This window comes from Pogonomyrmex barbatus, unplaced genomic scaffold, assembly GCF_055798465.1.
Source record: "Pogonomyrmex barbatus isolate J1 unplaced genomic scaffold, ASM5579846v1 scaffold3, whole genome shotgun sequence".
NCBI classification, from domain to species: Eukaryota; Metazoa; Arthropoda; class Insecta; order Hymenoptera; family Formicidae; genus Pogonomyrmex; species Pogonomyrmex barbatus.
The window spans coordinates 5,805,991-6,054,641 of record NW_028297127.1 but is presented as its reverse complement, the minus strand read 5'-3'; the positions used below and the strand labels follow the sequence as shown (position 1 = coordinate 6,054,641).

General features: G+C 36.8%; 17 protein-coding genes and 2 long non-coding RNA genes across 47 annotated transcripts; 10 read left to right on the top strand and 9 right to left on the bottom strand.

Annotated features, from left to right (window-relative positions):
* Window positions 1-6,889: 6,889 nt before the first annotated feature.
* LOC148935965 (uncharacterized) lies at window positions 6,890-161,435 on the bottom strand. Of its 4 annotated transcripts, none has more exons than XR_016139925.1 (3): window positions 154,066-161,435; window positions 137,805-137,973; window positions 6,890-7,120 (listed from the first exon to the last, which is right to left on the bottom strand). It is a non-coding gene; the product is annotated as an uncharacterized LOC148935965 (long non-coding RNA). The 4 variants fall into 4 exon arrangements; XR_016139926.1 differs by lacking the exon at window positions 154,066-161,435 and adding an exon at window positions 138,723-139,254; XR_016139924.1 differs by lacking the exon at window positions 154,066-161,435 and adding an exon at window positions 138,735-139,254.
* Window positions 15,397-19,984, bottom strand: LOC105429248 (S1 RNA-binding domain-containing protein 1). 2 transcript variants are annotated; one of them, XM_011642101.3, is made up of 3 exons: window positions 19,837-19,984; window positions 16,930-18,811; window positions 15,397-16,642 (listed from the first exon to the last, which is right to left on the bottom strand). In XM_011642101.3, exons 2-3 carry the CDS (start codon window positions 18,793-18,795, stop codon window positions 15,881-15,883), a joined length of 2,628 nt encoding a protein of 875 aa, XP_011640403.2. In that variant the 5' UTR covers window positions 18,796-18,811; window positions 19,837-19,984; the 3' UTR covers window positions 15,397-15,880. The 2 variants fall into 2 exon arrangements, with proteins under 2 accessions (XP_011640403.2, XP_088935462.1); XM_089079336.1 differs by having other exon boundaries at window positions 16,930-18,806; window positions 19,837-19,982.
* Mt2 (tRNA (cytosine(38)-C(5))-methyltransferase) lies at window positions 28,445-30,272 on the top strand. Its single transcript, XM_011642100.3, has 2 exons — window positions 28,445-28,844; window positions 29,246-30,272. The coding sequence occupies exons 1-2, from the start codon at window positions 28,790-28,792 to the stop codon at window positions 30,262-30,264; spliced, it is 1,074 nt and encodes a 357-aa protein (XP_011640402.2). The 5' UTR covers window positions 28,445-28,789; the 3' UTR covers window positions 30,265-30,272.
* Window positions 30,209-31,643, bottom strand: maf-S (MAF bZIP transcription factor K). Its single transcript, XM_011642099.3, has 2 exons — window positions 31,356-31,643; window positions 30,209-31,150 (listed from the first exon to the last, which is right to left on the bottom strand). The coding sequence occupies exons 1-2, from the start codon at window positions 31,380-31,382 to the stop codon at window positions 30,785-30,787; spliced, it is 393 nt and encodes a 130-aa protein (XP_011640401.1). The 5' UTR covers window positions 31,383-31,643; the 3' UTR covers window positions 30,209-30,784.
* Window positions 35,245-119,056, top strand: wake (ankyrin repeat and fibronectin type III domain containing protein wide awake). Of its 5 annotated transcripts, XM_089079940.1 has the most exons (16): window positions 35,245-35,501; window positions 47,038-47,174; window positions 73,052-73,200; window positions 73,859-73,987; window positions 74,854-75,040; window positions 78,878-79,134; window positions 105,240-105,374; window positions 105,524-105,602; window positions 108,780-108,883; window positions 110,399-110,659; window positions 110,841-111,143; window positions 111,267-111,706; window positions 111,816-112,195; window positions 112,293-112,899; window positions 113,016-113,813; window positions 114,826-119,056. In XM_089079940.1, the coding sequence occupies exons 1-16, from the start codon at window positions 35,499-35,501 to the stop codon at window positions 115,159-115,161; spliced, it is 4,305 nt and encodes a 1,434-aa protein (XP_088936066.1). In that variant the 5' UTR covers window positions 35,245-35,498; the 3' UTR covers window positions 115,162-119,056. The 5 variants fall into 5 exon arrangements, 4 of the variants coding, with proteins under 4 accessions (XP_088936066.1, XP_088936067.1, XP_011640397.2 ...); XM_089079941.1 differs by lacking the exon at window positions 73,859-73,987; XM_011642095.2 differs by lacking the exon at window positions 105,240-105,374 and having other exon boundaries at window positions 35,246-35,501.
* On the top strand, window positions 119,732-135,469 carry LOC105429244 (uncharacterized). Of its 8 annotated transcripts, none has more exons than XM_089079934.1 (13): window positions 119,732-120,027; window positions 122,131-122,593; window positions 124,224-124,488; window positions 126,702-127,594; window positions 127,699-127,825; window positions 127,909-128,100; window positions 128,382-128,560; window positions 128,654-128,739; window positions 129,005-129,224; window positions 129,339-129,638; window positions 129,748-129,930; window positions 130,965-134,385; window positions 134,814-135,469. In XM_089079934.1, exons 2-13 carry the CDS (start codon window positions 122,539-122,541, stop codon window positions 134,941-134,943), a joined length of 6,051 nt encoding a protein of 2,016 aa, XP_088936060.1. In that variant the 5' UTR covers window positions 119,732-120,027; window positions 122,131-122,538; the 3' UTR covers window positions 134,944-135,469. The 8 variants fall into 8 exon arrangements, with proteins under 8 accessions (XP_088936060.1, XP_088936058.1, XP_088936059.1 ...); XM_089079932.1 differs by having other exon boundaries at window positions 119,732-120,535; XM_089079933.1 differs by lacking the exon at window positions 119,732-120,027 and having other exon boundaries at window positions 121,846-122,593.
* Window positions 139,390-181,773, top strand: LOC105429242 (prominin-like protein). Of its 7 annotated transcripts, none has more exons than XR_016139923.1 (17): window positions 139,390-139,790; window positions 167,338-167,605; window positions 168,369-168,721; window positions 169,434-169,555; window positions 169,645-169,668; window positions 170,273-170,284; window positions 171,220-171,515; window positions 171,589-171,738; window positions 171,832-172,047; window positions 172,286-172,841; window positions 173,036-173,194; window positions 173,428-173,549; window positions 174,454-174,504; window positions 175,924-176,085; window positions 176,881-176,938; window positions 177,662-177,775; window positions 177,916-181,773. XR_016139923.1 is itself a non-coding variant. In XM_011642085.2 (17 exons), exons 1-17 carry the CDS (start codon window positions 139,451-139,453, stop codon window positions 177,926-177,928), a joined length of 3,048 nt encoding a protein of 1,015 aa, XP_011640387.1. In that variant the 5' UTR covers window positions 139,390-139,450; the 3' UTR covers window positions 177,929-181,773. The 7 variants fall into 7 exon arrangements, 6 of the variants coding, with proteins under 6 accessions (XP_011640387.1, XP_011640388.1, XP_011640390.1 ...); XM_011642085.2 differs by lacking the exon at window positions 176,881-176,938 and adding an exon at window positions 176,363-176,452; XM_011642086.2 differs by lacking the exons at window positions 170,273-170,284; window positions 176,881-176,938 and adding an exon at window positions 176,363-176,452.
* On the bottom strand, window positions 181,380-184,570 carry Ttc26 (tetratricopeptide repeat domain 26). Its single transcript, XM_089079943.1, has 7 exons — window positions 184,274-184,570; window positions 183,633-184,159; window positions 182,768-183,017; window positions 182,497-182,706; window positions 182,118-182,424; window positions 181,809-182,049; window positions 181,380-181,723 (listed from the first exon to the last, which is right to left on the bottom strand). Exons 1-7 carry the CDS (start codon window positions 184,274-184,276, stop codon window positions 181,612-181,614), a joined length of 1,650 nt encoding a protein of 549 aa, XP_088936069.1. The 5' UTR covers window positions 184,277-184,570; the 3' UTR covers window positions 181,380-181,611.
* A 598-nt stretch (window positions 184,571-185,168) lies between these two features.
* On the top strand, window positions 185,169-192,171 carry egg (SET domain bifurcated histone lysine methyltransferase eggless). Its single transcript, XM_089079731.1, has 14 exons — window positions 185,169-185,305; window positions 185,719-185,981; window positions 186,074-186,203; window positions 186,390-186,530; window positions 186,646-187,004; window positions 187,123-187,352; window positions 187,921-188,323; window positions 188,428-188,661; window positions 188,872-189,216; window positions 189,361-189,528; window positions 189,611-189,919; window positions 190,008-190,300; window positions 190,481-190,811; window positions 190,999-192,171. Exons 2-14 carry the CDS (start codon window positions 185,748-185,750, stop codon window positions 191,203-191,205), a joined length of 3,384 nt encoding a protein of 1,127 aa, XP_088935857.1. The 5' UTR covers window positions 185,169-185,305; window positions 185,719-185,747; the 3' UTR covers window positions 191,206-192,171.
* On the bottom strand, window positions 191,597-193,915 carry LOC105429251 (myotrophin). The gene is made up of 3 exons (XM_011642105.3): window positions 193,667-193,915; window positions 192,721-192,831; window positions 191,597-192,528 (listed from the first exon to the last, which is right to left on the bottom strand). The coding sequence occupies exons 1-3, from the start codon at window positions 193,733-193,735 to the stop codon at window positions 192,352-192,354; spliced, it is 357 nt and encodes a 118-aa protein (XP_011640407.1). The 5' UTR covers window positions 193,736-193,915; the 3' UTR covers window positions 191,597-192,351.
* Window positions 193,916-194,361: 446 nt separating this feature from the next.
* Window positions 194,362-196,355, top strand: ND-42 (NADH dehydrogenase (ubiquinone) subunit ND-42). The gene is made up of 4 exons (XM_011642106.2): window positions 194,362-194,573; window positions 194,793-195,434; window positions 195,535-195,921; window positions 196,107-196,355. The coding sequence occupies exons 1-4, from the start codon at window positions 194,505-194,507 to the stop codon at window positions 196,272-196,274; spliced, it is 1,266 nt and encodes a 421-aa protein (XP_011640408.2). The 5' UTR covers window positions 194,362-194,504; the 3' UTR covers window positions 196,275-196,355.
* A 575-nt stretch (window positions 196,356-196,930) lies between these two features.
* On the bottom strand, window positions 196,931-199,091 carry Ykt6 (YKT6 v-SNARE homolog). Its single transcript, XM_011642108.3, has 4 exons — window positions 198,950-199,091; window positions 198,370-198,565; window positions 198,028-198,299; window positions 196,931-197,879 (listed from the first exon to the last, which is right to left on the bottom strand). Exons 2-4 carry the CDS (start codon window positions 198,557-198,559, stop codon window positions 197,739-197,741), a joined length of 603 nt encoding a protein of 200 aa, XP_011640410.1. The 5' UTR covers window positions 198,560-198,565; window positions 198,950-199,091; the 3' UTR covers window positions 196,931-197,738.
* Window positions 199,004-220,516, bottom strand: trio (trio Rho guanine nucleotide exchange factor). 6 transcript variants are annotated; one of them, XM_089079730.1, is made up of 28 exons: window positions 220,295-220,514; window positions 218,150-218,440; window positions 217,904-218,017; window positions 217,496-217,820; window positions 216,743-217,404; window positions 216,027-216,122; window positions 215,395-215,573; window positions 215,182-215,329; window positions 214,911-215,102; window positions 212,761-214,776; window positions 212,491-212,682; window positions 212,136-212,399; window positions 211,708-212,064; window positions 207,799-208,318; window positions 207,406-207,478; window positions 206,843-207,299; window positions 206,674-206,769; window positions 206,269-206,606; window positions 206,032-206,191; window positions 205,726-205,953; window positions 205,459-205,647; window positions 205,120-205,355; window positions 203,007-203,280; window positions 201,687-202,227; window positions 201,070-201,613; window positions 200,663-201,001; window positions 200,366-200,558; window positions 199,004-199,124 (listed from the first exon to the last, which is right to left on the bottom strand). In XM_089079730.1, the coding sequence occupies exons 2-28, from the start codon at window positions 218,408-218,410 to the stop codon at window positions 199,122-199,124; spliced, it is 8,997 nt and encodes a 2,998-aa protein (XP_088935856.1). In that variant the 5' UTR covers window positions 218,411-218,440; window positions 220,295-220,514; the 3' UTR covers window positions 199,004-199,121. The 6 variants fall into 6 exon arrangements, with proteins under 6 accessions (XP_088935856.1, XP_088935855.1, XP_011640411.2 ...); XM_089079729.1 differs by lacking the exon at window positions 199,004-199,124 and adding an exon at window positions 200,068-200,270 and having other exon boundaries at window positions 218,150-218,443; XM_011642109.3 differs by lacking the exon at window positions 199,004-199,124 and adding an exon at window positions 200,068-200,270.
* On the top strand, window positions 214,999-216,630 carry LOC148935964 (uncharacterized). The gene is made up of 2 exons (XR_016139879.1): window positions 214,999-215,125; window positions 215,222-216,630. It is a non-coding gene; the product is annotated as an uncharacterized LOC148935964 (long non-coding RNA).
* Window positions 220,517-224,788: 4,272 nt separating the features above from the next.
* Window positions 224,789-226,526, top strand: LOC105429257 (ribosome biogenesis protein BRX1 homolog). The gene is made up of 4 exons (XM_011642119.3): window positions 224,789-224,998; window positions 225,335-225,611; window positions 225,695-226,050; window positions 226,149-226,526. The coding sequence occupies exons 1-4, from the start codon at window positions 224,789-224,791 to the stop codon at window positions 226,467-226,469; spliced, it is 1,164 nt and encodes a 387-aa protein (XP_011640421.3). The 3' UTR covers window positions 226,470-226,526.
* Window positions 226,527-226,737: 211 nt separating this feature from the next.
* Ctl1 (choline transporter-like protein 1) lies at window positions 226,738-233,179 on the bottom strand. Of its 2 annotated transcripts, XM_011642120.3 has the most exons (12): window positions 232,944-233,178; window positions 232,139-232,284; window positions 231,630-232,021; window positions 231,464-231,553; window positions 230,707-230,846; window positions 230,419-230,605; window positions 230,212-230,343; window positions 229,997-230,141; window positions 229,782-229,922; window positions 229,493-229,652; window positions 229,126-229,347; window positions 226,738-229,030 (listed from the first exon to the last, which is right to left on the bottom strand). In XM_011642120.3, the coding sequence occupies exons 1-12, from the start codon at window positions 233,052-233,054 to the stop codon at window positions 228,875-228,877; spliced, it is 2,022 nt and encodes a 673-aa protein (XP_011640422.2). In that variant the 5' UTR covers window positions 233,055-233,178; the 3' UTR covers window positions 226,738-228,874. The 2 variants fall into 2 exon arrangements, with proteins under 2 accessions (XP_011640422.2, XP_088935861.1); XM_089079735.1 differs by lacking the exon at window positions 226,738-229,030 and having other exon boundaries at window positions 229,176-229,347; window positions 229,483-229,652; window positions 232,944-233,179.
* A 1,161-nt stretch (window positions 233,180-234,340) lies between these two features.
* Window positions 234,341-237,513, top strand: Hakai (E3 ubiquitin-protein ligase Hakai). Of its 2 annotated transcripts, none has more exons than XM_011642122.2 (5): window positions 234,341-234,525; window positions 235,009-235,112; window positions 235,627-235,938; window positions 236,257-236,445; window positions 236,524-237,513. In XM_011642122.2, the coding sequence occupies exons 2-5, from the start codon at window positions 235,011-235,013 to the stop codon at window positions 237,277-237,279; spliced, it is 1,359 nt and encodes a 452-aa protein (XP_011640424.2). In that variant the 5' UTR covers window positions 234,341-234,525; window positions 235,009-235,010; the 3' UTR covers window positions 237,280-237,513. The 2 variants fall into 2 exon arrangements, with proteins under 2 accessions (XP_011640424.2, XP_011640423.2); XM_011642121.3 differs by lacking the exon at window positions 234,341-234,525 and adding an exon at window positions 234,536-234,748.
* Window positions 237,514-238,411: 898 nt separating this feature from the next.
* LOC105429260 (transmembrane protein 115) lies at window positions 238,412-242,438 on the bottom strand. Its single transcript, XM_011642123.3, has 4 exons — window positions 241,905-242,438; window positions 241,012-241,267; window positions 240,760-240,936; window positions 238,412-240,645 (listed from the first exon to the last, which is right to left on the bottom strand). Exons 1-4 carry the CDS (start codon window positions 242,353-242,355, stop codon window positions 240,441-240,443), a joined length of 1,089 nt encoding a protein of 362 aa, XP_011640425.2. The 5' UTR covers window positions 242,356-242,438; the 3' UTR covers window positions 238,412-240,440.
* Window positions 242,439-242,572: 134 nt separating this feature from the next.
* On the top strand, window positions 242,573-247,928 carry LOC105429261 (uncharacterized). Its single transcript, XM_025218789.2, has 7 exons — window positions 242,573-243,745; window positions 244,409-244,655; window positions 245,050-245,838; window positions 246,340-246,708; window positions 246,943-247,120; window positions 247,348-247,456; window positions 247,788-247,928. Exons 2-7 carry the CDS (start codon window positions 244,630-244,632, stop codon window positions 247,862-247,864), a joined length of 1,548 nt encoding a protein of 515 aa, XP_025074574.2. The 5' UTR covers window positions 242,573-243,745; window positions 244,409-244,629; the 3' UTR covers window positions 247,865-247,928.
* The last annotated feature ends 723 nt before the right edge of the window (window positions 247,929-248,651 follow it).

Genomic DNA, 248,651 nt, shown 5'->3' with positions numbered 1-248,651 from the left:
GTTTTCAACTGTCTCTGATTTAAATAAAGGCGTGGATGTTAAGGTCAAACGTGAACTCCCACGGTGCGAAAATGCGCCCGTTAAACATATCGGCATTAACTACGCATTTGTCCCCTTCAGAAAACCATCATCCACGAGCCTCCATTCCAGATGACAATAATGTCGCTTTATGTTTTAATGTCACGCTCAGTCAAACTTTCACATATTGACTGAGATAAAGCTTCAATCTATTTTTTATTTCGATCCCACATTGTCGCGTGTACCTTTTTTTTTTTTATACAAGGCAGCGCCATTCAAAATCCATTGTCGTATAAAAGACGATATAATTCATAACCGTATAGTTCCCTCATCCAAGAAAGCTGTATCTTTTAGAATTTTCTTTCATGGCTCTGGCCGATATAATGGAGACTCGTTTGCACTTTTCTCCGCGTTACTCGAACCGAAAAGAAAAGCGGCACAAAAAGCCCATATTGTTTAATGACTCTATCCGGAAGGAGATAAGAGATTATAAGAGATAATAAATCCACCGTAACGTAGACCGTGGAAAGGTGCCCGCCTCTGTTTTACAACGTCAACTGATTAATGCTGTTTAACAATGTTTACACTTGGCATAACCAATATCGAGCGAGCGCGACTATGCAATGTGCAATCAACTTCAATAACCGGTTTATTGGTTACATCATTTTTAATGAAAAATACGTTACGTGTAAAACGTCACTCTCCTCGGTATTGCAGAAAAAAAAAAAAATAATCGTTAAATTACAATCCATTGGAAATATCTTTGCAGAATTTCGGCGCGGCTTTGAGTTTGATTAAACCGCGGTCGCGCGCTATACGGAGGCCAAAAAATTTCAATAACGATATCGATTTCTATATCGCGTAATTGATATCGATATTGCCGTGCCGCCTGCGCGGAGGGTTCGAGGGAGGCGCGTGAAAATTGGCATAACTCTGATAATAAAGCAACGCGCGCTTGTGTGCGCGCGCGCGCGCGCGCGCGCGCGTGTGTGTGTGTGTGTGTGTGTGTGTATGTGGGCGATAATTAAATAAATTCTGCGGGGGCGGTCACATCGTAAATACTGCTTCAAAATCCGGGAATTCACTGCGCGAGCTTTTTTCACGTGGTTTTCCTCGCGACTCGGCGGTATTACCTGTGGCACGCGAGCACGCAGTAAATAGACAGTAAGGCGGAAAACTTGCCGTAATTCAAGCGGCCGGGCGAGAGAAACGGGACGTCGGCGTGCGGCGACGGGGGTGGCGCGAAACTGCCCGTTAGACGTAAGACGAGCTTACCGGGCGCAGGAAAAAAAGCAAGAAGATAGAGGGCCGGAGGGATGCTTTATTACACATTCCCGACCAAGTTTTATGTTCTTTAATCCGCGCGACGTTTCTCCTCTCGTTTTACTTCGACGGCGCACATTCGCGGAAATTTTACGTCCATTTAGGACGAGCGAGCATTGTAAATGATACAATTAAGATTCCGCCGCCGAAAGTTCAGATCCACGTGCGAATTCGTAACAGCTCGATAAAGAGAGGGAGAATGTCCGTATGGTATTATTGATGACGTATCCCTCTTTTGTTTTTATTCTTTTATCCTTCTTTTATTTTCTTCCCCTCGATTCTTCGTATAAAATATTAAATTATTAATAGATTTATTCTGTGCTTTTGATGTTTCCTTCTGAAATATTAAGCATCTACGTAGAAAAAGAATTAGTCTTAAAAACCGAAACTATATATATATCTTCACAAGAAATTTTTAATCTTGAGTTGAACAAAAGCAATAGAGCTTGCATCAACATAAATCCAATCAAATCAAGGATAAAATTTCTAAGAAGATTATAACATTGTTGCTTATACATATGAGAATATTTTTCTCGATTAGAGACTAATTTCTTATCTATAAACAGTTCGATCGTAACTCTAGTAACCTACTTGCGGTGCTAAAACGTTCTTAGATAACACCGTATTATTTTGGTCTATTTAACGTCGCACGCGGAAATCTTTATGCCCGGAGCGCTTTATAGCACGCGACTTATGAGCGATCTCGGTACTTGAGATATCTCGAATTATTATCCGTGGCGATTTCGGCCTGTCATAAACCGGGCCTGATCGATCGCGCGCATACAACGACGAGACAGAGAGAGAGAGAGAGAGAGAGAGAGAGAGAGAGAGAGAGAGAGAGAGAGAGAGAGAGAGAGAGAGAGGTGACGGTGGCACAAAACATTTGACTTCGATTAAACTGGCCTGCCTTCATGCACCGCCCGCCTATTAAATGCATTTCAACTGCAGCACGTGCAGCAACGCAACGTAACATTTTCAATCTGAATATAAGCGCGTTTCCACCCTCCCCTCCCCCTCCGCCCTCCTCCGAGTCTCTTACAGAGATTAAAATCGATCGGGAGGTGAGCGCCCTTAAGCGCACCGTCGCGATTCGCGAGAGAACCCACATCGTCTGATTAAAAAAATTGGCCGTTCTCCTCACCCCCGAGAATGTCACGTACGGAGCGCCACGGTTTTTATTCGATTTAATCGAGCGAATGAAATTCTACGGGATAAAGGATAATAGCAAAAAATCTCGAAATGCGAGGAAGACAAGAACGACGTGTCGCGTCCAAGACGTCCTTGGCGTCCTTACGAATAAGTGGCGCGCGTATAATAAATTAATATCGCCAAAAGCGATAATTTAATTGCGCGCAAGATTGGTAATTTTTTTTATTAGAATTCCAATATTATAAAACACTCGTTTTTTATTTTTTTTCTAATTAATATTACACCGAATTATTCATTATTTTCTTTTTTTTTTCCGCGAAGAGTGCGGGGAAAGGTCGGTACGAAGAATTTTTCATCGCGCGAAAGATGGATGCGATTTTGAAAAGACGCTGTGAGAGAAATTGCTGTTACTCAACGCGGCAATATTTTTCAAGGAAGTCTTTTATGATTCGCGATACACATGTTAACTTTTTGTCTTGTCGGCTGTACGGTTTTCTTAAGCAAAACGCTGAGAGATCGCGACCAACGCGGCGAACGACGAACGACGTGGCGCCAAGCAAAAGCTTCCTGCAGCAAGAGCTCGGAGGAGGAAGGCAAGAAAGCTCGGAAGCATCGACCGCATTTCCGCAAGCATTTGACGCTTGAAAACAGGCGCCGCGACGTCTAGACGCCCCGTCGTTCGCGTCTAGCGGGTCGTTCCCGCCCTCACCCGCGATATATCCCACTCGCGCGGCGAGAAACAAGCCACCCTCTCCCGTGGATATTCGAATATTCATCAAGCCAGGAAAAAAATAACAAGCGACTCGGGGCTCGGCGACAGAAAAGTCGTCGGGAGAAAAGTCCGCGTGTGCGATCGAGCCGCGAACGGGCGCGAAACAATAGGCCGTGAGACTCCAGCGAATTTAACCAGCGAATTCGCGGGAATGTATTTTGCGGTTTCCACGTACACGTAACGATGCAAATAATTTGCAGTTGCAAGAGAGTCATACGCGGAGACGTTTTCGTTCTCGCGACTGACACGTGGGAAAAGAAACTAAATAGGAGATGCGAGAGTGATCAGTGACGGGATGTCGGGATATTTTAAGATCCTAGAAACAATACAAGTCGTAAGATCGCGATTCGACTAAGCAACGTAATTGAATAGATTTAATTTGACGTGGCTCTGAGAAATTTAAGAGAGTATATGGTATATCTAAAAATAAACAGAATATATTAGCGTAGATTTCACAAATCAAATTGACAGAAGAATTACGCTTTATTCAAGACAATTTGCTTCATTCGTGGAAGTCAAATTGCACGATATATTCATCGAAATAACGTGATCGACGAGTCGAAACATTGATAAGCTAAGCAAAAAACTTAATTATTTATCGTGATACATCGTGATTTATGTACACAATTCGCTTCTATAAATAAGGTAAGTTGCCCGTAATCGGTCTGTCAGTTTGCAGATCTACATTAATTCTGTATTTTCTGTCTATTTTTACAAGCGCTATGCTCGCCTGAGTTTTTCCGAGTATTTTTTTTTTTTTTTTTTTTTTAATTATTCCGCGTTTATCTCAAAAACATCGACCGGTGGTTTAGCTAAAAATTTTTTTACACGATTATAGGCTTTTTGATGTGAGATGACTTTTTAATCATGTGTAATTTTAAGCACCCCGTAAACAATCCGCCACTGACTTAATGTCTACAACAATAATCTTGCGAAGCCTGCTTTTCACTCGCTTCTTTCCGTCCTCGATGTGGTAAGAATCCCAGGATACAGATCTTCTCTCGCTCTCTCTCCCTCCTTCTCTCTCTCTTTTACTGTCCACTCTCTCCCCTGCTCGCTCTCACCGCGATGCGCATTTAATATGGGAGTGTAATCCCCGCTTTTTATATATTGTCGAAAGTGGGCCAGAAGGTTATAGCATGATCGCTGCTGAGTATCACCTGACCATCGTAACTGGGTCGTATACAGGATGTAGAGATTAATTAGCAACTCCGTGGTCGTATAGTGGTTTAGGAACTTAAATCAGTATATCGGGAGTTTCAACTAAAACAGATCGAACGCTCGGTATGCCCGTTACTACGGCGATTTTATCACGTTTTTCTCGAGTTTTCAGCCGACGTTGCTCACGTACAAGAATAAAGCGAAGCGTCCAATACGAATAAAATTTTGTAATACCAAGCGTCATAGCACATAATATATTTAAATGTACAAGAATATTGTTGGATCATTTATTGTTTGGATATATTTAATTATTTAGATTATATTTCTTATAAAATTCTAATGGTAGATGTAAAACTTGTATCGTCTAGACTGCTCGTGAAGAAATAGAGATGGCAAAAAGCGACGCGTCTTTCTGACCTTTAAATAGGAGGAGCAGATTTATGTGCGTCATCAGATTTACGAATCCTCGCGGTGAACCTTTTTTGCTCTCTCTCCGATTGAGCCGTTTATACTAAGTACGCCTTCAGGCAACGCAAAAATGCGATATCGTAAAGGCGTTCAGAAGATATTTCTCAGGCAGTTTTTACGCATCGTTTTCGGCTGCGTCAAAGGAGCGATTCCGTACAGGAGTAAGTAAGTTACAAAATTGAAGTATAGCGTGAAATATATTGAAGTTAGAGGATCATAAATTATGTTAAAATCTTAAATCTTCCTTCTTAATATTTTGGGATATTTGAATGTAACGTATAACGCGCACAATAGACAGTAGGTTCGAATAGCGCAGAAGACATTTTTACGGATCTCTTTGCAGCATCCCTTAGATATTTGCGCCTGCCCGAGTAATAACGCTACTTTATACGCGCGTCCTCCATACGGCATTTTTTAAAAAATAAATTAGCAGTGAGTATTATACGCTATGCATAACGCGTAGCGCGCGTTACGGCATTAATCCTGCGTGGAAGAAGCCACTTACTCGCAACAAGGCGTGAAATATATCTTCAGGACGCAATCCAGGTTGCAATTTTGCCGCGAGAGAGAGAGAAAGAGAGAGAGAGGGGGGGGAGGAAGGAGAGGAAGGGTATGTGACGTCTATAACAACACCAAAAACCGCTTTCTCGCCTCCTATCCGGGCGCAGATTCATTCCCTGTGTATCCCCGTGTATGAATTACAGAGCAAGCGCGGAATAATGAAGTTCACGTAATACTGTAACGAGCGTGCGACGGGAGTAACCGTCGCGGGAGTGTAACGACGGGATCACGTAACCGGGCCAATTATACGAACGATCTGGACTTGATTACGGCGGAGATATTGCCGCGGTTACGCAACATCTGCCATGACTATACAATGTGTAGTTGTTCTGACTGATTGATTAAAACCGTAAGATAATTAGCAATTAGCTATACGGCGCGGCGCGGCGCGGCGCGGCGTGGCGCGGCGTGACGCCAGGCGTCGGCCGGACCCACTTTCCATAACGAACATGCCAAGAGTTGAAATGTCAGAGGGTGAGACACGTGCGCACGTCGATAACCCTAATAAAGTCGTTACCGCGCGCTACCGTCTTCCGTGGACGAAGCTCCGCGGTAAAGGGCATGGACCGAAGTCGAGCTCGGTGAGCGTGAATAAAGCGTATCAAGGCAAACGTCCACGTGTCGCCGGTAAATCAAATTTGTCGATTTCGCAATTAAGCATTTTTCATGGGCATCGAGAGACATTTTTAAAAAATTACTCTTAATTAAAATTAAGAGAAAATTACTCTTAATTTCACTTACGTATATCTTGTTCGTGGGGGGGGGGGGATATCCAGGATTTTTTTCAAGGAGAGGAGAGGAGATTTATATCAATTCTGTTAACACATAAACGGCAATTTTTTTTGTATTTGTGATTATAACGGGAGGAAAATAATATTTAACAAAAAATTTATTCAGAGTCAAAAATAAAGTTGTAGTTTACAGGTAAAAATGAAAAATGAATAAAAAGTTTCGGGGAAAGTTTGAAGCTCTCATCAAATTCCTCCCTTTCGGATACGCCCATGATCTTGTTTGTCTCACGCAATGTTTGAGATTTATTGATTTGTATGGAATGTTCCAAACTTACTCCACCTACTCTTTCGTGCGTAGCTTTTCTTTGATCAATTTGAAGACGATTTTTGCTCGACAAAAATACCGTCAAGGGACGGTATTTGCATTTACATTGTATTTTTCATATTGCGCTTTGTATTTTTACGATTTAATTAATTTAATTAGCTCACTAATTTCTAATTGAGAGTACGAAGTAATATATAAATCGATAAAAAGAGGGCACATCTTCAATCCTCGTTCGATATTGAAGATACGAATAAAGAATCCGTCGCGCGTTTATTATTGACAGAAGTGTTATATTGCCGACAATTAAGCCGCGTCAAGAAGAGCGTCTGCAAAAGAAGAAAAAAGAAAAAAACGCAAAAGGAAATTTTACACCGTTTAATATATCCAAAAAGATCATTTATTTCAATTTTCTATTTCAGTGTTGACAAGTTCAATTTCCGCTGGATATGAAATACCTCCTCCGCTCTGACGCAATGTTATCTTTGCCAATGTAATCTCACCTCTACTTTATGATGCATCTGATCTCTCCTCGTTCTCCCGGCGATGAAAGGGATCTCCGGAGAATATTCCGTGCGCCAAACCCATCGAATACGATGCTCCGCTGGAAGAACACTGTAACAAATTGAATACAAGGACATCGGTACAGCTATCGTGTTACACGGTATCTTAACATAAACCGCGTCTGGTTGCACGTGATACCTTTTTAAAGTAGCTTAATTTATTCATGGGAACAAACGTCAAATTTTACGTCAAATTTTCCGCGATATATTTATTCGAGGAAAAATTGCCCGACGAGAAATAGATAGAGACGATGCGAAGCTCGCGTGCGCATCGTTCGAAATCAAACGCGTAGTGACTGTGGTGCGTTTGTATTTCTACGTTTCATTTCGAAACGAACTGCATTTTATTAATAAAAATAATTTTAATAAAAGCAAATCGAGATTCGGAGAAACGCATGACGAAAAATTTAACGTGTCAACGCGAATCGACCGTCAGTTTCATTGTCGGTTATTATTTATTTGCGATTTTATTGTACATTACAAAGGGCCAAACAACGTACATTGCAATAAGCCATCTCGGAATAAAGATAATTAAATTTTTATTGCGCATTCATGGATTCCATAAAAATGTCACGATATTCGAAAGTTGCACATCCATTTACGCAATACAATCTATTTCTGCAGTATACACGGACTTTTGAATAAAGTATCTGTATACCGTATAGAAATTCTGGATTTATTGCATTTCGCCATTTGTTAGCGCGGTTTATTTCGAGAGAGCTTATATTACAAAATTCTTCTACATTAAATCCATCAAGAGCAAACTCCACCCAATGTAAGCTGGTATTTTTTTTTTTTTATTTTCCACCATTGTCAAGTGTACATTTCCGCGTGGGTATCGGTTGCGCATTCAGAAATTTGAAAACACCTCGCGAAATAAAATTTGGAAAAATCGCGTCACGAGCGCGACATAACTTTCAGGAGGAAATTCTATGACGCCACTATGCATACATACGGAATTATCTTTTCATCGTATTCATAAACAGAGTGTATTATTCGCGATGCACAAACATACCAGTGATTTGTGTTAATCCGTAAAGCCGTAAAGTTATTCGATCGAGACTATCGTCAGATAATTTAAAGCCTTTGAAGCAGGCCGCACGCCGTAATTTAACTAATAGCTATTGTACAAATCTCATTAAAATCAGAATGACGTACTGCTTTAATCGTGCCAGCGTTACGTTTGCACAGAAGATGGTGGTGTGTGGGGGTACGTGCTTTGTAATATATGGCGGACGGTAATCATCAAGAATCCTGTTTAGCCATATGTCGTTCACCAATTTGCGTCACGGCAATTGGCCGCGAAATTTAATCGCGTTATCGGGAGAGATTTTCCCCATTGACAGTTACATTGCGTGACGGTTCTCCAATTAAATATTCTGACTGGCAGTAGCGAATTTGCTCAACGATTGTGGCTTATGCAAATGTAATTTCGACCGAAAATATCGGAACTTGTCCGCATCGCCCTGTGTAACGTGTAAACACTCCATAAATTCTCCAAAAGCTCGGCGATATGATTTAAAATTACACCGAGATGTGAAAAGGATTTGAATACCTTTTTCGATATATATATTTTGGCAAACATCGCTTTCGTTATGTGATTCTCTAACCACGTCTTTTACTCTGCAAAAATTCATGAGAAATCAAGACTCGGAGACATTAAAGTAGAACTGTCTACATATTTTCTTAGATGCGCTTCAAATAGCAAAAAGTTGATGTTATATAAATAACAAAGATTAAAAATAGCATTTTAATTTTTGAATACCACATCTTGCGAATTAATGCTTAGATTATAATAATGCTCAGATTATTATAATATACATATAATGACATAATGACGTATATATATATATATATACGAGTAATCTCGAGAATATTTTGAATACAAAGAGAAATTTCAGAAATACAAAAAGAAATTAAGAAATAAGAACGTCTATATCTCATCATAGATTTATTTACAAAAATTTGTTGAAAATGCATTCTCGTTTGTTCTCTTTGTTATTTCACTTATCTCTAACTAGATGATTTGTAAAACTGGAGCGCTATCTCGCCGTTGCTCGCTTTCCCTAATAATATCGTAGGATCGCGATTTTGAGGATAAACGAAATTGCAATGTAGTTATGCGAAAAAGAAAGAGTGCTACGCCACTGGACGGAATATTGATCGAGAGGGTGCAGAGAGACCCTTACACCGGGAGCGAGTCGCGAGCCAACCCTTACGTAGGCTCTCTCGCATACTCGCATTATGTCTCGGATGGCGACGAAATCAGGACCATTAGGCTGGAACGTTAATGTTTTTACGTTTCTCGTTAAAACCTCCAACATCGCCAGCACGGTCGTCTGCACGCAGACGATGTAGGCAATTACTGTCTCTCGCATCGTGCCACGCGGATTGTTCGGTAAATCGTGATAACGAGAGGATGATTCTTCGTGAAAAAGCAAGTACAGGATATGGAATAATACCGCTTTCTCGGTAGCTTCCGAGAGAAAAGGTTTTGCTCGTGAAAGCGAAATAGAATTGTGTGTATGTATTAGTGTTCACTCGGCCACAAATCGACATCCAGCTGCGTCTGTTGTCTAATAGAGCATGTTCATTACACACAATTCTAGAATCTGTTTACAGAGAGAATATCGAATATCTATTGTAATTTCGGCCGATATCATCGATATCATTAATTTTCATTAACTCCCATGGATGACAATGCGCGATCACGATATAAACTAAAATGGCATTAGAAGCTTGTAATAGTAACGTTTTCGCTTGGGCAATTATTATGGAAATTGCATTCCGATCAATGCCGTGAATGTCAATGCATAATTAAATAGACGCACTAGATTTTTACGTCGAAACTCTTTTTTCTTGATAACTATATACAAACGGTAAAGAGAGCTAATTTTATAGCTTTTTGTAGCTTTTACTCCGTGAATGTAATGTCTGAATGTAATGTGTGAATCTTTTTACTTGATATTAATAATGAAACGTTTACTGCAATAATAATATTTACTTATTACAATAATTTATTTATTCCTATTGAAAAAGCGTCATCATTTTTCACATTAGAGTCCGGCAGTTGATCGAAAATTGAAAATTATAAAAAAGAATGGAGATTATTTTCAATTTATGTTAATTTATGAAGTTTGAGTTTTGAGGAAAAAAAGGCACCGAATTAATTTGCACACCTAATACAAACGAAAGAAATTTTTTAATTGTAATATCCATGTTCGTGTTTCCCAACCCTCCCAACTTTTCTTCGTGAATCAAGCTCGGCCGAGACGCTAACTGACCGTTGAAACGTATTCGAAGCAGAGTGAATTGATATCCGCTCGCCAGCCGGAATTTGTCAGTCTCAAGCTTCGAGATCCCTCTCGCTCAATAGCTTCCGATCGGTTTTGCTTTCGAGAATCGAAGTTACGATGCGTCGATGTGTACCACCATCATCGAGGGTGGCTCTCTCTTTTGACGGGAGACAAAGGGACGCAGAGAGAATGAAAACCGCCACCTTGATGCTCGTGGTGAACCACGATAATTGGATCAACCCATCCCTATGAGTCGCAACTGAAATTAAGTAACCTCCGGCGCGTATTCCTACGACGGGCATGATGATTTCGTCGGGGACACCCTGAAAAGCTCGCCCGCCATCGCGAAATAATGTTAGCGCGCGAGAATGAAGCGGGGTAGGAAATACGGTACGGTATGCAACAAACTCGCACTAAGCTCGCATATGAAATCGCGGATTAAGTATGGGACAAACGATTGCTCGAATTAAAAATCAGTCGTATTTTGTTTGTCGAATGATCATGTCGAATCATCGTTGTCTCAGCGAAATACAGGGCGTTTCAAAAGTGGAGTTTTAATCGCTCGGGAGATGATTAGAGACCCGAAAACAAAAAAAAAAAAAAGAGTTGATAGAATGAAGATAGATCCGGAAATGCGTTGTTGTTGAGCTATCGCTATTTTTATATTGAAATTGGAAATTGCTTTTAAATCTTTTTGAATTTTTTTTGCTTTTTCGCTTTTGAATTTTTTTGTCAAAATTGAAAGAAGAAATGGCGATAACTCGAAAACAATTTCAGACCTATGTTCATATCAATTTTCTTTCTTATTTTTGAATTCCTATTCATCTCTCGAATGTAATATTTTGTATCAGTTTTAAAGAATAACAATTATACGTTATAAAAAAACGCCATGTAATTTGAAAAAGAAAAACAACTGCATTTTGCGGATGCATTGACGCACTTTTGAAAAGACTCGGCTCTCTCCGGAAAATAAAGCCGTGCAAAGTCTTTCCTCCTCGTAACTTTTTTTTCCATTCTCTCTTTAAAAAGAAAGGAGCCTCTCCTCCGTTTCCAGAATCACTCGGGATAAATCAACCGCGTGATACCGGCGTGAAAATATTTTCCCCCGGTAATATAAATATTACATCTCGTTAGGTTGGCGTTACGCGAGCTCGGCTAAGAAAGGACTTAAGCCGTCAGAATGGCAAGCCCGTAAAAAAAGCAGAAAAAGCTTCTTCGGTAGGACGAGGATGCTTTGTACGATCGCGACTTGTGGCATGGTAAAGCCACCCGAGTCGCTGGAAAAGGCAATTTGTACAGAGTACTTAAGTTACATATATTAGTCAGAACGTCGTATTTTTCGGAGTAACGACCAATTATGTCATGAAAAAAGTCTAAATGTCGCAGGTCGAATTATTCTTCATCTACAAATTTTGCGACCGAATCTTCAAAATTGAATTCTTTGAATTCTTTCTTAATAAAGACTCAAGAACTCTTACAATAATTACATTACCAATGAATTTCTAGTGAATTAAATTTTAAGTGCACTAAAAGAAAAATTAAATCAATTAAATCAATTAATAAAAATTTTATACTCTATTATCAAAATATTATATATTAAATATTAATACAAAATATCAAATATATTTTGTAGATTACATATAAAAATAAGAACTTGTTTTTCATGATCGCATCTCACATTCACGCATGTGTAAACATTTTACAATATTATTTCACTAAAAATGAAAAACCTCAAGGGACTTAAGAGTACCTCAACTAAATAAACAAGTTTATAATTCATAGAGCGAATGTTTAGTATAACAGAGATATATATATTTAATGTAAAATGTTTATTCGCTGTGATAAAAGATATCGCAAGATTAAAATGAGAAGTTTAGACCTTTCTTTTGCGAAAGTATCATCGGAATAAAATCTCTTCGATGCCTGGCAACAACACAATACTCGAGATTATTATTCGGTATTACTTGTGCGAATAGACAGATCCTCGGGGGTGAAAAGTAGTTTCAAAGCGTCTAGTCTAACAATGGAACGGAGAGGGGGGAGGGGGAGGCGAAGGGACGGAGAGGGGAAAAAAAACGACGGGTATGAAAAGCGTCCCGGAAAATAAAGGGTAGATATGGTGGAAAGAGCACGCGGAAGGCCCGTGGAATTCAATGCCAAGGTTGGCGTACGTACGAAGTTAAATCGATATTCAATATTCCACGTACGAACCGATAGTGACGTTTGTACGGAGAATTTAATCGCATTTTACAAATGATATATCTTCAATTTCACGGTTGGCGATCTCGAAGAGAGTTAAAAAAAGAAGTTAACTTACGATCATGAGTTCACTTAGTCAAAGCTTACTCCTCGCAATTCTTGAAAATCATAAAAAGAAGATTAAAATATAAACTCTCGCAAACTTTTGAAATTAAAACAAACGAGAACGATTTGATTTTATTTAAGTCCTCGGTCTTCTGAAAATTTATTACATGTACAAGTCGAGAGAAATCACTTAAAATATATCAATTTTCACATTTGATAAAAATAAAAATATCCAAATCTTAGAAGAATACGTTGTTATTGTTCAATTAATTTAGCTTGTGATTTTTTTTCTAATTTAATAAATATATTATGCTTTGCAATTTCTTTATAGAGAACAAAAAAGATTTTTGAAGTTTATCGTAATGTTTTTTCAGATATATGCGACATCAATTTGGATATATTTTTTTTTAAAGTTATATTAGAGATATATATGAAAATATGAAAAATTAAGAAAAATTCCTTTTTTTAATACATTCTTTTGAATTTATTGATATTTTTTACTTCTAGTGAAGAAATATTATAAACCTGCTTTTCGTTTGAGCTACTAATGCAATTCGTGCGTGAGCTCAAGATACAATCGCGAGAGAACAATAGGTTTTTGTCACATGTGATTCTCGTTTTCCAGCTCGTTTCATGTAGTGAACATTTCATTTTCCGGGCACATACATATTTCCGGATTATATATCCTATATGGGATGTATTGCGTTGCTCGCGAGTATTTTGTGGCTTCGATTGATCTATCCAATTGGACAAAAAAATCAATCGTGTGCATTGTTTCGAAAATGGCACCGATAGGTTTTATTTGATATATAGTTTGAATGAGAACGTAAATTTCGCCACAATCATCGCGCATTTTTCAGATCTCCTCGGAAATTTAATAGATATTTAAAATAACGTGAAATCTTAAACTGCTATTTAATTAAACGTTTGATAACTTAATCAGAAAATTTAATGATATTAATTTAATGGAGTTGATCAAGTGGAGTTAATAACAAAATCACTCTTTAGCAAACATTATCTCATTATGACTTAAATATTCATGATTGGACTTTTGACAATCTAAAAATTTTGTAGAAATATTTATATAAATATTTATTAAATTACATAAAATACTTATATTTATAATATAATATAAATATTTATTAAAAAAATTTTAAAAACATTTTCTTTTCGAATTTTACATTTTTCGAATTTTAAAACATTATTTTATTTTAAACGTACTCGTTACAATTTTAACATCTAAAATACATTCTTTAGAAGCAGTATTTCCAATCTCTCTTGCTCTAAAGATATTCCAAGATATCAATGTTATTCTTATTAATTTTTTTTTTAATTATATACGATATTATATTAATTATATGATATTATATTATATAATTATATACGATCCATCGCGTCTGAGAGGATTGCTTGCTCTAAAGATATTCCAAGATATCAGTTTTATTCTTAACGATCCATCGCGTCTGGGAGGATCGATCATATTGTATAATATGTTTGCATCGTTGGTCGTAAGAAAGATCGTTGCTCTTCGATTCCGGAAGTAACGATCAAATGCGGATTTTCCACCAGAGGCACGAGCACGTTCTTAAATCTTTCGCCCAAAGCGAGCTATTCGGCGAATACAGTGTACTCTTCATGCAAAATGTAGCCGAGGTTCGAAACAACAGCGGACAGGACGGTATGCGCCCGAACTTTCCCGATAGCGGGATAGAATTCGCAGATTGCATGCTAAAACTTTCAGGCGAGCAGAAACGAGCGGAGCGTGTTTCAGAAAGAAAAAAATAATCAGGTATGAAGGCACAATAATAAAATTGTATTCTTGTTATATCGACGTTGTATGCCGATCGCGTTACCGTATATAGAACTCCATTGGCGGTGTAAATGAAGAGGAGAAGATTCTGCATGAAAGAATGGAAAAACATAGAAAACAAAATAGAATCTCTCGTATAGAAAAGTCGAGTTTTATTTTCAAAATTTATTTAAAAATATTTATTTTTAAAATCGAGAAATTAATGCGCCCGCCGTATCATCTTGTGCCTTTCAACCATTTTGTGATCTTTTAAATCATTTGAATTATATTTATTATATTTTTTGATGTGTAATAACGATATAATTGAAATTCAACAACGCGAAATTTGTTATAATCCTTCAACGATGGATCTATTATTAGTCGAAATCATTTACAATCTCGATGAAAAGAAAAGAATCTGGCTTCAGGAATAAGAGATTAAACCATGATTGTCTATCTGTCGCAATTGCAATCTTCTTCCTGCAGCATCCAATGCGAAATACCCCTCCTCCCTCCCTTTTCTTCTTCCCTCTGTAGTCGATCGTACTTTTGCTAGCAGCAAGGAAAAAGGCACGTTAGCACGTGACTGGAATTCGTTTTACAAACTCTCTGCAACCGCGCATATAGAGTTCCCATTTTAGATGGTCGCATTGCACGACATAAAGTGGAATCCATTTCTCTGAGATAAACTACCCACGAGAAGTGTCGTAAGAGATATAACAAGAATAAACAGATAGAATAAGCTATAAGCATAGAAGAAGAATGGAATACAGATAACAGTAATTAAAGTCATAATATGCGAAATATACAGGAATTAGGACGTTACTTACAAAATATTATGTCTATTATTGTTGCTTACAAAGGTTATTATATCTGTTCAGTTTGTTATAAAAAAATGAAATATTTAGCTAAAGCTTGATTGTAAACATTACACAGATGTTATAAAAAGATACATCTATTACTAATAAGAATTGGGATATTATATACAGAATATGTTTGTATTGTATTGTTTACAAAGAGTATATTTGTTATTAAAAAATCGAACGTTTAAGTAAATCTTAATAGATTTTCTCTAAAAAAATCTTAATAAATATTGTACAGATACTATAAAAAAATATATCTATTACCAACAATAACATTCTCTTTTCCTTGAAAAATAATATAAATATCACATGCTTAATGATATTTAAATACACAACTTTTTCCTGTTAAAAAAATAAGCTGACGCAAAAAATAATGTTCAATTATATTACTCTTTTCTTGAAAATAAATTAAATGCATATATCAGTATAGTAAAATAAAACACTTCTGGTCACACAAATATTCCTGTACCAATCTAACTACTGGTTCTGTCTCCATCGTATGTAATAAGCCATGAAACGCCGGAAAGAGTAATCAGCGCGATTACGTCGACGCGAGAGCGTCAACTCATTAACTCGAGACCAATCCTTTGGCGCGTCAGTTCGACGTTAACTACCTTCACCTCCACACGCTGGCCTATATGCAAATCCTTTTTCATGCGAGTGACGTGTATCAGTCCCTCCTTACCAACGCCCACATCAACGAACGATCCAAAATGCGTAACGTTCCGCACGACACCGCTCAATACGGTGCCGACGGTCAGATCCTCGATACGTCGCACACTGTTACGGAACAGCGGCTGACTCAACTTTGATCGTATATCCTCGTCCTTCTGCATGCTCAGGGCTTTAATTATCGTCTCCATCGTAGTCTCGTCGGTGCCGAACTGCGCGGCAAGTTTTCCATATCCGGTTCCCGCTTGAGAATTGATCCTTTCGATAAATACCGGAGTACCAATATCATTTAACTTGCACTGGCAGTGTTTCACAAATTTATCCGCTATCGCATACGATTCCGGATGGATCCACGTTTGATCTAAAGGATTGAAGTCGCTCTTAGATTTCTTTTTCCGTTCTGACGTGGTTTCGCTAACCGTTGCCGTTTCCGGCAGAATCCTTATGAATCCGGCGCATTGTTCATACGTTTTGCTACCGATGCCCTTCACATTTAATAACTCTTCTCTGTTTTTGAACGGTCCGTTTTTAGTTCGCCATTCTATGATGCTGGTAGATCTAGAACGCGTGAGACCGGCTACTTGTTGTAGAAGATAAAGAGAAGCGGTGTTGATATCGACTCCTACAAAACTCACAACCTCTGTAATAACCTGTAACAATTAACAAAAATCTCTGTGCTGAGCATTAAATCTCTCCAAAAAGCTGTTATCTAAGAAATTTTTGACAAATCTCCAATCGTAAGTTTTTTTTTCTCATTAATAGTAAAGTAAAAATACGGTTAGGACTAATTGGAAAATCGAAAAATTAGAGAATCGAATATCTCTTTTTAAAATCGTATTTCTATCACAAGAAAAAAGATATTAATTTAAAAGATAGGAGTAGTCAGAAATTATTTCACAGCACTTTTCACAGCGTTAAATAACGAATTCATACTAACTTCGGACAGCGTCTTCGTCAATTGCGCTTCGGGAAGATCGTGTTGGTACATGCCGACTCCTAAATGCTTCGGTTCTATCTTAACTAATTCCGCCAGCGGGTCCTGCAAGCGTCTCGCTATCGAAATAGCAGACACCAGGTTCGGATCGAGATCTGGGAATTCGGATTTCGCCTGCGGGCTACAACTATAAATCGAGGCGCCGCACTCGTCGACGATGGTGTACATCACGTTCGGTGTGTTGAACATCTCCGACTTTATTACCTTCGTTAGGAATAGCTCGGTTTCCCTGCACGCTGTCGCGTTTCCCAGAGCTATTATCGCGCATCCATATTTATTCACCAGTCTCGCCAATGCATCCGCCGGGTCCTTAAATGGATTGTTATGGGGATATATCACAGCGGTCTCGAGAACGTTGCCTTGCTCCGAGACAACGGCGAGCTTGCATCCGTGACGGTAACCCGGGTCTATGCCCAGGACGATTTTACCTCGCACGGGAGGAGTGAGCAGCAGTTGCTTAACGTTAGTCGCGAAGACCTCTATAGACGCCTTCTCCGCGTTTTCCTTCATCTCGCTCCTCACGCGACGTATCACCTGAGGCTTGATTAATTTCTTATACGCATGATCGATACTCTCGTTGAGTAAATCCCAGTGGATCATTTCCCGCTCCTGTTGACACGCGTATCGCGACAAGCAGCATTCCTTGAACGCGCGCTCGAAAGCGTCGGGAATCACGATCTTCACGCTAATAATCTTCTGCGACTCCGCGCGATTAATGGCCAGTATGTGATGTGGCTTAATGGCATTCACGCGCGACTTGAAATTAAAGTACTGTTCGTACTTCCGCCCGTTCACGTTCCTCGAATCTTCCGTCGTTTTACACTCCGCCGTATGTATCTCTATAATGGACGTTTTCCGGAGGGATGTCACCCTATCGAAGATTTGCTTGTCCTTGCTGATGAGGTCCGCTATTATGTGCACAATACCATTCTTCACCTCCTGCTCGTTTCGCAAACCTTCTCTCTGTTCGTCCACTAGGAATATCAACGGTGCTATCTTCTGTCCCTGTAGAATGGCGTCGCTGACGCTTCCCAGTCCTAAAGCTCGTGCTTTCTCCGCAAGAAGTCGTCTCGATGCCGAGGGTTTGTATAAGGAATAGATATGTTCGAGATCAGCGAGGGATTTTGTAGACGTGATGGTCGAGTGAAGCTCCGGTGACCATTTTCCCAATTTGTCGATGCTTTTAATGATCGTCGCAGCGCGATTTTTAATAATCTTCGCCTGCTCGAAGCTATCGAGAAGCGCTCTCAGCTGATCCGCTTCCATGGATCCAGTCATATTTTTTCTATACCTCGCAATAAAAGGTATCGTGTTGTCCTCCTTGAAAAGTTTCACCACGTTTTCCACAATACGCCTATCCACGTTGTTAATTTCGCTTATGTAGTCAACATCAGTCCATTCCGCGCATTGCGAAAAGCTGGAATTAAATTTTTCTTTGATCTTCAGATCTTCCTTTATATCAGTCTTGATTAAATCCTTTTGGTTTTGTGATTGTGATACTTTTGCATCTGTAAAATCAGTGGACGATGATGCTTTTAGCTTGGATTTCTTGTTGCTAAATGTCTCCAAGCTTTTTTCTTGATTTTTTCTTTTGACAGACCTTCTTTTAACATCCTTGCTCTGCACATTTTTTCTAACTCTCTTTTTTATTGGCTCTTCTTTATCCACTGTAATTTTTTCTTTCTTTTCATGTTCCTCTATCACGTAATCCTCGTCTTTTGGTTTTTTAGATATTTTATAAGTGTCGTCATCGGAATCTGATAATTCAATTATTGGTTGATTACACTTACTCCGTAAATTGCGTTTCATTGCAGCGTTTTCTGTTCTGTCAAACCAACAAATCAATTTCCTCATACATATATAAACAGACGAAATAGCTATCTCATTATTTTTAATATTTTTTTATATTTAAATTTACTTTATCTGTAAATATTGTTTTAATTACAATAACAATAAATATATAATCATATAACAATTATATCAATTAAAAATCTTAATACATTGCAGATGGCTAATGGGAATTCTCACATTTTCCAACGCTTGATATTCATCAAGAAAACTCTCAATACATAATAAGAGAATAAAATATTTAGTCCCTGAGTAAGCAATAGATCTATAGTCTGTCAACAGATCTGTTAAAGATATTACAAAACTATTTGGAATAAATTCTGAATGGAATTGTTCAGTTATTCCTTAGATTTATATTATCTTTTTTAGGTAAAATAAAATAATTTCAATAAGAATTCATATCATTCCAAACAGCTCTATAATACAATCTTACAATCTTAAAATCTTGCAATACGATAATGCAGATTCAGCATCATCCTCATTTGCATTAAGCTAGTGTTTGCTGACAGAATCTGCTGACAGAATCTAAGAGCAGTGTCGGCATAAATTAAGCAGAATATGTCATTTCATAAATGTTAAAAGAGTGTATATTATATAAATTGTTACAAAACAGTAAATTTTATTTGATTTCTAATCAATCTAATGTTATATTCTATTGGCAGATTCTGTTATACTTTTACTGGCATTCTATACAAAATTTATAAAATTTATAGATGCTTTGAAAAATCTGTTCTGACAGATTTGATTCGAGTAGCGAAATGACTGGTTTGCAATGTATTAATAAAAAATCAATATAAGGATAAAAATATTTAAATTCTCTCATAAAATGATTCTATTAAAACTTTACTTCTTATGTATTTCAAGTTATAAAATATTTTTCTGACACAAAATCTCTCTAACAGAGAATTCTCTTTGTTTTATGAGAGCAAACATCTTTGATATTTCACAAAAAAGATTAGATCAGATTATAATTAATTATTATTTAATTGTTGAACATATTACCTAAATAATTTAAACTAAAATTCGATGGAAATTTTCTGTGTTAATATCAAAATAAAGTTGCATCACTGACAGTCCTAACCTATCACAACGTGACTGGAAAATTGTAAACACTCTTCTGAGACATTTAAATTTTATTTTTGAGACAGTTGTGCCATCTAACGAGGCTACGTATACTTTTTGTCAGATAAAACGGAATGAATAAAAAAGTGATCTTGCTACTAGAATTTAGATAATTATAATGTAATATTAATTCTATGATTTATATTACTATTCTGATATTATTCAAACATGTACAATATATTTTTATTACTTAATAATGTTTAATTTTATTTAAAATTTATCTTATTATTACTATTGACAGAGGCTCAAAGCTTTTCTCTGCTATTGATTATCTATAACAATGATTACTGTAGAAAAAAATGTAATTTTACGTATGTGTTTTTAGTAAATGACATTGTTGCGTTATAAATAGACATGTTTAAATGTTTATGAAGCATCTGAATTATAATAATGAATTTAATAATACATTGTAAGTTAATTGCTCAAATATTCATATTGGTAAAGAATTTTTATCAATAGTCGATAATATCAATTTTCCAATTATCTCCTCCTTGATAATAACCATAAAAATGTGGGATTGACAATGTTTGTATCTCAAATTTTTCTCGTGTAATTTAAAAAATTTCAAATGTACTTTTGGAGAGAGAAGAAGATAATCGGAGAAAAAAATATCGAGCAATCAAACGCTCGAGAATCTCAATCGAATCGCTCGCGATCTCATGACGGTCGATATATCGAAACGATCGCAATGGCAATTCAGGATAATTCTATCTTGTCTTGTATCAAAAGAGAGAAGCCTGAGAGCGGACATGTCCGCGATTTAGCTGTAATTTTATTTTGAGCGCCTCAATCTCTATCCGTCCTTGTCTCACAAAATCGACGTAGACATTTAAAACGTAACGATTACAGCATTTAATGTCGAGTTATCAAAAAGAGCGTTGTAGAGCCTGGTATTAGTCAGATATTGTTCGTTGAATATTGTTGAATATTTCGTTTGACACACGTTGTAAATATCGCGATCTTCAAAACTGTTTACGTGCCGTGGTATGTGTGGCACGCAGCGCGCGCCATGTTTACGGGCGCTCCACGTGTTATCATTCTTTATCCGGCCTTCGTACGAACGGGTAGCGACGCGTTTCCTCATAATCCTTCATTGTTAAATGATATCAAACGTTGCCGTATCATATGAATATAATAGTAAATGCTTATCAATGATTGATTAACTATTCACAAACGTAACAATATTTTTTTAATAAGTAAACGCGCATATGTCGTGCGACTTATTTCTTTGAAATTTATGACTTTTTGTAAATGATAACCCCTCCTCATGGGTACGGCCTTGACGTGGCGGAGGGGGGGGGGGGCTGAGTATTCCGAGGGTGAGTATTTCGTACCCCAAAGACGAAGAAGCTAATGGTACCCATTGCACCATTATTAATAATTCAACAATATTACAAATAATATCTAACTTACACGAAATAGTTTTTAATGATCGAACATTAAATAATGTATAGATATTTCATTAGAGAGTATCATTAAATAACATTAAATAACGTGTGTATATATTTCATTAAAGAGTATCGTTTCGCAATGCGTTTCGCAATATCGTTTCGTTATGCTTGTGAATCGACGACTATTGCGTGTGTTGTGAATATATTATTAATAACATTAATATGTTGAATAATATATAATATTAATGTTATTAATACTATACGCAATTGTCGTCGTTTTTTAATCAATATTCCACCGCTGATTTAAATGAGTGAATGAACTGCCAGATTAATGATTAACAAGCATATCGAAACGATACTCTCTAATGAAATATATATATATATATATATATATATATATATATATATATATATGTTATTTAATGTTCGATTACTAAAAGATGTAATTTCGTGTAAGTTAGATATTATTTGTAATATTGTAATATTGTAATATTGTAATATTGTAATATTGTAATATTGAAATATTTCGTCATAATGACTGACTTGAGAAATGTTTACGCGGCGCGTAGCGCTCCATTGTGTACGTACGGCGAGTCGTGTTTATAAGTCATTGACCGTGTTATCATTCATTCACCGGCGTTCGTACGGACAAATCGCGGTGCGCGTCGCTCCGCATTTCTTCGCTTTCTTTGCATTTCTTTAAACTAAACGTTATTATATCTTACAAAATAAAATATCTTGTGTAATAATAAATGCTTATTAACTGATATGATTCGTAAGCGTACCAAAATGAGAACTCTAAAACAAAATTATATTATATATATATATTTCGCGACTTATTCCTTTGAAATTCATAACTTTTTGTAAATAATACCCCTCTAATGGGTACGGCCTTGACGTGGCAGAGGGGCTCAGTATTCCGAGGGGTTATTTAAGCAGTATTATTAATCGGCGAAATGATTTGCCGATTAACTTGTGCTGCTTGGGTATGTACCCCAAAGACGAAGAAGCTAACCAGTACCCATTGCACTATTATTAGTAACATTAATATTAACGTTAAGTAATATTACTGTTATTAATAATATACTAACACAGCATAGCCACGAGTCGTGAAATGGCTCTTATGTGGCAAACTTAATTAATGCGTTTGCGCATTAATCGTCGGTTTTTAACCGACATTCCGCCGCCGATTTAATTATGAATGAACGAACTGCAGCCAGTTCGTCGCGTCGCGCGTTTGCTTCGGGAGTGCCGTAACAGTGATCGGACTAAAAGACTTTTCCTCGCTCTGCGAGGGCTCGTTTGAGAAATATCACAGTTCGAGTCGGTCGAGTCGCACTGTCAAGGGGTGCAGGGAGCGCGGGATCTCATTGAGGCGTAGTCGGCTACGTCTTCACGCCACGTGCGCCGCGGCACTGGTGATGCCGGCTGTGAATGTTACACGCACTCGCTACCGCTTGATGTGTTGTGTTTCGCACAGTTGCAATCTGCATTAAACGGCTAATTGAGAACACGCTCTGTCTTCGACAAGTGGTTCGGTCCCAATCGGGTAAGATTTCAATCGGCTGACTTGTTTTCGTCGCTTATTCTCTTGATTTCTTATTTTCGATACAGCATTGCCACGAGTCGTGAAAGGGCTCCTATGTGGCGCGTGCGTTTCGCGCACTGACATACGCGATTATATAAGCGCGTATTAGTCTGGAGCGCGCGGACTATTTCTCATTTTCGACACAGCATTGCCACGAGTCGTGAAAGGGCTCCTATGTGGCGCGTGCGATTATTTAATCGCCAACGGCCTTTATTTTCCCTTCCTTAGTACCTTACCCTTTCCCTTCCTAAACAAATCGCGTTTAATCTGACTCGATCAGAGCTTAGTTCGGGCGGTTATCGCGTGTGCCGAGAGGCTGGATCCCAGTTGTCCGATTGTCTAGATTGTTAGGCATCGGCGGTGGGTACCTTCTCTCTCGTCACATCTACCAGCCTTCTCGATAGCCCGGGTGACTTTTGATATCACGTGTATGGTATCCGCCCTGGTGATTCGACCTGAACCGTTGGCTATGCGATGGTTGAGTCAATTTTAAACGTAATTTCTAAGAAACAAGAGACGTCGGATTCAAGTCAGTCGATTCGTCTTCTTCCGCTTCGGTCCTAGCCTTTGCTTGAAGAGTTACCGTGTGTCCCGAAAAGCTCACCAACTCGGGTGCTGACTGGACCGACGGAACTTGATATTTTCACGGGCAGCAAAAATTAGTCCGCGCGCGATTATAATAATTCGCGAGTGTTTTTCGCGAGTGTCCTGTGCTGCGAGGACATCCGACGACCCGACACCTTGAGAGGAGGAGGAGGCTTAGGAGAGGCATCGGGCACCGGCGGAGCAACCTTGCGGTAAGCATATATTTTTTGTCAAGATGAAATTATTTCTTTTCTCATTAATTTGGGTCACTGAATTTCGATAATTTAAAATTTATAGTTTGGAAAAGAAAAATAATTTAAAGTTTAATATCAATTTACTTCTATAAAGATCTTTTTTGAAAATTATTTATTAATTATTAATTATTTAACAAATATCTAATTGAAAAACAAGTAGATTCGGTATATGTAAAAATTTTTAAAGCATCTATTGTTTCGAGCGCTGCTATAATTTAAATATTCTCTTTGTATGTTACAGAATCATCGTAGCTACGTTGCAGATTAACTCCGCTGTTGCGCATCGAGTCGGTGAGTAATAAATTTTTTATACTGGGGTAACAAATCTGTGAAACTTATATTAAACTATTTTTTTATGTATTTATTATTAAAGTATTGCAGTTGGATATATTTCATAGATTTGTTGCCCTAAAATGGATAGATTAAACAGTTTGGGATTATATATTTAATCTTGGTATCTATCTTGGACACTATTTAATGATTTATTGTAATGCACTTGTACAAACACAGATAGAGTTCTTTATAATTCAATTTTTCAATTTCATTGCTTTATATTATTTTTCATATTTCATTTGCGAGATGTATTAATTGCTGAAAATTATCAAACGATCTCGCAAGAAAGTATAATTAAAATACGTAAAATAATTTTTTTAAAGAAATTAAATATTTATATAACATATAAAATAATATAAATATTTTAAAAATAATAGTTTAATTAAATATTTTTGGAAATATATTAATATATAAAATTTATTAAGTTTATTAAATTTTTCGAAATAAATAATTAACAATTGAAATGACACAAAATCGTGTAAAAGAAGTTCAATTATTCAAGTATTCTTTAAAAATATTAAATTTTTATTTTAAATATTTTTATAGTATATTTTTCTCAATATAAATGAAGAAAGATAAATGGAAATATAAAATATAAATATAACTATGACTCTCTAAGTTGGATTACTATGGCTTAAAGACCATAGTAATCTTCGAGGCCCGATCGCCACTGTCTGAATTGACTGGGCATTGGGTCCAGGACTATCCTAGACTGAGCATACTAGACCAACAGCCCAGTCGGGGCAGGGATTAAGTGGAGGTCACGGTCCTCCGACCTATCCTGAGCCCACATTCTAGACGTACGAGACCTTCGGGAAATCTCTATTGCGTCTATACTGCAAGTTGCCCAATGGAGGCTTAAAGTAGTCTGAGAGTAGGCATGTACTCTCGCCTTCCGGAGGAAACGTGCTCTTGCAGAGAAGGTTTGTCAGGTGTCCTGGCTTTATGAAGTCCAGTGCGCCGGGCTGACGTTGTTGTTTGGACCCGTGAGTCCTAGCGGCCTGGAAACCGCGTCGTGCTGGTGCCTATTGACGTTTGGGCATGTGTCGTGAGGGTTGGAATGAAAAGAGAGTCATAGTTTATATTTATATGAAATAAGAATATCAATGAACATATTATTATGTGTATTTTTTTTATTTATTACCCATCTTTCCTCTTCCCATATTTTAATACCAAGATTAAATATTTAAATCGGTGCATAAAAGATATATATATATATATATATATATATATGAAATATATGTATGAAATTCAGAATTTTTTTAGTAATGTATATTATAAACATAAATGAATGTTTGCAAACATTAACAAATGATATAATAAACGTGCCGATTTGATCCTAATCATGTTTAATCTATCCATCTATATAATTAATAACTTGGCTTTACGTAAGTTAAAGCAAAATTTAATATGACGTGAGATTCAGTAAATGTTTTCTCGCGGAATATAAATTGATAATTATAAATCATTAATTTACTTTTGTTTAAAATACATTATTTTTTATTTGTATTGAAATCTTTAAAAGCTTATTTTTAATTTAAATTCTTAAAATTAATTCTTAAAATTAATTTAATACATGTATTGTTAATATATATATTTTTCATTTACATTATTTATTAAATTTATTATTACTAATATTACATTTGATAAATTATGTAGATACAATATCTAGTTTAGAATTATTTATCAACAATTTACATAATATTGGCATGCTGATTATGCGAGAAATTTATTATCTCGCTTGAATCTCACGTCATTCATTTTTTATAATTTTTTTATGTTGTTCTCACCTGATTCATTGAGAAAATGATTTCTTTAGATTAAAATAGTTCTATTTGTTTGACTTGAATTTGTTTAACTTAAACAACATAATTTCATATTAAAATTCAGTTTGTCGAATTAAGAGTTTTGTTGTTTCGTTAAAATATACTACGTTGTTTAATAGAAAAAAGTATTATTTAGTTCAAAAATAAATTTTATTTTTATTATTTAAAGGAAATAAAATTTATTTTTGAACTAAATAATACTTTGTTTGGTTAAATTAAATATTGTTTTAATGAAAGGAAGAGATTCTTTAATATTGTTAAAGCATAAACAAAGAGCGTTATTGTTTTTCAAACAATTTATTAAATAAATATTTTATTTTAAATAAAGCTATTTATTATTTGAAAAATCGAACAATCGAATTTGTTGAATTAATAATTGATTTGTTTGGACTATTTCAAAAAATAAATTTCTTTGAATCTAATCTAAAATTTATTAAATCAAAAGAAATCATTCTCTCTGTGTGGTGAGATTTAAATAAATGTTTCGATCGTACGCGAATAATACGAACGAATTATATGGGCCTTAGATTTTTCCTTTTTATTGAATATATTTTTCTTTGAATATATTAATTATATAGATCACAATCGTTTTTATATTTTTCTATTTTTATTATTGCAATATTTTTATTATTGAATTAAAAAAATTTTTTTTTGTCATATGTAATCGAGTTTCTTTATTTTGAATCGATCATCGTACTATAAAAAAATGTGATATTATTATATTAGTTTCAAAAATTTCATATTTTATTAATGTTGAATGGCCCTCGCGATCCCCCCCCCACGATTGTATGACCGTCGAACGCGATCAAAGAATCTGTCGGCATAATTAGCCGATAATTGAAGGACCTCCTATATCCTTTTTTATTTCTGGCTATATGTGGCCAAATCGATGATGGAGCAACGTGGCCAGGAGCAACGAAAGGTAGGTCCAATCTGGCCTGAAGAACCGCAAAAGTTAATATATATATTATCTATATGTATTTTATTTATTTTGGTTATAATATATATATATATATATATATATATATATATATATATTATAACCAAAATAAATAAAAATGAGTAAATAATTAATAAGATTTTTATACGTGCGATTGCACGTAATTAGGGGGGAATGATAAATGTTCTCTATGTCTGTACTATAGATAGTACTACAGTACTATCTATAGCTCTATGTATTTAAATTCGGGTGGGTAAGAATTCGGGTGGGAAAGAATTAAAACAAATAAAGAAATATTACAGTTTAAAAATTAATAATTCTATGATGAATTTATTTAATTTTATTTAAATAAATTCATCATAGAATTATTTATTATTACATTTTTTTATATAATTATATTATATATTCGTTCGTATTAATGTTTAGATATAATTATAAAAAATTAATAAACGTTAATTAAAAATTATACGGGTAGGAATATAAAATCTTCAATCGAGTGTAGGGATATTAAAAATTCGGGTAGGTAGGATAATAGTTTAAGAATTTATTTAATTTAGTAATTTAAAAATTTGTTAATACGAAATCTGTTCAAACTATTAATTGTAAAAAGAACAAAATATAATAAATAACATTCGGTTGGTATTTTAAATGCTTAATAATTTTCTTTTCTGAATTTAATGTCACTTCGTGACATGTATATATATATATATAAATCTATCTATTATATTCTGTTCTTTAAATATATTCTCGGTTTATTGTATTGATTTCTTTAATTGCAAATAATGCAAATTAAAAATGTATAACTTTGTAACTTTGTATTGTATTGTTTGATACTAAAATTGTTAATTGTATATAATTAATAAATATTAAAATAAATTAAAACATGCGTGTAAAAAGGGAGGACTGCCAATTAAAACTGGTGGGGGTGGTGGAGGGCCTTCACAAATTCAAATTTTATTCGATAAAATATTCCGATTAAACAATAACAATTTTTGTTACCGAACAATACAAATTGTATTATTGTATTATGATATATTATGTTGTATTATATTATTGTATCGTGTATGATGTTTCTTTCGTATTAAACTTTTGTATTTTTATTATATTTTTATTGAATATTGTTGAATTATATTTTATATTGTAATAAATTTTTTTATATTGTATAAAAAATAATAAATATAAGAAAATTTAAAATAGGCATATAAAGAAAAGAGGACCGCCAAGAAGTGAAATTGGCGGGGGTGGTGGAGGGCCTCTACAAATTGATCAGTTTTTAAAAACGCAAGAGAAATTATAGCATAGAAGTTTGCTATAACTAATGAGATTTGTTGAGAATTGTGATAAATAATCAATACGGCACATTTCCGATTTTGTGAGACAAGGACGGATAGAGATTGATCGTTCCTCTTTATCTAACTAACTGTCACTCCTGCATATAGCACGGAACAAAACCACAAAATCATGGACATAGCACGAATGAGAACTACGCAATCGTGGATATTACCTACAGGATCAGGGACATTGGTTACGTAGTTCAATGTCCATGTTTTTATGGACATAGAGGCGCTTCAAAATAAAGTTACAGCTAAACATGTCCCCGCTCTCAGGCTTCTGTCTGTTTTGCGTTCTTGTTGTTTTTCACGTGAATCGTATCAAAACGTGACCTATATTGGCTAAGCTTTGGCCATTAAGAAGAAGAAAAAAAAATAAGTTTTCCGCGTAAGATGAGAATGTATACGTGATATTTAAAAGAAACTAGAATAAAAGGAATAAATACAGAAGAATTAAATGACACCTGTTATTAATTTACGGTTAACATGAAATGTAAGATATGATCGAATTGATGAATTGTTGAAAACATCCGTAGCTCGTTTTATTGGAGGATTGTGGATAAAGATAAAAATTTGACGGCAAAAATGAAAGTGCTGGAGTTATACAGTGGTATCGGAGGAATGCATTATGCGCTCTGTGGTAAAATGAAAATTAGTTGTATATATTAAGAGTAATATCTTTATTACAGTTGCTACCTTCATATTAATGTTTTATTGGAGATTTCCAAAAAGAAATATTGGGCATAATAATTCGTTTCATTCCTTGATCATATTTAATATTCTATTAGTATATTCCATCACAAGTGACAAAATATTAGTATATTAAGTTAGTAGTTACATTTAGTTAGTATATTACATTAGTATATTAATGTTTTGTTCTAAAAAATATCACAATTCAGAACAATTGTTTTATGAGAGATGTTCACAAAATTGAAAGTAAACGAAAGTGAAGTAGTGGCAGCTGTGATCTCTGAATGTTAAAGCAAATTAACATGAAATTAATTTGTGATGTTTTCTTATCTTTATTGTATATAATTTCAGAAAGTGGAATTGCAGGAGAAGTTGTTGCAGCGATTGATATAAATCCTATCGCGAACGATGTTTACCACCATAATTTTCCAAAGATTACTCTTATGAACAGAAATATACAGTCAATTAGTACACAGGAATTAAATAAGTTGAATATAGATGCTATATTTATGAGTCCTCCATGTCAGCCTTTCACTAGGTTAGGATTAAAAAAGGATATTCTTGATAACAGAACTTGTTCCTTCCTATATGTTTTGAATTTAATACCAGAATTAAAAAGCTTGAAATATATCTTGCTTGAGAATGTCAAAGGTTTCGAAGTATCTCAAGTAAGAAGAAGACTGATAGATTGCATGAAAAGCTGTGGATATGTCTATAGAGAATTAATATTAAGCCCATGTCAATTTGGCATACCAAATAGTAGATGCAGATATTATTTATTGGCAAAGAAGAATGATCTGAAATTCTGTTTTAAGCAACTTCCGCTGGAAAATACGGAAGATTTGTTGCCTGAATTATTAGAATTACTGTCTAAAAGTGAGCATTTAACATCAGATAAAAAGAACAATCCAAAACCTGGCAGATGTTATACATTAGCTAATATTTTGGAACATGTTGAAGTATCCAAATATCTAGTGCCTTCCAAACTGTTACAAAAGAGAGCATGGGTGTTAGATATACGGACATCTACAAGCAATGGTTCTTGTTGCTTCACCAAAGGATATGGTCATTATGCAGAAGGTACAGGATCTGTCTATTGTCCATTTACACATGAAACAATTAAATTAAAATATAATGAAGCCGACAATCACGAAAATGATTTAGATAAACAAAGGCAAATTTTGTCAGAATTAAAACTTCGATTTTTTTCACCCAGAGAAATGTGTCGATTAATGTATTTTCCAGAAGATTTCGATTTTCCAAAGCACATTACAGACAAACAGAAATACAGATTGCTAGGAAATTCTATCAATGTTTATGTAGTTAGTAAATTAATATTTTTATTATGTACCGAAAATGAAGATACATGAGAATCTAATGGGATTATCATATTCCCCATCCTTCATCCCATAACTCAATACTATTATAGTTATGTTTGGAAAATACAACGGTTGTGCAATCATTGAGTGAACGCTTGCTATCATAAAAGCGTGTTTTTTATCATTACACTAAAATTTTATTTTTTGTTAAACTTCAAACAATTTCATTTTAAGTGCTCATCCTTTAACTATAAAAGAAAGCGGTATTAATGTATTTCTCTATTTCAGATAGGTTTAAAGATTTATTCATATCACAAATAATTATTGAATGTTCACTCAAACCGTTGTGTTTCCTGAACACATGTGTCTATGTATTTCTTTTATATAACTAAAGACATTTAAATTATACTATTTCTACAGTGTAAATTGAATTATATGTACAAAATAGGATCTTTGTTCTATAATTCTAAAAGTTAAGAGAAGTCAATGCAGCAGCGAAATATTTACCAAATCATTCTATTATTAAACTTATATGTAATATACGTATAATCGATCAGTATATCTAACTTTTCTACATAGTTTCTAAATCTGGTGGAATAATGATCTTTTTTTCTTGAGCAAACTTTTTCAGTGCTTGATACTTTGAATGCCAGGACTCTATCTCTTCTCTCATACGATTATTGTCTTCCTGCATAGCCTCCATGTCTCGATATTCCTGGCTTTTCTCAGATTCCAATTCATCCTTCTGTTCGATACGTTTTATGCGACAACTAGCAGCGTATCCTCGATTCTTCAATGTTCGCCTTCGTTGTTTCATACGTACAATTTCCTCTCTGGACAATCCGCGTAATTTTAATTGTCTGTTTAAATCACGGACTGATATTGTGACAAGGTCATCATCGCTGATATCTAGGCATGGGCCAGGTGACAAAGGATCCTAAAAGGAGTCATTGTGAATGGAAACTTGATATTCTTTAGAGAACGTTGAATGTAATTATGTCGTTGATTTAAATATGATAAAATATGCAAATTAATGAGAAAGTATATGTTTAACTCGTCTATTACGTCTTTCGCAAACGCTTACGCTTACGAAACGTTAGAAAAGGGGAGAAATTGGGTATGCGACACGCCATGTGACATACCATTTTGATCGATCTTTTTCCATCCATAGCCACCTCCGACCTGGTTGTTTATCACGCCCGAGAACAAAATAGTCTCGAAAACGTCTGAATCCCTCTGTCTTTTACACTTTCCCGATAAATATGCTTAGTCATTCTCGTAAACCAGAAAGACGTACTCGCCATTCCTGACACTAGTACCGTCCTGAAAACATCGATTCTGCATATGTGATGATAGTTTATAAAAATATTGCTTAGAATTTTCATTCTTTGCCAGATTTATTTTAAATATTTATACGGAGCTATCAATTTCTTCGGCTCAGAGATATAAAAAATTATTGGAATATATTTCAACTAGGGGGGGAGAATACCATAGAATACATAAATGAAAAGGGATAACACGGTATCTGCGTGTGATTGGTTGTCCCATATTGTTGATACAATTATCGGACATATTAATTTAAAGTTCTTTTCATGCTGATGCTCAACTCTCATAGTTAGCGTCAAACTAGATTACGTAATCAAAAGAGAAGAATAGTGAAATCTGAATGGTCTTTTTTGATTACGTGATCTATTTTGATTAAAAATGAGCATTAAGCATCAATATAAAAAGACACCTTAAGGCTCTGCGCATAATGGAAGAAATATTAGAAACAGGAATAAATAATAAAATATTAACAAAATTTTGGAAATAAAAATTAGGAATAAAGATTAAACGTAACGCATAATGGAAACAAGTAAATATAAACTATTTATGATTGATTGAAATTATGACTTTTTAATATGCATAATTATAACAAATTTATGTTTTTATAAGAGTGTTCTCAAAATTCAAGGATAACATGCAGTAAAAATCATAAAAATATAAAAATAAAGATTTTGAACATAAACGAACGTAATTCTTTAATTTAAGATTTATAATTGTAAACTTTAAACACGTGTTTATTTACATTATTTAACAAATGTTATGCGTTATCATTATTTAATTTTTCATGACCTTTTATGCTGCAATTTTATTATCTTCGAATTTCGAGATATTCTGTCCCTATGAAAATTTAATAAATACAATTAATCTCATTATTTTCTAATTTATATTTTAATTAAATTAATCTATTTTATTTGCATTTTCTGCATTTAGGTTGTTTGCTTTTTTTATTCAACGTATAAAATATATATCAGTCTTTTTAGATGCAGAAAATGTTAAAAGTGTAAGTATGTGAACAATGGTTTTGATAATTTTCGGGGAAAAAAATTGCTAAATTATATTTCCCTAAGCGATTTGTTAGCGCTTCTTGATGACAATTGAAATATTTCGAATACAATCTTGCTAATACAATCTGTTTTATAATTAACAATCGTTAAGCAATGTACATTATTATCAAATCATTATTCTGCAACCTGGGAATAATAAGATTTTGAGATATTTTATTAATTAATATAAATCGAGAATGATGAAATAATTTGAACCATTGATGATAATAATTTTTAATATAACTTTTGATATTAACATAACAATATTAACTAAATGAATTTAAAAATTATATTTTTTACTTAAAGATGAAAATTTTTCAGAGATTGAAAATGTTTATTTAGAAAACATTTTGAATGAAAAATCATGAGGATAATATTGTCTTTTCATAATAAAAAAAATATTCAGAAAATTTTATAAATACAATTTTTATGAAGAAATATTGATACAAGAATATTAAAAAAGAAGTCATATTTTTTATAGAAATTATTTGTTATAGAAATAATTTTACGATTAATTTACAATAGTTGAATTACAAAGTTTATTTAAATAAATAAAGGTAATACTTGCAATTTTAAAAACTTATCAACATTTCCATTAATTACATATAACGAATAGAATTAAAAAATAAATTGCTTTTGATTGTAAAAATGTGAGAAAGATAAAGTTTAATATCATGATTTCTAAAATATTTATATTAAAATGTTTCTTTATTATAAAATATTATATTACATTTAAATATGTATATAAAAACTAACATGTGTTACCTGGGATATAATATCACACAAGTTTTATATCTTAGGACTTATGATAATAACTTAGACTTTATTCACACCCATCCATGATATGTTAATTTCAATATAAATACGGGTTTTTCTCACTTTAATATACAAATTTACTTTGAACAAATGAATTTAATAGAATAAATATTATTGTTATGAATTTAATAGTCTTAAATATTATTGTTCTTAATGTAATTAACGTTTAAATTTAATTACTATAAGTACGCGTAAAGATGGATTTCGCGTGATATAATCTGTAAGTGAATATTCTCTTCGTTCGTTTATTTAAAGGAATTGTAGAACATTGTAATTTGCAAAGTTAAATTTTCAACATAATTTATCTAGCTTTTTGATATTACTTAAACTTTACAATAAGTCAAAAGAATAATAAGTAGTCACATTTTATACATCTTATAAATATTTAGTATAGATAGCATAAGAAGATTTGTTCATATTTTCTTATTAGCATTGTGAATTAATAATATTTATTTATACATGATAGTATATTATAAGATGATAGAAATTCTTGAGTCGCAATAAAAATCTATGTAGTCTCATAGGAGTATTATAAGTTATGTAATATACAAGAAGAAAAGAAATCGTCTATCTCAGAATAAATCAAATTTCTCTAGGGATTTGTCTTTGTTACGTATAAAAATAGCGTCTCAATCGATTACAAGAGAAGAAGCGTTTACAAAAGAAGACATAGTATTTTGCTTCAATTAAAAAATTTGAACGTAAACATATCAAATTTAAATAGTTCCTTTGTTTATATCAAATATTTCTTTATATATTCTTTTATTAGATATTCTATCAAATATATGTATATTTACGCGCGCGTACGCATAAAATAGTTTGCTAAAAATAAATCATTTCAACATTTTTATTGTTTCTAATAATCTGTGTTATTAAAAATCAATGAAAATATCAAAATCATCTTTTTCTAATCGTTTCCAGAGACTTTCTTGCGTATGTATAGAAATAGTAATTAAAGATTTTTCATCCATGCGAAAATAGTTAAATTAAGATTAGAAACGACTTCGAGCGAAACTCCGATTAACTTAATAGATAATTAATTCAATTGAATTAATTTAATAGAGTAGCAAAATTTCTAATAATACAACTATGACTAATCCAATCCTTCTGCGTATTTTAAGCGATGGGACATTTATAATTTCATTCATGTTAACCAAATAATACAAGTATTTACTTAATATAAGATAAATCCCTCCCTCGATGAAATTAATTGAGTTTTGAATTAATCGGAGTTTGATCGACGTCACTCATAATAGCTTTAGCGGTCTGACTCATCGCTGATCGTTACTACTGAAAAACATGCATAGTCTGCGCTATGTCGACTATGACTACTTGTACAAAGGAGGTAGTGCAATCCTCTACAAAGTTTTCCCATTAACTCTAAAACGTAATTCTCCTAAAGCGTAATGCAGTGAATATATTACATATTACATCTACACACGCGCGAACATATCACATATTATATTATAATATTTGTTCGGAGGGAAAGGTTGAAATTATATATTCGTACGGAATTTCCGAAGAACGAAGAAAACTGTAATCTGCAAGTCCGAATTTCCCGAAGTCGTAGTCCAATGAAATTGCAGCGACTTCGATGCTCAAACATTGCTGGTCAAATGTTATATCCCTCGAGCTACTTCCGACCTTCTTTCCCTCTACCCCTCGCATAAATGACAGAACGGCGACAGCTCTATCGAGAGAGCCGCGGAGTTGCAGCTTAACAGATGCAATTCTCTCCAGCGCGGTGTCCGCAGGAAATTGCAGTGGAGTCCCGACGATGGTTATACCCCGACACGGGGGCGTCGTCGGTCGTCCTCGGACGTCTTCGGGCGTCGCGTCGACGTCCCGTCGAGGCGCAGCCGACAGTTGGTGGCCGGACGTCGCGACGCGTGTATCGCGTCGGTGCCTCGCTTCCGTGACAGTTGGTTCTTATTGGTCCTGCGATTTTTGCGAAAGGAGGAAAAAAAAACATTCGACGATCCTCGTAAAAATTTCCGCGCGAACTCGTTCACACGTGACCATCGGATTGCAGGACTTCCGGCGAGGGAAGCGCGCTGCGGAAATGCGTGACAGCCTACGTTACTTACGCGGTTGACACTGATGGTCTGTATCCGAAAATATTTACGGGGAATATCCGCGATATCTTGCGAATAGAATAAGCGAAGGGGTTGAAGAGGGGGGGGGGGGGGGCGAGGAGGACGCTCATTCGGGCGCTCGCACGCGAGGATCTCGGAGCTGGGAGGGATAAATCTCTGACGATCGGATGATCCTTGTTCGAGTAACAAGGAAAATCGTTTGTTATTCTACGTATCGAATTTTCTTAAGAATTTACTGTAGAAGTAAAAGAAAATTTTATTCTCTTTGCTTAGATGCGGAAGTAAGGGTGAAAGATAGCTTGAAGATATTTTTGCATAATCGGAACATGCGAAATTTAATAAAAATACATTTTTATACATGTGAAATTTTGGGAATTTAATGGAAATTTAATGAGACGAAGATATTTTTCGAAAACGTGTAAATGAAGACAAATGTGGGATATAACGGAATACACTATAAATTTATTCTTATTTGAATGATTAAAAAAAGATTCTTGTTTTTTACGGTGGATTCACCTTTTCCCGATAGGGGCATATCTCGAAAAATAAATGGGGGGGAAATAAAAATAAATGTGATCACATTGGGAGACGAAGATAAAAGATTCTCGCCATTTGAGTAACAAAATAGAAATCTTTGACTATGCGCGTCTATATATATATATATATATATATATATATATACACATATAATAATAATATACACACACACACACACACACACACACACACACACACACACACACACACACACACACACACACACATACATGTGTGTGTGTGTGTATGTATATATATTATTAAGAGTCCATAAAAATTCAACGGGGAATGAAGGCAATTTCCTTTGCGGTGATACGGATGGAGGGTAGATAATGTAAACAACGTGTGCGAGAGTGGCAATGCCTGGATTATTCAAGTGACCTAGGAAGATATTTGTTTTTATATGTAATGGAATACTGTGCTGTGAAAGTTCAATGGGAATTGCGAGTGATCGCGATGCAGGGTAAAGAAGGTGAAGGCGCCGGGCGCAGCTTCCAGGTGGATGCGGATGGGGAAAGATGAGATGAGCCTCTTGCGATTATTTGATCGCTAAAGAAGAAAGCTCATTCTCGTACTTGCGACACAGATTGCCGTAGTGTGCAATCTTCGCGCGATATCCGAACGAGGTCCTCTCGTTCTCCAGATGCTCGAAAACTCGATCGTTCGCCGTCGAATAGTTGTCGTGGAGAAAGAAAAATGATACCTCGATATTTCTCACCGGGACAATAATCTAAAGTTATTGGAAAGTGTTATATATATTATTAGAAAGAAAGAGAAAGAAGACAAGTAAATTGTCGATATTCCAGGGAAAATATCGGACTGTTATAGATAAGATGTAATAGATTACATCTTCGGGAAGCTGAGGAGGAAGCTTGCCTGTAGTCAATTGATGCTGATCGAACTTTTGGATAGGTTCGTGCAGGATTCTCCTCTGCCCTTACTTTGAACGAGAATTTTTATTCTGTTTCTCACGTACGCGATTTGCTTCGCATTACGCGAAAGTTTGTATTTGCATAAATCGCTTCAAGTATCTACGCATCCGTATAAATACCGTATTGATATTTCTATCTAAACGCATAAAATGAAATGTTTCGAAATAAAATTTTCCAATTTGTTTCGTCCCTTTTATCGCGTCTTTCGTTGAATTTAATATTAAGGAAAATATCAATTTTTTTTTTTCATATAAAAGATTATATTAAAAACTCATGTTCATTTCTACAAATGTTAAATTAACTTCAATCTCGACCTTATGTTCTGTCTCTTTTTAATTCTAAGAATTAGAAAAGAGGAAAAATTAAGTTAAACCGAAATTGAAATTAATAAATGTTGGTAGAAATGAATGTCGTTTGAGTTTTACATATATTAAAATAGCAATTACACTCTTTTTTTAATGAAATAATTGTTAAGAAAGGCCTGTTTAAAAGGTAACAAACTGACGATCGCGTGCGTGCGAATTATTGCAATGAAAAAAAGGAAAAAGATTGAAAACAAGAGCTTTATAATAAACTGAATATACTCACATCACGCTTCACTGCGTGTAAGCGTATAATCGGACAGTTATAACATGCATATCATACGTCGTGCTATAGACATCATGCCTATAATTATAGTGATCAATAATACGAATATACCATGTAAGCATTTATGGTTATGCGACTTGCTTACGGATAATCGTATTAAGGACAACTGTGCAAGACATTTAATTACTTTGATTAAAATATTAGCGAAACGATAATAATTATACGTGCTAGTAAAACCGGTAACGATCCGATGATTTTTAGGGGGGAAATAATTTCATCGAGTAAACAATATAAGTAATACGATTATCTTTCAGAATATATAAACCGCATCCAGAATGAATGCCGTTCAATTTTTCTTCTTCCTTCGTCTCGAATTGTCGACGATTCCCGCGGTGGTGTAAATCGCGCTTAGTTCAATATTCACTCACGGGAAAGTCTAGGATTTCCGCTGCAATCTCACACATTTTATCGTGCTGTAGCTCACGGGGATTTTCATGTTAACCGCAATCTCTACATTTTACAATAAAAATGAGATATCACTTCGGAAGCAATATCTCTAATAAAATCCCATCAACACTCAGACCTTTCGTCGAAATAAGTGAAATTATTCTTTATTTTCTGTGTTAGGTGAACTTGACTTTCCATCAAGAAGGTCCAACATTATTTTTGTTAGCATTCGTCAGCGAATTTGTTTAAAACATTGAAACGGCATTGCGATACGTACGCGTTCTCTAATTTCGGTTTGCTTTGTTGTGTTCTACTCCTGTTTTGCCTATTTTACCCCTCCGAACATCAGTGAAAATTGTATGAATAATTCAACGGTGACTTTACGCATGCCGGCCGTTTGTTTTTGGTTAAAAAAAGAGGACCCAGATCTTTCGAATACTAGCGCTAGCAGACGTGAATCAAGATTATGTCGAGGGCTTTCGAGCTTTCTAGTTTCTCTCTTTGTTTCTCACCAAGTTTCTCGATTCGTTTATCGCAGCTTCATTCGTTACCTTTATCGGGCACTATCTGGCGATTCCTTTTTTTTCTCCCCTCGTTATTTATATTCCCCCCATCGTTTTCATGCAAAATTCAATCGGGTTCACGGACGACTTAATTTTTATAGCAATTCTCAGTTTTACGCAAATCTGAATTGCGGCTTGCAAATGCGTGCAAGGTGTTTCATGTATATTGTAATATTATTCTATTTTTATTTCCATTGTTTCGTGACCACACACAAGCCCATTTTTTATCATGACATTATACGTTAGAATAATCGATTTCGTGATGTCATCCATCACTTCAATATAATCTGTTTTGATACATCTGTCAACTGATACGCTAATAAATTGATAATAAATGAGTCCATTCGCCAATTAAAAACTATGAAATAATGAGAGAATTTAAATGATACTACGTTTTCGCGGAAGTTGTGAAAAACATTAAATATTTAAAATCAATCGGATTTGTACTTGGAGATTGCAAATCGCGTAATTACGTTCGAAGATAAATTATCTTTGGAGTGAATAATTTAACTAACCGGTCATAGATTAACTGTGCGATCAACCGAGTGATTAATGAAATGTAGATTTTGCACCATTAATTGTAGAATTCTTAAGCAAGAAGACTAGAAAAAGTGCAATGTAGAAGTGTTAATGATTTAATTATTTTCCGCGGAGAAAGTTGTAAATTCTTTATACACAGTTCATACACAGTTCTTTTTACACATTAAAAATATAATTTTTGATGTAATTACAAATATTTAGAAAATATTTTTCGCGTTTTCTGCGCACGAAATTTCTACGCATTTTTTTAAGCTGGAAAAAAGACGAACTGCGGTGAGAATATGCCGTGTGTAATACAATATTACTTGCGAGAGAATGCAGATATAATGGCAAAAGCGGAGTAAGTGAGAAGGAAAAAAAAAACATTATCTGAAAGCAACGTTAAATAAAGAGTTGAGCAAAAGTAAGTTTAAGTATGCATTTGAAAACTGATTCGCTAATAATAAAAGTAGGACTGGCATAAACGCAGCAGCTTATCTACTATATCGCGTTGAGTTTTATCGCTATGAATTATATGAATAACAAACTGAGTTATTCACATTAGAGATAGTTTTTAGAAAGCCGGCCGATTAAACGACTTAACTGTGCTCTATATATATATATATATATATATATATATATATTACGAGTGTCGAAAAGCAAATTTAATACCCTTATGCGTATAATAACTTCGGTCTGATAACTGAATTAAATAAATAATATAAAATCCCATTGAATTATTCATGTTGTTAATGTGTTACGTGGACGTTACGTAACGTTACGTTAACATGTTACGTGTTACGTGTTACATTGTTACGTGGACCTAATCGGATTTGTTACTACAAATAGCGAATGACGAATCAACGTCTCTTTTCTCGAAGTTACGTAATGAAGGGATATGAAGACACTAATCACTTAATTAAGAATATTAATGTATTTAATTAAAAATTAAAATTATTAATGAAATTTATTAATTATGAAATATTAATAATTTATAAAGTTATTTATGAATATTACGAATATTATGAATATTATTATGATTATATACTTTTAAATTACTTGTAAATTATTTATCAATAATTTATAAAATTATTGATGTGTTTTATTAATTAAAATATAATATATAATATATGAGTAATGAAAAATATTGATATTACGGGAAAGAGTGATTGCTATGTAAACGATTATATACTAGAATAAATCATTGTTAATTAAATAGTTGATAATAATTATTTCAATTATTAATTGAAGCAAGTTGGTAAAAAGTGATTTTTTTTTAACTGTAGAAAAATTATTTTTAATATTTTTCAAAGAAGAGTGGCATTTTATATAGAGTATAAACTTGATGAAGAGCCTTTGATAATTTCTTCAATGCAAGCATTAGTAATCAAAATTCAGTTTGGAAGGAATGCTTCTCCATCTTGCAAGCATGTTACCGATATGTAACACGCTGAATGTCTATGCGCCATGTTATATCCTGCCAAGGATTCCATTAATTTCTACCCAAGCTTCTCGCAGCGGTTGTTGAAACAGTTGCCCTGAATAGTTTCCATCGCCCGCAATGTTCGACGACCCAACCGTATGCGTCGTTAGGTGCTTCACTGTACGTCACATTTCCAGAATAGTTTTCGGACACGTGACAAATGACAGTCAACGATTGCATTATGCAAGATTAGATTGTCGCGAATACATATTTGTAAGGTAATAAAAAATTTCATTATTGTTAAAATAAGTGTGAAAGCCTCTTGCGGGGAACTTCTGCTACTTGTCTTCTGATCAACTGTCTTTTTTTTTCTAGAAGAACAAATAAAATTGTTCAACAACAGAATGAAATACTGGCAATACTTGGCAAACCTAATAATCTTTTTATTTTCATAGATATAATTTGAATTATCATGAATTGAGATAAATTTTGAATTGTCATATAATTCATAGATAAAATAAAGTAAAATAAAATAAAATTTTAAAAATAAAATTGTTTAAAATAAAATTGTTTCTAATTAATACTGAAAAGCGAATATTTTCTTTTTCTTATATTAAAAGTATATATGATTAAAATTGCTCCTTTTTATTTGTACGTATGCCATTAAATGTTAAACAAGATTTTTCCCAGATATTTATCACGAAACGTGCAGATAATTAACGATTGCATATGTGATTTCAGTGAATAATGATTCTTTAAAATCCTTTGCACTGCTTCATTATGCAGTTGTTTACGTATCAAATGCCACGACGAGGAATCCATAGGAATCTTTCGCCAACGCAAAAGCCAAGCAAATCCCTGTAAATCAGGCTCTGTTTGCATCAGTCACTCACCCTTAATCCATATCTTTTGACTTGGTAACCAAATCAGGGATAGAAACTGTCGCCCTGATGAATGTTGACAAAAGTCTTCCGAAGCCGTCTCGCATGTCATCGGTAATATCTTGGATGTCGGATTTTATGCGGAGACGTGATTAAATCGGCAAAACCGATGTCTTTTTTATAAGAAACCAATCTTTCTTTTCTCAGTCAAGAAAAATTCTCATTTCAAATGGAGCATACAATTCCAAGAAAAATTTGTTGGAAATATTACATTAAAATTTATTTAAATTTCTTTTCTCTTGAATTTTATGTTTTAATTTATATAATGCAACTGACATTAATTTGTGCATTTCTTAATCTTTACCATTTTTCTAGTTACAGTTTCACCATTTGTGTGTGTGTTTTTTTTTTATCCTTCTTTGCATATATTTAAATTTCATAATTATTGTTTACTGATATTATTGTTATTATTTAAGGGATTAGTTTCTAAATTTAAGTAATTTACATTTATAAATAGCATTATTGTTGATACTCGCCTTGACATATGTCCTCTAATTAATATCTACACGTCATTGCTTTTGAATAAATGTATCATAAGTAAATGTATCATGTTAATTAAACTGTCATTATTAGTATTAATGACAGTTTAATTAATGTAGAATATTTGAAATTAACAATAGACAGAAATAGACTATTAAAAGATGTAAAATCATCAAAATTTATGAATATGTGAACTATGTAGCTCATACGCAACAGAAATGATTCGCGTTGAATTCCTTTGAGGTCTAAATTATGATACATTACGATGTGTATCACACACGTATATTTAGGCAAAAGCAATTAAAATAGTTGTCAGTCGTGTCGTTGAATTCATCGAACGGCTTTAACATTCTTGCCCCATTTCGATTGCAGTCTGGCTCTCGGCGGGATACAATCCCCGATCATACTCTTGACCGCACACGATCGCATTGCACGCGCGGTATCCGCGCTGCGTGCGGCATGCATTTTCATGAAATTGTGCCACGTAGCTGCATCATTATCCGGAGCCCTACGCGCATTCCGCCGGGTTCCTTCCGCCTTCCAGAAAGTACAGGAATTGCATTTTCATACCGGAAAGCCGGCGCAAGAGTTCACGAGCGAGAAACACGCGCGCGCGAGCGGCCGATTCGCAACATTTTTCTCGCTGCTTTTAACGCGCTCATAAAACAGTGCGGCAATGCGAAATCCTTCCCGTTACTGGGATTTACGGGAGCTGGAGAGAAAGAAAGAAAGAAGACGAAAAGGGGAACGCGTATTTTCCTTCGTGAAAAGAGCCGCGCGTTTTCAGAGCAAATATATATATATATATATATATATATGTACGTGCGTATACATTTAATTTTAAATGCAACTTTGTAGTGAAATTGCACTCATAAAATTTCACGATGTTTGCGAAAGGAACGCATTCCACGGCGCGTTTGATTCGCCGACGGAATATGTCAGCGCAATGTGCACGCGTCATTTGACAGTAAAAGATTTTTTACATCCTTATTAAATATCGTAACGCGTTTTGCGGAAGTAAACGCAGCCACATAATGAAACGATATAATTAACGTTAATTACGAAAGTGCCACGTAATAGTACGATGAACGTTTCATAAAAATGTGGGTTTGCTTTGCTGATGTCTTTTCTTAAAATTAATTCAGAAATGTTTCCGTTTCGAATTAAATGCGAGTTTCGCGAATGTCGAGTCAATAAACATCGTATTCGTCATTAAGAAGCATTCAAAGCCACGGCCTCGTGATTGAAACTTCATTGAAACTGTGGCAAATTGCAGGAAACTTTCTCCATAGCGATGAGGTGAGGTTTAAAACAGTTTAGTAACAATCGTATTCTGTTCTTCGCCCTCCTCTCCCCCTCTCTCTCTCTCTCTCTCTCTCTCTTTCTTCTCTATATCAGTCTAATAATACATAGATAGATAGATAGATAGGTAGATAGATAGATAGATAAATAGATACATAGATAGATAGATAGATAGATAGATAGAGAGAGAGAGGGGGGGGGAGAGAGAGAGAGAGAGAGAGAGAGAGAGAGAGAGAGAGAGAGAGAGAGGAGAGAGAGACTATCCTTAAGCATTGCCAACGGCTAACAATCATAGGATCGAAGTTAATTCCTTGATTCAAGTTCGTAATCAGTATACCTCGAGTTTGATAAGACTTGCTATCGTATTATTTATCTACCTGAGGATATCTTATTAAGATATCTTATTAATCTCGTTGAATGCGCGACATTTTCCTTTTGCATCCTTCTGCATCGTCGGGCGAATCATGAAATGAATCGATTCGCGTAAGTAGTATATCATATTTTCCGAGATCGCTCGATCACGCTGACAGCAATGACAGAGGCGGGCAAACAGGGAGGTAATATTTTCGACGCAAATAATTGTTCGGCATCGCGAAACCGGCACCAGACAATATTTCCCATTTTACGAGTCTCGCCAGCGAGACGGAGGGGGACGGGGAAGGCTCGTCGACGGGGGTTGGAAAATCGAGTGACGTCGGCAAGCCAGGCGGGCTGAAAGTTGCTGATCGCAAGGTCAATCGTCGTCGAAATTGAACGCTGATTGGCTTCGTTTCGAGATGTTGCGATACCCATCTGCGCTTGACGTTAATGATCTTCCGGACTAACGAAGCGCACGACATCATGGAAGTAAATTCTTTAAACGCTACACATAAATGAAAAATTGCCGCAAGTGCAATTACGACCTTTCATCGACGTTAAAGGAATTAATAATAATAATAATATATGTCTGATCGGCACGAGGTAGGATTTTATATGATCGCGTTTTATTATCTTTCGAGGGATGTAATAGAAAAAGGGATTGTAATCTGATTAATGACATTAAGACAGGGGAAAATGTTCAATGAAACTTATCTGAAAGACTGTCGCGCGTAATTGTATCAACCTTAAGACCTCCATTTATTGCCCAACTTTCCCTTTAATTCCGAGAGAATTCTCGTTATTTGTGCTGCGTTTCTTACGAGACTAGAAGTTTAATCGACGAAACTTTTGTACGTAATTAGTGACGAAATTTATTTTGCAATTTATGTAAGTTCGGGAAAACGGATTACATAATCGGCGAAAGAGGATTACGTTCCTAATATATTTCCATTCTCACGTTCCGTTTCGGCATTGTTACGCTCTCGAATACGACAATGAATATCGATAGAGACCATGCGAACAATAAGAGGTATTCCAAAGTGTGTATAATTCTCAAAAGATCGATCGAAAATTTCGAATGGCGAAGGCAACGAACAAAGGCGTTCTCTCCATTTGGAACAAACAAATCGAGAAAGCCGCTCGATGATACATCGATCGTTTTAAATAGCAAAATTTTACGGTGCATTTTCCTTTCGTCGGAATGAAATACATCGCAGTTGCATTGTCATGATGAGTCATCAACGGCAGGAGATTGGCGTGTTATCCTGATTAGAAAGAGAAGTAAAGTTCGTTTAACTCATTGTGTCTATAAATAGCGACTGCACTCGCGGGCACAACAACCACGCCCTCGTTAAATATACATCAACGCGAAAAATACGTTAAAAAAATCATCTTCGCGCATTTAGCTCTGTGTCCACTCGTGTTGAAGTACAATAAAAGTTTTACACAATGCGGAGAATAATTTGCACAAAGCTCGCCTCGGCTCGCAATCTGCATTCAAATCGCCTCACTGCGATAACCGAGATTGCAATGTATCGACGTTCTACAATATTTACCCGTTACGTGACATGATCGCGGAATCGATCTATGAAACGCACATAATAAATTATGCCGCTATAAAACACTGGAGGTATATCAGAACGGAACGTCCTGACCTCGATTCTCAAAAAAGCCAAGGGGTTAGAAGTTGCAGCATCAATCATTGTCTGCGCGCTATATCTTCAATAGTATCGAGCATACAGTCCGATTTATTTCAGCCCTACTTCAAATTTATCGGCCCGAAATCACATGTAAACGCTGGCAGAAGTGTTAAGGGTGTGCTTAAAATATTTACGATAATTGGACAATGAGCTGCAAGCTGAAATTAATTCGCGTCGCGCGAAACGTTACGTCAATACGCCGCAATGTAACACTGATACGAGAGCTAATATTAGAAATTCTTCGAACGGATAAATAGGAGTTAAAGTGAAGGTGGCCAGACTACTTCTGACCAACATGTTTCCCAAGAAAACATTAGTGCCTTTGTTCGTGCTGTCTTACGGTAAAAAGATGAAAGAGGACTGCCTCTCCTCGTATGTCAGCAATCGGCGCAAATAGCGTTGCTTGTTGACGTCGAAACAACCCGTTTTGTGCTTCCTTACGACGCTTGTCTGGAAACGCAAGGCGAGGAAAGATTCGATTGCAGCTACGAGAAAATAAATTATTTGTTTTAATTAAATGCCGTGGCCTCTCGACACGGTCGACGACAAGTTGTGTCACACGCGAGATTAAAAAAAAAAAAAAAGAAAAAAAAAAAAGAAACGTTAACTCAGTATGTTAATATCAATTTCACAGGCAATCAATAACGCACTGCCCGCGTTTTATAATTTCCAACTAAATGCAAATTCCGGGTAATTTTAGTCCGATTATGTGTTTTAATATAAAGGCAGCTTTCGCTTTGAACATCGGAGCTTGTTACGTGTTACCTGACCAATCCACTTTGATCTCTCCGACGAGAGATCGATAAATAGCAACGGATTCCGTAATGGAATTTAATCCTTTCGACGGCAAGAACGAGCTTATAATGGGTTCGACCTTATTGCGAAAAATTTACTTACCTTAATACTAAGGATGTGTAAATTGTGTTAGTAACAAGCGGTAACAAGCTGTGTGTGAGACGCTCTTCCGTTCATTAGAATTCATTCACGCGAAAGAATCGCACCGGCTCGCGCAGAATTGAAGACTTACAACAATTTACATTACCTTAATACACTCGGCAAACAGTCTTTTTACCGATAATGACATGTTCTTCTCGAAAACGTTAACTTTCCGCTGAAGATATATATTTGTATTCTTCGAGTTTCGCTTCGTTAAGTCCAATCGCAATTACAATTCTTCCGAATAATATAATCTAAATTGAAGCTATATATTGAAGATAAATATAAATATACACTTTTAATATGTAGCTTCAATTTATATTATATTCGGAAGAATCGCAATTGCAATTTGACTTAACGAGGCGAAACGCGAAGAATCCGGCGTGTCGGGCTCTAATTGAATTAGGCACGTGCGGCGAAGCGTATTAGCGCGAGCAAATAGATGGATTACTGAAGTATAGAAGCTGGTAGCCCGTAACAGCAACCAAATAATTGCAACCGGGAAATGTTCGGTGATTGAGATACAGGACCAATAATCGATCCGCAAGTTTACCCATAAGCGATGCATATATCATGCACATACGTTATGACCGATATTCGGCATCTGATGGCAAATAGTATTGGCTTATGCATCTCCGATCAGAGATTTTTCGCTCGAACGAATCCGTCCGGACATTCCGTTTTACATTCCGTTGTTTATAATTCAAAACAATTTATGGACTCGAATAATACATTTCGGAAAAAAAGATTTGCTATGAATAGCAGATAAAAGGTTATCTCTTTGATTGCACTGGTTATATCTTTGATTGCACTTGCAGGTGTTGGGGAGATTAGGACGCAGGATGTCGAGCGGCGACAAGGCTTCACCAGGCCTGACCATCGATCGCGCCGCCTTTCTGCTTCTCCGAGTGAAGAAAGCTTTCAAGAAAAAGAAGCAGCAGCGAAAGGAGAAGAGGTGAGTGCTTTTCTCGTTAATTTAGCCGGCGAGAAAGAGAGAAAAGAAGAAACGACGTCGAAGTGGAGAAATGAATGTACCCCCCAGGAAAAAAATTGTCTTCGGGCTAGACGCTTGTCTCAACAGGCCGATTTGTGATGATGGATATCAAAACGAAGCAGACGCCCAAAAGGCGATACAAAACTGCTTATTTACTTCGCGTAGCACTTTTGCTCATTAATATCTTATTTTTTTGATTCGATATATCGCATTCACGTCGAAGAACCTCTTAAGCGCTTTTAATGCGACGCGCCATTTACTACGCAAAAAAAAAAGATTGCATTATGTATAATCCGTTTGGCCCGAAGGTAGATTTTGTTAACTTTGTTAGTCAGAGACAAAAGGATGAGATTAACGGGATTGCGATCGATCTAGCGGAAGGAGGAGCTTCAGGAGCAAAAACGTTGTCAGCGTTATCAAGAAAGGCTTTGTGTATATTCGAGGACAATAGCTTCAAAATGACTACATGATCTATACGGGACATTCCTGTACAGATAGGCGCTGAATGGCTTTCTGTATATCGGCCAAATCTTATCCACTCGAGATCGGTAAACAAGCCGACCCGCTATTGAACGCAATTCAATCGGCAACAAATTGGCCCGGCTCCAGCTTATCGAACAGCACGCCGAAATCTCTATTAATCTTTGCGAGCGTCCAAATTGCACAGACATTTAATCACGAAATTAACGAACAATCCGTTGGGCACGCGCGAAAGTTTCATTTCGCCTGGCGATATTAATATTCCATGGCAGCTCGGCTCTGAATATTCATAAAGCGAATATTGTCTACTCGAATGTAGATGTATATGCGTAAGTCCCGAGGCAACATCCCATGCCTCCCCTTTAATCCAACGGACATTCTTCGACATCTTTATTTAAACAATATCCTTCGGTGCCTCACATTTAAGCGGCACCTTGCCAAATTTTGCATTATCTTATTCACCACGTCGCGACACACGCTCGTGGATTTATCGGCACGCCGATTATTTCGGCGAATTATAAAAATGGGCGAATATGCAATCCTCGCGGTTTCGCGATAAATTTGACTCGCCAATTTCCTCGATAACTCGTAGCTCTGATATCTGATTAACGAGGGATATCGTCGGCTAAATTAATTCCGATCCGGAATATCTTAGCAGTCTCTCTCGGAATTAAATGATTCACCGATATTCCTCTCTGGCGACCGCACGTCGTGAATTCATGATAACTATCGCGTATGATTGCGCCTGGCATGCGAGCAATACGTGCGAATTGCGGCGGTTTCGCAACTCAAACAAATCACGTATCAAGAAAGATACGATATCGACGTGCCGCGACTGCCACTTCGGGAAAGGATGCAAATACAATGAACATTACGCCTGATAATTCGGCCATAATGCGACAGCTAGTTAAATCTGATCGGCAGTTAGGGTGATCTAATAATGATAGTTCATGTAGTATCATCGACGTATCCCCACCCCCCCCTCTTTTCCCCCCATGCATGTTCGGGTTCACACGCAGATCAAAGGTTTTTACGAGGTGCCCAAGTTTTATCGGCGTTAACCCTCTTCATCTCATTCGGACGAGAGAATGACGAAGGATCCCCTCGAATTTCTCGGATCGTTTTACCTCTCTCGTGCATGTGAAAAGCCGATTTTGCGAAAGCGCCGTTTAAAAATTTTACACCATGCCAAATGAATCGACGTGGACGGTGCACAAAAGCGTATTATGAAGCTGCGAGATAACAATCGAATGTATAAATTTTACTGTTCCATTCACAACCCCCACATTGCTGCAACGCGCGCACGTGGAGGTGTATAATTTGCAATAAATAAATAAAATACTCGGAAATGCGTTAAAAAATAAAAAATAAAATGAAGTGACAGCGACAGTCAAATGTTGATTATTGCGCAATTTTATTTTGAAGTTTGTTCAAAATATAATTAATTACAAAAAAGTTACAAAGCCGTTCGGACGTTTCGATTTATTTTTGTTCTCAGTATGAAAAAAAAAAAAAAAGAAAAGTCATGTATAATTTATGTATAATTTGCATCGCTTGCATCGGTTGCAAAATCTTCTGCGTGGGATTTATAGCGCTGTATCCGTCACGATTAGCTTACGTACTCGGATTATTCGAGAAGATCCAAGCTTTCCGTTGCATAATCTTTACATATATGGGCGCATTTGTAACGCCGGAAAATAACGGGAGGAAAGACGCATGAGGAAGAAGCATGCGAGAGCGCGATGAAGATCATAAAGAACGGGCAGCCGCCCATCGCCATTTGTTCCGGCTTCATATTTTTCTCGCGGAAATCATAAGGGTACGGGGCGTGGGTGCAGGTGTAGATCGAAGGTAATATAGTACGTGCTATATGAGACGCGCAAACTCGAGAGCAGTCTACATAAGATCGGACAGGTAACGTAAATGGGTAACGCCGGATGGTTGAAAAATCAACCGGCAGAAATTATAATGAAACCTCCCTCGTTTCTCGCCCGACTACAACGTAGGCGACTGCAGCGTTGAAAATGAAATTAAAGTGGATGTTACGTTTGAGCTCGGCCACTCGCGGAGCGGAGGTGATCTTCGTTCATCTCGTCGATAATAATCTTGTCCCGGGGACTGCCATACCTAAATCACTCCGTTAATTATTCCATCCGTTTGTGAACGGATCGTCCCGAATTTCGAGGACTTGGCCAGAGGAGTAAATTATGTTATCTTTGCCCTGCGCATGACGGTGGGATACGCGCAATTATGGATGCCTGGAAGTTACCCCGGCAAATTTAACCAACTCCGGGGGCAGTATGCAAATTGGCCAACTATTTACCAAAGAAATAAGCAATCACGCGCGGGGATGCGCCTGTCGCGGTGCATTAGGTACATTTCACGCTACGACGAGGACTGCACTTCCGCCACGTTGCACATACATACATCGGAGAGTTCCGCGTTCCGCTCCAATTTGATCCTTTGTTGGCCTGACACTACTTGGCGAAACCAAATGCATTTTTATCTCGCTCGAAGAAATAAGAGATGCATTTATGTAAATGCATCTGTGGCTCTTTCTACACGTAGCGCATTTATAAAGAAAATAACATTTCATTTTTGCGCTTGCGGAATCGCTGAATTTTTTGCCAAATTGAATTTATTATCGCTGATGCGATAATAAATTTAAAAACTATGTATATATATATATATATATATATATTTATTGCGTTAGATAGATTAAAATTGCAAAATTGTACTCGTATGCCAGAGAGATACGTTCGCGACGCTTTGGAAACGCGAATGATATGAAATCGCGTTAAATCTCGCGAAAAAAAATTCGCGGGTATGACATTTGCCAGATGAGCGTTTGCAAACTTTTCACTCGTCTATATTTTAAGATTAATGGATACATTTTAGCTTTGACTCAACGTGACCCACTCTCTTCGTTCCATCGCGCCCATCGTTTTATTCTCTAATGGACACTTCCCGCGAAACGCAGACTAGGTCAGACATGAAATATCGAAGGATATAAAAAACAGAAAAATCTTACGTATTATGCAACGCGCTACAACAAAGATAAGTTTTTGTCAATCAAATTTTTTTGTCCCGGCTTCAAATAAAATATCTAAAAATTCGATATAACGCGATTATTGTTCTCCGCCAGAAATTATAGCGTAGGTTGATATTTTTGCCTCCCTCGACTATTTCATCTATTTTTCGGAGATGCCTCGTAAACGTTCGCCGATAACAATGCCATGCATACTGAATTTTTTTTCTTCCGATATTAAAGCACGCGGCGCTCTTAACCCGCAGTTTTTCCAATACCGTGAGTATTCTCTTACGATAGATTCAACGTGCGTGATAAAGCGCGGTGGAAAAATATACTCCGCTTCGGATACTCTCCGCTATTGATTTCCACCCCGTATATCGCCGACTCGTTGCAATCCGCCCGCGACTCAGTAATTTTTATGATCGTCGGATTGCGCATCTCTGAAAAAAAAAAAATGAGGGAAGAAAAAAAAAGTTATCTCTCCTACGTGCAGCCAACATTTTTGCGCGACATCTGTGTGTCCGGTGTTTTTCCAACGTGTTACTCCACGAGCGGGTGCGTTCCATATTTTCTCCGTTCCTCCTAAAATTCGATATTAATGATCGCAGCCACGTTTTAACTTGGCTCGCTTCTTTCCGCCTCACCCTCACCCCTTCGCGGCTTCGCCCTGCTCTTATCGCTTTGCCGTCTAATAGGTATTCTCCGGTTAATGAAATCGAGGTCAGGGCCACTCCCGGCCCTGCACTCGTGTAAAAGGCTCCCGGCCGTGTTGGCCGTGTTGCACACGTTGACACGGCAAATGCAGCGGATACCGCATGCGTGACGGGGCGCGTCCGCGTGTGTACGCATACGTGTGTATGCGCGTCCGCGTGCATGTGTGTATGCACGTGTTACGTTTGCGTAAGCCCTCTGTCACACCCGATTAAATACGCGGATGTAATGCACGACACGTCGTTAGATTTTCGCGTTCAAGTTTCTCGCCTACTTGAAAATGCACGTAATTTGTGCCGATTTCCCAACTACAAATTACACGAGGTCGCAGAGGGTGCGCATACACACACACACACACACACACACACACACACACACACACCGCGCGCGCGCGCGCGTACGCACGCTAGTTCGCACGCCACTCGCTAATCTCATGCAGTCTTCCGCATTGCAAAAGCAAAGTGTCGACGTGCACTACGCGACATGGTAATGTATCACCTCACGAATGCAAGATATATTCCTAAAATTAGATGAGAACTCTCGTTACGTAAAATTGCTTAACGACGTCAGTATCAGCATCGCACTACACAGAAAAAAAAAAATTAGTTTTAAATCAAGACTATATATTCTCTCATACATAAATAAGAATATCTTATAATCTTCTTAGAAAAATTTTGATACATAATAAATATTCTTATTAGCGTAGATATTTTTATATGTAAGCAAAGATGTTATAATATTTATAGAATATTTTTAATCTTGAGTTGTGCAAAAGCAATATATAAATTCAATTAAATTAAAGTTTTAAGTGGAATTTGGAATTTATTACACTTCAAGCATTACAATATAGTTGCCAAGAAGGGGACTTGGTTTATATTTATAGCTATTATAGCTATCTCATTTATTCTTCATTCTTATTTATTCTCATTTATTTTCACGCTTATTCTTATACATAACTAAAATAACAAGATAATATTAATAAAAAAAAACTGCGCCTTATACTTACATGCTATTTTACACACATCATATCTTTTTGTTTATCTTAATTTTGATATATCACATATTTATATCTGCCTTATTCCATAATCTTCCCTATATATCTATCTACTCCTTTCTGCTATCTAATTCTTTCTTTTATTCTCTCACTTTCTACTCCACTTTCTTATTGCTCATTTTCCTTCCTTTCTTATCATCTTCCTCCTCTTTAACCTATATTCTCTTTTCTTCCATAATTTTAATAACACTTTTTCTTTTTTTCACCTATATTTTCTCATTCCATAACTTTTTCATAACTTTTTCATAACTTTTCCATAACTTTTTCCTTATCTCCCTTCATTTCTCTAAATCATTCTCTGGTTGTCAAGCATTTCTTAATATGGTGCTGTATGCTATCCCTATCTTCCTCGCAGAATACATATCACCATTGTTTTTCTTCTAACCAATACTTATTTGCCATTTCCACCTTAATCTGACCATTACTCTAATTTCATTTCCTTTTCTTATATTTCCAATTTTTTTCTTTCCTTAAATAAATATTCTGCTCCTCTTTTTTCTAATCCTATTTCCCTATATTTCTTATTATACCTTGCCTTTTTCTATCTGTCTTCCCATTGTCTTTGGGAATCAAAATTTTAAAATTCAAATTAAAATTTTTAAAAAGATTATACTACTCCTGCTTATGTATGAGAATATTTTTCTTAATTTTAGATTAATTTTTTTTTATGTATAAGGAAATTTGTAGGGATTTTGTCGCATACGAATTGCAAACAAGTAAGTACCGCTTCACGTTGGCGAGAGCCATACTTAGTAATAATTAGTTGAAATTTATATGACGTGTTGATTAATTAATTCTCGCAATATGTCATGATAACGCGATACCATCCCCAGCCTAACGTTAACTAATGCGGTTGTGTCGGCATCATTATCTAAGCACCTACGCAAAGTAATATGGAACTATTGAGGCGCGGAAAGCATGCACTTGCTCTCGCATGATGATGCTAGAGCACTATCACGTATTCGGATGTTTATTTGTGTATAGCGAGCGTGTGTATCACGTGTGATAGCATCAATCGCGTTACAATGCTAAGCATGCACAGGACACGTTGTTGTTTGGCGCGTTTGAGAGCGCTCAAGTTTAATAGGTTTTCCTGAAAGTCACACGAATGCAAAAGAGAAAACAACCGATCCAGCGAAGAGGGTATCTCAAATTAAATCCCGCGCGAATTCCTTAAAAAAAAAAAAATGGGAAGAATCGCAAAGAACAGTTTTGCTGGCAAATCTAAAAATTTGGCCAGATACAGATTTGAAGATAATTTTATTGGACTGTTAAAATTATTATGTAGGACGCTTAAACATGATAATAATACTGCAAAAATTTTTGATTTTCTAGCAACTAATTTGAACATAATCGTATAATAATTTTGAATATTTTTTTCCTTACAAGGATAACAAAAGAAAAAGATACTTTCCTGTTGCAATTAACAAATATTTATTTTATAAAAATAATACACTCACTTTTTAATAGAAGATAATAGGGTCAATCCGGAAGTGCGATTTTCTGTCCAATCAATCACGCGGAAAATTGCGGATTAAAATTTATAAAATAACACATGACAGATTTACAACTGATTGTATTTTTTATTTTTTAGATATATAAAATCCTATGTCTGCCTATCTCCCTCCACCCCGATTCGTCCATCCCTTTCTGTGTACATATACTGTAGAATTATAATCAAACGGTTGGTGCATCTCGTTTGCGTGTTTGTCATCTGTACACGACAGACAATCCGGAAAATTTCACTCGACTTTTGACGATCGCAATACGTTACGAAAATTAGCCTTATTCATGGTTGAATGTGCATACGCGAACTATGGCAGGATATTTTTAATTTACTTGTTTGTCTGCAATCTACGGATCTTTTGCTCTCTTAGTATCTGCCCGTCGCACATATTTCTCAGGCGAAATTACTCGCGGAAAAGAACGAACGAGTTTCGCAGAAGATTACCTCAGCTGAATTTTTCTCGTACGTAAATAATTGTATACGTGATCGCAATAATGAAAATGTGAAATTGCGACAATAGAATATCCGCACGGAAAAACACTTTTGCTGAAGTATCTAAAAATTTAACTAGATCCGAAAATAACTTTGTTGAGTCATCGAAATAAATATGTAGGATATGTATTAATTGATTGCGAAAATATCAGAAATTTTTACAGTAATATCGTGTTTAAACTACTCCTACATAAAAATTTTGATGACCTCACGAAATTATTTTCAACCTATATACCTGGCCAAATTTTGATATATTTCAAAATTATAAAACAAAATTTTTCGTGTGGAATAAAAATGTCAATTTCGAAAGAGATAACTATCGATTTTTCCAATACTTCGCCCGCGAAAAAATGTCCGATTTAAATATTTTTTTTCGAATATTTATAGTCGCATCCCGTATTTTCATCCTCGCACGAGTATTCCATTTCCTTCGGAAAAGGGATTATCATCGAAACGGATCTGTGACCACGAGTGATGTGAAATTTAACAACGCCCCCGGCTAAATAAACGTCGCTCAAGGGATTTAAATATCGCTCGCCCTGATGGAAAGATTGAAAACACTCCTCACGATAATATCGTGTTCCTCTCAGAAAACATTTTCAACGTTATATTTTGCATCTGCCGTCAAGATGTTATTCCTCTATCGGGTGTGCTCGCCGTGTTTTCCGGATCTTTAATTTACTCATATGAAATTCGATGTGTGAAACAACACGGAATACGCGTAAGTCTTAAGCCGCTGCATTAGGATTAATAATGCGAGTCCAGAGACAAACTATAATACCGAGTAATTAAGACTAATTGATTTCACTTCAGTAATGAACTATCAACACCGTACAGCTTGTCTTCATCTACGCCGTGTAATTTCCGCGGGAGAAAGAAGCGGTGATTTTATTCTACCTGGCCCGAAGATTAATAATGACTTTCAGATATATGGCTGACGATTAATAACATGTCTACTAAAGAGAAATTTGAAAGAGGTGACAAATTGTTTTCTCCCTCGCAAAATGAGACCTGTTTCACGCGTTATCCGTTTTACGTTTATATACAGCGAGATAAATATCGAAGAGGTATCCGCGCGGAAAAAAAATACATAGATTATTCAGTATTAAACAGCATCGATCAAATTTCACTTACGTGTCGATTTGTCATAAATTCACGTCTTTACTCGAGGCGGCCCCACTATGATTCTCGTCGCCCCATTGCACTATCGATAATACTGGCACAGACGGAATTGGATTGTACACGCCACGATTGATTGCCTCCCTTTTCGTGTCGGCTAGCAACAGCGCAACTCCAGGTATTATCAGATGCGCCGTGATCGTAAACCATGCAACAAAACGACGCTTTGAATCCTTCGTATGTAACAGAATCGCGAGAACTAATCTCTCGAATATATCGAGAGATGAAAATCGAAAATATTTATTCGGCGAGATCGCGCGCGTTTCACACAATTTCGGCGGAATTCCGTCGTGTAAAGTCGTCAGTGTCGCTCTCCGATTTCTTAAGATCGAGCGCGCCGGGGATCTCTTCTTAGGATCCTGGCATACGCGAATGGAATATTTTTGGAAATATTTTTCCACGTTCGTCGCGTATATACGTATATACGTGTGTCATCACGTGCTACTTAAATCTCCCGAATCATGAATACAGAGTGGTGGTCGAGGGGTGGTGATCTTTTGATCATAGACGATCAAAAGGTCACGCGCGATGAGAGACGTTTCTCGGTAGGGAGGACAGCACGATGATAGACCTGCTGCAGAAATGGAGAGACGTCACTGCATCGGCAATGAAGGGGATAGCAAGATTGCGAATGAACGGCAGGCAACCGCAATTGCGTGACAAAGGATCTCGTAATGTCGTTACAGACGTGTTGATTATTTTAGCGTTGATAGTTAGCTCCATTTACTCGTTCAAACGCATTCTCAGTAGCCTCACATACATTATGTATCTCTTTCTGTGATATTTCTGGACGAGACATTTCTCCGTCGCACTCGCACACGAGATTGTAATTTGATTTATCTCGTGAGAAAACAACTTTTTTTTTTTCTTGAAAAGTTTTGATTTCTTTTTAAATTAAGAATGAAGAGAGAGAATTTAATTGGCGCCTAAGATTTCCTCCCTCGCCGAATATTTGTTACACTTATTACATTTCGTTATTTAAACAATATTTTCAACTCATTAGATCGAATTTTTAATTTTTTTTTTCTTTTTGTCAAAGTTTCTAATGACATGACATTTGTGGTTGCGACATATATTTATATGAAAGATACGAGGGTTAAAATAATGTTTACCTTTGCAACGCTAAATAAGTGAGGTGATTGGACCGTAAACAGAGTAAATGATATTTCAAAAACAAAAGCTTGGCGATATACGGTGCTTGATTGCAAGAAAATTAAAAACATTAAATTTAATACGCCGGGACCTTGTTAAAAGTCACGCAGTTTAACGCCGCAATTTCGCACGTGTCGCGATTAACGATGTAGATGTTATTGCATTCTACCTATTGTTCTCGAATGAGCGAGAGTGGTTTCCAGCGTTTTCTATCGCGAATTCATTCGTGCGCCACGGGACGGAAACAGGCAATTGCAATTTGCCGCATCGCGGCCGCACACGGCTTGCCGACAAGTGCGCCTTACAGTTTCCTTATTGGGGGCCATTTGTCACTGTAAGGTGTACAAAGCTCGTAGCTTTACCACTCAGAAAAAGATTGCGCCGTGGTGGTCGCAACATTTGTCAAGCGTATCGGTGCGAGTTGCGCGAACTGCAACGTCAAGCGGGCGAAATTTAAGGAGAAACCCCGCGCGCGATACCGCAACAATTCCACCCCGACTGTAATTCTTCCTTCTCGACTGCTTCATATTCCTCCCCCAAATTTGGATAGCCGCGGGAACTTAGCCACGGATAAAAATGCGCAGCGACGTAGGGAAAAGTCGCGCAACACGAAAATTTGAACGCCTAAAGCCGATCTTTCTGTGCATATCGCACGTATTGCGGCACATGCGCCAAAATGTCGATGGAATTTACAACGCGATTTTCTGTAGAAAGTGGTAGATCTGTTTTGTTCCTTTATGTAACGTAACGAGTAAACGAGACGATATCGACGAGTTCGATATCGGTCGCCACGACTTTAATTCTGTCTCATTCTTCGGGATGAATAAAAAAACCTCTCGCAAACGAGATAAAGCTGGACTTTTTATTCGCCTCTGTGATCTAATCACGCCGAGCGAAATCGGTAGTCGGGAAAATTGCGTGTCTATCATGCGCAACCGCGATCAACCTCGGTCTTAGATTTTCCGATACCGCAATTGTTCCTTTTCCAATTTCCAATGATACCCGCAATTTATACTAATCTCTATTTTAAACTATATAAACTATATTTTGAGGAGAAAGGTCAGAGGTAAAATTGAGCGCTGATTTAAATTTTCAAGCGAAGTTAAATATCTCTAAAGAAACTAATTCTTTAATTTTAAACATCTTTTCATTATTTTCAATAATTTCGCGATGATGCACAAAGAAATCTCACTCAATTTATCAAATCGTTCGACAAGTTTTTGTTTTCTCACAGTCCATTGGGATTAATTTTGAATGTTTCAGAACAGAACATAAATCAGTCAGTGAAATGGCAAGAAGAAGAGAGTGAAGAGAGTTTATTGATCATTAAATTTATGCCTTTTTGTATATTATGCCTTTTTGCGGTAAAGCGAAAATGCTCGAGTGAAAATGCGTGAAAAAAATTTCAAATGACTTTTGATAGTCAGGCAAAAGCGCAACAATACAATTTCTGTTGTATCACAAAATTGCCTGGTTCCTGGAAACGTTGCAAAGCATGTGCTCGCTTGATTGGTAGCTATAGCCGCCCGATGGCGATGGCGTATTGCACGGAACTTGCACAGGGGAACCACCGTCGACGTTGAGTATAGCCCTCTTCCATCACGACTGCCTTTCTGCCGTTTGAGCAGACGAACCTAATTTTGCCTGGGATGGGTATCCAGGCGGGATGGAAGCTGAGGCACATAGGCGGAGTTGAAACCTGACCGATTATCGGTTAGGAAATATCTCTCCACCAATCTCAAGAAACGTTGTTCGTTATTTTTCCGCAGCAATTGGATGGATTTATTTACGAAAGTAAAATTACATTAATAAAATAAAAATGTTTGCTGAAAAGTGTAGAATCGCAAAGAATTTAAATTGTTGTTGTACCTAAGAGCAGAGCACTTAATGAGATTTTCTTTCTGTTATTCCGATTGAAAAAGAATAAGGATATAAAAATATTTGCGATATATAGTGAAAAAGATTAGTTGAGTTTAATTACGTAATGTTTGGCTAAATAATCCGCTTCAATTATCGGTAAAGGAAATGAAGAAGGAATAGAGAATTATGGTTCGATCGTATTATTTATGGTGCGATATTATACCTTTATACGTGCGATACAAAGGAAGAAAGTTCGTATCGAGAAGCTCTCGACCGTACGTCCGAAGTTTGAAAGTCATACCTAGAATTAGTCTTGTTCGATACGAAGTTACGAAGTTAGTCGGTAATACTGCGCTCGTACTACTGACTGCTACACTGCTGATCACTCACGCAAACGTGAAACATTGAAATGTTCCCTCGGGCCATACATGCGTACTATGTTACATCCGCGTTGAAATTCTCACTGTCTGCAACGTCGATAGTTTCCGTAATAAATGTTTAATGTTGTCTGCAGCAACCGTCTGGCGGTATTATCGAGAAGGATCAACGAATCTCTCGAAACTTAAACGTTAAACGAGGATTTTCAACCGCTGAAACACGGACGAATTTCGAAGTTAACTCGGTAGTGATTAAGCAGTGATTAAGAACGGAGCCCATGACTTCGCCTTGAAAGTTACTTCGAGGTAACCCACATCGAAGAGGATAATTACGAAGGCGAAGAATGCCGGAGTGTCCTTCTCCTTCAAAATTGAAATTTTAATTTTGATTATCATGATGTAACTTCGCCCGTAACGCTCCCAACCAATTTGCATCCCGACCAGCCAATTTTACCGTCTTATTTTTCTTCCGAGCGCATACGCGTAGATTGGTCCGCTCGTCACTGAACCGTAACATTATAATAATTTACCTTTGCCTTTGGACTTTTTCTTTGCCGGGATTTTTTCAGGACTAGTAACTCTTCCACTTGAAATGGTAGTTTAAATACGAGATTTATCGTCCCGTAATTACGACGTTGGACATTTTTGCACTAGAGAAGAGAAAAGCTTTTCGACAACGCTTATCGATTTTCTTTCAAGCATTTATTCCCTGTGACAGATTTGTGCATGTATAAGCGCGCGCGCGTGGTGTGTGTATGTGTGTGTGTATATATATATGTTCAATTTTATCTGTTGGAAGTCAAACATTTTGAGAAAGCCCAAGCACCGCGCGAGTGCCGAATTAACTTGCGAAATTAATTGCTCGCTCGCAATTTCCCCGGAGGTAGCCTAGCTCGCTTCAGTTGAGCGTCTTTGCGCGTATCTCTCCGCGATGCATTTTCCCTCGAAAGTGGCTCGAGACTTTCGTAATAAAATTGTCAAAGGAGGACACAAAGGGCTTTCCGGGAGTGAAAGTCGGAAAATCGGGGAATTGTAGATGCGAGGGCGGAAACACAATATCCGGCGCGTAAGAAAGCTCGCGGAAGAAAAAGCGTTACCGCACTTGCCTGGAAACTTGCCCACCGTCGCACGATGCTGGGGGAAGCTATTTCCAGTGGGACCGAAAAATCCGACGTACATAAGACATGCGGATTTCCAGGTGCCTGGCATAGAGGCGAGCCTATGTGCTCTGCCGCGAGTATACGCGGCACTTCTTCACCACGTCTGCGAGTACATGACATCCGCCATGTGCCGAGCTATCGAAGCTGCAAACGACGTAGTAGAGCGACGATATCTTATTCATCAGATACGGCATTGAAGAAACGTACTGCAGGCGAGTAAATTTAGATCGAGTTTGTTTGGTTCTTCCATCTATTTTAAGAGGATTTCCTCTCGTAATAAATTAATTACCTCGTGTCATCCAATTACGTTTGAGATAATTTAGTAGTAATAATTCGCCGTAAATGTATGGACATTAAAATATTAAGTTGAAAATAATTTTGGAACGTAATTTCGTTGAAATAAATGTGGAAATAATTTTGTTGGACCGTCCAAATAATTATGTAGAATGTTTGAATTGTGAGAATTACGATGCAAGAATTTCAATAAAACTGTTTTCGGATTTATACCTGGTCAAATTTTTATTTCAGAGCAAAACTTCAGTGCGAAAAAGAAGATTCAAATAAATAAATTCTTCGAATATTATATGTTTGCGCTGTTGAAAACTTTTAATTATCTCCAAATAGTCGTTTAAAAGGGACATTGAGAGAAAAAGACATTGTGGCATTTATGTTAGAAACTGAAATTTGTGATATGGCTTGGTTATATCTTGTTTACTAAGACTAGAGTGCTAGAACGAAAGAAACACGTGGAACGTGATTCTCCGTGATACTCGTAAAAGCAAATAGCTTTCGAAATGCGTTCTGTCTAGTTGCTTTTATAATACGAATGTGACTGTAAGAATGTGGACTGTTTCCATATGGCGCTTAAAACTTGTGGACTGTACAACGAGTTATCAACGATTGAAACTGAAAATATACATGATTTTCGTATACTGAAAGATTTAATATTTACAACTGTAAATTTACTTCTCAAGAAATAATGCCACTTTTAAGAAATAATGCCACTTTTAAGAACTTCTTTTTAAGAAATATGCCATTTTTAAGAACTAGAATTTTTAAGAAATATGTGTGCTTCTACAAACACATTTGTCTCTCTGCTCATAGAAACAGGATGCTCTCTTTATCCCATTTATTTTCTTGCATAAAAATGAAATTTTGCAAAAAAAAAAAAAAAACGACGTATTCGTGCATGATTCTATCACATAATAAAAAGTATTTAGATAAAAAGGTCAAACGGATAAATTTCTCCGACAAGATTACACTCCAACATTTGTCAATGTAGAAAATATATGTTCGCTTGGGCATGCGAATCACGTTTTCCATATGATAATAAAAACAAATAAAATTGGACATACATTTCGTCCACACGTATGTGTAGTGGAAAATTGGATCATGACTATAAAAAATTCGTTAACGTACAATAGTCACGGAAACAGAGAAATACAAGACATGGATTTTCGCTTCCCGCATGCAGTGTTTCTCGCATTTCATAAGCCCGGTGAATTTCTATTTCGTCGTAGTGAAACGAGACTCTGTCACTTAACTCGTTTTGCTCGGGAGATCCAATTAAATTTGAAAAAAACGCTTGAAGGATTTGCCGAGTGGGTAATTAATTAATAATTTTCGACTGTCTGCCTGTAGACGTCCGCACGTGACAATCACCCGAGTTATTTGCGTATCCTTGTTCGTCCGTTCTTGTATTATTGATGGCCAAAATACCCAATTATCCTATTTTTAAAGACATTGAAAGAACTTTACACAATATATAATGATAGTGGACGAATATCATTAAAATTTCGTATCGCTTTATTCGTCAACTCATTTGCCAACTCATTTGTCAGCTTTCATTCGTTTCGATTCATTTGCTCGCCAGCAAATTACTTATCATCGTCCATTTCATTTGTCAATAGGCCCATATTTCTCCCGTATTTCGCACCGACAAATGAAACGCGCCAAGTTTAATATTTTTCCGACGTGGTGGTGAGAATCGGATGGGCGTTAAAAGAATTTCCAACGACTTTGGCACTTGAAGCAGCGGTATATATTACGGCGACATGAATTTCTCTTACGGTCCATTTTGAGACTTGGAACTACATATATTTTAATTAAAAAGCATAATCCCATTTCTGCGCTCTGCAGGACCGTAAACGGAACGGTTTGGCCGTGCGGCGGTCCGTTCCATTTTCCATCAAATTTTTTCAGCGCACCCCTTCGACAAACGCCAGGATTCGCAGGCGACATCGATTTTTACCCTCTTTCTTCCCGCCGGTTTGTTACTCCATTATTCGCTTTGTGATCGTACGCGAGTTTTACGCTCGACGGGACGGCGCTTTAATTATCTTCGATCGTACTTTCGCCACGAAATGCCATATGTGAAGTCGCTGAAAATTCCATTTGCCGTACGACCGGCGATTATTGGCCTTACCTTTCGCTGACAAGTGCACGAGTGTCGCATATAAATCACCGGAAAGAGCGAAGGATGTGGTGCATGAGAGGCGTGTACTTTTGATAAGAAAATCAACGCTGGAAATAAACTCCTAATGATAACGTTTTATTCAAGACCACGGTGCGATCCCACCGGTCGCTTGATTTATGAAATATTTACGATTTATTTATGAACAATAATAGTTGTTCGTGTGACAACTTATTTTACATAACGAATTTTTTAATATTTTTTTTTTATGTATATTTACATTATGGAAATCCATTTACTCGCGATTGTAAAACAGATTATAAGCTTCATGCATAACACTTTACTAAAAAAATTGCAAAGTTATTAAATTGAACTTTAGCATTATATATTACGGTAATATTTTTGTGTATCGTTTATTTATTGTGACATTTATTGTGTCATTTATACATTTCAGCATAAATCTCCTGTTGTATTAGAAGAATTTAATACTATCTCATGAGTAAAGTTTATGACGCCATAGTGCCTGCAGCGCATAAATTCAATTCAATTTTTATAGTCAATATTCATAAATGACTTCGCAGGATATCTCAAAACGTCTGCTATGTATTTTAATAACGAATAGAAGTTAGAAAGTTGAAAAATGTGTATTTATTTTTTTCACTATTCGGATGTCAATTTGTATAGAGTCGTAAATGATAAAAAATTGAAAACTTTTGAAATCTTCACAATACCAGACGAAAAAAGCGTTTTATTAAAAAAGACGCTCAATATAATTTCAAAGATTTAAGCTTGGTAATAATCTAAATCTTGCATCTAAGTTTAATAAAAATTTTCTCGCGTTCCCTAAAAATTCAGTTGTACAGATATATCTATCTTTGTTCAGATGTCAATTTGTACCGAGTTTTAAATGATAAAAAATTAAAAACTTTTGAAATCTTCACAATACCAGACGAAAAAAGCATTTTATTAAAAAAGACGCTCAATATAATTTCAGAGACTTAAGCTTGGTAATAATCTAAGTCTTGCATCTAAGTTTAATAAAAATGTTCTCGCGTTCCTTAAAAATTCATTCGTGCGGGTATGTCTATCTTGTAATTTCCTATAGTACCATAACTTCTCCCGTTAAAGTTTCGCGGATGGATAGGACAGCGCGAACATACGTCTTACGTGAACCATGTCAGTGAAGTATCTTGCTGTAAAGTCCGACGGGGTATTATTTTTAGCAGACGCTCGATTGTCTCGGGTGTCGTAAAAAGGTGTGGTCTACTTCCTTATCTCGAATTTGCCCGTTCGGTCAAAAGGGTCAGAAATTCCGTAGTCGAATCCCTTGGTAATTTCCCGTATCTTTCGAACGGGTCCCTCGATGCATCGTGGGACTAGATTTGTAATAATTGCGTTACATAAATTGCGGAAATACACGACGAAGCTCTCTAAATAATTATGTCATTGTCTCTTTTGTTGAATATTAATTAAACTATGTTGTGCATGATTAATCGTATAGTTATTTTAATATGCTATGATTATACGTCCCCGAACGGGGATGTGTAATCTCTTTAACGTTCACATATTAAATTTACATCATAGAACTTTACAATTTCATAAAATCGATAGGATATATATTTTAACGGAGGTTACGTAAACGCATTAACGAAGCTTGCAAAGTTAGCGCCCCAAGTAGTTTCTGATTATCGCGGAGAAGCAATATCTGTCAAAAAGTTTGCCTTCTTTAAGAGTAAAAGGGAAACAGGAGCGGATGCCGTGTTGGGCGAGAGTGGCGTATTCGGGTAATCGTGGGGGTTTGATGCGGGCAAATGATGTTTATCGAAATTGCAAAGCGTTTTTTTTTTTATTGTTTAAGCTATTTTCATGGGAAACTCGTATCTACGAGTGAGATACGGGCGAACGTGGAAAATGGGTGTGAGATCGTGGGGGATTGCGTGGCAGATTCTTTCTCCTGAAATTGCACTCGTTCTCCAAGACTTCGACTAAACGAGTTGAGATATGAGGCCGCTGTTTCCAACAAAGGTCACGAACACAATTACACGAATGTGCCAGAGGCCTTCATACGACTGCGAGAAAGAAGAGTTTGCATTACCCCGCAACACGCGAATCAACTGTTCCGTTTTTTATTGACGCTCCGAATGCATCGAAAGTTCATTCGAAAGTTGCGATTTTTCCTTCCTCAAAGTTTTCGTGTGTATGTAAGAGAAAAAGAAAACAAATCAACCATGAATGTTTCATAAATATACGAAAAGAAGAGTTTTGTTGAAATATCTAAAAATTCGGCCAGACTTAAATCTAAAAAATAAATTTCTTGATCGAAATAATTATATAGGGATGTTAAGCGTTAAATATTTTATGATTAAGCGTTAAATATTGCAAGAATTGTTGACATTCTAGCAATCGATTTAAACGTCTTACATTAATTATTTGCATAATGCGAGAAAATTATTTTCTTATTTATTTGAATCTGGTTAAATCTTTAAATATTACAGCAAAAGTGTTTTTTCTGTGATATACCTTCAAAGCGAATAATAAATTTCTAATGAAAATTTATTATTCCTTTGTCAGAAGGTATCTCTTTAGTTTGAATGCATCGTTTTCTCCCTCATAATTTTTCTTGCGCTTACATATTGTAGACGCAAGAAAAAGAAATCGAAAAGTAATGCACGATAAATTTTCCACAAAGATATATCTAAAAGAAATGTTTTTCAGAAAAATTTATGGTAAATGTTAGAAGGTAGCTGCTTCCACACATGACAGTTTGTTCTATATTTATTTATACCGTACACATATAATAATTTAAAGCGAGATTCTTGCTGTGTAAGGAAAGGGCTTTTCTTACGGGGGTTGGGGAGAAATTCCTTTCTACGACGCAGCTCATCTAGTGGAAGGAAACCATTAGTTTCCGGGTCATTCACGCAGAACAAAAGCTACTAACGTGATACACCGTCCTGATGGAATATTATCCAGCCAACATCCCTACTGAAAATAATCCTCATTCGCTCGGAATGTTATCGATTCCGCGTTCGTTTCACGACAACTTTCGAGATACATTAAAAGTCGAGAGCAGCGTCTCTCTTTCTCTCTCTCTCTCTCTCTGTCCTAGAAAGAAATTACTGATATTGGAGCGCGGATTTTTCGAGGTAGACATCAAAAGAGGAAAAATTTCAGGCGGAAAGGAAGGCTGGAACAGAATGGATCAAGAAACGAGGAGGAAAAATGCCGAGGGAAAATGAATAAGGGAATATTAAGGACTATTGTTTCCTCGGGTTCGCAATCGAAAATTTTCGAACGGACGCTCGAAAGCTAACGAACTTACGCTAAATTTGCTAACAAGAATTTACGAAGGAGGCAAGAAAAAGGAAAGTTAGATAAGTAGACCGAATAGAGTTCGAAGTTTAGTAGTTTCTAACTTCTCGATTTCCTGAATATTTTTCGAAAGCTCGGAAAATCGATCGAGAACGGTGTGGTACGCGTCTCTTGCGCAATCACAATTTTTTTTTTTTTTCTAATAAATGGAGCTTTCATTAATAGTCTCCATAGTCTTACCGTAGAATCTCACTTTACTGTAGAACAACAACGAATAAGTGAGTAATGCTTCCAGTAGTCCTCGTAATATCCGATAATTGACACTTGATATTCGCGCAAAATTGCGCAGTTAAGACTCCCCGACACTCAGGTCACGTCGCCTGTCTTCTATTTCTGTCTGACCTTAATTAATGTAAAATATTCGTGCCTATACTTCGTATCCGCCACTTCATGACTCCGATTATTATCGGATTGTTAATTATTACCGCGATACCGCGTATTATCAATGTTTCATTTTATACAATTTGTAAAGTTCCCTTCGCGCGTCATTCGCGTCATGCTAAAACAAATGAATAAATGCCATCCCCGATCGAAATATAAAATTAAAAGATATGAAATACCATTTTTCTAGGTATAACGTTTTCCGTTTTAATTAATAGTTAACATGGCAGGCGATACAATTATACATACATATTATATTTTATATATCGTATTTCTTTTTGTTTATCCGTGTTGGTTCTATATTTCTCGGATGGGTAAATATTTTTCTAATTAGCGATGGCGTAGACTTCGATTGGAAGAAACGTTTATTTGCAGAGAGTCTCACCTTTTGCACATACTCAACGTTAATCGAAAGTCTCTCACATTATTGAAATTGGCTACATTCCAGATCATGAATGACAAAAATATGACGCGTATATATATATATATATATATATATATATATATATATATATATATATATTGCAATCTAATAATAATCCCAATTAATTCCCTTTTATGCATGGATGCGGAAAATATTTTGCATGAATAACAATACTTTCCTGGATAACAAATAACACATTGCGTTTCACGCGCAGTGACTAAAAATATATCGTGATAAATGATGAGATTTCGGTGAATGCAAAAATACAGTGTATCGATGTTAAAAGCCATTGTAAGAGAGTCTCGTCACGTTTCCGTGAAAGAAAGAGGAAAATTCGAAAAATTCGAGAAATTTCGCTTTGATAAAACGTATATCTAGCTGTATCGAATTTTATGTCTATCGACGTGAAATGGCAAGAATTGATACCGCGGCGACGATCGGAGCAACCACTGAAAGATCAAAGATAAATGAGAGATGTGGTGGCGGCGGCTGTCTTTTCAACGCGATCAATAATCTTTCCGCTTATATAAATAGCCGCTATTGATTTTCCATTTTGCAACGTATTCTTCGTTTGCCTTCTCTCATCGGATCCGCCGGTCTTCAATATTTCAGAGTGAGCACTGTGAAAACAAACAGCTCGCTTCTTCATTCAGCCTCCATGAGTAATATATCGATAAAAGATAGTCGTGGGCCAACAAACAAGCTAACAAGCTGAGATATTTGAATTTAATTATATATTAGATCGCACTTAGCAGTCACATATGCAACGGCGAAATTATTATTGGCGAAATATTATTGCGCAATTTGTTTGTCGTTATCGGTAGTTCATTAATAATCTATTTCGAATGATTCTTTGGAAATAAAGAGATATTAAAGTTTATACAAGAAAAGGTTAGCTTTGCTAGACTATATAAAAATTTGACCAGACATAGATCTGAAAACAATTTTGTTGGCATCAAGATTATTATCTAGGATGCTTCATTATGATAATAATATTGCAAAAACTTTTGATATTTTAGCATCAAATTTGAATATCCTACATAATTAATATCCAACAAAAATATTTCCAGATGTACTTTTCAGATATTTCAACAAGTGTTCTTATCATAATAATAACAGAAAATATTGATTAATGAGCTTCTACTTTTGAAAAAAAAAAAAATTAATTTCGCAAATTTCTTTAAATATGCGAAAACTATCACGTATGTCAGATGGATCACGAAACATTGCAAGTAGTTCAAGCTTCGTAATCGATTACAGTTAAAGTTAAACACATTCTGATATACATGGTATAACACATCGTAAATCCGCATCAGCGTGCTGGTCGTTCGTTACCGACAAATTTATTGCATCGATGTAGAACATCCGCGACGTGCATTTCCTGGTTGTTGTTCCATTTTACGTCGACACCTCCCCTTAAATTCACGTTTGATCTTGCCGTATAATCGTATACGCGAGAATTTTTTAGGACACGCTATGCGTGTCATGCAGAACGCGTGATTCTAGTTTCAAGAAATTGCGGGCTATGCGTCCTGATTCTTTGTAATGTCACGAAATAAGCTAGCACGCTTTAAGGTAATTTTCTTGTTTACCCTTCTACCCTCACGCGAGAAAATTACGATCCTTTGCCGGCTCAACTCGGTTTCACCCGCATAATGAATTTGCTCGTTCTACATAAATTTCAATGTAAAAGACGCGGAAATGTCGAAGAAATACATCACGCGATTACGATCCACGGATCCATCATCGTCGCTATTTAAGAGATTCGTGCTGTAGGTTTCTGATTTCTCCATCGCGGAAAATCGAAGGAACAATGACTGCGCTTTGATGCCTCTCTCAAGATTCTATTTGCCAATCTAGAAGTTCAGTAAGGTTCAAAGTGTACTCGAGAATCGACGAGAGTCAGAAACGACTCCGCAAACCGCGCCAAAGCATCATGTTTTTTTCATCAGTCTCTTTGCATTTTCTGAGTCTAATAAAATGGAAACGTTCATTGAAAAATGTTATCCTCTTATTATCGAAGAAGATTTTTTGTTTCAATCATTGCTATCAATAGTAGAAAGATTTAATGATAAACCGATATTTGAAACTGTAATAAATAATTGCCTTTCATATTTCTTTTTTTCGTGGAGAGAACCACGTTTTGCTGGTAAATTTAAAAATTTGATCAGATGTAGATCTGAAAATAATTATTGTGTCAAATGTTGTACAAATTATTATGTAGAAAGTTTATATATGATAACAATACTACAAAAAATGTTGATCTAACAACTAATTTATTGTAGAATATTGTATTTGTTTCATAATTATTTTGAAGGCTCACAATTATTTTTTTCAACACAATCATTTTTAAATCTTCTTTTAAGTCAAATTTTTAGATTCGTCAGCAAAACTGTTCGTTCCATGTATTAAAATAACTTTTTAAGACATTGCGTATAAAATATATTTTTAAAATCTCAATATTTTTCTTTATTTTTTTATCTCATTAAATAACTGTACATTTTAAAATGATCGACTATAATTCGTTCTAATTAGAATTCAAAGTTTCAATTTTATGTTATATTAATTTTAAAAACTTTTATATTTTAATTCTTAGGGAATATAAATTAAAAAAAAAAGAAATGTTTTTTCAAAGTATCTACTTCTCAATTGTAATCTTTTTTATTAAAAAAAGTAACAAGATATTTTTTATAATTTTTATTATCTAAAAACCATTGAGTGAAAAAAAAATATGTTACCATGTGTCCATTTTAATAAAAAAAGTTATGAAAGGTCAAAATGTTGGTGGTTCACATATGCTATAGAGTTACACCAGTGATAAAACGAACAGTGTCATTGTAGAATTAATTACTGTAGAAGCAAAATCGTGTTTTCATTTCACTAAACCTTCGTTTCCGCATCTTTCTAAACAATTTTCTACGAAACTGTCAAAGCGAGCGGTGTCCTTTCTAAAACATTTATAGGATACAAGAAGGAAAAGCATACACACACGCGTATTTTAGTCGATTCCTTTTCCTCTAGGAAGAAATTTTCCGCTAGAAAAAAATTTTCCTTTTTCTCTCGTATATATTTCGGTCGCTTACCAGCGGCAAACTCGTCGTTCCATTCTCGCATCGACATGTCGATTGAAAAGTATTCAGCCACTGCAACGCTATAGAAAACTCGTTGTTGACTCGTGTTCCCTCTTGCTGCGCACGATCGAATATTCCCGACGTGGACAACCGCTCGACTTTTGCACCACGCCGCTGCGTCAGGAAAACGGGAAAAATATGACTGAAAGGCGAATAATCATCCCGACGCGATCCCGGTGAGACGGTCGTTGTCTCAAAGCCGTACGCCTCGGGGATATGCAGTAGATAAAAGCAATCTCCTTTACCGCGTTATGTTGGTTGACACGTACAAAGGACGAAAGTAAATATTACATGTAAATATTACATGCACAGATAATGAATCTTTTTATAGCGGCGCGACTCCCTTTCCTCGCGGGAAATTCGTTTCATCTCCCTAAGCGCGGGGGATTTAAGAGTCGGCAATTATTCTTGTTTGCGTCCATCTCATAACGTAGGCCTACGTGTGTACATTTTGTGTGTGTGTGTGTGTGTGTGTGTGTGTGTGTGTGTGTGTGTGTGTGTCCACTAAAGTCCCATAAGTTAAGGAGACCTGGGCGTTCCCGATAGTTTCTCAAGGACGTGCAATTCCCCTCATCCTCGTCGATTTACCAATGACGCGAACAGCCAATTAGATTTCTCTGTCTTCTTCCGCCGTTTTTACTCTATCTCGAGGGTGAACGTTTTTCCCGTCCCGAGAAAAGAGGAAACCATCACGATTCCTCTGAAATTTTTCTGAAGTTTCACTGCGTTCGTTACTTCGTCTTTAAACGCTGATTTAATTTCATACGAAAATAAAAAACGACATCTTTGACGTTGAATGATGAAAGCGAGAAATTAAAAAAAAAAAAAGAAACAAAATAGTAAATTTTTTTATATTTTTTTTATTCCGATCCGTATTTTTTCCAGTTTTTGTGGAACGACATAGCTTTCATTTTTTTTTAATTATTGTACAATTATTGTAAAAAATTTAACACGATAATCGCACATTAATTATATTTTAAAATTAAAAATATAATTTTCAAATGCATAAAAGTCTTTGCTTGCTATTTTGTTTGCCAAAAAATTGCAAACTTGCAAAATTACAAGTCGCAAAAAAATTACAACTTTGGTCACGTCCGTCGCTTGTAAGCTCGTACGAAGGATGGATGTATCGCCATCACGGGAGCAACCTTAATTCTTGTGAACTTTTATCTGCAACTCTGGGAGAATCCCAAGATACCTCTACATTTTATGTAAGACAAGTTCACGTGAGAAAACAAAAAAAGGCCGTTGGATTCCATGTTATTGTCCAAAGTAAGAAAATTTCAAATTCGATTTCTATCGATAATAACGCTTTTTATCGACAATAATGTTAATGTCGCGTTCGTGAAAGGGATCACGTCAGGTATGAAACTTGCAGTTACGACCTCTGTGCTGCATTTGTCACGTATCCTGGAAACGTCGCCGAGAAAATTGTCGAGAGTTCTAAGAGAAAGAAAAAGATCTCAGACGATCAAAAGAAACGAAACAATGAGCGCGAGAAAGTTCGGCGGAAAGTGCACTTCGAACAAAGCGAGTTACTGCAATCAAGGACTCTCCGCGAGACGTGTCGTCGCGGATACAGAAATTCGCTCGCACGTACTTTTAGCCGGGCAAACTCTGAAAGACTTTGTTAGGATATATCGATGTTTGTCTTTGCCCGCGTTACTAAGGGAGACCGATGTCTCTGACAGATAGGATGTCGCATGAGAAACGGACGTTTCCGGTTCGCGGCGTTCGCCGTCGGCATCGTGAACTATCCTTTTAATCTTAATGCACATTCGCAAATCCGGGAGTGGTATATTCTTATTTTCTAATATTTATGTTGAACCAGAGAGAGAATACATTTCACGCAAATTTATGTAATATGTATGGTGGAAAAACAGAAGTTCCACCACTGAAGTAGTCGAAAGTTTGACCGGACGCAGATCTGAAAATAATTTCGTCGGAATAATTATGTAGTACGCTTGCTGAAAATACTGCAAATTATATATTTTTTACATTTCAGGAAAGCTAATTAGAATTACATAATTATCTTGCCGGCAAAATAGAATTATTTTTGCATTTGGTCAAATTTTTAACTTCCGCAAGATCATTTTTTCCGTGTAATTATTCATTTAATATTCATTGAATATTTAATTTTATTATGAAGTTCTGGTTATTATAAAATGACAATCTAAGATGCGGTATTTCAGATTGGAAAATTCTCTTCTCCTGAAAAATATTTCTACAAAACGGTCCACTGAGATATTGGTCTTTGCCTTTATATAACGTGTCTCGCCTGAGGGCATAAATGGGAAGCGTATTTTTGTAAAACTATAATTCAAGTGTCGTATTGCGACTTGATCTTGTTATAAAATCGCTGTTTTTCATAAAAAACAATGTGTATCTCAAAAAATAAAACTGTGAACTTTTTTTCATTATAAATAATTATTCATGCCAATATATATTTTGCTTTTGGTTTTATTAAAAACAAACAGATATAACAGACTTTTGGAATATTTTATGCATACCTGCATATATAAATATAAAAGTTAATTATATCTCTAAAACGGGAGCAATTATAGTTGTGGCAAGTGGTTCAATTAGATTGACACTTTAACATGCGGGAATTAATGGCAAAAATTAATTTCGCTAATACGATAGCTTAATCACAATGGATTATTATTGATCTAATTTATGTTCACCGAGAGACTATATCGCGTCAATCCGGCGGATTGACAAAATTACACATACACGGCGGACATTCGTGTGTACATTTCTGCACGTGAGCAACTATGGAAAATGGAATGTTCGCGATCAGTTGGCCGCGCGTGCAATTAGTTTATCTAGCTACAATTAATTTATGCTATCGCGTTACTCTTTAAGGCCGCGAATAAATTGAATAAACGCTTGCAAAAATCGCGGATAAGTTAATAACGATCATCTCAAATGAGAGAAGGCCTGGGAGCGAGCGATAAAAAGATGTGTAAAAGATGAGAAAAAGATCTACTTGAAAGAATTTCAAGAGAGCGACAATTCGTTTGAGGTCGCGACAAATGTTTCGACTTACTAAGCTCAAACTCAAATTCAGATTCGAAACGATCGTCTCGCTTACTAATAATTATTCTGTTGCAGCGCGCCCGTGCCGGAATGCAAACCCGAGAACAGATCGGCGCGAGGCCCCGGAGGACGGCCGGCGCCGCTTTTGCGGTCCAGAACTCTGCCGGCCATCGTCGTGCCCGGCCTCAACATACTTCAAGCTCAAATCGATGCTCGTTACAATGGTGACTATTAAGAGCTAAAAAGGGCCTGCTCTGCCCTCTTCCGCGAATGCCTTACTACTTTTCTCGTAAACGAGTATTGCTCATCATTGTTGTCTATATAGATCCATCTGTTACGATAACGTTTCTCTTCTACCTCTTGCAACGACCGTCGCCTGCAGCCTCTCCTTCGCGTTTCAAGCGCGCAATAATCTTAAAAACGCTCCTTTTCCCATCTACTTCTGTTTGCTGCCAATCCGCTTTTGATCCGCGCGAACACAATAAATCGCTCCTCACCTCTTGTCATTATCGCATCTCCTCCTTGCATCTCCTCTTTCCCCTCGTCGCGATTATATACGAGGATACGACAGTTGAATTAATGTCTGTACAGAAAAACCGTAGTTGCGAAGGTATAAATTCAAGATTTACTACATTCGTATGAATATAATTTAGTTTTTCCTGCACGTTGTTAATGCATTATCTATCGTTGTGTAAGCATCCGATATTCCGAAGCCAATAAGTAGGTCTCTCTTTCTCTCTCTCTCTCTCTCTCTCGGTATTTAGTTGTAAATTTGAAAAATTGCCCAATAGCAGAGACCGCATTTACATTTGACTCGCTAAGAATATAGCGACAGGAAGTCCCTCTCACATTTAATCATGATCATCTTTCGCTCGCATTCAGCGGTAACAACGGGGATATCGGTCGTTCCACCTTCCACGGACAATACGGCATGCGCGAAGCGCGGAAGCACGGCTTCCCATTGTACCAAGCTTCTTACGCCGAGAATATCCTTTACGGACGACACGATAGGTAAGGTACTAAGAATTTATGGGATAAATCGTAGAATGGACTCACGAAGTTTATATTGGACTTTCAGTCGCCAGTCGCGTTTTACGCTTTAAAAAAACTGATGTTTCTTACTCTCGCTACTTACTTATTTCCGCAGCCTTACGCCACGTTTTTAAGCTCTATCTCATTCTTCCACGTTATGCATGCGAATCTAAGTAGACCTGCCAGTTTTTCTATTAAGACTTGAAAAACTTTTTTGAAGGATTAGATAGCGCATCTCAATGATGTAATTTTTCTTCCTATGTAAAAAGTACAGCGTGTTTGAAAATGATGAAATGATTATATAAAATTGCATGAATATTCGGTGGATTACCGTGTAAAACACTGGAAAAACGCAACTCTTCAAAAATTGACACAATTTCTCGCGCGTAAACGCCCTATTTCCCGAACAAAGTAATCAACACTTTTGTTATTTTTTTTTCATACGGCATTTTTATATCCAATTTAATCAAAAAATTGAATAATATACTTTATTTACGTTTTTTTACATTTTATAGAATTATTGTACATTTTATTTTGTTCTATTATTAGCAAAATCAGTGGAGCATTGTCAGAGGTGTATATGACGTTTCGTATTTTCGTATCTTTCCCGAAAATTCAAAAATTTCGTTTTTGAAACCGTCCAATTCGTCGGAGAAATTCGATCGCGTTGCAAGAAAGCCTTGACGAGCGAGCTGCAAAGCTTGATACACGCGAATGATCGCGAGGGTGCCAAGGGAGTTGCCGGATAGATTTTACATCGGTATTGACTTTCCCGGGGCGAGCCGGTGGATCGTTGATTGCGCGCCACGTGTGCAATTCTTCATGTCGGATTTCCTCTGTGACAGAGCGCCGCGTCTCCGATTCCGGTCCAGCGGGCAGGGAATCCTCCAAGGAACACTCAGCGAGAAGCGGCAGGCTGAGCACCAGCAGCATCGGCGGCTCGCAGCCTCTCAACAGACTCGCGAGGCTTTTGAACCAGCGGCCGAGCTTCACCCCGAGCGATGAAATTCCACGACGGCTCTCCTGGGAGAGGTACGTCATCGAACCGAGAACTGTGCCGCGCATCTCAAAGTGCCTCTGTCTCTGCCGCGACTACATCGTGTTTCGTCCATGCGAAAATCAAATCGCCACGTCCTGTCCGTCGCAATTGGATGACTGTCGACAAAACCAGAGCTCTGACCTAAGCTGATCGCAAAAAAAAGATCGAAAGAAATAAACGCGACGAGTGCGTGCGTGCATGCGTGCGTGCGTGTGCATGTGCATATGTGTGTGTGTGTGTGTGTGTGTGTGTGTGTGTGTGCGCGTGTGTGTAAAATGAAAAGAAAATTTTTGTTGTAGTATCCAAATAATTGGCCAAATGTAAATCTGAAAATAATTTTTTCGGGCTATCAAAATATTTCTATAGCAAGTTTAAATTGATTGTTAAAATATCAAAAATTTTTGCTTATTATTATCATTGTATTACTATCTTTGTTTATGATGGAAAAATTATAGATTTTGCTAAATCGCATTTAAAAGTAAGAATTTTGAAGAAATTTTGCGGCGGTTTGTAGAATCTGAATGAAAAATTAATTTGTAATTCTTAAATAACTTATATAATAATTCTGATGGCCTCAGCAAATATATATCTGGTCAAATTTTTCGACACTTTAGCACAACTATTCTTTCTACGTGTAACTTCATACTTCAACAAGTAAACGGAACTTATATCTTTCACGTACGAGATCCGTAAGATATTTCGATCAAAGAGAACCCGCACACCGCGAAACGTATGAAATTGATTGGCTCCAACCAATGGTCGACACAAAGAGATATCAGTTAGAATCGAGAGAATACGAAATTAGATGAAAAGCCAATAGACAAACGTTTCGCTCGGCGAAACTGTTTAATAATCTCACTCAACATTTGCTTTGCAAAGTGCTGTCGTCGAAATCGGAATTAAATTTTCGATCGGTCGTTGTGTTGACCCGCGGATCGCTGGAAAAAGTCACACGTATCTTTGTCGAAATTTCATTTCCTTTATCAGGTTTTCATTCTGAAGAATCGCGAAATGTGCTGCAACTGACTTTTAGTGCTCCTCTTGACTACGTCCACTTCATCATCTGCTGTCTACATCCGCCGGTCCGTAGAGACTTATTTCTCGCGTGACTCGCGGTATGATCGAGCATTTATTTCACATGACTATAGAAATATTAGATTGTTAAGGAACACCTTGATGAGTAATGATGTGCATAAATCGTTCATACTTAGTGAATTCACACGGAAATGATTGCGATAAGACATCCGAACGATAAATGGTTTGCAAAGGGGAAAACAGTTATATTACACATTAACGCTTAATATCGTTTTCGAAGGGAGGTTTCTGAAAATACGCGGGGCGCGTTTGTATTACGTATAATCATCGCGCTTGTTGAAATATTATCGTTGTTCTCTTTGTCAAATAGGGCATAAGCATCATGTTTCGCGTCGAAATCGATGATCGGTGTGTGTGAAACAGTTTCCTAGTTAGCGATACTATTGTGAGTGGGCTTTTATTGATCGTGTCGATGAATAACGCTTTGATAGATTTCCTGCGCGGTGCCTCGTTGTATAGGCCCGTTTCACGTAAAGTGGAAAGCAATTTTCCTGAATGCCTTCCTATTTCGAAAACACAAATTCTATTTCGAGACGAGGCGTGCCGATTGTTTCGGAGATATCCTTGTCGGAACGCTCGGCTTGTCAGGTGGAGGCGCGCTTTCGACTTGACGTTATTATTATGGGCGAGTGCCTTGGGTTACGAAAATTGCCTCCGGATTAAATACAAATGTCGTCGAGTTATTTCCAAGATATTTCGGCTGTGTTCACGGGGGAGAATCAAGGCCAGGCGTTCGAGTTGTCGCGCAGAAAAAAAAATTAATCTTAAATTAAAGCGAATATTTTCTCATATGAGAATATTACAATTTTCTTAAAAATTTTTATCTCGATTCGATTAAATTTGTATTGATGCAAATATATACTTTTGCTCGATTCAAAATTACAAATTTTTTACATGAAAATATATAATATTCTTGCTTATATATATGAGAATATCTATTTATATATATAAATTTATTTTAGTTTGTTTTTAAATTTATATATATTTGCATCAAATTCAGTTAAATTAAGGCCAAAATTTTTCTAAAAAGATTGTAATATATTCTTGCTTGCTATGAGAATATATAGTCTTGAATTTAGGATTAATTTTTTTTTTCTGTACATCGTCGTCTGGAAGAGTAACCGGCTTTATTTAATTTCATGCTACTTTTCATACGAAAGAAGCCTCGTCGTGAAATTAAACGCGATTAACCCAAGGAACCCTTTTATCGTTCTTACAATATCTTATCTTTTCGTCGTTGATGTTACCAAATGCCACTCATGTAACTTCGATCTCCTTGATTTTAACGTAAATCAAGTCTTATCTCAAGCATGAGAATGATTAGTCTTTCATTTTAAGACTAAGCTCGCGCCGCAAGACTCTTTTTTTGTAAGTTGAAATTAACATAAAAGTTTCTCATCCTTGAACTTTATAAGATCCCAACTACGTCAAAAAGATATATATGATGCAAAACTTTATATTCTTTGATCTCGAGTTTACAGCTATTCCTTATGCTTTAATAAAACGATAATCGATTGAGGTTTTCGTGAATTTAATTTTCGGATAGCGGATATCAAATTAAAATATTGACACGTGTAATAATATTCTTTTTTACGTAACTGAAACAAACAGTCCGTACCGCACTTTTGTTTTACTGCAAAACTTTTTCCTTCAAAAAATAATAATGTTAGTATTGTACATAATAAATAAAGAGAATGGAACGGTGTATAAAGCGCACACAAACCATTGTAACATTGAACGACGCACGCGAAAAGCCGTCAGTTAAAAACATTGAGCACAAACGTTATAAATATGTAAAATTAATCCGTCACACATTTCACGTGATACTTGTTATCCGTTTGGCTTTCGACCCGGATTAAATTAGCCATAGACTAAACTAATTTTCTTGTACGGCAGCGTAAAACGGTCCCATTATAATCAAAACTGAATAATTTGGTTTTCGATGGAAAGATACAACGACGTCGGGCGTGGGTGTAAACACGCCTAGAATATCCTATTCCGAGTCATCTGGCGTCTTCATTATACTATAAACACATATGTGCCCTCGGCGATATTAAATTACCGTCACCTCGACGGCGGCAGAGGTCGGTCGACGGGGGGGGAGGGGGGAGGGAGGGGGGGAAACGCTTAAAACGGGGGAAAAGCACCCTGGGCCGCATGCATCAGCAGTTCGCGCGAACCGCACCCATGAAAATGCATCGATCACTTGATTTACGATCCTCGTCACATCAACGCGTCATTCACACGGACGGAATTCCACTTCTTCTGGCGTTATCGAAGGGTGTGAGGTTCGCTTTTATTTTCACCACGGATTAACTTTTTTTTAAACGTGATAAATTAAACGCGGGAAAACCCCCGAAATTACAGCGGAATAAAGAAAATATCCGTAGTAGGCTTTAACAAATCTGTATAAAGAAAAAAATGTTTTGCCGAGGAATCGACAAATTTGGCCGGATACAAAATTTGAAAAATAATTTTATTGGGTCATCAAAATAATCATGTAGGATGTTCAAATTTATTAATGGAATATAAAAGAAATGTTTAAACATTATATCATCATCATGCTTAAATGTCTTATACGTATTATATATTGAGGAAAAATATATATAAAAAATATTGTAGCGCAAATAGGTCTTGCGGAAAAGAAGATTTCCATTGAACAAAACATAAATCTTTCAATTTTTTTTTTGTTGGACAATTGGATAATGGATTATTTGGATAATTTGAATTGGCAGACGAGACTGCAGTACGACGAGTTCCTGTCTGCCAAGAAGCAGTTCGATCGACAGTGTGGCGGAATGGGGATTGACAGGAGGAATAGGGACTGTCGGTGGAAGCAACGGGGTGAGTGCCGGCAGCAGTTATGGCCTATTTGTCGAGCAGCCACCACCGAGAAGAAGTCCGAGCCCGTTGTTGGGGGCGAGAAACGACAGGCTGAGCCTCGTGTCACCCAATATCGGCAGAAGGGTGAAAGGACACAGGGCTATCGTAGGTAAGTCGTTACATTATTAAGAAACCGGATCGATAAACATTTTGCAATCACTGACCAATAAAGACCAATAGAAAAGCTGAAAGGAAGAAAAATAGAGAAAGAGAAAGCTCGGCGACAGACCTTCGTATTTGAAGTACTTCCATTTTTTTCTTCACCTTAAATTGCTAAATGTCTTCCAGGTTTCTAATTAAAACTAATTTAGCGAACGGAAAGGTTAATTAATGAATTGAACGACGTTGCCTAATCAAAGGAGAACTGCCGACGTAATTTTATGTAAATTATTAACCGAAACGCGCGATTTTATTTCGGAAAACTGCAATGTCTGCGAAATTGATACGACAGCTCGCTCGAGGTACATAATATACAGAACACTCCGTATATCTATATCTCTCGCGGTATATTTAGGTATCATACCGGTTCGCACAGGAGCTACTGAGATTCTTATTCATTCGGAGAAGTAGAAGCGGTAATAAATTTATTTGCGAGTCTTGCTACTTAAAAGACATTAATAATCGCTCGCTCGTGTCGTTATAAACGGATAGGGCAGAACCTTAGAAATGCGAAACGCGCGATCTTAGGCGCGTAGAGGAGAATCTGTAATTAAAATATGGAGGAAACAAATTTTCTCTTTGCGTTTTAATCAACGGAGAATCTTGCTTGTACGCTGTCAGGAGGAAACGGGTTTCTTCGCGAGGCGCTTCTTTCGCCGCTCACGAAACTCATCCCGGCAGATTTAAATGATTGATTAATGTATATCCGCGCGGAGTTTACAAGTTTCGCGGTTAATCGAGTTCAAGCGAATCGTCATCGCTTGTAATTTAATATATGGCCGAATTTGCAGCTTCCCGATAATCGCGCGTAATAACGTAACGGCGCAAGTTGTGGATTTCAATTATTCATCGAACGCGATTTCACATGCACTTATTAATATATATATATATATATATATATATATATATATATATATATATATATATATATTTTATGGCAGATATTATTTATATTATAGTCTTCTATTTATATTCACCGTATAAAGCCCCATGATATTTACCAAGCTTACACGTGTGCGTATGAATGATCCGTGTGCGTATGAAACTGTTCTATAAAGCTTAAAGTACGAGTAACGGTTGCAAAAATGTAATATGAACGACTTTACAACGTATCGTCAAAGAGACAAAAGATATTTTATGACATCGTAAGCCTCACCTTTTTAATACTTGTCCATAAAAAAAGTGACTGCAATATGGATTAAACAATGGTGTATCAGTCACGGAAGGAAAACTTGATTTAATATAACGACCTTTACTTGCAAATTGGATTTTGATATTTTGTTTTTCCGCTTTTTATTGCCGGTGACAATAATACGGTCAATCATAAAACGTGGTATCGTTTTTAAATGCTGCGTTAATGTCATAAAGTTTAGACTTTATGGGTTAAGTAAATGCAAATACAAAAATGAATATTTATAAGATGACACGCTCTTTACGATTTGATACCAAATATCCAGTTTTTCTTTTCTTTCGGGGGAACAATGCTGTTTGGTTTAACGAGACAAGTTTGCCTATAACCACCATTTATGATAAAAGTGTTTCTCGACAACATTCCGCTCAAGGATAAGCCCATGATAGAAAGTTTCGAGTCACCGGAGACTGCTGTGGCTTAAAGTTAAATTGCAAGAAGGACGTTGTTATCGGGACTCTGATAGCTCGTACGGCTACGGTCTGTTATGTCCACCATATTTATAATTATCTTAATGAATTAGAGAAACTTGCCATTTTGTAGATATTTTTGTGAGCTATCAGATAGACAATTTTACATCAATTAAACGTTAGATTTTTTTCATCGAGTATTTGAATATAAATTTATATTTCACAATAGACACAGAAAAGGAGAGAAGAGAAAAGGAGAGAGAGAGAGAGAGAGAGAGAGAGAGAGAGAGAGAGAGAGAGAGAGAGAGAATGTAACATGACAAATTAAAATAATGTTGTTTCTTCGTAACAACTTTTTTTTATATACACAACTATATGTATTTATGTTATATTACAATTATATTTATATTGATATGTACAATTATTTAACTTCAAATTTTTGGAAATTATAAAAGTTATTAGATTAAAAATTATTAAGTATTGCAAACTTTTTTGGAGTTCTATTCCGAAATTAAATATGTATATATAATTTATATGTGTATATAAATTAGATATGTTATCGAAGCTGTCAATCTTCAAAGAGAATTTGTTATGGAGATTCCGGTTAACACGATTTCCATGATCGAATATTGGATCTATTGCATCGCAGGAACATTATTAAGTAAGCCCTCAAAGACTACGAATAATATTATATTTGCTATGTATTTGTCAATTTTCAACAAGTAATAACTTTTCAACAGAAAAATACTCTGAAAAGTAATAATTTTTCAGAAATATAAATCAACATTATAACAAATTTGAAAATTTTTATATTGTGAAACTACAATAGTATGAAAATTTTAATAAAAATTTGTAAATTTTGGCATTTCTTATATTTTATTATTTTGAGTATATTACTTTTATATAAAATATGTAATGAAAAATCCTTATATTTGAATAAATAAATAAACTGACTGAATAAATAAAACATAAAATTTATTTTTATCTACAACTTGTGATACAATTATTATTATTTATAACGTAATAAATTCACCAATTAGTTACGAAAATTTTGTATTAACAATGACGACAAATTCTTTTCAAATAATTTTAACAATAAATTTGTTTTTGTTTTAAATAAAATAGAATTTTTCTGACATATCGTGTGTCATAGGTGTAGAAGTATGTTAAAATAGTATTTTTTGTACAATTTTTATCTCAATTTTCAGGTAGAGTATTTTGAAAGCTGGAATTGTATTTAACATCAAACATTCTGTTGGAAAGCTATTTGAAATGATTTCTCTTTTCTGGATTTGAAATGGGGTTACTTTTTATTTTACTGCGAGTTATCTGAACGAGTCCACCTGAATCTCGTTCGCGATAATATTGTATACGAAATTGCAATTGAAATGTTGTAGTGCACGATAAATTGTCCAGAATATCGAGATGCGCCTATTGCAACTTCAATCAATTTTAACGACACTTATCGAGAGATATGACAATATCCGGATTAATTTGCATTTATAATTATGTGCTATGTATAATACATTGACTATGACTGCGTACATAAATTGCATTAATCATCTAAATCAGACTTTAAAATCTTTGCCAATCAGATTACTACTATCACTATTAAATTTATAATGTCAAAGTCCACCAAATTTGAATCATCTGCAATCATTTCTAGATCATCACTGCTCATACACAATATGTAGTGTTAATTAATATGTAGTGTTAATATTTAACTAAAATAAAAAAATTTTCATTAAATAAAGAAATAATATAGAAATAATAAAACTGAAGAAATAATAGAAATACGGCAGATCTGATTTAAAGTTGTTTTAACTCGTGAAACTTGGCGACGAGCCACGACCATCCATGTCTCTCGATATTTATTAATAGCATACGACAATAACTCTTTGATTCGAGTAAAAAATTACTAACACAATTACGTACATATACGTTTGTATAGCTTCACGTTTATTACTTTCTACCAATAATTTGTTATCACTCGGAGCAACGCTTACATGGAAGCTTGTTATTACGCGTAACAACAAACCAATTTATTAAAAAATGGATTGATTCAACGGATTGTTTTTTTTTTTACATCTATTTTGTTAAAATAATAAATCCGAAATCCGAAAGCTAAAAATAATAAAAAATGTTATCTAAAGGAATTGATTTAAATTTGATCATTTAATACCTAACGATATTTCCCTCAAAAGGAATTTGTCGCCGAGAAGATTTCGCAATTTCGAATGCAATTGTCTACAATTCTGAAGTTTTTCCGGAGCTTCGTAAGACTCGTCGTTCAGCGGTGCTTTAAATCCCGAAGTAATGGGTAAAGCGTAATCGGTTTAATAATCTTCCGCACAAACGGTGCTTCATCCTGCGGAAGCTTATCCGCTAGAACTAATGCCTCCTGCGAAATGACGATCCTTATTGCAGCCTCGTGCAACCGGCGATGCCCGGGCTGCGCCTGAAAGTGTTGAAACCAGAAAGCTGAGTGTACACCTGAGGAGAAATGCAACGATATACCTGCCCAGACAGGTCACTCCTCAGCCAATCGTCTCCTGCGCTTTGTTTACGTTCTCCTGTCTGAAGGCAGGAAGGCAGGAAGGTGTTCGAGTCGCGCGTCTGAACGACCTGTACAGTTCGCGGCGATCGCTCCTGCGCACTCGGAGCGCCTGCTGAGGAAGGTTCGCGATAGTGAACAAAGAAGACCAGTTGTCATGCGTGATAGGCACCACGCGTGTTCCACGCGATCGCGTTCCGGTACCAATGAATCGCGATTAAAAATCGACGATACCGGACGGTCCGGACTCGAGCGAGTTTTCTCTCCGCGACGGCGGTTGCTCTCTTTCGTCTTCCTCGTAATTTTATAATTCATTAAACAATTATTAATTATCATACGTAAAAAAAAAAAGAATGGAATAACTGTCGTTTCCTAACGACGGTAAATGATAATTAAGTGAAATCGCCCGTAAAAGTCAGTCGCTCCGTGACTTAATAAATCGGTAAGTGAAACGGAATGTGAGAGAAGGAATATCTCTCCGTGATAAACGAGAGTGCGGAACATTTAAAAAGTCGCGTGCCGTGACGCTCGACGAGTGCCGAGAACTTTCGATTTCGTGGTGCTCCGAAAGCGGAGGAGGAGGAGGAGGAGGCGAGCCAACGCCGACGAGAGAGAGAGACGATCATCGATAGCGTTGCGATTCTCCGATCGACCGATCGTGGGCGACGACATGGCGGGCTTCGAGAAACATCGGGATCCTCGTGAGACATGTCCACGGGACCGGAGAGCCGCCGCACCGTCGAAAATGCATGAGGGTGGGCTTTGAGGGAGCCGGGGGGCGCGAGGAAGTGGAGGACCTCGCGGGCCGCATCACGAATGCATCGGGAATCGTCGCGCGGCGTACAAACCGGTTTCTGCATTCGGTGCAACGACGTGCAACGGCGCCGCCGCCGGTGAGTTTTAACGAGGAGACCCCTCGAGACACACGGCGGCGAAATGCCCCCGCCGGTCAATCCGATTACTCGGCGAATTGCGGGCGGTTAGTTCTCAGCGAGGGGAAAACGGTGATTGAATTACGACGATAGACCCGCTCCGAGCCGAGGCCGAGGCCGAGGCCGAGGCCGAGGAGGAACGTCGTTCGCTTCGCGAGGTCGCCTTGAGAAATCCTCGGGGCCGATGACGCGCGCTGACTGACAGGAGGCCCGAGGCCTTCCGAGAAGGCTTCATTACACGCTTTATTACGTATATCCCGCCTTATACGTGTAGCACAATTTATATTGTGACCGAAAGTCGGCCGTTTTACGACGCGCGATTTCCACCGAAGGAAGATGGAAGGAAGATTCAGACGTCTCGTTTCTCACTGTCCCCGTACATTATTTATCCGAGCCACGTAACGTCGAAAGACGAATGACCGATCTGAAGGATCATAACTTCCAATCGATTACGCAAGATACATCGCCCGTCCCTAGAGACGATTTGCTTTCACTCTCGTGGAGAGGGTCCGCGTTCTGCCGTGAACGTTTTACCTCGATTCTGGCTAAAAGTAGCTGGGAGACAGCCATACACGACACGATTTAACCCGTCGCTCGTTCTGTCGAACGACGACATCGCGCGAGATTTTAAACAAATTCCGCGGCAAGGAAGGCGAGAAAAGTGATTCGGTGCAACGTATTGCGAACCGAATGAAAGCGAATCTGCATGTGACAATCTAGGCGATTTAAATTTTTCCTAACCTTAATGAAATTATAACAATCTAGCTAGAAGTCACTTTGATTTCGCATTACTCTTTATCTGATTTATTACTATTGAAATCGGACCATTAATTTTTGAACATTTTCTTGAAATTAAAATATAAAATTAAATAAAATTAATTAGGAGAATTATTCATTTTTTAATAATACGTCGAACCGACATGTCATTTATGACGTAATAAATAATAAACCCGGCAATGATATATCACAAATTGAATTAATCAATGAGAATCTTTTAATTAAATTTAATAAAATCAGTGACGTTATGTATCCGAGTTTATCAGTTATTATTTAAAAATTTATTTTAAAACTGATGTTTCAATACCGGCAAGCATCCGCTGCAGCATCCAACCAGATTTATAGTAGTATTAATTTATATTAATCTCTGTCTTTCTCTTTCCGCGAGAAAGAGAATGATGGCGGATCGAAGGGGAAAGGAAAGAGAGAGAATGTACCTTCTCGACACCAATCTCTTGATGAAAAACAGCAATTACCGTCAAGTTATGAGACTTAATATTATGCATCGATTGCACAGAGCACATCCATAAGATCGGATTATGTAAATATGTTGAACACAACCATCGAAGAGTCGTGATCGGAGGTGACAGGCGGAAATGAGATTCTCCCAGATTTTCCTTAGAAATTAGTTTTTTCTCTCTACCTGACCTAAATTAAATTATACAATTTACCTCGAGCCATGTGCCACAATTATAATTTTCACGAACATATTTTCTTCAGCTCCTTCCCGTATTTTTAATTAAATCTTAAATTAAGTCTTCCCTCGGTAACATCTAATCTGTGAATGTGTCTCGAAAGCGTCCATATGAAAATTTCATTTTCACGAATGCCTTTTCTCGTGCTACGAAACTTTATGTCTGAACGTCTTTCAAATTTCATAGTTACATAAATGGACCCTTTCCTATGAACTCTCTCTCCGCTTTTTTTCCCCCCCCCATTTATCTTTCCTTTTCCCATAAATTTAAGTCGCATAGCCCTATTTTAAGTGAGTCGACTTGGATTATTCAGAATCCAGGAATGATCTGTATGCATGGCGGGCTTCCCTTATTCCGCACTGTCAGCAATGCGAGACAAGGAAACATAATAAAGGGCAAGGAACCAACAATCCTTCTTCCCACTCCGTACCAACGTCGCAGTATTTTATATAGTTTTTTCTTTTTGTCATCGACCAGATTTCCAGAGTGGTCTGTCATCTACGCTTCGGGGCAAAGTTCGTTTTTTAATTATACATCTCCTTCGCGCTTTCATCCTTCGCTCACGTATCGCGTACGAGAGATCGTGATCTAAGCTTACGATCTTACGAAGGGACGGGTTTAAGACGGTCGGAAATCATGGAAGTTTCCGATTGTTCCACCCATCGCGTAATTGTCCTACTTCCGTTCTTTTCAAATTTTGCATCGAGTTACGAGTAAAGTTTCCGTTACGAGTTCGCTCGTTGTTCACTTCTCTGTTCACCGTGCAGTGTGAGAAAAACACTCCGGAAAAGGGCGGCACCTGCGAAGCAAGATCGATATAACGGGTGTCCTAATAATTTCGCATATCTCCTTCTATTATCGCATATGTCTTTCTAAAAGGAGCGGTTGCTGCTAATTGCTTTTACTCTCGATTTCGAAAATAACGACAAAATTTTAATTAGATTTTAATTAGAAAAAATATAATAATAAAGTTTTGTATCGTACACGGAGCTTATTAAGTCGGAAACAGATGGGCGAGTTTGTTGAACGACTAGTAGCTCTTTTATAAAGTCTGAAAAAGTTTCTACGAATGTAATAATAAAAGTGATATGTAATTGAACAATAATAAGTAATTTGTGCGTACAATATGATTACTTTTATACCGCTAATGTGGAAGTTTCTAATAAAACTCCAACATTTCCATGAATGGAAATTATGAAAAATTTCTGAATTAAATACATATTTTATAATTGTATAAAAATTGCAATGTAGGAAAATATGATTCTGATAATAACCAACTACCGATGAACTCATATTATTTTTTCTTGGAATTTTTTAATAAAATAAGTTCTTTAATTAGATTTGTTTTATGTGTTCTTTTAATGGGAAATTAATATCATAATATAATTCTAATAAAATCAAAGGATTTTATAAGCAAGAAATATTAAGCACCACAGAGAATATCAAAGTTAATATTAAATGTTGATATTTATTCCTTTCCCTAAACTTATACTAATTTTTCAAATATTACGCAACGTGCTTTGCTGAAGTCATATTTATTTAATTTTTATATATTTTTCTGCATATATTTTTATTTCTCCGCAGTCACTGCGACTTAAAAACAGAAAAATATTCTGCAGAAAAAATATTTTAAAATATACAAAAATATTTAAAAATCACATAGCTTTATGTTATTAACTTACAAAAATATATTTTCAGAACGGCTATTAAAAAAAAAAACGCGGGAATGCAAATGTTTGAAACGCAAATGTTTCGCTCGCGACCTAAAACCTACCAGGCAATACGCCCCTGAGTCTAACGAAATTCGAACTCACCTGCCCTGATGTCATGCTCGGATGCTTAACAGCACACCACATCTGTTACGAGCCTTTCTTTCAGTTCGTGTCCTTCCTTTACGTCGTGAGGACCTTTTGCGAGAAGTAGCGTATTCTCGTGAGAAACGAGCTACGAAATATTGCTTAAAAAATATCGTTGAAATATTAAAAAAAAAAAAATCTTCGCGTAATTTGTGATTGGAAAGTTATGAAACGTTGATTAACGTTTTTAAGCGAGGGGTAAGAGTTGTTTTACAGTGCCGCAATATACGTTGACCGTGATGTTAATTTGATGAGTTCGACGAGTGGGAAATAGCATCTCGCACGGTTAATCGACGTCGATACATTTTCCTTTGACGACGCCGCTGGAAATGGAAAAGCTCCGTCTCATTTTTGTGGCTTTCCATGACGCTTTTCAGTGACCTCGGCGTAACGCGAAATTGCATCTCTGTGCTGCAAATCGATAACGAAATTACATTCCGCTTCGTTAAAGGCGAAGTTACTTTCAATCGGACGTGATAAAAGTCACGATCGAACGTCACACCAGTTTAGAGTCAAGTTAGAAATTATGTACACGAGATAACGGAGTGTCGTAATCATCATTATGAAAGCGACTCGGTATAATGCGGTTCGTATTATCTCTATGAAATATAATCTCGGTGTCTAATGACGTTTGAATTTGCGCGATGTGACGAGTAATTTGGCTGCCGTCTTTGATGAATTTTCGATGTATTAAAATTATCCCACCATTATAATTTTCATCCATTGTTGTCGTAAATCGGTCGACGTTAATGGTGCAAAACGGATAAAAGAGAAAAGGACATTTGCTTTCGTAGTTTATTCATTATCAGGAGAGCAGTTAAATAATTTAACTAGTTGGCGCGCAATGGTCCATGAGATATAGTTTCAAATCGTTATCATCGAATGGGCATTTCTCTCTCATCGCGGGATATAAAAACAAGCGGCTTGACCAGTGAGTCGGATTTTGGATGAAGTTTTACAAGATAAACGGAACAGAAAATACCGACCCGTGTAAGTTTCATGCTAACATTTATCCTATTTGATCGTGAAATATTCTGATTTTTATTTCGTCAAACATTAGTCTTCAGCAATATCAGTGCCACATAGCGCTTATATATACATACGTATATACATACACGTATGTGTATATATATATATATATATATATATATATATATATATGTACATATGTATACGCACACACATTAAAGTTATTGATCCATTTTATGTAAAAAAAATCTACCCAAAGAACCAGTGGAAAATCGATACATCAAATAAAAAAAAAAAAAAATTTCGTGGACGAACGTTCGAAAAACTGCGGTAACGTTTCCGTGATTGAAATTTAAACGTGTTGTACGTACCGAAAGAAAATATATGGATACAAATAGGATGCACGTGGCTAAAAAAATAGATTTTTTTTTTGTCATATTGTTACGATGCTTATTTGCCTCCGACGCAATTAGTCGTGTGAAACTCAATTATCAATGTGTCTCAATCAAGCGGGAAGGAGTATCAATACTCCCGATCGACCGCGAGTGTCTATTCAGTAAAATTTTGTGTGCAAATCGAATAATGAGGAAACAAGGCGCGTTCTGTCGAGAGGCACTCGTGAGAAAATTCAGCGAGCTCATTTATAATACGCTAACGAGAATTAATTAACAACTATATTTTACAACGGGACGCACGTTAGCATTTTCTTTTGAAGTAATGCCGCATTAATATCATATCTTTTTAAAATGTACAATAATAACGAGATGCGCGGATATGAATTTATTAATGTGAAACATATGCTAAGCACACGGCTTTTTTACGTAACATAAATGACGTGCTTTAATACGTGCAAAAATCCATGCGAGTACTCGCGGCATCAAGCAGATTTACTTTTGTTTGCAATCATTATAACGGATTTCCGAGTTAATGATAAATCCATCTCGGGCTTAGCGCCCGTTTGAAAATTACCACCCGGATACGGAGCGAAATGGGCGTTCGTGAAATGTCAGCGGTCGCAAAAATTTATCGCGTGGCGTCGCGCATCACGTGGTGATAAATTGCAGCGTGCGGCTGATAACGCAGTGTTATTAAATTATGGAACGAATATCAAGTGATGCGTTAAACTGCGCGCTGCTCCACCGAACACCTCCACAGATGAATTTTTACACGAGTCCAAAGGAGAACATTCCCATTTTAATATCTCGCCTCTTACAAACACACCCCCTGTGCCCTCTCGAATAAATTACGATGGAAGATCGCCTGGAAGATCGCACGCACGGATTTCTCACCTTCTCACTTCTACACGAAACGAGATCCGATGAGACGATCGCCATAATGTGATCGATGTTCGATAAATATTTTAATATTTCGAACGCGATAATCGCCCCTGACGCGACCTATTCGCGCACGCCTCCGCATTTATTTTCTCAATTTCGCACTGCGTCACTCGATGTAGCTGACAGATCAAGCTTGCATCGCTGGATTCAGTATATAGGATCTAATGTCTATGCCCCGACACGTGCGCACGACACATATCAGACCTTTTACACAGGACAACAGTCGATATACACGCGATGCAGCTTCGAGCGACACACGAAACTGCAGCAATCTCTTCATGGTAAATGCGTCGTATGCCAAGCTAAAACAATGGCGAACTTGATGATTGTACGCGGAGGGAATATTGTCGTATAAATTGCATAAAAGATGGATTCCTTTTTACGACACATCATGCTACAAAATTGGAGCATGACGATATTAGACTAGTAGTTTATTGCTGTGTAAATTGGCAAATCAGTACAGTCAGTTATATTTAGTATATCAGTTTTTTATTTTAGTTTTACTTTTATTTTTGTTATCACATTAGTAAAAGTTATAACGCATATTTTGAACGTTATATATATGCGAAAGCTTGCAATGTATATAACAACGCTTATAATTAATGTAGTAATAATAATAAATTATAGCAGTAATTAATTAATTTTTAATTATTATTATGTTTAAATTCATATTAATGTAATAACTTTTTAATTAAATAATAGTAATTAGTAGTAGTAACTAGAAATATTATAAAACAGATAAGTTGTATAAAAGTAATAATTCAGTTTATAAAATTTCTTCTTCGTAGAATTTAATTTTTTTAAATTATACATTAAAATATTTATAATTATAATAATTCTTTGTAAAATAAAAGATAACATTTTTTGAATAAAAATATTGTAATTTCAGTCATAATATCAGTATATATTTGAAAATATCAAAAGAACTTTATTGCTATCTTTACTTTAATATTTTCTCCGGGTATAAAGTGATATACTCTCTTTAATAAACTTGGATGTAGTAATTTATTTACCAAGTATACCGATAAACGCGTAGTTTTATTGGCATTCTTGATACAGTTAATAAAATTTCTTGAGAAATTGGCTCTCGTGCACGTGTAAAGTTACATAAATCAATTTATGTAATTTTTTTTTTAAATTAATAACTCTCTCGCCAACAATAACATTTTGTTGTAGATTGTTGTTTAATTCAGAGTACAAGGTTCGGTGAAATTTAACGCGCGCATACACGTTGTAATTTATGTATTAGTGGTGAAATATATACTTTATACACAACGTCATTAATGTGCGTGTAAGCGGCAATAATTAAATGCATGCGCGCATAAAGCGAAATTTTGAAGCCCAGCAAATCGTTACGATTCTCACCTGATAATGATAAAATTGTCATGCCCGCTTGTTAACAATCGCGCGTAATGAATATTCGCGGGCCATTTCACGAGCAGATTTATCCTTTTCGAGTAATCTCGACGTATTTGATGCTGATTCATTAATTTGACATTAAATCGTGATATTAAAGCACTGCCAGCGACATATATTTAAATGACGAAATTTACGGATTGTTCTCGCACAGATAATTACATTAAGTAAAAATAACGGTGTCGGAGTTATTTCAGAGCCTGCGAAGGGCAATCACGTAATTTTCTTCGCAAATATAAAGAATTGTCTTCGCTATTCGTGCAAATGATTCGTCAGAATCCCTGTTTGAAGATGAGATTCATGGCACGGTCGTTTCCCATGGAATTCCAAATGAAGCGCCAGCATATTTTGCAATGAAAAACCATTGGTGCAGTCGGCGGCAACGACTGTATAATGCGGACATAACGATGGCAACGTAAAGAAGCATTGGCGACGAACCGGGCGAGGGAGAAAATGCATTATCCTCTCATCTCTTCTCTCGAGAAATCTTCCTTCGTCCTTACCTCGCCAGCGTTTTCCCATATATCCCGCGGGAGCGAGCATCGTCCCGCTTTGGTTTCACAGAACGAGTTCTGTTCTCCGGAGAAGATTTTTTTTTTCCGTTAAAGGGATTGCCCCGACTTATTGCGCGAACTTTCCGAGATAACATTTTGGTCGGAAGATATATCCGTGGTACATTAAACATTTTCGACATTAAGAGCTCTTTTATTATTTCAACACGCGAAGCTGATGATAGACTAATAGTAAAAGAATTCCATAGAAAAGAATGATTCAATTTTCTTTTATAATCGAGATCATTTCTAACATTCGTGCCAGGATTCGAGAAATGGAAATATATTAATAATTTTATGTATTGTATATAAAAGTATATTTGATGAAAAAAATTAGAATACTCATAAATATTTAATATAATATTAAAACGCAAATGCACGCATATTAAATGCACGTTGTATATAGTCATAAAATAGAATTTTATTTTGACATTTAACTTGTATTGTAAATCAAGTCATGTTTATTACATTATAATAGAATTGAATTCTAAATTGAATTATCATATTCTGCCTCGAGGCACTTGACTCTTATTATTAAACATAATATAACTAGACTGTTGAAGGTTATTAGGTTTATTATTATACGAACATGTTATGAATTATATTTACGTTATAAATTATATTTAATATTCGAAGTTCTTTTCAGATACTATTTTTAAATATTTGATGTTTTCCATCAGCTGGTCTGAAACTAAATGTTGGTGAGTGGAGAGATACATCTGAAACTTTTATGAAACATATTTTGTATCCTTCCGTAAGAACTTCGAGAAACATAATTTTTTTTAGAAAACTGAAAAGTCCGGTCTGATCAAACGTGGAAAATTTTAAAACCGCTGCTACATCAAACAGATCAAAGTATTGCTTGAAATAATTAAACACCATGAGTCCTTTTCAACGGCGATTCTTATATTTCTTACAGCTTGTATCTACTCGTTTTTCAAATTACTGAAAAGCAACTAGCACTCTAATTATGTATGTTATCGACGTAGAAAAACTGTGCATTACAAAGCGCAGCCAGCGCGAGTGGAATATCGGAATTTCTGTACAATACGACGCAAAAAAAAAAAAAAAAAAATCCGAGTAATTCAAATACACGATACACGGAATCAACTCCACGTTTGACTAAAAATTATTAGATATCCTCTTCAGTTGGCACGTGGCGTTAAAAATAATCGCATATATCTTTCTCATTCTCGTGGCGATTAAAATTGAATATTTATCGCTCGGTTATCGTAGACATAATGGAATTTATTTTCTCACGAACCGTTTGTACGGTTTTCCCCGTGTTTTCTTGCCCGTTACTTATCATTACACCAAGTAGCGATAAAGCTAATTACGAATAGAGTAGAATACAAAGTGTCTGCCGCTGGCGCGCAGAGGAAGATCGCAGTAAGAATTTTTTTCTCACCGGTCGCAGCTTGTATTTGCTTGTACGTGTGCCGCAGTTACGCGTAATATTCTCGCGGAGAATGCAGTTTACGATTATGAACCTCGTTGCCGTGTGTAGTTGCGATTTTAATTGCGCCTCCGCCGCCGTAGTTGCATGCAGATTATCTGCTACTTCGGCCGACTCGCCATCGAGGACTGCGCTTCCCCGTTAAAAATTTCGCAACTGGGTCGAAAACTACCGTGCCGTGTCGTAAACGGATCGCTGTTTTCGAAAAGTTTGCTCTGCAAATCGTTTTCAAACTCGCAACTCACGTCAGAGCTCGTCTCTCTATAACCAGACGAATGTGGGAGAGTACACTTTTCCGCGCAAGGATCACTGCGACTGCTTCGCAAATAGAATACTGCATTACGTAATTTCAGGATACGGTCGGTTTTTTCCTCATAAGGTTTTTTGCTCTAATGAAACGCGCTTTAAAAATGTATTGCGAGCTCATTGATAAATAAGAGATTTCCAGGCTCTTTCCACTTCGCGAATCTATCGATGTCCCGGCAAGAAATAGCGCTATCGTTCTTCATACGTGCAAAAATAATGACCCGCTTCCCAGACGTTCTCCGTGGGGAACGATTGCTGAAATTTGCATGTCTGGCCTGAAAACTCCCCGGAGAATTTGAAACTTGCAAATGTGGAGTGTCTCGGGTTTCGAAGTCCATTAAAGGGACAAAGAATGTCGATGTCTCTTTGCGGAATTAATTAATTCTTTAATTACTCGATCTCGAGTCATTCACGTGGTGTCTCACCACGATGCGTCGGGTATTTTTAATTTATTTAAATGTTATTCGACGTGCTCTTTATAAATAAAATTCATCAACGACGTCGGATATACCGGGCGCGTATCGCCGAATACAAAATTTATCAAATAAAATCGCGGTTTTGCGTTGATTTCTTTTTTTCTCGGTACAATTCCACAATTTCACGATTCGACACACGTAAATACAGTCAAGTTGATCGATGTTTCGGACGAATGACTCAAAACTTATCGACTATCCGTCCGAATTCGTCCGCGCTCGATTGCGAATGCCTCTTCCATCGCGGTAGTTTTCAATTATGTCAAATAATTAACACGCTCCGTCGATTCTCCAAATTATCGCCAATGTAAATGAAGGGAAATTGCCGCGGCCATAGCTTTAAACGGATTTCAACGGCAGCGCTAAACGAATTATTCTGTCTTGCGCACTACGGATTGCTACGCGATCTAATTCACCGGACTTCTATTCATTTGTTCTTGAAAATCACCCACGATTACGGCGGAGACCTTCCGCCTGCGCGCGATATTTGTCGGAAATCGCAAAGTCGGATTCTCTCCTCCCCCCGGAAATCCCTTCCGCTGCATCCACCCCTGTCGGACGCGCAATATATGACTTTTTAATGCACCCCGTGCATGGAACATACGCGTCCTTGCGCACTTCCAATTTCCTGACGGTGTCATATATATATATATATATATATCTCAACGTCAAGTTGGAAATGGATTCCGCGGCGGAGCGCATCCGTTCCGCATCACCGTACACGCCGCGTGGTTGTGCCGCGGCATCATATTTTCCGTCTAATATCGCATACGGACGTGTAACACGTACCTATATAGTTGCGTCTCATTGACGACAGACAATACGTTCCATCCCGATCGATTATACGCTTTGATGAACGATTCTCGAGACGCCATAGAAACGCTAGCGCAGGGGATGCTCCGCGCCGTGGCAATGGCCTCTCTCTCTCCCATATATCGGAGATGTTAATCATAGATATTAATCAAGATAGATTGTACAATGTGTAATTATATACGTAATAAAATATAAATCTCTAATTGATTAATTAATCCGATCGAGCGTTCTTGTGAGAGCATTTCATTAGTGGGAAATTATGCAAAAATTATGTAAAAATTATATTTCGCGATATGCAGAACGTAAAATCGATACTTGATAAATTTATATTCTCTTTTCAGTATCACAATATATACATCGCATAATATCGATCGCACACGGATGCATATATAATCGTGCGTGAAGCAGGAAAACATTTGTATGCGCGATGCATGCGTATACATTTTAATAACATCCAAATTCGAATTAATTTGACGTAGTCGTATTAATCAGATGTTCAATTTATTGTTTTAGCTTCGACGGGAAACGGCGACTTATTTCAGTTTCGCGCGTGTTGTAAACATTTCGAGGAGAGATAAAGATACACTGGCGTAGGGAGCTGGCTAATCGTAAAAAATGGCCTTAACACGGTTTAAGTGAAATAAGTGAGTAAACGATACGAACTACGACTTCCTTGTTTTCGCTCAATTCCCTTGTCGTGACGTAGTAACGCCCGCATAATTAACAAACGAGGACAAAATCCTCGAGGCTCAAGTATCGGTCTATACCCCAAGGTTTTTATTATGTCAAGATACGCCGGTCCTTAAAAAAAAATAAAAAAAGAAATGCACGACGGTAAAAATAAATTTATAAATTTTAAACAATCCTCCTCGCCGAGAAAGAAATATTTGAAAAAAATATTTTCCAGAAATGTATTTAATAAATAAGCTTTTTTTTCTTAAGGACTGCGGAGTTTACTATTCAAACTTTTTTCGCATGAACTTTCGATTGGTCGCTCAAAAGTTCTATATACAAGCCAGAACGGGGTTGCCGGAAAACGGGACCGTAACGGCGCATTTAACCGATGCGGGCTACGTACGCTACGTAACAGCGTTGTCGGCTACGCCGTTACGTTTTACGGATCGATGAATTTTTCATTAATACACCCTCGCTCATGGATTTTGCTCGAAATTTTATTTCTCACCACGCGTCCCATGACCGGCAGTAAAAGCACGCGTAGGTGCCGAGAAATCGAGACCTAACTGCGAGATCGACATGACGTCGTAAAAGAACGTCATAGTGGATTTTTTTATATGACTCTAATCTAGCGAGAGAGGGGAATTCCTTAAATCGCGGTTTACCGCGCACTTCCGGCGGACGGCTTATCGATATCCTTGTATTACTACGTCACTACGAAATGAGCATTATTAATCACGGAGGATTCGTATTACGGGCCGATGAGCGCGTTACGAGCACGTCTTAAAACAACACGAACAGAAATTCCGCTCATTCTTTATGAAACGTAATGAGGATCGCGATATCAGAGTTCCGCGAAATGCATCTAAACGGTAGACGAAATAAAAGTGTTTCACGGCTCACCTCGTTACGATTCGTTCCATGCGAACAAAACTCTGGGCATTGTTATCGCATCTTCAGAATAGAAATTAAATTCCCGCAAAACAATAGCTAAACTTTCTGAGAAAGTTTCGCTCCGCAATTTCTAATAAACTTTTTGATGTTTCTCTCTTTTTCTTTATTTGATCCGTCTTATCATTAACAAATGAAAGATACACGGTAACTTGACCCGTTAAGTTATGATATATAAGTCTGCTCTTAGAAATACAATATTATCAGAACTAATATTGGTTGCAAGAAGATTGAGAAACTATAAATATTAACTTATGCACGAACTTTACGTTAATTTCAAATTTTAATTTCAGATTTGTGTCTGATAATTATTTTAAATTTATTTCAGATTTATATTGATGAGAAACTCAGTTTTTGATGAAATTTGCAAAAAACTTAGTTTTTAGTTAGACAAACAATTTTGCAAAAATTGTTTCGTGGCTATTTTAAATCTAGCTGAGATAGCTGACTTTTTCGACAGGTTGAAAATAGAGAAGTTAAAAATAAAAAAAATATTCGGCATGTTAAAAAAAAATTAAACTTAAATCAAGTTAAATATTCCCACATATAAGCAAAAGTATCATAATTTTCTTGAAAATTTTAATTAATTCTTAATTTAATTGAATTTGTATTGATGCAAGTATTACTTTTGTTCAGGAATAAAAATCTTCTGAATGAAAATTATAATATTTGTTTATGAAAATATCTATACTCGCATCAATACAAATCCAATCAAATCGAGGCAAAAATTTTTCTAAGAAGATTATGATATTCTTATGCTTATAAATAAGAATGTAGTCTTGATTTGAGATTTAATTTTTTTGTATGTAGTCTATCGTGAAATCGCTTCTCAAAATTGTGTGTATTCTAGCGAGATCTGCTGCGGAAGGTCGGACTTCCGGTGATTTTACGCTACGCGAAAACACGACACGACCTTTCGCAGAGATAATCACAGCGATTTCTGTCAAATCGCCTCTTCGCGCGCCATAGCTATTCTCGCTGGAAGACCAGCGAGCGTCAAGTGCCAGACCGGTCTGGTCTCGCATGAAAAAAAATGCAAATGTCAGGTCTTTTATCCGTATATGGCTAATAAATGCGGCACGTCGTCATTGGACGTAATGGTGAAAAAAAAAAAAAAGAAAGGAAGAAGGGAAAAAGTAGAAAGAGGCGGAACAAAATTTAATGGGGTCGCGCGCACACACTTAATGACATTTTTATGTGCAACCAAAGGACGACGTATCTTTGACATTACGCCAGAATTGCCGAGGAATTCTGTTGGTTTCTCTGTCTGGTTTCTAATGCGGCGCGCTGATAATTTTATCGTTTAGCCTGAGATTGCGCCGAGAATTTCTCGATTGATGGTGAGCACGGAGGCGTCGTTTAACCGGCTGTTTAATTACGCAGACAGGTTCAAACATGGAAACGGGATATGCGTGTGTGTATGTGCGTGCGTTCGAACGTGATGAGCATTCAGCGTACTCGATTTGCCGTAACAATCCCGAAATTTTCGCGGTGAATGTATTAGCACGCGCTAAACAACGCCGCGTTGTTATTTAATGATAAATACGGGTAAATATTGGTATTTAATGATAACTGTTATAATTATCGATAATTAGTATAATAATTAATTGATATAATAAATTGAGATTGAGATATCATATATATATATATATATATATATATGTATATATGTATATGTATTTCATTTCATATATCGATGAAGAGACGAGAAAGAGAGAGAGAGAGAAAGAGAGAGAGAGAGAGAGAGAGAGAGAGAGAGAGAGAGAGAGAGAGAGAGAGAGAGAGAGAGAGAGAGAGAGAGAGAGAGAGAATGTAACATATTCACAGAATTTATTTATGTTCATCTAATGTTAATGTAACGTTACATAAGCTTTTAAAAGTTTGAAAAGAAGCTCATCGAAACGCGCGTTATGTAGCGTTATTAATAATTCGTGCCAAAGAAATTTAACGAGGTAAAATTCAAAGTGCGTGTTAGACATAATTTCATCGCTCTAATTAAACATTGACGTCAACTTGGGCAACCATTGAGGTAATACTATGAATAAAATTAGAACGGAAAAGTTACCTCATGCGGCTGTATGCTTTGCCAAAATCCACGATATTCTCACGTGCCATATAATCTATTTTCATTTTCTTCTATATCAAACGAGACACTTGTGATTAAACGAAAGAAACTTGATAATTTCTAATTTGTACTAGGACAAAGTCGCTAATATTAGTTCACATTAGTTAATGTTATTAAATTTGGATAAAACTGTTAACGTTAATTAAACTGTTAATTAAACTGTTGTTAATTGCTTTATCCCAGTTTAATAATTGTTTATTAACTGCTTTAAATAGCAGTTTAATTAAACAGAAACAGTTTATAATTACAAAATTAAAAAAAGCTACTATCTAAAATATTCTGATTGTCTGCGAAATCAGCTATTTTATTCATTTTTATAGTATTCACACAAAAAAAATAGTTTCATCGACAAATTTAGCTCGATACAAATCTGAAAAATAATTTTATTGGACCGTGAAAATAATTATGTAGGACGTTCAAATAATGGTTCTCGGAATATAAAAAAATTTTCAATATTATTGTCGTGTTTAAACGTTCTACATAATAATTTAAAAAAAAATTATTTTTGAAAAATAATTTTTAAAAATTAAAAAAGAATTATCTCTCAAATCTGTATTTGGTCAAAATTTTTTTGATTTCTTCAAAGCTATTCTTTCTATGCATAAAACATAAATGCCACTCCTTTGGCCTAAGACAGAGCAGACGATTCGTGTAACATAGTCGTCAATGCCAAAAGTTTGTGCTCCGATCTTTCTCCGGAGCTACGCAACGTGGCCACCGGTTGTTGGAGGGGGGGCCCAGACGCGGCAGCTGTTTGTTCACCATGGAACGGATCGGGGGGTCGTGCTGGCTGGCATGTGTACCCCGCCAGTAATGCCACATCGCTGGTGCTCACAGCTCGCTGGAGCGGCTCAGCGCAAAATTGTGATGTGTTGCGACGATTTTCGCGAGTTGAGGTCGCAGATCGCGTGCGGAGAAGAAGAAAATCGAGAGAGATCGTCGCGAGGGTACCGCGTATCGAGCTGTGAAAATCGCTGTGAAAATCGTGACGCTTTGCGCCAGCAAACTCCAGCAACTTCGAAACACAACAGTGTGTGTGTGTGTGTGCAGCAGCAACGGTTGGAAAAAGTGTGCGCGCGCGCGCGCCTGAAGCGTTTCTGAAGCGTGGACCCATCCGTCGGTAAATCTTTAAAAATCGATCGGCACTATGTGCGAGGTCACGTCACGTGTCGAAGGTTTAACCCCAGTTTTGGATTGTGTGTGATTGGAAAGAAGAGGCGACTCGTCTTCTTCGATGCGACGTGATTTTCACGTGATTAATTGAAGAACGTGGTTTTTCAATTGAAGAAATACCGAGTGGCATCGTAGATTAATAGCAAGGGGGGTGCACGGTGACCAAAAAAAGTCACAACGTCATAAAAATTGTGTAAAAGATTGTGGTGACAAGAGTTAATAGTGATAAAAAAAATTTCAAAGAGTCACTTGAATCGATGTATAATATCCAAATTATGGATATTCGTGCGGAAGCGATGTGTCGCCATGACGATTGGACGAAGATCATGGGGACCTTAACCGGCCCCGAGGGACGACTCTGTCCTCGCCTGCACGCTCGGAGATGCGATTCTCGGCATCGCGTTTAGAAACGGTCCAGCCGCTATGGAATTTGCTCTGTGATAGTCAGGTAGTCTGCGTGCCGCGCGGCAACTTTTCTTCTCGGATAGCACGACGCGGGGTGTCCTGACTTTTAATCCCGGTCGGCTTACCGGCGATGGTATTCGAACGGTGAACGGACGCACGTACGTCCTTGCGAGATTGGCCTCGCAAGTTGCATGAGATCATTGCATAACCATAAACGACACGTTCGCCGATACTGTTGTTCGCGGGAATCTCGGAGGTTCCGCGACGACGGTGGTCGTTGCTTAAGATTTTCACCCGGAATGGCGACGTTAGACGTTAGACGTTACGACACTCGTCGCGTCTGCTCGGCTTCCCTACGTGACATTTACACGGACTTTTCCCACGTTTCTTACAAAATACAAACGCGTTTCCAGTATAATATATTTATTTCTAAAAGCTTCATTCTTGTAACTTCCTGTGCATGAGATGAATCTTTATTCCCATATGGTTTAAACATGGCGCAGTAATAGCCATTTCTCATTGTTTAAAGCAGTTCCTTTGGCCAAATAAGCAAAAAAACAAATATGTTACAAGTTATTACAAAATAAAGCAAAAGTGTGTAAAGAACGAATAAAATAGTAATTAGCGCACTAAGCAATGAATTTAATTGAATTTAAAAAAATTGAATTTAAAAGAAGAGAAACTCAAGTTAAAATTCAACAAAAAAAAAAAAATAAGAATTATATAAAATATATTGCACAAATATAGAATAAAATCAAGGAAAATTTTATTTAAACTAAAATTTGAAATTTAGATGTATTTCTGTAAGGTTTTCTTAATTATCATTAAATTAATTATTATCAAATTATCAAGATGTTAGGGAGGATATACAATTTTGATTTTGGCAAGTTACATTGCAAATCCATTAATAACGATACGTAGTTGGTGGCAGAAACAAAGCCTGTTGAATTAATATATGCTAATTCAAAAACAATTAAAGCAAATCTAGCTGAGATCTTAAAACAAGAAAACAACCGTTCTTATATATTCCTAGTATGGAGGAACATTGTCTCGGTCTATAAATGTTTATAAAACTTGAAATTCTACGGTGTAAATTTTCTCTCTCAAAAATGGTAACTGTACATCTTCCAACTTAAGGACGCGGCGTCAAACAACCGTGACTCCTCATTACAGGAAGTAGATTGTCGTCTATCAGGGCAGAGGCCGATAACGAGGACAACGCTCTGAAGGGGTAAACAACTGTCCGTAACGAAGTAGGAAAATGAGTTAGGACTCGTCGTCAGTTGCAAATCGTTCCGCTTTTAAGAGACGACTCCCGAGTTTTCTGACGTCTTCTGTAAAGAGATCGATTCATCGCGATAACAATCGTGCGGCTTATACGGAAGTATAACAGACGAAGACGAATGGGACAGAAGAAAACGAGAGAAAAGAGGCATTGTCAGAGTGATTAATGCGACGGCCATTGAAAGAAGAAACGTTCAGGCTGTTCTTTCCACTCTTTTTCCGATGTTTTTTCCGAGTTGCGCGCTCATACGGGTTTCCTCGATCTCGAGTACATTGGTTATTAGAGAGTCAAAGAGAACGCGCCCTCAGATCGAAACTATCTAACAATTCATTCGGTTCCAGACTATAATTATCCTATTAGCATCGACCAGCAATTCCCTCCTTAACTTTTAATGAGCTTCAATCGGCATCGCAAGAGCAGCCAATTTTTGCCCCTTCCAATCGATCCGGGCACGCTCGAACGTTCACGCTTTCGCGAGAAACAGGCTGGCACAGCCCACGAAAGGATATTTCAGTTCATCATCACTCTGTGAATAACACGCCGATGATTCCTCAACGTGGAGAAAGCCGCGCTCGATATAACGGAAAGCAGCAGCGTGTGAAGTCTCGTCTGAAAGACGTCCGAATTATTACGTTTTACTCGATACGGACGTAGCTCTCGAACTATGAATCGATCCTTTATTCGAGTCTCCGATATAAATATCAAGGCATTTCCCTTTTCTCCGATATAGATATCAGAGTCTATCGGTCCATCGATATTCTCTTCAGACCTGGTTATTCAAGGTGCAATGAGTCGAAAAACTCGCGCTTAAACTTTTCATGCGCGTATCAACCGGAGGAGTCACGGAACAATGAGAACAATCGTACTTTATTGTACGTCCGATGCCGGTTAGGCCACCGGCGGTCTTGTCATTGATCTTGAAGTACTTACACTTCGCTGTCATCAAGATCTTAACGACTAACGGACGACAGCAATAAATTTGATTGGCCCGGTAAATTGTCCGAGGAGGAAGAGGCCGTGTCCCGTCCACTTCTTCGTAATGGCCAATTGTCGCGCGGGAGAATCGTCCGGGCGAGTACGTGGCCCTAAGTAAACAATAAAATCGTTTCAGAGACAGCAGTCGTCACGTAGCAGTCTACGTCGTCGTCGCCTCATCGCCGACACTCGTGCTAATCCCCTTTCATCGCTAACCGCTCCTCTTTCACTTCTCTCCAACGCTTCATGTAAATATTTAGCAGTTTCGTCGCGGAAGAGAGACGAGAGAGAGAGCTCTTCTCCGTGGCGAGAGACATTCTGTCAGTCAGAGCGAAAACTCGACACGTTGTGAATTAATTCACGGACTAATCGCATTAGGAGAATCAATATTTTCGGAGCTTTCGAATAATCCTCGGAGCTGTATTATAATATATTGTACTCCCCCTCCCCCCCTCTCCCCTCCCCCTCCCCCGTCGTGCAATCCGAGAAAAAAAAGATGCGCCGTTATGTTCCATCGAGGCAGCGGGATCACGCAAATGACCGTACCGATGGTTTTTTTTTTTCAGTTTTATCCAGCCAAAGAATTGCTTTACGGATTTACGGAGATCGGTATCTTCGGAAGCTTTATCCTACCAAAGAGAAGCGGAGTAATTGCGCTTTATCGCTCGTAGCAATAATACATATATTTTCGATAATTTATAAAACGAAAAGCGATCTCATCGCACTGGGAACACCCAGGCATATCGGAACTCTCAAAGGGATTAGATATCTCGATAGGACATTGGGACATATATCAAGCGGAAACTATCGAGCGATACCCAGATGAAATTTCGCAAATCCTCTTCATCCAGCCCGAAGATGGAATTATTATCGAGACGTTCCTCGGGCGGCAGGATGTCGACCTTGAAGAGGTCGAGGTCCTTCCGAGCGTCTGTGAAACTGATATCGAAGATACGCAACCACGCGAATTTGCGATTGACCCCCGGTTTCGATCTCTCGTCCGTCTCGAAAGATCTCACCGCTAAGAAGGGATGTAACCTCTCCGCCCTTGAAGAATCTCAGGGCGAGAAGTCATCGACTCCACGAAAAGACTCCGAGGACACGAGTCCTCCTATCGAGGAGAAAATCGGTGACGAGGCATCCACCAGTCCTCGGAGGGTCTCGGTGTCGACTCTCGACGCCGATCCGCGAGAGATCACAAAAGATCTGAAGAGCAAGCTGTCTCTGACCGACAGACTAATGGGCAAGGGTCGTAAGGACGTGGAAAAACCCTCGACGAAGAACGAAGGTATGAAATCACCGAAGGTTATTCACATCTTTCGCAGAAGACACAGCGCGGACAATCCGCAGGAGGATACTCGAGGGAAGGACTGTACTGATAAATCTGTGTCTTACGAGACAGATATGTGTCGATCGAGTAAACATGTGTTCTATGAGAACCCCACATTCGTGCTGGATAGCTCCTTGGACTCCTCCGTCTCGAGCTTCCTCTTTGAAGTCGACGAGGAGGAAGAGGAACAACGACAGAAACAAGATGAGAAAACTAAGAGCGCTGCATCATCCAAGTGCGACGTTCTGACCGTCGTCGTGGATTCCCACAAGGCTAACGGACCTTTCTATCGCAAAAAGAATTATGCGCGAGGTGAAAATGAAAAATACCTCGAGAACGAAGACTCGCGAAATGCATTTCGTCCTAGATGCGAGACAGATCCTCTGAAATGTCCTCGCGAACCGAGGGGCGAGGGCTCGCCCGCGAGCGCGATAAACCGACGGACGGTCGAGTCCTTCGGAGAATTTGATCGCCCGAGGATTAAGTTTTATTGCAAGGTACACGAGACGGAGAAAAAAAATGCGACGGTCTATCAGAGTCAGAAAATTCACGATGATACTAAGATCTGTCCTTCGAAGTCCTGCAGAATCAGGACGGTCGACAATATCGCCAATTTTTGGACGAGCAAACGTGGTAATAGTTTCCGGAATAAAATAGTGACCGGTAGGAAAAGAGACGCGAAGGATTACGAGCAGCTCGGTCAGGAGCGAGTTTTCATGTCGACATCATCGGGATCAAGTACGCTAGATCAATAAATTTTTTAATTAATCAACGGCGCGCCAGATGCGATTAAGCACTTTCTCGGAAGTTAGTTCAAGTTTCCGCGGCGAATTATCGGTTTTAACTCTTACAACGATGAAAAAAAATGATCTAGATTTTGTCTGGTAAAATAACGCGTTTAACTTTTACCGGCCTGTTTTCAAGCTAAATAAATCAATAATCGTCCTGGAAAGTTATAAAAGGAAAGCATGTTTACCGCGAAACATAAAACGGTGTGCCGAGAGGCATTAACATTGTAAAATATCTGATACGTGGGAGAATTTCTAGTCGTGAAAGTGGCTCGAGTAAAACGTATGAGTCGATTGTAATATGATAAGTGAGATAATTTAAGAAAAAAATAATGTAGGAATCTCTCTTTCTCTGTTTCTCTTTGTCTTTAATTTTTTAATCATTGTTTTTTTTTTCTTTAGCGAACACTTAATACTTTGTTCTGAATTTACTTACAAATTTTATCGACTAAATTTAAGTTCACAACAGAGATTTATCTTTCCCAACATATACATCAATCCCCTGTCTGTTCCTTTAATGCTCACCATTTCACGTTGTGTATTTATCTTTGATTTATCCATTTTTGTAACATTTTTTTGTTTATTTATTTTCTTTTATTTCCTCATGCGCGTAGAATTCCACTCGTTGCAAGGGATGGAGTTCCTGGAGGGTTTCGGTAAGAAGAAACAGCAGCCCCAACAACTAAATAATCTATCGTCGATACACATCAATCCTCTCTCGGCCCAATCCCTCAACATACACCTGCATGGTATTTTATTTTTATAGATTTTTTTTTCAGTTTAATTTTTCTCAAAATTTGCTCATTTTAATATTTTCGTTCTTGTAAAATTTAGTAAATTTACATATGATTAGAGAGAGAAAATAAAAAATAAAACCTTGATGTCATTTTATTTTTAGCCCTATTTGCGGCTGTGGAACATGGTCACTTGGATAAGGCGAGGACTATTTTGGAGTCTACCGATGTGGACGTAAATAGGTAAGCGACTATTTATATCATTATGTACGCAATCATATATGTACGCAATTAAGGAGCGATTAAGATGATTGATTTAGCGATGAAAAAGCTGATAAATTGACGATATTATCTTGCCTGACAGCCAAATATTTTATTATATCACTACATAATTTAAATATCAAAAACGAGAGTAAGAATAAAATATTTATTTCTTATAAATTAATTAACTTTCAAGGAGGGCAATTGAAGGGACGGACGGAATAAGAGTCTAATTATAAAATCTTGATTTTGAGAAAAATTAAAATAATTACTATTTTCTTATTACATAATAAATTTTTTTTCTATTTTCTTTTTTCATATTTTCGTTTTCATCAATATAGGACAATCAAAATATGTTTATATATAATTAGTGTAAGCAACATCAATTTCTTTATTTATGCTAATCTCTGGAAAAAAAGTAGTAGAATTGTGCCTTTATTCCAGCCCTTATCCCCTCAATTGAGAGTGCACGTCGCGATAATTAATGAACATTCAAAATGTTTTCTTGTTCTGAAAAACAGATTCAATTCTCACATTACAAAAATTTAAAGTGATACTAAGGTTTCGGCTTGTTTTCAAAATCAAATCATCTTCAGCGATGTACAGATACCTCCAGAAAGTTTTGTTTATCTTTTATATTTATTGTTCATATTCATGAGGGGGGGAGCTAATCTCCGAAAGATCTCGTGGCACTCAAAGGATTCAGCCTGTCGTACTTTCTTCGAAAAAGTATACGTTGCCGCGCGACCTAGAAGTACTCCGAAATACATATTACTTCGAGGGACTTTAATCTAATATACGAGCTGAAACTTTCGGAGCGCGCCAGCTACAGAAACAGTCAATCGCGCTATTAGGAATTGTTCGACCAGGATAGAGCCAACATCTCGATTCGATTCGACGTAAATCTTGAAGGATCTCAAGAAATCTGGGTCACTATACATCTCCGGTGCAGACTATCGTGTATAAGAAAAATCCCTCAAACTGCGATCGAGCCTTAACGTTTCTCCTTTGTAATCACGATCCGAGGGACATTCAAAGCGAGAGGAATTATCATGAAACACAGAAGAAGGACAAAATAAAAATTTCCTTTCGCTTCAATTGTTCTTTGTAACCCGTATAATTAATTCCCCAGTCCAGAAAGCAATCTTTACGCTGGACTAATTTGATTTTCAGCCAGGACGTGTTAAATTATGTCGCGGCGTTCTTCGTGAATTAAATTGTGTCACGAATTTTCGGTGGAACGAGTAAGCAGGCACCTCTTTAAATCGACGAGAGAGACGTGTTTCGCTCCGCGCAATGCTTCTGCAAGTTTTTCATAGCCGGCTGCGCGCGATAATTGCGGAAAATAAATTCGGTGTCTCTCATCAATAACCACGACAAAAGCGTCGGTTGTCGGTAAATAAATTATTCAGGTTAAACAAGATTTCGCTGTCAATTCGGCTGACCAATCTAACACGCCGACAAACAGACCTGATTGATCTGGCTCGCAAAAGTTCTGGGAATTGCTTCAAATTTCCGTGAATTACATAATAATTGATAATCAATATTGATAATGAACTAATAATTACTGATATATTGAAATTAAATATAATTACGTTTGATCAAAGGTTTTAATCTTTGTTTTCATATTAGCGAGAAAAGTAAGTAGAAATTTTTATTACATTGTTGAAATTTGATATAATTAGGAAAGAACTCCGACGATATATTTCCAATAATTATGTTAGTCAAGTCAGGATATTGGAAATAAGATTCTACAATGATATTAATTGAAAAATTAATTTACATTAATGACTGTATTTTTACGAGAAAAGAACAGTTTCGCCGAAGGCTCGAAAAATTGGATCAGATCTTAAAGATAATTTTGTTGAATTATCAAAATTATTTAAAATGTTTCATCAAATTATGTAAAACGTTTAAACATAATGATAATTGATGATAATAAATGACTGTAAATTTTTTTTTTTACATTTCAGCAACTAATTTGAACTTTCTATATAATTATTTTAATCTACATAATTATTTTGGGCAAACAAAATAATTTTTCAGATCCGTATCTGGTCAAATTTTCCTTTAATAATAAGATCCTTTAACAAAATCCGTGCATAACGTGTATAATGATTTTTGAGAGGTAATGCATAACGCATTATATGCAGCATTAGTTTATATTAGGAGTAAATAATTTCAAGAAACGTCAGCTGCTCTTTCTCTTTCCGCATATTTTAATTTAAAATATGCAGCAGTTAAAAACAAGAACATTCGTACAGAATTAAAATAATCTGTAGGCAGCGGGAAAGTTACAAGTTACTCATTCCGCACGATAACTGTAACTGTAACAACGGAATTCAAATTCTCGTTGCGAACGAGAGAAGTCGATAGTGACGTAAAACTGGAAAATTCATTTAGCTAGCATTTATTCTATTTTATATCGTTAACGTTTATTTGATGTTCCCATTCCGTTTTTATGTATCAAAGTAGTCCGACGTGAAGTAGGCGAAAGTAATTAAATGTTTCAGAGGGAATCTCATTAATCCCACGATTTTCCGTTTGGGCGAAACAAAATTTTTCCGTTCTAATGAAGATAATGAAGTGACGGGACGTAAAACGAGATACACTCGGACTAGAAAATACAAGCGGGATGACAGTCGACTGTTCGATCTATAATTTCACGAAGGAAGATCGCTCTTACCGAGTCTACTTTACCTTTATCGATCTCGTAATGCCGTATAAACGTTACCAAAAGTTTCACGAAGTTCTTTTTATTTCGGACAGAAATCTCTCGTGTCTCAACTTGATATAAAGCGGAGACCGAAGTAGGAGACTCGATGACCGAAAAGCTTTTTCGGTTTTATTTTCACATAATGCCAGATTTTTCCGCGGATAAAGCGCCACGAAAGTGATACATAGAGTTGATACATAGAGTTACATAGTGTTTAATGCCGCCTAGAAAACGACGTGTAAAGTTACGTCGCGCTTTGAGGTATAACATTGAGGAAAAAAAAAAAAAAACAAGAAAAGGAAAAATGCTAGCGGGGAAAAACTCGGTAAAATCTCGGTTGCGAGAAAGTCCTAATTCACTTTGCTCCTTTTTAGAAAGGATCTGAAAGAAAACTTTATTATTGACGCGCGCGCGCGCGCTATATGCAATCTCATTATTTACAGCGTTAACAGCGACGGCCTGTCACCGCTGGACGTTGCCGTGCTGAGTAACAACAGGCCGCTGGCAAAAATGCTAGTTGCTTTCGGGGCGCAGGAAGGGAACCAATGTAAGTACAATCGAATCCAATTACAAACTTCGGGCCGCATAGCGCGAACTTCGTTACCAGCGACGTCCGTAACGAATCCCGTTGATCCGTATAGCTCTTTTCGCGAGACTCGCTTCTCCGCTTTCCCGCAAAATAATCTCCAGTCCTCTCTTTGTCTCTCCCTTTCGTCCCCTCCTCCCTCATTCCATCTCTCTTTGTCGCGCGCGAAAAAATCCAAGGAAATCGACAGTTCCGCGAGAGATTCCAATTAGGATTCCGTAGCCTCTAATAAAAATGCCGTCGAGCTTTATTGCGTTACGACGAATAAATATATAAAAGCAGAAACGCGAGGTGAGCAATAAAAAAAAAAAAAAAAGGAGTCGTCCTCTCTCGCTGGACACTGGACACGAGCTGCGCTTTTTCCGCGACGTTTTTAATAACGTATCCCTTTGTCCGATATATCCAGTCTCGGCGTAATTACGGGGATCGAATGCGGGGAGGGCAAGGGGAGGAGGGGTATGTGTGCAACGTGAAATTGTAAAGTCGACGGCGATGTCTAAACATTTCTCGACGCTCTCGGTTCCCGTTAAGCCGGATGGTTTGCGGGTCTGTAAATGCGACACTTTTTCATCAAACGTTCCGCGCGCGGAAGAAAAAAAGGCTGTGATGAATAGAATGAAACTAGAGCCATTTCCATTAATTTTCTTGATGATCGCTGCAACGGGACTCGAAACGCTTGGATTCGAGCCCGCGATATCAAAATCGAATTTTGCGAATGTGCCAAGGATTATTGTACGCGCTACGAAGCGTTTCTCAGCCATCGTCGCGTCTCTCCCCGGGAGAAAAGTTCAGGAAAATAAATTTCTTCTAATGTGCCATCAAGCGAGACCGAGGGAAATCCCCGCGTTATTAAATGAGTAACTTGAGCTTCGTTCGTCTTTGCGAAAGTTTCTCGCATCTTAATTTGTCCCTTTACGCTCATTAGCGCTTTAGCAGTGACATCGCTGGAGTACTCATAGTACACTTCGAGTACTCATTTTCTTTGAAAATGAAATATGAAGCGATAAGGACGCTTCTTCCAAACTAGCGTCCGAGTTGTTCCGTAGACGGGTGACGGAGGTCCCATAAAGAACAGAAATTTAACTCGACATTCAACTCGGTCATCCGAGAATTTGTCAAATCGTGTGCGATGTTTCAACATCTTTCTTTATTAATTTCCGCGCCATCTGAGAAATAATTACAACTGTAACTGGGCTTCCAATTAATCACGACGAAAATTGCAATCGTAGTTCTGCGAGAAGATATACAAGATGAACGATATCGTTACGTGGAAACGCCGAATACTCTAATTAACGTAATAATAATGCGTGAAACAATATACCGGTGATAACAATCGTCGTTTGTCAAAGCGTAGCCAAATTCTATTCCTTGCATTTCTATGCAGACGTGAGGTTCGCTTTAAGTGTAATTCAAATTAGTTCTAGCACGTACGACCGTAATTTTGTAACTAGACTCGATACTATTTTGTTAACGTAGTCAAGTCTCCGGAATCTTTGGGTAGTCACTTGGCATCATTGCTCTCGGAAGCGGAACACAGAGTTCAAGAACTTGGTGGCAGTACTTCCGGCAGCGGTGGAACTACTCTGTTAGAGCCGCCTGGCAGCCATAGGGCCAGCTTTTCCACGCAACATAACAATCTCACGGGATGCGGTGGTAGCACAGAGGACAAGCAGCTTGCTCTGTGGGAAAGGAGAGCCAGAGCTCTCAGGAAAATGTTACTGGGTTTCGATCAAGCGCGTGAGTTTAATATATTTAATTTAAATTCCTAAATTGCGTTACTGCTTGAAATTGGATTGGAATAGGGACACCTATCTGTCTGAGACTTTTTTGAAAAATTAAATTCTCATTCTTTCTGAAAGATTATGCTTATAACGAATATTTCTGCATTTTAAAACATGAATCTTTTGTTACGTTTCAGGCCCACCCGACATGCCCTTCCTAGTCGCGGTTGACGTCACCGGAACGACGTCAGTGACAGTCAGGTTCCAAGAACCGGACTCGCACGACTCTCCGATCTGTACCAAGTTCAAGGTTCAATGGAGCTTGCACGATGACTTTTCGGTCGTTTGCGGCGAGAGAGAGGTTCTGGACATGAAGCAGAGGGAATGTCGCATCGAAAGCTTAACGCAAGGTCAAAGGTATCACTTTCGCGCCGCAGCCGGAAATCTGAAGGGTTACAGCAGGTTCAGGAACTCATCACCCGCACACGTTACACCTAGCAGTAAGTAGGATGAACATGGGTTATTATTACGACGCGACACTGTACTATTACATATTACATCAGTACATTCATCGCTGTGTTTGAACAATTTTTAATTTTACAAATATTTACAATGTCTTGCAGGTTGGAGGGATATAGATGGCAGAGTGCCGAGATTCGCGGGGCGGTTGGAACAGTTGAACACTTTGTTCACCGACATAAGGCGGCCGGAGTATACGCAAGAAACGCCGGCGGTGCAGAGGCGAAATCACAAGAAGAAAACAACGATAAAACAGCTCTTCACAGCGACGAGTAAATTTCAAAAGAATCTCAGGCGAGGAGTATTTCTGGCGTGTCTACTCTATCACGAGGACAAGGTTCTCGTTACAAATGAAGATTTTTTACCCGTAATTGAGATAGACGAGACGTATCCCAGCTGTATCTACAACGATTTTCATTGGCTCATGAAAGTCGCCTGTACGTGGGACGACGTTAAATCCCTTCGGCAGGACATGGAAAAGAGTCACAGCAGCTCGACTAATCATTTTAGGATAAAATTACTTCAAGCAGCTGCCCAAATGCAGGTCCGTTGCATATTAGAAACGTTGAACTTTTACTTTGCTCAATTATTTAATCAAAATATAAAATGTCAAAAATATAGAAATGTTGATATATTCGATATATTTTTTACAGGCTGCGCTGTGCATACAAGACCTTGGACAATTGTATCATAAACCTATCAGAGACATCCAAGGCACTTTAGTGTTCTCGACAGTGAATTACATAAAGTCACCGAAATTGGTATCTGTATTAAACAGCAGATGGTTGCCGCTCAGTAAAGTCATAAAAAAGGTCATAACGCACGAAGACAGTAACGTCTCTGATATCCTGATGGCCAGCATACAAGAGCAAATGACATATCACCAAGTCAGCAGTATTAAACTATCTAAGGGTTTATATCTCGGTTATCTGAAAATGCAAAGCAGCGTGGACCTCATACAGGTTGTTGTTCCAACGAAATCGCCGAATGTATTGCCACATTGCAAGATCCGCGATAATCCGCACGTGTCTGCGTAAGTATATGTATTCATTGAAGCACGAAATATCATAATTCTGTTTGAGGATTGTCTATCGATATGTATTATCGTACTTTCGCTTTCGTCTTTCAAGGGAGGAGTGGGACTACCTCAAGAGGGTAACGCGCATCTGCACATCCGAATCTTCCGTGAAGGAATCCGAGGAGAAGGAGAACGTGACAAACGAGGCGCAAGGGACGGAACAGCAGAAGCTGTTTGTCGATTTGGTCGCCGCGACAGCGCGACGACTGTTCAATTATATGGAAATCAATCCGGAGGATTCGTTGGTGCATCGGCTATACGACGCCGAGGTGATCGATCTGACTCACGACGTGTCGTTCCTGATCGCCGTACCGCCCGCCGAAACCGCTTGTTGCGTGCCTGGCACGCGAGAAATTCTGCTACAACGCGGTGATCTCCTATCGTTGCCCATTCAAGTCTTCGAGATGGTGCACCTGAACACGTATCAAAAAGATGTAATCAATCGTTACTCGAGACTCAGCTGCATCTTGGAACTGGACACCGCGCAGGCACAGCATAATCACAGAGAAGCCTTCAGTTCCTTGGAATTGAGCATTGCGAAGGATAAACTGGCGAGACTGCAGGATCTTCAGACGCAAGTGAACACCGTGTGGAAAGGTGCCAGATGGCTGATTGACGTTATAACTTTCGCGAGAGATCGCGGCTCTTCCCAACAAAACGTAATTATTACGTAATACTCGCTGTAACATATCTTATTAGATAATCTTACTTAATTTTTTATCTTAATATATTTTATCATTTGTTATTAATCAAAATGTACAATACGTTTTCGCAGATCGCGTCGCAAACCGTTGGCATATCTATGAAACACTTGCTCAGTCTGGATAGAAACAAAAACAGCAACAGTAACAGTTTGAAACGAAGTTTGTTACAATTGCCACCGAGAGATCCTAAGCTCGTGAAGTCGAGCCCCGGCCGTGGCAGCTGGCCAGGTCCCAATCTGTCGAAATCGTCCTCCAACCTTCTCACGACGGAATTCAGCAAGAGCGAGCAACAATTGCCCAGTGGGCAATATGTTCGCAAGGGCAGCAATACCTCAAACGCATCGACGACCTCGGAGCCTCCGAAATCATCATGCGCGCCGATAAGCAGCAACAGCAATCTGAGCAATTTGACAACCACCAGCAGCGCCAATCATTTATTACCGCTACAGAACACGAGGTTACCGCCCTCCAAGTCCGAGGATACCTTGATCCTCACCAAGTACAAACACAGCCCGCGAAATCGTTCTGCCACGATAACATCGACGTCGGCCACCACCAGTCCGTTGTTGAGCATCAAGCCCATCATGTACGGCGGTTCGTTGCTGAGTGTCTCCACGGCGATGACAAACACTACGAGTCTGCTGAGCGTGAGTAACACGAATTCCGATAGTCTGCACTCGTTGAGCAGCGATGAGTACTCCGCGACGAATTCAAGCGTCTGCTTGAAAGCCGGCCAGCCGATCAAAATCAAGACGTCCAAGCCGACCGCGAGCGTCGCGGCGATGGCCACCGTTCCGCCGGATAATCTGGATAACGAGGAGAAGGACGAGGCGACGATGATGCCGGCACCCCTGCCAGGCATTCTTCAGGTATGACCTTGAATTTTATGATATTGCGATGCTCGTCGTAATGTATTTGCTACACTAGACGTGACGTTTCGAGACGTTTAATTTTCAGCAACATTAAAATCCCCCTGGATTCGCGATATGCAGTCTTTAAATGATATTTTTCCTTCCTAGGGAACACAAGTCTAACCCGATTATAATTAAAAACAGCTCACTTGGTCCTCTCGTGCAAACCGAATGTAGCGGATATATTGAGTAAGCCGTCAACACCGCTAAATTTCAACGCTTGCTCTGCTCGGTTATGCTTAAATATTATGCTTAATGTGTCAAAATCAGTACGGCATGAAAGGTTTACTATGATCGTTTTACATTTTGTAATAGTACTATTATTGTATTGTACTATTTTGAAGACAAATTATATCTGTATGTGTTACAATAGTATGACGTCGTATAAAGGGTATTGCATAGAAGTATAAATAATTAATAATTCTTAATATACATGATTTTTATGTGCAGTATATATCGTGCTGTATATAATATACATGTATTTTTACGGCTTGAATATATATCGCATTTTTTTAGTGTTCGTCTAAACACAAAGTGTGTCTATAAGATTAGGAAGTTGAGTGACAGAATTCACCCTCTTGTGAATCACAAGAGGATATTAATATAAATATTAATAAATAAAATATTTAATTAACTTTGAAATGATTGTTCTTTCGTGAATAATCAAAATGGAAGTTTACAAAAATTTATAATGTTGCGTATTATATCGTTTATTCACTGAGTCACTTAAAATCTTTCAGACACACCATGTATATTACACATGTATATTACATAAGCTTACACCTCGACATAATATATCTATGCGATTTCAGTGGTATAATTTTATTAACTCAAATTATGTACGCATTTATAGATACACTTATTCCTTATTCGAGACTGCTGCATTTTGCGCTAAATTGATTTTTTTCTATCACGTGATTTATGTACCATTTGCAAATATGAGGGATACAACTTTCGACTGTCGTTGCAGGTTTACGCGGCCTATGAGACTGGTTTGGCAGCTGGTACCAGTTTGAAGCTGCACGTAACACCAAGGACCACGGCTCGGGAAGTGGTGGACCTTGTTGTCAAACAACTGAACATGGCAGTGGTCCTAAAAGGACAAAAGGGGCCTACTTACACGGCCGACGAGCTACCAAACTTCTGTCTAGTTGCCGTGATCGGCGCGCGAGAGCGGTGCTTGAGGGACGATTTCAAGCCGCTTCAATTGCAGAATCCGTGGAAGAAGGGACGGCTGTACGTCAGGCAAAAGCAGGACGTTCTTGCCGCTCTTGAGCACAGCAGCAAACACACCGCGTATTTATAGCAGAAGTAAAGCGGTGTTTCTCAAACGCTAACAGATCCACCGAATAAATTGTAAATTGAATTTCAGTACGTCCTCTTACACGCGTAATCGTAACGTTCTCTAATAAATGATATTTCGCATAAAGCGACCTGATTGTACATCTTCAACGGCACTATCAACAAACGAAGTATTTTAGAGAACGGCGATTACCTAAAGAGAAAACAAGGTATTAATTCATAATATATCTCATACAATCGAAAGTTATTTCCCTTGAATTTTTCTTCCGATTTACGATATTCTTCAACTCATGTGTCATCGTGAAATCCAGTCACTTCGTGTAAAAAACGAACTGTACATTTATAAAATTATTTTATTCGTGAAAAAAGATGCTTGGCCTCTTAAATAAGTGATGTATTAATCTCAAGAAATAATAAGCTTTTTCAGCTTATTATAATGTCCACCTTCTATTTTGGAACAAAAGTTCTTTTCATGAAAGAAATTGTGATTTCTTTCAATGCAATTGTATTTTGATTTAATTTCGCTGTTAGAAATAAATTTTTACTATATAATATTCAATAATAAGAGAGGAGCGTTAAAGATACAAAATACAAATAATTATATATATATAAAATTAGTATTATTAAATATTATATATATAATTATTTAGATGCTTCACAATTAGATTTATTAATTATGAGAAGTCGCGATATGGACAACCTCGAGGGATCGTCACGAGTGTGATAAATACGAATGTAAAATAGAGGCCTATTTTATTTTAGGCGATATGTACATTCCAACTCGGAAATTTGTGAATTCAAATACGATCTGTAATATTCTTCGAATGTTAGTTAGTTTGTAAAGGAATGAACAATACTCGCGAGACTATACTGTTATATTTTACGTAACGATCTCAGTTTTATTCGATACGCATGTTATCAAGAATATATGCAAGTATAAGCTGCTTAAGAGATCTCATTGTTCCTTATATCGCAGTTCGTTGCGTCCAAGTACGATTTATTGTTGCGAAGTCAGTGAGAGTTTATAGAGCGTAAGATAGATGCAATAGAAAAATACTTGGAAACTTCGAATCGATAAGGTACCTTTTTGAAGTCAGTGAAAGTTTTATATTTATACTACTAATAGAATGTCGAAGGAATATTTTACGTTGTAATGTATGACAGTTAAATCAATAATGTATAACAATTAAATCAATTATACATGACGCACTTTCTGCTTGACTAGATCTGTGTTACCAAACTCAGAAAAAGGAAATAAAATTATTGCACATGTGTTTTCTACGCATGTCAATTCGATGCAGATCCTTTTTTTCGAAATATTCAAAATAGAATAATAAATAAAGAATGAAAAGTTCCTAAAGTCTGGTAGCATCATCTATATAAAAATGGCTTAGAGTAAAGAATATATTTTCTAGAAAAGATATGATCAATTCTGAAAATGTTGATAAATTTTGTTGAAAAACAATATAAGAGAAGAATTATGAGGAACGAAAAAGAAGAGTATGAAGAGAAAGTTAATCTAAGACTTTAGTTAAGGAATATTTTGGATCTAAAGCGGCGAGTTTGAACATTTGAACATTCGAAGTTTTATAGTTAGTTATTAGTATAGTTAGGACGAAGAGGCTTATAGACTGTTGTATATAATAGAACAAAGAGTATTATTAATCTATCATTGTTTTAAAGATAATCGTATTTTCGTTTTGATTTACAATTTCTGTGTTTTATATTATGACGCAAATAGTGGAATATATTATTTGTTTCATTATAAAATCATGTTTCGCATCTGCGACTATTTATCTGTTTTGATTTCTAAAAGTAAAAAATCAGCAATATAGGCCTCGGATCAGATTTATCTCGAAAAATTTATAAAGAAGGAAATATCTAATCAAAAAATCGAATTAACTTTCACATTATTGTAAAAGACGAATTTTAGTAAACGAAGAGCGCAAGTTGATACGTCACCTGCCATGTGTAATTGAATGTATTTGATTAGAGAAGAATGGCAATTTGCGCGGGCAGTCGACGTATTGATCAATTCAATGATAGAGATACCATAATGTAGAGTGGTTTATTGAAAATACACCCTAACCGCACAATATTACTGCACAATACTATTACGCGACAAACTTCTCAAATATTTCGAGATCGCGTTGCACATTTCTTATTCGATCTAACAGCAAAATTAACTAGCACATACTTATCTGAAAAGTATCTTTTTTTTAAATATAGCATTCTATTGTGTAATATATATATATATATATATATATGTGTATATATATATATATATATATATATATATATATATACATATATATATAAAACTAAGAGTATTAAGCGATGATATTTAACCTCTGCTATTTTTTAAAATTATTTTTTGTCATTTCAAAGATAGAATTTTAAAATTTTCGGATTTTAATACTCCATCGGAAGGACTTTGATGAAAAATTAGAAAATTCCAAAATCACATCTTTAACATCTTTAATATAAAAAAAAATTTTAAAAATGTCAAAAATGACTCGATATCTCTAATATTAAGATGCATCATAATGTTCTCCGAATATTCCGTTATTCGACTAATAAATCTTGTTAGGACCAGTTATAGTTGAATAGACAGTAACAAGGATACTTTTCCGTTGTTCGTATAGTAAAAAAATAGCAAAAATAAAATGGATCGAAGATAAAGAAACATGCGTGTGTGTGTGTGTGTGTGTGTGTGTGTGTGTGTGTGTGTGTGTGTGTGTGTGTGTGTGTGTCGGTTGAAAATCTATATTTCTTTCATTTCGCTTGTCAAAAGTTTATAAAAGGGTGTAATATCGATCTATCGGACGAAGAGCTGTATCTCAATATCCGTGTGGTATTCTATCGTGGAATCCGTCCTTCACATCAGATCCGATTTGATAGTATATTCGAAAATTCTCCTCAATATCCACACTTATTGGGCAGTAGTATCGTGCACCAAGGGGCCACTTGCATTTAACGAGGATACATGGTGCACATATTTTTTTATCGACAAGTGGCAAAGGATCGATGAATTATTAGAGGCGGAGCGGATCTCGTTACTGCATACGTAAATCTGCGCATCGCTAAATCGCACGATGTTATAAAAGGTGAAATAGGAATTACACGTGCAACAATTTGTCTCGTATTAAGTGATGATTTACAAAAATGCCCACGGTGTGTCGATTTAATTATGCAGCTTGTTATCTGCTCTTCCCTGTTATTTTTGCTTAGACGCACGCTCTATTGAGAGCTAATAGGCACACACGCTCCTTTTTGTTCGATCGAGGAGACGATAGAAATTTTATTAGCACTACGTGAATGTCTATCGATGTTGAATGTAAAATAAATAATGTTAGCATATAAATATTACGAGGTGGTAAGATAGGAGGCGCGCCGAGCCAACGAAGAGTGATTGAAATATTTGTAAATATTTCGTGGAAAAAGAGCGATGCACAAAGAAATTAGAGAGAGAGAGAGAGAGAGAGAGAGAGAGAGAGAGAGAGAAACGCGAACGCGAAAGAAAATTCTCGTTTTTACGGTCCACTAATCGCGATGTAATTATTAGCTGTGCCTACGCGACGGCGATGTGAATTAATTAGTTGATAATTGATTCGCGAACGAAGACATTCTCATGCCCCGAGCCCTCTACTTCCCTCCCCCTTCCATCCCTTCTCGATATTTCCTCGTGTCTTGAAACAAAGATCGTACGCGACGTCATTCCAACGTACAATTCGTAAAAAGAGTGACGCGCACGTGAATAATTGTGTACAGTAGCGAATTGGTGTTTGTATAGAAAAAGATGGCTTCGTTTCTGTTGCGACTGAGTTCTTCCCCTCCCCTTTTTTTGCAGGGGACAATGTACTACGACGGAAACGCACGAAATAAAGTATAACATTGTATTTGTCTCGATGGAATTTATTCATTACGTCCTGATCGCTTAATTGATAAAAATTGATATACGTGACGATAACCTTTTTTTTATTTTATAATGTTATAATTTTTATTTTATAATGTTATAATTATAAATTTTATATTAGTGGAAGTACAATTATATTATATGTATCTAAATAATAAGGTGTAAAATATACAGAAAGTCATTTTAATTTTCTGTAATTGAAAAGAAAAGAGCATTTCATATAGTTTACTAATTTTGGTAATCTCATCTTAAACCGTATAGTTTATTAACTCGAGCCTCTAAGAAATTAAACCGTGATTCTATGAGAAAAGAAGAAGATTGTTAAAGTTATGTTCAACATATTTCAATGTCAAAGTATAAGTATAAAAATGTATAAAAAAAGGAGATGACTTATTTAAGAAATTGATTTAGACATAATTAATTTATTAATAATACAACTAATAATAATAAGATATAATTCTATAATTTTTTTTTATAAAAATATACAAAAATTTTTTATTTTCTGCGTTCACAAACAACAAATACTATGTCGATTCTTACATCTTTTCTGGGATAACCTGTATCCGTTGGATACCATCCGATCCCACCCAGCATCATCACCTCCGGCGAATCAAACGCGCGAGTGAGACAAGAACCCGGACCCTCGGCGACCGATAGTCCTGCTGACCCACTTCCGTCTTGTTTCTCGTCTTGCCACGAGACCCACCACCTACTCTTTATTTATCTCCCACCTTAGAGACAGCATTCTACACTCCGCTCTTCCGGCGAATGCACCGCGAGTGACAAATTTTTTAAACAAACGGCATCGACTAACGTGTTAAGTGTAAGACAAGTCTAATTATGGGATAAAAACTGGAGAACGCGCGAAACGTCGAGAAGAAACAAGAGAAAGTCTTGGTAATCCAAACCACCGGCCGGTTCTTTATTACACGATTGCGATAATAGCTAATGACGGTAATTGTTAATAATTTTCTCTGTAGCCGCTAATTGCATCAGTGGATGCTGTCATGAACAAACTTTGAATTGGTCCGCCGGTCTGTTTACTAGGACATAAGATTAGAGCGTGCGGAATAAACACACACATACACACAGAGAAAAAAAAAAGATTTCTACACTCGCTGCAAAACTTATTGCAGTTTTATCAGGTCGAGCCTCTTTTAGATTTATTTCTGGCCTAGCGGAGTCAATGCTACGCCACTGCGGAAGTGCCGGCACAAATTTAACCGTGTGTTGCGGGTGTATGGTATACGTATACAGTTAATAGTCATTGTCGCGAAAACACGGATACCGCACGAACGTACGCGATTGGCTGACCCACAGTCCGGATTCGCCCTCGGCTGACCCCGTTGTTGACTGACCCACTGACGAGATACTGATAGCGCAACGCTATACAGTCAGTCCGCTTTGGCATTTAATTGCACGACGTCACGAACGACTGAGAGACGCTTCACGAGTGATAACGGTATTTCAATTAACTTTTTTTACCTGCAAAAGTAGATAACAACTGATATAATCGCGTAGGGATATTCAGGAATGTTCGAGATATTAACAAATGGAAAATTTATAAATAAATTTACAAATTCGTTTTCAAAGAGATTTATTATTTTTGCGAATTTGAATCAGGATTTTCGTTTGTTAAATAAATTAATATATAAATATATAAATGTATATATAAATTGATAAAGATTCATCTTCACGTTTTCTCAAGAAATTTGAGGAGAATAGATTGATCTATTTCCGTCCATCTTCTGGTCGTGAATTTATATTCTTAGGCCGACTTGCCCGGTAATTGAAAATGTCGAGTTATTTATTCCGCTCTTTTTTTTTTAACTTCCTTTTGAAGAACAATGCGATGTTGTGCTGAATTCTGATGCATTCTGATGCAAGGCTATGCACGGATTTGCTATGCAAAACAGATTTTGTTAATGGCGATTTTGACGCAACGAGTCGGGCAACGGCACGCGGCTGAATATGCAACGAGCAGCGCGAGTATCAATCAAATTATTACGCCAAGTTGTTCCGCGTGACGGCTGTAGGAGCAGTTCGCTGACACAATAGGCCGCGTTGTGCCCCGCTCCGCGAGGCATAAAGTACAGCATAAAGTACAGCATAAAGTCGTAAGGGTAGACACGCAGAGCATAGACACGCTTTGCACGTAGCGTCAGAAGCGGAGAAAAAAAGAAAAAAAGAAAAAAAAAAGAAAAAAAAAGAATTATAAACTTATCGCGTTCTCCGCGTCCGTGGCGATATCCCACTTTTCCACCGCGAGCCGCGCACCCTCCGGTGCCGCGTGCGGCCGCAAGGCCCGCGGAGGCCCAGAAACGCATCCGGCGACCGGGTCCCCTCTTCCCGCAGAACCGTCGCTCTCTACTCTGCCCCAGCTCGCGTCGGCTTTACACGGATCTCTCGGTGCTGTGCATGTGCAGCCGTGCCGCGTTACGAAAGAATTATGCGGGGCACACAAGGTCCGGCCGGCCGGCCGCTCGCCGGTCCAATTTTTACCGATCGAAGGTTGCGTGCCGCGCGGCAAGCTGGGTTTCTGCCGTACGCAACGCCACAATACACATACCTCTCCTCTCCGCGTTCTTTCTCTTTTGCGCCCGCCGACTCCCTCGCCCTCCGCCGTTCTCCCTCTTTAACGCAGCGGAGTTCACGATCGTGAGTCATAGCCGCGCGAAGGAGTCAAGACCGGAGAAACCGGGGATGGGGTTTCGACGTGGAAATTTTTCGTAAACACGCATACGAAGACACGTGGAATTGACACGTGGGAAGCGAAGCAACCCTTGCGGGATCGCTATTAGAAAACTTCTACGTCATTTCTGCGAATTTGAATCAAATGAATCAAGATTTTTTTTTTTCTTATAAATTGAATAGCGATTTAGACTCACATTTTAAGGAATTTAAAGAAAATCGAACGATCTTTGTCCAATTTCTAGTTCAGATCGGCATTGGAGATTAAATTAAATTAAATAGTGCCAGTAGCTTCCGTAGTTTGAAGTTCCGTGAATTATCCGGAATCCGGTCATCTCGATCTTTGTCGTTTTCATCCCCTCCTAGGCGAGGAGATAGACAACAGCGACGAAGAGGACGACTCCAACGACGGCGAGGACGTCGACGACAAACGACCGGCACGACGCGGAGGAAGAAGAAGAAAAGAGAGACGAGTGTTCGGTGAAGCCTACCGACCGGCTATTTGGAACACGGCCGATCAGTTCCTTCGGCGCCTTCGCACCGTGGACGTGGACACGCGAACGTCCTTTGTCGTCGATTTTCGAACGCGCGCCTCCGTTTCAAACGGGGTAAAAGACGGGGTCGAGGAAATCCGCGCGAAAAATCGCGCGACGCGTCATTTTTCTAAATCGGTATCCCGAGCACAAAAGAACCGACGTGATGACCTTGTGACTCTCCTGCGAAGAAACGGAATTGACCATGGAAAATGTTTCGTAAGATTGTTTGGAACAGTTCATGATAAGGCCTGGACTCGATCGATTTGTCTCGTTAAAAGTACTCGCCGACAAGAGTAAGTTTTTAGTAACGGATGCTGAGAGAGATTGGCGAGAATAAGTTTGAATTTTGATTTGTCATCGTTTATATTCGAGATTTTGAAATAGAAATACAAAATAATATATCCGATATAATTTTTAAATTTATAAAATAAACTTCACAGAAATAATTGCAAAAAATATGTTTTTTGTTATCAGATCAGGATTTTCAACAATTTTTGATATATAAAAATCAGTAATAAATAATTTTTTATATTCAGTTTGAAAAGAGTTCTGAAATGAAAAAGAGCAAATTTCTAAATACTGTATTATCTGTAAGAATTATATAGCAATTAATTTTATTGCTTTTATTTTCTCATTGACTTTTTTTTGTATTGGACAATGTTTCTTCAGAGAATTTGCTTTAACGAACTAGGCAAGGAAGTTACGGAATTTTGCCTTTTTCCGGTAAGGTCACCGGTAGGAAAGCTCGCCATATATTGCCATTAGTATAATTAACCCAGATTTTCCCGGATTTATGGTGAACGGCACGCGGGTCAGAGCCGCACACTGCACATTATAACAGACGGCCGACATGCCTTCGACTGCGAAGGAACAGCAAAAAATTGCATGGTTCAATTGCAAAATTTTGCCCAACTATAATTAATTAACCTGTCATGTATAATTAATAGTATCATAAACAAAACGACTTTATTAAATTAATTATATAAAGTTGTTAGAAAGATTAATGATAATATAAAACACTCGAACGAAGAAATAGTCATTACGCTGCTATCACAAGCTATCACAAGCAGTAATTGTAATCATTATATATTTAGTCGCAACGTCGTTAAATTATTGCAGTCAAAATCGAAGAAGACGAAAAGACTAATTTGAAATTTTAATAAAAGTAAGTAACACCGGTACACCGTGCTTAAAAAGTTAATGCAAATCGTGACACAATTTTTGAGACGACGTGGAAATATACGTCTTCATCCGGAAGAAGAATGGCGAGCATCTATGTACATGACGCGGCGCTTAATATATTAACCGGCACTGATGGTTATGTCCGGCGATGTTGCGACATGATACGACGCTTATAGCCGTCAAATACGCTTCAGGCTTTTCTTTGGCGTTGCTATTCAATCCCTGACCCCCGCATTTCTCAACACATACAGACTACGTGTTTCAACACAAACGGACACACTCCGTATAGCGCCTAATAATAAATTTTCAAATAGCCAAAATTAATGATCAATTTGATTTACAATATATTATTAATTTTATATTTAAGAGTTTTATATTGTAAAGAGCTGTGAATAATTATGTGCATATTAGAGATATATTTCGCCTAAAGCATTAAAATATAATTAAAATATAATTTAAAATTCAATTAAAGTATTAAAGTATAATTGAGATGTAATTTAATGTTGCGTTAAATTAAGCAATTCATAATTGTTTAATAATGCAATAAATTAATAAAAATTATTTAATAATTAATTAAATTAGTAAAAAAACCTATACAGAAAATCTATATGTAGCGTTATATTAATTAATCCAGATTGTAATTAATTTCTAAAAAAAACTCCGATATTGTTTTTTTTTTAGCTCTTGTTAATATCGTTTCTCATTATGTTTGCGATTATCGCGAGATTACTGTTCGTTTAGGAAAGTTTCTCGACAATAGCGCGAGACGATATCAGCAGCGGCACAATGTCGGAGGGTTGCACGAGTTGCAGAGGCGCGAATTATGCGAGTGGCACTTTGCAGTTAGGCACGAGCTCCGGTGGCAACACCGGAAGCTCGTCGTCCACGTCTGGGACGACCTGTACAGCCACGAGGAGAGTCCAAGTCCGCGCAAAAGTATTATATGGCACGGGCAAAGCAATAGCGAGCTTGCAAGCGCAGGAGAAAGCGGCCAGACATTGACGAGGTAATTAATAACCGTAATCAACTTTGCATTAATCCGGTAAAAAAAATGTGACACCTCGCGTGCATATTTTTGCTCTCGGCAAGACAGTTGCCTGTTAATTTTTCACTCTTTCATTTGCTAAAAAAATGTTTCGATAATTTTTATATATATTTTAATTTGATCATAACGCAGATATGTGATAAATATGAAAACAAAAAAAAATACGTAGCATTTATTTATATCGCTTTCCTGACTAAATTGAAGTCTGTCAGACTCTAACGGATCGACAAGGAGGAAAAAACTTCGTCAACAAGGAGTAAAAGAGCCCGGATTCAGCTTTCGTGCCACGGAAAATTAGAATGTAATCTCATTTTTATTTCGACTTGTCCCCCTCGCGTCTAATGAGTATTCTGGATCCGTATTCAAGAAACCGTAAATGCGCCGTCGCGCAATTATAGAAAGCGTGATCTCCAGTCTTCCTGTTGTGCGACGTGCGAGCGGACCGGAGGCGATCGACCTTCCCGTAACAAGATGATCAACGGTGGGCAGTCGAAATAACGTCGAGATGAAGCGCCGAGGTGCCGCGAATAACAGTAAAGATACGTAAAAAACGACGACGCCGACATCGGCGAACAAAAAGCAAAGCCCGGAGGCACCGTCCTTCCTCGTGGATAAGACCAGTCGGCCGATCTGATCGCCGGTTAGTACCTGGTTAACCGTCCTCGAGAAGGCCACCGATTTGACGATCCACGCGCATCTTCGTGGTCCTCTTTTTTTTTTTTTTTTTTTTATTTATCTCCGCCTTTTTCCCGTTTCTCTCAAACTTGCTCTCCGCCGCTTTCTTCGTGCGACACTTCGCGACTTCGCGCTGCCGAATATGCATCGCCAGATATTGTGAGAGCAACCAGAGTCGTGTCGCCGGAACAAAATGCGCCTTGCAGCATTGTAAGTCGATAAGTGTTTCCATTTTCTAATTTTCTGATGCAAACTTAAAATTGGACCGTATCTTAATCATAAAATCCAAAATTCGTTCACTTTTCCTAATAATGTCTACTAATAATATTTATTATTCCGTATCCTATATTAAATTAATCGGCCATCGAAATTATATTTTTTATGTAACTTTTGTTTAAAAATTGATTAACCAGAATGTCCAGAATGAAGTTCTAGATTAATATTAAAATTAGACATATAAATATCGAATTAGATATGAATAAGAATTAGAGTGTAAATATGTTCGGTGCAAATATCTATATGCTTTTACGATACATTCATTCGCGAAAAATTCATGAAAAGGTCTCTTCAACGATTCAACAAGGTCAATATAATATCTTTAGTCCATCGTAGCTTTGCCGTTCTACAATTCGCGATCCCGTTACATCTCTCTCTCTCGATCCTAACGCCTCGCAGTGCTCGACAGTTTCATTTAGTGAATGTTTCGATTCATCCAGTGCTCCTTTTTCTTTTATTCAATTAATATCTTCCATCATGTTAGTAAATGTCATTGACTGTTATTAATTGACTTAACTCAATCGTCGTAGTCATTAAATGTCATAGATTTTACATTAACGGTAATAGAATCAGTTTTTAATGTCACAACTCTGTCTAAACCTAATTTATATAGTAATAATAATATGCAAATTATATTAAGTGTTGTATACATATAAATAATGTTGCATAAACAATGAATTTTTCCTGATAACAATACTTTAAATACTCGTTTGAATATCGCGATGCGGGAGAATGCAAGAGAAAGAGAGAGCGTCTATAAAACGACGTATCGCGAATGTGAATGAAATACCCGTATTTGATCATGCAGATTAGTTCGCGATAAAGTCAATGTCACGAGTGGGAAAAACATGACATAAATGTCGTTTGAATGTTACTTTGAACATGATCGATATCAGCGCTCGCATACATATCAGTGAAAGTTAAATCGCTATCGAAATACCATGCGAAATGCTTTGAAAAGCGCGTAACGATATCCATCTATTAAATCATTAATTTTTTGTTCAAGATTGTTCAACAGGCATTTATACAATCAGTGTTTATCAATTTATTAGTAAAAATATATTTGGATTTAACCACTTTCACAGAATACGTCTCTATTGCAATCAACGTTTATCGATTTATTAATAAAAATATAATTGGATTTAACCACTTTTGCAGAACACATTTCTGTTACATCGTGTACAATTAACTTTTAATCATTTTTATTAATTTTTAATTATCAGCATCGTCCTCTCTTCCCTCTCCTGCGCGTTGTCATCGAAGCCGAGGGAAGCGAACGATAAAATAGAATCCTACACGAGAGACCAAACGTCAAATCATGAAGTAAGAATTTCCGACAAACACGAACAATCGTTTTTCACATCAACGGATGTTCTGAGGAGACGAGTAAATATTTCATCGGACTACAATCCTTTAACCCCAAAGATCCAAGAAAGTAACGCAAATACTTCGTATCCTGTCGAAGCGCGCTTGAAATACGTACCGGGGTTGCTAAAGAAAAAGATAGACGAGGTAGCGGCGGATGTGTTACAGCCAAGAGATTCCGAGATTGGAATCACGTACATTCCTGCGAAAGAGACGAATCAGACGGGAGATGGAATCCGACATGAATTTTTGAACGCATCGCGCATTTCTGAAAGCTCCGCAGTAGCAGAATCGGCGAAAAGAGAAAAAGGGCACGGGGAAATCGGAAAGACGGAAGATAAACTCGATCGAGAGGGGGAGCCTCTGACCGGATCGTTGAATAATGCCGGCGTCAAACTTAACGTTTCGAAATCGTTGGGCGATGCGAAAAATAACACCCCGCAACAAGTAGAGTTTCCTCGGAAACAAAACGACGATGTCCGAGCGAATAAAGATTCTAACACCGGTGATGTCTCTTCGACGACGAAGGCACACTTTGCAGAAAAGTCGGATGACATTCCTATTCAAATGACCAATGCGATCGCGAAGGCGCAGAATGCTGACTCGAAAGTTGATAATCAAACTCTGGAGAGTCGTACCGAGGAGGAGAACTGGGAATCCGAGGAAGACGATTTAATGAAAGCCGCGGATTTTGGATTGCAAGCCATGCACGATCTTTATTATGTCCAGGAGCCTAAATTATATTCAATGGGTAAGCGCTTAAAGAAAGTAAACTGATTTATTGCGACCGTATTAGTCGGTATAATTTATGTATGGATCTACGAGGAATCTCATGTGAAAAAAACGAACGCATAGGTCTTTACCTGAAGAGCGACAATCCAGCGAGATTCGTGGCGGCGTTTAACGACCAGTCGGAGGAAGCGAGAGATCTCGCGAAATTCGGCTACGCGGCTCTTCAGGGTACCACTATGTTCTTAAAAAAGTAAGTTTCTAGTAAGTAATAGTAAATTTGTAATGTCGAGGTAAGGAACTTTACGAGAATTCCTGCTTTGATCGCTTCTTCAGGTTTCCCAACGCTTCCTTGGAGTTGCCTTTGTTCCGGAGTAAGCTTACCCGGAGAACCTCGCTGGAACGACAATGTCCGCGACGAGAGCCACCTCAATGCCCACGGGCTAGTCTGAGATACAGAACATCCGACGGCAGTTGCAACAACTTGCAAAATCTCTGGTGGGGCTCCGCCATGTCTGCGATGCTGAGGTAATTTAAGCAACGATAATATGATCTTTGAATATAAAAAAAAAAAAACAGAGAATATTTAATAATACTTTTAAGCCTTCCAGTTGCTTTCTTCAAAAAAATTAATACATTTACCACTATTATGATACATTGTTAAATCCAATGTTTCGTTAATGTTGCAATTCTCTTCATCAGAGCAACTTGATAATGATCTTCTCACTCCGATGAAGTGAACTGCAATGTTCACAAAACAGAAAAATATTTCCCTTCAATTGAGCTAAAAAGTTTATCGTTAAATTTAGATTTCTCCCACCGGAATATGATGACGGTGTTCAAAGTATTAGAAAGTCGAAGAACGGAAGGCCGCTTCCAAGCGCACGAGATATCTCAAACGTAATCCACGAAAATAAAGACGTACCTCTAGCTTCCGTTACTCATATGCTAATGCAATGGGGACAATTTGTAGACCATGATTTGACAGGTGTATTATTGAACATTTTTTTAAATTCCTTTTTATTTAAATATTTTTTTAAAATTATGTTTATCATTTAACTATGGTTTTTGTTTTTAATAGCTACCGGTCAAAGCAGAGGATTTAATGGGACAGTGCCACAATGTTGCTTGCAAAGAGGCATCGGTCTTCAACCGTCAGAATTCATGGTAATAAAATAATCAACAATTATTATTTATAACTTCCAGCCATAATGTCGATTCATTATAAACACTTTTAAAACACTTTTTATTTGTATAAAAATGATTTATGTCGTGCCGACACGTCCGCGTTGAATTTTGTATATCTCGATACGAGTAATCGCTTCAAATTGAAAAATTTAAGAGCCGTAACTTTCATCTCTACACTCAAAACGTTCGCATTTCGACATTCCCCGCGAGGAAGAAAATATATACCCCTAATATATGTCGATAGCACCCGGAGTGTCTTCCGATAACAGTGAATCCACGCGACAGCTTCTACGGTCCTCTGGGCGTGAGGTGTCTGGAGTTCCTGAGAAGCGGACCCGCTCCTAAAGAGGGTTGCGAATTCGGCCGGAGGGAACAATTATCTCAGGTGACCAGTTACCTGGATGCCTCTATGGTTTACAGCAGCAATGCCATGCATAGTGATAGTCTGAGAATCTTTCGAAACGGTGAGTGCACCACTTCCGATTGGTTTATCGAAGAGAAAAGAAGAAAGAGGAGTAATTTTTCCCTTAATTCCCGAGAATCCCTCTTTCTCAATTCGAACCTCCGAACTTCCTCAGGCTTACTGCAATACGGAAGAATACAGCGGAGATCTCCGCTTTTGAAACGCGAGTCCGACTTGTGCAGACGTGGCTCTTTGTCCACGACCTGCTTCCGGGCCGGCGACGGACGTCTGAGCGAGCAACCTGCTCTCACGTCCCTGCACATCGTTTTTCTAAGATTGCACAACAGGCTAGCTGTGGAACTATCCGCTCTGAACTCCCATTGGAGCGACGAGAAAGTTTTTCAAGAAACTCGGCGGATCGTCGGCGCGGTGGTCCAACATATAACTTATCGAGAATTCCTACCGATCATTCTTGGTAAGACAACTTTCAATTTGGTGTTACTATATTCGCTTGAAAATAACATGCTCGATAGTATCGTGGAGACCAAAGAAGACAGAGTAAAAATACTATAATCGTTCCCCAGGCCGCCAAGTGATGAAAATCTTTGACCTGGAAGTACTTAAAAAGGATTACTATGAAGGATACGATCCGAGCGTAAATCCCACCGTTGCAAATTCATTTTCTACAGCGGCTTATCGATTCGGGCACTCATTAGTCCAGCCGAGTTTCGTTAGATTTGATAGTGATCACAGGCCCATCTTTAATAGTAAGTAAAATTATAATAATGTTTATAATGTAGCAGTAAATAACGGTAATAAAATTAATAACAGTTATTAATAATAATGTTATCATTTAATATTATTATAATAATAAAAACTAATATAATATACTTTAAAACCCATTTTTCGGGAGATCTATAACTCTGAAGAAATCTGATATATTTTTATATAATTTTTTAAACATAAAAAAATGGAAAGTACATATGTATATATAAAATATATAGCCAAATGCAATACGCGATTAAAATACGCGATTTATAAAATGATAAATTACATTGTCTTTTGAAATTTAACGTAAATCATAATCATCTAAAATAATCAAAGTTCTCTTTAATTATTAAATTAAAATTAATATTTTATACAGCATAGCAAAATATAAATTTTATAAAAAAAAACGAACAAAATTTTTATAAACATAAATTTCCGAGAGATACACGGTGCACCGCGTTGCTGCATCGTGGCATGTACTCGTTGCATAGTAGAATACGTGGTTAAATGCCTACAGGCGCATTGCAAAAATGCAATTGATATCTACAAGAATTAATATTTTCCTTTTTCTCTTCTTTAAAAATTTTCTAAATATATTTCCATTAATTAATTTGATACTATGATATATTATTTGTCTTTTATATTGTGTAATTTTTCTCATATTTATCAAAAATATAAAATTGTTAATCATAATTTCGAATCATAATATTTTAATATTTGAGCTACTCGGAAACATTTTCTAAATATTTGAAGCAAAAATTTAACTCGTAAATGGAAAGCATTAATAATATGTAAACTATAATGTAGAATAAATATATATAATATATAATGCAATATAAATATATCTATAAGTAGAAAAATATATAAGAAAAACTGGTTACTCACTAGAAACTGGCTAGCTTTTATTCTTTTGAACTTACTGAATAGTAAATTCTTGGCCAGTTTCTGATTTGTTTTCTACTTGGGATATAATTAGTTTTATTGAGAAAAAAAATTGAGCAGAATTCAATGCAAGAAATAAATACTGTCACAGATGTTTCGATCCACAACGAGTTTAGCAACCCAACAAATTTAGAGACAGCGGGATCTGTCGATCGCCTTCTCCTAGGCCTAGTGAATCAACCGTGTCAAAAGCGAGACGAGTTCATGAACGAGGAGATGACGAATCATCTCTTTCAAACCCCTGGTTTCGCATTCGGTATGGATCTTGCCTCTCTCAATATCCAGCGGGGTAGAGATCACGGTTTACCACCTTACGTGCGATGGCGTGAGCCTTGCAGCCTGTCGCCGATAAGAACCTTCGAGGATCTCAATAGAGTGATGTCGTCGGATGCTGCGAGAAAATTTACATCACTATACTCATCGGTGGAGGATATCGATCTCTTCTCGGCCGGTCTAGCGGAGAACTCGGTGCTTGGCGGCCTGGTCGGTCCAACCTTTGCTTGTATAATCGGTCAACAATTCAGTAATCTGCGACGTGGCGATCGATTCTGGTATGAGAATCCCAACAGCGAAAGTAGCTTCACCATCGGTCAGCTGCAGCAGATCAAACAAGTCAGTTTGGCCCAAGTGCTGTGCCGAGCGATGGATGGCATTAAAACCATACAACCGTTCGTCTTCCTCGCGGCTGATATATTGAAAAATCAACGTCTTCCTTGCGATCATCCGGACATTGGACATTTAAATCTTGAATTCTGGGCCGAACGGCCATCCGAAGTCAAGGTCGACTTCGGCAACCTGCAGAAGACTAAACGAACAGCGACCGACACGACAGCGAGGAGAAATCCCATTTATAGATTGAAAGAGGAAAACGTCAATCCCAGGAAAAAAACTGATAATCCCGAACAAAAGAAAACACCTCAGAAACCTTTCCAAAATAGTATTAATCAAGAGAATAAAATCATCGTGAAAAGACCACTTGGACGTCCGGATGATAACAATTTCACAATCGTGGTTCAGAACAATGCCGTAAATTCGCCCGTTTTCGTGAACGAGGGTATTTATGGTTCACACATAAAGATACAGGAAAATCCTCCTATTAGACCGATCTCAAATCTTAATCACGCTATAATAAATCCTCTGTATAAGCCGCAAGAAAAACCTATACCGATGTCTATTCCTCATTCGTCAAATTTTTATTCAGCACGTCACCCATACATTCCCCACACTTTCAGTGATCCCCATAATCCGAATCCGCTTGCTTATGGATACAGATCGCCTGCCTTCGCGCAAGATGATGTCTTTTACGACAATTATTCTGCCACCAGTCCCAGACCAACTCTCTATACTTATTACACAAATGTTCAGCAGACATCTAGTACCAAAATACCAGATCATGAGATTAACGGTTATTTGATTAATTATGGACCATCGTATCATGATTCGCTTCCAGCGCATACTCATGAAAGACCTAAACCTCCGACAAATACGTGGTTGACTAGACCGAATTACGCACCGAGTGACGGATCTTATCATTCGCACAGACCAAGTTATGACAAACCTTCAATAAATACACGGCCAAATTCTCGACCGAATTATACGTCGAATAATGAACATTATCATACGCACAAAGCAAACTATAGTGAATATAAACCTTCAACAACTACACGGCCCAATTATGGAACGAATGATCAATCTTATTATACATCTAAACCAAACTATGATGGACATAAACCTTCGACGACCATACGGCCACAATCCTTCCACAATTCCCGACCGAATTATGCAACAAATGATGAATCTTATCATACGCACAAACCAAATTATAATGTATATGAATCTGTAATAACCACGGGACCGAATTATGCAACAAATGATCAATCTTATCATACACACAAACCAAGCTATGATGGATATAAACCTTCAACGCGGCCGAATTTCCGACCGAATTATGCAACGAATGATGAATCTTATGAGATGCACAAACCAAATTATAATGTGTATGAATCTTCAACGACCACGCGGCCAAATCTCCAATTGAATTATGAGTCCAACGGTAAACCACACGAACCATTTGAACACAAACCAAATTATAATAGACCTAAGCCTTCAGCCAACTCAAAACCGAATGATGATTTGCATCATACACAAAAACCAATTTATGGTATATTCATATCCTCAACAAACTTTCGACCAGATATACCGAGTCAGGAACCATACGGCATACAAAAGCCAGATGGTAATTTTCATTTGCAAAATGACGATTTGATTAATAGGCCGAATAATGGTTACCCCATTGGTCCTGGGGAAAAGCCACATCAGGGACAATGGAACTTAAATACTTATCAAAAGAGACCTAGCGAGAGACCACACGATTACGACGATCCTGACGTGTATCAGAAAAAACCGGACGTTAAACCACCGAGTTATAATACTGAAAATTCTCATCAAACATCACTGATTAATAGACCAAGCAGCGAATATAATTCTCAAAACTGGAAGAAAGACTCGCAGTCTCCTGTTCAAGATCCTTTGCAAAAGATTTTTGAATCTGTTCCGAATTCTGTAACAAATGTTCCTTTTTATCAAGAAGACACGTTTACAGATTCAAGTACTTCATCTTCCGCAAATTACGATCAATACTCGGATACTACTCCGATTTATCAAAAAATACTGTCATCTATCCAAAGCGGTTGGACGGATGTTTCGTCTTATGTAAGAGAAGATACTACTCGACCCACTTTTAGCAAAGATTCATTTTATAACTCTCCTTTATCTCTTCAAAGGCCAACGAATCATCTAATTCATCAGAAAGACGATCAGTCACAACTATCTTCCTATTCAAAAGCATCGGTCGATGAACCCCCTGCCATTACAGATTCAAATAAACAGAATGAATCTTATAAAATTCCCATAAAATCATCCACTTTAAATGATCAGTTATTATCTAGTACTCCATACTGGTCGGAAACTTCCACGATTGGTTTCCAAATACATAAACAGGAAGGAAATTTTAATACAAAACCAACGAAGGTACAAAGCGTCACGATCGTTAGCGAAACGATCGAAACGGTTCACCATCCTGGTCATTCCGGATACATATCTCAACAAAGAGTTACCACCGAGGTTCCAAGGCCATTGGCGCAGCAGATAAAGAACAATGTAGCAGTTATCAAGAAACCTGGACAATATTATTACGAGAAGAACGTGCTGCATCGATATCCTGACGAAGTAATTGAGCAAATTCCCACAAATAATTACCACTTAACGAAACAATCTGAGGAAACACTCTTTCGGAATCGGGAAACGGCTGAGGAGATCACGGTAAAAGCATCGGTCACCGACAATTCCGTAATAAATTCTAAAGCGATCCAAAGGAACGAAGACAAATTAACGACAACACCTACACTCGTGATCACCGACCACGATAATGACGGAGGTGACGTAGTGGACAACCTCCAACGTACTTTCTCGGCTGATCTCAAAAGTGTTGCATCGACTGACATTCCCAACAGGTATTTCTCGTAATTTCCATGTGCGCGAATAATTGTAGTCAATAGTCCTACCACGTTATAAAATACCAGTTCTTGTCTGATCGCTGAATGAATAATTGTACCTTGAAATCGCAAAATAAAATGATCAGTTCTCCTATGTGTTTTAGGTAATTGGCTAACCAAACAAATGATCGATGATTATGTTTCATTACTACGCAATAGTAATACATTCAATATTTTAAATTGAATCTATCTGTTACGTCTATACGTTATATCTGATAAATAATATCAAGATTAAAAGTTTGATTTTATATTTTTTGATTTTATATTTCAATTAATAAAACTCCAAGATTAATAAAATGTTAGATCTTTAAATTAATTCTTTTGATAAGTGAATTATTAAGACAATTTCACGCTTGAAAAATCTTTGATTTTTTTTTTTTTTTTAGAACTTTGGTGAATTCGCAAAAAGATCGAAATTTATCATTGATGTTGGAAATACCCGCAATTCCATCCAATGAATCCACCAGTGCCAAGGAATTACCTAAGCCCATTAAATCGAGGAGTCACGCTACTTAAAGTTTCTACGCTTCTTAATTCGTCCTCAATACTTTCGATTTCCAACTGAAATCGATGGAAAGTTTCAGAACCTCGTTTATTTTATTAAATATCATTAAAAATCCGGCGCTATTAAAGCTATAATAATATAATACTTATATTAATAATGTAAGAGGATTACAGAATATTTATTTTATACTTTAAGTTCTACTCTAATTTACTCTAATTTAGCAAATATAAGTAAATATATATTATCAATTTAATTTTGTAATATTATTCAATTCATTTGATAAAGTATCTATATATTTAGATGATAAGTTTTAAAAAGATCACATATCTACATCATTTTCTTAATAAAATATAAATTTTCGATATAAAATAAATCGATAAAATAAATTATATTACATACAATATAAATATGAAAATAAAGTGATAAATTGATAAGGATATGCTTTTATTATATCAATATCTCACTCAGGACAGCTATCAAATTTCAGATCGAATTGTCAATTCTCGATAACGTATAAAATTTAATAACTTCGGAATTTGCTTATAATTAACTAATTGTTCGATATATAATTGCTGATACATTAATTTATATACTCGCAAATTAATCTCAATAAAAACTTGTAAAATGCATAATACAATATATAAGAAGAAATGACAATTTAAATCGGAAACACAACAGAATTAAATTGTCAGATTTTTAAATTATTGATAAATATTTGAGACATGACAATTAACATTGTTAATGCTAACGTCATTAATTTCCTCTAAAATTTTGATGCGCGGTCTTAATGGATTATTTCATTTCTATTTACAATAAATTCCAAAGTAGTTACTTTTATCCTGTTACTCCTATTTTACTATTTTTAAAGAATGATGTAAGATTTCAATTCTTTTAAAATATATGCGCTACGGATTCATTTTGTTCGCCATAAATTTTGGAATCGAAATCTACTATCCCAGAAGGATTTATGGCCACTAACGTTTCTTTGGCGAGCGTCACATGAGAATGTTTGGATTTATACGAAATTTATTCTTATAGAAAGGCACTCTCTAAATATACAAAAAAGAAATATAAAAATTAATATTCGAAAATTTTATACACATAAAGTCTGGATGTTACTAAAATTTTCTAAAGAAATTGAAAATCGAGAAAGTGAATCGAGAAATTGATATTAAGATATAAAATTAAGTTGTTTATTAGGGTTTAAATTTAACGCATTTAAAGAAACAATTTTAATTTCGTTAGTCTTCATTTTTCAAGATTCTCTTTTCTAAGATTGTTCTTTCTAGTTTCAATAGAATCTTTGGATCCGTTGCGAGTTTTCGGGTCACCGCGGCAAAAGGCAACGGCCGTCGCGTGATCGAAATGCACTTTTCAGTGTCCTGAAGTAGCGACCTCGATTTCGTCGCACATTCTGCACCATCCGAATTCGATGAGATGAGAAATGATGCGCGCTGGGACCTCGGTTGACCAAACGAAATCGTTCGGTCGTGCACTTGCGATCTAATCGATGACCATGGCGCTCGCGACTAACTGCTGATCCCGGTGAGCATTCGCCTTCGTACGCGAACAAAGCGATATTAATCGTTCAAGATTGAGATTTAAATTAATTCCGAAGAAAGAAGTTAGAAGTTAGTTATAGAAGAAAAAGAAAAAGGAAATTTAAAGAATAAGAAATTTTAAAAATAAGAAGTTAAATTGTGGTATTAATAAAAGAAATTTTCCTTATTTTTTTCTACAATTTAGTATAACTAAAAGTTATATATAGTTATATATAGAGTTATATATAAATTCGGATAAATTTGTATTGACATGGCTATTTTTATTATATTATTATATTATTATGTGTACGTTTATTATTATTATTGTTGTTGTTGTTGTTGTATTATATTATACAGCAACCTTATCACATATAATTTACTTGTAAATTCAATGTAAAATTGTTAAATGTGATTCCAATCAAAATAGACGATAGTTTTAACGCTAAAAATACCAAGTTTATTTTTGATCATTTTTTTTATTTTTCTAAATTATTATTCTTTTAATATCAAAAAAATAGAATGTAAAAATTTTCCGATTTTATAATATTTTATCAAAATAAAAGGAATTAATATTCCATCAAAATAAAAAGAATTAATATTCCATCAAAATAAAAGGAATGAATAAAAAGTTAAAACATTTCAAAATCGTGTCTCTCTAATACGAGAAAAATTATTAAAAAAAAAAAAATAAAAGTGATTAGAAATGACCGGTATTTCAAGTGCTAAAAAAAATTGTAAAAGGAATAAATATTCTGGCATCGCATCACGGTACGTAAGGCGCATGACGCAATCGTTTCCATAAGACAATTCGAGCATCATCATCATGTATAGTTCTCACGGTAATCTCTCACGAGGATAATAATCATGATACGCAACGCGAGCATATTACTTTCTCTCAGCATAGTATATTATTATCACATAAAAGAAAGCGTAATACTTATTATAAGATGCCATTGACATTGCGTTGCATATAATGATATATACGTGTGCGCATATTTCGATTTCACGTTTTCTGAGAAACAAGACGAAGCCGTAGCGAGCACCAGTAATGCCACCATTTATAATTTGCGCTCTTTAATTAATGCAAAAAAAATTGTCCACCTACGAATTGCATATAAATAGTAACATAATAATAATTCTGAATTCAAATAGCAAATCTGACGACGTAATGTATGTACATTCACGCTATTTATAAATTTCATAGCAAATCTCGAATAGCATGAGTCGCGCATAGTCTGGCGCTAACTTAATAGCTATATATAATACAAATATAATTCTATGTATGTAACACATACTTATATATATATGTGGATAAAGATACACAAACTCACTACGTTCGACGAATTATCTCTCTCCATTGTCGTCGCAGCGGTGGGCTCATTCCGGAAAACGCACGCTGTCCAGGAGAGAAGGTCCACAATCCAACTTCCATTTAGCTGTCTTCTTCCAAAAATACGTCAGATTTCCCATGAACCGAAAGAGAAATGATATAACACATTCCTGTATCAAAGAAAGATTAGAAAATTTATTAAATTTACTTAAAATACGAACTTATTTGCAAGAATGAAATTGCGCGCAAAATTTTCTCATCTACAATTACTTCATTTTATATTAGGTTACATAGAAACATAATGTAAATAATAAAATTTAAGCAGTTTTGCTGTTTTCCCTCTCGGCATGTTTGTTTCATTCGCGATTGAAATCCGATAAAGAATTTTCTACGTATAATTATATATAGAATATGTTTATATATAAAAATTACATATAATTATATATTGATACATATATTTTTGTATATAATCATTTGTATATCTGTACTCATCACTACATAAATAATTATATATTTTTATGTATGAACATATTTTATAACGCCTTTTAATTATATAATATTATATATAGAAAATTTTTTACCGAGAATTTGAGGTCTGTTCTTTGTAACTAAAGTATAAAAGTTTTATACTTAAAATGAAATAGATATATATTTGAAGTTTGGCACAAGCAAAATATATAAAAAATTTTAATTCAATCCAGTGCTGCGACAAAGAATAGACTTTTATCTCAATATATCAATATTTTTGAATAATTAATTCAGATTCTGAATCCGATTGGATTCTGTCATATTTAACGAGAATATTTCAGGAAGGTAGAAAATATTTCTTATTATTGCGAAAAGCAGATGAGAAAACAAACATGTTTCGCCACATCGATTCCTTGTTCTTTTATTCCCTTTCACCATATTTGGAATTTACCTTTCGTCGTACCTAGTAACATAGTTACGTCCATCAATGTATTGATCAATGTTTATGAATTGTCGATTAATGTAACCTCTTAATCTATAATTGGATTCTCATTTAATGACGATATCGCGGGTGGAAAGCGTCTTCGTTATGATAAAAAAGAGATGAGAAATCAAGCGCGAGCCAAATCGAGTGCTAGTTCATCTCCCTGCCGCCATACTTGTTTCACTCACGATTAAGATTCGAATTTTGCCGGCTGGCAACTCGATCGGCGCCTCCACGGTACTATTCCTAATTTCCTTCACTTTTCAACACCGTGGCATTTTTAATGACGACACCGCGACGAAGCGATTACACGCGCCGATAGCTCCGCGCCAGACGTCTTCATTAACGCGGAAAAAAAAAGAAAAGAAAGAAACAGAGGGAAACGTAAACGCAGTCATCTATTCGGTAGACTCGTCCCGGGATGCGACGTTAAAATAGCGGAACAAGCGGACGCAGAGCAGGCTTCTTTTCCGTAGTCGCGATAGACGGAGACGGGTAGACGGGCAGACGACTGGGAGAAAGCGGGAAGGAGCGCGTGCGCGAGCGAGCGAGAGAGATGGCGCGTGGGAAGCGCGGTGGAGTGGGGGAAAACGGTGGTTCGATTCCGGCGTTCCAGTCGCCGCGACGGCGAGTGGCGACGAGCGGGACGAGCCGAGCCAGTCGGTAGCGGCGCGTCGTCCTGGGCGCGAGTCGCTATGATGAATCGGTATAGGCGGGAACCTGTGGTGATGGAGACCACGACGACGGTGCTGGTGTCCCTTCTGCGCGTACTCGCCGTGTCGTTCGTGTTCGTGTGGCCGGTGTTGGGCGAGGAGACGACTAGTCTGACCAGCCGCATGCGGGCGATCAGCGAAGATCTGGACCGGCAACTCAACGAGATAATGGCCTCGCAGGCGCTCAGCTATTCGACGATCAACACCGTCGGGCTGTCCTACAACGCCACCACCAAGTTCAATCCGAAGGGCATGGGCCAGCTGTACAACGTGACGAATATGTTCATCGACCTGGTGCAGAGCAAGCAGGCATATCCGGAAGGTGAGTGCGCGCGTTCACACTCGGGGATGCCTCCCGACGGGACATCAATGGGAGGCCAGGAGGGGAGGGGTTTTGGGGTTAGGAGCATGAATTATATCGCGCATTTTCGCCCTGTTGGGCCGACGGTTACGCCCTGCACGCCGAGAACGCGCTGCGTCGCGCGCTCGAAAAATGGCCGGTCGCTCTTGTTGGTAAACAGACGGCTGGTTGTCAATCGGGGTGGGTTGATGACATATGTACATCTTTCGTCCTCGTTCGCGTTCGACGATTACGCGCGATAGATCTCGCGACTGTTGCCGGAGCCGATAGGTAATCGTGGAATGCGGAAGCGGCTTAGGAGATACACGCGTCGAAATTTTCACGGAAAAGATGATTTTGATAGTTTTCCAATGGAACACTATGTCCGTATTTTGGAAAATAATTTTGTACTAAGTTACAAAGGATGAAAAGTTGAATGATAAATTGATGAATGTAAAAATACTGGCGGAAAAGTTTTTATATCAAAGAATTTCCCGTGATTGCCTGCCCCTGAAAATACATCAATGAATCGCTAATGAGCTTCAACGTGAACCCAACTTTAGAAGCGGACGCGCGTGCGAGGCCGACGGATTATCCATGAAGGTCGCGAGATCGAAACGTGTAGGATCACGTTTACATTTTCTTGAGTCGAGCGATTTCTATGAAAATAACGGTCATAAAATACAAAGAGACAAGGAATAGGAAGAAATAAAAATTTAATTAAGTATTATTTTTTAAATTGTATGCAGTTGTAACGCGACAATTCTTATAAAAATTACAATCATCTGTAAAATATATATACGGAACAAAATCATAATAGGAAGAGAGAAATAAAGAATTATTTAAACATTTTTTTAAATTATGCAATATTGAAACAATTGTAAAATTGACACGCGAAAATTCTGTTAAAAATTATGATTATCTGTAAAATATGTACAAAGGAACAAAATTGCAATAGGAAGAGAGAAATAATTAAGCTTTTTTAAATTATATTCAATATTGGAGCAATTGTAAAATTGATACGCGATAATTCTTATAAAAGTTGTGATTTATGTATAAGATATATATATATATATATATATATATATATATATATATATATATATATATATAAAGGAATGAGATCGCAAGAGGACGAGAGAAATAAAGAATTAATTGATCAAAGCTTTTAGGATTATATGCGATATTGGAATAATTTTAAAATTCAGACATAACAATCCAGATTAGCTAACTCTACTTCTATAATTTTGTGTTTTTATATAATTCTATTTACAAAATAGACGAAGGAAGAAAATCAATTATATAGAATTATCGCCGATCGATGTTGTAATGTGAGATTTTTATTTCCTCATTGCAGATATTGAATTGCGAATTGAATTCTAAAGTGGAAAATCGTATACATTTTTCCTTGTGCTGTATGTTGGAAATAAATTAATTTTTTCACATATTCAAAACTATCTTTTTCGTTACTCTGCGTTTCCAAATGCACATATAAGTTAGCTTGCATTCAAAATGTACGTAAAATTGTACAAATAATAAATGTAAAACTCACACAGTTTACAATGAAAACGTGTATATAATTTTAATTTTATCTGTAACCCGTGTAATACATAATTTTCTATGGCATGTGTATGCCGTATATTTTTCAATGAAAAATATGAATTTCACAAGAGTTAATTCAGATTTTTTAAACTGCAAATTTAAAAAAAAGCTATCAGTATCAATTGTTATCAATTTCTGTCATTGAACATGCTATAAGGGCGACATACCAAAAAAAAGATTTTATTTCAACAAACAGCGTTAGAGAAAAAAAAATTCGCATGATTTCTCGTTTCTGACGTCACAGTTTAATATGAGGAAAATGGTAGGCCTTAAATGGTGAACCGAGGGATCGCGAGTTATGATCTGGTCACGAATATGACATACAAGCGAGAAATAATGGCATCATATTCCGTAGGAAGAACTTATATGTTCGTTTACAGAAATTTTACAAAGCTATAAAAACGTCTAACATTACAGTTCTACGTGGATTGTTAAAAGAAAAAAAAAATTATCGCTACATTTAATCGCGATTATCACATATAACGGAAGATACTAGATCAAAAATATATCAGTATAGTTTTAGTATCGCGATGTATATTTCAAATTAAAAGGAAAACTCATTATTTTCATTCGTTTACATAAATTTTTCCATTTCATAAATTTATTTTCGCGAATTTTTGTGAACTGATGCTTTTATCCGCGAATCTGGTCCTCCTGACTCGCGTAAATTTATGCGACGTTTCTACACTCGTCTTTCTCTCTCTTTTTCTTTCTATCTCTCCATGAAATATTCCTTATAAATCAGATTTGGGTCCAGCGACGAGATTATGCGTCCGAACAAAATCGATATCAATTTAGAAGATTTGATACGCGTCCGCTCATGCGCGCCGCTTTTTCATTCCGTTCCGATTGAATTTACGCGATTGTCTGTCCTTTGTTAACCTCTGAAATACGATTTACAATAGGCATGAATGAAGTATTCGTGATCTTTTACATAGAAATTGGTACGCAATGATTGGTAGATTGGCAGAAGCTTTTTGCACGTGATTTACTCAGCCGGGATTTTTCGATTGTCGCTTTGACATTCAGACTTTAACTTTCCATTGAAATTTACTTTTTCGTCATTATTATTCATATTAAATAAAGTTCTCATGTAAACGTGCATCTGGATATTCGATTTCAGCGATGATTTTTTTGGCAATTTTAAAATTTTTGGCGATTTTAAAAGAGCATAAATAAAGAACAATTTTGTACGTTACACGTATCAACTTCAAAGTTATCACGCTCAAAGCTTTCTGCTCCGTCACTAATTATGCAATAATTCTTGCGAAAAATACGGGAGCTTATTTTCGACGTCGAGATTTTCCTTGTTAATGTATTCGAAGATGAAATTAGCGATCTGCTTCCGCGGCTTGTGCGCAAAGAAAAGAGCAAGAAGCTCGTAGTATTTCAGCGATACGCAAACGCTTTCGCGCGGTGCAGGGTGATTCGTTAAAAACTCCGATAACTTCGTGAACTACGCGGATCATTGACCCCCCCGGGCGCAATAACGTAGGAGCGTGTGTATCGCGTTTAGCAGGAAGTTGATAGCGAGAGAGCACGTCATCGTCCGTCCAGAAGCGGGAACTATGATGATCATGCTCGCCATATTCTCGTCGTTTATGTCTGTCGGCAGGACTCTCGTCGTTCGATCGATGCGCGAACGTCAACGTGGCTTACCTTGAAATTTTTTTAGAAATATTTAATAACATTTTTAAAAATTTGAAAATATTAAAAAGAAATATTTAATAATAATGTTTAGGAACTCTATGTTTTCCTTAGAAATATTTAATGTTTGACGAGCGAGAAGGAGAAGCATTTTGATACGGAAAGAAGTTCTGCTGAAGGCTCTAAAAATTTGGCCAGACATACATGTGCAAAATAATTTTATTGAGCCATCAAAATAATTATGCAGGATATTGAAATTAATTCCTAAAAGAACGGAAATTATTATCATGCTTAAGCATATTATATAATAATTTTTTGAGCCATTAAAATTATTATATGTAAGACATTTTAATATGATAATACTGCAAAATTTCTTTTAAACAACCAGTTTAAATGTTCTACATAATTATTTTGACGACTCAACAAAATTACTTTTCACATCTGTATCTAGCCAAATTTTTAGCAAAAACTGTTCTTTTCGTCTATTGAAATAAATGAATCATATCAAAATATAAATGGTATATAAATAATGTTAAAATTAATAAAAATTTATTTAATGAAATTTATGAAAAGTATGTCGATCGCGGCGCGCACTCAGATATTCGTACTATTTAAATCATTTTTTATCTTCGCGACGCCTATGCCGTCTCCGATTTATTTTCAGGACCGCGCGAACCACTCGGAAACCGTTGACAGATCTCTCCGAAACGAGAGTACGGTTGTGTTTACGCTTCTGTGTTCTTTCTAATGGTTTACACGATACGATCTAGGAAGTTCTCATGTTTCGAATTCAACTTGTTGTTGATCGTTCCAGCTCCGATCTACATCCAAGTGCGGGTATATAGGATAGGAGAAGATGATATTTTGCGGAGACTGTGCGGGTCTCAATTACGTACAGATGCCGCGGTAAACGCGTCTGTCTCGAGCTCGCGTTTACGACTTCGATTTTGCGCGACACCACGCTGGAGAGAGAGTAAACCACGGGGGTAACAATGGAAGCGAAGTTTGGACCTCGCCATAATATAATCAGCGTACCGCGACAATCTAATTTCGTCCGAATTCGCGCGGCGGATTTAATGGCACCGGATGCGGTCGAAACTGGAGACGCGCTCGCGTCTGTAACCAGCTCGGCCCGTATATTATATACACGAGCCTCAGGTGATGCCGAATTATAAACTGAAACTCGACACGGCCGCGCGTCGTCCGCATTCGTACGCCCGCGGAAAATTACGCGCCGGCGGAATTGAATTTCGATAATCGCGAACGCTTCTATCCAAGCGCCGTCATCCGTGGCCCGTGACGGCCGATTTTCCTCCGATGATGACAGTGCTCCTTTTTGAAGTTCTCGCATCCACCACGCGCAGTCGAATAACGGCATCTTTAACAGTACGGATTATCCCGAACATCCAACTGACGCGCCTCTTATCGCTTCATTATACGATCGACGAGAAGCGGAACCGACGATATTATCGAGTCGAGGGTGCACCAGAATGTCTACTGTCTAGAAAAATCCTAGGAAAATCCCTGAAATTCTCAGGGAGAATTCCGTTTACACCTTGAAAAATTAGAATTTTATTGAATATTTTTATTCAGGGAATTGTTTTTCTAACATTTTATATCTTTATATTATTATATTATTATATAATCGGGAGTTTATTGTCTAAATTGTTAACGATAACAGGACTCATCCATTCTAAACAACAGAGCACATTGACTTTATGATATTCCATATTCAATATTGAAGACCACGATTTCATGTTAAACGCAATTTTGTTTAATAAAGGTGGATATTTATTTTAATAATGTTATAAAAGCTGAATTTTGTATCAGTTATATAATTATATAATTTTTTATTTTTAAATTATGAAAATAAAATTTTAAAATTGGCTGCAACATAAAATATTTATTTTTTTAGTAATTATTAAAACTCGAGTGATTTTCAATTTTATTTTACGATTTATAATTTTTATGAATGGAAAACATTAAGTATTTTATACAATAAATATATATTTATTTATAAGATACGTTTAAAAATATTATACTTCCATTTTATTTGAAATTTTTGACAAATTATCTTGAAAATCAGAGAATTCTCAGGGAATCTTTTTCGGGTTTGAATAAATGCACATTTTGACATCGTATTTAACGTTCGATTTCGTCAAAAGTGTACAGAATTATGACAAAAAATTAATTTTTAAAGATAAGATACTTCACAGAGGTAGCGAATTTTTGTAACTGTCAGTCCGCGTTTATCGCAACGTGTCATTGTCACATTTATTAATATCTCTAGTTTTGAAAGGAAGATTATCTGATTTGAAGATTTTTAATTATCGGCTGTGATATAACCTGAAGATACGAATGTCACACTTGGATTACATGAATACGATGCATTCATTGAATACTCCTCCGCATAGTTTCGTAGTCTCGAAATAGGATGCATGTCGTTCTTTATTATTAGCCTCCGATTGCAACGCAGTGGACTTGTTGACGATCTTTTGTTACGTTGGAAGTTTAACCGGCTGTACAATGTCTAGATTAGAATGAAATCGAACTGGATATTTCAATCGATGATTTATCTCACGAAAATAAAGTAATCAAGAGATCAAGATTTTTGCAACACGATTTTAACAACGAATCGAATGATAATCTGACGAATCAAAACTGACGAAACCACTCTCGAAGATATGCAATAATATAATAATTAATGTTTGCATCACGCTTTAAATATAACGCGTCAATGTTATCAATGAAGATATTAAAATTTGTAGCAGAGGGGAAGGGAGGAGGGACACATCTTCGTGATTGAATATCGCCAATCAAGCGATCGATTCACGATTCGGCCGAGAGCTCGTTAAGACGACACACGTCGTTCACTATATAAGCGTTCACATTAATTTTCCGTTTGGCGACAGATGATTTACGGCGTCGGGGAGAGAGTCTCGTTCCGGCAGTCGACGATCGATATTATTTTATTAGCGCTTTCCGCGCACGCGAAAAAAAAAAGTGTCGTGTGCACACCCCGTTTAGAGCTCCGTCAACCGTCGACAGCCCCGATGACTGTATATCGATCTCGTCGCCTGATTCACGTCGCACAAAGACCGCACCGTCCATCCGTCCGACGCGACGTTTCCTCTCCCGGAATGGAGAGAGGCGAGTGGATTCGAGAGAGAGAGAGAGAGAGAGAGAGAGAGAGAGAGAGAGAGAGAGAGAGAGAAAGACGTTGAACACAAAGCGGAGACATTCGCGACTCCGAGGGTGTCCTTGCGCATTAATCTTTCGTTCGACGGGATTACCTCGGCTCCCACCCCATTCTTCCGGGACAGTCCGCGTGACATGCCGCCCCTCGACGTACAATTTCAAATTGTATTACGAATTTATTAGCGATCTTTCCGTTCCCCACTACTCTCCCCCCCCCCCAATCCCCCTTTCCATTCCATTTTCGCGCTTCGTGCATATATTGAATTGCATTTGGTATTGTATTTCGATTATTAACCTCAGTGATTCTCAGTGAGATTAACGACAGTTATCGTGACTAAGTATCGATATCTGCGTCAGCGTATTCTATTATTATCGCAAACTGATTATTTAGAATTTTTACCTTATATATAAAGCGTTACTCTGGGGTACGGCAAGAAAAGCATTTTCTCGCGTATTTTTTTCGAATCACCATTTTTCCCGATAAGCCACGACGGTGCGTGAAAGCACTTTATCGGACGAAACGCGATAAAGTGAAACAGAAAATACGATTACGTTCGCAAAGATGATTGATATCTGATCTCCTGTTGAGGTATAAAATTGCGTGAGTTGGTAAGACTCTTTTTACTTTACTCGGTACTATATTGCTTTTTTTGCCGCGTCGGCAAAAATCAGGTCGTGGGATTCTGTTTTCACGTATTTTATACGGAGACTCCCCTGAATATTATCGCCGGAAATCACGTTTTCTCTTCTAAATGCATTAAAATGTCTGTAAATCGCATATACTATCGCGCGCGACGATAAAGCGATAAACGTGAAAATTTGGAACCGTCATCCACTCGCCGAAACTTGGGCTTATCTCCTTTCGCCTCGTTGAACACGTTACTACACGACGCATGCTCGAATAATGACATTGTTCGAGATTAACTATAATGGAAACGTCTGTATCGTTAAAAGGATTTCCGGAGTTCAAAAAATGTCCAAAGGAGTGCTGTTCATCGGTGTGCAAACACACCTCGCGAAAAGAATACATTTGCCAATTCATTCATATAAATTCGTTTTATGTAGAACAATTTATATTTATCATCCAATTTATCTCTTATCTTTCAGCGTTCTTTGTGTAAAAAAAAAAGCAAATATTAATATCACAGATATTACTTTAATGTATCAATCGATATTCAAACGATATCAATCGATTGTCAAAAAGATCTTTATAGAATTCAATGACACTGTCATTGCGCTGTCGCGATATGTGACGAAAATGTTTTGAAATGCATCGCGTTTTATCGTTTACACTGCAAACGTACATTCACACGGTTTCTAAATACACCGGTAAGTTTACCGTAAAACGTGACTGCCGTTCCAAGCTGCTTCAATAAACAGCCAAGTGGACAGACCGTCACTGTTCGTCAAACAATACGATAAAGATTTTAGAAACGCGAGTATGGTGTTCTCGTAAAATCACACCGTTCAATCGCACACGAGTAAACATCCTTATTATCAATATTTTCATTTATTCCATATTTTCAGATTATTTTTTCATTTATAACGTAAAGAAAAAACGTGCGTACGATGAAAATGATGAGGCGTTTTGAGAAAACAAAGCGCTATTTTACAAGTGAAATTTGGTATTTTTCTACATTCCTACGCTGTGATTCCTCATTTATCTCTCGAAAGAATTCGGAAACCTGTTTTGAATTTATGACTCACAGATCTATTCTTTCCTCTGTCGCGTTACCCAATCACGAGATGATTCGTCTCGTAACGGAACATATGGCGCAATAATTGCAGCAATAATGGAAATACGTCGCGGTGCATTAAGTGCGTGGAATCTACAAACAAAGGCAGAGAAGATTCGAGAGAATCGATGGCGAGGATATTTTTCTTTTTTTCTTTGTCATACCATTTTCTTTCAATTCAATTCTCGGCGGAGGGAAAGCGACGAGAATCGAGGCGTCCAAAAGTGATCGAAAGAAAGTGCAGTCAGCTCTCTGGGATATTTCTCGCGAACGTGCGAATTTGTGTCAACGGCGCGCACGCGTCCTTATTCCTTCCTCTTTCGTCGCGGAATCGCGACTCGACTTCGCGTACCTTAAATTCGCGGCGTGCGACACGCACGGCTGCGCGCATCCGTCGATACAAACGTCGACGCAGCGACGCGCGCAGAAGGATCCGTTTGAAGTGCGCGAAGAACAAAAGCCTCTCGTAAATCTCGGCATTAGATATCGGCGCGCTGCCGATATGCGTTGTTTTACCGCGAGGAACACAATGACGACGGTGCACGGGCGTTACGCCCGCGGTTATTGGTAATTAATGATTTATTTCCGTTAAATGCCGGCCGTGCCACGGAAATTTACTAAGGTGATATCGCGGTTTCGGAATGCGGAACCCCGGTGAATCAGTCTTTAATTTATAGCGCGCGCGTCGTATCTCCTCGTGTCGTGTTTTACGGCGGTGTAGCGCGTTCGCAATAGGCATGTTGATTAAACTGATAAAAGTATATAGATAGAACTCTATCTCGCTCGGCAGGCGAAATACGGATCGTGCGATGCAACCTCGCGCGACGAAATCACAATGCGATTATGATAATGGCATCGAACGAGCGAGAGATAAGATATCAATCGGAAATGCTCATCGCGTCTCAAGTGCATCGCGTCGCAGACGGCATTTGCGGTAATCTCCCTCGGTGCACTTAACGCACCACGTTCGGCTAATGTTCCGCCTCGATGCGAGCAGATGTTGTCAGAGAAAATTTCCGTCCCGTTCAACTAATGTCGCCGGAGATGAAACACAATTTCCTCCCCGTGGGGAAAAGTGTAAAGAAGCTCGTTCTCTTTCTCCCGTACATCTATTTCGTATCCGTAGATGAGATCGCGCACGGGTGATAGGTCGAACTTTTCTGGTTCTCGAAAGTTAACGTCGTCAATCGGATTGAAATTAATTCGACGGGGGGGTGAGTCGTTCGCGCGGGGCGTAAAAATCAGAGCCGCGCGAGTCGCAGCTGCGCGAAAATCGGGGATTTAATTTCGGGACGCGTGCGAACACACGGCGGAAGTATTAAAGCCGACCGAAACACACCAGAACGAGGTCCCGGACACACATGCTCCACTTCGTCGAACGGTGGTGCCTGCGTTTCCAATCGTTGCAATTCACCGGCGTGTCCGATATATTCCAACGAAATTGCGACTTGTAACAACGAGGATGAGAGAGTGCAACAGAGACCGGACGGAAACTGCGTTAACGATCGACAGCCAATCTCACAAGCTGGCTGGTTAACGCATGAGCTGTCGAGGACCAAAGTGGCTTCTACCGCAAGTTTACGTTCGATTTTCGAAGGAATGTCAAATGTACACAACTTACCTCTTCTCCCTTTTTCCCTCTTTTTCGCGATATGAAAAGTGTATTCTTTATTATTAATTATTTGCAGATTTGATAGCGAAGTTTAATAGCTTTATGACGCGTCTTTATCTGTGTTTGTTTCTCTCTTGAGAAATGAGAAAAATGGATCGTCGAGATGTTGCAGATAAAACGACAGATATTGAAATAAAGATTCAAACTGACATTCCGAAATGAAATTAATGTTCGACGCAAAATAACTTTAGATTGTATAAATGTCGCGTTTCATTCATTCGCGAATAAAGATCATTGTTGCATACATTTGGCATTCAAGTGGCGTTGAACTCGGCGGGATTAGTTCGCATTTTTATTTCAGTCTCTTGAAAGTTCAAAAGAGAACATTTTTTACAGAACATTTATGGAGAACATTTTTCAAATATTACTCGGTTTATTTTCTGAATGCGTCATTGCTGTGCTAGACATAATGAATTGTCGCAAAATATATGATTTTCGGAATCGTCTGGACATATACAATTGAAAGACATTTAGCAGAAAATGAAAATATACGGACGAACCATCTCCCAAAAATTATGCTATAAATTTTTTATTTCGGCCGATTTAATTTCGTGGATTAATTTCGAGTGTTGTCGCGAAGTATCCTAAAAAAAGAAACGTCGAAATGTCGTGTGAACGTTAACATGATTCTGTTAAATATTTTCTGAGACTATAGCATTGACTATGTAAATTGTCTAATAAATATAATTAATTAATTTATGCATAAACTTGTTTAGAATGAATAATTGATAAGAATCACTTCAGAGAGTAAAAGAACATTTCATTTCGTTGTACACGGAAAGAACACACTTTTGCTGAAATATCCAAAAATTGATCAGACATAGATCTGAAAATAATTTTATTGAGTCATCAAAAAAATTATGAAAGCTTTCAAATTAATTGCTAGAATATCAAAAATTTAGCAGCATTATCATGCATAATGATTCTTCTACATAATGATTTTAGTGGTGCAAAAAAAAAATAATTTTCAGATCTTTATCTGACCAAACTTTTAAATACTTTAGCAAAATTGTTCTTTAACGTGTGATATCGTTTGAATGATATGAAAGGCTTTCATATCTCACTTGGACAAAAAAATGCATTAATAAAAAGAGCTGTATAATTTATAAATGGTCATTAAACGTGACCTTGCGCTACGCTAAATACACTTGATAAACGCTTTCTGCAAAATACAGAAGAACCGTTGCGGTCGAAGAATTCGCCGGCTCTCCTCAACGTATATTAACTAGCTTTTAGATAGAAATCTTGCCGATCTGCTCGACGTACAGATTTCGATGTACAGATTCGGTTTCCAGGTCAAGCACAAGTACAAAATTGTAAGACTCGTAAAACTCTGACTCGTCTTGCGTGACCAATCGTATCGCGCGGCATTAAGAAATAACGATTGCAATTTGATCAATGAACAGTTAAACAATGCACAAGTGTTACGAGTAGTCATTTGAACGTTTAATACCTGTTAATCACTCGGCTTGAAAAATGAGAATATTAATGCACTCGTTATCGCATTATCGCGACCCTCAAATAACAATTGCTCATGGTTAATGACTCGAGAGAATATTGTCCTTCAGTGATTTGTCCCTCTCTCTTATCTCCCTTTACTACACGTGTCGTACGAGTACGTATTTATCTTTTATTTATGAACTAGCAAATCGGTATCTGACCATTTTATACTGTAGCGTCTCTATATTAACGGACAAAACCCTATTCTAGTATCCTACTGTGTGTGTGTGTGTGTGTGTGTGTGTGTGTGTGTGTGTGTGTGTGTGTGTGTGTGTGTGTGTGTGTGTGTGTGTGTGTGTGTGTGTGTGTGTGTGTGTGTGTGTGTGTGTGTGTGTGTGTGTGTGTGTGTGTGTGTGTGTGTGTGGGGGGGGGGAAGTCGGGAATAAAGGGAACAATTTATTTGAACAATTTATTTTGCGATTAACATCCGTGTTAATTTATAATATGAATATTGAATTATTTTAAAAAAATATTAGCAAGAACTTTTAAAAATTAAATAATATGTAATATGAAAATGAGCTACAATATATCATATTTTTATTATTATGGAAAAATTAAATTAATCTTTATTATATAAAATTATATAAAAACTATATTAAAATATCTAATTTTTATCTTTTCTAATATTCCTTATTTATCTTATTTAAATTCTCCAAATTTTTTACTTATCTTATTTTAATTTAATTTTATTTTATTTTATCTTATCTTACTTTATCTTATTTTACTGTTCCTTTTTAGATTTAGTTTTCCTGAATTTCTTCTTTGAAGCCCAACAATATTTTTCATGTTACCGCATAGATAAAATCCTGGAAAACGTTTGCGATCAAAAGGCTCAGAGTTATAGACTCGCGATATTTATCACCGTGCGGTGCAGGATCGGAGAACCAGCTCGTGTACAAAAAGGAAGAAAGAAACACGTGTATGTGTATCGACGAGAGGGGGAATAGGCGAAAGGGTTCGAGCGGGGAAGGTAAAAGCGTGAAGGGGCATACATAAATCGGTGTGTGAGGAGCAAGCGGCAGGCGACATTATTCTCATTTTACTGAAAACACCATCGATCTGTTCTATTTTCGTAGAGAAGCCGCGACACGTACACACACGTACACCACGTACGCACCGTGAACGTACTCGCGCGTACGATAGGCGATGTAGAACTCAACGAGCAGTGCATCAATGTGTCGGGAAGGCACGCCGTCCGGAATTCACGGAAATACGTATTTCCGTCGTCTACCTGATACTCGCGATGATTCTGTCATTTAGAATTCCAGGCAAATGGGAGACGGAGGAAACGAGAAGGGAACAACGAACGAGGACGCATTGGCGTGATTGAAAATCGAGCCGTAAATATATACGACGATCTGTTATTTTATAGTTGAACTAGTGCGTACACTCGTACTTAAAGTATGTACTTAACTTTAAAATAAAATGGACATATATATATTTGAAGTTTGATAAAAAACGAGATATATAGAAAGTTTTAGTGCAGCTCAGCGCGGGAACAGAGGGCAAACCTATAATTTGCGCTCGTATCGCGCGTTTTGAGAAAATCTCGGACCGACGATCGAAACGCGTGAAACAACACGCGAATGATATCCGGCATCGCTCGTGCATTCGCACGCTGAAATCTTCTTTTCGATCCTCCGATCCTCCGTCTAGGATTACTCGTCCAAGCATCTCGCGACAAGCACGACACGTGTTTCACAGGTGCTCGCGAAGATGAGTTTCTCGTCGCGGGAGCGACACATGTGTCGTCGTCATCTCCTGCCGTTTCACACACCACGTGGCAATACACACATACGCGCGTACACATACGCAAAGCGCATACATAGAGAGAATGTCGACCGGTGGGCTCGAGTTCAACGTGCCGCTTGAGCGCCGCTTGAACGGCGCAAGACGAAACTGTTTCTTTCGAACCCCTTTATAGATACCGGGTATACAATCCCTATATACCGAGTGACTTGATGAGTATCAAAAGATCTCTTTTTGACGAAAATGAACATCCTATTCCCTTCTATATAGTTTTACTCGCAATTATGTAATTTTTTTATTCTGCGAATAAACGTGCGCGTTTATTATTTATCCATATTCCTTTGCGCACTTGTAGCTCTTGAGAGAGAATAAAGTTTTGCTGGCATCATCCTACGATTTCGATACAACCATCGTCACAACGCGCCACGCGGGCTAGTCTGTTCTTCATATTCTCGTGCACGCATTTTCCGCTTAGATCACACTCACGCATGCTGGCGTATGAGTCATGCAAGGGCAGTAACACCAGTGGCGTATATGCCAATGATTTTTAAAATTCCGCTTTTTACAATAGAATCAATTTGCTCTGCAATCAGTTCGAGATAAACATCGCGATGTATATATCGAAATCTCATTATAAATGTTATTGTTTTTATCATATCGATGTATTAATTAACATACCAATTATATGTACAGAGTGAATCATCCACTTAAGACCTGTCCAGTTCTTGTTTCATTGAAGATAAAATAAAAAAAGAATAAATAGTAAACTCAAATTTAAATTTTTAAAAAATTAATTTTATTAAAACTCAATTACGTACTCCAAAAAAAAAAAAAAATAAAATTAATCTAAAGAAAAATTATCTCTTTTTTTAAACGTTTCATTTTAACAGGCAGATTCTTAAATTTTAATTTTATATTTATATTCTATGATATATTTGGTATTTTTTTGGTATTAAAAAATTTATCAACAAAATACATATTTTTACTAAAATATCCAACTAGATTTGAGAAATCTTGTATTCTGCATGCACAAAAGTACGATTTGGTGGTTCGAAAGTCAATTCGTTTTCGAATAACTAAAATTTTACGTCTCTGTAACTAGAGAACGTTAGTGATCTAATGCAAGAATATAGTTGCGTGCAATTCTTCTTACCTTCCCCTCTAATTTATCGGACGTTATGTTACACGGACACAGACAAACACATACATTCATGCACGCCTGCACACTCTCGCGTTCGTATGTTCATTGTGGTTCACGCATTCTCGCATTCATTAAATCCGCAGTATGTATAATGTGTCTCTCCTTCCTCGACAGCTGCGCGGCACTCCACGGAGTGAACAGTTAGGCTAACTCACGCAATAAAGACAATAATGTTCTTTCGCCACAATAGAGTCTCTCTTGCGCGTCAGCTCGTCGCTCTTGCAATGAAACCATTAACATCGCGGGTACTCGCGCCGCGCTCAGATCAAAAATTATTCTCGTGGCGCGGTTATACGAGAAATACGCGATTTCGCGAGATATCCTTTCCGAGTTAACATTAAATAAATCAGTTTCTCCATCCGCTCCATTTGAGCTCCCCTTCGCGTTTGGATTTCTCTTCCGATACGGATCGAGCTGTCGGAATTAGAATCTGACGTTCGACAATTGCTCGCGTGAACCGCAAGTGCAATCGCTTCGTCGAAGACTCTCGCGGGTATCGTTTTAAACAGTTTAGCAGACACAGGAATGCTTTCTGGACTGACTGTACGTCTCATTCCCCTTTCCTCTCGGTCTGAATTACCATAGAGATTCGTTTATAAAGAAGAATCGCCTCTCTTCCTCTCCTCCTTGATTCCGGCTAGAGGAGGATTCCTATAGAGAAGACTCGAGGATGATCCCTTTGAAAAGAGAAGAACTGCCGATTACATACAGGCGCGGACGCACGACGAGCGGGAGGAAGAATACATCACATCCACGTGCACGCACACGTACACGTACACGTACGTTTGCATCGTACGCTGCTGTACATCGTGTTTGTACGTCGGATAATATTCCTCTCTTCATCGTATCTACGTGTCCCTTGGAGGCGTCGCGATCCACTTCTCGTGATATCACGCGCTTTCACGCATAGGAAGTTCGCTTTTTCATACGACAAGTCAATCTCGTCCTTCGTCGAACGAGACACGCCGTTCAATCTTTATTCTCTCGTTCCGGGCACACCCGGTATATCGCTATTGGAAAATTTGGCCCGAGGTTAGAGGTGATCTAGAAACCACTTTGGCAGCGCTGACCACGATCTCGCGTCGGACGCGTTCACGGATGGTAACACCGAATGATATACAAATGGCAATGGCGTGGAAATAAATAAATTTATTTTTTTTTTTGTTGCTTTTTTGTTGCTTTTTTGTTGCATTTTTATTAATATTATCGTGGACGCGTATGCGTAGAGAAGCGCGGACTCGTTGCATGTCTACGACATTGAAAACCGCAATGCCTCAAGGATAATCGGATTTCGCTCGCTACCTTGAAATTCTAAAAGGTTTCCGAGTGCGTCTCAGAATTGGTTTATTCATTGAGTCTCGAGAGCCTTTCCTTCACGCGAACATCTCGATCTAACACGATAAACGCGACTCGAGAAAAGATTTTTGCAGAAATTTCGCTCACAATAAAAATGTGCTTATTCGTCATATGATCTTTCAATACGATCTTTCAATTCTTTGCAATCCTAAGGTTGGACTCGAAATAATGCTTTATAATCTTTTGTTTATTTCTTTAAGCACTCTTGAATCAATATGTGACTATATTTTTATAATTTTCATAAATTTCTTCGAATAATAAAAAATTTTTTATTTTTGTCCGTTGATTAGATTAAATTGATTTTCCCGTATAAAGCGGATATTTATGAAAAATTAGTCGAATAATATAGAATCAATATTTATAAATGCGCTTTGTGCACGATTGTTATGGGAATGTGCACGGAGAGAACAGCTTTGCTGGTAAATTTAAAAATTTGATCAGATACACATCTGAAGATAATTTTGTGGAATCATTAAAATTATTATGTAGAAAACACTTAAACGTGATAATACTGCAAAAATTTTTGATCTAACAATCAATTTGAACGTCATACATAATTTTGAAGACCCAACAAAATTATTTTCAAATCCGGCTTTAGAATTTTAGATTTTTTTTAGCAAAACTGTTTTTCCATGTTCGTCTTTTCTCTCTTTTCGACATTTGGTTCTCGTTACCGATATATGCGTTTATAATTGCGTGTAAAAGCGACTTTATGCGAGATGCGCCGATGGGAAATCCGGTTCTCGAGGTTCGTGGGGACGGGTGCTAGTTTTTACGAGGATTCGCGTGTACGAAGTTCTCTTGACTGACCGGGATCAAGTTACGTCGTCGAAGCGAAGCGATGCGGAGTCTCTTGGAGTCCCGTCCATAAAATCGAACGCGAGACAGCCCGACGGCCCTTTCTAGAACGCACCTATAAATTTATTCGCCATTGTTCTCTCCGGAAAATAGCGGGCGTAACGCGTTTCCTATCTTTCCTTCGGCCATTAAGTTCCCTGCCAACATTCATCGCCAACGAAAACCCATGGAGATAAGGTAAACTCGCGCACTTCTATATTATTCACCAAACCACTCGCGGGTATGCTAGAGGTTGTTTACCTGATGCACACTCGGTCTTTCATGCGAAGCTGTGCCTTTGCCGGCTGCGAGTTGCCATTTGTAATGCAGAAACTCGGGATTAAAGCGGAGGGCGTAAGGACGTAATAAGAGAGATATTAAAATAAATCGATAAAAACGTCTTTGAGTATATAACAACGAAATAAGGAGGAAATAAGGAAACTCTCGATATAATTTATGAGAATTAAACGATTTATGGAATTTAATTCTGCCGTGCATAAATGTCTGTTAGACAATCTTTTTCACTTGTGCAAAAGAATTACGTGGCGTCCTGTAAACTGAATCATAAATCGTCTCGTCCGTCTTCGCCGCAACATCCTGCCTTCTTTTCTCGGTCTATACCGCCGGGCGAGAGCGTACATCATTTATTATTACTATCGCATTATCGTCAGACGTGCAGACATCACGTGACGTGCGTATGATCCTTTTGGTACTGCTCCTGCGGTACGCCTGCTACATTTCACATTCTCGTCTCGTCAACCCTCACGCATGACGTTTCGTGCTCACAATGGCAGGAAATTAATACGTACCCTCTATGCGGGAATCCTTGAATAAAGACAAACGCGAGAACTCATTACGTGGCCGGGGAAACACCGGGACGGTCGCCGACGGAAGTCGCGGGAAACAATTTCTGTTTAAACGAGACGTACGTCCGGAGATAAGAATCTCGCGATATTTTGAGAGCTTGATTAGTCTATCTTTACTTTTAGTACACGATTAAACAGTTGCTTAATGAAAATTGTTTCCAAATTTTTACGCGGAAAGAACTTTGTTGGCAAATCTAAAAATTTGGTCAGATACAGATCTAAAAATAATTTTGTTGCACCAAAAATATTATGTACAACATTCAAATTGATCGTTGGAAAAATTTGTCAACAGTGTCATTATGTTTCAGCGTTCTGCATAATAATTTTGATAGTTCAACAAAATTATTTTTTGATCTGTTTTGATATCTAGTAAAATTTTTTTAGATTTGCCAGTAAAACTGTATTTTTCATGTAGCACTTTTGTGATATTTTATATCATTTATTTTATCGATGTTATTATATTAATATCTGATACTTTGACCATTAGATATAAATAATATCTAATAATAAAAATGGAAGTTATCGCAACTTGTTATAGGAAAGAAGAAATATACATAGAAAGAAAAGTTTTGCTGAAATATCTAAAAATTCCATTAGATACAAATCTAAAAATAATTTTTAACAACAGAATGGAAATATAATAAAGCAGGATCTAATAATATCTTTTAATTTTAAATTTATATATAAGTTTAAGATAATTTTGTTAAGCATCAAAATGATTATGTAGAATATTTAAATAGGTTGCCGAGAATATTAAACATTTTTGCAACATTATCGTCACACTTGTGTGTCCTACATAACTATTTTGATGGCCCGCCAAAATTATTTTCAGATCTGCAGCTGGCCAAATTTTTATATACTTCGGTAAAACTGTTCTTTTCACAATCTGTAATTTTTTGGTGTGCATTTTTTCACAATTTTTCTATAATAATATAATTCGACGAAAGCTTATCATTTCCTACGGTTTCTTGATTTGACACGCAGTGTACTCGTGAACTTTGACTTTCCTTCCTACGTTCGTCGGTTCCAATTAAACCCGAGTTAATTCCGCGCGTCGATGGAGCGTGCGCTCGACAACTCGTTAATTTAACGCATAATTTATCGGCGCTCGATAGCGGCGCACAACGCTTGCTTGTAATATACAATTTACATTCGACGAGAACATCGCTAAGTACTCGAATATGAGTCTTTAACGAAAAGAATATTTTTGCTGGCAAATCCTAAAAATTCGGCCAGATCTGAAAATAATTCTATTAGAATCTGAAAAGAATTCTATTAGGTCTTCGAAATTATGTACATTCAAATAACGTTCAAATTAGTAGCAAAAATGTTTGTAGGATTATTATTATTTTGTTCAAGTGTCATATAATAATCTTGATGATTCAATAAAATTATTTTCAGATCTGTATCTAGCCAAATTTTTAAATTTGCCAGCAAAACTGTTTTCTCTGTGTAGATTGCGGATTTGAAGAAAGCTTAATTATTTTACTTAATCTGTATATTGCTGTGCGAGCGTGTATTGCGCTGCGGAAGATAGACATTTTTTGGTACATTTGTAACGAAATCATTTATTCCGGCCTTCGGAGCTTACGGTGGAAAAATGATACGATCTACAATTACGCGTGTTAAATTCGAGGAGATCGTTGGCGTTTCGGTGTTTTAACATTCATGAGATTAGTCAGTCCTTAATGTCGGCAATTAAGATCGGCAGAATATTTAATATTTATGCCCGGCACATTCTGCGAAATTGTTGCGTGCATACATACGTACGTATGCACGTTCCGCTGCACGAAATTCTTATCTCGAGGGAAGAAAGTCGGGATCTCGAAAATACGAACGTATCATCTTCGTACACAAGAGAATCGTTATCAGGGTGTTATTAAAAACATGATGTTAAAAGCAGCCAGCGAGAGGGGAGGTGTGTAGCGTCGGGGCATGCCAACGCAAAGGGTTAATTACTCTAATTACGACTGCGTCCGCAATTCTTATCGCGAATTCATTCCTCATCCTCGTTCGGGGCGAGAGAAACGAGTCGGCACCGGTCGTGTGTCACTTTTGATCCGCTATCGCGGGAATTACGCGTGCGTCCGTGTCCGGCCTCGTGCAGCCGACAGCGGCGGCTGGTATCGCGTGACCACGTCGGCCTTGCGCACGCACGGTGACAAAAGTACCGTAATCGCGACGAGATGCGGAAAAGACGCCCGCATGGAAATTACAGTTATCCCGACGACGCGCGTACAATGGAGCGCATTAGCGGCGCCGATCCGCCGTCACTCACCCACCTTGTTATCATCCTCTCGCGAACAATTATCTCGCGGCGCCGACGACAATTTTAACGAGTGCAAAGTGCAATAACCGGTACGAGCTTCGTCGCGGTTGGCGAGATGCCCTTGGCGGTCGACCGCGGGTTTGTTCGTTCGGCAGCTCGAAATCGCGATTTTGGGCCATTGACAAAGTTTCCTCTCCTCAGATACGAACTCGCGATCCACGTGTTACTTCCCATCTCTCTGCTTTCACAAGATGCCCATAACTTGCAGCTAAAAATTTGCGAGTGCGGAGTTTGCGTTGCTTGCCATCAATTTGGCTGTGCCAAACCGATGGACATTAACAAGTAGCCTTAATATTTCTCGAGAGAAGACAAAAAAAATTTGGAAAACCTGAAACAAAAGCGCATTCGAATTTCTCAGATTCTGTTCAAAATTTCGTTATTTACAACGATGATTGTCGGATGTCGAAAGTTTCGTAACTCGATAGTCGACATCCGACAGTTTCAGGTTTTCCAAATTTTTTTTGTCTTCTCTCGAGAAATATTAAGGCTACTTGTTAATGTCCATCGGTTTGGCACAGCCAAATTGATGGCAAGCAGCAGAGAAAAGATTAATAATTAATAATTAAATAATTTATTATTGATAACTTATTATTTTGAAAAATATTAATGATGTAAGGAAAGCTTTGTTTGATTGTTTTCAATTTTATATTGTACATTACAGTTAATGAACGTAAAAAGATGACCAATTCAATAAAGATTATCTATAATAAATTTGAAAGAGAGTGCAAAAGATTTTCGAGAATATCTTTTCTTAAACAAGTTAAAGCTGAGAGAGTGTCGTGTCTCCCATCAAAGAAGAGAGTCCGTCAACCCCTCGTATTGTGCTGAAATTTTCTTGAGTCTCAGCCAACTCCCAAAAAAGCGGCGGGAAGAGTCAATTGACGCCTCGAGTAGCAATTAGACAGACCATGAGTCAACGTTCGTGGAGAGAACACTTGTTTCTAATAATATATAAAAATTGCCACTGGTACCAACCTTAATATCACATCCTTCTTACATACACGGAAAGAACACTTTTGCTGGCAAATCTAAAAATTTGACCAGATACAGATCTGAAAATAATTTTGTTGGGCCATCAAAATTATTTTGTAGAACATTTATAAATATGATGATTAATACTGCAAAAATATTTGATTTTCTAACAATCAATTTGAACATCATATATAATAATTTTGAAGGCCCAACAAAATTATTTTCAGATCTGTATTTAGCCAAATTTTTAGATTTACCAGCAAAAGTGTTCTTTCCATGTACAATTATCCACTAGATCTCTCAGAATTATCTACATTTTTTAATACACGTTGGTAAAAATGCATATTTTTCATAATTTTTGCCAGAAAAATTGTCGGAGAGATTATAAAGCATGATTATAAAATTAACATTCAAATCTACTTACTACATTGCAAAATATGAACGCTTAAACGACGAGAGATTTGCAAGAATTAGCGTTTTGAAATTTTTATCACAGATTCATATACTTAATCCTAAAGTTAAGAGAGATAAAAATAATTAGTAAAATTTGAAATTATTTTGCAAAAGGAATCTCTTTAAGGTCTAAGTAATCCAAGATAGTATTTTGTTCGGATGTATACGCTTACTTTATTTTCTCTTAGAACACGATTTTCCGTTAAGTATTCGTAAATTGATGATCGTCACCGTACTATGCGTAATCGTTACGTACGTTACGTTTCTGAGAAAAACGATGCATCATGACGAAATGCAACGGTATACGCGGTTGTTGCTGTCATCGCATGTCTTGTTATGATTACGGTGCAGAAATGAGAATTTCCAGTTGTATATGTGTATATATATATATATGAGACATTAGTTACTCGCCGGCGCAATTAAGGACACCGAGGGAGGTTAATGCGAGCGACGAGGTACGTTTGATAGTTTCGAAGCGGAGTCGAAAATTTATACGGCCCAATCTTGATAAACGTTTCGGATGAATCATCGTCTAAGGAGAATAAATGCACTGGATAAACGAATTTCTAGTCGAAATGCAATTCAATTGGAGGGAATGGCAATTCCTTTAATCAGGGGGAAAAGAATTATTTTGTAACAACATTAATTCTGAAATCATAAATATTTGCATGTGTGAATAGAAATAGGAGGAGGAGCAGAGAGAGAGAGAGAGAGAGAGAGAGAGAGAGATATGCTATTTGCTCTATTCTGTAATACAAGACTTTTCTTCATCGTTAATCATGGATCTTGAGTGAAACTCTCGGCCTCGCCGACGATTGCGCTTCCGCGACGCGAACACGACTCCGCAATTGCAATTTTGCAGATGCACGCCACATGGATGCGCTTTTATCCAAGTTCGTGCCCGTTCTTATGACTTCCCCGGAACGAACAGATGGAACATAAAGAAAGAGACGGAGCTCGACAGGCTGCGCCTCTCTGGCACTCGCGTGCGGTTTCGCTCGCGAAAACAATATAAAAAAAAAAAAAAAAAAAGAACTTCTCTCTTTTTCGCATTTCGAAGGTGGAGAAAAAAAAATGCGCGAAGAATTCCGCTCTTGAAAATAATGAGATGTGTGACCCGTCGTCGAGGGATTTTCACGAGCGAACCGTTCGTGAAAAAGCGTCGCCGGCAAAGGAAAGGCAGAGAGATGAAAAGTGGTGGAATTTCTAGGAACACCGAAATCCTACTTAACAAGAAGACGTGCGAGCGAGCTTTATCTGGATCTTACCGTGCAGCTGCCGTATATTTGTTGTTCAAACACACATCGATCGCCAGACTTTCCTTGTCCTCTTTTCTTTCGCCCGCGTTTTCCCTTTATACCACGATTGCCACGGCTATCATAGCTGAATCCGATTAATGGCCTGGACGTAAATCATCGTGAAGGCGTTTACGGATACTGAGATACTCCCGCGAGGCAATCTCTGTTTCCAGACGCGATCATCTTCTGGGATTCTGATTAATGTCGCAATGTCGCACCGAACATTCGTATTAGTGCGAAGCCAATCAACGTCGTAGGTAGATTGCCGCAGCGTTCTCTTATTCGCTTAATTGCCTCGATAGATCAGTCTCGGCTGTTGCAGGTATCGACTTTGCAAAAAGCCCCGAGCGACCTCATTACGGGAAACCCGTGCAAATAGAAGTTAATAGCGTGATATGGCTAATCGCCATTTAATTGCATCGTGCAAACGTTTTCCCACCATTTCCGATTAACGCCGCCCGCCGATGAAATGAGAATTGTCGCGATTAATTAGATTACAATTCCGATTTCAAGGGGTCGATTATTATTATTATTATTCTACACGCGTAAAGGCCGCGTCTCTCAAAACTTGATGTAACTTCATGAAGTATAGGCATTATCGGCTCATCTTCCACGCCACGAAAGAAGTAGCTTCGATCGAGACATTCAATCAGAATATTCGATATACCAATATTTGCCGTACCATGACAGGTAATGGATTTCTTCATTAGGATAATGGCGGAAGCCTCCGTTGAGATTATCGGCTGGTAAGTCTCGATAGTAGATCAGAGAAGAGCATTTTAAATCAAGCTTCGATTATTTCGCAACATCTTCCGTTAAATAAGTTGTGCGCGAAATTGTAATGTTGTTCAATTTCATCACTCTGCTTTTAACTGGATTAAAAATTGCATTAGTTTACAAAAAATTTTTTTTTTTAATTAGTTTGAAGCAGACGAAGTACTTTTTATAGATTTTTGAATGTTGAAAACGATGCCGCGAGCCAAATTTTTCCAACACGTCGAGTTTCCAAAATAATTGAGATTTAATATGCAAAAAATAATTTTTTTGTGATATTTGAAAATTTTTTATAAAGAAGCTTAATGAAAAAATACCTTGAAATTCTGATCAGAAGTTATGAATTGTTTATCTCCTATAAAGTGCACTTTATTTATTTATAATCTCATTTTTTAGATCAGATTATTATGAAGATTTTACTGTGAAAAATTTTAACACAATTTAATAAAATTTTACTAAGATAACAAAAGTCTGTGCTGTTTTAGCAAAAAAGTTTGTATTAAAATTCTTCATAATATAGCTAAAAAAATAAAATATTAAAGAAAAAAATGTATTTTATAGAGCCTGACCAGCACATTTATGATTCCTGATTTTGAGGTATTGTTAATTTTTTTCACAAAAAATCTTTTATAAAAAATATAAAAAAAAAGATTTTTGCATATTAAATTTCAATTATTTTAGAAACCTGACGTGCTGGAAAACTTTAACTTGCGGCATTGTTTTCAACATTCAAAAATCTATAAAAAAAAAATCTTGTTTGGTTTAGAATTATTTTAATTTTTTTACCATAAACTAGTGTTATTGTTGACGACATCCATAGATCTAATAAAATTACAATAAAAGAATTACGCGTTGCCTGTAATTAAGACTCGATTGTTCCAAAAAGAGAAAGAAATGTGCAAGTAGAGAGGATCGTCGAAGAACTTTGTTTCTGGTGCCGGAAAAGGATTCGCGGATTCAATCGGAATCACGCCACATGGTAACGTGGGAATCGTTAAAAGGCCGGGACTAAACTCACGCGGCGACGGCGGCGGCGGCAGCGGTATTAACGTAACCATGGAGGTCAATGACTGCGGGAAATCGATCGAAACCCTTACCTGCACGACAGTGAGTCTGTCGTGAGGTGTACGATTACACCGGCTTGCTCGCTTGTCGATGGAATATTCACCTTGCATCATTACCATATGCAGATGCTACATGGGTGCTTTGATCTCTTTTTCTATTGATTATTAGAAGGATAACATTAATAAGGTTGTCGCTTTTGACAAGTCAAACACACGCCAGAATATGGCGTTTTTTACGCTTGATCTCCCATTAGAAATCGGTCTAGAGTGGTCTGCAAATAGACCGTTGTGTAAACCATTAGGACTTAATCGTAAACCTAAACGGGGGGGGATTTATTGTCCTGAAAGCGGGAACAAGACGGACCAAGAACCAAGTCGTTCTTAACAAACGAGGACAAATTCTCCGAGTGATCGTTTCTCATGCCGAGTCGCAGCGTCCTAGTTTCGCGAAATTCGGCGAAGTGTGCGCCTTGTCGGGCGTAACACGTTTCCGGCATATTTCTGTCTGTGCATCGACCGTCGAAAATTAATATGCAGTCCCGGGAAAGATTGGTTGTGTAACACGATTCCGCAACGCATATATCTATATGCGCTTTTATGTAACGAGTCACAATGCTACGTCTCGCGAATGTTGAAAATATATTTTTACAGCGTTTTATCCTTTAAATATCATTTGTTTGAGCAATACAAAAAAAAGGAATGAATGCGAGAGGGATATTTTCTCAACGAATCCAGTGTTACATTTGCAGGAATCAGAATAGAGATCGTTAATAAGAGGATTGTCGTGCCTTCATTTGCCCAACTGTAATGACCTGAATGAAGAGACGTTTTTTTCAGACGGTCATTGCACGCCGGCGACGTCACCAGCGTCCTTTTCCGCGTCACAACTAGATTATAGATTTTACCGTCTCCTATAAAACACATCCCTGCATTGCCCTGCTTTATCACGGCGAAGCCTGACACGCTCGCTTTATTTATAGCTATACCCAGTGGTCTACAAGCTTCAAACTATAGCAACAAAATTTCCGCCCTATCGATCTCATGTCAAACATTATTGAAAGTGGAATGTAGAAACTTAATTTTTGGGATAGTCAAAATATGGAATACTTTCAACGGTTGATGTCAAATAACGGCCTTCATTGAAATTTTCACCGAACACTGTATACTCTGGTGCTCCCTAACGAGTACAATGTCGAATCACCACCCGTTCTTTCTGTCGCTATTACCGCCTATTGCTAACTAGCTTCGTCCTCGAAACTCTCCCCGTGTCCGCGATTCATGAAACCTGATTGACAGTGGCCTCCGCTTTGATTCGACAGTCTGCAAACGAGCTGCGCTTTCGAGAGAATCATGGAGATGAGCGTGGAGATGTGCAATTCCAATTAGGCGAATATTCGGCAGAATCCGAATTTTAATTGGTCTGCTCAATCAACCATACCAATGTGTTCAATATTAATTATTACACTTCATTTCGTTTAAATAATTTCAAAATTTGGATAGAATTAATTTCGTTTTCTTATCTCCGAGATATTTTGTGCTGTGTCATAAATATTCATCTCTGTATAATTATATAAAAAATTATATAAAGAAATTACTAATTTCTGGATAATAACTGGTTTATTTATAGAAAACTATAGCAAATTAGATCTAGGTCAATACCATCAGCTCAGGCAAGAATGTATCAGACCCTTGTGTTATATTTTTTATTTACTTATTCCAATATTCTTTAATATGGGTTTAATCAGCTTTTGATCTTCAGTTTTTTTCACACAATTAATGATCAAAAATAAATTCAATTCATTTGCTAATATTAATTTTTATATAACGTAATCGTATATCGTGACAGTTTGCGTTTTAAAAGTCTCATTTTTTTGTAAAATGGAAATTTTAAAACACAAAATTCTAATCGCCAACGCTCACATTTGAAACACATCACAAACTTCTTGGAAGGAGGAAAGTTCTACCAATTACATTGAAATTCTAAGAATGTGTCACCAACTTTATGGAAGGAATAAAATCTCATTTAACTCTGCTGCACTAGACAGTTTCGCCTAGAAATTTATGACGGCACTGCCGTCACGGCGGAGCACCGGCATCCTCTCGAGGAGGAGTCTAATAAGAACAAAGAGCGAGAAATCCTTTCACGCGTCACTGGACGCGCAACCGGTGATTCGCGACAAACGCGATTTCTAGAGTGAGCGGTACAGATGCACGTGATCTCGTTATATAAAATCAAGCGTGCTATTTCCTCCTCGGATCGACGAGCGTGTCACGAGGATTAACCCGACCGTTTCGTTGCGCATCACCCTTCTCGCCCGGCTGCCTGAGAACGGCTTTAGGATATGAGATCTCCCATCCTGGAAGGAGGGACCAGAGGGTAGGTTGCCCATGACAGTCGTCTGTTTCACTCCGATCCCGTTGCGACCCGCGACCGCGATTACATCGCGCGTGCGTCCGCGAGAGTGTAGAAAAGAGCATAGGAGATCGCTGGATGTAGATCGATTCAGCTACGGCTGACAATCTAAAACAGCCACCGACCGACCGACCGACCGACCGATGACCAGCCGACCGGAGCTCTGACCCACTTCCTTGGGTTACATTACTCAGCAGATAAATTTTTACTGTCTGTCCGTCCGTCCGTCCGTCTTCGTTGTTTTCCGTTGCGACCTAGCAACCCTTCCGGCACCCTGACCTTTGACCTACATTCAACGTGTCCTCGTTTGGCCCGGTTTCTCCCTCTCTTCCCTCCCGTTCATCCCCGCTGTGAAAGGACGCGGCTATCAGCTGTTCCCTACGGAGAATGCATAGATTCGCTACGCATTTCTCCTTTAGAAATCGATTCTACGTCATCCCTTAGGAATTCAACGGAAACATTCACTATCAACGCTCTTGTTCTGTTTACATTACAAGATTCTATTCTATCAAGCCTTTTAGCGGACTTAACGTTCTGGATTCTCAGATATTTTTTAACAAGCAATTTTTCCATGACAGTTATCTAAATAATTAGCCGACTCGAATTTTAGACTGCCACAGTCGGATTTTGCCGTTGCCAAGAAATTGGCGTTGCTCGCATTCTTCGACTCGGTTGCAGCAGTACGGTTTGTTTTTCTAGATTGCGACGCGAAGTGTGGACAGTGAAAGACGATTTAGTCAGCCCCGTAACCCAGTCGATTAGAACCAGTTTCTTTCCCGAGTCCCAAGTCCCGCGAGTAATAACGATCGTATCCAGCCGTGGTTGCCGGTACTCATGCGAAATGTCTCCGTTTCTTTTGCAGGTATGATCACCGTGGTCGACGGTGCACCGGTTTTGGCGGACCCTCTGAAGGAATGGAAGATAATAGTGACGCATTACGGCGGACTGGCCGGCCTCGCTATGATTGGACTCATCCTGGCAGCTATTCTTCCCTGCGCGGGTCTCTTTTTCTGCTGTTGCAGATGCGCGGGGCATTGCGGTGCTCGAAGCCAGCCCTTCGACAAAAAGCACGATCACTGCAGAAAGATTATGCTCAGCATCGTGCTGATCGGGGTTGCCACTATTATTCTGTGAGTTTCATATTTTTCGGAGGAGACAGACCGAGTTGCCAGAATGTAATTTAGAACACTCGCGCCCAACCTTTTTACATCCAGTGGAATATATGTGCTCCCAAAAAATTATACCTCTCATATATATTAAGTCTGACATAAAATAAAACTTTAAGAGTTTGCTTAAACTTTAACTTTAAAATTAAATTGTTTTTATATTTAAATGTCATTTTTTTTTGTATCATTAATGCATTTGTATTTTAATTAAACTTAAAGATAGATAAAACATTTTGCTCGAAAAATGTTAAATATGGCGAAATTAATTTATCGAGTTTTATTTAATTGCTTCATTAATTATACGACGATATCAGAAATCGAATAAGAAGAATAATAAACATAAATATACAATATACTGCAATAATTTCCGTTGTGATATTTTACAATCGGTACATGCTATTGTGATTCCACGAAACACTGAAATTTTCGAAATGTGCTTGCTTCCTCCCTCTTGAAGTATTAATGAATATATCAATGTATTACGCCGCACATGGTTTTACTGTGATAATTAACTTGCCTCTCTCCTCGGAATTTAATAGTCCCGAGCGCAGTTTAATCCATTTTCGTAAAATACGATATTAATATTTGAGACGTCAAATATGTTTAACGGCAGCCTGATAATAAAGTCCGGTAATGGAATTCTATTTCCGTGTCTCCCGCCGTTGTTACACCTGGCGAAATAAAACGTAGACGCGCGGACAATTAATAATTAAAAAAACTTGAGCAGATTCGGCGTGGTGTGTGCCTTCGTGACGAACGAGTACATGCAGGAGGGAACCAAAGAGCTTCCGTGTAAAGCCAAGACTAGTCTAAAGGACGTTAAGCTCTACTTGACTACCACTAAGCAAGAGATCGATAATTTGCTCAAAACCAACCCCGAAGAGCTTGAAGTTACGCTCAACAATATCCTGCAGGCCAGCGGTAAAATTGTCACCGAACAACTTGCGGAGTACTCGCACGCCGTCTCCCTGACAAATCTGAACGACATAGTCGCTGGCTTGGAGTCGATCAGAGAGGATCTGAGACTGATGAATAAAATAACACAGGACTTGCGAATAAACGCCAGTCAATTAGACATTGGTACGCAGCTTATAATTCTCCGAATTAATCGGAATTGGAAAATTAATTAATTTCGTACCCTTTCCTTCTTGCAATTATGCAAAATTTAAACTACGAATGTTTAAAGCAAAAAAAGATTTAAGTAAAAAATATGTTTTGCTTCTTATTTTTTCGATCTAATTTAATCGAGACCTTTTGACGTTTAAAAAGAGTATAAATCCTTGAAATCTGTCAGTAAAAAAATGAGACAATGTCTTTCAATATAATGATATATTAATTTTAGGATTTAATAATCTGTTAAATTCAAGTTAAATACAAAAATATGGATTAATGTTTTATATAAATTTTTTAGAAACTGATATACAAATAATTGTTAAATATAAAAAGATATTCGCATAATAACATATAAATATAATGACTATTTTGATTAAAACGATTTGATTCAATTTTTTAATGAAGTACATTTTAAAATAATCTTTAGATTTTATCATATCTATATTTTTTTTATTCAATACATACATATATGATAATTATGTGATAATGTAACTAATTAATTGTTTAATAATTATATTTTTAAAAGTGCCAAGTTTCTTAATATTTATGTAACTATCTTATTATTTTTATTACATATACACATAGGTTAATTGCGTTTAATAAATAAATTGCGTTTAATTATAATAAATGTTATCACAATATCAAAGAACAGCCTCAAAAATTGAATTTGATTTTTTAGTTGTTCGTGGTGTCAAGAAAAATCTTCTTCACACGCTAGCCGCGTGTACGACTGACAAGTGTCAACGGGTTCTACACGATTACAAAGTGAATCAAATGTCTGTACAAGTGGACTTCGATAAGGTAAGCTGACGCAAATCGTTTTTTATCTGAGGTACTACTTCAGCTAATTACCTTGGTTAATTACGAGCATTTTCCTTGTTTATACGCAGTACATGGATCGTTACTTCCCAAAGGTATGACTTTACTATGAAAGCAATCATCTTGCAATGTAATGAAATTTAACAAAGATGCCTTCGGCCTCGATACACAACGAAAATTTGTTTATCAAAGAAACGAGATTTTTCTGAGCAATTTCGAATCGTGTTCGTGTTATCTTCGACAAACGTTATCTCGAGGTCTAAGTGCATCGAAAAACAGTGATTTTTAAATGTATTGAAACGGTAGATTTGTACAAGGCTTGCCTTGGCTTTCGTTTGCTCATAATAAGGCTTCTTAAGATAAAGTCACTAATGTCACGAATCTTACCGAAGCAAAATAGATCTAATAAGAATCGATTCTCCATCTCGACACTTTGACAATACATTGAAAATATGAAATATTTTGATTAATTAAATCACGAAAGACTTGAGACATAATGCATGATACGTCGGTGCAACGAATTCATGAAGTTGAACGTATTTTGATCAGTAGACCAACGCAATTATCGCTTATTGTAATTTATTGCGAGATATGTTCATTAATATCGAATATTGTAGTTATTGACGCATCGCGTGATCATTAGTGTACGAGGGAGAGATACTGTATAAATTTATTTGATTCCATGCTTGCCACAAATAGCTTCTAGCATCTGTAAGTTGTAAGCAAAAGCATGCAATCTCCTTATTCATGTGTCATATCGTTTTACATATGGATATATTTATTGGCATTATTCGATTGATTTTGCAAAGTAATCTGCACGAATGGAAATATTTATTGAATATTTATATATATTAGAAGTATGTTAAACTTTTTTCTTAGCACATTATTTATTATTTGCATTCCTCTGTTGAACATAAGAGTGAAAATTTTTATTTCAATAATTTTATACTATATAAAACAATAATTAGAACGACTGTATGATATATACAGAATATTTCTCTTCTCATGAGTTATCTTTTAACGACAAGTCATTTTCTTTCATCAACATAATGTTTTCTTAGCAAAAATGTCAAATCATTATTTACGAATTATGAATGAGCAAGAGAACTTTTTTATATGTTCTAAATTTTAAACTGAAATTATAATAGATTTATTATATTTTTAACTTGAAGCTTAACTACAAAAATGCTAACCATCGAAAAATGTATACGATTAACAAAAATTTTTCATGACATTTTTGTTATGAAAAAATTGTACAAATAATCTGACGTTAAAAAATAATGCCCGAGAGTTAGCAGTGTGAAAATATATTTATGTAATTTTTTTATTTTTATTTTTTTACACTGAGTTATATCCTCGAATTATTACCATATTTTTTTAATAATAGATTATTCTAGTTTAGCGATAAAATATATATATAACGTGTAAACATTTTTTTTTATTTATATGCGTTCGCGCATCCTGCAGAATTAAATCCTGTAAGATTTAGATAGAATTTCATATCTTCCGGCTTGCCTTGTAGCTTTGGAGGTTGCATTTAGCACGAAATATCGGCAAGAAGATTTTAATCTGTTTTATGTGTGGTGGATCTTATTAGCGATTTTATTAATGCCAATTAAAAGCACGCATGGTGTGATACTTTTCAGCTGCCAGATGTTACGTTCGCGTTGCACAACATCACCGTGCTCATGGAAAGTAATATAGTGTCGGAAGTGAGCCAAGGCAGGGATTCGTTTTTGAAGATTCAGAAGGACATACAGCATGCTGTAAATCAGACGATTCCTGTGGTCAGCGCGAGTATCCGGCGGGCTTGCAACTTCCTGGCGGGTATCGCCAATAATATGACTGCCCTCATCGACAGGCTAAATGTTGACATAGACAAAGTTTATATACGACACTTAGAAGTTGCCCGGAGCAACATAGATCAGTATTCGCCCTATAGGTTCGTGACGAATTGAGACAAACGCGTTACTCAGGCATTGCCACAGTCCTTAAATATATATGGCTCATTTTAGATACTATCTTGGTCTTGGTATATCCGGTATTCTTCTGACTGTCTTGATGTGTTTGACGTGTGGTCTTCTCTGTGGTATTTGCGGAAAGCGTCCGGATGGATACGGAGATGATTGCTGTAATAAGGGGTCAGGTGCACGATTTCTTATGATGTAGGTTGCAAAAATCATCACAAAATTACATAGAATAAAATTGACCGCTACTGTCCCTTTCCTTTTTATAATCGCTGACGTTTCGTATCGCAGGGCCGTCTGGATTATCTTTCTTTTAACGAGCGTTTTGATGATCATAACCGTTGTTCATATGATAACCGGCGTTATGGCTCAACGTGGTGTCTGTGAGCCTTTAAAGAATCCGAAAGATAACAGGATGTTCGAATTGGTCGACGAGCTCGTACACATCAAGAGAATACTTTATCCGAAAAATCCTAATGCGAATATTAACATGAGTTACATTGTCACGTAAGTAATAAAGAGTACTTTCTGCATTTTCAAATCAGCAAAATTCCAAGAGTAATTTAATTCTGTGATAAGAATATGAATATTATATACAATTTATTGCTACAAGCGAAAAATCGAATTATATTGTTAGTCACGTAGTAAAGCATAAAATAATTTTAGAGAATAGAACCATCTCGCAAAACACATTGAAATTGTTATGGAGTGAATTACCGATGCCTCCGATTTTCCTCCATTATAGCAAATGCCATCAGAACGAGACGCTTTACAACGTGCTGAATCTGAAAAATGTGTTCGACGTTGAGAGCTTGCGCGATTACGGTGGCCGTTACGACATCAATGACACCATCCAACAGCTGCGCCGTAAGATCAGTCTCTCTCCCGGCGTAGTGATCCTGAAAGACAGCGCGAGATCCAAGTTGAATGATCTGGCACAAAGCGGTCTCAGTGACATCAAGTTCTATCAGTACGCCGAACTGCTCGCCGAGAACATCACGAATATTAACTTGGAGCATCTTGCCAAACAGTTACGGGAGGTTTCCGCCAAATTGCCGGAGGGACAGGAGGAAATCAGGCTTAGTCTCGAGAAAAATGCGCACGACTTGGAACATTATCACAGAGACTTGGTTATGCCCATGGCCATGCTTAGCGAGCAATTGAGCGCGAACGCGCTAACGCTTCAAGAAAACATTAAGTTCAATCATACCTCGATGGCAGACGCTATTCATGATTTAGTGGATGAAGTTACCAAGGCGCAGCAGTTCTTAAATAAGGATGGGCCGGAATACGTTCAATACGTACGTCTCATTTTTTACTAAAGATTATTTTCTAAATATATTAAGGCTATATATATTTCAAAATTATATATATATTTCTTTCTTCAAATTTTTATTATATATAATTATACAGTTCTATAATTAATATGTTAATGTTATATAATTAATATGTTAATGTTATATTAAGATATAATAATGTTATATTATTTTGATAGCTCGCCACTAAATTTGGTAACGCATTTTTGCATCAAGTGGACAAATTCCTTGAGCACGTTATCGAATCAGCAATCTTCAAGATTGGAAGGTGTGCTCCCGTCTCGAATGCTTATAACGCAACGCTCGTAGCAGGATGCAATAAGATCTTGGATCCATTCGTGAGTATTATATTCATTTTATTATATGTATAAATTCGTAAATCCAGACATGTCTGTTATAGACTTTCTCTAAATTCCATTAAATTTCGCAATTGCTTTAGAAGTTTCAACTGATAAGCGAATTTGTCGCGCCGGGCGATAACTAAAGTATTGTGCAAGCAACGCCTTGCAAAATTAAGCGGCCCTCTGAGCTGAGGATTAATATTCATGATTCTATTTGCATTTATATGTAGAACGGCTTCTGGGCGAGCGTCGGTTGGTGCTTGATCCTATTCATACCAACGATAGTGCTCTGCGTGAAGCTGAGCGCTTTGTACCAAAAGTCAGATCCTTATCCGGGGCCTCTTGTCGAAGCGTAAGTTTCTACTCTCTTCCTATAGATACAACGATTCGCGATCTGCGATCTAAAAGACATATCTTTAATTGTTTTTGACTCCTCATCCAATCTGTGGTGCATGACGATATTTGAGATACTAATGCAGTGTCTTTGAAAGATCCATTATCAATCGAGATCGTGCATCAAGCACGAGTTTATTCACTGAACCGTTGATTAACGCCCCAAGTGTTGATTACGAATACGAAGAAAAATATAAGAAATAATAAGACGCATTATACGTTAAACTTCGGAGGCGATAAAGCTTTTTTTTTTCTTTCTTTTTTCTGCGAGCCTCAACGTACGACAAATCCCTGAGCACTTCTCATGTAGAAACTGTTGAATCTTTTATTTCCGTCTCGTAGTCACTCTCGAGCTTCCATATATCATAGCATGTACTCATTCGCGCTTTGTAACATCTTTGATATCGGCATGTCCTTGTTTTTCATTTATAAAAGGATCCCTCGAGCCCGGAAATTCTGATGAAATTTCCTGGTTCGAAATTGTTCCCTCGAACTCGAAAATTTACTTGTCTGTTCAAAGATAATTGTCCACGATACGTAATTGTCTAATTTGAATTCTTTTACCTAGTGTATTAATTATAACGATTGTTATTTACGGTCAATGAAGATGATTTTATATCACCAAAAGTATCGTATCAATTAAGTTATTCGTGCTATTTCAATGTTCGCAAAAAGTCCCTCATCTCGCGGGCGCGCGACTTTCTTGCTGACCGCGCGAGATAACGGGCCAGAACGAGACATTACGGAAAATCACTCAGATCGATCGGTCGCGGTCCATCGCGGTAGTCTAGATTATGTTTAAAGTAGCTGTCTAATGTGTGGAATGGTTGTTGGAATCTAACCGCTAACACGCTCCGTTACAGTGAATATTTGTATGACGCGTACGCAGACAGGGATAACATACCCCTTGCCCAGTAAGTATATACCACGACAAAGCCAAAGTGTGCTCGCATGTCCCACATATTCCGAGATGTAACGCATGTTATTAAATACAAAACTCGTTGTCAGAGCTCTATACAAGTTGCTTAGAATAAGCGACACGATGTTTTCCGTATCCAATTTTTCACTGTAGATCGCACAGTGGTCCGCTTTCTGATAATCAAGAGTTTCGTTATTTGAAACACGTTATTTTTCTTCTCTCTTCTCTCTTGTATTCTCCAGAGAACAAAGAAAATGGGTCACTGTGCACCCGAAGAGACAGTAACTTCGATGTAATTGTTTTTACACGCAAACACTTGAGTGACATACATAAATGGATACTTCATTGTTTAAATATATTTCTTGTTTTTTTTTTTCTTTAAATGTCATGTAATTAAATTTTTATTTATTGAATGGAATTCCAGTAAATATTAATTAATGATGTAACATTAGAATGACTAGTTTCAGGCGTGAATTAAGTTTTGTAGTATGTCATCTGTGTATGCTTATTTAAGGAAATAAAAACAATGAGGAATCTATTTAGCATTCTAGATATCATTATCAGTGAACGGTTTTTGTTAATATCTTAATTTTTATATGACTGCATGTGACATGCATCTCCCTTATGATTTTTAACTCTTTCTGCTATACGTTTATAGTATGATACGTTGCGTGTCGAATTTTGTTAAACATTCTGGGATTTATTTTTTGCTTGGTCTACCACTCCTTATTGCTAATACAATATTGATATTTTCTGCTTAGGAGCTTCGCTAGGAGAAACATATGTATGCGGATAGATTACGGCTTTTAGATTAAGTGTACGGCACCGGTCATAATCTCATCTCTGGGAAGTGTTCTTTAACTGGGACTGATATCGAGTTTGCACAGTGATTAGATGCTCAGTACGAGACTCAAATCCGCAATTGGCAAAGTAAATCGAAGCAAGTAAATTGAAACGAGTCAGTCATAAATTCATGATCTGATTCAATACGTTTTATTTCGCTTCAATTTAATTCCATCGCATCTGATTCACATTGTATGTCTATCGTACAAAATAACAATTAACGATGACACTGCAATCTGCTGAGCATCGAAGCGCGATTCATCATTCTGCGAGCTCGCGCGCAGTTCCGGTGTTAATTCGCACTATCCAGAGAAGCGTTTCCCAAAGGAAAAACTGTCTTTATTCAAAAACTGTCCGTGAAAAGTATGAAGGAAACGCGAACAAAAGCCGTATAACACTCCGGATCTCAAAAGATCTTTTTTTAGAACAAATTGGGAAATGCTGAACCGGAGATTCTTAACAGACATCGCGGCTTTTTATAGCGTACGACACCCCGGTTTCTAACTCGCATGATGAGCGCTCGCGGATCCATCCGAACGGACGATATTTTAAGGAAATGTCTTGATTGCAGCGTCCACGACAAGAAGCACGTCTCCCACGGTAGGCATCATCCCGCGGCGTACGTCGAGAGCTATGATGGTCCGGCGATGGGATACGGCGACCGGGAAAGGATCTCCGACGCCCATCAGAGCACGTCGCATCATGATTCAAGATATTCCGACCTAGCGCCCAAGTAAGTGGAGCTGTTTCGCCCTTCGAAGGCGTTATTACCGATCATTAATCCCAGGAAGTGAGCTATCTTCGCAATCACCGATATCGTATGCATCTCCATCAAGACGTAACGCTGAGAATGTTACGTTATCAACGCGTTGCACGCGTTTAACGTGGCATCGTAGCGACGTTACGTCCTTTCATCCCTTTCATCCTCTCTTTCTCTCTCTTTCTTCCTCTTCCTCTTTCTCTCTCATTGTCTCTCGCCGTTTCATCGGTCACGTCTTATTTCTTTACAGTTTCACCCTATCGTGGCGAAACCACGAACATATCGCCCCTTCAAAAACAGAACCTCACAGTAAAGTCTTTAGCGTATCACTAGAGTCGCAGTAAGTCCCTTAACGGCGCCGATAAGCATAATAAAAACAGCTTCCTGTGAAACGTAACCGCTTTCACCTTGTTTGAGTATACCGACACTTATCTGGCGGTCAGTATGATCTCGTGATTCTCTCGCCCGGCACGAGCAGGGTTCCCACTCATCGAGTGTTCTCATGTTATTTTCGTAGCTTAGATCTTGGACGGCCGACGTCGTTCCGCATCAGTCTCGGGGGAGAGAGCAGATCTCATCACGCACGATCTCTCATTTGCGGCTCTATTCCCCGGGAGATACGCGGAACGTTACGGCGTCGGCCGCCCCGGCTCTCCGTGATCTCATGCCTGAGGCGTTTTCTGCGGTTTGACTGTTGACTTGTAGCACCATGTTTGACGCATTTCATGCAACCCCGATGGTCACGATTTTTCTCCCGGTTCTTTCCAGGTGAGTGGGAACCCTGCGGGGGGCTCGGCCTCTCGCGTCTCTCGATACGCCTCTGCACGTAAGTCGCAAAGACTATTGTTACACAAATGTTTCTGCGTTTCTCTTTCTGCGTTCGTGCTCGTTCGATCTATTTCTTTTTCTTTCTTGTTTCTTACTTATTTTTCATTTTTTTTTCCCTTTTTTTTCTTTTCTTTTCTTTTCGACATGTCACGAACAGCTTTGCAAGAGAACCAGGCTTTCCCGCAAGAAACGACCTGAAACGCGTCCGGATGATGGTTCAGTCTCAGCTCCACTCTGTGGAGATGTTCTCTTGTCATTGACTGGAATTAAGTAGCTTCAATAAGAACGGTCATTAGATGAACTACCGTCTCGAGAAACGTCTCTTGTGCGATGTTAATTTCGCTTGAAGGTACTTTACAACTTCCCGCGTCTTACGAAGCATGTCTACCTTGATGGGAATATACTTTGCAATTGTAATCGAGATGTTTCAGTCGGATATTACTTTCATTTCGCTTGGGCGGCTGCTGTATCGTATATTAGTTCGCTAAGGCATTTTACTGTGGCAAGGACACGATAAATGAGCGTTTAGCTCTTTCACTATCAAACTCGCAGCATGAGACTTCCATATGATGTCTGCGGTAGCTGGCGAGCAGGTAGCAGAAAGGGTTGAACCGATCAGTAAAACGCTAGGAAGTGCAAAATGCTATAAACTTACGACCGAAGTAACTCGAGCGTTAAGCAATTAAGTTTCCCTCACTGATTACGTATGCTGTTATTGCAGAAATTGGGACTTCCCCAACGGTGGTCCGCCAAGGTATCAACCAGCTGCCGGGGCTCCGCCTCCTCTAAGTACCGAATATGAGCGACCACCGCCCTATTACTATCCTGGGCCAGGGTAAGTATCGATATATCTTTACGTCGGCAGTACTTTCTCAAAAGCCATCTATTTAATGTGTTAAGATAAACAGCCGAAATCATTTATTTTTAGTAATCATAAATTTCATAAGAAAGAAAGGATCTCTATGTCTGTTTCAGGGATAGAAATTAGGAAACAAGTGCCGTGGCATGCACAAAAGCAGCGCTAAACAGTGTGGCGACGCACAGCCTCACGCGCAGCTACAAACGAACGCTCAAGAAGAAAGAGAAATCCGGATGTAAGAGGGACTACGTGTAATACCACGCATCTATTCCCGAGCGTGCCACGGATTGTGCGAACACCAAGACCAAGTTTAATACAGACTGAAATAGGCCAATGATCCTTTCGCGACATTTCCTCCTTCTATGGGGTGCAACTAACGTGTAATCGACGTAAACGCGACGCGAATTCTCCGTTTCGTTTAGCATCGCTTAAGAATTAATACTCATGTGTCTCCGCACTGCGGAAGAAACATCGTACCGAATTGAATGCGGACTTTAGAGAATGTTCAAGTCTCGCTGCTTCTCCCTTTCAAAACAAATGACGCTCGGATGTACGTACAGTGTGGCTCACTCCGACATCCATTTTCATCTACTGAGTATGGATATTGAAATACTTGTATGTCTTACGTCTCCCGTTAGTCAGAGTAACGAATAGAATAAAAAAAGTCGCTCGAGCGGGAGTCGAAAAGAGGACGAGACGAAAAAAATCCCCTTTATTTAACAATACGTAAAGACTGCGCGGCGCGAAGAACTGCGTATATCTATCGATCAAATTATCTAGCACAAATTGTTAATGCTGCCAATTCAGCGTATCGTTTTTCGGCGTGAGGTATTTTTTTCATCTTCACGTCGGACTGCTGATCCACCACTTTGAGCCACTGAGCAACGCCATATGAAAATGCCAAACGAACACACATGTGATTTACATGCATTCAAAGGCACGCATCAAGTGTCGCGCGGTTTATCTTCGGATCTCGCTCGTCTCTAGTTGAGGAGAGAAGAATATTGACTATTCTTGTATTCCGCTAGATTTCCATCTTGTAGGTGGAGGGAGAGAAAGATAAAATTTCCGAGTGGCGCGGCCGCTCTATTATAAATACTCTGTGTACATGGATTTTTAAGTAGCCGTTTTCTTATTACTCTATCTTACTGTGTAACTTTCTATTATCGATATAAACTGAGAGATGATCCTTACGTCGCGCAGATCGCGCCTGTACGTTTGCTTAATTCAATCTACGCGCTGTACGGATCCTTCAATGTACGTATTATTGCAGCATCCGTCGTCCCTCCATTCGGATACAGTAATTTATCGGAAATGCAAATGCAAATTGTGTTTGCAAATTGTGCAAATGTTTCTCATTCTCTGCATGTTGTTAACTCGCATAAAACAAATCCAAGGATATACATGGCATATTATCATTACGGATATCATAAATCAATCAAGAATTATCTTAACCGTATATTTTTTTTCATCTAATCGATAATAATAATTCTTAATGGCACTGTACCATGTAGATCTCCATTAAATCCATTAAGTTCAAAAACTTTTAACCTTGAGGAAAGAGGAAATAATATATAAATCATTTGCTTCCTGCCACAGCGCACATCATCATTTTCAAGAAAAAAATCAATCTGCTTATTTAGAAGAGAACTTGTCATTTAATATAAATTCACATTCGATATTACTGCCAAAAACAAGAATACTGCATAAAATTATTGCTGTAACTGGAAGATAAGGGATGTTACGAAGGATGCGAAATGATGAGTAGGACCGACACCGAGATACTTTGGCAACTGCTCTTGCACGTGTACAGAGCAAAAATTAATACTGATATAACTTCGTTGAATTTACATTTAGATGTTGAATTTTGTGCTTATCTGTGAAATAAATCAAACGCGACGTTATTGCGCGACGTAAAGTCTTTTTTCGAGATGCATCGTAAATTGAACTCGCCGAGCTTACACGTCGAATTTAATTCTTGATACAACATTCTCGGTTAAATGAACTTGTGTTTGTAATATTCCTGGTAGAAAACATGTTTTTGTGATATAAATCATCTCTAGTGTTGTTTCAAAATTTCCACTGACTGAATTTCGTTTTAATATTCCTTGCGCAATAAAACACGCCGACTGTGTTGAGTAGCGCCGAGCATGATGGGGTGTTGGCAATCAGAATTGCCAAAAAAAAGTCAGTCACTCTTTTCCTTCGTGTATCGTATTGAAATATGAATGGGTGCATGGAAATCTCTAGAATATTTAGCGAGAGTGTGCGTGTGGTGAGGAGCATATGAGATGACGATAGAAGTGTACGAGTGAGCGCAAGCGTGCCTGAGAAAAAGAGAGAGAGAGAGAGAGAGAGAGAGAGAGAATCGTCGCGATTTATAGCGAAGTAAAATTTTGCAAGAATCCCCGTTGTATCATTACTAGTATCTATACCAGTAGCGTAGTCTTACAAATCTACGTCTTAGTCTATCAACACGATGTACGTATGCGTCACGCGACTCGGAGGAACAATGTTGTTTAAATTAATGGAATGTAATAATCGAATATAATGTAATGGATTTCGTGAAGATCTTACACACCTCGATATTCTCGAGCATAAAAAGACGAGGCGCGTCTCGGAGAACGAGTGCCATCAATTAGATGCACGAGATGTTCAAGAGAGAAGAATCTAGTGTTAATACGCCCGAGATTCCGCCGAAACGAAAAAAGGAAAAAAAAAAAAGATACGAAAACATTGAAATTCCTTGATGCTATTTTTATAATGTAACGACGATATAGCGATGACTCGTATCGGGCACTCTTTCTCCACATTCGCGAACGCGTCGAGTAAACGCGATGTAGAGCACAAAAAGAATAATTTTCTTTTTCTTCATTATTCTGGAGGAGATAAGTTTGAAGTCAGACAGAATCGGACTGGAAAGACGTAGAGAAGATTCTTAGGTGTACAAAATACTCTTATCACATTCTATAGTTTTATCAACATAAATCACTTGACTTTGAAATTTATACGATCACATTATTTAAGATCCTTCAACAATTGTTTCAAGTATTTCTTTTCAATTGAAACGATATCCATCAAATGATAGATTTATCTTTCTCGTCCGATTTCAAGAGATTGATAAAAGAATTTATATTTCATTGCCTAGCATGACATTGTTATATTGAATGTTTAGATGTTTAGAGTATTTTCTCCCGTCTGCTCAATTTCCCAGGATGCTAATGTCCCCAGACATCTAGTGTCCCTTTCTTCCTTCTTTTGCCTCTCCTTTCTTTTTTATGCTACATCTAGCAGCCATTCCATCAGGAATATTTGTGATAAACTGTGACCTATGCAAATGCAGGTTATCGAAGCGCATTAAGTTACTCGCAGTTTTTCAGAAATATAATTCGCGTTTTAAGAGTCATCCGAAGATGGAAGCGTATGAAAAATATTGCCATTGACTATGGTGTTTTTTATAATTCACCGATTGTGTTTGTTAAAATTAATTATTATTATTATTATTGATATTAAAAATATAAGTGTACTACAGTTTAAATATATCTATTTTATATTAAATGATAATGAATTTTTAATTCAATTATTTTTAATTCATTTATATTGAGGATTTTTAGCTTTATTAAATAAGACGTACAAGATTTCGTATATATTGTTATCCTATCTATAAATAGAATATTACTCTTTGTTATAACGTATGTATCATACTTTCTATATGTATATCACATTTTACCATGCGTTACGTGATACTATCTTACAAAAAGGAATAAGGCATTTTGGACGGAATTGATATAACGTCACAAAATTCGACGATATTAGCAATTCACCCTATTATCCTTTCCCCATTTGCGCATAACACGTATTATTTGTTCTACTTGAGAATTGGATGTATTTTTGAGAAGCTGTATTATTTCCGACAGCAGTTCTCTATGTGATGAAAAAGATAATTTATAAATAAATTTTTGATTATACAATGATTTCTTTGAACAGTTGTTATACACAATGTACATACTTTGGTAGCTTTTCCGCGATGATATACTGAAAAGTACCACAGCATGCACCGCGCTTTCCTTCCCAATGTTCAGGGCTCGGATCTATGCGTTCCAGCATATCGAAGGCTTTAGCAGCGTACCAGAATTCACCGACCTTGTAACATGCATTGGCGATCAACTGAAGCAAATTAAAAGATTCTGCCGATGTGTCCATTTTCAAGTACAATTCCCAGGCCAGTTCAGCCTTTTTATTCATTATATCTGAAAACAAGAAAAGTGAGTATTAAATAACTACATAATCTGATAAAAAATTACGAAACACTATTTACAGCAATATGATAGAAGACTGATGTAAATATAATCATTTTTATATTTTTCATTGCGTATTGTCAGAAAAGCTTCTTCTGCTTCTTTGAAGTAGCCCGCACCGGCTTGCGCTTGGGCATAGTTGAAATTGAAATTATCCTGATTGGAGAAATATGTTTTTATCGAATTCAAATATAATCTGACTCGCTCGAATTGCCGATAAAGGAAGAAGAAGGAAGCCATGCATTGTCTACCAGGTATGGTATCGCATTCGGATGCTGAAGAGCCCACCAGTTGAAAGTATTGCTCTGCAGTTTTTATACTGTCGCGCTAAAATTTTTCCAATAAGCTTCTATAACGCAATTACGCAAAGGAAAAATTAACAATGACTTAATAACGTACAGAATTGGTTTCCTGACCCATAACGGCATTAACTATGCCCTTTAAGATGTATTCCTGCGGGACTGCTGGTTCAAGATCTTTAATCAGCTCATAAGCTGCCTTAACATCGTCTTGTTTCAAATAATATATCACTAAATTAAGTCTGGCTTCTGGGATGACGTCCACCAAGTTGGGTAAGATTTGTAAAGCGTTTTCGCCACCTCTAAAGACCTGTACGAGGAATAAGTAAGAGTATGAAAAGTAAAATATACTGGAGAAAAGTTACACGTACAACTGTGTTATGACGTATAAGATCGTGGCCAGAACTGAAGGAACTTGATATCTTTTCAATGAGCTGCTTCATTTCGACCTGCGCGGCATTCCCGTCGTATAGACGGAAATGATTACACGCTTTCAGATTAATCGCGATCGCGCTATCCGGATACTTCTGCAGGTAAACTTGAAGCACTTCTTGAGCTACGTCATAATAATCTAGCTTATAATAGCATAAAGCTACATATATATTTAAAGCTAGATAATCTCTGAAAAGATTTATAAAATTTAAACATTTAATTTAAACGAAAACTATTCATGTTATTAAACGAATGATAAGCTGACAGAAATGGATCTGTTCGAAAGGGAAAGGAGCAAAAGGACAGGTACCTGGAATTTTCCTGTAGTTGGGTCAGAAAATACAACTCGGAATCTGCTCTGGAGTCGCATTTTTTAGTTTTCTTTGAGCTTGCATAAATATATGAAAGTGCAAAATAAAGACAAGATGGCAAAAAAAATGTATTCAAGGCTTTTTTTATCACTGCACTGTAAATGCAGATGCTGAACTAATATAGGTAGAACGTGTTATTCCAAGAATTATATGATTATGTCAATTAGGATTTATTAGTGATTATTAAAAAATTATCTCTTAGTTTCAATTTAATAACTGAAGTGTCAAGTTTGCTAATTTTTATTGACAAATAAATTTTAAAAACAGAACTTTATTTATATGGCTAATACAATTATTTTATTTTAAATGCAATAAATATATATCAGTTCAGCAGTAATAACTGAGATCTATTCTTTCTAAAGGATAAATTTCAGCTAATAGATTTCAGATATCCTAAATCTTTTGTCCAATGATATCAAGGAAATATTCCAACCTGTTATCTAATAAAATTCTTTTATAGACATCAATAGCTTCTTGATAATGAGCCTGCAAGTAATGAATAGCTGCTAGACTGAGCTGATCCTCAATAACATCCTGCAGCATCTGATGATATTCCATTAATTTTGATTCATTGCCCATTTTGTGAGCCAGATGAAATAATAATCTGGTTCGCAGCTTGCTGTCTTTTGCTTCTTCTAAGATCTTCTGTGACTCAGGATACATGCCCAGGTAAAAGTAGCAGCATGCCAAATTTGTCGGAACATCAGGCGGTACGTAATCCTTTTTCCTCAAGTTTTCATAGATTGTCGCCGCGCGCTTGTAGTCACCTAAATGAAATGCACAATATCCCATCCATAGGTCTGTCTCCAGGCTGCCACCAGTGGTGTTGTTGAATTCCAACAGTGTCAGGGCACCGGTATAGTCTCGTTTTTCCAGGAATTCTTCTAATTTCGGAATCTCCTTGCGTGACGCCGATTTTCGAACGCCCTCCGAGGATGCCGGCTTGGCCCTCGACAAGATCTATCACAAAATGACAAAGCATGATGCCGACGTTTCTTGCAGGATGTCAATAATTCTTGATAAATATTCACAATAGAGTCGATGAAATTATGCAGAAATGAAAATACTGTTTACCATTTTCCTGTCGCTGGGTGGACGCGAGCGACTGTATCGATTATTTCACCAGGCGCGTTGGCAAGCGGCTCTAAGTCATAACAAACGGCAGATGCCTTGATCATGCCTGATCGTGCGTTAAAAGTCGCGCAGCGACCACCGTGAGCAGGATGTTCGTAGTCAAGATTAAGCAGTGTAAATGACATGATCAAAAAATTCTGTTACTCGAGGATATCGAGCGAAATAATTTGTAGAATCGACTTGCATCTGTCACAGACGTTTGTTTTCCCAGATACCCGTAATGCATTGCGAGCGGCGCAGTAACTTTAAATGTTTGAAAATTTCTCAAAATTTGCAGACCTTTTATTTCTTTTTAAATTTAAAATTTTTTAATTTTTTTTTGTTTTAAATAAGTGAGTATATGTCAAAAAGAGTATATGTTACATCAAATACAACATTTTCTATCTTTTTCAATTGATGGAAAGAGAGAAAGATGATATTTTAAACAGCTCAAACTGGTTGTATGAAAAATTGTATTACATTGTATATTAGACGCAAATAATCTAATTTTATTCTTTAGTCATTCCTTTTTTTTTAAATTTATCTAAAAAATGTTTCCGAAAAGAACAAATAGCTATTAAAAAGGAAACAGAAACAGTGTCTGCAAGAGAATAAGTAAATGCACAAAATGAATTTCAGTTAAAAATCGGTAGTTTTACATTAATGTACATTATTTTATTAATTTTATTAAGTTATTTAAAAAGTTATATATATATATATATATATATATATATATAAGTAATACTATACATAGTATATATATATATATATATATATATATATATATATATATATATATAATATATGTAGATCTAAATTTTAAGTAAAAAATTTTAAATAAAAACTTCGTTGCATATCAGAAAACAAGACGGTGATTGGCTACCGCATTACCGCATTGTCGCTTTGCCGCGTCCTATGTGCAATCAATCAAACATGAATACACCTAACCTGATCTCATTTCGCGTTTACGCTATTTGATGTATGGGATTTGGGGTATGTTTTAATAGTTATTTATCTTTGACTGTTGCGTTTTATATTTGCATAGCATATTTATTGTTTTTTATCTTTGTTATTTATCTTCTTCGTTTATAAAAAGTACTATTTAGTGTACAAATATACAAATATAATTATAAAAACAAAGTTGAAATTGTGAAGGTTATATAGTTTGTAAAAAGAGTGCGTTATGCTTTATATATATACATATATTTATATCATTGTATATATATATATTATGTGTGTGTGTGTGTGTGTGTGTGTGTGTGTGTGTATTATATTTTCTTTATAATTTATAACAAATTGTGATTATAACATATATTGTAAATAAAATAGTCTTAATTGATACTTAAAGAAAATACATACAAAAAAATATTTACATACAAAGAATTATTAAGAAAATTTACTTTTAGAAATTACTGATTGAGCGATTACTAAGAAAATGGCACAGAGCATGGAGATCATCGAATTGATGTCAGATGAAGAAGAGACTGTAAAGAAAACGAAATCTAAAGTGTGCAATAGTAATTGTGTTAATTTTAAATGTAGTTCTGGAGTTGATATGAGATTGGCACCTTCTTTTGCATGCGCATTCTATGGCGTTTCGCTTGAGAAGAAGAAAAAAAAGCGTATAATATGTAAAGAATGTTTTGATGCTGCATTAAAACATCAGAGGGTAACATTTGCTTTAATGTGTGCTAGAATATATGAAATATAATGTGATAGATTAATGTATATTAGATAATAATATTATTGCTACATTTACAGCAATTGGTAACAGCCTTTACACAGAATAAATCACTATTAGATTGTCATTTTCCGGATCATACAATGGAAGTAGAAATTTCTGACAGTGATGAATCTGATGATGAGAAAAAAAAGGAGCCAGATAGTAATGGTATATCAAGTTATTGATATTAAACCTATTTTTTTATTGCTATAAAATTTTCTTTTGTTTTTATTAAACTTTAAATATGTATCTATTTTATTTTAAATGCAAATATGAACAATTCGGTTATAAAAAAAAACAAAGTATTCAGTATTATTGACATCCAATAAGAATCTAATGTTTCCATTTTTGCAGAATATATTCCAGAAGATGTAATTTTAGACATTAAAGATAAATTGGATGACACATTGTCATATCTCTTCAAAAAGTATAATGTACACCAGCATACGAAAGTTGCATGTGAAACCTTGAGCAAGAGATGGCGAAATATATGTGGTAAGATTGAGTTTTTACTCTTGCGAAGTAAAAGGAGGTGTATGCAAAAGTACGAACTTCGTCTCTTCTTTTACATAGATTAAGGCATGCTTTATATCATATTCTGCATTGACAGCGGCAAATGATTCTCTCAATACCGAGATACGGGAAGTGATGTGCAACATGGATAAATTGCGCAACAATCTATACGACGATTTTAGACCGCCAATTGAAATGCTCGAAGAGTTGCAAATAAATGACGGAGTCATAGGAAACGCTCTTGTGGCAACTAAGAAGGTAACTCAGATGCGTGTTCCGCTTTCCTCAGTACAACAAGAAAATCAGCTGGAGGTTTTAGCGATTGAACCGTCGGGTACTAAAAGTACACGAATTCCTAATTTACCGCCAACTGGTCCACTTGTGAAACGATCTCCACATGCGGATGATATTGTTTATGTCATGAAAACACCTTTTATGCCATGGATTAAAGCTAAGGTTTGTACAATCTTTCTTCTATCTATTATACATATTATAATAGTTATTTATATTTTTTTCGGCTCATAATTTCGATAAGGAAATGAGATTAAAGATTGATACAAAAATCTTTTTGTAGGTCCAAAGTATAGTCTCGTCAAATCCATGGGCTGTACGTGTAAAATTAATTCAAAAGAAGTATAACGCAGCGATTAAAACTCTTTCTGGTAAACTGATAGCGTTAGCCGAACAGAGTAAAGTTCTAATCCCAGTAGGAACGCGAGTTGTAGCAATATTTCATGATGTCACTTCTAGTAATTATTACAGTGGAATAATCGCTGAGACACCAAAATCAATAAATAAATATAGGTGAGCCCATTATTTATAGAGTTTTAATTTATTCATAAAAAATAATGATAATACTGAAATTATTTTTATAACTTTATAAATGTTAAATTTAGTGAAAACTATTTCAAACAAATATACAGTTTGAATAGAACTATATATTACATAATATCACAATCTATTTTTTTATTATTTAGTTTTCAAGATTTAAAAATTATTTTCAATCTTTTTAACAGAAGTCAAATTTCTTAAAAAAAGTTGTAAGGAATTTATTATATTTATATTATTTATTATATTATATTTATATTCCTTATAATTTTTATTATAAAATTTATTATAATTTTTATAAAAGAATTTAATTATATGCTTCACACTATATATATATATATATATATATATATATATATATATATATATATAGTATGAAGCATGTAATTAAATTCTTTTATAAAAATTATAATAAATTCTATAATAAAAATTATAAGGAATATAAATATATATATATATATATATATACTTTTCTATAAACATTTTGTAAGTTTATACTATTGTAATATTTAGTTAATACATTAATATTTTTATTATTATGTAGGTATCTAGTATTTTTTGATGATGGTTATGCTCAATATGTTACCCATAATGACATCTTCTTGGTTTTGGAGACGTCGTCACGTATATGGGAAGACATTCCCATTGAATCACGAGAGTTTGTAAAGAAGTACTTGGAGTCGTATCCCGAAAGGCCGATGGTAAAGTTACAACCGGGCCAAATGGTTAAAACTGAATGGAAGGGTAAATGGTGGCTCGCGAGAGTCGTGCTAGTTGACGCGAGTTTAGTGCAAATGCATTTTGATGCCGATGGGAGAACCGAGTGGATTTATCGTGGATCGACTAGATTAGGTCCTTTATACATCGAAGTAATGAAAGCCAATGCAAGACAACTTCAACAGTCCGGCAATGTGCATACTCGACATCGTATTCCTGCCACATCTAATGTAAGTGAACAAAAACTCAATTTGAAGATAAAGAACTTTGATAGCTTTGCTTGGAAATTGTTTTGCATATTGAATTCTCTGTTTATAAGTCATAATTTTTGCAGAAAAGTAATTTACCTTACGTCGAATATACATCCAACGTGGAAGAAGAAGTAATGCAAAATACGGTGCAAGTATCAGAGAAAGCAACAGTTGCTACAAGTGCGTCTAGTACACCATCCACTACAGCACAACAACCGCGTGCAGTAGCTAGAAAGAGTACGGCTAAAAGGCAGAATAATGTAGATTCTACAACATACAATTCCACAGTGGAAACAAAACCGTCACATAGTATTGTTGTAAGTAAATAACAAATCGCACATGGTATTACATTTAACATTCTTAATATATTATGTTTAATTACATTTACATTACTTTTACATTACATTTACATTTTACATTTACATTACTTTACATTAATCTACATCTAATTTAATTTAAATAATTTACTTTTTGATATTTTCTTTTTTAAATTATCCTATATATTTGTACATTGTTGATTTTTGTAGTTTTATCATACGCAACGAGAATACGAGCCGAAGAAGTATGTTGTTCATAAATGTGGGCCAAAATGTATTAAGGGCATCAAGGTTTCGCAAGACGATCTCAAAGGGCTCTCTCCACTTTCTGTTCCTCTGTTATGCGGCTGGCATCGTCAGCTTTGCAAATTTTCCAAAGGCAAGAAAGTTATCTTGTATCAAACACCATGTGGTGTCAGGTTGCGAAGTATGGAAGAGCTACATCGTTATCTGCGCGTTACTAATAGCACATTGTCCGTTGATTTATTTGATTTTGATTATTGGGTGCGCGCCGTTGCCGATTTCGTCGTGGAGAAGTGCTTTATTAACATCAAGGTAAATCATCAAAATCAAAATCTAAAAACGATACGCAATAAAAAAATAACTTTCCATAGACCTCAGAATATTCAATAAATATGATACTTTAAAATTATGTAAATATTAAATATGAAAATTAGACTGATTTTTCGTATTTAAAAGGATCTTAGTTATGGTGTGGAAAATGTACCAATACCATGCGTGAACGATTTGGATCATACTCAACCGGATACCATAAGATATACCACACGTCGAGAGCCAACGGAAGGTGTCAATCTAAATCTAGATCCTGCATTCTTGTGCAGTTGCGATTGTGAGGATGATTGTCAGGTATGAAATATCTGAGGTAGAACTATCATGTGATAACGTAAGTGATAACATTTATGCTTTATTTTATTTAATTCTGATATAGGATAAAACGAAATGTCAATGCTGGCAGTTGACAATACAAGGGGCAACTCTGGGAGGGAAAATGCCGAACACTGCCGTCGGTTATATTTACAAACGCTTGCCCGAACCGGTAACCACAGGAATCTACGAGTGCAACTCAGGTTGCAAGTGTTCTGTGAAGACATGTCTCAATAGAGTCGTGCAGCATCCTCTCAGATTGAAATTGCAAGTATTTAAAACGGGACCACGTGGTTGGGGCATAAGGTGCCTCAATGATATTCCCCATGGCGCTTTTATTTGTATTTATGCAGGGAGATTGCTCACTGAACAAGTACGAATACTTGAAACATGTATCTCAGATACATATTTTCTCATCTATCCATGTATTATTTTATATTTTTATCTTTTTCATCATATAGGGCGCGAATGAAGGAGGTAAAAATTATGGCGATGAATATTTAGCAGAATTAGATTACGTGGAGGTAGTAGAAGGTTTCAAGGAAGGTTACGAAAGTGATGTTCTCGAATCGGAAATGCCAATGTCACCAGCAGAAGTTACTGCTAAGAAGAAAGTTGCCAGTGTGAGTGATGAGGACGAAGAAAATACGAAGGAAACTGTCAATGACTCGGATGAAGATTTCAATATTGACAGCTATGTAGCTTGTAATAAAGATCTGGAGTTGGAAACAACCGCGGAATCATCATCTATCAGGTATCTATTGCATTCTGTTTATTATGTAAATTAATTACAATATTAAAATTAATTGCTTTTCTTAGATTATTATTATTGCATGAAATATTAAAAAATATACTTTTTTATGACTTATAAGATTCAGCTAGACTGTAGTGTTTGTATAAATCGAAAAAATTGTAAAGAGAGTTTTATTACTAGGAAACGTTTAAGGAAACGAAAAAGAGAAGAAATGGACAATCAACCCGATGTATCTGAAGACAACAGCGAGGACGAAAGTGTTATGAGAGGTTCGGAGAATACAAAATCATCTAGCGAAAATCGTATAACGGATCAAGACACGATCAATATCAGTGATGATGAAGATAGTAGAAACGACGTGAGAAGAGAGCCAAGTAGATTCGAGCCTAGTGTAGAACCTAAACAAATAGAGAGATCTACGTTCAAATCCGTGAGAGATTATTTTGGCGAAGATGAAGCTGTTTACATCATGGATGCCAAAACGACTGGAAACATTGGCCGATATTTAAACGTAAGTGAAAAATGATTAAGGCATTTTTTATTTTTCATTTTTCGTTTGTTATCTGGAAAAATAAAATATTTTTGGATTTCAGAATTTTTCAAAATTTCGTGAAAATATTTATTTATGTTTTATTTCAACTTTGCATCTTTAGGCTCGTGAATTATGTATTTTTTATATAAATTGTTGTCTTTTTCAGCACTCCTGTGATCCAAATGTGTTTGTGCAAAATGTGTTCGTCGATACGCATGACGTGCGTTTTCCATGGGTAGCGTTTTTCGCATTACAATACATAAAAGCTGGACAAGAACTTACGTGGAATTATAGTTACGATGTAGGAAGTATACCGGGTAAAGTGATCATTTGCAAGTGTGGTGCAGCTAATTGTAGAGGCCGTCTTTTATAAATTGACGTGCATCTTACAACAATAAATTTAATTTTTTATATACATGGAACTTATTTTCTCTAGCAAAGTTACAATTAATAATACACGATAGGAAGCATCATATTGCAATCATTATTTAGTTTTATTATAAAAAAGAGTTTGCAATAAGTAAAAGAGTATTATATAAAATCGTGAAATATGCATTGATTATGAAATATTTCAATTGTGAAAATCTTCAATGCAAAATTTTATTTTTATGAATTATGTAAATACGATATATTAGTTAATTAATCATTCTTTTCTATTTAAATATTTAAATTTTATAATATGGAAAAATATTTCTTTCTCTTCTTCTTCTGGAAACACCAAATCTAGAATGACTCGTGTTTGGATATAGAAAATAAGAGTAGTGTTCATAACAATGATGTATTTGCTTATTATTTTGATTATTGTACAATCTTAGCATCCATTAGACACATTACACATTGTTAGCATTGCAAACGTACTACTTCATTTTTGTCGCAATTTATACATACATCGTTCAAAATTCAACTCAGCACACAGGTATCTTTAAAGAAGAGTTTTAGCACTTTGCTTAAGAATAGGGAACCCCCCGCCGTCATCGCCGCCGTCAAGGAAATATCAAATTTAAGGGGAATATGGTCGAAGCGATCGTGACATAAAAATGTATATAAAAAGGTTTTCAGGATTTATAAATTAATAACAAACAATTACGTGTACCGTCTTATAGATCAAAATATATATCAAAATTACATTATATGCGTATATATATTTATATACGATATTGTAAATTTAAACTAAACTAATTCTTTTGTAACTTATTTCAGTTACAAAAGGATAATATCTTTATGATAAATCTGTAACTTATATGTATATTTAGAACCATGACAAATTACCGCAAGAATATGAGCTCTTCATTATACAATCTCTCGACATGCAATATGTTATCATAATAATAATTATTATTATAAAACAGCATCCATATACCTATGTTCATTTAATTTAGAGTGCTTAAATACGATATACTCTAGTCATCATAGGCGAAAAATGAAAACGAAGCTGGTGAAATAGTCTCTCTCTATAAGGAGGAACATTAACATACTAAAGTAACAAAAATTACGATTCCACATTTTGTTTGGCTTTATGCTAGTGAAGTTTCAGGAGCTGTTTAATCTCATCTTTTTCGGCCGCGTCCAAGTAACTCGTGCCGTCTGGCGTTAAACCATCTGGTTTAGCACCTTGCTCCAGCAACAGTTTCACACAGTTTGTGTGCCCCTCCCAGATTGCTGCCAATAACGTTGTGATTCCATGCTTATCTGTAGCCTGTAAAAAAATATTTATCTATTCCACTTAACAATATATATCTTTTATCATAGAAGTGAACAAAACAATGATCATTACTAGAGATACTAAATTGTTTTTATATAAAATTGTTTTTATATAAAATAATTATATAACATGCTATTATTTAACTAGTACACTGGTTGTCCTTTAAATATTTCAATTTTTACTTACATTGGCATTTGCTCCTTTCTCCAATAAGTATCTGACGACTTCGCTCTGACCATAATCTGCTGCATAATGTAGTGGCGTTCTTCCATCAATCATTTGATTCACATCAATATTCTAAAAATGATACCAATTATAATTAAATAACAAAAAAGGACAATACTTTTAATCTAAATTAATAATTAAATAATAACCATAGTGAATTACTATATGGTAAAAAATATTATTTCAATGTTCAATTATTTGAATATTTATTAAGAATTAATAATTCTAATTCATTTATTAAATTTCTAATTTATAAAAAGCAGCTTATAAATAAGCTCAAGAGAAAAAAATCAAGATTAATAATATAATTACTATACGTAATATTATATAATAAATTTTATAAGAAATATTAAAAAAATATGAATAGATATGATGACTAAAAATTATAACAAAATTATATCAAACAGAAAAAATATTTTATAAAGTTTGCAATATAGTATTCTTCATATAACATTGATATTACATTGATACGAATATTAATTTCCTATAATTCTTCGTCTATTAATAAAAATTGTTCATAATTGTGTTCCTACAATCGAGTCTTCTTCATACTACGATAAACAGTAAGAATCTCAAGATGCTTCGTAAATTTATTGCAATTTTCAGATTCCTTGTTTGAGATGCTTGAGATTAGATTCGTAAGAGGTAAAATGTGAAGGAGCAAGTGGCAAATGATAGAAGGGACATGCCGATGTAACACGGTCATTTATATAGTCGCGTGTACACTTCCGGCATCCAAGCGCAGATCTGTCTCTCGTAATTGCTCGACAGGCTCCTGATATATAGCATGTATTTTACGTACTACGTACGATCCAGGAAGAATGCGCGTGCATACGAACAGCACGATCGAGGTGCGTGACGGCTTTTTTTTTCGAAAGAAACTCGATAATCAACATGACATATTTGCCTTGTTCTCGACGATATCTCGCACTTGCTCGAGATCGCCGTTTTTTATTCCCCAAACTAGCTCGCTCATCCTCGTCGTCGTTGTCGCCTTTGCGGAGATCCACACGACGGACGGCTGTATCCAGACTACGTACGTCCACTTTTTCCACCGTTCTTATCCGTTCCGCGCCGCAGTCATCAGTCCGTGAAATCCGACGAAGCTCCAAACTCCGGCCGCCACCGACGGTAATGTAATTTCGTTGGTGTGCGTGCTGACAATTCGTGCGCGTTGTCAACCTATTAAAACCGAAGGTACTACGTAATGTTACGTCAGGGCTACCATTTGTTCATGTATTCCAAATGGCCACCTCTTGCTCCTTTGATATGAAGTTCCAACAAGATAAAAGTAAATTCAATGTGGCATCGGAGCGGGTTATTCAAATTTATATCAATTTTTGCAGTAGAAACTACGATTTATATTTATTTCTATCAATGTAGGTTAATTACAGTTTAACTTGCTTTTTATCTTTTTTTAGTTCTACTATTAGAAAAAGATAAAGAAGAAATTAAACTGAATAAACATTGATTGAATGATTTGTGACATTTATTGATAAAATTCAAAATTTATAATTTTTTAAATAATTATATTTAATATTATAATATTTTTCCATTATTTGTAGAACTTTAAATTAAATCTCTTTTTTTCGATGAGTTTTGGAACGCCAAATCGACAATGGTGATCAGTCAGTAGGTCGGTGAGACCTGGGACATATCGAGCTATGTTTTTCTCACAATTCTAATGAATTTCTTACGAGTAATATCTCATTCTTTGTCTATTTAAAACTATATTTAATTACGAAATGGCATCTCTCGCTCGCGTTAGTATCGTGAGACTTGGATACAATAACCTTACTAGACAATTATGTAAGGTTAGTATTAATTTACGGTCTTCACAGATTTTATTTTTGATACACGGAAATATTCTATAAAACAAACACGCTGATAAATGAATTAATTGCCAATATGAATGCGATTTATCGTAGAAATATCATATCTCCCCATGACACTATAAAGTATTGTAAATAATGCTAATTTAAAATTCTGTCAAAATACGAAATCTCAATGTACTTATAATTCGTATTATATAGGTGACAGCTACTAGTAATGTAATGCAATCTGCCTTCATTTCGCATAAAGCGAAACGAGTAGATCGATATCGGATTCCACCATTTGATTACTTATATAAAAAATATGGTGCCTGGGCTCAGATGTTTGATCCAATGTTTGATCGATGCGATGAAAATGCCAAGATAATCGTCGTCGAAGGCCCGATCGCCGCAGGAAAATCTAAGGTGGCCGCGAAATTGGCGGAAGAATTCGAGATGATTTATCTACCACCACCAACCTTTGACGAGTATTACATAACTGAATTCGGATACGATCTACGTACACTGGACGACAGACTGTCTCCGGGTGCACAATCATGCGACGTAAAAAAATTCCTAACGAATCCGCATCATGTCAATGTACCTATGTTTCAATTCCATTACTTCCAATTGAAGTTTGATCAATATATTACAACTCTGCTGCACTTGTTGTCCACTGGTCAAGGAGTAGTACTCAATCGTTGTTTCTATTCAGATTATGTATTTGCGAAGGCAATGACAAATGCCGGTTATATGCGTCCAGAGGCGTTGAAATTTTATGCTGACATCGTGCATGTTGCAAAATATCAGATGCTGAGACCTCATGTGATCGTTTACTTGGATGCACCTGTGGATACGGTCAAGGTGATTTCATTTTTGTAAATGTGAACAGTACAAGCTCACTTTTTATATACTTTATACTTAAAGAATATTTTATATATTTTGTCATATCACATATTTGCAGGAGAAAATAAAAAAACGGGGTACACCATACGAAGTGAATTCAAAAGTTCTCACTACAGAATATCTTCAAGATATTGAAAATTTTTACAAGTTCGATTATCTGAAAGATATTGTAAAGCATTCTCACGTATTAGTTTACGACTGGACGAATGAAGGAGATATTTCTACCATAGTCGAAGATATTGAAATGTTAAAATTTGATTACGATGACAAGGCAGATAAAATGGCAGATTGGAGATTCAATAATGTTGACGAAATTCGTTCTAAGAGGCTACTTTATGAAAATAGATATTATCTACATGTAGATTATTATAGAAATGAGCCTACAGTGCCAGAATTGCACCATTCACCTGAAGAATTGATGGAAATAGAGAAGGCGATGAATACTGTATGTACATATACCATACAATTGAAAATTTGTAAAGAAGTTTTATGAATTATTATTACTTATTGTTTAATCATGTGTTCAATAAGATAAGAAATCAAATTAAAAAATCAAATTACAGAAAGTTATCACAAGATTAAGACCTTCAATTTAGGATTGCGATTATATAACTATTAATCTCATTACAGGTACCCGGAAATGACTATATGAAAGGATTTAATCCTAAGATGGGGGATAAAAATATTTGGTGGAAATCAGAATCATCTTTCCGTTTAAACACCCTAAGACCTAATGCCCGCGACGTAGAGGTGATAATTGAAGAAATGAAGAAACTCAAGGCTGCAGCATCAAAATGAAAGCGAGGGCGACGTTTAGGAAAGAAATAGAGCTTGTAAATGATACTTGAAGTAAAAATAAATTTTACTTTCAATCGGAAAGTGCTCTGTTTTTACTAAATTAATTTTTGCGGTTTTAATACCATTTGTCATGAATAATGAAATATTTTAACATAAATTTTTATATCTGAATATATAAAATATTTCTTCATAATTTTGTGTATTTAAAAAAAATCCAAATTCTAAATTTAAAAAAAAAAAACAATTGCTTACAATCCCATAAACTCATGTATTGTGTTTAAATAAATTTACTTCGTACTTGTGAGTTCTATGTATAAATTATTTTCTTTATATGAATACATCATATAACATTAACATTTGAAAATATATTAATATATATTTACTGGCTCATTATACTCTTCAACATATATAGTATAAAGATTACAATTATCACTTATGTATTATACATCGAATATATTTTCTTTCTGTCAAGACACATCATCAGAGTTTTACTTACGTTGAAGTTGAAGCTTCATCGTCTATTGATCAACTTGATGAAATATGTAATAAACATTGATAATCATTTTGGTATATAATTCACAATATGTAAATACAATTATCCATATTAAAAAGGATAAGGATTGATTTGCGTATATGTTAAATAAAACGGTTAGACGTCCTTCGAGAATCTGCAATCTCTTTTCCCGTTCAGATTATAATTATGAGTAAACATGGATTCTCAACATAATTCCAATAAAATCTCACAGTTATGACATAAAAATATTTTCGGCGGTTACAAAGACTCTCTGCTAAAAAAACAAAGAACTTTTTGATTATTTGTATAACGTGATGCTGATCGTATTAGATGGGAACTTAATTCTTTTAACGAAGATACATCGTTCGTTCAATTATAACTATTCTTATCGAATCATATCTATCGATTCGCGAGATCGTTTCGAAGCCACCTCGCACTGCATGGTTTCTTTCACATAAAAAGGGCACGATTAATATTCGGAATGTGTTTAAGGCGACACTCTTGGGAATTCCATTACGGTCGTTCCCCCTCGCGTGAAACTCATCACGGAAATAATCCTTGTACGCAATTGCTTAGGACCGTTTCTCGCGAGTAGATAAGTTCTAACATTAACATCCTTATAAAAAATTCCACTTAAACTGGGAGAAAGCGGCAGTGCTTTGCTTTTGCCCGTTATTTAACTAGAAATTCATCGAATTAATATACATGTATATATTCCACTGAAAAATTTGGGTAGACTGATATCTGTTATCTCCCCTCTTTTATTAAACTTTCCCCTCCGTCCCTACCCTTCCGTCGCCCACGCGTTTTCTGCAAATCGCATACATACCGATTTGCGATTCTATACTGCAGAGATTATAAAGTCACATTTATTCTGAAAGACCAAAGCGGCAAAGCTCACTAAAAAAAAAAAGAGAGAGAGAAAAATAAAAGAAGGAAACGTATACATTCTAAGGAGCTAAACTACAGCATGAATTGGTTTTCCGCGCGGTCTTGTAAAACAACTTCGACTGAGCACTGAGTCCCTCTGATTTAGAGACTAGATCGTCCAGCTTCTCTCCCCTCTGTAGCACCGCCTCTAAGGTATTGTGCTGGTAAAAAGTATTACAAAATTTTGTATACTTATATAACATACCTTAGAGATACATATTTTACAACATATTTTACAATAGATTAAATAAATTTCATATTATAGAAATTTTTTATACAAATGAAAAAGAAAAACAGTTAGACTTTTACCAAGATAATTTTCGTCTCATCCAGATCATTTTGCATTTTCGTAAGCGCATCCGCCTCGACTGGATTCTGATACTTAGCTAGATACGTATTAATCTGTGAAAATTCAGTGGTAGCCTCCTTGAGAGTAGACCATGTCGATGGTGGATGCTTTGTTGCAAACTCATCCATCACCTTTGTAATCAGAGTATGCGCCACTCTCCTAGGATACTCATGATCTGAGATAAGAACTGCAGCGAGATTGTCAGCTCGCACATAGACATGGCACATGTACTCTACAAAAAAATCAAATATATATCATAATTGTTTGCAAAAATAATTATAAAATTATAATTTTATAATTACCTCCTTCTTTAACACTCTGCCTGGCACATGTCTGTGTCCTTTCCACAATGGTTTTACTTACAAAACACATAAATTCCTTGATACTATTCTTTTGAAAATATGAGAATGACTCTACATCATAAGAGGCTTTCAGTGTCGTCGCCGACGTAGGAGTTTTGTACAGAACAGTCAGTGCATATAACTTCACCATCTTAAGCTGCAAAGATAATAGATACAACATTGAATTCGATGACTCACATAATTATTAAAAGAAAAACAAATCTCTTTTAAATTAAAAAAAAAATGTATTACAAATTGCTGAATGACAAATTAGTTTGAGTCATTAACTTTATAAATTTTTATACTATGTATATTTTTCATTATTATGAAATCTTTTATTTGAAGTTAAGGCGTCAATTTAAATATAATCCCAAGAGAAAATAAATGCTATTTATATTTATTTTATAAGTTAAATATTTCTAATGATTTTATTTGATTTTCCAATAATTTAACATATAATAAAATACACAATAAAATTGAAAAATTGAAAAATAAATTTTCTGATTAGTTCTAAACTATAATAATGAGAAATTTGTCTTACGTGGATAAAAAGAAAGTCAAAGAATCTCAGGAAGAGAGTTTAAGTCAAACGTACGTTTTTTTATATTTATAGCGTTACACCTCAGAATCTTTGGTTATCGTTGCGAATCCTAGCGACGTATTGTCGCACGCGCGATCAGATTGTCAGCAGGATACCCACTGGCTGTGATGATTCACTGGAAAATCATATTGTTTTTTCGCGACGTATACAATCACCTCGAGCCTGCGAGGTACAAAAACAGCCATGTTGCCCATGTTGCATTTCGCGATTAATCAAGGGCGTACGATTTTTCGGGCCAGTCGCCGAGACATACGATCTAGTAATTTACTAGATATGTACCACACAACGAGCGACGATTCTAGTAACTTATTAGATCATGTTCTACGCCATTGGTTGTACTAAAGAGAATTTAGATCTATTTTCGCAGCTGCGTTTATGAATGGACTTTACCGTGTGAGGGATTTTTATGAATTTTAGGTTTATTTTTTGGCTGCTTTTGTTTTAAGAAACACAATCAACACATGTGGATATATTCTAAAAATTTACTATTAGTATTAAAAATCTGTAGTTCACGTAACGTATATTATACATTATCAGCAATAATAAATTTTAGAACACACTTTTTGATGCAAATTGACAAATTCAATCGCACTATTCGATTTTCCTCTCGAGCCTCTCGAAGCAAAAAAGTCGATTGAACGAAATTGTAAATAGGAAACGATTTACATGTGTTCTAAAATTTATTACTAACAATAATAATAATAATAATAATAATAATAATAATAATAATAATAATAATATACGTCATGTAAACTATAAATTTTTAATATTGGTATAGTAAATTTTAAAACATTGTGTCAAATAATTCTAAAGAGAAAACAGCCTATATAAACTTCTCGTATCATTCACCTTTGCTTTTTTTTCTTTCCAACATGAGAAAAGAGAAAAGATAAAAAGAATACAAGTTCTGTTAAAAATAGATTTCTCTGGGGAATACCCTGAACAATCAATGTAACCAGTTTGGCGCTAATAATGAAATTATAAAATAAAAATTAACGAGAAAAAAGAAAAACAATTTTTTATAAATATAATATATCAGTATTTAAAAAGAAGGCATCAACAGTTAAACATTTAAGTATATTCTGCTATTTACATATATAAATTTGTCATGTTTTTTTTTTTTAAGTAACATGCTTAGTGCATATTGTTAATCTTAAGAATAAAAACTGTCATTATGATCTTGACGCAATTTAAGACAGTGTGCACGACGTTCTATAAATGCGGCCATTCTAGTGGACGGTATGGTTGCGCCAGTCGATATCTGATAGAAAGATGAATAATATATTACATTTTAACGCTGTATCAAATATCAAATTAAATTATCATCATAAATTATTTTAAAGAATAGAAAATTACCTTTAACCATGGCGAACCAAGACAGATCTCTGCATTCACTCGATCCTCACCACACAGGCACAATAATCTCCCGAGAAGTTCCTTCGCATCGCTGGATATCGTCTCGAAATATTCGTCGGGAAAACAAAAATCGCACTTGAGAATATTGGCGGTGGTTTCCTCCACAGAGTCATCCAAAAACGGTGACAATCCACTAAGATATTTAGAACAAAAAAAGAAAATGATAAGGCACGCACGACAAAATAATATAATAAAAAAAGATTAAAATAATAAGTAAGCAATTCTAAAAGAAAATACCTTAACAAAACATAAATAAAAACTCCGACAGCCCACATATCTGTATAGGGACCAGTCGGTCTACCTAGCACTGACTCTGGTGCTGCAAATTCCAAATCTGCAGGAGGCGGCACAATCTCGTCGATCGGAGCTCTGACAGTTTCTCCTAGATCTATCACTTTCACTTGATCAGTTTCCTGATCGATAAGAATATTCTCCGGTTTCACATCCAGATGCGCTCGGCCGCGACAATGCAACCAGCGCAGTGCAGATAACAACTGACAGATGTATCGCGTCACCGTCGCCTCGGTGTATCTCATTTTCTCGCTCAGATATGCGAATAGCGTCGGGCCCCTGACTCTATAGAGAGTAAAGTTTATATTTATATAACTATCATTGTCATTATTGAAGTTTTCGTAAACACTCACAGTTCCAGGACGATGGTGTCCATGCCGGGGCGAGGCGCGTTTTCAAACAAAGCGAACGCTCTGACGATGTTGGCGTGATGAGTAGAGGCCAATATATCGTATTCTGCGCGTGTTAGCGATCTTGACTGTTTGTGTCGCGGAATTTGCTTGAGTGCCACCTCTTGACCGGTGCCCTTGTCTCTGGCGCGACGGACCGTGCTAAATCTACCGTTACCCAATTCGTCTAGTTCCAGGTACCTGCCCACGAATTGCTTAGCTTCCCATTCCGCGCCACTACCTGTGTCTGATCGCGACAGAGTCACTACGATCGATGGAGAGGACGTCCTTCCGTCATCGCCTACTACTCGAAAGCTATACGAAGCATCCGTCGACATATCTAATAGAACGGGAGGCTCGTTAACTTGCTTCGATACCGATACCCATTGCTGCGATGGTAAAGTTCTACATTCTATACTACACGACGTGCCACCGATCTCCTGCCTGTCCCAATCAATTTTCACTTTTGAGGATCCTAAAATGCGTGCCGAGGTACTGCTCTTCCCGCCTAAAACATAATCAGTACGTAGTAATATCTGCCGTGATATATCCTGTATTAGAATTTTCGATTAACAACGTACCTACTACGAAGAGAGAAATTCCCGCAGAGCAAGAACCCATCCCACTTTTCAGGTGACAGTGATATATCCCGGAATCCGAAGCTCGACAACCGGTGATTTGTAAGTACACAAAACCCGCGCTACGTTGAAACTGATACCGATCGCTCTCTCTTATACACTGATTCTCACCCTCCTTTTTCCAGGTGACGATCGCATTGTCCGCGTTATGCGTCTCGACAGAGAGCCTAACGATTTCTCCGACGGTCGCGCGAATCGAAGTCGGACTGTTCAGAATAGTCGGTGTTTTATCCTCTGGCACCGTCGTCGACTCGCGAGGATCAACAGCATGGCATCTCGCGAGATCGATCTTTCGCGGTCGAAATGACCACGCTCGGCTAATCGCTGAGTTCGGAATAAGACTCGCTGGGATCCACAGCTCATCCTTGGTATTCACAGGGGACACCACCAAGCCTGGACCGTCAAGGTGGGAAACAACGAGCTCGTCTCCAGCATGTAACTTTCCCCAATCTGCGGCTAATCTTACACGTGCACCTGGAACGACCTAAGGGAGTCCCTTTGTTATATGCGTATCTTCTTGGATATCTGATCACGTTATTAAGTATATCTTTTATGCAACTTGCGTCGCTACACCCCGTTTTTGTATTCACCCAGAATGCGACAGGAAGTTCGACCCAGGAAGAGCTTCCAGCACCGTAATGCAGCGATGATAGCAGGTACTAACGATAGTAGCGATTCCGGTAAAAGAAGAGATAACAGCGTAGTAACGGTATTGATTTTGACAGAATCAGTAGTAGTGTAGAATAGCAGCGGTAGAATACTTGTTACAAAAGCGATATCGATTGCGACGATTTTGTAGAGTACTAGCGGTTATGTTCGGCAACGGTGATAAAAAAACAGCAGTGTAGTACATAGTAAGTAAGAAGATGTTAGAAGCGACAGCAGAGTTTGCAGAATCAGAAGTCACTCGTTATAAGAAATTGCAGATTTTCTTCCTATTTTTTTTGGATCGTTATCCTTCGTAGGTATGTATATGTGCATTTGCTTTACGTTTGTATGAGGTCTTGTTACACAAGCTAAAAAAGATACATATGGCATTCGTGGATCATTTCAGAGTCGAGAGTTCTTTAATGACAGAAGTATAATAATCGTCGCACCGACAGAAGATAATGCGGATAAATAGCGGTAGATAGTGACAGGCATCAAGAGGAAGAGGAAGAGCCCCTTTGCTGCAATCATTAAGAATTTCAATTGATACGGGTGATAATCTATACATACACCAGGTAAAGTTGAATAAAGACCAGTCAATCAGGATTGGCTCACCGGGATGGAATTGTTGCGAATCGGCGAGCGTGTGCGTAGAGTATTCTTAAATCCCTCCAGGAAAGTTAGCCTACTCTTCGTCGGGCTGGGTGTACGCGGTTGCGTACATTCCAATCCTCCGGTATGCGAACGCTGCAAGGGTTGCTGATTCGTCCTATGGTCGTTACCCTTATTCGTCGATCCGGAGACTATCAGAGTCGGAGGAACCGATACGGTTGCTCGTATCGCAGGTTCGGACGTGGTGGTAGTGGTGGTGGTGACGGTGGTGACACGGCTGTATGCCAGCAAATCATAAATGAAATCCAAGACACAGTACTACACGTCGAGACTCGCGCATTACGATATACCTACTGGATTTTAAACGATAAAAATGATAAACGACAAAACATCTCAAGGATTCATCTCATTAAATAATGTTTAATTCAGAATCTCGAGGCGATCGACAGGAACGAGTCTCGGCACAAGCCAGGATATACGAAGAAGCCAACGTTGCTAGCAATTTGGATCTTTTGGGCGTGTCGAAGAATAGATGAGTAGGTGCTTAATGGCAACGCATGGCGGCAAGGTAGGTGGTTGGTGTAGATACACTTGGACTTGCTTCCCGCAGTACTGTGTTCTTGATGAAATTATAAGAAAAGAAGCGGTTAGTCGGGCTTGGTGTGTATATTAGATAGTAAATGAGGACAGGGATGCATATCACAATCACTCGGTCTTAATCATCAATTTACAATTTATTCTAGACAAAATTCTTACGATTCGCGAGTCAAATATAGCTTTGCTTCGGACTGTTCCTCAAATGTTGCGCATTAATATATACACAGTATACTGTCACACCACAATTCGTCCGTAGACTCGCGCGCGCGCGCGTTTTTTGTAAACGTTATTAAAATTATTATAAATATATATATTGCATATCTTCATATATTGTTACGTTAATACATCGCACTCGTAGCGCGTTTTTTCTTCTGTATATCGTCATATCGTTATAAGTCGCATGTGTGTAGAGATGTAAACGCACCTAAACAACAAAATTACGCCCCCATTGTTGTGCATATATATATATATGCATACAATACATGCACGCGTAATGCATGCGCATTGGAACGGATTAATACACGTTTATAGGCTTCTGGGACCAGGTAGTCGAGTCTAGAAGAGTAGTATACGTTAAGGAACAGAGTGAGTAAATTTTGATCCATTAAACGATAAAAAGAGTGTTAACTCTCATATACCCGCGGCACAATCTAAAACACTAAAGTTTATATTTCCGTATATATCTGATACAGAGCGATAGTTGAAGTCTACAATCGTTTTCATCAAATATGAAAAGATATATATTTATTATTTGTATGTTCCAAACTAGCGCATCGGTTTTTTAATGACGGTCTCTCACAAAAATTTGGAAGTAATGTTTACCTTAACGATAATTTTCAAAAATATCTAGTCCATGCGCAGATACTTGATATCGAAAATTTAATTTTGTTGCTGCTCAGTCATCTCTCGCCAAGGAAAACTCATTTCCAAATCCATCCAGCTGCGAGTCATTAAAAAATAATGCAACACTTTTGAGACACCCTGCATAAACTCTTCTTGTAAAGTGTATTGTATTTCTTATTAGCCGATAAAAATGTAAGTTTTGACGTGTAAGTGCTGTGTTATGTGTAAGATATTCTTTAAGCTCCTGCGCGGAAATATTATTAAATACTGCATTTTTGTTGTTTCCTCTGTACTACAAAAGCAAGATATCATCATCAGATGTAAAGGTAATCCAGAAAAGGAATGTGAGAAAAATGACTGGATACGTGCAGATATCTTTTTTTAGCATGTGGTATTAATAACAATGTAGGCACCAAGAAATATCCAAACAGTGGAGAATAGTTAATTTTCGATAAAGGTGAAAGTGGAGCTGAAGGGCGCAGAGGAAAGCAGGCGATGATTTTTTTCTTTTTTTTTTTTTTTTTTTTTTTTAGGATACGACTAACGATTATCTAGCTCTCACGGCGATTGTATCTTCTTTTTATATAAAATATACAAAAATATGTCGAAACGAATATTCACAGATCGGATATTAAAAGAGAGTCAATGTATAATTTAATGTGTTAGAGACGCTTACAGTGGATCTTTGGTAAGTTCCTTCTGGTAGGCAATTGGTGATTGTATCGCCTTCAGAAAGTCGCGCTGTGTCTGCAGGATAGCGGTGATGGTGTCTACCCATTCCTGCCTGCGCGGTCCACTACTTTCTTCAGCTACGCTACAAGAGAATCCTAATCCAGGGTTTCGGGGATCCGTCGATCGGATGATAAACTTTTCTGGATCGTCGTTCGAATCTTCAAGACTCATTTTGTTTACCTGTGTACAGTATACATCGATTTGATAAAAATAATTTCTTATTTTAAAAAAATGAGAGCAACTCCTACAATAGAAATGAGAATTAATTGATAAACAGCGTTACCTGAATGTGTGCTTTATATATGTAAACAGGATTGGTGAATTGCGTTTTCTTGCCGACGGTTTCACTAAAGATAATATTCTGTTCGAAAAGAAAGACCTGCCATTCCTTTCCTCTCGTCGATACATTTGATATTTCCGATACTAAAAGCGGGCCGTGTAACAAGAGTTTCCCTTGCGCCGTTATTTTACCCTGAAGAAAATTAAACGCAACGGACTTTCGAGAACGTTTTTATCACGTAGAACGAGGGGGAAAAAGAGCAATACTCACGTCAAAACCTTGTAATCTTCCAACGTCCATCATATCGTTTGCAGCTTTAGGAATAACTCGCATGACATGAGCCGCCGCTCTGAGGCCTTCGATTTCCGATAACCTTTGAGTTCGTTCAGTGAGGCGCAGTGCCTCCCGTAGAAGAAGTTGATATTTTGTAATCCTTTGTACGGGCTTGATCAGCAAGTCGCAGAGTTGCAAACGATGCCCAAGTTTTTGCCTAAGTTCCTGCAATACATACGTTTCTCTTTCATTTAGATGTTTCCGCTTTTATGCGTAGTTGGCTTATTGATTTTTGCTGATTACCTCGAAGTAAGTATCTATGTACTCGGACACGATGTATTCCGAAACGGGCTTGTTCTGACAATAAACCACATACATGTGCAGCTTTCGCTCGTAACGTTTAAAGAGAGGTCCGAGCTCTTCAGGACGTTCCAAACAGCGTTCTAGAGCTTTGAGGAAGAAACTGAAATCAGGAAACGCCGATGTAAAAAATATTCCAACGGGATAGCTGTTGAAATTTTAACGATGAATTCGACTCACTCTCTGTGCCACTCGTAGATAGCCTCTACGTTACCGAAAACCATCTTATCCTTTCCGGCGCGCAGATCTTCCGGCATGGGGATTTCGCACTCGGGATTTCGCATTAGTGCCATGTAACCTTCAACTATCTGTTTTAAGTCATTGACGTAATCTCTCTCGGTGTCCACCAGCTCGCGTATAACGAACTGCCGCTTGGCAATCGCAGTACTCTCCGGGTCCGCTTCCTCGGAAGTGACCGCGTTAATAGTCGCGTTACAATACTCTTCCTCGTTGCTCAACGATTTTCCGTTAGGAGTTCGCATGAGACTATGCCTTTCCTGATTTTCTGTATGTTGCTCCTGTTAATGATACGCGTAGTACTTTGTGCAATGCACAGGTTTGTGCATGTATTGTAAACGAACTTACCATTCTTTCCTTTACGATTTGCTCGATTTCCGAGAGATCAGCCGTTGTAGCACCACCATCGAGAATCTTCGTCGTACGTTCTGACAAACTGGTCGACTGTATAAAATAAAGCGATTGATAAAATAAAGAGAAGATTCGAGGACAGCCAAAAAAGTAATCGAATACTCACTCGTTTTCCAGGCAATTCACTCGGTATCGTAGACCCCGACGGACCATTCGCGGTCGCTACGAGTATCGGTTCGGTTATAGGCTTCATCGGAGGAGGAAGTTCCAAATCGTCGTCGGCGTCTTCGCCACCGTTTTGTTCCTGCAAACTCGTCACCGCCGTGTCGTCGCTTTCCGTAACGTCCGCATCCACATCTACATCTACTTCGACCTCTTGCTGTTCCTCGCCCTCCTCCTCTTTATTGACCTCCTCGCCTTCTTGCACCTCAGCCTCCGCCTCGAACATCGCCTTACCGGGCCGATTGTGCTCGACGCCGCTCGGTAATTTAAAGCGTTTGTCCGAGCTACTTTTCTTCAAAGACGGCCCAATCAAAGGAGGCGATGACGTCGGCGCGGCTGTATTGGTTTTCTCGACTTTACCTTGACTAAGTTTGCGTAAAGAAGGTGGGAGCCACTTCCGTCTATAAACAGAAACACCCGGCCATGGTACATGATTATCGTTGCACGTATGACATTTCGAGATAAGCGTGAGACATTTAGACGATGGAGTTTCTATGGAATGCTTACCCGCTGAAACCTCGTCTCTTGTTGCCAGGTGAATTTGTACTAGCCGATCCGCTACCATCGCTTCCGGCGGTTTCTGTTAATTTAAAACCAATCGTTATTTCGTTTCTCATAAAATCACGCTCCGATTTATCACGGTTATCAGAACTGATAAGAGGCGAGCATGCGATCGCGTCATCGAGCCAATTTGCGGTTCACCGACTTCCTGCTAGTTCGTTGGTTCGACTACCATGCCAAGGCTTTTTCATTTCTTCATATACCGTGTAACCTGCTACACCGCTGTTTTTCTCACATCATGCATACATTAGCACAGGAAAAAATGAGAAAGTCAAGTTTGAGAAATGGGAACAGTTTGATACATCAAATTCAATCAGCCATCTCCTCGCGTTCACTCACCCGCGTCCTCCGATAGCATCGGTGACAGCACCGCGGACGACAACACGGTCAACGAGGATGCCTGCTGCGTCGCCGGTGTGATTCCGGCTACGGCAGGCGGCAACGTATTGGCGGTGGTCGACGTGACGGCAGTTTGCTGCTGCGCTTGGACAATTGCTTGATTGATTTGCTGCTGATGGTACGGATGATGATGCGACTGCTGCGGCTGTTGATGATGATGCTGGTGCGACTGTTGCTGTTGTTGCTGCTGCTGTTGCGTGGACGCTTTTCTGGACGGTGAAGTTTTGCAGGAAGCGGTCGGCGGCTGTTTCAGGGCGCTGGTGGGCACCAGGCCCTCCGCGGCCGGTTCGGCCTGCCCGGGGGTGAGCGGCAAACGCACTAGAGTCCATTCGCCGACGTTGGTCGTGCCGCTGGTGTTCTCCAATACTTCGACCTGCTGCCCCTTCGTCACGCTGAGCTCCCTCGAGCCCGGGGCGGCCATATGATCGGCGACCACCCACGTCATTTCGACGACTCCAGTCTAAAAGCATGCATCGAATATCTTCAGTAGATTCCGTAAAAGATCGCGATTCATGGTCGACGTATGTTAGATATCCGCGCGAATACCAGGGTGGGAGGTCGATGGGAGGAAGAGCAATTGATGGAAGAGGAAGGGGCGAATATAGAAATGAGATAATTAGCCGAATGCGATGTGTCTGTGTGCGCGCGTGCGTGAAAGCGGCGACGGCGGCGACGACGGCGACGACGGCGACAGGGACGACGGTGGAGGTGGCGGTGGCGGTGACAGTGACGGCGAGCAAGGGTAGCGGAGGGTGGGTGTCGGGATAAACCGAAAGCAGGGAAGCAAAGCGAAGAGGAAGAGCTGCCCTCTCGTGCTTACGCAAGCGTAGACGGGTCGATACGATCGTCCTCTCTGTTTCGCGACCGAGGGACCCGCGACTCTCCCTCTCGCTCGCTCTCGCTGCGCGAAAGACCGATTGTCTTTGAATTTGCGGATCGACGGAGCGAGATTCCAGAGATCCGATTATTGACGCCCGAATGATTCTGATCAGTCGGATCAGTGTCACCGGGTGTCCCTCGCTCGCTCGTTCGGTCGTTCGTTTTCTTGCGCGCGCGGCCGCCCTTCCGCGACGACGCTTTTAAATCGCACGCGGATTCCGGCGTTTTGAAAATAGCTAATGTCACGACACCGCGGTACTTTGACGTCGCTATAAATACCGCGCGTGTGCGTGTATCATATTGACCGAGCGTCGTGCTCGGTTTGCCGCGTTTCAACCGACAACATCGTCCCTCTCATTCTCTTCCACTTCCTCCTTTTTCTCGTCGCGCGTGAGAGGCGCGCGATTGTTTGTCCGACGTGGGCCGCGAATGGTCCCGCCCGATGGTTCGCCCGATTTTCGTACATTCCGCGAGCCAAAATAGAATTTTCCACGTGCCAAGTTCCCTCAACGCAACGTCGTTAATTCGCGCCACCGCTCCGCTCCGCTCCGCTCCACGTCGCGCCGCACCACATGCGAAAACGACCGAGGTGACGAAGAAAGAGGGAAAAAATATACAGAAGCGATAAAGAAACGCGAAAAAGATTACGTTATCGCCGACGGCGACGCTCCCGAGATCCCGAGATACGTGCTCGTTCAACGCGAACTCACATCGCGAATTCCCAGATGATTCAATCAACAGATTCATCAACACATCCGTATCTATTTCCGTAATTCCAAAAGAGAACCGGATGGAACTTATTGAAATTCCATTGTACTGATCTCTTCCAGAGATATCTCTAGATATAGACTACTGAGTTTCCGCGAAAGACATTTGCCGGTTGAAGAAGCGATTTATGAAAGGGACCTTAAGAACTCGCAGAAAGGAAAAGAGATGACGACGTCATAAGATAAAGATTCTCCTCTCGCGAACAGGTCAAGTATCGTAGCGATACGGTAGTACCTGAGCCAAGGAGGGTTGACGGCGCAGAAGTCGGGCCTGGAACGAGCTTGGCGTATCGATGGTGTGCTGCCTGGAAAGGGTCGCGTGCGGCGGTGCCGCGGAACCCTGGCGGAACCACGGCAGGGAGATCTTCCTGCGCGCCTTCTGGGCGATCGTCGCCGGTTTCCCGGCCGGTGACGTCATGATAAATAACTTGGCTCCGACCCTACGAACGGCACGGCCTGCGGTACGGGTCTTCAGACGCGCGGTCGCGACCGCGGAATGCAGAAGGGCAGGAACGACGTGGACATCGCGTTATCGTTCAAGGTGGAACGTCTTCGAACGTACGACGGTACGCAGCGGTGCGTCCATGACCCCGTTTTCGTGTTTCTTTTTTATCTTCCTCCCTCTTCCCTCCGGCAAGAAGGTCAGGGTTTTTACCGATTCGCCTAGCGTCTCACGATCAGTGGTAGATCCTCAAGTGGATCCATCCGACCCGGGAGTCGCGCCCGTACTGATCGTCGGCCTCCCGACCGTGCGAAGTGACGAGATTATAACTAACCCAACCCAACTTGCGCCCCACCCAACCCTGCGCAAGTACTGGTCTCCGTGGCCTTCCCCGTGTCGTGTCGCCATCCCTATTACAGGGGAGGGGGGGGGGGAGAACCCATAAGAAACCAGGTAGATCGTGCGGCATGTTCGGAATCAAAAGCGGGTCGATTCGGAAGCGGATCATTCTGGAAGCGAGGGAGGCAGAGTTCAATTTTTATAAGCTCCGGAGGAAGGTATTTACAGTCTGGATCCTGCAAGGATGGAAAACAAATGTAAAGGTTGAAGGTACAAAGGGTAAATAAAAAATCATTAACGATTATTCCTACGGCGCAGGATGTTCTACGATCTATGATCCTATGGATCTATGAACTTTTATTCGTGAATTATCTCAATTTATACTCCATTCTGCTTTAAAAAGAGAGATGTCAAAATCATTAATAGTCCATTAGTTTCAAATAATTGAAGATCTAGGGATTTTATATTTTATATTTTTATATAAGACAAAACTATTTTTACACATTTAGAAATATAATAATTGAAAATAAGAGAAATGTTTAATTATAAATTGCAATTGCTTGCAAAGTGTTTATTACACATATTATATATTTTCACATTGCAATGTGTGGGCGATTACTTTGTTTGCCTTTATCAAAATTTTTTTATTCAAATAAAATTTTTTATTATAATTTAAAAGTTATTATACATTTTTTTATTCCTTAATACAAAATTGAAGCTGTTATAAAAGCATTAAAAAACGATAAACTCGAATTGAGATAAATATGACAAAATTGGAGTTGGTGGCTATGTGATCAATCGCTAATGAATTAATATTAATGTATTGAGCATAAATGTCTAGTTGATTCTTCTAAAGTAGTTTTATATTTTTCAAATAACAATAGCATTAATGTATTACTCTAAAAATTTAATACAAATTATATAGAAATGCTAGATAATAATTAACAATAAAAATTGAATTTTATATTAAATAATTACATATAACAATCTCTAAAATTATATAAAAAAAAATTGATTTTAGAAAATAAAAATAGTAATCATCTATTTCATTTAAAATACGTAAACTACTTTCAGTTTTTTTTCCTTTTCTTTTTTTCTTTCTTCATCTCTCTCTCTCTCTCTCTCTCTCTTTTTTTAAGCGATTAACATTGCATCAAAAATTAATTATATCTACAAAAATACATGCATGTAATATTTAAATCTCGTGCAATTCTCTCAACTTAATCTCTTCCGCGTGACAATAAGAATCACTCACAATTTTCATCAAATTTTGTTTTTAGTGCAATTTAAAAATTTTAATTATATCTTTGATGAGTTTCAATATGTCGTGTAAAAAATCAGTTTTGTAAAATATTTATAAATATAAAATAAATATAAAATATTAAAATATTTTTTTTTCTAATAAAAAAATTCATATCTTACCTTATCAGAATCCGTAGTATTAGTCGAACCGAAAGAAGCTAAGGAATTCCTATCGAGATTCTCCACACTTTCGTCCAAGGATGCGCATTCTTCCAGATCTCTACTGGAACGTTGACTGGAGCTCTTTTTGGCAGGGCTCTTAGGCATATTCTTACCCAAGAATGTCTCTTGAATCACTTCGCGTAACCGCATCACCCACAACTGCTTCGCGTCCATTGAGTTCGCCCGCAGCACTACGCGCGTATCGCTAGTCGGTGCCCGTCCTGTCCATACCGCAAATTTGCATTCGTCGCCTTCGATATGCTCGGTCACACCCAACTCGGAAGTCAACAAGCGATTTTTATAAACGTATTTTACCTAAACAGACAATAGATGTTAATGTAAAATAATATATTCTATTTAATCTTAAGGGCAAAACTACCGCATACCTTTCCTGCGGAATCCTTCACTTCCTTAGTAAAGAGAAGATACAATTCGAATAGAAATATGTGACGATCTCTCCCTTTCCTGATCAATTGTTTTGGGTCCCATACTGTGAACGAATCTTGCAATACAACATCACCAAGTGCATCTATACTAACGTCGCAACCTTCCAGTAGACTTAAATGTAAGGCATCGTTAGCTTTTTTAGGCACATTTAACATCACTTCTAATCCCTCTTTTATTTCGCCCTGTCCTTCTTGGCAGCAAGCCTGAGAAAAGAACAATTTTTAATTATATCTCATAAGTCAATTTTTAAAATTATATCGTAAGCCTAAGAGATAGGTGCATATCATTGAATACCTGTAAGTCTTTAAGTAGCAGTTGATACTTAGTAATTCTCTGTACAGGTTTGATTAGATATGCAGCGATTGGATGTTCTACTCTATGCTTTCTCTGCAATTCCTCAAACCATGTTCCACCGTGCGTTATTAACAGTTGATTGCTCTCAGGTTTATTCTTACAGTAAGTTACGTACATGTCGAATTTAGGTGCCTGGCGGAATCAAGCGATCGTTATGTATAATATTGCGTTTCTAATGTTTAATATTTGAATTTAATATACTATACTCACCCATACTACAAAACAATGTCCTACGTCTTCCGGCATGGTCTCGTATTTTTCTAACTCTCGTAGAAACACGTTACTGTGAAACTGATGTATCTCCTCTATATTACTAAAAATGATCGATTCCCGATTTTGCAAACCGGCCGGAACATTTCCCTTTCCGCATCGCGTCTCGTCCAAGAAGCAACGAATGCAGGTTTCCAAGTCTTTTACATATGTACGTTCAGTTTGCAGAAGTTCAGCCATAATAAACTCTTTTCTTCGTGCAGATCTTCTTTTCTCTTCGTTCAATTCTTTCAGATCTTTACCCTTGATCTTCTCTTCCAGCAATGGATCCGAATTCCGATCGATTGAGAGATCTCTGTGTACCTCGTCGGGTTGAATACCCAGATCGCCTTCGATTTGCGTTTTGTAGCAATCCATTCGCGCGCTAAAGTCCTTGTATCGCTGATCGACCTCGGCAACAGCCTGCTTGATTGCCGCGGCATGAGCGTGACCTCTCTCGACCAGATTGTCAGCGAGCTGAATCAACAATTTTACTCTTTCTCTCGTTTCCTTCGCTGCGCCTTTAAACTCGATGTGCTCTTGCAACAATTGTTCATTTTCAATACGATTTTTACCAACGTTCGTATGCGTCGCTAAATACAATTCTCCAGTTTCCTTTATCCACTCGAGAGCTTGTTTCGCACTACGTTCAAACAGAACATATTGATGACATTGATCTAAGCGTTTCTTTCGCTGCGTCCAATACTCGAGTACTTTGTTCTCCTTACTGACTAATTCCTCTAAAATATTCTTGACTTTGTTTGCGGAACCGGCGCTGTTGGCATGATAGCTATAAAATTGTAGACTACGATTGATATATTTTAAGAACGTTTCCCCAGTACGTCGTACCAACGTACACGCTTTTAGGAAGGCTTCTTTTTGTTCCTGATGTCTGGTAATGTTCGCTGGTATTCCGGCAGCCTTTTCTCCGTCGGCACACCAGTCGTCATCCACGTTGTATTGTATTTCTAAACTGTCGAGAACTGAACGTACCGAGTCCACTGTTTTATAAAAATTAAAACTGGCGGTAATTAATTTATGTCGTTCCTCCGCACAGGTCACTAATTGCTGCCATCGTTTCGTAACGTCCTCCGCCACTTCTCTAATGCTTTTAGGATCATAATGATTTCCACTTATCAACGCGTCTGCTTTGTGTTTCACTTGTACGGCGGATGCGTGAGTATTTGTTATCGCGAGTTGAAAATGATAATGTTCCTTCCCTAATTGATCGGCGTCTTCGAAATCGTCCGGTATCCTCAGCGAAGCCAGCAATATCGACTCACCATTACGTATCCACTTGATCACATGAGAAGCGTCCGTCTGTAACTGCAATAATTGAGAGGCTTGCTCCAGCCGTACCCTACGCATCTCAGCGAGGTCCTCCGCGTCCAATTCTCGCTCATTAAGAAACTCGAGAAGCACCTGCACCCGTGCCGCCGCGCTATGCTGACCGTCCGCCATAATACACACCCCTGCCTCTTCTAAGACTTGCGCCAATTCCTGGCCACGGTGCAGAATTTGGAATGCGGTATTTTGCATATGAGCAACCCCGTCATTATGCACGCGCAGCAATTGCTCGGGAGAACCTTCACGCGGCGGACCCTGCAGCTCCTGCGCCCACATCTCCAGCTGGCCACTCGCCTCCAGCGCGTCGCGCTCAAAGACACGCAATCGTAAACACAGTTCTAATCTCAGCTTCTTGGTCGCCCACAAGTCTTCCAATTCCTGTCTCAAGGTAGCTAATCTGTCCAAGGCCGATTCCACCGCCGATATCGAGCCAGTTGTGTCGGGCGCGTCGGTCGCCTCGCGAAGTTCTTGCAGTAGAGCTTCGCCCTGAGCTATCGTCGAAGCGCATGCCTCGAGACAAGACGACCTATGCTGCGCGCATTGTTCCAGTAACCTTTCCGCCGTCTCCAGATTTTCCGCGACCTCATCCTGCTGCAATTCTTGACGTAGCTCGTCTACCCATCCAGTGAGCTGTGAAACGAAAGCATATTAAAATAGCATCGATATATATGCATACATGGATATATATCTGTTTATTGTTACAACAAGCCGTCATGCTTGATTTAAATAACTCTACAGAGCGTACGTAATCGATATAAACGTACCTCCTTTTCATGAGTATAAAACACTACTGCCAGATCTAATCTACGACGCCGTTGCTCAACTCTCGCTGCAAAACTACTAACGTGAGCTTCCAACTCCTGCGCTACCGCGTATATTTCATCAGGCGCGCATTCTCCCGTGTGAGCAAGTTCTTCGGCAGCTGTCAGAAGTTTGGTCGCATTCGTGTATGTATTCTACAAATAGAAGAATCTTCACGGTTAGGCATATTCACACACGCAAAAATATTTTATAAAAATATATATTAAAGCTCACCTGAGCAACATTTTCAAAATGTTCATGGCTTTTTTGATAGACACGTGCTTTCTGCAAATTACGACCTACACCCGTGTTTTTCCTAATGAAGACTTCACCGTGATTCGTCAACCAATCGAGAACTTGTTTCACATCCTCTTGAAACAATCTAGAAATCATAAATGCATGCGTTACTATTTATAAAACGGTATGTCAGCTTTATTACTTTCGTACTTTAATGCAAGCCGTTGATGCAACTTGACTTTGCGAGCGTGCCAACGAGCTTCCAATGCTCTATGATGACCAAGAATCTGATGAATAACGGCTAACACATGGGATGCACCCTCGCTATAATCGGCTGCTGGATTACCACTTGTTCCGGTATGACTGTCGATGTTGTGTCCATCTTGACTCTGCATAAATTAAATATGAAAACGTTAATATAAGCCATTTTAAAAAGTACATTATTAATTAATTAAACAATATTGCATGCGTTCTGATTAATACAATTAGATATCACTATTCTAACAAGCTTTTTATATAGAGTTATAATGTAATAATTAGAGCATAAGCAAGCATATTTATATATTAATCCCTGCAAATAGCATTTACAGAATAATCCCTCTTCTTTACATCAATCATGCAAAAAGCAGTTTAAATTTAATTAAAAAATAATGAAAGCACTTACTATCTCGCTCAATTGTAATTATAAATATTTCTTTTTCAAAAGCTTAATATATATGAATTAAGCTTTGCTTTCTAAAAAAAGATTAAACACACATGGACGTACACACATGGCTTTAATAAAAAAAAAAGAAAAAAAAAGAAAAAAACAATAATTGTTCCTGTAAACACCATTAACGTACATGTTTTCTGGCGACATGGTCAATTCCTTGTGGTTGATTACAGACTTGCACAAGATGATCCAGTTGATAAAGAAGCTTCTTACTGGTACTATGCACCTAAGAATTTTATCCAAACCCACTTGAGAAATATTCACAATATTTAATTAAGTATATGGTTAAGTATATGGTGTCATATATATATATATTGGGATAATTAAATAATATAAATCAATTTTTTATTAAAATGGCGGAATAATAAAGTACTATAATAAATATCGGTATAAATAAACGTGCGCCTGTACAAATTCGTTCGAGAATACTGAGACGCCTGGGTTATAAGGAAATTCTTTAAATGTTAATCATTGCGGAAAATTTGCGGATAGGTATTTCCAATAGCACCCAAGTACCAAGCGAGTAATGGATTCCATTGCCGTAAGCTTTAAAAATTGAATTTCTCGTACATAATCGACGCGAAATGTGTCCGACCCTGAAGAATGGGCGCTCACATTATGACATACTTGCAGCATTGAACCCAGGCCGCTCAATAACGCTTGATACGCATTGTAAACCTGTTAAATATCAGATAAACTTACAGTGTAAATGAAAAGGAACGTATGAAATGAAAGTTGAATTGATTTACAATAATGTAAAAAGTAATCTCGTCCACTCCCAACGCTATGGCGTCGAAATCGATCGTATAATGGCGAAGCATATGTTAAGAATAAATGAAAATTTACCTCCGTATACGCCTGACACATCGCTTCGTAAAGTGTTTGATGTTGGCGAATGTGAGATTCGAGCACTGGAATTTCACTGGGCAGATTACTAATCTCGCATGCCTGACTCCAGCCAGCCACGTTGTCAACATATTGTTCTGCTTTATGATGAAACACTACACTTAAACTAAGTACCGCGGTACGCTCGTCGAGACCCGCAGCAAACTCCTTCCAAGCTCGATCCAGACGTCCCGCTACTGCTCGTACATGCCCGGCCGCGTAATGCTGCGTCTCCAACAACTTGCCAGCCATTGTGAGGATTTTATTTATGTTCACATAAACGTTCATTGAACTCATTGTGAAATGTTTATGTTCCTCCTGCAGATTTTTCGCTAATTGATACGAGCGGCCGATTTCTACGTAACTGGCGAGAAACGCTTCTCGGTTGTGGCAAATCCAATCGAACATCTTTTCGCAATCCTGCTCGAACAATCGCAGTTGAAAACATTGGTCCAATTTCATCTTCTTGATGTGCCACAGCTGTAGCAGATGCTGTTGCGCGGCGTGCACGGAATCCAAATGCTGAATAACTAGAGTAGCCATCCGTGCTCGTCCATCGGAATCTGCGCAGCTCGCCGCCCCATTGTCAATACTTCCTCCTTCCCCACCCGTCGCTGTCGTACCTGAGAACACATTTATATGCATTGTATAATAACGGGGTTTTCATGTCAGTTTCATGTCATTCGTATTCAAGAAAAGGTAGAAAGTGCTAACTATTGTTAAATCGTTGAAGCAGGCGCTGTCCAACAACTTCGATATCTTCCACTGGAACTTTCATAATTTTCTTTTTCATCTCATTATGCAGATCAATTCCATGCTTAGCTCCCGCAACGTCGTCAGCAAAGTCATTTCGACTAAGATCTTCTTGCAAGTCGTCCAATCGATCGAGAAGATCCGCTGCCTGCCACGTAAAGTCTTCTACAACTAATCTAGTATCGATCCACTGGGCATGATCGTATTGTAAGGATCCATCTAAATCTGCAGTGAGCTGAGAGGGATCTATGACCTTTACAAGAGCTTCTAAGCTAATCGTATTAATCTGAAATTAATAACTTTGTGAACATTTGTAAATATAATAGTCAAAATGTAATTAGAGTCACATAATAATTCCGATACACCTACCTCAAAGTTATATTTCTTTTGCTTGCCCAACGAAGTTCTCTGTTTCTGCCAAAAATTCTCCGGTTTGATAAGAAAAGCTACGTGAACTGTACGATGAAAATGCTCGTGTAACACCTGAATGAAAAAATTTTCATATTAATTTCATGCCCAATACTTTCATATATAATTTTTACATAATCGATACGAGGTAAGAAGCTGAAATTGGCATTCAAGCCAATATTTAAAGAAGGAAAGAGAGTTAGAAACCTTTAAAATAGGCTTGACCGAATCCCACGTTGTACCACGCATATCCACAATCACGGTAAATCGCAGACCCCTGGCTTCATCGCTCGGGATGGCGAACAGATACTGCAGGAGACGTCTGTAATCCTCAGGTTTCGCGCGCTCACGTCTCGGCGTGCTCGGAAACAAAAGCACAGGTCCCCCCCTACGATCCCGTCCACCCGGTAGTATCGCCAAACGTTCTTGCAACAATGGCAATACTTCTGCGGCTCGTGTGCCATCCATTATCCTCACTTTTCATTAAATGGTCATGATCTGCTTCCGTTAATAGACAAAATAGACACTTGCGTTAGACCTTCGTCGTTGTCCTCGTAACACGAGGGCCTGAAAATCCTAGTGGTGTAAATCTGTACGATTCATTGTTATTTGGGAAACAATGGAAAACAATCAACGAAAACAAATGCCGAGATATCTCGGTATAAACCAAATGTTTGATTTATTTTACAATAGAGATTTGTTTTTTTCCCCATCATTTCGTCAAACTGTATCAAAATTTTCTTTTTCATTTTTAACAAACTTTGAATATTCATTTCATTTTAAATAGTTGGCGATAAAAAGATTATTATATCTGTTTTTCATAACTGAATCGACTTACTTAACATGAAATAAATACGTTTGAGATAAAAAAAGAAAATGTCTTTTTCAATTGAATTTTCTGCACCGTTCATTTTTTTACTCCATTTTTCTCTTCATATTAAAAAGAAAAAAAAATGAATTGTGCAAAAGTTCAGATAAAACAAATAGGTCTAAAATTTTAATGCAGTTCAATGCAACAATAGACAGGGAGAAGGGGAACAGGCCTCATGGAATTGAACAAAAGACACCCGGAGTAGAAGAGAAATGTTATTAAATTTTTCAAAATTTTTATGACTCACACCACTATGACTCTCAACTTCTCAAATAATGCCACAATTGTGAATTAAGAATATTATATATACATTGTTCAATAATCAAAAAGATCAACATTTCACATTTGGATCTTCAAATAACAATTTATTTATTTGTCTTAATAAAAATAGCTGTACAATTATAAAATCTGGCAGAGTTTCAAACATTGGACACTCCAATAAATTCGCCTCCTAGGAAGGCAATGTAAAGAAGGGGCGACTCTGCTCCACAAATGCATTCGGCGAAATAGTCAAATTCAAGGTCATTATATACACACACACACACGTACACACAGTGCGCATGTGTGTGTCACGTATACATGATATATGTGTACACAATATGTGTGTGTGTGTGTGTGTGTGTGTGTGTGTGTGTGTGTGTAAATGTGAATATACGCACTCGTATCGCACGCGCATATAAATACAATACACCGATTAGGGACACTACATCCCGTTTCTGTCACTGTTCCCTAATCGGGGAGGCTGGCGGCGTCTGTACGAGAGCAGAATGCGAGACGCGAGAACCGTTGCGCTCGCGGCGTGGGAGTGCGCACGCGACGTGATACACGCGTATCGGAATAGCACGCATGCACGTACATACACACCATACGCATTATCCATCCCTTCGCTAGTGGTCACTCCCTTCCCCCCCCCTCCTGATTCATGTCAAAATACTACTATCGCGGCTTGCTTCAATTCCTCCGTTGGCGGACACTCGCTTACTTACCGTGGGCCGTCGTCGCAACCACACGCGCCGCACACTAGCCGCACACTCGTGGGAGACTAACGGTACGGGGATGTATGCGGCGGCGGCGGCGGCGGCGGCGGCGGACAGGAGTCCGGTGAACCCCGCGTGGCGATATCGCGCGAACGCGACCGATAATAGAACGTTACCGGGGGAGAAGTGGACAATCAATCGTTTTACCCCTCTAAGCGACTTGTCGCGGATATACAAGACAGAACGGGATGTTTTCGATTCTGTCATTCCTTTTTTTTTTTTCTTCTCCCTCGATTGGAGGGGACTCTTCGATATCACGCCTCGACGAGGCTGCTCGGTGGTCTCGCCGAGATCCTTGATGCGAATCCCCGAGCGACTCGCCACGCCAAGCGAATCGTCACGCCAAGCGAATCGCCGGACGAGCATCGCATTCCGCTAGCGTGCGCGCGAGGATCTCACGCGCGTGGTAAACGGGAAGGGTCCCTGTAAAATGCGGAAGCTCACCTGCAGGAAGCTCGTCCGCGGCAACCTCGCCGCCTTTATTCCCTGTCGTCGTGTCAGCGCGCCCGAGTCACTCCGCCGCGCCGGCCTACCGTTCATATTGTCGTTTCATCGGCGTCCGAAGTCACAGGCGACCGTCACGCGAATCGAGCCCCGAGATCATCGCTGCCATGTTCGAACGATCAGCCTCCACACAAACCTCGCTCGCCAATTACTGTCCGTGGGGGGACAGCACGAGTCGTGCGAATCCGCGAGGGATTACTATTACTGGCCGTCCACACGGCGCATCCGCGATATTCGCATTTAAATGTAACATTAAGGCGTATCTGGAACGAATGAGAGGTTCTTCATTGCAGCTGCTTTCGAGCATCGATATTCGATTGGTTGAAATTTAATGCGGTTCTTACAAAATTTTGTAAATAGAGGAACAATTCTTTGAATTTAAATCTGAAATAGATTCTTTTTTTACAAAATATATCACATTTCATTTACTTTTTGTAAAAAAACAGGAGGAACAATTTCTTGAATTTAATTTGATTAAACATACATTTTTTTTCTACAAAATACGTCATATTTTATTTACTATACAACATAAAACAAAATATAAATTATATTTTATCATTAAAATGCGCTTTGATTTGTTACATCTTTGTTACATGTTTCATGAATCACCTTGCTCTTTCTCCGTTAGAATATCATTTATATCGTTACACCATTTGTAAATGTAAAACGCAACTATGTGTGATACTAAAAATTTTTTTAGCAGAACATTATGCTGTGAACAATTCAACCAACGTAAATCCATTCGTGTGTATAATTCGGTTTCCAACATCAACGCCGTGTGATGTCTGTAACAAACGCTGCTCATCTGTCGTGTTAGCATATAGTCGGCATTATTAAATGCCTCTAATAAATTTTGATTGCTAACTAAATCAGCTTTCGTGATATCTGTCAGGAGATTCTTACAGGTGTCGCACTCCTTGATGCGTAAATTATTCAAAATTCTTGACGCGATAGAATTGCAAATGTTAAGATGTGTTGCTTCCAAAGGCTTCATCTCGAACTCCAGGTCTAACATTTGTAAATCTTCCAATGATCTTTCGTAGCTTCGTTTGCTCTTCGCCCTGCAGATAAAGTCTTTCAACGTGAATAACAATGATCCATCTATCTTATTCTCGCTGTTATTTCCTACAGTACGAGGAGATGTCAAATTGTTGATCAATAATGTTTTAAAAGAACTCTCGAATTCTGCACAGGTAGGATTTTTATTTCTTATCTCGAACGAACGAATCTGCTTAAAGAAATGTCGGAGAGGATCCTGATTCAAAATCCGAGGCCTCAGACATTTGAATTCATACGCCTTCAAAATTCCCCATAACTTACGTATCCCTTTTATAGTAGAAATCCAATTTTTTAGGATGATCGAATCTCTTAACTGATTCTTGTCATACCGATCGACAAATCGCATTCTTTGCAGCCTTCTTATCGCTCTCTCCCAAAATGGAAAATGTGGACTATTATGCGAAATGGCGACTCTCAGTGGCTTCTCTGGCTTTGACGTGTGTCCATTCAGAGAATCAAATAGTTGGTCAAAAAAGAGTATTATCTCTGCTGTATCCCGTCCTTTCTTCTCCGGCATTTTTAATGGCCCGTATATTGTTTTTACGTGTCCTAGAAAAAGATAATAATTAATAATTATATAATTGTTATTATACATCCAGTTAAATTTATATAAATACCTTCTAATTTGGTATGATGATGTATAAATCCACCCATCGTCATACTGAAAACTTGCGCAGCGTTCTTCACTTTTCTTCTTTTCATTTTACTTTTTATTATGTGCTCCGCAGTGATTTTCGGCATCAATCTATACATGCTATGAGTCAAATCCATGTGATATGCTTGCTCGATGATCTCCCATGATGCGAATTTTCGTTCTTCTCCTTCTTCACGATCAAATTCCAAATCATTATTTAATAAATGATTGCAAATACCTTTGATGAGATGCGGTGGGTCATATAACGGAATTATATCTTGCTTTTTTATTGTTATATAACCACCTACAATTATATATCTAATAAATAAATACATATAAATATTATATATATATATATATATATATATATATATATATATATATATATATTTTACTTATATTGTGTTTTTAAAATACTAAATACACACACACACACACACACACACACACACACACACACACACACACACTATATAGTTTTATATATATATATATATAAAACTATATGATATGTGTGTGTGTGTGTGTGTGTGTGTGTATTTAATGTTTTAAAAACACAATATAAGTAAAATTATAATCTTTACACAATGGACAATAATAACTTGATAACAAATGCACTCACAATAAAGCTGGCCTTGTTTTGACTTGAGCCTCGCCGATTCTAACTTCATTTTATTTATAGCAGTAAGATTCCTTTTTCCATCATTGCATACAAAAGCGACTAGATATAATCCACTGTCAATTATAATTTTAGCAATATCCTTAATCCATTCGATGAGTTGATCAGTTTTTGTCGTACCATCACAAAAGTAATATGCTAGTGGAAACTTCCATCCGCTTTGTATGCCACGTACCATGAAGATTAACGCATGATCAGCGAATCGTGCTCTCCTCTTGTTGCCAAAGTCTTCGAAACCGAGAATATGCTTTTTCTTCATATCGTAATCTACGTGAGGTTGCAATAGCATTTCATCCCACATTAAAAGACACACTTTCTCTTTTTCCTTCATTAATTCTACTTGTTTCTTTAAATGCCAATTTATAAACTTAATTGGACCTGGGTGAATGTTAACCTTCTGATATATAGAACATAACGTTTGCATGCTGGGCAAGTTGAAAACTAGTGTCAGATATTGATAACATTTACTAGATTGCTTCATGATAGATAAGGCTGCGATCTTTTCGTCTAATGTAAAACGTCTTTCCTAAAAAAATAACAGGTAAAATTAAATCATAAATTAATTTTTTTATAATATATATAATGCAACTTAATATTTTATTTACATGCCTTGGGGGTGTACTTTGTTGTTTTTATTTGCATTTGAAGGAATGTTTGTTGAACAGGTGTTAACGAGGATAATAACTTTTCTATGGCAGCACTTTTACTGTATTGTTTGGCTTGCCTTATACGTTCACGAAAAGACAACTGTCTTTTAACTACAACTTCCTGTTTTTTCTTTAATATGCATGATAGCTTATACAACTTCCATATTTTCGGTGTAAACTTGTGAAAGTGCTTTTCTTGCAATAAAGTATATAGATCTGAAAAGCTGTGCATTGAATTCTTCGACAAAGGAGAATCTAATTTTAGAGGATTTGTATCTACTGGGCTATTCTGTGATATTTTTACTGAAGTATTCTGTGATATTTCTATTGGGATATTCTGTGACATTTCTATTGAAGTATTCTGTGATATTTCTATTGGGATACTTTGTGACACTTCTATTGGGATACTCTGTGATACTTCTGCTGTGAACTGTTTCTCTTCTATGAGCTCTATTATTTGAATTTCTTCAATTTGAGTTGAATTTGTATCCATTAGCTCATTTTTTATCTCTTTTGTATTTATAGTTATAATCGTCTCAGAATTATTGTTATCCTTCTCAGAATTATTGTTATCTGTCCCGTTGCCATTATTATTACTCGCCTCATTGTTGTCATTACCATTATCTGGCAGATATAAAGTTGGTATGACACCAGGTTTCAATCTCCGTAATCTGTACATTGCCTCATAGTCACTGTCAGCAAAATGTTTGTAGCACACAACGCACTTTCTTAATTGTTCATCGGTCAGATCTCGTATTTTTTCCGAATAAATAGCCTTCTTCCATTTATTCATCATAATCGCGTCTTTGGGAAACATATGAGAAGGTAAACTTACCCCCGTGGTACATCCCAAAACACAGCAATGTCTACCCATAACCTAAAATGATAAACATGTTTATCACTTTATAAAATCGTACATTATTTATATTATTATACTTACTATAGTTGTAACAGCTTCTATAAAATAGCAAAACAAATTTAAATAAAACAATGTCTTATTTATTTTAAACAAGGGAAAACCTTAACACTCACAATTAGTTGAGAGAAATTAAATAGGTTAGAATTTTAGTATAGAAACTGTATTAACAACTTAATTAATTCTTTTTCGCAAGATATTGGATAATAAGAAAAGATGAACATGCAGCTTCTCTTTATACATTATTATTATATATTTTTTGAAACTGGCTTATATACATACATATACAATATTGCAATTTGTTCACTTGCCAGCACTTCCTACACTTAGCATTTTTTTTTTCCTTTTTCTCCAACGCTTTGATATATATTCATCTTATTTTAAGTACAAAAAATACTAGAAAGTGCAAGTAACGCGACAAACTTGGCGGATTATGTGCTTGTAGGGTTTTAAATATCTGAAATTTTAATCATAACGACTGCATCACTGTAGATAGCAAATGCACCAAAATGCACGTGTAGTTTTTCGAGTCGCTTCTTCCTTCGTGATCATAGAGTTGTCTTTTGATTTAATCTCATCGTTTATTATTTTTATTTTTATAATGATGAAGAAAATGTTAAAGAGAAAGCAAAGAGAAAATGTGGAGGAAGAAGAGAAAGAAGAAAAGCCACAAATGAAGAGAACATCAGACGAACCTGCCGTTAAAAAGGTTTACAAATGATTTAACCTTACATTGTGTAAATTGTGAAAAGCTGATTTAAAATGTTTCATTTTATGAAATATATTATAATAATATATAATTAATAGTTTTTGACAATAGTTTTTGACAAATATATGTAACAAAATTAAAGCATTGAAATGTTAATGATTATATCAAAGTCTTTTTTTTATAGAACATTTTTATGAAAATTTATTAAATTGTCGTGGAGAAGCAAATTAATTTTTATAATTAATTCTTTCTTATTTTCTATAACCTTTCCTGTTATCACTTATAGATTTGTTTATCAATTAAAAGAATATTTGAAAAAGATAATTTTCTATTTAGGTGAAATGGATCAACAGACAGCGAGTATTGGTGTTTGCCACCCGAGGTATTAATCACAGACATCGTCATCTCATGGAGGACTTAAAAATGTTGATGCCACATCACCGTCCAGAATGCAAAATGGAACGCTCTAAAAATTTACGAGTAGTGAATGAGATATGTGAGATGAAGAATTGTAATAAAGCTATTCTATTTGAAGGTCGAAAGAAACGTGATCTTTACGTATGGTTTGCTAATATATCTGCTGGTCCAAGTGCAAAATTTCTCGTAGAAAACAGTAAATATTTTTATCAAACAGATTTAAGAAAGTATTGAAATGAAAGTATTATAATGATTGTATTTGATTTGTTTTATCTGCAGTTTATACAATGGGAGAGCTGAAAATGACAGGAAACTGTTTGAAAGGATCCCGACCATTATTATCATTTGATGAAACTTTTACTACACAGGTGCATTATAACCTCTTGAAGGAACTATTGACACAGATCTTTGGTGTGCCGAATCATTATCCGAAAAGTCAGCCATTTTTTGATCATGTATATACATTCAGTATTCTGGACAATAGAATATGGTTTCGAAATTATCAGATTTTAACAGAGGACGGTGCATTAGCCGAAATTGGTCCAAGATTTGTCCTAAATCCAGTTAAAATATTTGATGGAAGTTTTGGTGGAAATACATTATGGGATAATACTCATTATATCTCTCCTGCGAAGGTAATACAACAATTTATAATCATTTTTAACATCCATAAAATATTCTTATAATTTTTATATGAAAAAAATAATATTCGTGTAATTTAAAAAAATTTCAGTATCGACAAGCATTGACAAAGAAGGCTGCTAATAAATACATAAACCGAGTGGAACAGAAAATGGTGCGACAGGCAACTAAACCTGAATCATCTTATATGCTTAATCCCATTGATGAGATATTTAAAGGCGATTTAATGGAGAAAGCAATGGAAATAGAAAATAAGTCTGAAATATTGGACAATAGGGAAAATGTAGAAAAATCTGTGAAAAGTAAAGTGAAAAAAATAAGAAAACCCGTGATAACTAAAAAAGTTAAGAAATTAAAATCTGTCAAAAAATCTGTAAAATCAAAAGCTTTGAAAAAGAAGAAGGCGAAATAAATGTTATTATTTTGTAATAAAATATATGCATAATAAAGAAAAAATATATATGCAAAATTATTTAATATCTATAATTAAATATCTTCGATATTTGATTACTGCATTTTAAAATAATAAATACAATGAAAATCTTGTTTTCATCTAATTTTATATGAGATCTTATAAGATACACGTGTTTAATATTAATAATTATGAAACAATCGATAAAATCTCTTAAGGGAGAAACAATTTTATAAGTTTTATAAAAGTCTTATTAGAATTCGGTATAGAAGAATGATAAAATATTTTTTTATTTTATTCATATAATATATAATTTCATGAAGATTAACTGAACAATATTGTATTATTGTATTATTCATGTATACATATATAATACACATATATATTATTAAGTAAATATATATAACAAACTTTGAATTGCCTTTTCTTAAAAAAATATTGCTCACAGATTTTTCGAACTTAATTATTAAGCAATTCAAAGTTTTTCATCAATAAAAATTCTTAAGTCACAAACATGTATTTTATATATAATTCAAGAAAAATAAAATTTTTCAGTATTAATATAGCTGCCTAATATTGATGATATAATATATTATAAATGTTGAATATTTAAAGCACATTTGAATATTTGAATCATACTACTTTGTACTTCGTAACTAACATGCCACACTTGTTGACACAAATTTATATATTGAGCTCTAAAGAGTATTTTAAATATATCTTAAAAACTAATATATATTTAGTTTAATTTATACACCTGTTTAATATCAATTTCATTAAAATAGCTTAAAATATTTTGTACATGAAAATACGAAAGCTTCTTATGATCTAGGTGTAAAAATTTTAATTGGTTCAGTTTGTATATGAAATGTTTGATTGGAAAGAATAGAAACATATATAAAGCTTAAAAAATAGGCTTTCCATTTGCAATGAGTATAGAAACTTTTTCATATTATAAATTATCCATATTTTGCACATAGAAATTTGTTTAACTACACATAATTGCACTTTGCTGCATCATAATGTATATTTTTTTATAAGCAATAATTGTATTTTATAACAGCACTTGATTTTTCTATATGTACTCAAATCTAAAGATATATTAATACTTGTATCTCCTTATTACATAACAAAAATATCCTTAAACACGGTTGAGTTCTCGGTTTGTGCAATGGCACAACTTTGATATAAAAAATATAAATCTAATCTATGCTTTATCCGTCAATTAGATAATATTGAGTAAAACATCTATTCCGTGAAAAATTCTTATAAAACAAAATAGTTTAATCTATTTTTTAATGTGATTCTAGCAAATATTACAAAATATTTTTCAAACTCTGGCAGTTAAATTAAGAATTGGTGAAATAGCAGATTTCAAAATGAGCAATTAATTGACGATTCATCGTTATCATTTTACAAGCGCAATTCGTTTTTCTGTTTCATCAAATTACAAATTGTTTGCAATCAGCAGATTTTTATATATCAATCAAGTTTATCTAAAGATATGCTTGAAATGAAAAATATAACAATGATTCAGTAAAATCTGGAAATAATTTATCACAAAAAAGAAGACCAGTAGTTTAAGAAATGAGCGTTCATACTTAAACATCGAACTAAAATAAAAAGAATAAATTGATATTAATCATAATTTGATTATGAAGTTACATAATCAGTCTAAAATATTAGATATACAGATCTCGTTTTTGTGAGCATATTGTGAGCATTAGATATACATACAGTATGTTCGACTTTCTGTGACAACCATTAATGACAAATTTCTGTGATCATTTTGAATAAACTTTATAATATCAAAATATCGAGATAAATTTTTAAATTAAAAATGTTCAAGGTTGACCGTAATTTGATTATTTAAAATTCATGGTACATTCAGGTACATTACACAGCTATCATATGAAAATAAATAGTTTCATATCTTTATAACTGTGTTCAAAAACATTTTTAATTTAAAAATTATTATAATTTATTATTTATTATAATATATTAATCTAGAACTATCATATTTTGACATTTTCATATACAAATTTTTGTTTTAAAATGAGGGATTTTTTTTTAAGTATAAAATCCTCAAGATTTTAATGATTGTCATGGGAAATCCAGATATTGTTATTCACACATATATTGTCATAAATTAAAAATGTGTTATGAACGATCATATCTTGACATGATTTGTATATCTCTAATCATTATAAGAATAATTCTCAAGATAAATATCTATAAAGTTATTCGTATAGCAATGCAAATATCATATGCGTGAACATAGAAAGGAATGTATTCTTATTAGTTCTATTAGATATATGAGTGATAAAATGCGAAAGTATTCCATCATGTAAAAAAGATGTGTACAAAAGATGTGTATAAAAAAAAACATCTAAAGTAACAAATACTTATTCGTTCATTGGTGTCATTTCGTGGGATTGTTGTCCGTTTGCATTGCTGCTAGAGGTTTCGATTTGTGCTAATGCAGATTGACGCCACTTTCCATTTTCACCGTTTAAATTCTTATCTTCGCATATACATAAGAATAGCGTGTCGATAACGGTCTAAAATAATCAATTTATTATAAAAGATCTTATTTAAGAAATCCTTCATATAAAATGTATTAATAAATATATGCATATGCGTGCATTTGGCTCACCTCATAAAGGGAAATTATACAATGAGCAATGAAGAATGAAAAAACACAAACAATGAGAACTGGAATAGCATAGAAATGTAGCTCAGGATTTTCTCTCATAAAAAGCAATCCGACGCTGCCAGTCGCGGCTGTAACAAAACACTTTCCCAGGAATAATATAAAGTCGCCAAATCCATTGATCACTGCTATTTGAAGAGCATTACTAACGAGCGTTGTAAAAGCCTGAAAGAAAATATAATTTATGAATATCTTTTTATATTAATCAAGATATATATTTATTTTATTATTAAGTATATTTATTATTTTTTTCTGCTTCTTATAGATATTATAAAATTATTTTATAACTAGACTAGTTACTAGAACGTACTATCCTGACTGCATTGCAAAAGTGAGTACCCTCTATAGCAACAACAGTGTACGCATTATGATTCATGTACCGAATGAATTTTTCCAAACAGTAGAAACAGCAAATGCAACATTTTAAACCACACTGAGCACATGGAGATGTTTCCTTAGTCTTTTCAAATCTGGAAAATAAAAACAAATAAATTAATAAATGCAAACGAAACAAACAAATAAATGCAAAATTAAAAATTAAAAAATTTTTGAAAGGAAATGAAAATCTTTACGAGTTTTTTCTTTGTAGAGAAACTTACTTAGCATGAAGGTATGTTAAAATCAATCTAGGTAATTTAAAAATGGTTATCAAGAGTGATCCACATGCTACAGAGCCCATATGATAGCAGACTAAGTGTCCTATAGATGAACATACTGGAAACGAGCTGGTGTTCTTACCTCTAATAAAAATAATTTATTATTATTAAAGCATATCTAATGTGATTTTATGTCGATATATTATAAAAATTATTACCTAAAGTACCAGTGAGCAACAGAACCTGATATTACCATAACTTGACATCCAACAATAAATTCCGACGTCCATATCAGTCCTATAAGATACACCCACCACATATATTTCACCCAAGTTGCATCAACGTATTCCACAAGAGTAAAAGCTGAAACGTTTAATAATTCTTATTTAATTTTATTTATTCATTGTGAGATATGTGTAAAACGATATATTACTTTTAAAAGACTCTATAGAAAAATCTATCTTTTTCTCCTCGACTAATGGAGCGTTTTCACCAATTGAGCTCAAATTTACAGAATCAAATATAGTGTTCTTATACATTTGCACTGATTTCGTCTCGGGATAATCTATAACAAAGCGAAAAAATTATTTTTTATCATAAAATAAATTTGTTTCTTTATTAAATGCTGCAAAATACTCACTAGCTGTTGCAAGACAAAGAATCACAAATACCCAAAAGGCAAAGAACAGCATCAAAGCTATAAATGTTAAGATCGGTTGAAAAAATAAGCCAGGTAATTCTCTCAAGCATTTTGCACTTTCTTTGAATAGTGCCGCCATAAAACTGATGCGTTTACGTAATATGCATGAAAGAAACAATAAAATAATCTATAAAATAAAAAAAAAAGATTGTCAATATAAATTCTATATAATATGTCTTATAATAAAGTATTAAATATATATTTTTTCTATTACAAAATAATGCTTACAGTGATGATAGTAGCAATAATAGAAAATGCGAGAAATGCTCTTTCATTTCTGACAGCTTCTTCGAGAAGTTGATTTGGATCAGTTTTGTCCAAGGTTTTTTTAATATCAACATATGTCATCCATAAAAGAATTGTACCAACTATAACATAATGCTATTAATGCATTTTTCTTAATAGCTAATAAAATTTGCATTTTTAATATCATATGCAAATTTTAGCTTGATTTATTATATACAAATTATATATAATTTTTATCAAAAAAGCTAAAAGTTGTATTTTTGTAAATATATATAATGTAAATAATGTAAAAAAATATAATTTTATAATTTAGCTTAATTAAGCTTATTTTTATATAAATTTTAAGTTACAAGCTTTGTTGTATTATAAAGATATGAACATATATTTATAGCATCTATACATATTCTCAAAGCTAGAGAATAGTAATGTAAAAAAAAAAAAAAAATCAATAATGTTATATTATAGTCAAGGCTATGCCAAGTACATTTTCTATATAAAATCTTATATGTGTGCATTTCAAAATTTAAACAAATAAACTAAATTTATTTCTATTCTTGTTATTATAAATATTATTTATAGATACTTATATCATTAATTTGATATAATTATTAATTATGTATTGCTTAGTTTACGACATATGTATTTATAAAAAGTCAAGTATACAAATACTTGGCTTTTTATAAATACATATGTTGAAAATTAAACAATACATAATTAATTAATGCGAAATGTAATTTACCTGTACTAGCAATGCTTACAAGGACGATTATAATCCACGTAACAATATTTGCCAATAAATGAAAGATGGCTATTGTAAAGAGCGACAAAACTGAAAGAAAAGAAGAAAATAAGTATAAGTATATAATTTGTATATGTACATTGTCAGTAATGCGCTGGATTCTTACCACAGGCGAGAAAAGACAGCGCCAGAATTTGTCTCCAAGTTTTACACAGGTCGCCCAAAACCTGTTCGATAACATCCCACGAGTTGATTAAACCATATAAATTTGAGATTATCACTTCGCTCACTTCCTTTATCGCCTTAGGAATACATCGATTTAGGACAGGTGTGCTGGGATAAACCGGTCGCTCAGGGCACGATCCGTTTTTAAATTTGCTGCTCTCGCTGTTACACGCGCTGAAATCACCACCTGGTCTATCATGGCACAATTGCGATCCCGTCTCCTTGTAAAAGGTACAGATATCCTTCATTGTCCGCAACATTCGATCGGGACATTGCTTTACACAAATCTTCAACGACTGTGTAACGTTATATATATCCAGAAAGAATAAATATCTAAAAATATAACATAACATTATTTTCTTAAAAGTTAAAATTTACTTTTATGGATAATTTAGTCTTATTTTTCTTTATCTTTAGGCATAAATTAAGAAGGAAATGTATGAGACTAACGGCTTGTCACTGGTGTCCTGTCCAGAAAGCTCCATACTGCCGAACTTCGGATTATTCTTCACACCGCATGTGTTCCCAAAACTATCGTATCCATTTATAAGTCTTAGGGGATTACCATAGACTATCGCAAAAGCAGCGACTAAAATCTATAAATAAATTATCATGTCAGATTGTGAACTCCAATATTTATTTTTAATAAAGATTTAATTTACTTGTAGAATTGGAAAAAGATAAAAATAAATTAAGACTAAAGTTAATCGATATTGGTAGACATAAGAGATTTCTTATTTAAAGACATAAATGAAAAAATTGCTACTTAAGCTTACTATACTTTGTACATCTCATCAAAAGTCATGTCCCGAGTTAGTTCCTGATCTTAATAACAATAATATTCAATAAGCAAAATTAACAGTAGTTTATCATTAAATTCACAGTGAATTAAACTCAGAACTCGCTAAGCATAATATGACAAATCTACAACAGGAACCGAGGAGAATCTGTCAAATGTAGATTCTGATCTCTTTATCATCAAAACTATATAGCTTGATTTCTGTCATCATACTTCGTTAACAAATCTTTATCATATTTCTGTCAGTAGCGTCGCATATGTATTCAACATCAGATGTTTGGCTTTTCCGTCAAAAGAATTTGTAGCAGAAGCTTTGCAGATTCTCGATGGATTCGACTGGATTTGAGTCTTTGAAATACCAATCCGGAATACCGGGCACGACAGGTGCATCTCTTTTTCGTAAACAAAAAAAAAAAAGAAACGTGGCGTCAGGTATACGTAACAACAACCGTGTACCATGAGAAACCAAAATGCTATGAAGAGGCAGAGCCAAATGACATCCGTGCATCCTCGCACCCGCATCGGCTCGGCACCCTCATCATTCTTGCTCCCGGTGCAGCAGGACATCTTCTCCACCGCACCACTGTAATCACCACGCCGACACGCTAAAGGCACTTGTTCCTGAGTCGTTATTGTTGTCGCCGCGCGTCCCTTTCGATTCACAGAGTTGACACGGAGTATAACACTCAGTGCTGTAGCTATAGAGGGTGACTCAGTCAAAGTAATCCTATCAGGAAAATAAATATTATAATTGTATCGTGTCTGCACGCAACTGTAATATATTGATTCCATTCCTTGCTGTTTAATCATCTATTTTGATTGAATTCTAATTAATTTAATTTAGCAAATTTTTGGATGACTGACCGAATTCAATAAGAAATTGCTCACAGCAAAATTTCTGATCAGATATAAAATTGCCTTCCGTCTAATTTAATCCTTTTTTCTCCACGAGTCGAACGATAAAGAATTGATAATTTTAAAATATTGTTGAGTTGTTACTTGTCGAGTTAATCACTAATTAAATTAATTAAAGCTCGATTGAAAGTGAATTCTTAATTAATTCAAACAATGAGTGTTATTATTTCTGCGTATTTATTTATTTAAATAATTTTGAATTCTGTGGATTATGATCTTTTTGCAAGAGTTAAAATCGCTGTGGACGATCCTGAGAATCCGCGTTCCGGCGTAGTATCGTTTCCACGGTAACGAATGCCTACGTCATATGGCATTCGTTACGATAAGCTCTTCAATGAAAGCTTACTGTCTCAATGTTGATTGACGGGTTTTTATTCTCGCGCATGCGTGATGCAACAACGACAAGTGCAGTGACATGAGTGCGTTACAGCCGAGTTTCGTAGAAAGATAGTTAAGAAAATTAAATAGTTTAATGTAAGCTAAATAGATTAATAATTTGACCGATAATAATACAATGGATTTAAATATCAATAAAAAGACCATTAAAAAATAAAAAATATTTTAAAATTTGCGTATAAAAATATTTTTAACTATTTTATATTATTTGGTAAAGATTTTCCGTATATATAATTATATATAAAATATATTTATAATTATATGTAAAAATATTATACATGAATATATTTCATATATGATACCTTATATATAATTATATACAATCACATCTAATTAAATGGAAAATTTTTTACCGACTCAGAACTTGACTTCTTATTCCGAAACAATATATATACAAATGGTTCATACTGTTTATAATAAAAATATTATATTATATATATTACAAAACAAAATTTCACTTTACTCCATCGTTTTTATTTGTTTTAAAAAATTCAAATTCTATATAATTGCAATAAATATCGACAGGGGCCTTGCAGAATATCTCCTTATATCCGAATTGAGTCCTCAGTGATATCATGTCTACGCATGTGCAAGGAATGTGACCCCGTCTATCAACACTGATCGCGCCGTTCAGTTCCACAGATTGCCGACGGCATGTTGTGAAAATATTGTTAATTGTCACCTTTAAACAAAACAAACTTACCCGTTTAATCGTCAGACTCCATTTGTGAGTATTGCCATTTATAAACAGAGTTTCGCCCTTCCTCCGATCGTCGCCTTTACGCCCGAGAAGTGCCGGGGTATACCGCTTGGAACGTAACCTATTTGAAACGTTTTGTTTGAAACACGATTGACGATCACGAGTGCCAGGAGTTCAATTTCCCTCCGAGAAGAAGTTTGATCGGCGAAAATGAAAATTCTCTCTGACTCAGATGTCGAAGATTTCGAATGTACCTTCAATCTTTTAATTTCCAAATTTTGTTCCCTTAGCCTCTAATTATCGTCATGAGTTCGCCGTTATTTTGAGGAAAAATTATTTTTATTTTATTAATTAACGGCAAATAATGCACAAATAGATTGTTATAATTTTTTTTAACGAAGAGACTTGTAGAAGAAATCTAATGAAACTTGTAAAAAAAAAAGTGTGAATATTACAAGACCTGTAATGAATGGATTAGAAAGAAATCAAGTATATATATATTGATTTTAGTGATGGAGGAGAATGGAAATAAAAGGATGAGGGGCAGAACTCGTGGCCGAGCCCGTGGACGTGCCCGGGGCCGGGCTAGAGGAAGAACCAAGAAGCAAGTAAAGGTAAAAGCCTAACCTTGATTCACAAAATGTTGCATTTGATAGTCAAATTCTAGATTTGAAAAATATTGCACAAATGTTCTGCGACTAGCTTGGTAATACCATTTATTATTATTTATTAAAATTAATATTATATTTATATTGGAATGCTTTGACCAATTTGTAATGTATATACAATAAAATTATTATTATTATTCATATAAATATGAATATTATAGATATATCATTATAGATACATCATATAGATACATCAATACTCATATGAAATAATAATAAACAATAACGAATTGAATAAATAATAAATCAATCGCAGATCATTTGTATATTGTAACTACTATTTGATTTGTCCATTATAAGATTGACAGTTTATTATTTCAAAAAATCCAGATATTCATTTGTTATTATTATTTTGTAAGCATTAGTCCATTCTGACAGACAACATTTTGAAATGATTTATGATGAATAACAAGGATTTATGTTGTTAAACTAATCTGTGGAATATTCTGAAATTTTATAGGTTATTGAAAGCGATGAAGAAGATACTCCACAGCAAACTGAGGATAATATTGCGGAAACAGTTAGTGGCGAACAGGATGAGCATGAACCTCCCGTAGCTCAGCAACCTTCTCTCGAACAACAGTTTGACTTGGAAGCTGATATATCTCAACTGGAAGCACCAACTTTCACGACCATTAACCGGGGTCCACCTGAGCCAATGCTGCGTTTAAGATGGGACCATCGAGTGAATCTTATAGGAGAGAAAGTACTAAATCCTATGATACATTGCTGTGACAAATGTTTGAAGCCTATTCTCATTTATGGTCGTATGGTATGTTTCATAAAAATCATTATAAAAGAACAAAAAATTTTATTCATTATGGATTTCTGATAATTTTCTTCCTTTTTCTTCTTCTATATTTGTTTTCAAAATCTCTGATCTTCAACATCTTGTACAATTGGGACATACATGCATGGGGAAGGAGGGAAAATCAGAATTAATTTCGTCAGAATCCATTAAAATTACAAGTTGATTAATGTTACATGAAGCTATTATTTTCAATCTAAAAAGAAATTTATATTCTTTTCTACATTATTTTAATCCCTAATTACTACTTCTAATCTATTTATGTTTAATATACTTTTTCAGATACCGTGCAAACATGTATTTTGTCTATCTTGCGCTAAGAGAGAAGACAAAGTCTGTCCTCGTTGCATGGAAAAGGTATCCAGAGTAGAGCAAACTGGCCTTGGTACTGTATTCATGTGTACTCATGGCGGAACGAGATACGGAAATGCTGGATGCAGAAGAACATATCTTAGCCAACGTGATCTGCAGGTAAGTCAATGTCAATGAGATAACGATTAGAAACATAATAATGTTACAATCTAATGCACTTTATTATTTTTCGTATAGGCTCATATTAATCATCGGCATATATCGGCGCCGCCTCAACCAGTCCAGGGGATGCAAGTCGATCCTCCGCAATATGTGCATGCCAAACCAGAGATGGAATCACAGTTAACAAAAGTGTCCTCCGTGCCGATGCAAAACACACGACTCAAGTCCGTGCAATCTCACATGGTTCAGCCAATCATGGGTAACGATCCTCGCGTAAATTCATTGGTGAATCAACAACCAACGTTGGAACAACATCGACATCAGCACAGACAACAACAGCAGCAGCAACAGCAGCAACAGGCGATGATGTCGATGCAGAGTTACGCGCAGAGCGCTGCACCACCACCACCTCCTCCGAATAACGCCCCAGTGCGGACCAATCTTATTACTGTACCGATCCAGGATACAGCATCCCTAACCACGCATGATCTTCATGCGCAACAAAGTCATCATTATTATTCGGCGCCTCCACCACCACCTCCACCGCCACCACCGGCAGTTAATTATGGTGGTTATAATGTACCACCGCCGGTGTCACAATCAACGCAACAATATTATCCACAACCACAACATCCCACTCAGGTGTCTTATGTGCCACCACCACCGCCACCACAACAGCAACAATACGTGTCATCGGCACCGACTTCCATACGACCATCGCCTACTGGTTATATGCAGGAACCTCAATACGGGCCGCCACCATCTCAGCAACAACCGCCACCGCCACCGCAGCCGCAATGGTCACAGCACCAACAGCAGTTTTATAGATAAAGAAGATACAGTGTTGAATAGCTTAGTGGTAAAACAGTTGGGCGAAAGTCACGGGTTCGATTCCCGATTTTGTTATTTGACATATATACGTTTTTAAGTTATATATATTTTGAAGAACTATCCTACTAAGAAATAAGACATAAATTCGAAAAATAAGATTACTTAGTATGAATCGGTTAATTCTGTGCTCTTTTAAAAAAAATTTGATAATAAAGAAAGAAGAAAAAAATGTTATATTAATTGTCGTAAATTACTTAACTGGGGTTTTCTTTAACTTACAAGACCTCTATGACAAAAAAATTTGAAAATTAAAATATTTATATATGATTTCCCAATGTATTTATAATGTGCAATGATTCATATAGCAGTGACGTGAATATTGAATTATAGAAGTGATGTAACATATATCGTGCGCATATATGTATATGTATAAATAATATTAGTAATTTTTTTGTATTTCAATATTCAATATTCATTTTTATTCGAAACATTCCATGTTATAAATATATTAAAAAATGTCTCTTACCATACATTGTGTGTTATTTAAGCTTAAAACTATAATCACTTTATTTATGAATATAAAATTTCAAGAATATATATATTTATAATTCTTTGATATCGAATACAGTCTACAATATAATTATAATTTTAAATATTAAACATTTATATGATACGTCTTTTATATTATTTTATATATATTATACATAATTATTGATGTATTTGCGCTCTGTCTGGTAAGAAACATTATTTTAATTTTGCAATAAAATTTATTAATTGTTTTATCGATTCCTTGATATTTAGTAATAAATTCAAGCTGCATTGATATTTATTTTTTATTAACTATTGCTGGCGTTCCGTTATAAAAATAAATATCAAATTAAAATACGTACGTTTTAGAAAGTTTTATGAAGATTATAGAAAGAACTTATATTTATATATTTGTGATATATACAAGTTAATAGTGAAATATTTCTTAACAAAAAATTTATGAATTATTTTTTTCAAATGAAATTGAATATCTAATCTTTGGAATATATTTACAAATAATTAAAAATTTCTCAAACATTATGATTTTTTTTCTTTTTAACTATATCGACTGTAAAATACATTTGGCAATAAAGGCAACGGGATGTTTTGTTGGTGTTAGAATTTAATATTGTACAGATTGTAACGATTGTAACTTATGTACAAAACTAATGATATATATAACATGTACATATACATGTAATAATAATTATTACATTAGATTCTTAAAACATGCTTCCTACGAATTCAACAAATATTCATATCCATTTATACTCAACTAATCTTGGCCTTCCATATTTTTTCAATAAATATTAACTGACTAAATATACATAATAAAAGTTAATTTAAAAAATTCGTCAATAACGTCGCGATGAATAGAGGGCCAAAATTGTTCAGAACACACGCAACTATGTACTTCCAGAATTTTATCACGCCATACATAAAAATAGCTCTTCATATCATTCCATTACGTTTAACGAAATGATTATATGTAACACGATATTGTTATATATAATCACTTTTTAATATCTTGTTCCCCTTACGTTTTACATCAATCTTTATCATATTTACAAAGTCATCTGCATAATCATGTAATTTTATATACAGTATATTTCACATTATTTGTTATAATAATTAATTATCCAAACTTCCCCATTTATTCCCGTTTATGTATGTACGAATGTATCTATGAGTGAATGTAAGATGTTATATTTTGTAACATTAAATACACATTTACATAAAATAAGTAATCTTATACAAAATAAAATTATATTATCGAAACCAAAATTTTTGTATGTTCTCATATAACACCAGTTGAAAACTTAAAAAGAAGAGAACAAATAGAGCTGACAATAATAAGCAAATAATATATAATAAGCAAATATTACGTTATGCCATGTTGATTATAATAATCTAGAATATTTTTGAAAAAAAGATGTGTGTGTGTGTGTGTGTGTGTGTATATATATATATATATATATATATATGTTTAAATTGAAATGAACAAAACTTTCTTTATCTTCAGAACTAGCTGATTTCAACATATAAAAGTCAATATCAAGATCTTTTCTACATACAAAATGTATTTCAACGAAAGATTAGAAATTCGTCCATTTTTTTCAATTATATTCCTTAATAGAATTATGTCCTTGAGTGTATTGCACTGAAAGCATCTAATTATTATGTCATGAAATCATCGGACTTTCTGATGAAACAGTACGCTGTAATCGTATGGCACTATTTTTTCATAGAAATATTAAAATTCCCACATATTCCCATTGTATCACTGATTCTTACATAATTTTTAGTATAACAAAGAATTGTTTTGTTTTTTGGAAAATAACATTGTAAGATATAAAGATTAATTTTATTTTTCCCATACACTATTAAAAATCTGAAGATCATACTTTTTTAAACCGGCATTAATATGGCACAATAATCAATAAGGAGTATCACGTAAAATCCCATAATTTATTATATATATTTTAATCATTAAAATGCGGAGAAATAAATGCGATATAAAAATAGAATTTAAAAAAATATGAAATAGATTTTTTCGTTCATTAAATAATTTGATCTCCTTTATGGCAGTATATTTTCTTTGTAACAGAAAATCTTCACATTAATTAATTTATTCTTTGTGAAGTTAACATAACTCTTTCTGCGAAAAGATTAAAACTTGCTAATCACATTTACATTTAAAGTTGGCAATTTCATACATAATGACATTGAAGTTTTTTTTAAAAAGAAAATTTTCTTTATAAGTCTCTGAGTTATTTAAGTTAGTTATTTAAGTTAGTTGTAGAATTTTTCTACGATTCTATTCGTGCAATATAAATGTTATAAGAATAAATAAAATATGTTTTGTTAACGAATGAATATTATAAATATTCTTATGAATAATAGGATTAATTATATGTATGTTACTAATTTACATGAAATTTAATCATACTCACTCTGTGAAAATAACTTATAGTGGTAATTATAATAAACACGTTCTATCTATATTCACACGATTAAAAAAATAGGATTTATACTCGTTATTGAATATAGCCATATTATAAGCCTTATGTTTACCCTTTAGAAGCTTTTCAGTGTAATTTATAAACCTAGTGAAATCAGTCAGTCTCGTATAATCACGTACTGCTAGTGGGATGATTATGTATATTGACATTGACTTGTGGAATGAGTGGAGACGCGAGTGGTTTGGGCGTAGTGGATTCAGGTATCGGTATGGAAACCGCGGGAGGCACTGGAGAGTGTTTCTTAGCTCTGTCCGGTTGCCAAGGTTTTGTGTGATCTCTACTCAATCTCTCGCTGAGTGCTTTCAATGCTATTTGTCTGTAAACATCAATTAACAAAATGAAAATAATGACTTGCAAAATATTATTGAAATTATTATATATGTTTATTCATCAATCAGAAGATTCTTGCATTCATTTTCTAATTACTCACCGACGTCGTTCGCTATCGTGAGGATCAATACCAGGAAGATTAATAACCAAACCAGGCGGTGTGTTGGACATGTCAAATCTTCTCACTACTTTTCGGCAGAGTCCGATTCGCACAAAAAATCCATGTACAGTGTTGCTCACTACTGCTATTGGTGGCTGCAAGACATTTGGGAAAAAACTGCAAAAAAGCTCCAGATGAGACAATTGAATTCTCAGATATCCAGAAAATCAATAAAAATTGTAGAAATCTCACCTTGCAAATGTGAAATTATCAGCCATATCTCCTCGAGTACCATTGTTGTGTTTCTGATAAAATCTCAGGTATATCCAAGACATCAATAATCCACTGAGAAACATGGTAGGATGAGTACCTTCTAACAACCCAACTAGCCATAATATTAATCCCACAATCCATACCATTAATGGTATATTTCTATTTGTGATCTTTCCAATAGGTGTCTTAATTAAGATATGATCGGGCATTATTTGCTTCACTGCTACTGCCACTCCTACAAAGCAAATCTATTCTTTATATCAATGTTTTTTAAAGTGAGGTTTATAGAGAATTCCTAAAATTTCCATTTCTATATTTGACTTGTAACTATTTCTACAACTTATAATTCATTATATTAAGTAATAAAATATAAGATTTGATAAGATTCATGCTTATTTATTAAATAAATTTTATTAGAAAAAAATAGAAAACAAACTCATTTAAAGCAATTAGAAAAATAATTTTTTATATTTATTTCTTTGCTAATTTTTTTAGTACAAAATCAAAATTATTATTATAAATAAAACATTAAATAATTTTATTCAACTCAAAAGCTAAAAAGTAAAGAGTTGTGCATTTACACTTTATATCTTACTTGTAAACAGGATAGCATCCCAAAAAAATGTTTTTAAATATTGATTTACATGACTAAAATTATATGAAAGCATCATTTAAGAAAAGTTTTCTTACAAAAGAAACTTGTTAAACATGATTCAAAATAATATAAAAAAATTTATTTTGAAATCATAAGTTAAAACCAATGCTGTGGATAAATAATTAAAAATGCTATTCCATAACTGTGCTTACAATAATAATACATGTAGAATAAATCGATAAAAATCTTTATATAATTAGTCGCAACGGGAAGATACCTGCAATATAGCCGGTCAAACCATGTATGTGTATGTTAAATAACAAGTCCGGATTACTGGTGCACATGTAGAGAAACAGGTAGAAGAGCGCTGAAAGTACGGCGACGCCGAAGTTGACGATGGCGAAGAACGTCATCATCTCGAAGGCGCCCCATAGCGGCTCGATCAGTTTGCCGCAGAGGCCGACAGTCACAACGTCCACGCACACCTCCCAGAAGTGTATCTCGAGGAAGCAGAAGGTGAAGGCCGTCCAGAACCAGAAGACCGGCGGCAGCAGGTAACCTGGCGTCACGCTCAGGATGCGCACCGCCTCTTTGGAGAAGGATAAGCAGTAAGAAAACAATACGACCACGCAGATGGATTTCACGCTGGTGCTGGTGTTGCCCAGCAGAGCTGCAGCCTGTTGCCTCAAGTAAGGGATATTCCTACCCAGGCCCTTTATCGCCGCCATTGCCACAAGCAAGCCTAACCTCTCTTTCCTCGCGCCCCCAACGAGAGGGAAAGCTGTGCCACTCAGCCACTCGAACGCAACGAGCGCCGCAGCTGCCACCTGAACTTAGCTACGAGAGATAGAATATGTAGCAAAGAGAAACCAAAGAGCGACCAACGATTCTAGTATTTTTTTTTTTCCTTATTTTTTGGAGATTTTTTTCGATTGGAGGGATTAAGTGCTTTTACTTCACCTTTTGATCAGAGTGATTAGAGTTTTCCCTCGATAGGGATCATGGACATTGTCCGCCATTTTTAGAATAACTGTGATGCGCTTTTCAAAAAACATTTGAATCAAATAAAAGTGCACTTTATTAATTAAAAGAGGAATTTAGGGATGTTTATATCATGTCATACATCAAAAGTTTCTAAAAGTGTCGTAGATTATTCTATTGTCTCTTTTAAATATCTATCTGAGATGGTTGAAAATGATTCCCGGTAAAAAATTTTCCATACATAGAGTGGAATAAAAGTCTCATTACAAATGCTTCGAAACATAGGCGAATTTTTTAATTCATCAATTAATAAATTCGCATTGTGCGCAAATGCAACTTTGCTCTATAAAAGCAGCATTTGCACATTGTGCGATTAATCAATCGATGAATTAAAAAACTTATCTCATTTCTAACATTAAATTACATCTATAATTATACATAAGGTATCATATATAAAATAGGTGCGTGGAAAATATTATAAATTATATTAAAAATTGTATATAAAATGATGGTACAATTATGACATAATTATGTGATTATATATAAATATTATTGTATAATTATATATAATCATATGTAATTATAAATTATTAAATAAATAGAATGTTGACAATTTATCGACGATTTTAATATATCTAGATAAAGACACATTTTTATCGTCGTTCAGCAGTCTCTTCAGCGTTTTCTTAACTTTACTTATAACTTAGCTTATTTATTATTTAATTTTTTAATAATTTCATATCATAGAAATAAATGTAACATTTTCAGTTACATATGTATATTATCATCCAGTCTAATTTTTACAAGTCTGTGACCGCTTGTAGGTAAATACTATAAGATATTCAACATTCAGCTGTATCGTGGCGACTCACGGCGGGGAATTTTCCATTTTGCAAAAATTATCACGCTTATCGTTATCCCATCGTTAATTTCATGTTGTTACCCGCGGATTTATCGAATTATGTCGTAATTTACCGCCATCTTAAAATTGATCCTCGCACAAACAGTTCAAATTCGTGAGTTGCTATCAGATCGCAATTATTACTATCTTCGAGATATACAAAGTTCTATCATTTTGAAAAGAAAACGATCATTGCAAGCAATAGATTTCACGCAAGCGGTATCGACAAATGACAGGTAGAACTGCGATAATTATTAATAATTTATATTGGTATTTATGAAAAATGAATTAATTTAACTAATTTACTGCATAATCTGTAAACATTCAATTTTATGTAATAAGTTATCAGTTTTTTTTTTTTATATCAAATGATTGACGTGAATGAATATGTGAATATTTTATATATAAGATAATTTTATATACAAAAACCTAACCTATAGAATCTATAGATCAGATAACAATCTGATATTTATCGTCAAAATGATAGCTTGTTATCTGAATGTTTAATATGCAAAGGCCAGAATTTAAAATAAATTATATGAAAAATTTCATAATTTATACACATATATACGCGCAGTTTATATAAATAATTAATAACAAATTCTAATGTTTTCAATTCTGTAATTGTCTAATTATGTAATTATCTAATTGGCAGCTTTTCATATGTTCAAAACGTTAAATTAAAAACTCGTGCAAGCCAAATTAAAATCCTTGAAAATATAAGAGAATCAATTTTATCCAATCTCAAATTAAAAAGCGAGATATCAACTATATATTACTTGAAAAAAATTTTTAAATAGAAAAAAGAATAAATATAATTTTAAATTATTTTCTAGATAAATTAATTAATAACTTAAAATGTAAAATATGTTTTCTATGTCGTTTCATTATCGAGGCAGAAGCTATGCCAGCCTTAGATCAGTCCAGAATTATATCCAGCTTCTGGTAACAACGTGACCAATTGCGAGACGAGCGACGTGAGTAATCTGGTATTTCGATACAATAGAAAGAAAAACACCAAGAAAATTCGAAGTTTGACTAAAAGATTTCTCTGGATCAGAACAGCAATGAGGACAATTATAGAATGACATATGATTAAAGCACGAAATTCATCAAAGGAATGAGCAGCCCTCGAAATCAATTGAGGTAAAAAGTTAAGTGTAGAATAATTTCGCGCTTAATTGCCGAAAAGTAATATTTGGATTTACTGAATATACGATTCATTAAACGAAACTGAACTAACTTTGCAACGATTGAATGAAGATCGCAAATGGTGAGATACTCTGCAGCACCAAAGATAAAGTTTTTAACAAGAGTGGGATGCTTTCTGTATTTTAATTCACGTAAATTATAATTCATTGAATACAATTATAAAAAAGAAATTGAAAAGGGAAAAAGATAGAAAACGTATCAAAGATATTCTCATTATTGAATTTTTTTTTTCATGTATTAACTCTTTCAATGCTGCTTCATTTATATATCGTTGCGAGAGAATAATTTTAATCGATCGCGCCTGATTGTCATTCGCACCTGTGCGTAGTATTTATATACGTAACTGCTCGCATCACAATCGCGGTGGGCGGCCAAATGAGATAGAATTGAGGATTGTGAGCACAGATATTTCTAGTACCACGGGCGAGGATCGGATGAGGGTGATCGTATCCGCCTGCGAATCCTCTTCCTCTTGTTGCGAGTCTAAGACCGCCGCCGCCGACGTCCCGGACATCGCATCTACGTCTAGACGGAAGTGCCCGTGTCCGTCGCGGCCGTTAACTGCGAATCGCTGCGGATCTTTTCGCAGACGGGTGTCCTTCAGCGACGCCGCCGTCGTCGGGACCGCCACCGATGATTACTGTCGTCGCCCGGCGATCATGCAGGATGACGATCTAACGAGCATGTGTCGCGATAACGATGAGACCGAGAATAAGGTAGAGCGAGAGGCGTTCTATGATATTTGGAAGGCGGACGACTCGTCGACCGGCAGGAGCGATGACGGATACTCGGAGAACATGCCGAGGATCGATAATCACGCGGAGAATTGTTGCGTATCGGGTTCCACTTTCAATAACAAAGGTCGGTATTCGCAGTCGGAAAATATCTGCGAGCGGACTGTCGTAAACGATGGACGCACGCGAGAAGAGTGGGTCGACAATGGTGACGTCTGTCTGGCGGATCGCATTGCCGGAAGTAAGGCAAGAAATAATGAAGACGATACCGCGTGGAACGAGAACCTATCAAATCTCACACACGAGGATGTAGACTCGATCGGTCGCGATGAGCATCGAATGCGAGGCGGTTGCAGCGGATGCTGCTGTGGAACACGCGAGAAGTGGGTTTATTGTTGTTTTACATTGAAATTTCACTTGTTCATTTTTCACAATTTTTTATAATCTCTGTTTTCCGCGAGAATAATTTCGCCAAGAAACATTTATAATAAATTAAATTGCGAGTACACAGAAAATACTCTTTTGCTGAAGTCAAAATTTGACCAGATCTAAAATTAATTTTGTTAGAAGCTATTAAAATTAATTATGTAGGATTTTAGAAGATTAAACATTTTTGCAGAAATTATTATCATGTTTACACATCCTACACAATAATTTTAATAATAATATTATTTTCAAATCTGTATCTGGGCAAATTTTTAATTACTTCAGCGAAAGTTTCCATTTTTTCTGTGTAACATTAAAAAAATTTGAAATGTCTATACACACATATCTTTAATTGTATTTGCTTTGAAAATGTTAAAACAAAATGAATGTTATTATAAATATTTATCTTAAGCAAATTGTCATGTACTGACTAACGACATAACATTTCCATGATGCAGCCTCCGAAGGAGTTCGCAGGATTACGGTTGCTGCTGCGGAAGACTCGTGCCGGAGCCGAATGAATCATGCGCATCTACTCCGGACAGAGTCAAGACAGTGTGCGCTGTACCGTCGCATTTCTGTTGTCGTTGTCCTCGAGTCTGCAGAAAGGCGACAAGATGCGAGCCGCCTCCGTGCGTGACGAGTGTCCGAAGTTACGGCGGCTGCGGGAAAGTCACTCAGATCTGCACACCATCGCCGAGGATCTGTAACTCGTCGGCTTATTCCTCGCGCAGAAAATCACCCTGCGCCCCACGTTGTCCATCACAATCCCCTTGTCCAATCGGTAGCTGTAGAGGTTGCTGTAGTGGATCCTACAACTGCGGAAGGTGCGAATGTCACACGTTTTTAAACAACACAAAATATTTTTTGTCCGACTTGGAAACGACTCTTTTCTGGCCCTTTTATATTGCAACTTAATTTATTGAATGATAATAAAGGAAAAGAGAGACTAAGAAAAAGGCTAATAGTTAAGCGTCACACAGTTCAAAAGGATTTGTCATCTTTTTCTGGATGTGAACATCAAAATCATTCTTAGTAACCCAGATGTTTACATGTCGTAGGTCGCGCAGTTCGAGATGTCTGTCTAATATCGATAGTGGATGCTGTGGCATCAATGAAAGCGGAACAAAATGCAATGCCGATGGAATCTGCTGTCGACTGAGATTGCCATGTGAGTGCCTCGGTGGCGGCCTTGATTGTCGGCGATGCGGAAGAAAGGTCTACCAGGCTGAGATGCAGGTAAATACGATGTTATTAAAGATATAGATCATTGAAATTTAAATTGTACCATTATTATTTATATTATCAAAAAATATTTGAACTAATACACATGCAAAATGTTTAAATATTATTCACATCTAACAAAAACGTGAAAGAAATATTTCTCTGTTATGAGGCAATTGCGATAGTAGAAAAAGATTTTAGAGGTAATATAAAAAATTTTTACAAATTTATTTTTTTCCAAGATTGCTTCCGGAGTACCGTACCATAACATCTGCTTCAGTTGCTTCTGTTGCCGAAAGCCGTTGGAACCACTGACTTATCAAGAGAATGGTGGCGAGATCTACTGCAAACGTTAGTATTATTAAATTATAAAAAAGCTTGAAATATTTAGAAAAAATAAACTCTTCTTGAATTTTTTATATTTTACGTATTTTTGTTTAATTCTTTTTAATTGGATAATATTATCGAGTTCAGTCAATTAAAAATTTGTGTTAACTAAGTTTTTTGATCGAATTATAGAAAAGCACAAAATTCTGAAGTTTAGGAGAGATAAATATCTTTTCTCGAGCTTTTTATGTTTCACGCTTCTATTTTCGTTTAGCACTCTTTAATTGAATAATATTATCAAGTTCAGTTGGTTAAGCTCGTGTTAACTGTAGGTTTTTTTCGATATATTATACAGAATGTTACGTTCGTAATTTCGGACCGCAAGGATATGGTTATGGCATGGGAGCTGGCGTGTTGCAGACTCCCTTATAAGCCCATTGATTGCCTAATATCGGTTGTATATTCATATGTGAAATACATTCAAGTATAGTTATGACGGTTCTTTATACGTTTCCGTTTCTTTATACGTTTCCGTTTCTTTAACATAATTATAAAAATGTGTGTGAGAAAAGTTAATTAAAACGTTCACTTTTACGCATCATAATACTTACACGTTTTTTTCGGACATGCGCTATTTAGTAAGCGCATTTTTACCGAATAAAATCTTGTGGCCGAACACTAAGCGACGTTTTTGTTCTTGATATTCAATTCATTTATTCGACAATAAATCGCGACAGGAAAGTAAAATCTGTATGTGCAAGAAAAGCCGGGTTGCGAATTAAGAGAGGCAAGGAGATCAGGAAGATTTGACGAAGTTGAAGGAAGAATAATGTACTTATCGAGGCTCGATAATTTATCGAGGCATTTTGCTAGAATGAAATGACTCATTAAGGACCACATGAGAAAAAAGAGGGAAAGAGGGGATGGGAAAAGTGGAAGTTGAAAAAGATTCGCGACGCGTAGGAGAAAAGGCCGAACGAACGTTTTGGAAGAAAGGTGGAAGACGGTGGGAGATGATAGAAGCACGGAGGTACGTTCGCGAGTTTGCAAAACAGAGAACGAGGCAGGAGACGAGAAGGAGGAGAAAAGAGTGAGTGGTTGGTTTATTGAGTCTCTCTCCAGCGCGCGGTGGATTTGCGCGGAGCGGAAGGCGCAGGCGGAGGGGCGTTTATATAGCTTTCAGGCGCAGAAGCTTAATCTAATTTCAAATATAAATCTG

Coding starts and splice junctions, on each gene's coding strand:
- LOC105429248 (XM_011642101.3), bottom strand. CDS start 18,795: ATGAAACGCAATTTACGGAGTAAGTGTAATCAACCAATAATTGAATTA. Junction 16,643..16,929: donor TGACGAAGACGCTGTCCGAA/GTTAGTATGAAT, acceptor TAATTGTTACAG/GTTATTACAGAGGTTGTGAG.
- Mt2 (XM_011642100.3), top strand. CDS start 28,790: ATGAAAGTGCTGGAGTTATACAGTGGTATCGGAGGAATGCATTATGCG. Junction 28,845..29,245: donor AATGCATTATGCGCTCTGTG/GTAAAATGAAAA, acceptor ATATAATTTCAG/AAAGTGGAATTGCAGGAGAA.
- maf-S (XM_011642099.3), bottom strand. CDS start 31,382: ATGGATGGAAAAAGATCGATCAAAATG. Junction 31,151..31,355: donor GAAAAAGATCGATCAAAATG/GTATGTCACATG, acceptor GACTCCTTTTAG/GATCCTTTGTCACCTGGCCC.
- wake (XM_011642094.2), top strand. CDS start 103,330: ATGAAATTTCGCAAATCCTCTTCATCCAGCCCGAAGATGGAATTATTA. Junction 105,603..108,779: donor ACCGATGTGGACGTAAATAG/GTAAGCGACTAT, acceptor CATTATTTACAG/CGTTAACAGCGACGGCCTGT. Junction 110,660..110,840: donor ACTGGGTTTCGATCAAGCGC/GTGAGTTTAATA, acceptor GTTACGTTTCAG/GCCCACCCGACATGCCCTTC.
- LOC105429244 (XM_089079934.1), top strand. CDS start 122,539: ATGATAAGGCCTGGACTCGATCGATTTGTCTCGTTAAAAGTACTCGCC. Junction 128,561..128,653: donor TGTAGACCATGATTTGACAG/GTGTATTATTGA, acceptor TGTTTTTAATAG/CTACCGGTCAAAGCAGAGGA. Junction 129,639..129,747: donor ATTCCTACCGATCATTCTTG/GTAAGACAACTT, acceptor ATCGTTCCCCAG/GCCGCCAAGTGATGAAAATC.
- LOC105429242 (XM_011642085.2), top strand. CDS start 139,451: ATGATGAATCGGTATAGGCGGGAACCTGTGGTGATGGAGACCACGACG. Junction 173,550..174,453: donor CCGGGGCCTCTTGTCGAAGC/GTAAGTTTCTAC, acceptor GCTCCGTTACAG/TGAATATTTGTATGACGCGT. Junction 176,453..177,661: donor AGCGTATCACTAGAGTCGCA/GTAAGTCCCTTA, acceptor CTGTTATTGCAG/AAATTGGGACTTCCCCAACG.
- Ttc26 (XM_089079943.1), bottom strand. Junction 182,425..182,496: donor TGGGTCAGGAAACCAATTCT/GTACGTTATTAA, acceptor GAAAAATTTTAG/CGCGACAGTATAAAAACTGC. Junction 182,050..182,117: donor CAGTCTTCTATCATATTGCT/GTAAATAGTGTT, acceptor TCTTGTTTTCAG/ATATAATGAATAAAAAGGCT.
- egg (XM_089079731.1), top strand. CDS start 185,748: ATGGCACAGAGCATGGAGATCATCGAATTGATGTCAGATGAAGAAGAG. Junction 185,982..186,073: donor CTGCATTAAAACATCAGAGG/GTAACATTTGCT, acceptor CTACATTTACAG/CAATTGGTAACAGCCTTTAC. Junction 189,920..190,007: donor GGAGATTGCTCACTGAACAA/GTACGAATACTT, acceptor TTCATCATATAG/GGCGCGAATGAAGGAGGTAA.
- LOC105429251 (XM_011642105.3), bottom strand. CDS start 193,735: ATGAGCGAGCTAGTTTGGGGAATAAAAAACGGCGATCTCGAGCAAGTG. Junction 192,832..193,666: donor GAGATATCGTCGAGAACAAG/GCAAATATGTCA, acceptor TATCATTTTTAG/AATATTGATGTGAATCAAAT. Junction 192,529..192,720: donor AGAAAGGAGCAAATGCCAAT/GTAAGTAAAAAT, acceptor ATTTTTTTACAG/GCTACAGATAAGCATGGAAT.
- ND-42 (XM_011642106.2), top strand. CDS start 194,505: ATGGCATCTCTCGCTCGCGTTAGTATCGTGAGACTTGGATACAATAAC. Junction 194,574..194,792: donor TTACTAGACAATTATGTAAG/GTTAGTATTAAT, acceptor CGTATTATATAG/GTGACAGCTACTAGTAATGT. Junction 195,435..195,534: donor CACCTGTGGATACGGTCAAG/GTGATTTCATTT, acceptor ACATATTTGCAG/GAGAAAATAAAAAAACGGGG.
- Ykt6 (XM_011642108.3), bottom strand. CDS start 198,559: ATGGTGAAGTTATATGCACTGACTGTTCTGTACAAAACTCCTACGTCG. Junction 198,300..198,369: donor GCAGAGTGTTAAAGAAGGAG/GTAATTATAAAA, acceptor ATTTTTTTGTAG/AGTACATGTGCCATGTCTAT. Junction 197,880..198,027: donor ATGAGACGAAAATTATCTTG/GTAAAAGTCTAA, acceptor ACTTTTTACCAG/CACAATACCTTAGAGGCGGT.
- trio (XM_089079729.1), bottom strand. CDS start 218,410: ATGGATGGCACACGAGCCGCAGAAGTATTGCCATTGTTGCAAGAACGT. Junction 215,574..216,026: donor ACCATGTCGCCAGAAAACAT/GTACGTTAATGG, acceptor TAATTTATGCAG/AGTCAAGATGGACACAACAT. Junction 201,614..201,686: donor AATTTCTCTCTTCGTAGTAG/GTACGTTGTTAA, acceptor ATTATGTTTTAG/GCGGGAAGAGCAGTACCTCG.
- LOC105429257 (XM_011642119.3), top strand. CDS start 224,789: ATGCACCAAAATGCACGTGTAGTTTTTCGAGTCGCTTCTTCCTTCGTG. Junction 224,999..225,334: donor ACGAACCTGCCGTTAAAAAG/GTTTACAAATGA, acceptor TTTTCTATTTAG/GTGAAATGGATCAACAGACA. Junction 226,051..226,148: donor ATTATATCTCTCCTGCGAAG/GTAATACAACAA, acceptor AAAAAATTTCAG/TATCGACAAGCATTGACAAA.
- Ctl1 (XM_011642120.3), bottom strand. CDS start 233,054: ATGTCCTGCTGCACCGGGAGCAAGAATGATGAGGGTGCCGAGCCGATG. Junction 232,022..232,138: donor CAGGACACCAGTGACAAGCC/GTTAGTCTCATA, acceptor TTATATTTTTAG/ATATTTATTCTTTCTGGATA. Junction 229,923..229,996: donor GTTGCTCACTGGTACTTTAG/GTAATAATTTTT, acceptor TATTTTTATTAG/AGGTAAGAACACCAGCTCGT.
- Hakai (XM_011642121.3), top strand. CDS start 234,709: ATGAAAATTCTCTCTGACTCAGATGTCGAAGATTTCGAAT. Junction 235,113..235,626: donor GAACCAAGAAGCAAGTAAAG/GTAAAAGCCTAA, acceptor GAAATTTTATAG/GTTATTGAAAGCGATGAAGA. Junction 236,446..236,523: donor TTAGCCAACGTGATCTGCAG/GTAAGTCAATGT, acceptor TTTTTCGTATAG/GCTCATATTAATCATCGGCA.
- LOC105429260 (XM_011642123.3), bottom strand. CDS start 242,355: ATGGCGGCGATAAAGGGCCTGGGTAGGAATATCCCTTACTTGAGGCAA. Junction 241,268..241,904: donor TTTGACCGGCTATATTGCAG/GTATCTTCCCGT, acceptor TTTGCTTTGTAG/GAGTGGCAGTAGCAGTGAAG. Junction 240,646..240,759: donor CACGATAGCGAACGACGTCG/GTGAGTAATTAG, acceptor TGATGTTTACAG/ACAAATAGCATTGAAAGCAC.
- LOC105429261 (XM_025218789.2), top strand. CDS start 244,630: ATGAGCAGCCCTCGAAATCAATTGAG. Junction 246,709..246,942: donor GGATCCTACAACTGCGGAAG/GTGCGAATGTCA, acceptor TACATGTCGTAG/GTCGCGCAGTTCGAGATGTC. Junction 247,121..247,347: donor TCTACCAGGCTGAGATGCAG/GTAAATACGATG, acceptor TTTTTTTCCAAG/ATTGCTTCCGGAGTACCGTA.